Below are 231,225 nucleotides of genomic sequence, written 5' to 3'. Positions count from 1 at the left end.
TGAGAACCTCAGCTGCAGGGAGAGCTGGGCTTGCCTGGAAGGCAGAGCGGAGGAGCAGCCAGGGTTTGAGAACCCCCCAATATTCCCTGACTGCAGGAAGCCCCCATTGCTGCTGGGGAGTACGGAGACAGCCACCGGGCAGCTTCAGAGCAATTAATTGTTTGCCTGTGTCCTCTCCTCTGTCCATGCGCTGATCGTGCAGCCTGCCGCGCTGAGCGCAATCCCTGCAGGGAGTCAGCCACGTACGTGCCCTGGGGCGCACCCATAGCTGTGACAACCTTTGGCCAAGGAGACTGTCACACAGGATAAGTGCACAGAGACATGAACACAGGAGAAGGGGGTGTGGAAAGGGGGATGGCTCCGGGAGGGCTGGGGAAAGAAGCAGAGACACCACAGACTTGTGGGAGGGTGTAAAGACACCATGTTCCCCAGAAGTCAGCCTGGGCTACTGGGTATGGGTCTGGCCTAAGGCTCAGGAGGGATTAAATAGGTGTGGCTGCTTTAAGGATAAGAAACTGTGTAGAGCTGCAGCATTTCACAACCTTTCAAATCTCATGTGCTGGGTGCATCAGGGAGCTCATTTCCCCTGCTTGGTTTGGGTCCCTCTTAGCTTTCCAGTGACCACCTGATGTGTGTGGGGCTGGACTGTCCTGTCCTTGGGACGCCAAAAAGGCTTATTTTTTAAAAGAGACCAATTGTCCCATATTTGGGCTGTCCCCCACTGACCTTTTCCACCAGCAGCTGTGCAGGCCCAGGTGCAGCTACTGGCGTGACTCTGTACGTGGTGCTGTGACACCTCCATGGCAGGGGGACACCCCTGAGCCAGCAGAGCCAGGGTCCGTCTGTGTACAGCCAGGCTGAGCCCAGTCACCTCACAGCCTCTGCTGCCCTCCTGTGGCCACCTCATCCCGGTCACTTGCTGCTGTGCCTGTGACCTGCCCAGAGCTTGTCGGTAGCCGTTAGCCGGGGGATGAACCCACAGGGGAAATGGCTGTGCTGGTTCAGCAGCACAGGGCGAGTGAGGCAGACACTGGCTGGGCACCGGGCACATGGGAACAGGACACTTGGCCAGGCTGGGTGAGGCCACAGCCAGCTCTGACAATACACTGGGAGCCCAACACCCATGAGAGCCCCAGGCTGGCACCCAAAGGGCTGTTGGCACCTGCCCCTCGGTCCTGCCCATCGCAGGGCTGGGCAGGGTTGTCAGAGAAGGAGCATCACCCACACCCTGCTGCAATGGGTCCCCTGGGTGTGTGCAGCAATGCCGACCCCTTTTGCTCATCCCGCATCCCACTCATGTAGTGAGAATACCTTTGATCTCTCGCAAAGCTTGTTGCTTAGCGGCATCTTCCACTTTTCAGACAGTGGTGAATCTCCAAAGCCAAATCTCTCTGGATCTATCGTTGGGGCTGAAGTTCCACACTGAGGCCTTACCACCGATTTGGGCTCAAAAAGGTCTGCTATCTGTTGTCCTTGCTTCACAACAATGTCATGACTTGTTTCATTAGCTGTCAGTACAGTCACCTTCTCCTGGGCTTCAGTGGGTAAGACTGTGATTCCACTGGGAACCAGCCTTCCTTCAGGCAGACCTCCTTCAATTGGCTGCTCTCCCCTCGGCTAGAGTTCCTCCACCGCTTGTCAGCCAGGTACTCCGGGCGAGCACCTCTCGCTCTGTCCTTGCAGGCACTACTAACGGAGTTGTGCCCGCGTACCTCAGAGCACCCATTGGTAGTTCAGGTGACTCCTGTTTAGCATCCTCAATCTTCTTGTCGGCTTCAGCACAAATTGTATGAATCATCAGGGTGGGCAGGTACTGGTCCCCAGCCCGTCACCTGCAGTATTCCGCCACTACCTTAAAGAGACTGGAGATGGTGCCTATTAGTACAGAAACATCATGGATCCCCTTGGGGTCAGGGCATATTAAGGCGGCTGTGTCTACCTCCTGTTTTACCCCGGCCACCTCCTCCAGGAACTCTAGGTGCACTATGATATATCCCGCGTATGGATATTCATTCATGCTGAGTCCACACAGACCGTGACCCATCAGAGGTCGAATGGGCAGGTGCCCGAGCATTTGTTGGTGGAATGACTGGAATACAATAGTCATTTGAGATCCTGTATCCAGCACAGCTCTACATTCCATCCCTTCTATATTCACAGTGACCTCCGCTCGTGGCCTTCTCAGGCCTTGTGAGATTGTCATGGGTCTGTCTCTTCCAGGGGAGCCTCCAGTTCCTGTGAGCTCTTTTTCCTAACTCTGTGGCCATTTCCCAACTTTTTCCCAAGTAATCCTCAGCTTCCCGTAAACTAAGCCGAGGTTGTCCTCATTTTGGCAATTGGCAGCACGGTGCCCATCTTGACCACACTGGTAGCAGAAAATCTGTCCTCTCCTCCTCCGCCCGGGTGGGGTGGTGGCTCCAGATACCGACATCTCCATCACCACAGCCTGTGGCTTCTCATCCCTGTAAATCCTAGCCTGGACAATGGCTCTTTGCAACTCAGCCATCTGTCCTGTCAGGACCTGAATTTGTTGAGCAAGGTCTTCTCTGGTGTTCACCATCAGTACACTGGCTGTAGGTTGGGGTGCTGTGCCGGCTGGCTCAGGGACCTGGACTTCCCAAAACTCACTGGCAGCTTCTCTGGTTTCCTCCTCTCTGACCTCTTTAATCAGCTGGGAGTAGCTTGGTGGGTGCTCCCGTTGTTCTCTTAACCCAAGATGACGTAGAATCGGGCTGTAATACTGAGTTCCTCTTTCAGTATGAGCCAGTCTGGCCTGGTCCATCTGCTCCACAGTAACTGCTCCCCTAATGATATGAACAGTATGTGTGTAAAATTGGTCCAGTTAATTTTAATGAGACTCTGTAACAGTCTCTCCAGCCTTTGGTATAGGCCGAAACCTTCTCTCCCTGGTGTTGCTTAGCATTAAGGAAGGTACAATAACTGTCTTCAGGGCTCTCTACGCTCCCAAAGGCAGGAGTGAGGGCATCTAGACAATCCTTTACACCGGCTTGAGGCTTACTGAGCTTCAAGGTGTGAATCACATCAAATGCTGGGCCCCTGAGACTCTCTATTAAACATCTTCGCTTCTCTCTGTCTGGTACAGCCCAGTGCTCCAGCATTTCAGTGGTGTGTTCTGGCCAGGGTGCAAACTCCTCTTCCCCAGGAAATCATCTGAGCTTCCAATAGAAGCTCTCGATGACATGGGGTAGTACACACTCTCCCAATGTCTGCCCCATCCAGATCGATGCTCCAGTGCTGACAAGATGAGACCCAGGGTCTCCCACAAGATGCCTTAGATTGAGTGTCCCCCCTCCCGTGCAGGTCGACACCAGTTAGCCATCACATGAATACACAAGTAGACATCTGTGGCGCCTTCTACTGGGTGGTGTCTCCTTTCATAACCAACCCTCAAGTAACTGTCCCAGCTCAATTGCACCGAGCAATGTCCTTGGCCTCTCAGGCTCACCAGTCCAATACTGTAAACAGCCAATCCACACACCCAACTTTCTCTGCACCCCCAATCCAAATGCCCCACTTACAACTCGGTCCGGTGTGTGTGGGCTCTGACACGTCCCCTCATGGAACCTGAGGCAATGCCACCTTTGCGCTGGTCAGGCGTTCTGCTTGCTCCTTGCCAGCTGCCACACAGACCGGCCGCCCCAGCCACCCACTGTTCCTACCAGCCATCTGCCAGTCACGCTGTCCACTGTGGGTTTGGCCTGAAGCACAACTCTGGGATTTCAGGTCTTAGTGGCCTTAGCTGCCATCCTGGGATTTCAGCTCACAGCATCTACCAAAGTTGCGTCCAATACAAGATACAAGTATCGGAGGGGTAGCTGTGTTAGTCTGGATCTGTAACAGCAACGAAGGGTCCTGTGGCACCTTATAGACTAAGAGAAAAGTTTTGAGCATGAGCTCTCGTGAGCACAGACTCACTTCATCAGATGCAGATTAGATAAATCTGATGAAGTGAGTCTGTGCTCACAAAAGCTCAAGCTCAAAACCTTTTCTGTTGGTCTATGAGGTGCCACAGGACCCTTCGTTGCTGATACAAGATACAAACGCTAGCATCCAGCTCTACTTTTTAATAGATGGAGAATACTAATCAAACCAGGCTTATAGCTAGATGGCCAAAACCTAAGCAGGGAAAAAAACATTAAACTAGCTGATCCTACTCATACCCCTCTTCTTTTGCTTTACAAAGCTTTAAATCCCCTATAATCCATGTCTTATCCAGTTATGAGGACTGCCCTGTCCCCCACAAGGACTTGGGGCATTGATGAGATTTCACAATTCTTATACTGAGTGTAGCATAAATTGTGATTTTGCAGCAGTGTGTTTACAATAGACAAAATCTCCCTGCTCCTTGCTACCCATCAGGCTTTGTTTGCAAGGCACCACATATGCACACCTTTGCATTCCCATGCAAACGATCTCTGGGAGACACATTCCTCCCGGTCTTCAGCAGCATTGAGTTCCTGATGGCACATTCCTTACATCTGTAAGATGGGAGGAGGTCGAGGGCAAGAGCTCTGGCTGGAGCTGGACAGAGTGTGTGCAGGACAAGTGCAAGATTTCCACCCTGTCCCTCTGGTACGGCCTCTTCCCCTTGTCCCTCCTTCCCCACCCAGTCACCCACCCACAGACACTCACCAATTGCCCAGAAATGGGACCCAGAGCACGGAGAAGAGGATGGTGATAGGCACTGAGACCCAGGAGGCAGTGTCCTGAAGCTCTCTGCCCCTCACCCAAGGAGAGGCCCACAGAGAGCCTGAAGATGAAACACGTCCCTTGTTTTTAAACTTTCCCTCCCAGGTCAGGTTTTGTAACTCGCATTTCCCCTGTTCTTATTCTCATAAGTGCCTGAACCGTTTTTGCTGGAATTCTCCAGTAATACTCAGCCTGAGGCAGACACCCAGCAGGGAAATTTTTCAACCTAACTGTAAACGTTTGTCAGGGTTGTCAGAAATGGAAAACAAGATCTAACAATGAGCACTGCCAAGCAACCCAGCAAGCATCACTGCCTGTAACCCTGGCTAGCCCTGGCACTCAGGCTTTTCAACAGCAAACCCTAATGTGCTTTCACAGCAGGATGAACACTCTAATCCCATACTTCAGAAGGGGAAACTGAGGCACAGAGGGGTTAATGGCCTGTCTTCAGCGTTCCCTGGGCTTTCATGATTTGATGGAGGCTTTCCTTCCCTCACACACAGGAGCTGGAAGCCTGACAGATATGGTGCCCAACATGCCAGCCACTGGCCACAGGTGGCTACTTGGCCGGTGGCATGTGGCTAGTTGGCTAGAACAATAAATATAATTTCAGAGTAATGTGAGGTTTAGAATAAGTGGGAGTGGCTATTGCTTCTGAACTGGTTGCACCCTGGGGCCTGAGCGCTTGATGATTTTAAATACCATGTCTCTTATGTTACTGGAAAAGCAATGAAGGGTCCTGTGGCACCTTATAGACTAACAGAAATGTATGAGCATCAGCTTTCTGCATCTGACGAAGTGGGTCTTCGCCCGTGCAAGCTTATGCTCATACATTTCTGTTAGTCTATGAGGTGCCACAGGACCCCGCGTTGCTTTTGCAGATTCAGACTAACACAGCTACTCCTCTTATGTTACTGATTCTTAGAGAGCAGGAGAAACAGGGAAGAGCTGAGCGAAAGCTGCCCAAAGGAGCGGGTTGGCACCATGTTTGTCGCTGGCTATCACTGCAGAGCAGGTTTCTTTAAGAGGGCTTTGGTCCCTGCTGCTTAGTCACTGTGTGAGAAGGGCTCCTCCCATCCTAACGGCACAGGCTGTGTTGTTACTTTCATTTCTGAAGCTGCTGGGTGCAGCAGAAATGGCAGCAAGCCCGTTCAGCTACAGACAGACAGAAACGAGCAGGACAGAGTCACATTCCTTGACCGTGTGACCGCTGTGCCGAATGGACAAAGCCGCCTCAGCAAAGCAGAAAACCCAGGAACTTTCCCCAGGGGATGCCTGTGGATGAATGAAAACCTGAGATCACCCCTGGGCCCTGACCCTGCTTGGAAGTGGCCCTGCAGGATACAGAAGGTAGGGGGCCTCTGTCCCTGCACACAGAAACCTTCTGTTAAGTCTTTTTACACGGAAGTGTTGTGTCTTTAGGACAGGTCCTAGAACTCAGTAAGGTAAAGAGAAGTCTTGCCCCACTGCAGCCTGCCTTTTCCTTTGTCCTTTTTTCCTGGATTGCTTCCCCTGCTGAGAGAATGAGGTGTGAATGGATGAGTCGTGGAAGGCCAGCACCTCCAGGGACTTGCAAGCCTTGGAGAGAGGGCGACCATCCATCCCGTACTGGGCTGGACACCAAAAAGGCCTCCCAACTTATTTTTAAAAAGGGCCTAATTGTCCCGTACTTCGGCCATCCGCCCTGACCTTTTGCGCCAGCAGCTGTGCAAAGGCAACTGCTGAGTCTTGAGGAAGTGGGAGGAGTGTGGGTGGCTGTGGCTTCCCTGGGGCTCTCAGGCAGGGCCAGTGGCTGCCACTTCCCCAGGGCTCCTGGGGGTGCTGGCAGCTGCCGCCTCCTTCCTGGCTCCCCAGGGACTGACGGAGCTGCCCCTCCCCCCATATCTCCATGTCATGTATTTGGGACAGGGAGAGATGGTCGCTCTAGTTGGGGAAGGGGTGAAAGCCAGATCCAAAACCAATGAGAAGAGCAGTGGGACCTGTGACACAGCCCCACTGAGAGAAGAGTGGACGTAGGGACGCCTTGGGAGTCACCAGCAGGCGCCTGCTTTTGGAATCAGCACACTCGCTGAGGTTGAAGGAGACACCACCCAGAAGAGGACACCGCAGATGTCGACTTGCATACGCATGTGATGGGTAACTGGTGTCGACCTGCACGGGAGGGGGGACACTCAATCTACGGCATTTTGCGGGGGACCCCGGGTCTCATCTTGTCAGCACTGGAGCATCGAACTGGATCGGCCGGAACCTGGCTCCACCTCTCCCCCATCGAACTCACCTGGCCAGTGCAGGCAGAGGGGAGCAACTATTGGTAACAGCACCAAGACTCTGTGTGTGTGTGTGTGTGTGTGTGTGAGTGTGAGTGTGAGTGTTTGTGCAATATTTCATCTCCGCAGGATACGTGCTGATTGCTATGTGGTTATGACCAACGAATGTGATGTTTTGCCTTTTCCCCCAAAGAGATCCCGTGCAGGACTTCTCAGTACAACACTGGCACCGCCTCCCGCTCACACACTGTCTGGTTGGTTGTTTCTCCTCTTCCCCAGCCCCAGTGACAATGACGGAGACGGTTCCCTCCTTCTCCCCCGGCTCCGCAGTGAGCTCTGCTCTGCGCGGCTACCTCGCCCTCTGCCTCGCGCTGCAGGTTCCCAGGCTGGACTCAGGTAGGCGCTCCGACCTCCTCACTGGGTTTGCTGCCTCCTCTCACACAGAGCCCAGCTGCCCTGCAGCTCCCGGCCCGTACAGAGATGTAACCATACCGCCCCTTCCTGGGACCTCCGCCCCAGCACACCTGCTGCCAGACGATGGGCTGGTCTGCAAGGCTCTACCCCCTCCGCCTCTATCATCGGTTCATGTGTAGTTATGACAAGGTCGTGGAGTAAAGATAACGGTGTTTTATTTGACTCTAATACAATACAGTAACAGAAAATAGGACTCCCTAGAGCAGACAAAATATCGGTTGTTAGCTCAATTAACCTTTGAAAGAAAAGCACAGGGTAAGGATGGATCGGACAGGACCTTTCCCAGGTGACAGGAGAGTTCAGGAATTAGCCTTCAGGGATGTTCCAGGCTGCAGACAGGAACTGCCGAGTGAGGACGTGATCTTCTTCCCTCTTCTTTGTTCAGCTCTTGGCTCATGGTCCTGTGTGCAGAATACCGAAAGAAAATGACCTTCCAGGATGGATGTGTGTGTGTATAAATTGTCTCTAACTCGGAAATAAAATATAGTGAATATCAAAGCAGACTGAGCTACGAGGCCTAGCAATCTGCAGGTTGCTGCCCTAGCCATCAGCCGGCCTCTCTCTAGCTCTCCCTTTCAGACTGGCCCATGAGGCCTAGCAGCCCTAGTTACCAGCCCTGACGGGGGGCCCCAGAGAGTGCCCCGGGGCAAGCTGCCACGCTGAGGCAAAAGGCCCTGAAGGGAGGGCTCCTACCCTTTATATCTGCTCTTTTCTCCCGGCAAATTAAAATCACTTCCCTCGCTTAATTTTCACGCCTTAATCTCCCCACCTTGCCTGGGGGAAGGAGACGAGCTCTCGGCCATCTTTAAAAATGGAAACCACACAGGGAATCCATTTTGAAACAGAATGCGAAACGGATGTCTGTGTAAAGAGACTGCACGAAGCTGTAACATTTTAACTTAACTCTAACAAAAGGCGGGGAGTTGGTGTTTCTCTGGCGCGGCCATTAACACTGCATCTGCTGGTGCTCAGAACTCGGACTTTTCTGGACAGACCCGAGATACGCTGGGGACCGCAAGGCTGTATTAGCAACGTGTTCAGGGACTTCCCTAGTTTCTGGAGCAGCAAGTGAGCGCTGTGTAGAAGGTATTAGCTGCGCTTTTCCCTCCCTCCCTAGTCCCAGCAAACAGGAAGCACCACCCAGGGAGTGGTATGTGTGGCTGCAGCCCCCACTCCCACCCTCACCCAGCCCCTGCCCTGAGTCCTTCCTCCCCCATGTTCCACCTGCTCTGAGCCCCCAGCTCCTGTCCTGAGCCCCTCCTCCTGGCCCCCTGCCCTGTGCCTTATGCTGCTCCTGGCTCTATCCTGGTGGGTACCTGTGTAAGCTGTGCTCAGACTGTCCTGCTATAGTCTGATGAGGTACCACAGCAGCATGAGCATCCTCCTGAAATATGTACCTTGGGCTGATGGGCGCTGCTCCAGGTGAGGCAGGGGCTTGGGGCTTGGGCTTACCTGGGTGGCTCCCTGATGGGGAAGGCAAGGAGGAGCCTCTTTGCCCTGGCTGCAGCGGCTCCATGCTGGGGCTGGCAGGGAGTAGTGTCTTCCTGCCAGATCCAGCAGCTGGAGGGCTGAGACAGAGCTATCTCTGCCAGCTGCAGCCCTGAGCCCCTGCAGAGATTTTGTGGGCAGCTGTGAACCAGGCAGCTTACGAGGAAGTTGGAAGTTAGAATGTGACCCACGTCAACTCTAAAGGTTCACACCTCAGAAGGCAGAGAACTACGCCAGTGTTATGATTTTTTTTTTTAATTTTTTTTCATTCCACTCTCGTGATTTGAGGGGAAGGACTGAGGCTGAGTTGTGAGCATTTCTTTTCCTTCTGATACCTTTCACAGCACAGTTCACAGTGGCTGGACCTGACCACCCAATCGTTGTCTCTCTTGGTGGGGAAGCCGTCCTGCCCTGCCACCTCTCCCCCAGGATGAGCGCTGACACCATGGAGGTGCGATGGTTCCGATTCAAGTTCTCTGCAATTGTGCACCGGTATAAGGATGGACGGGATCAGCGTGACGAGCAGATGCCAGAATATCAGGGAAGGACAGAGCTGCTGAAAGACAACATCACCCGTGGGAGTGTTTCCCTGAGAATACACAATGTTCAGCTTTCTGACCATGGAAAATACACGTGTTTGTTTCAATCTGGAGATTCCTATGAAGAAGCCAAACTGGAACTGCAGGTGGGAGGTCTGTAGCTTGTTTTATCTTCCTAGCAGTGTAATAAATGGGTCAGGAGAGCTCACTGTGAGAGCACCCTGGATCTTTCTCACTCATACATCTTGACACCGAATTCTCTTTCAGCCTCCAGTTACTGAACAGCAGGGGCAGGGGCTGCTCTCTGAGAGTGAACTGGAGGAATTTTACACACATACTGTTCATTCTTATTTTCCTAAACTGGCTTTGTTTTAAACAGAAGAGCCATGTCTAGGCTGGGGGAAGGCTTCGAAATGGCCTTCCTTCTGGCCAAATTGGAGAATACTAATGAGGCACTGAAATGAATATTCAGCACCTCATTAGCATGCTGCCAGCCATGGCACTTTGAAAGTGCTGCATTTTGGTTGCGCGTGGCTTGTGGGAGCAGTGGAGGTGAAAGCAATGGTCAGAACAGAGACATTGGGGGACACTGGCGGATAATTCTGGATGCCAATGAAATCAAATTAATTTCTCCTCCTCTTGTTCTCTTTGCTGATTATATGGAATTGATACAGCTTCATTCCATTTTTCTCCAGTGTCAGGCTCTGACCCCCACATCAGTGTTGAAGATCACCAGGATGGAGGGATCAGGATTACGTGTCAATCAGCTGGCTGGCACCCAGAGCCCGAGGCTCAGTGGAGAGATGCCCATGGGCAGCTGCTGCCATCTGCCTCTGAAAAAATATTCAGGAACAGCAATGGACTGTTTCAAAGCCAGATTTCTCTTGTTGTAACAAAAGATTCCAACCAGAACTTGTCCTGTTCTGTCAGGAACGTCATCCTCAATGAAAAGAAAATATCAACAATTTCCATAGCAGGTCAGTGCCTGTCCAGAGCTGGAATGGATGTGGCAGAAGTCAGGTTGGGGGAGGTGTATTTTTGAGGCATATTTATTTGCTAGATGTGCTCCTAGGTGGGCTTCAAGTAGTGAATGCCAAGAAACTAAATCAGAACGGCCAAGGAGCCAGGCCTGCTGTCCAAACGTAGGCAACACTCCCACTGTCTGAGCTGAGAGCTCTGAGTAATCGACTGTCACTATTATATTTGTGACCTGAGGTGCCTAGGGAAGCCCCGGTCAGGGCAGGCTGCAAAAAGGAGATCAGAGTCTTCCAGAACTGGTAGTTAACACTGTTATACATTTCAGTAACCAGCCACACAACTATGTTCCTGACGGCCCCCACTGGTTATCAAGATTCAGAGATAGGGTGACCATCCATCCCATATTGGGTGGGACGGCTCTGTATTTGGGACACCAAAAACGAGTCACCACTCTTTTTATGAAAGGGACGAATTGTCCCGTATTTGCCCCCCACGAGCCTCGAGGAAGCAGGGAGAGCGTGGGCGGCTGCAGCTTCCCCAGGGGCTCTAGGGGAGCGCCAGTGGCTGCCTCTTCCCCGGGGCTCCCGGGGAGCGCTGGCAGCTGCTGCCTCCTTCCTGGCTCCCCAGGACTTGGAGGAGCTGTCCATCCCCTGCATATCTACCTGTCCCATATTTGGGACAGGGAGATGCGGTTGCCCTGTTCAGAGAGGGAGTCGTGTCAGTCTGTCTCAACAGAAACAGAAAGTCCTGTGGCGCCTTACAGACTTACTGATTTATTTATACGCCTATAACAAACATAGATACAAATATACTCATAAGCTTTCATGGTCCACAGCTCACTTCGTCACATGCATGGAGCGAAAGATTCAGGTGGCGGGGAATTATACATACATGCAGAGATGGCAGTGTCACATCAGTGCTAGTGAGGTGAATTCAGACACAAGAACGGCTACACTTTGTCACACCAAAGGTCCATCCAGCCCAGCATCCTGTTGGCCGACAGCGGCCAATGCCAAGTGCCCAAGAGTGAGTGAACCAAACAGGCATGTCAAGTGATCTCTCTCCTGCCGTCCGTTTCCGACCTCTGACAAGCAGAGGCCAGGGACACCGTTCCTTACCCATCGTGGCTAATAGCCATTACTGGACCTAAGCTCCATGAATTTATCTCGCTCTTTTTAAAACCCTGTTACAGTCCTGGCCTTCACAGCCTCCTCTGGCAAGGAGTTCCACAGGTTGAAAGCATGCTGTGTGAAGAAAACTACTACTACGTAACCCTTGTACTGTGAATGGAGCATGGGTCATCTACAAGTCTCTTCCACTTCACTCTGCCTCTGGACAAAACTTCTAGATGACACCAGGACAACATTTGTGCTCTTCATTTGAATGTCAGTTGGTTCTCGTCCTGTTCTGTTCCAAAAGGAGGAAGAACTTCCTTTTATTTGTTTTAAACCTGCTACCCATTAATTTCATTTGGTGTCACCTAGTTCTTATGTTATGGGAACAAGAAAAAATACGTTCCTTCTTCACTTTCCCCACACCTCTCATAACTTTATAGACCTCGATCATATCCCCCATTAGTCTCCTCTTTTCTAAGCTGAAAGTCCAAGTCTTTTTAATCTCTCTTCATATGGGACCTCCTCCAAACCCCCAGTCATTTGACTTGCACTTTTCTGAATCTTTTCTAATACCAAGATGATCGCAATAAGATATCCTGTGTCTTATTCTCGATCCCTTTTTTAATGATTCCTAACATCCTGTTTGCTTTTTGACTGCTGCTGCACACTGCATGGATGTTTTCAGAAAAGTACCCACGATGACTCCAAGGTCTCTTTCCTGATGACTTGTAGCTAAATTAGCCCCTCACATACTGTATGTATAGTTGGGGTTATTTCTTCCAATCTGCATTACTTTGCTTTTATCCACATTAAATTTAATTTGCCCTTTTGTTGCCCAGTCACTCAGTTTTGTGAGATCTTTTTCACGTTCTTCTCAGTCTGCTTTGGTCTAAACTATGTTCAGAAGTTTAGTGTCGTCTGCAAACTTTGTCACCTCACAGTTTACCCCTTTTTCCAGATCATTTACGAATAAGTTGAATAGGATTGGTCCTAGGACTGACCCTGGGGGAACGCCACGTTACCCTTTTCCATTCTGAAAATTTACCACTTATTCATATCCTGTTTCCTGCCTTTTAACCAATTCCCAATCCATGAAAGAATCTTCCCTTTTACCTCATGACAACTTAATTTACATAAGAGCCTTTGGTGAGGGACTTTGCCGAAGGCTTTCTGGAAATCCAAGTACACTACATCTACTGGGTCTCCCTTAGTCACATTTGTTGACCCCTTCAAAGAACTTGAATAGATTAGTAAGACATGATTTCCCTGTACAGAAACCATATTGACTTTCACCCAACAAATTATATTCTTCTATGTGTCTGACAATTTTATTCTTGACTATGGTTTCGATTAATTTACCCAGTACCGACGTTAGACTTAGTGGTCTGTAATTGCCGGGATTGCCCCTAGAGCCCTTTTTAAATATTGTTGTTACATTAGCTACTGTCCAGTCATTGGGTACAGAAGCTGATATAAAGGACAGGTCACAAAGCACAATTAACAGTTCTACAATGTCATATTTGAGTTGTTTCAGAACTCTTGGGTGAATGCCATCTGGTCCCGGTGACGTTACTCTTAAGTTGGTCAATCAGTTCTGAAACCTCCGCTAACGACACCTCAGCCTTGGACAATTCCTCAGATTTGTCACCTACAAAGGACGGCTCTGATTTGGGAATCTCCCTCGTATCCTCAGCCATGAAGATGGAAGCAAAGAATTCATTGAGTTTTTCTGGAGGGTGGATCACCTTCTTATCACTGTTGGAAGTGGGCCACATCCACCTGATTCAACCTCAGGAGCATTGATGTAAAACTCCACTCTCTCTGAACATGTGCTACAATAGTCCTTGTCATCTGAATCTTTCACTTCATGCACCTGATGAAATGAACTTCAGCCCACAAACTCTTATGCTCCAAGAAATCTGAAAGCCTTTAGGGTGCCACGGGATTCCTTGTTTTCACTGGTTATCAAAAGTTGGAAAAAAGAAATGACACAGGCCCATTTGTTGCCATCCTGTTCTTTGGCTTCCAGTCAACACCTCAGGCTAATTAAGTGAGAAGTTCTGTACAACACTATTCAATATGCAGAGGGTTCTTCCAACCCCAAAGTACCAGCCACATTGTCTGATCAATGCTAGTTTGTATCTTACCCAGACCACTAGTCGGACAGCCAATGCTTTGGTATCTAAACCTTAAGATTTGGTTTAAAAGAGCAAGAAGAGAGTTGTGCAGAGTTCATGTATCTAATTTCTGTAATCATCTAAGTCATATGTACGCAGTGTTTTTTTTTGTGCTGGTACTTGCCAGTACTGAGTACTGGCATCTCGGCAGCCGCAGCTGCAGGTTTGAGAACAGTTCTAATTTGCAGTGGTTCTTAAAATTGGGGTTTAGGTGCCGAAATATCATTGTGAATCTGGGCCTCGGTATCTCCAAACTAACATCATTTTCTCTTACAGAGCAGTTTTTCCCCAGGGTCAGTCCCTGGCTGGTGGCTCTGACTGTGATCCTGGCTCTCCTGGCTGTTCTGATCCCTCTGGCCAGTTACTGTGTCTGGCAGCAGCACAGAACAAAAGGTAAAGTGATGAGTGGGGAGAACTGAGTGTGACCAGATGGGCAATTTAATTAAAAACAAATCACAGGAAGGAACTAATTGAGTGACTTAATTCCATGAGCTTAGAACACCAGGTGATGGGCAGAGGCTGAAGAAGAATAAGGGGTTGAGTTAATTATTTTTCTAACACCAGACCCCTGCTAGTCCCCTGGGCCCTTGCCCAGGAAAGAGGAAGAGGCAGGGAAGGGATGGAGCGGAGGCCGTGAGTGACAGAGCAGGGGTGGGAGAGAGGCAGGAGGTGGAGCAGGGATTGGGAAGAGGATAATCGGGGCAGGGACAGGGCTTGGAGTCGAGGGAGGTTGTCTCGGCCCTCTCCTGCGATAGAGGTGGCATTGGGAGGAATCACACTGGGGGGGCAGTGAGATGGCAAGTGCCCCCTTATATCCATCCACAGGAGCCGCCCCTGCTTGTGATTGCCAGGAGCACACATTTTGCAGCAGAACTTTTTCCCTTAGCTGGAGATCCTGCAAACATACCCTGGCTTCATACCAATGTTCCTTTCTGAATTCACTAAGGCAGAAGCCACAGCTAAGCAATAACTATTGAGGGGTAGCCATGTTAGTCTGGATCTGTAACAGCAACGAAGGGTCCTGTGGCCTCATGCTCAAAACTTTTCTGTTAGTCTATAAGGTGCCACAGGACCCTTTGTTGCAGCTAAGCAATAAGTGACTTGCAGATTTTTTCTCTGCCAGAAAGCACAGTGCTGGTGTGTCTCAGCCAGCTCCATCCTGACATCTGCCAAAGCACACACGTCTGTGGGCAGTCTTGGTTCTCATCCAAATAGCAAGCGATACAGGGCGACTCCTGTAGTATCGTTCTTCATGGCGCTGGAGACGTGCACCAGAAAAGGAAATATGACTATTTGGCCTTCACTCTACTGATTTCATTTTAGCCTATAAATTCCCATCAAACACCTCACCCCATGTGCTTTGTGCTCCTTTCTCCTGGCTTCACAGGATTAGTATTTTCCATTCGCTGAAGGGTCCCTGTTTGGCTCTAAGAGCCCCTTGCACCTGGCCAGGTGGGGTTACTGTTTTTCCCCTTACAGTTGCTCAGGAGGTGTCAGGCTCTGTTGTTGATGTAGTTTCTAGGCCCTTCCCTGCTGCTTTTGGAGTCACTTCCCTTCGCAGGATAATGTGGCACTGACTCATTTCTCTGTGTTTTATTTTCAGACAAACTCCAGGCAGAGCTCAGTAAGTTCCATCCCCCGGTACAGCCCTTGTGTGACATTGTCTCCTGCTTCGTGGGGCTGTGCTCAGGGGCGTTCTTACCCTTCTCTCTGTGTTTGGTTGCAGGGTGGAGATGTGCCCAGCTCTACGCAGGTACTGTACATACCGCTGGTATTTTATCTATAGTACGACCCCACCTCCTCCCGGGAGCTCTCTGCTCCTTTCCCTGCACAGGTCATTTTCCGGTGACCTTCACTCTCAGTGGACGACACCCCAGGTTTATTGCAGCCCAGGGACTGATGTCCTCCGATGTCACCTTTTCAGAGAGGTACATGGGTTCTGCAGGATGGACATTCTCACCTGTCCATCATTTGCACCGACTGTCACTTACACCAAACTGTCCCTTAGGGCAGCTTTTCCGCCGCACAGCCCTGGCTGAGCTGTGTGTGAGTTTGCTCCCAGCTTGCTGCCTGACTGTTTATCCTGGTGCATGCTGGGAGAGCTTGGGCAGCTCTGGCAGGGATCAGAGCGCCTGGGGCCCTGCACACATCCTGCAGCACCCCTAGCCCAGCGGTCCCTGTTCTGTGGGGTAGTTTATAGCACAGACCTGGGGGGTGGGGAACACCCAGGGCAGTGACACCAACACCACTGGGGGTCCTGGGAGCGTTACCACCTCGGAGGTGCAAAAAGCCCAGAATATCTGCATGCTTTGTGCCCAGTGCCTGTTCCCCCCACCCAGAGCACATCCCCCCACACCCCCCCGCATGGCGCTGGCAGAACACGGGCTTCTGTTCCTAGGGCTGCCTCAGGCACCATCCTCACCAAGCAGGGCCTGGTGCCAGGTCTGCCCCCACATCCCCAGCGGTGACTCCCACAGCCGGTACCTGATCAGTGTGACTGGGCTGCCCCAAGCTCCCCATCTCACTCACTGCCCACAAGCTTCCCTATCCTAAGAGCTCCCAGACACTCTGGAGCCAGAGCTCCCTGTGTGTATGCACCACCCCCGGCAGCTCCCCTGCTACAGCCATTGACACACCCAGGGTTGCAGTGGGCTGGGCAGGCTCACAGAATTCCCACGACAGTCACCTGAGCAAAGGGACCATCCTGAGAAACCTGGGCAGGTGCCAACCCAGGTCCTGCCCACACAGGCCCGTAACACTCAGCCAAATCGGGTACAGGCAGCCACATGCCAGCCCTCACCACTGGCAGGGAGTCAGAGCTGCCAGCTGCCATATCCTGAACAGTGTTAACTCAGTCGTGTGGCCACACACCATGCTTAGAGCCCCAGGTACCTGGCCCAGGCGCAGAACAGCTGCATGTGGCAGGTTCCTGGGTCCCAGCAAACCCATCTCTAGGTTTCTGGGCAGATACTGACATCCTGTCGCCCTTCCCAGGGCCCCTTGTTCCCAAAGCCCTGGGCTTGTTCAAGTCCTTCCTCTTCTGGGTCCCAGGCAGCTTTCCTCTTACCCGGCTCATTTTCTGCCTTGGCGACCTGGAGACTTTCATTTCCCATCTGCAGGAACCAGCAATGGGGCTGCCACTGTGCAGGCTGGCTCCAAACTCCCCACTGCCCTTAGGCACCCTGGACATGGGTGGGGTGACACTGCCTCCCAACACACGCTGCTTGGGCTTCTGGGCTGAGCTGGCTCCTTCTCCTGCTGCCGGCCAGTCAGTAGTGCTGGAGCCTGGCTGCTTTCTCCCCACAGCTGAGTGTTCCTTCCCTGGGCAGTGCAGCGCCTCCTGCTAATGGCTGAACTTCAGCTGCATGCAGGAGGCTCTGCGCTGGGCAGGGCAGGGCAGTTCAGCAGGGGCGGGGCGGGGGGTGACGGAACATGTGGGACAATTCACCCCTTTTCCAGAAACAGTGGGGACACTTGAGACGTGAGTACGGGGCTGTCCCACGACCAATGGAACTGGAAGGGATCTGGAGAGGTCATTGAGTTCAGTCCCCTGCCCTCATGGCAGGACCAAGCACCCTATAGATCATCCCTGCTAGATATTTATCCAACTTGCTGTTAAATAGTTCCAGTGATGGAGATTCTTCAACCTGCCAACGCAATTTATTCCAGTGTTTAACCACCCTGGCAAAAAGCTTTTCGTAATGTCCAGCCTCAACCTCCCTTGCTGCAGTTCAAGCCCATTGCTCCTTGTCCTGTCCTAAGAGGCCCAGGAGAACAATTTTTCTAATTTTTCTCTGTCCTCCTTATAACCTCCTTTTAAATACGTGAAAGGTGCTGTCATGTCCCCTCTCAGCCGTCTCTTTTCCAAGCCAAACCAACCCAGTTCTTTTAATCTTCTCCCATAAGACAAGTTTTCTAGAACTTGAATCATTTTATTTGCTCTTCTCTGGACCCTCTCCAGTTCCTCCACATCTTTCCTAAATTGTGGTGCTGGGCACAGTGCTCCAGTTGAAGCCTAATCCGTGCAGAGCAGAGCAGAAGAACAACTTCTCGTGTCTTGCTCACAACACTCCTGTTAATACAGCCTAGAATCACATTGGCTCTTTTTGCAGCAGCATCACACTGTTGACTCATACTCAGCTTGTGGTCCACTCTGACCCCCAGCTCCCTTTCTGCAAGGCTCCATCCGAGGGAGTCTCTTCCCATTTTGGAAGCATGAAACTGATTCTTCCTCCCCAAGTGGAGCACTTTGCAGTTGTCCTTATTCCGCTTCATCCTGTTTTCCTCAGACTATTTCTCCAGTTTTCCAGACCATTTTGGACTCTGACCTTGTCCTCCAAAGCAGTTGCAACCCCTCCCGGCTTGGTGTCATCTGCAGACTTACTTAGGGCACTTTCTATGCCAGGAGCTCAATAGTTGATGAAGATACGGAACAGAACTGGTCCCAGAATTGACCCCTGTGGAGCCCCACTTGTTCTGCCATTTCAGCATAGAATCATAGAATCATAGAAGCGTAGGACTGGAAGGGACCTCGAGAGGCCATCGAGTCCAGCCCCCCGCCCTCATGGCAGGACCAAGCACTTTCTAGACCATCCCTGCAAGCCATCTATCTAACCTCGTCTTAAATATCTCCAGTGGTGGAGATTCTACCACCTCCCTTGGCAATTCGTTCCAGTGTTTAATCACCCTGACAGTTAGGAACTTTTTCCGAATGTCCAACCTGAACCTCCCCTGCTGCAATTTAAGTCTATTGCCTCTTGTTCTATCCTCAGAGGCAAGGAAGAACAAGTTCCCTCCCTCTGCCTTATGACACCCTTTTAGATACCTGAAAACTGCTATCATGTCCTCCGTCGATCTTCTCTTTTCCAAACTAAACAAGCCCAATTCTTTCAGCCTTTCTTCATAGGTCATGTTCTCTAGACCTTTGATCATTCTCGTCGCTCTCCTCTGGACCCTCTCCAATTTCTCCACATCCTTCCTGAACTGCGGTGCCCAGAACTGGACACAATACTCCAGCTGAGGCCTAACCAGCAGAGAGGAGAGCGGCAGAATGACTTCTCGTGTCTTGTTCACAACACATCTGTTAATGCATCCTAGAATCATGTTTGCTTTTTTTGCAACAGCATCACACTGTTGACTCATGTTTAGCTTGTGGTCCACTATAACCCCCAGATCCCTTTCTGCTGTACTCATTCCTAGGCAGTCCTTTCCCATTCTGTATGTGTGACACTGATTGTTCCTTCCAAAGTGCAGCACTTTGCATTTGTCCTTATTAGACTTCATCCTGTTTACCTCAGCGCATTTCTCCAGTTTATCCAGATCCTTTTGAATTATGACCCTATCCTCCAAAGAAGTCGCAACCCCTCCCAGCTTGGTATCATCTGCAAACTTAATAAGTGTACTTTCTATGTCAATATCTAAATCGTTAATGAAGATATTGAACAGAACCGGTCCTAAAACAGACCCCTGCAGAACCCCACTAGTTATACTTTTCCAGCAGGATTGAAAACCATTAATAACTACTCTCTGGGTACGGTTATCCAGCCAGTTGTTCACCCACCTTATAGTAGCCCCATCTAAGTTGTATTTGCGTAGTTTATTGATAAGTATGTTATGTGAGACCGTGTCAAATGCTTCACTAAAGTCTAGGTATACCACATCCACTGCTTCTCCCTTATCCACAAGACTCGTTATTCTGTCAAAGAAAGCTATTAGATTGGTTTGACATGATCTGTTTTTAACAAAACCATATTGGCTGTTTCCTATTACCTTACCACCTTCCAAATGCTTGCAGATGATTTCTTTAATGACCTGCTCCATTATCTTTCCTGGCACAGAAGTTAAGCTGACTGGCCTGTAGTTTCCCGGGTTATTCTTGTTCCCCTTTTTATAAATGGGTACTATATTTGCCCTTTTCCAGTCGTCTGGAATCTCTCCCGTCTCCCACAATTTTCCAAAAATGGTTGCTAAAGGCTCAGATACCTCTTCTATCAGCTCCTTGAGGATTCTAGGACGCATTCCATCAGGCCCTGGTGATTTGCAGACATCTAATTTTTCTAAGTAAATTTTAATTTGTTCTTTTCTTATTTCAGCTTCTAAACCTACCCCTTTTTCACTAGCATTCTCTATGTCAGGTATTCCTTCAGATTTCTCAGTGAAGACCGAAACAAAGAAATCATTAAACATCTCTGCCATTTCCAAATTCCCTGTTACTGTTTCTCCCTGCTCACTGACCAACGGCCCTACCCTCTCCTTGGTCTTCCTCTTGTTACCAATGTATTTGTAAAAAGCCTTCTTGTTTCCCTTTATGCTTGTAGCTAGTTTGAGCTCATTTTGTGCCTTAGCCTTTCTAATCGTGCTCCTTCATGCTTGTGTTGTTTGCCTATATTTGTCCTTTGTAATTTGTCCTAGCTTCCATTTCTTATACGATTCCTTTTTTAGTTTGAGATCATGCAAGATCTCGTTAAGCCAAGGCAGTATTTTGCCATGTTTTCTATCTTTCCTACGCAGCAGGATAGCTTGCTTTTGGGCCCTTAATAATGTCCCTTTGCAAAACTGCCAACTCTCCTCAGCCGTTTTTCCCCTCAGTTTCGCTTCCCATGGGACCTCACCTACCAGCTGTCTGAGTTTACCAAAATCTGCCTTCCTGAAATCCATTATCTCTATTGTACTGTTTTCCCTTCTACCCTTCCTTAGAACTGTGAACTCTATGATTTCATGATCACTTTCACCCAAGCATCCTTCCACTTTCAAATTCTCAATAATTTCCTCCCTATTTGTTAAAATTAAATCTAGAACAGCTTCCCCCTGGTAGCTTTTTCAGCCTTTTGGAATAAAAAGTTGTCTGCAATGCAATCCAAGAATTTATTGGACAGTCTGTCCCCTGCTGTATTAGTTTCCCAACATATACCTGGCTAGTTGAAGTCCCCCATCACCACCAAATTCTGGGCCCTGGATGATTTTGTTAGCTGTTTAAAGAAAGCCTCATCCACCTCTTCCACCTGGCTAGGGGGCCTGTAGTAGACACCTAGTAGGACCTCATCCTTGTTTTTTACTCCTCTGAGTCTAACCAGAGACTTTCAACCTGTCCATCTCCTATGTCCATCTCCACCTCTGTCCAAGTGTGCACATTTTTAATATACAAGGCAACACCTCCTCCCTTCTTTCCCTGTCTGTCCTTCCTAAGCAGGCTGTACCCTTCAATACCAACATTCCAATCACGAGTATTATCCCACCAGGTTTCTGTGTTGCCAACGATATCATAGTTGTATTCATTTATTAGTACTTCCAATTCTTCTTGTTTATTTCCCATACTTCTTGCATTTGCATATAGGCATCTCAGACATTGATTTGGTCTTGCCTCCCAGTTTTGCCCTGGCCCTCTTTTTACTCTCCCAGTGTAGCCCATACTCCGTCCCATTTCAAGTTCATCTCCCAGGTATCCATGCTCTCCACTTACCTGCAGGCTTTGCTCCCCTGCCCCCGTCGAACCTAGTTTAAAGCCCTCCTCACTAGGTTAGCCAGCCTGTGTCCGAATATGGTCTTCCCCCTCCTCGAAAGGTGAACGCCATCTCTGCCTAGCAGTCCTTCCAGGAAAAGGATCCCGTGGTCAAAGAAACCAAACCCTTCCTGGCGACACCATCTACGCAACTAAGCATTCACCTCTAGGATACACCTGTGTCTGCCTGGGCCCCTACCTCTGACAGGCAGGATTGAAGAGAATACCACCTGCGCCCCAAACTCCCTGACCCGGGCCCCCAGAGCCCTGAAGTCACTCTTGACCTGCTCAGCGTCCCACCTCGCAGTATCATTAGTGTGCATAACTGTGACCTGTTACGAACTACTCTCTGAGAATGGCTGTCCAGCCAGTGACGCCCCCACCTTCTACTTGCCCCATCTAAGTTGTATTTGCCGAGGTTATTGGGAAGAAGATCCTGTGAGACTGTATTGAATGTCTCACTAAAGACTCGGTAGAGCACATGCACCACTTCTCCCTTATGCACAAGACTAGTTGTCTCTGTGCCGTGATCCATCATTGATGAAGATCCTTGATCCTTGATAAGATCATCAGTCCGTGACTTACGCAGGTGGTGCAGCTTTGTATTCAGTGTCTCCTGGGCTCCTCCAGAGCTAGAACAGAATTTAATCTGCCCAAGGCTCTGTTCCTTTTTCAGTGCCGTGACCCATTTGCTCTCTGTAGTCACAGCCTGGTGGCTGCTCTCCTGCTCTGCGAGTAGCTCTTTCGGCCTGTCTTCTGGTCGCTGGGCTGCTCCTGTCGCTTGGCCAGTTTCAGTAAGAAAACAGGCACCTGGGCCTGTCCGAGCTCGTGTCACACCCATCTGCTGGGACTCAGAAATGCTGAACCCCGTTTAGCTCTGCCCCAGCCCGCCTGGCCCAGACAGCCGGCTGTCCCGAGAGTGGCTGGTGAGATCCTTTGGCAGAGGAGTCCTTTCAGACTCCCGGGGGAAACAACTCCAATGCCCCAGACTCCCAAGCTAGGGTATCCCTGGTAAGCAGAGCCCGTGGCAGGCCTCTCCCTGTGATGCTTATACCCCAGGGCCTGCTCTCCTAGCTACCCACCATACGCAGCACTAGAAACACTCACTGCCCCATAGCAACAACCCCTGTGCCCACGATCCAAAGTTCTCATAGGGCAGCAACATTTGATATGTCCCTTTTCCCTGCAGATGGAACAAATGACCCTGGTGAGGCTCACTCTTCCCTGCCCCAAAGGGGGTTCCTGCAGTCCTCTGACTGAACAGCAGCCTGGGCCTGATCCCCCTCCCAGCTCCGGCAGAGCATCTCCAATAACCTGTAACAGCAATGAAGGGTCCTGTGGCACCTTATAAACTAACAGAAAACTTTTGAGCATGAGCTTTCGTGAGCACAGACTCACTTCATCTGATAACCTAGAGTTCCCTGTTCTCCGAGTTCTTGTAAACCCGGACAGTTGGCCCATCCTCTTCCCAGGAGGCAGCCCCATCTCATGTGTCCGTCCTGCCATTGGCCCAGCCCTGCGCCATCGTCTGGTGCCACTTGGCCGTGGGGTCTGATTTAGGGCTCCCTCTCTCCTGCTGATGGCACCCTCACGCCCTTCACGCCATCGCCAGTTCACCCCTTCTGCTGCCTGGCAGCCACTTCGCCCCTTTCCCCTCTGCTGCCCTGTCTCCCACCTCCTCCGTCCCCCAGACCCTGGCACAGCCCCCACCCTCTGCCCCTCGCTGCCCCCACCTCCCCTTCTGAGCTGTTCTGGCTCCTGCCCTGCTCCTCACCCCTCTGCCCCATGCTCCCCACTGAGCTCTCCTCACATTTCTGCCCCTGGTCCCGCCTCTCTCCTCGCCCCTCCCTGCCCCCATTACCAGCAGTGCTGATGGGCACCCCGGGCCCCGGGGCAATGTGGGGGGGGACTGGCTCCGTGCCAGGAAGAGACGGGGCCAAGGGCAGTCAGCCCTCAGTGCCACCCTGACTGTGGTGCTGCCCCACCCTCCCTGACAGCCCCCTTTGCCCCCCATCGGCCTGTCTCTTACCCCCACCCGTGCCCTCCTTGTGTCTGCCCCATTCTCCACCCTCTCAATCCCCCTGACACCTTCCCTCACCCCACTGCGCCCTCCTTGTGTCGAGCCCCTCACCACCAGGGGTCCCTCTGATTTCGTCCATCCATGTGCGGAATGAATTTAGTTCTGTGCACCGAGGTGTGTGCGGACGTGCACCACCCCTAGAAACACAGGCTGCCGGCTGTGGGTGCTCTGCCAGTCAGCTGGGCGGCACCTGAATCTCTCCTGAGCGGTCGCCCAAGTGCTGAGCTTACAGGGAACATGGCTCCCCCCTCTGCTCCACTGACCCCGCTCTCCTCACACCCTTCTGTCCCCGTGGCACATCCTGGCTCATCCATCTGCCAACCAAAGTTACTCCCCTTTCATGCTATAAACCCAGGAGAGGCCACATGTCGAATCCTGTGTGTGGTGCTAGTCAGCCGGTCTCTGAAAAGACTCTTTGGAGTTGGAGACAGTGCAGAGAAGGCAAGAGAACTAATTTGGGGTACGGACCCAATTCCGTGTGAGGAGAGGTGAAACAGACGAGGACGTTCCAGCTTGGAAAAGAGACAACGAAGAGGGAATATGATAGAAACGTACAAAATCTTGACAGTTGTGGAGAAAATGAACGAAGAATTGTTATTTATCCCTTCCCTCAACACGAGTTAACACAGCCGGGCTGAGCACTTACACCTTACACCTGCCCAGCAGGGACCTCAGCTCTAGAGGTCATTGAACAAACCCAGCGACTCCCTGGGGCCTGATCAGCTCCATCTGTACCCAGGGGAGAGGGGCAGGTCAGACAGTGCCCGTGAGTGTCAGCAAAACCCCCGCGCCCCCGTCTCTGGCCTCACTAGGACACAGCCCCCACCCCTCCTGCTGCAGGGGTACAGCTCAGTGGGGTGACCAGGGCTCCCTTTGCAGTGGCAGAGGTGCTGGGGCTCAGCCTGGCCGGCCCCAGCACTGATTAGCTCTGAGGGATCCCCTCACTCAGGCTGGCTCAGTTCAGCTCTGCTGCCAGTTACCCGCACAAGGAGAGCGACACTTCCTGACCCCATCACTACCGCAGTGATGTGTAACCCGGCACCAGCCAGACTGGCTCCCTGGCAGCACAGCTCCGTCTGCTGGGTCCCAGCAGGGCAGGAGGGTTCCTGGACGTCCAGTCTGGGCCTGGCGCCTCCCCCAGGCCGGGTTCCTCAGGAGCGGTGAGGGGAGAGCTCCCTCCCCCCTGCTCACCCCCATCGTCTGACAGGGGCAGGTCGGCCGATGCACCGACCCAACCGCCCGACACTGGCAGAGACACCAGCCGGGTGGGAGCCCCTCTGGGTCCCCCGTCTGCGTCCCCGGCACAAGGGTTTTCTGCTGCTCTGTGACAGGGTCTGACCCAGCCAATTTCCATTCACGTTTCCAGCCCACCACTGAACAGGCAGCGCTGCCTGGGGCTGGGGGTGAGGGGAGTCGGGGGTGTGGGGTGTATAACCCCATGGGGGGGCGGGCTAAGGAAATCCCTGTGGGAACCTGCCCCTCCCTTCACTGCCTTTCCCCATCACCAGCTGCTCTAGTTTCCCCTTCACCCCTCCCCATTACCTGCCCTCCCCTCTGTCCCTCAGACCTTCCCATCACCTGCCTCTCCCCTCTCCCCTTCACCCCCATCATCTGCCCCTCCCCTTCCCCCTCCCCTCTCCCCTTCAGCCCCCCAACACCTGCCCCTCCCCTCTCCTCTTCACCCCTCCACCATTACCTGCCCCTCCCCTTCTCCCCTCTCCTCTCCCCTGCACCCCCCAACACCTGCCTTTCCCTGTCCCCATCACCCCTCCCCATCACCTGCCCCTTCCCTCTCTCCGTCACCCCTCCTCCATAACCTGACACTCCCCTCTCCCATTCACCACCCCATCACCTGCCCCTTCCCTCTCCCCTTCACTCCTCCCCATCAACTGCCCCTCCCCTCTCCCCTTCATCCCCTCCCCATCACCTACCCCTCCCGTCTCTCCATCACACCACCCCATCACCTGCCCCTTCCCTCTCCCCTTCACTCCTCCCCATCACCTGCCCCCCCTTCCCTTCACCCCTCCCCACCACCTACCCCTCCCCTCTCCACTTCTGCCCTCTCCTTCACCTGCCCCTCTCCTCTCCTCCTTCACCATCACAGGCCCCTCCTCTTCCCCTTCAACCCTCCTCCATCACCTGCCCCTCCTCTCTCCACCTTTACCCCTCCCCATCACCTGCCCCTCCCCTCTCCTCTTCAGCTCTCCTATCACCTGCCCCTCCCATCTCCCCTTTCACCCCTCCCTCATCACTTGCCTTTCCCCTTTCTTGCCCCCATTACCCTGTTCCTGCCCGTCCCCCCACCCTACCTGACATCTTCCCACCCCTCCCCCACTACTTCTGCCCCCCCCCACCCCAGTGTCTCCTCACAGGCAGAGGGGCCCTGACCTCCCCTCAAACAACACCCCCCAGAGTGATCAATGGGGCGCAGGTTCATTTCCCTCCGACCCCAGGGACCAGCCCCTGCCCCCGCACTGACTCTGTGACTCTCCACAGTGGACGTGACTCTGGATCGAGACACGGCAAATCCCTGGCTCGTCCTGTCTAAAGATCGGAAACGTGTGCGACTTGGAGACACCCGCCAGGATCTGCCCCACAACCCCGAGAGATTTGATCCTTGGCTCTGTGTGCTGGGCGCGGAGCGGCTCACGGGCGGGAGGAGTTACTGGGAGGTGGAGGTGGGAGACAAGACTGAGTGGGAGGTGGGGGTGTGCAGGGACTCTGTGAGCAGGGAGGGCGGGGGGCTCACACGAACACCTGAGAATGGGTACTGGATTCTGGAGCTGTGGTACAGGAAATACTCGGCCCTCACCTCCCGCCCGATCCTCCTCCCCGTGAGCGCCAGGCCCGGCCGGGTGGGGATTTTCCTGGACTACGAGGCGGGCGAGGTCTCATTTTACAATGTGACTGACGGGTCCCATATCTACACTTTCACCGACACCTTCTCCGGGCCCCTCCGCCCTTATTTCTACCCTGGTCACAGAGATGGGGAGACAAATGCGGCTCCCCTGACAATCTGCCCCGGCCCAGCGCAGCCAGAGGGAATCTCTGTCCCCAACAGGGACCCCCACGGCACAGACTGGCCCCTCCTAGCGCTGACACCCCCCAGCCCGGCTCCCATGGGGACGTCTAAGGGTATCACCTGCCTCCCCCCTTCCCCCCCATCAGTGCCCAGGTCTGTGAGCTGTGGCGGGGGGGAGTCAGGGGAGCAGCTGCAGGGCTGTGGGGCGCAGGGCAGTGTGGGCCAGGTGGTAAATGTGTGAATTGTTCCCCCCATCCCCAGCTCTGCTTCCAGCTCTCTGGGTGTGACTCAAAGGCAGGTCAGTAAAGGGCAGAGCCTGATGCTCACACCCCCACCCCTCCTGCACCCCAACCTCCTGCCTCAGGTCACCAGCCGCACCCCACACACCAGCCCCTCTGCAGCCCCCCCTCCCCTTGGTCATAATTCCCTGCCGCACCCCACGCCCCTCCCCCCCACCAGGATCCTCTCCTGCACCCAGCCGCCCTCCTGGGCCCTGCACCCCAATCCCTGAGCCAGGTCAGCACCAGAACCCTCTGAGCGCTCCTGCCCCAGACCACAGCCCCCCCAGCCCCTGCACCCGCTTGAACACTCCTCCCGCAGGCCAGAATCCTCAAACGCCCTCCTGTGCCCTGCACCCCAGTTCCCTGCCCCCGGTCAGAACCCCTCCCTCTTCAGCCCCATGCCCTGTCCTGGACCTCACACTCCAATCCTCCACCCCACTGCCCCCAGCTCCCTTCCACCCCAATCTCCTCCCCAACCCCTCCCCCCTCTGGAGAACAGCACAGCCCTTGGTCAGGTCTGAAAATCTCCCCTGGCTCCCACCCGAAATTACTCCCACCCCATGGGCAGCGGGTGAGCTCAGGGCTGGGGGAGGCCAGACTCCAGCCTCACCCCTCCCACCTGAGGCCACACAGAGACCTAGGCATGGTGGGGGGCGGGGTGAGGAGTTCATTCCCTTGCTGAGGCTGCATGTGTTGCCTGGTGCCCTGCAGTAACACCAGGCGGGTGCCTCAGTTTCCCTAGGCCCAGCGTCCATGTATAGCCGTCATGGGAGCTCGGGTGTGGTGACTTCTGCCAGGTAGATAAGGGGAGTTACAGCTCTCTGGAACCTAGGCCACCCGGTGACCCCTTTCTTCCCCAGGAACCAGGACAAAGGACGGAGCAGGGGCCTGGCTGGTTGGAAGGGGAACTGGGCAGTTTGGGGTTGGGCAGTCTGGTCTGCCTGGAGAGGGAGGAAGGAGGCCAGGAGTGGGACTTGGACACAAGTCGTCCTCACCCTGAACTCTTACATCACCACTCGTTCAGTGTGGGCTGCAGCCAGAGGGTCCCCTCTGCACTCCCGTCTCACTTACCACCAGATACACTGGAACACTGGGGTGAGAGGTCATTTCAACCCCATCACCCCACAGTCAGTCCCTCCCGCTCCAGGGAACCAGTCCCTCAGCACCCAGCAAAGGTGCACCCCACAGCTCGCCAAAGGCACCATGGCCAGCCACCGCCTTCCAGAGAAGAACTTCAGAAGTGTGTAAGAAACAGAAATGAGCCAGGCCCCGATGGATACCAGGCAGGGAACGTTCTCCCGGCACCGGTGCATGCGGCGAGCGCACCCGGCTAACGGAACGGACGTGAGCCAGGATCTAACCACTGAGAGACCACACCCCCCCGCGTGGAAAAGTTTGGGGGCCGGAGGGTGTGATGGAGTGGGGGGAGTGCATGTGTGAGTCAGGCTGGATGTCTGAGGCAAGCAGCAGCTCCCAGTGGCTAAAGATGACCCTGGGGCTACAACTGGCAGGTAACACCTCTGCCTGAACAAAGAGCAGGGAGGAGCTGAGCTGGGTTTTGAATCGGGGGCGGCAGTTAGAGGCTAGGAAAAGGGAGAGCTGGAAGGCAGCCAGCCTGAGGAGGGGGAAAGCTACACCCCAGAGGGGCACCCCTCGGGGTCTTCTCCCCAGGACGGGTTGGAAGGACTGTCTCTGGCTGCTATGCTGTTGCTTCTGTGAGAAACTGGACATCTGTTGCCTAATAAACCTGCTGTTGTACCGGCTGAGTGAGAGTCTCTCCTGCCAGCGGACGGGGTGCAGTGCAGGGGGACCCCTGAACCCCATCACAGAGGGATATGAGGTTTTGATGAAGTTGGGGAATCTCCCCCGTGCAGACCCTGGCTGATCCTTCGCCTGTCCCATACAATCAGCCACATCTATGCCTGCACCCCGTGGCCCTATGTGGAGCTCCCACCCTCATGTGCCCCTCCAGCTCTTGTCCCTGTCCCCATGTGGCTATGCATTTGTACCCAAGCTTAATGTCCCCTCCCTGCCACTAGCTCCTGAGCCCACCCCCAGTCTGTCCCCCACAGGCCCTTCCACACCAGTCTGTGACTCCTCCCCTCCCTCCCAGCAGCCCTGAGGGCCTGGCTCTGCCTCCTGTCCCGAAGCCACAGTGACCACGGCTGGAGGAAAGGCAGAACTGCAGCTTCTCCCCCACCCACCCCCCGCCACATCTATTTCCTGCTTTAAATAAATCTCTGGCCGTTAGTTCTGTGCCCGGGCAGTGGTGCAGAATTCCCCAGGAGGAGCAGCTGCTCAGCGAGTCCAGCTTTTCTGAGCATCTCCCCCCACCTTGTAACTCTGAGCCCTGCCCTTCACCAGCAACAGGCCTGAGAACAAGGAGGGGGCAGAGGCCAGGTGTGAACGCACCTGGGATTGGAAGTCACCCAAGTGGTGCTCCGGCCTCCACTGCGCTGTGGCCCCGAGTGTTCGTTTCATTCGAGGTTGGGTTCTGTTTGTTACATTGTTTGTTATTGTTACGAAACCATTAAAAGTTCGTTAGGAAGGAGAAGTCCCTGCATGTTAAATCATTCCTAGGGCTTTCCAAAGAGTATCAAAGCACAAACCTGGGATAAAATAAAGGTTGTGACCGCCAGGGTGTTCCAGTCCCCCCAGCGCCTGCACGGCTCCCCATCCATTCTCTCCTCCCTGGATTTGCAGTGGACGTACACCTGCAAATTCTCCAGCCCGACTCAGAGGAACCGTCACCCCTGAGAGCATTCCCTCAGCCGTTCCCACTTTCTACGGGGCCCCTTGCTGACCCGTCTAACTGCAGAATGTGTCTATGTGCCTCAGCCGCCCACCCCTTTATTGATCCAGATGGATCAAAAGGCATCCAAAGGGCTCCGTAGTAACTACTGAAAAAGCAATCCGAAATTCAGCTTGTTCTGAAGCGCTTACCCTCTCCCATAGAAAAGACAAAGGCAGTGCTGTACACAACGTGGTTTTTAATACTGTAGAAACATGAGATAAACATGAAAGGACCAAATGTCAGGCACTCCTGGATGTAAACACGACTTCCTATTGCTTCTGGCAGCCAGCATGGAGTCGAAGAACAATAAACACTTTAGGAATGCTACAGTTTTAGCAGGGTTGTTAAGTCTCAGGACATTACTGTCAACTCAAGCTATGGAGTCTCCTACTTAAATCCCTTGATCCTGGAGCCATGTTATTTTGAGGGTAATTTGGTTTTCATTCAATAATGTCTTGGTCTCATAGTTGCAAAGAAAAAGCTTAAAAATGCAATGCCCTAAATATTCAAAAAAAAAGAAATGTTTTAATTTTTTTAAACAAAATCATTTTTTGGGCTGGGGGGAGGGGAGTCTGAATCATGAATTCGAACACATTTGACACTGCATTTGTATGTGCACCGTAAGATTTTTCTATGCATCCAGGATTTTTTGTTTATTACAGTCACTTGTTAAGGACCACTGTTACAGGGCCTAACTGTGCTACATGTTATACAACCTAGATTTAGAAGCAGTCCTTATTCCAGAGACCGCACAGTCGACATTGGGTCTAGCACCTTACTATTCCAGTATCTCATGAGTATTTAAAATAACTCCCCTGTATCAATTACTAGTTGTGTTCCCAGCATGCAAACAGCTAGGGCTGGATTTGTCGGCAGTACGAGTTAAATTTCTCACCACTGGAAATTTATTTCTCAAGTTCATTCTATGCTTTGAGCAAGTTCAGTGTCTTCACAGTTTGTAGGTTGCCATATTACTGGTGGCAACTGAGAGGAAAAGGCACGGCAGTAAGCACCAAGTAGAATAGGAAAGCTACCCTAGATTGAGGGATGCTTCCCCTACTGCGCACCTGAGCAGGAAACGAAGCCCTTAATGACAATGGGAACCAGAAATAGAATCTATGTAACTGCTTGGAAGAACAACACTGTCTGGAATAGGACTGAAAACTTCTGATCTTTGGGCAGCACGGGGTCAGTTCCCTAATACAGCTGAGGCCTAACAAGAAAACCACCACCTATGGCAGTAACAGACATTGAAATCTGAAACCCATTGCATATTTTCCAGTTTCATGAAATCTCTTATTACAGTACCACCTGGAGACTACAAATGAGAGCCGGGCCTCTGTGCTTAGTGTTGCACAAACAGTGACAGTCCCTGCCACACAAAGCTTACATGCTAAACACACAGTGTACAACTATAGTTATACTGCACTTCACCGGACGTCTCCCCTTCATGTCATCAAGTAAAACAGGACTGATCTCAGCCACATGTGCATTTGTGGCCAATTCGTCATAAAAAGCTACATCTAAGTTGAAAAACTCATTACTGAAAAGTGCATCATATAAAAAAAACATGAAGCTGGGTCTAATTAGTAGGCTTGGAAGGACTTGATTTGTCTATAAACATCCTCTTCTCCATATCTGCACATTTCCATTGCTAATCATCACAGTTTACAAACAGGCAAACTATGAAAAATGCTGCTTGAGAACTTGTAACTTGGTACAGGAAACTCTTTCAGACTGGACAGTCTATTATCCAGAACTCTCAAATAACCAGCATTTTAACCGTAAGTAAATTTTAGTTGTTTCTTACGTACAGTAGAGTGGAAGTAAAGACAAATACAGCTAACACAGCATGGCGGGATCTACACTAGAAGCATCTGTCGACAGATTTTATTCAACACAGGAATCTCGACAGACCCTCTGTTGATAGATTGTTGCTGTACACGGCTTGCTCGGTGGACAAAGAACTGCCACAGCCTGCACTGCCGTCGGGTGACAGAAAGCAGAGTGACAGCTCCGCAAACAGGGCTGCCCACCCTGTTGATAGAAGTGTCGATAGAAGCCACCTCGGTCCACAGAAATGTCCACGCTGCCCTTCTGTCAGCAGATGCCTCACATTTTTGAGGGAGAACGCTGGAGAGGCAAATGCAGAGTCCTCTAGAGACACTGACAACAGAACACTTTGTGTGTGCGTGTAGACGCTCCCCAAGTTCTCAGCTGAAGGCCCCTTCTAGTGTAGACACAGCCTATAAATTTACCGAGTACAATATGACCAGTGTTGGTAAATGAAGTACTCTGCGTACATCTGTCGTTTTAATATCTAATCTTGTTTTTCGTTAGTGTTCAGGCATTGCTAGGGATACCTCTCCATTATCCAAAATATTTGAATATCCAGCAGCCTCCCCATCCCAGGGCTTGCGGATATGAAAAAAGTTGATTGCATATTTTGACAAACGATGTTAACAAAGTGTAATTTTTTGAATCTCAACATCTACCCTGAGGAACTAATTGTTTGACTGCCTTTGTCTGATCCTCTCATAACTTCCCACAACTGCCACAATTTAGACTGATAAAAACTGAATAAATTAATGCCACTTGTCAAAATTATAGGAAATAAAAACCAAATTCTGCTAAGCCTACTAAGTAGTCAATGACACAGCTACTTCCTTAAATGCTGTGAGAAGCATCAGCTATTTGCATAGGAAATGTTTACCAGCCATTCCAAGGACAATTGCACATGTACAGAATAAACAGGGAAAAGATCATACATGAATTCTAATTAAAATGAAAAAATAAATATAAAGTGCTTTTTGGGGCACCTTCCCCTTGCAACTTCATATTCTATTTGTTAATTCAAGCTCTTTTAACCTAGCAGTAGTAGTGGGCATCCTTCAGTCTGCATAGACTATGGATCGCACCCTTTAAAGTTTCAATTGAGGACTTCTTTTAACCTACAAAATAGCAACCAGTCATAGGCTACTACAGCAATCTGTTGACAAAAGTCACTGCTGGAAGGGTCTTCCTGACAAAACTTCTGCTGACAGAGTGCGGCCACACACACAAGCCAATTGTGAGTGCGCGCCACGCTGTCGACAGACCCGCCAGACTGCCTGGACGCTCTCTTGACAAAACAGGCCCCAAGAAACACATCCAACAGGGCTGCCCATTGCTCCGGATCCTCTGCATTCACAGAGCTTTTCTGGCCACAGAACCCGGCAGTCTTGCTCCACCGGGAGAGGCAGCAGGATGTCGGTGATTTTGTGTGTGTGTGCGCGCCACCAGTTTTAGCGCCAAAACTCACTAGTGTAGCCGTAGTCGTAGTGAATGAGCAGGGCTCAGAGGACAGGCTGCATGAATCACAGAACACTAGAACTGGAAGGGACCTCAAGAGGTCATCGAGTCCAGCCCCCTGCCCTCACAGCAGGGCCAAGCACCATCTAGATCATGGGTGTCCAACCTTTTGGCTTGCCTGGGCCGCACTGAGTGAAGAGGAATTGTCTCGGGCCGCATATAAAATATAGTTAATGTATATAAAGCACATAATACTGTTAAAAGTTTACGATCTTGTGGGGCCGCATTACTAGCTGTCCAGGGCCGCATGCAGCCCGCGGGTTGGACACGCCTGATCTAGATCATCTGTTACTTATCCAACCTGTTTTAAATATCTCCAGGGATGGAGCTTCCGGAACCTCCCTAGGCAATTTATTCCAGTGTTTAACTGCCCTGACACTTCGGAAATTGTTCCCAATGTCCATCCTAAATCCCGCTTCCTGCGGTTTAAGCTCAGGAGGAACGGGTTGATCCTCCAGGGTTCAATACTGAAGTCTGAACACTGAGGTAGTTCCTGGACACGGAGGCTAGCTGCTGGCATCGCTGAGGTGGTCTCTGCCTTCATTCCCAGTGGCACTTCTGAGGGAGCGTGTCTCTTCCTCCATTTCCAATGACACAGTAGAGCTCGGACCTGGCTGGCGGGCAGTAGCACTGGCAGAAAGGCAAAGCCTCCCCTGGAGTAATGATGAGATGGCAGGAAGCCTTTTCTTTTTATATGCCGTAATCAGTAGCACCAGCCCCAGCACCAGCACCAGTCCCAGCCCCAGCGCCAGCCCCACTATCCAGCCACCTCCATGCCGAGGCCGAGGCCCTGAAATCCAAGACAGACGGCATTAACAGAAGAGTCAGTCAAAGCCACTAGCCCAATGTTGGGGAATTTTCTGCTTCCTACAGCACACTGAGTGCCACGAGCACACACCCTGATAAGAGATTTCTGGGTTCAGACGCTCTGTGGTCCCCTGATAAAGTCTCCAGGTAGCCTGGTTTTACCAGGGCACTCCTGGTTTAATTTCACAGGGCAACCCGGCTCACACAAGGAGAACAGGGGTCCGTGCTGACCCCCACAGGTCAACTTTGCGTGTCCCTACCAGAGGTGTAAAACAAACCCCAGAAGATGGAGCCTGAGTGGGTTGATCCTCCAGGGTAGCATAGACATAGCCTAAGATACTAGACAAAACCCTGGAGGATAAAATGAACTTGCTGTCTTGGAGACCCCTGTATGACCAAGGTGTTGGGCCTGACCCTTGTAGAGTGGTATGTGCAGGCTCACAGGTGGGCAGCTGGGTGAAACTGGTATCAACCTGTTTGTGAGGAAGTCCTGCTCTGAAGAGATACCTGAGAATGGAATTTGAGGTGATATGTAGTGATGGGAAGAGATTTGGTGCAGAAGGGCCTGGCCTGTGTTGGGGTGTGGCTGCGAGTGGTCAATGGGTACAGGAGGATTACCACGCAAGGTAATACAAAAGACACTGTTTTGTGAATGGGCAGTTGCAGTTCTCCTGAGAGTGTCCTGGAGATCCTGCCCTGGAACGCATTCCTGAACAAAGCCGGTTGCTAAAGAAGGGTGCCTGAAATTGATTTGGGAGGGATCTGGGCTCCCATCCGAACCCTCGGATTATAATTCTCCGTCAACCCCTCCCTTTGAGACATCTGCTTGGCCACACCGCTGCCGAGTCACTCTGAGGCAGATTTTATCACCACATTCTGCGCACCTAAACAGGGGTGAAATGAGGGCACCTTTATGATGAATACCATTGATTCTGCAGCGTGAAGCCCATCATGGATTTAACTTTCTTAGTTGTCACGTATTCACTGGAAGGTTTTATAAACCAAGCTGGTAAAACAGCCAAGGCCGATTACACACGGCAGGACACAGTCAGCTCCGTACAACAGAGGCCAACAGCTGGGACTTCCCTGTACATAACTCCTTCACACCAAACCTGCCCTGCTCACAAGCTTTGTACAATCTTCCAGGAAGAGACAGGGTAAACAAACCCTGAGGGCCTCACAGCCATACAAACAGCAGGGCTTGGGGGTTTTAAAGAAGCTTTTCAGGCCTTTTGCCATCATAAAGCAACAATGAAAGACGACAACAAGCCCAGTGTCTACTTGGATGTTAACACCATTGGATCAGGAGCGATGGTTTTGTAACGTGAACATCGAGCCCTGAATGCAACACCCTTGACTGGTTCTTTTCAGGGATGGAAAATCCAGCTTAGTCGGTTAACCCCTGGACGTCTCACCACCCCCTGCGGCTCATCAGTGTCTCTCTCAGTCTTTCCTACTGAAACTGTTGCTCTGGGTATAAATAACTGGCCACTGAAGCAGGGAACTGTGACATGGGACTTCCTGGCTGGGAGAGACCCTCAAAGGCTACTGTCTCTGTTCTCCAGCTCTGCCCTAATGATTAATCAGTGGAACAGCTTCAACCAGAGAGACGGAAAGAAACCCCCCAGCTGCCTGTCCCACAGTGCAGTGTCTAGGGAATGCTCCTGAGAGCTGGGAGACCCCTGCTCAAAGTCCCCATCGCCACTGAGTGCAGGGAAGGGAGCGACTGAACCCGGCTCTCACACCACTGGGCTGAGCTCTCAGGGGGACACGATCCCCTGCTCTAGCCATTTGGTACGGCCGGAGCCACATCTCCAGCTCATCTTCCCAACACAGATGTTAGGGCTCAAGTTGCCTGTGCCTGGGAGAGACCCAGCTTGTGGGTGAGCAGCTGAGAGCACCCAGGTTTAGCCCCCAACCTGTGAGGGGGTGGGGCTGAGGAAACTCCTCTGGTCACTCTCTCCCATTCGCTAGCTTGGCAGGAAGGCCCAGGCCTGCTGGCTGTGGTGGGTCGAGTTCTTAGGCACCCTTCTCTCCCCATTCACAGCCAAGGGAGATGGGCTGCTCCCCTCATGCTTTGGGGCTCTGTGTTTCTCCGGGGATTTTCCAGGCAGGCGAAAATTAGAGCACAACCGCACTGGGCGTCACGTCCTCCTCTGCAGAGATGGGGCAAGGACCAAACGGTCCTTAAGCAAAAGTGCAGCTGCTTTCTCTTCTAGATGCTTCAGCACAATCTAGGTGTGACGTCTGAGTCACTGGGTGCTCTTACTCAAGTAGTTTTCCAGGGCCACACCAGCCACCTGTACTTAAGTACACCCCCAAAACAACTGCACTTCTACTCAAGTCACTTCTGGGTACCTACACCCCCTCCCCGGTCCCTGCATGGATCTAGGTCAAGGTTCCCCGCCGTGCTCCGAAGGTGCGAATAAACACATTCCCCATTTCCAGCAGGTTCTCTTCTACTCACCCTCTTCTGCAGTCCTATTGGGGGATCTCTCACTGTCCAGGAGGGACCGGGAAGTAGAAGTTGAGAGTGGTGGACGACCTGGAAGAAGACAATGGAAAAGTGATGCCAGTGGGTAGATATCAGTGCTGGGAGAGAGGCTCTCGCCCACTCAAAAACCCTTAAGTGTTCTTCAAAATACGTCCTCCTCTATCGCCTCTGCCATCGCTTCACTAGTGGTGCAGAAATGCACCACACACTCCTCTGCCTACGCAGGGGTCAGAGCAGCGGCTCTCCAGAGGGGACTCAGGGCAGGTCTACACCAGAGGAGCAAGTCAAATCAAGGTACACAATTCCAGTTCTGTTCATTTCATAGCCAGAGCCAACGTGCCTCAATTCGGGCTTCTGCGCCATCTCCGCTAAGGGAATTTGAGGGGAGCCTGCGCTCCTGGCAGCTTCCTTCACTCCGAACAGGGGCAGCATGAGTAGCACGGCTGACAGGGGTACCCCATAAGTTCGATTTACCACATCCATGCTAAATTCAACTGCAGAAGATTGGCCACAGCAGGGTGAATCTTGCCTGTATTGAAGACGTACCGCGAGTCTCTGGTACGTAGCCTCTCAGGAAGGCGGGGCAACAAACTCCATCGACACAAGCAAATTTAGCGAGTATAGCCGTGTCTGCATTGGGGGAGTTCTTAATGATTCATCTTTCTAAGCTAGCAATTATAAGGCACAAGAACGGCCTGCAGACACGCCCTTTGCGCACAGGGCCACGCCTCACCTGCGGCACTCAGGCTCGAGTGCAGTACAACTGCTGAAGAGTACAAGTATTTACTTTCCTGAAGCTCGTCAAAACTGGAGCATCAAAATAAGAGGCCAACACGGCAACTATGGCGCTTTCTCATAAGCCTGTCAAGCCCCCAGACTGATGCCGAACAAGAGAATTTGCTGGGCCGTGACATGGGAGGTCAATATTATCTAGCACATTACCAACACTTTCACTGCTGACTGGGCTCTTAGCAGACATTTAGGGGTAAATTACAGCTAAAGAACAGCCCAGAACACTGACAGCTGGGACGGGTGGGTGGAAACAAACTTTACAGGATGTCTGGAAACTTGGCCACACTCATGATAAGTGTTCGTCTGGCTAACTAACATCATGCCGGATTATGGAGGTTGCCAGCCAAGAGAGTTCTGGATTAGAGAGGTTCAGCCAGTATCTTTTATTGGCCAACTTCTGCTGAAGAAAGACCAGCTTCCAAGCTCTTCCTCAGCGCTCATGGCCCGAGACAATGAACTGGAATTAGTCAGGTTTACTCAGGCCTAGAATACAGGCACTTACCGCGTACAGCCAGACACTTGTTAGTTAGGCTATCCACCACCTTATAATTGGCTCCATTGCTTTTGCAAGCATTTGTCACATTGAGATGTCTGTTTGTCACAGACACTGGGTGGGGATCGGAGCTGCTGAGCATTTGTGATTTCTCATTCAAGATGACAGCTATCGCCTCACAACTGGCTGTTGAAGTGTTGCACTTGCAGACACAGAGCGACGTTGCAGAGATGTTAAGAGGGAAAAGCAGAGAGCCGCCATCACATCTGGATAGAGGGGTGACATCCTGACACGGGCTAAGATCTGTAAAAGAAACCAGTTTGGCTTTTGTGAAGCTGTTTAGGAGTCAGACCAGCGAATTGCCCAAGGTCACACAGCGCCTAGGGACAGAGGCTCTGACAGTGCTCCTTAGGGGAGGGGACTCTGGTTCCAGAGCTAAAGAGGTCCTCAGGGAAAGAAATCAGGAGGGGTTACAAAGAGTGATAGGAACCTGTCATGCAAAGGGTTAAACCCAAAGCGAGGGGGCTCCCTGTGGGAAGCAGCCAGGTGAGCCAACGGGAGAAAAGAGGGTTCTTTGAACTGAAGCAGGGGCCTGTTGACAGAATGAGGGTGTATGATTGAAGCAGGGAGACAGAGAAAAACCAAGACAATTGATCTTAAACAGGCTTAATCCAGCAAACATCCTGGCCACATCATAATCAGCGCATAGATATGGAAGTAGAAAGGAAAGGTTTAGACAGACACAATGAGGTTACGTTTGGTTTGGATTTGGTGTGGGACTTCTTAGGCTGGTGGACGTACTTTTCCCCTCCGGACTCTGTAACCTCTAAGCTGAATCCCAGGGAAACCACTCTGTGTGTGCCAACCTTCACTTCTTTTTCGTCTTTTTTTGTTTTTTTAAAAAAAACATCAAACAACCCTGTACGTTGCATCACCTTCCAGGCACATTTTACCTTTTGTTACTCATAATTTGATTCCTGTGTCCTACAGAAAGGGCTGTGTCTTTTCATGCTTGGGCCAAGAGAGCAACTGTCAGATTACAGCTTAATTTCTTCTCTTTATTTCCAAGTCTCTCCTAAGGGAGGGGTGAAGCCTGGGGGTTACCCACAGGGAGATATCCAAGTAGTTCCTCCCTGGTTTTAAGGTGGGGGCTCTGTCATTTGGGGGCATCGGTGATTACCTCCCAGCCTCAGGGAATCTGTGACCGCGGGGTGTTTAAGAGGACCCTCTCCAGCCGCAGTATTTAATACGCTTCCTGTTCACCACAGTGCTGCGTGGTGAGGAGCTGCAGGCAGGGAGCGCCCTCTGCCTGCTCTGCGTATGCACCCCACCACACTCCTGCAAGGTACGGCTAAGGTTTTTGCGTCCCCCGCCCCCCAGCCCTTTCTGCACTCGGAGTATCAGAGGGGGGCTCGGCCCTGACAGAACCCGTGGCAGGGCTCAAACGGGTCTTTGGCATAACCCGGGGTAACACCGTAGACCACAAAGGGCGAGGGGTTCAGCGGGACGGGCCTGCCCAAGCGCAAAGAATCATAGAAGAGTAGGACTGGAAGGGACCTAGAGAGGCCATCGAGTCCAGCCCCCTGCCCTTATGGCAGGACCAAGCACTTTCTAGACCATCCCTGAAAGCCATCTATCTAACCTCTTCTTAAGTAGCTCCAGTGATGGAGATTCTACCACCTCCCTTGGCAATTCGTTCCAGTGTTTGATCACCCTGACAGTTAGGAACTTTTTCCTAATGTCCAACCTGAACCTCCCCTGCTGCAATTTCAGTCCATTGCCTCTTGTTCTATCCTCAGAGGCAAGGAAGAACAAGTTCCCTTCCTCTGCCTTATGACACCCTTTTAGATACCTGAAAACCGCTATCATGTCCTCCCTCGATCTTCTCTTTTCCAAACTAAACAAGCCCAATTCTTTCAGCCTTTCTTCATAGGTCATGTTCTCTAGACCTTTGATCATTCTCGTCACTCTCCTCTGGACCCTCTCCAATTTCTCCACATCCTTTCTGAACTGTGGTGCCCAGAACTGGACACAATACTCCAGCTGAGGCCTAACCAGCGCAGAGGAGAGCGGCAGAATGACTTCTCGTGTCTTGTTCACAACACACCTGTTAATGCATCCCAGAATCATGCTTGCCTTTTTCGCAACAGCATCACACTGTTGACTCATATTTAGCTTGTGGTCCACGATCACCCCTAGATCCCTTTCTGCTGTACTCATTCCAAGGCAGTCCTTTCCCATTCTGTATGTGTGACACTGATTGTTTCTTCCTAAGTGGAGCACTTTGCATTTGCAAAGTTGTGTTACAACCATGAAGTTGTTAACAAAGCTAGAAAGTGAACTAAACGCAGCACATAAACCAAATCAGCGGGAGAAGCAGGAAAGCCGCTCGGAAGCAGTAGACACAGTGTGACGAAGTGGGGGAGTGTGAGGATTTTATTCCCCTGGTGAGGCTGCGCTTCCTTAAGCATCCCTGGGCACAGCATTAGAGCGCAGTGCATGGTTTCCCAAACTGGGGTGTGTGTGAAGAAATTCCAGGGGGGCACGAGGCAGTCCCCTCCTCCTGCCCCCGTCATCCCGCCACCTGAAGAAAGAGCTCTCAGCCCCTGCCATTTTATGCGGACAACTCAACACAGCCATCATAAAAAGTAGGCAGCCGGCGAAGACCCACATGGAGCCAGCTGCCTCTGGCAAAGGGGAGTGTTGGCTGGGGAAGGGAGGGGAAGGAAGAGAAGGGTGGGGTTAGATGAGGGCTGGGACTGCCTGGCTTTGGGGGAGGGGAGAGGCTTGGGCAGTGGGGCTCAGGCGGCCGGACCCAGCATTGCAGGGCTCGCACGGCTCAGGCTGGCGGGTGGCTGGCTGGCTGGCTGGCCACGGCTGCACGGGACTTGGTCAGCTTGGACAGGTGGCTCCGGCAGCACAGGGCTCAGGCAGGCAGGCAGCTGGCACAGACAGCTCTAGCAGCTGGCACGGGGCTCAGGCAGCTGGGGTGCACCAGACACCCGCAAGGGGCCAAGAAAAAACATTTGTGCTTATTTTTAATTTCAAATATTTTTACATCACGATTTTGTGTTTATTTTAAATTACGAATTGAATTTTTGGTTAAAGGGGGTTGGATGATGGTAAAGAAGAGGTGTGGGGGGCGTGATGCCGAAAAGTTTAGGAACCACTGAGTGGTAATGGGATGTCTCAGGGTGATGACATTTGCCACCAGGTGGTACCTTTGCTGCCTGGGAAACAGGACAAAACAGGGAGTTGGGGCCCGGTTGGTTGGAATTTGAACTGGGGAGTTGGGAAGCAGCCAGTGTCCTCTAGCTGGAGAGGGAGGAAGGAGGCCAGGGCACCAATTCAGGGATCCCCCTCTGGGCCCCTCTCCCCAAAACAGATTGTACTGACGGCTTCTGCTTCCTGTGCTGGTAAATCTGTTCTCAGCTGTGCCCCTGTTGCCTGTTAACCCTTCTGCTCTCCCTGCTGAGAGAGTCACATCTGCATGTGACGGAGTGCAGGGTCAGGGGATCCCCCCACTCCTTGTCACACTGCAGTGGCGCCATCCAGAGCTGCAGGCAGGTGAGAAGGAACAGAGGCCGTGGCAGGTCCAGGCCCCTCTACAGACCCTTTCTGGGGGCACACGGTGCTGCAATGAGCAGGCACGGTGCTCCAGAACACCCCTACAAACGTACACTCAAAGGAGACACTCAGATTACTTCCTGGGGAGGCCTCTAATCATGGAACAAAGTGCAGGGCCAAGTCCGTTGTTCAGCTTCTGGATGCACTTACTACACTGGGCCCCGCAGGCAAAAGAGATGAGGCAACATCTACCCCGAGAATCCTGCTGGGGCTCAGCTGTGAGCCTGGTGCCTGTATTGCCTCCTTCTTAAGGTGGCCCAGTGGCAGTTCGTGCCCGGTGTGCAACGCTGGCCCAATGACACACCGAGAGCGGAAGAAGGATCTTTATTTGGCATGCCAAGTAAGGTGCAGGGGGATCTCTCCTCAAAGCCTGCACACCTTGCAACCAGAAGTGAGCAATACTTACACCTCTCTCCTCCTTTGTTCACCCCCCCGCCCCCGAACAAACCAGGGGAGAGTTTCTCATACTCCCTTTATCCACTCCCCCAGCTCAAACTGAATCCCTACTGCTCATATAGCAGCAACGAAGGGTCCTGTGGCACCTTACAGACTAACAGAAAAGTTTAGAGCATGAGCGTTCGTGAGTTAACTCACTTCTTCAGATGCCGTTAAGAACTGAGTTAACTCACGAAATCTCAGGCTCTAAACTTTTCCGTTAGTCTATAAGGTGCCACAGGACCCTTCGTTGCTGCTACAGATCCAGACTAACACGGCTCCCCCTCCGACGCTGCTCATATGACATTCCGCTCTGGTAATTCCCTATTAATCAGGAGGTAAAGTACCAATAGATTATTAACGGAATGTAAGTTACAGGGCGGTAGAGTTATCCAGTCGTATAGAACATGAACAGGATTTCAGTAACAAAACAATGCTGAATTTCATGAGACGATTAAGGAGGGTGCACTAACAATGCTAAATACAATACTGAACCTCACGGGAGCATCAGTAACCGCTCGCTCACAAACCAGCGCTTCTATATATAGATATATATATATACATCGAATACAACAACGTTTCCCCTGCGATGCCCCCTTCCCTTAACACCCCTGCAGCCCCCGCCCGGCCCCCCGGGGATTCACAGGTCTCTGACACACCCTCCCCACATCCCACCCGCGGGACGCCTCCTCTCCCCCGGGCCCCACCAGCCCAGGCGCGGGAGGCACTCACCGCACTCCCGCAGGCGGCAGCCGGCCCGGCGGGAGCAGAGCAGGACCAGGAGCAGGAGCAGGCAGGCGAAGAGCGGGTGTGACGAAAGACAGCGGGACCGGAGACGGGACATGCGGACCCCGGGAACGCGCCGCGGCGCTGCCGCCGAGGATCTGTCGCTCGGGGACCGACGCTGGACACGGCCCCCGGCGCGAGTCGGCAACGCACAGGGCGGCTGCGGGGGAGACGCTGCAGCCCAGCGGAACTCGCGTCGGGGATCTTCCTTGGGGGGGGGGGGGCCTGGGCCGGGCGCTTCCCGTCCTCTGCGGGGGCGCGGGTGGGGCCTCGGTGGGAGAAGGCCCGGCCCGGCCCGGAGCGGGGGAGGGGGAGGGGGAGGGGGAGAACGGAAATCCGGGAGCGGAGGTGTAAGGTCGCAGGGATGGAGCGGGGGCGGGGGGGCGCTCGGAGGCGGGGAGAGGACGGTGGCCGGGAGGGGACACGCCAGGTCGGACGCTCCCGGCTGGCGCGAGCAGCTGAGATTCGCGTCCACGTTCCCGGCAGACCCCGCTGCGCCGGTGAGGGAGGGGCCGGGAAGTGACTCCGCCCCGCCCACGCCGGAGACGCCCCATCCCCCTACGCCGCCGCCCCCCCAGCAGTGACTGTGGGGAGAGGGGGGCAGGAGCCATCCGTGGGGCGGGGGGTCCCAGCTCCCAGACCCTCCCCCCCAGCAGTGACTGTGGGGAGAGGGGGGCAGGAGCCATCCGTGGGGTGGGGGGTCCCAGCTCCCAGACCCCCCCCCAGCAGTGACTGTGGGGAGAGGGGGGCAGGAGCCATCCGTGGGGTGGGGGGTCCCAGCTCCCAGACCCCCCCCCCCAGCAGTGACTGTGGGGAGAAGGGGGCAGGAGCCATCCGTGGGGTGGGGGGTCCCAGCTCCCAGACCCCCCCCCAGCAGTGATGTGGGGAGAGGGGGGCAGGAGCCATCCGTGGGGCGGGGGGGTCCCAGCTCCCAGACCCCCCCCCAGCAGTGACTGTGGGGAGAAGGGGACAGGAGCTATCCGTGGGGCGGGGGGGTCCCAGCTCCCAGACCCTCCCCCCCAGCAATGACTGTGGGGAGAAGGGGGCAGGAGCTATCCATGGGGTGGGGGATCCCAGCTCCCAGACCCCCCCCCAGCAATGACTGTGGGGAGAAGGGGGCAGGAGCTATCCTTGGGGCAGGGGGTTCCCAGCTCCCAGACCCCCCCCCCCAGCAGCGACTGTGGGGAGAAGGGGACAGGAGCTATCCATCGGGCGGGGATAACATTGCTAAAAGGTGGAGGTGGGAGACAAGACTGAGTGGGCTCTGGGGGGCTGTAGGGAATCTGTGAGCAAGAAGGGGCAAATCACCTGGGGATGGGGTTGTGGCAATGTGGGAGGGGGAATACGAGGCCCTCACCTCCAGTCCAGTCCAGTGGACCAGCATCTGATGAAGTGAGTCTGTGCTCACGAAAGCTCATGCTCAAAACTTTTCTGTTGTTAGTCTATAAGGTGCCACAGGACCCTTTGTCGCTGTTACAGATCCAGACTAACACGGCTACCCTCCGATACTCGACCTCCAGTCTGACACCCCTCTCTGAGAACACCCGGCCCACACAGGTGGGGATTTTCCTGGACTACAGTGCAACTGACATGGCCCAGGTAATATTTCAGTACTTCTGCACCTTGGAGTTCTCCTGGAGTTTGCTACCGAATTACTTGCTTCAGCCCTGCTTAGCTGTACCTATCAATTTCTGCTGATGTGCTACAAAACAGTATTTTTAAGGAAACCTAACCCATGGCGAAACATTTAGTTAACCAGTTATGCCCCGCCCCCGTTAGTTATGCAACCATTGAAGAATCAGAGAGCGTACAGAAAAATACTAGAAAAGTAGGAACCATAAATTACAACAGTTGAGTGATTTCTTGCCAGAAAAAGGGCATCCAAACCTTAAACATCTCAAGATGTGTTTCTTAATCTGGTGATTGTACATAAGAACACAAGAATGGCCATACTGGGTCAGACCAAAGGTCCATCCAGCCCAGTATCCCATCTGCCGACGGTGGCCAATGCCAGGTGCCCCAGAGAAGGAGAACAGAAGACAATGATCAAGTGATTTATCTCCTGCCATCCATCTCCTGCCCTTGTTATGAAGGCTAGGGGCACCATACTTTATCCCTGGCTAATAGCCATTTATGGACCTAACCTGCAAAAATGTATCGAGCTCTTTTTTAAACCCTAATAGAGTCCTGGCCTTCACAGCCTCCTCGGGCAAGGAGTTCCACAGGTTGACTGTGCGCTGTGTGAAGAAAAATTTCCTTTTATTAGTTTTGAACCTACTACCCATCAACTTCATTTGGTGTCCTCTAGTTCTTGTATTATGGGAAAAGGTAAATAATTTTTCTATATTCACTTTCCCCACACCATTCATGATTTTATATACCTCTATCATATCGCCCCTCAGTCACCTCTTTTCCAGACTGGCTGCCAGCTGCAAAGGGACTGTCTGTCTTAGCAGTTAAAGACTCGGGTGTGATAAGGCTCACAGACCACTCATTACCCGGCCATCGGCTAACAAAGAGTGGCCCCTTTCAAAAGCTTCTTTTGAAGGAAAGTGTGTGTAGATGCTCCACAAGCCCTTTTTTCCAAAAGAGCAGTCCTCATGGGGCCTGATTTTTTCAGTCCCTGTCCCGTTCTTTCAAAAGAGCGAGGGGCTAAGTGGACGCTCTCTTTTGAAGGAGCAGATAACTCTTTTGATCCACTTTTTTGTGTGTGGACGTGTGTGATGGGGTTCTGGGGTCCCCCAAGCTCTGCACCCTGTCCGCAGGCAGGAGAGTCTCTCACTCAGCAGGAAAACAGCAGGTTTATTAGCCGACAGGACACAGCGTCGTACAGAGGAGTCAGTACAGCCGGCAGAGACAGCCAGTCCAATCCATGTTGGGGAGAGGAGGCCCCGAGGGGCCCTCAGAGCTGGGGCCTTGCCCCCTCCTTTGTCTCTCTCTCTCTCCCAGCCCAGACTCACTGCTTCCAACTCCCAGTTCCAATTCAAACCCCTCAGGCTCCACCTCCTCCTTTGTCTGCAGTACAAAGGTGTTACCTGGTCATCAAGGTTACCCTCAGCAGGAGCCCCACACCCTCTGTGAGCCACACACACACACACACAGGTATCCCCCACTCCATCACATCTCTCCCCCCTTCCAGACCGAACTGAGCAGGGTCACTCAACTGGTGACCTGGGGAAGTTCGGGGCTGTCCCCTCGTGACAGGGCATCGGCTGTACCCTCAGTGCTCCCCTTGATGTGCACCACCTCCACATCATAGTCCTGCTGGGGGAGGCTCCAACTCAGGAGCTTGGTATTGGCCCTTTTCATGTGATGCAGCCGGGCAAGTTCCTTTAGTTCCCTTGGGTTGGTTGGTCTCGCTGCTTCGGCCCCGGTCCGTCAGCCACGTTCTCAAGTCGGGCGGGCAGAGCCCATACAGATGCTGCAGCACCAACAGATTAAACAGGTCTTTTGTGGTCTGGGTCCTGCCCCATCTGACCACCAGTCCATACAGCTGCTCCAGCCAATGTCTGGAATTCAGTTACAGTCCAGTAACGGAAGGTACAAATGCTTCCATCCTTGGCATTTAGCCAGACCACCCAAATGGCTGTGTGCCTCAGTTTCCCCTTCCATGCCACACAATAGGTTTGGAATGTTCCTTCTCATGTCAGAGGTTGCAAGACTAGTTACAGGGAACAATGGTGACATTTCAGAGTTACAGACTCCTTCAACATACAATTCATGCTTCTACATCAATGTCCTCATGTCACATGGCTCTTTTCAAACATTCAGTGCATGGTACAATTCTACAGCTTTTGGTAGCAGCACCCCTCGGTTACAGCAGTCAGCGTGAATAACAGAACAAACCCATTGCAACTGTACATTTACGTTGCTCTTTGGTAGACCACAACTTTTGTGTAACCCCCTTGAGAATCTGGTATTTTGGGGATAAATGGCTGAGGCCTTTCTTAGCACCATCAAGTTCTAATCTTCTCCCTTGCCCCCTGGGGTGGAAATCTGATCTCTTTGGGTGTGCCCTCCCTTCTAACAAGAGCTGGGCCATTGATGATCTCAGGAAGACGGCCCCCTCCCAGCCAGCCTGGAAATTTGCAAACCAAACTGCTTTTTGAGAGCTGTTTTGTGAGTCCCAGATGCAGAATCCACATGAAGGAATCCCTGTTTATCCCTTACTGGCCCACCAGGCCCAAAGCTCCTTTGTCCTTTCACCTCCAACTACTGCCTCCCCATGGAATCAGAAGTTGAATCCAGTATGAGAATATGAGTGTTTCCACCATCTGGAGATGGGGAATTGCTGGCGCTCTCCTGCATCCTACAGAGATTGGCTGTGCAGCTGTTTTACTTGGTTCTCACAGGGCTGCTCACATTCCCTGATAGTTTTTTACTTTACTTGCATCAACTTCCAATTCCTGAGAAACTTTTACCCTGCCTGCTTTGGACCCTTGCAGAGCACAGCCAGTGGTTTCACACTCAGGCAGGTCCTGGCCATCAGGAGCTGAAACAAACTTCTCCCCAGGCAAAGGGCTGCTCTGGCTCTTACAGACATGCACCTTTCCTGTTCACTCTCCTTCACCTCACTCCCATTTTCTGCAGTCCCCACAGACGGGTCAGGAAAAGTTTCAGGGAAATTCTCTTCCTTAAGAGCTTCCCCAGACAATAACTCACCCCTGTCTGCCTCCACAGGCGCACTGTTCCCTTGAGCCACAACCAGCTCCTGGGTTTCACCTACGCCCAGGATCACTTCTGGCCCATTAGGCAGATTCCCACGTAATCCCCCTCCAGGCAGACAGCCAGTACCACCGGACAGAAGGTTAGGATCCCTTTCCTCCCTTCTGCTACCAGCTCCTTTATCTTCATCAGTCAGCGTAACTCCATTGCCCGTCTGTTCTTGTGTCCTGGCGAGAGGATGACTCTGGTAGGACAGAGTCCTCTCACCCCCTCCCAGTAACACCTCAGCATCAGGCAAAGAACAAGTACCAGAATCGTCTGGTCTCTGGGATTCCCTGATGATACTAGCTGGATTAGACCAAGTTAAAGCATCATCCCCCCTGAGAGACACAGAGGCAGGCCCACTTCCCATCCGGGCTTCAGCTGCCCTCAGATCCAGCTCTGGGCTCTTGGCTCCATCTCGAGCCCCCACAGGCTCAGGCAAAGGATTCACTTCCCCAGAAGCAGAAGCACTTTTCTTGCACCAAGGACCAGTGTCCTTAGCAGGGATACCACTGCCCATCCCAGAGCCATTCCCTCTGCTCCAGCCCCCATGGCTGGATTCAGAGACACACCTGGAATGCTCTTTTCTGGTGGTTCCTTCTCCAGCCACCCCAGGCTGAGGAATCCTCCTCAGACAATGGGCTAGTTTCCTCATTGGCACCTTTTCCAAACGCAGGCTCTGCTCTCTCCCCAGGCTGCTGCTGCTGTTCAACACAGACAGACAATGGGAGACACTCTCTCCTTTGTCCCAGCCCCTCCCCGGCTGGTCTCCATACACACACAGAAGGTGAAGCAGCTTCTCTCACAGACAACTTGCCATTCCCAGTGGATCAGCTGCTTTCCTGCACAGACACACAGGCACCTTCCTCGGCCCAGGCCTGGAAAACTCTTCGCAGGTCTGTCTTGGCCACTAGTAGATGATGGGTTGGAATCGCTCCTTCCCTCCTTGAGCTGTGGCAGGCCACTCGGTTCAGAGCTCCAGGCAGTCCAGGGTTCCCTGCCCCGATCTGGGCTCACCTCTGCAGGATTCTCCCGAGCCCTCAGCTCCGCCACTGCACATCCACGCTGCCTTGTCTAGCTTCTTTAATCTCGATTCGGTTTCCAGGTGCTGCCACTTCACAGCGGAGTTTCTCAGCGTGGTTGCAGGCTCTCAGGCTGATGCCCTCTGCACCCCACGATTCCTGGAAGAATCCCTTCAGTGTGCCAGGCTTCTTGCGGGTCACAAGCTGCCCGGGGTTAGGCCGTAGGCCCCTCTGGGACCGACTCCAACAGACTCCCAGCGGAACCCCTTCTTCAGTGTGACACCCGCTCTCAGGGACCATGAGCACCCTGTCTTGGGAAGGACTCATTCAGCGTCAGCCTCCTCAGGGGTCACTTGTTCCTGGGGGTTGGGCTCTCGGCCCCTCCACCTTCTGGGACCGACTCCAACAGATTCCCAGGAGTAACCCCTCCTCGGGTGTGACACCCCCTCTCGAGGACCACGACCGCAGTTGCTTGGGTTCGGCCGCAGGCCCCTCCGCCTTGGGGAACTGCACCTCACTGCCCTTCAGCACACCTGGGTCTCGCAGGCCCCACTTCTTCCGGGGCCCCGGTCACTTACTGCTGGATGCTCCATCCTCGGGGTGCAGAACATCCCACTTCTGACACCAGTGTGATGGGGTTCTGGGGTCCCCCAAGCTCTGCACCCTGTCCGCAGGCAGGAGAGTCTCTCACTCAGCAGGAAAAAAGCAGGTTTATTAGCCGACAGGACACAGCGTCGTACAGAGGAGTCAGTACAGCAGGCAGAGACAGCCAGTCCAATCCACGTTGGGGAGAGGAGGCCCCGAGGGGCCCTCAGAGCTGGGGCCTTGCCCCCTCCTTTGTCTCTCTCTCTCTCCCAGCCCAGACTCACTGCTTCCAACTCCCAGTTCCAATTCAAACCCCTCAGGCTCCACCTCCTCCTTTGTCTGCAGTACAAAGGTGTTACCTGGTCATCAAGGTTACCCTCAGCAGGAGCCCCACACCCTCTGTGAGCCACACACACACACACACAGGTATCCCCCAAGAAAAGATCTTCCCGAAGGGCTTCTTTTGAAAGATCTCTGTGGTGTAGACTTAGCTTATAAGAGTTAATAGTTTCACAGTTTATGAATATTGCCCAACATCACCGCTTAAGTTTGAGATTTTTAGAATGTCTTCCTGTTAGGTTTTTTTTTTAATGTTTCAAATCTGCACCCTTTTTCTGTTGCTGTGTGAAGGACATGCACCCACTAACCATCCAGCAAACGGTTCAGAGGAAAGAGAAAAAATAACGGCACATAGAAAAAGCTGTCAAATACACAAACTAAACAAACTTGAGAAAAGTGGGGCTACAAATTGTTTTCCTTCTAATCTGTTTTGGGTAGTCACCTCAGGGCTTGATAGTCAACAGTGTTACAGAAAGAGGTCTTCACCTACAAAAAAGAAAATTGATGACAAACACTGCTGATTTCAAGAGAAGTGGACTGTTGATTAGTCTGTCATTAAGTACAAACAGAATACCTCCTGCTTCATCTGCAAAGACAAAGTTTCCTTTTTTAAGGAGAATGATACTGAACGACATTACAAAACAAAACACGCTAAGCAATATGATAAGTATCATGGGGACAAGAGAGTAAAGATGATCTTACAATTGAAAAGAGAATTAGTGAAGCAACAGGAGCTTTTACAGAAACCCAGAAAAGAGCCAGCAATTTTGACAAGATAGGTGGTGAGTGAAATGATTACTATGCCTGGAAGACTGTTTACTGATGATGACCGTGCACTGTGGAGACAGCAATAAAATTCAGCTTAAGGTGCTTTCACTCCAGCTGTGCTATTGTAGCTGGAGCTGCGTATCTTAGGTCAACTTTCTACCCTAGCGCAGGCCTGGCCTCCCTCTGGGGCACCTGGCAATGGCTACTATCAGAAGACAGGCTACCTTTGGTCTGACCCAATATGGCTGATCTTAGGAGGGGTTCCCTCAGTCTCTCCTGTTGAAGCTGTTTCACTTTGGGTAAATAAAGGGGCTCTGGGGATCACAGTGACACCTAAAACCAAGACTTTGATTGCTATGTACCTTTGTGTGTCCAGGTCTAGGAGTTTTCCATTGATCTCAGTAAGGCCAGGATTTCACTCAGTATCTTTAGGAGACTCCTACCCCTCATGGCTAAACTCCACGTCATTTTGAAATGTAACTTCTCCTGCAGTAATTTCATTTCTTCTGATTTAGAAATGTACGTTTCCTACCTTGCACCCCTGCATAGCCTCCTCAATGGGCTCCAGTGTGGGAGATCTGTGCTCTTGGGTGTTTGTACAAACCAACGAGATCACCTCACAATCATCTTGGAATAACAGTTCTAGTTCATCCTCCAGCTCCCTGCGGTTGGTCTCCTCTTTTATGTCTTTTATGTCAGTTTCACCTAAGGAGTTGGACTCTAACTGTAAATCGAACAACATTTTAATAGTGAGGACAGCCAAACTATGAGCATAGTTGCCCAAGGGAAAGGGCAGCATTTGTCATCAAGCCTTCAGGTTATCATGGAATGCTTCTCTAAAAGATTGGTTGTACACTGATGTGAAAGCCAGAAAGGACAATTATAATTATCCAGTCGGACCTTCTGCACAACAGAGACCAGAGAATTCTATGCAGTAATTCCTGCATCAAATGTATAATCTGTGGTAGAGGTAGCAGATCTTCTGCAAAGTGACATCCAGTCTTGATTTAAAGTCTCCAGGGGATGGAGAATCCACCATGGCTCAGGGACAGGGGTTAATTACCCCCACGGTTATCAAATTGCATCAGGATTTGGTCTATTTTGCAAGAATTAAGTTTATCAAAATGGTGTTCCACACCATTCCAGCTTTTACACTGTCCTGCGTAAATCAGGAGTAGCTGCTCTGGAGTCACTGATGGTACTGGGCAGAGGTGGCAGCTGCAGGAAGTGCTGGGGCGATGTGGCAGAGAGCAATTCAGGAAACGGGGTGTTGGGGGCAGCGGTGGAAAAAGTACCCACAAAGTTTCCACAGTAAAAGTACTGTTGCTTCGAAGAAATGTATTTAAGTGAAAGTCAAAGGCTGTGTCTACACTACCTCCCTACTTCAACAGGAGGAAGATAAGTAGGGTGTTTATTAATTAATAAGATTATTAATAGTTTATCAATAAAGTGCTGTGGTCCGGATGCAGCACTTCATTAAGCAAATTCCCCCCGGGGCAACTTCGAGGTGATGGCTCGTGTCTACCTGCAGCTAACCCGCCGGTACTTCAAAGTGCTTGGGCAACTTCAAAGTCCCTTTACTCCTCAACATGTTGAGGACTTGAAGCACTTTGAAGTACCGGTGGTTTAGCCGTGGCTAGATGCGAGCCAGCACTTTGAAGTTTAACACTTCAGAGTTGCTGCAGGGGTGAATTTGCTTAATGAAGTGCTGCATATGCTCCGCAGCACTTCATTAATAAACTCCTAACACCCTACTGACCAGCCTCCCTTCGAAGTAGGGAGATAGTGTAGGCAAGCCCAAAGTGTCCTTCTGGAAAACTTCCTGAGCAGAAGTACAAAAGCACCGCCTCTTAATTCTTTTACCGAAGTATCTAGAAGTAAAAAGTAGCTCCTCTATGGAAAGCTGTGGTTAGCCACCTGAGTTATCATAGGGCACTGTCCAAAATACATGGGGAGAGAGAGCTCAGTGGTTTGAGCATTGGCCTGCTAAACACCAGGGTTGTGAACTCAATACTTGAGGGGGCCATTTAGGGATCTCAAGGAAAAAAATCAGGGGAGGTGGATAGTGCTTGGTCCTGCTAAAGGAGCAGGGGACTGGACTCAGATGACCTCCATAGGTTGCTTCCAGCTCTGAGAGAGCCGTACTCTTAGGGAGCAACTTTAAGGGGGAGGGGTGGCTCAGTGGTCTGAGCATTGGCTTGCTAAAGGCAGAGTTGTGAGCTCAATCCCAAAGGAAGCCATTTAGGGATTGGGACAAATAGACATCAAGGACAGTGCTTGGTGTAGCCAAGCAGGCAGGGGACTGGACTAGATGACCTCCCAATATCCCTTCCAGTTCTAGGAGATGTGTATCTCCAATTATAGTTTTTTTCATGCATGCACACATATATCTATATAAAGCGCACACACACTAATTTAAATATGCACATGTGTATGTATATACACACTTACATGTGTGTTCATATGCATATATATAAATTACATACTATGTACACTCATATATTTTATATTTCAAATCTGGAATTCAAATGTAGTCACAGCTTTTATTTATAAAGTTAAAGAGTGACCAAATGAAACACAGGAGTCAAATTACAAACATTTATTTTGCCACATACATATGTGTGCGTTTTCAGCGTTGTGACAATTAATGACAGAAATGTTTGTTCAACTTTAGAAGCAGCTGATTTTCAAAATTATCAGAGTCAAGCCTTGCTCTCCTAGGACAAAACAAGTGTCCAGCAATGCTGAAGAGTCTCTCGCAGGCAGCTGAGGCAGGCAAAGGTGTGTTGGCCCTTATGGACACCTCCCTGATTGTGGGAAAGGACCACAAAAGATCCATGGAGTCTGCTGAGCAGGATAAGTACCGATCGAGCTGTCCCGCAATTTCATTTGTGCAAGACAATTTAATTGAAGCAAAGAAGTCCTCTTCATCAGAGGAGCCGTTGTGCTGTTCTACTGGGTCCAGCAGAAGATCCATCTGTTGCGTGATGTAGGCAAGACCTGCATTGGAAAAGAATTGAAGGAAAACTAATATAAAAAAGGAGGCTAGTTATGGAACTAAACATTACAGAAAAATGGCACTGCCAGCTCCTGAGCTATCAGCTCTAGTTGGCTCTTTTAAGACAATCCAAGGAAACAGCGACTAGAATAGCGAAAGCAAGAACGAGTTTGAAGGCAACGGATAAGATCTGGAAAAGAAAAGCAATTAGCTTAAGAACAAAGCAGAGCGTCTGGAAAACATGGGTATTCGGCAGCAGGTTGTACGGATGTGAGACGTGGGTGATAATGAAAGATTGGAAGAGAAGAATATTGGTGTTCCAAAGGAGTTGTTATAGAAAGATTCTGAGACTATGAGGGATGCAGAAGGTCACCAATGAGAAATTATAAAGGAAGACACAGCCAAAAGAGAACCTGCTGCAGAAGGTTATAAAATGGAAGCTACAACTATTTGGGCATATTTGCAGAATGAACGATGCACGAAAAATCAAGACCCTGGTATTTGGCATAATGGACGGTTCAAATAGGAGAGGCAGACCCCACAGAGAATGGTGCGGAGCTAGTCACAGAAACTAAGCCACTCTGCACTGGTCCTGAAGAGATGGAAGGAAATAGTGAGAGAGGCATCAGACACCAACGTGCACTGAGTCTACGGTTATTGATGATTGACGATGAAGGATAAACAGCTTTCCCTCATAACATTACAGGGTGGAACTAAATATGTAACAAATGTTTTATTTTTAACATATCAACATTAGCTAGCAGATGGAAAACATTCTCACCTAAAAGCAACCAGTCACACTGAATGCTCTTTCAGTATGCTTATTACAGCTATAGTGCAGGGGACAGCCTGTACTGACAGGCTCTACTGCTTTAACACACTCTCTTACCTTTTCTAATCACAGCATCATCCTTGGTCCAAGCAGTCTTAAACTTTGGCAGCAAGATGGCAGCTGCGATCAGCTCTGGGTCTTCAAACATTTCACCAAAACGCTTCTTAATGCCGCACTGCAGCGCCTCTACCAGCGGCTTACAGAACTTGGAGGACACCTTGAGCCTTTCCAGCTTTGAATCCAGCTGGTACAGAGTGGGCAGCAGCCATCCCATCTGTGTGCTGGTCTCAGCTTGAAGAATATTTAGTGCCTTCTCCACAGGGCCCATGACCATGGCATATTCCGATAAAAAGGCCAGCTCTGCTGGACTCAGCCTGCAGAATGGTTCATGGACATTGTTAAGTAAGTTAAATACAACATGATCAGTTTTTTGTTTTTTTTTTAAACAAAAAAGTATAAAGAACCGCTACTTACATGTTAATTTTCAGTGCTTCAAACACATTTCTGATGGCCCCCTCTCCTTCTTCATTCAGAATGCGCAGAACTCTCTCTGCAGCCATGAACATAGAGTTCCATCTCGTCTGGCTTGGCCAAATGAACTGTAGTTTGCATTCTGCTTTCACCATTGCGGCTCCAGTAACTGAGCGTCCAGTTTTATCCCACAGCGCCTGGCATTTGGCAAACGTAGACCTAGCCAGCTTTTTGTAGGTGTCGTTTGATTCAGCCTGCACAACATCTAGAGATGAAACTAGGTTCAACAGGTGGCAAGCACAACGGTGGTGTTTCGGTAGGTTGTACTCAAGGCCGTTATCTGTGTCCAGGACATCTGCAATTTTGTGAAATTCAACTTCGTTTTCTTCCTCGTCAGTTTCCTCCTCTGGTTCTTGACTGCCTTCTTCAGTATCCCGCTGGTTTTTATTGCCAAATAGTTTGCAAGCTTTGAGGAAATTTGACCCATTGTCTGTTGTTGTTCTAACTATTTTCTCGCTTATCTGATATTCTGAATGAATGTCAGTTAAGGCAGTGGCCAAAACATCAAAAGTAGGCGAGCCTTTTAGATGCCGACATGCTAGTGCCGCCGAACGTCTCTCCAGGCTCTTGAGATCAATCCAGTGAGCGGTTACACCAATGAAGCTGCGTCGCCTGACTGTCCAGCAGTCTGCCGTGGTGGTAACGTACTGCACTTCACTCATCAAGTCAATCAAATTTTTCCTCATGCTTTTGGCAGCATCAGAGATCTTTCTCTGCAGAGCAGGTCTTGACAGGATGGTAGAGTCAGGCTGAAGATCATGAATAAGGTCTCTAAATGCTGGCAGCTCAACAACACTAAATGGCTGGAGACCTTCAATAATGTACTTCATCACTGCCTTGTCCACTGTGGGCTGTGATACAAGCATAAAGGGACTTGCTATGGTTTCAATCTTGAGCTGCTTGCTTGTGGAACCAGAAGTGTGGTCCGATTCCTTCTTTCTCTTTTGCACAGCAGAAGTTAACCTTGTGTATTTCTCCAGCTGATTGGGATGTTTTCTCTGCAAAGAAAATATTACTTCAATTAATGACTTCTCCTTACAGATTTCATGGCTACTTTAGCAACAATAAGTGAGTGGTGAACTTTGTCCCTTTCCAAAGTTTTCTGCTTTTGGGGCAGTAAGAGCATATTTTATTCATAATCACAAGTTTCATAAGCACTGTTAATTCCTGTACAAATAAGTTTATACAGGCAGTCCAAGCCGCAAACGGCTTACATTCCAAAAATCTGAAAGTCGATTGTTTGAAACTAAGAATGTAGTTTAAATTACACTCTCACATCTACCTGCATTTGTTCTCTTGGTCTTTCCCATCATGCTTGTAGAACAATTTAAGGCAAGCGATTGTGTCCACTATCATTTAAAACGTTGTGGCTTTCCTTTTCAGTGATATCCGTTTATCGCTAGCAATATTATTAGGCTTCTTGGCCAAGATTATGATCTTTTTGTCATATGTCTGGATTTTTATATTGGGCCTGGAAACCATTTTAATGTCCAGTGTGGCTACTGGCCCCAGCTCTTGTGCTGGGGGGCTGTGTGAGGTGTCTAAGGAAAGCTGATGATGCCCTGAATCTGTACATGCTACTTATATGTCTGTATCATGTATGTAGATAAAGTTATAGATTTTAGCTGTGTAGCTGTGTTAGAAAATGTCTCAGTGCTCAGCTTCACAATAGGAGGTGGGAACTCAGCCCCAGCCAGGATAAATGGACTATAAACAAGTGTTCAGACAGTCAAATCCACATTCCAGCTGCTTGGAACGTGTCCATGGGATACAGCCCATTGGTCAAGTGACCGGAACTGAAACAAAGGAACAGGTGCATTTCAGAAATCTGAGACTGTCTCCTGGGATTCATCCAGTGGCAGTTTGCACCCAACAGCCCACCTGAGTCAGGTGGGTGCAGACCTCACAGGACTATGGGAAGAAGAGGGGGCTTTGTTCCAGAAGAGAAGAGACAACACAAGAGTGTTGGTGTGGACTTAGCGGTGTCCATCTTGTATCCTTTGTCTTTTGGTCTCCAAGGGTCCATGTGCCAGCGTGTGGACCCCAGAGGGCTGGATCTACAATGCTTTTAGAACTGAGCCTATGTAACCTGAAATGAACTTTCCGAGACTTTTAAGAACCAGCAAATAACATCGCTGGCCAGCCTCAGTAGTTATGCCTGATGTATGTAAAGTATTGCTTTAACCATTCTTCTCTCTAAACCTGTTCGTTCTTTTTTATTAATAAATCTTTAGATATTTAGATCTAAAGAATTGGTGAGTGTGATGTTTGGGTAAGATCCAAGTATATCTAGACTGGGGGCCGGGGCTGGGCCCACCCCCTTAGGGATCTGGAAGAATCCATGTGGTGTTGGGTGAAACAGGCTTAAGAGCCTCTCACAGGGTTGTTGGTCTGGGCTGGTTTAGCAGCCTCTGAGAAGTCTGTGGGTTGGCTTGTGTGGCTTCTGGCTGACCAATGGGGCTAGCAGAGGTGCTGTGGTGGCTGATTGGATTTGCCTCAGTGAGAAGGAAAACCCAGCCTGGGGCTGTAAGAGGCCCGGATTTGAAGTAAAGGTACACTGGACTGATTTCTCCAGCTGTGCCTGGAAACCCCATCCTATCACACCAATATAATTTAAAAAGTTGCAGCTTTCCTTTTCCCTCGTATGCATTTATTGCAATATTATTAGGCTTCTTGTCCACAATTGATTTTTTTTTGCCATGATTAAATGCTACTGTACTACCTGGCGCTCTGCCTCTGCAAGAGTGACACCTGGTTTGTGTACAGGGCTGGCACTTGTTTACCCAAATGCTTAAAATGACGTAGCTTCGTTTGCACGTACATCATTGTTTGTGTGTTCAACACTGTATTCTCTTTAAAAAAACTTCTACAGAAACATCAAAAAACGAATTACCTTAGTTTCTCTTTTTATTCAGACTTTGAATTATTACTGGTACTATAAAATACATACTGCTGAAAGCATCAAAAAGCTGTAGCTTTTTAAACCTGCGATATTAGCCCTGTTTTGTTCCCGATTTCTAGTCAAGAAAAAAATTTACAAACTAAGTAACTAGCTACTTAAATATGAAACAAATAATTAAAATAAAAACACAAAGCACCAAACAAGGCTGAGTTAGAGGTCTGTTGAGACACTGCAACCTAGAATCTTCACACCTGCAGTTAAATGAACTCAGTCCAAAGCACACTACACAATCTGCATAAAGCTATCATCGTAAACGAAAGCAGACAGCTAAAAGAAAGAGAAGTTTACATACCATCATATGCTTCTTCAAGTTTGACGGTGAGCTGATATACGCTGCCACTTCTACTATCTTTGGCAAACAAAGAAGACACTGAAGCCGTACTGAAGATCCTGAAACTTCTTTCATTTCAAAAAGATCCTTAAGGTACGGCCAGGGATGAATCATGCTGTTGTCCGCCATCTTCAGTACAAACAGGTGTTGATGAAGATGCTGGTGCTTCTGGAAAATCGTAGATTGGGGCGGGGAACCTTTTTTAGGTCGGGGTCCACGCAGCCACAAAAAAACATCTGCCGTGCCACACGAGTGAGAGGCACCCTCCCAAACAAAACAAAACAAAAACAAAACCCTCACTGATGTGGCCCCCCACTGAAATACTTCACTCCTCTGCAGCTCCAGCCCTATGGCAGGGTTGGCGTAGGACAGATGCAAACGTCAGGGCTTCCCACAGGCCATATTAATTCTTTTGGGGCCCTGGGATTAGATTTTGTGAGACCCCTGCCCCCCAAGCTCTGGGGCAAGGCCAAAATGAAGGGTTCAGTGTGCAGGAGAGGGCTGGCAGGGAATGGGATCGGGATGAGGGTAGGGTGCTGGAATGGGAGATCTGGCTGGGAGGCAGGTGCAGGAGTGGGCTGAGGGCAGGAAGTCTGGAAGGGTGGGATGGTACAGGAGTGAGCTCGGGCGGGGTGTCTGGTCGGGATGGGGGGGAAGGGTGCACGAGCAAGGCAAAGTTCATCATGGGACTGGGGGTGGGAGAGCTGGGTGGGAGGGGGGAGGCAGGAGCAGAATGGGGCTAAATTTTGGGCAGGACCCCGGGAGCAGAAGCAGGCAGAGGGTGGAAGAGCTGGTGGGAGGAGTGTGGAAGGATGTTGTGGGGGTACCGGTGCTGGCCACAAGAGTAGTGGGGAAGGTGCAGTTACATGGCTCTATGTGCCCCACTGCTCCTGCCTACCACCTTCCGCTACTCCCATTGGCTAAAATCTGGCCAATGGGGGCAGTAAGAAAAGTTTGTATTCCATGAGCAGTTTCCCCCAGCCAGGCAGAGGACGCATGGCAGAGCACGCCACCACGCTTCTCTCCCTACCGCATGCTGGATCCAGCGCAAGTCTCAGAGCTCCCAACCCCGTGTAGTCACCAGTTTTGAAAAGGTGTCGGTGCAGCTTTTAAAAGGCGTTTTTGTTATGCTTATTAATTTTTTTTAAACCATCCCTGCGTGACAACTGGACGCTTTGCTGATGGGGCTGTGCTTTGGCCTAGCAGAAGGCTGGCTTGTGCCAGAGTCAGCAGGGTGATGAAAGCAGCAAGTCATACAGAGCTTCTCACAAATGGTAGTGAAGTCAAAAGTACAACCTCTCTGCTTCTTTTAAACTACTCAAGTAAAAGTCTAAACATTAAAGTGAATTACTTGACATTTTAACACCCGATTCCAAAGGGAGACATCTGAATTGGTTATCATTTTCAAGTTTGATACCTATCACCATGGACTCAACAAAGATCTCAATTATCTTATGCATTACAAGGATAATTTCTCCACCTTCAACATTAGCAGTGATGGTAGACATCCCACTTAGCAGACACTTGTAGGGGTTTTATTACCGTCTTCTCACCTTCCTTCCTTCCTATTTAGCTGATCCCTATTTGTTTTCCTCAGTTCTTTTTCTCAGTAATTCTCCAGACCTGAAGAAATGGGTCTTTCCCACAAAAGCTCATCACCTAATAAATAATACAGTTAGTCTTTAAGGTGCTACAGGCCAACTTGTTTTGTTTTCAGTAAAGGAAAAGTGCCGAAAAATCACTCGAGTAGTGTCCCAAAGTACAGTAAAATCTTTCATATCTGGCATTCTGTTATCCAGAATATCCAGCATTTGAACCATAAGTAAAATGTAGATACATCTTCCATCAGTACAGCTGCGTGTAAGTACATATAGCATATGCAGTATAGGTTTGCAGCGTACAAAACTACTGTTGGTAAATAAAGTACTCTGCATGCATTTGTGTTTGCTTCTTAATACAATAAATTCTTTCATATCTGGCAGGCCGAGGACTGGGAGGTTGCTGGATGTTCATATACTCTAGATAATAGAGAGGTATACCTAGTGATGCATAACACCAAAGAAAAACAAGTAAAACAAATCACAGTAAACTTACAGGCTATGTCTACACTACATTCCCCTTTTGAAAGACTAATGCAAATGAGGGAATCTGGAAATGCAAATGAAGTGCTGAGTTACAAATCTCACACTTCATTTACACAATCACAAATGTTCACCTTTTCAGAACGACAAGAAGTCTTGTGGCACCTTATAGACTAACAGATATTTTGGAGCGTCAGCTTTCGTGGGCAAAGACCCGCTTTGTCAGATGCGTCAGACGAAGCGGGTCTCTGCCCAGGAAAGCTTATGCTCCCAAATATCTGTTAGTCTACAAGGTGCCACAAAACTTGTTCTCAAAGCTACAGACTAACACAGCCACCTCTCCGATACTTTTCAGAAGAGATTCTTTCCAAATAAAAAAAGCAGTGCAGCCGCGTTTCTTTCAAAATTACAACCCCGATTTTGAAGGCACCCTTCTCACTGAAAAAAAAATTACGAATCAGGGTTCTTTCAAAAGAACCCCGCACACACGGCTTTTTTTTTTTATTTCGAAATAATCTCTTCCGAAAAGGCGATCACGCGAGATTATGCAAGTGCGAGCTTTGGCAACCACGGCCTCATTTGCATTTCCAAATGCCCTCATTTGCATTCCTCCCGCCAAAGAGGAACGTAGTGTCGACGTAGCCCCGCCGCAGCCAGCCTCGTTTTGCTTCCGTGTCAGGGGTTGCTCGGGCTCGCGCTCCCTTATCCGGCACGTTTGACTATCCGGCACACGGCCGGTCCCGGGGCTGAGGGCGAGGGAAGAGTTTGCCGTGTTTCGGTTTGCCTGGCGCGGGGCCCCACAGGGGTCCCCGGTCCTGACCGTGGGGGCTCAGCTCCATCTCCCCTATTGCCCCTGTAGCGGGGGGGGGGAGGCGGGGGGGACGGGATCATCCGACCCCGGCTCTTTGGCTCGGCGCGGCGCGGCGCGGCTCAGCCCCCCACGGGCCGGCCCTGCCCCCCACATCCCCTTGAGGGGAGGGGAGGGGAGGGGCGGGATTTCCCCCGCGGGCCTCCAACGGCCCAGCACTCACCCGAGCCCGGCCGCGCGCCCGTTGTGCTGTCCCCGCCCCGCTCTGCCATTGGCCGCCCGGGCGACCCCCGACCCTCCCCGCCATTGGTCGGCCAGTCAGTCAGCCCCCCTCCCACCCTCCGACTCCTCCCAGATCTCGCGTCAGTCACCAGGGGTGCGACGCGGGGCCTCCTGGCGGAGGGCGTAGGGGCGCGGCCGAATGACGTCACCCACTGCGCAGTCGGCTGAAGCCCTGCGCCGCGCGCCGTGATGACGCGATATGGCGGGGTGCGAGGCTGGCAGACAAAGTGCCCGGCCCCCAACCCCGGCGCCGGCTCTCGGGGTCTCGGTCTTTTCCTCCCCATGGCCAGAGGAGTTGGAAGTGCCCCCCCACTGCCCATGACCCCCACACTGCCTGTGCCCCCCACCCCCATGTCCCCCCACTACCCATGAGTCCCCCACTGATTGTGACCCCCACCCCCCATGTCCCCCCACTACCCATGAGTCCCCCACTGATTGTGACCCCCACCCCCCACTGCCTATGCCTCCACCCACTCACTACCCACGGCCCTCCCCCACTGCCCACCCCACACCCCCAAACTGCCCATGTTTCCCCCACACGCATACTCTGCCCCTGTCCCAGTGCCACAGGCACTGCCCATGTCCGCCAGCACCCCGCTCACTGCCACAGGTACCCAAAGTCCGCCCCGCTGAAGCATTTCTGTCCCTTTCCTCACCAGCCACATCTCTGCCCCGAGAAGGGATCTACTGCTCTGTCCGTTCCCCCCACCCCACCCAAGTTCTAGTTCTGCCTCCTCCTCTCCTAGCCCTGCACCTAAGGGCAGCTCTGCCAACACGTGGGCGACATCTACGCTACAGCGGTCCTTTGAAAGAAGTTCTTTCGGAAGATCTCTTTGCAAAAAACTTTTTCGAGAGATCGCATCCACAAAGAAAAAGAGCAGATCAAAAAATCAATCTGCTCTTAGGTAGTGGCCAAACCCTGGCTGCTCTTGCGAAAGAACGGGCTGGGAAATGCTGCGGATCAACAAATCCGGCACAATGGAAGACTGCTCTTTTGAAAAAAAAAAGGTCCTGGGGCATCTATGTACATTTTTTTCCCAGAAAGAATCTTTCAGGAAGAGGCCCTCTTCCTCAGCTGGGAGCAGATGAGGGCCACCAGAAAAAGTGCTGTGTTCTTTTGATTAAGTGTCAAAAGAACGCCTTTTGTGTGTAGACACTCAGTGGGATTTTTCAAAAGAGCCCCCGGCTTTTTCAAAAAAAAAAAAACTTGCTAGTGTAGACATAGCCTTGGTGATTCCCTGTTCTGTTCACTCCCTCTGGGGTACCTGACGTGGTTCTCTGTTGGAAGACAGGACGCTGGCCTAGATGAACCTTTGGTCCGACCCAGTGTGGTTGCTCTTACGTTCTAAACTTCTGGGCCAGACCAGACGTTCCAGGGAGTTGAGAGGGAGCTGGGTGGCAGTGCTGGGGACACACGGAAAAGTGATTTTCATCATAAACACCCACCCCCAACTCTGCTCTAAATTTTTCCATTGACGGAGGCATATGCAGGTGTACATCACCAATAGAAACAAGCTGCTGTCTGTGAGCACTCTGCCTATCAGCTGGGCGGCCCCTGAGTCTGTCTGGGCGTCCCCACAAGCGCTGAGCTTACAGGGAACACTGTTAGAGCTGCTGCTGTCAACGTGTCCCATCCAAAGTCTTGCTCCAGTTAGCACCTCCAGAAGCCAATCCCACAATGAGAGAGTGCCCCAAGTCAGCAAGTTTCCCAACCACAGAAGTGTTGGACATATCAGTCACATGGGTCATACCTATGCTAAGGTAACAGACAGCCCTATCAAAACAAAAAGCAGTCAAGTAGCACTTTCAAAACTAGCAAAATAGTTTATTGGGTGAGCTTTCATGGGACAGACCCACTTCTTCAGACCATAGCCAGACCAGAACAGACTCAATATTTAAGGCACAGAGAACCAAAAACAGTAAGCAAGGAGGACAGATCAGAAAAAGATAATCAAGGTGAGCAAATCAGAGAGTGGAGGGGCGGATGGGGGAAGGTCAAGAATTAGATTAAGCCAAGTATGCAGACAAGCCCCTACAGTGACTCAGAAAGTTCCCGTCCCAGTTTAAACCATGTGTTAATGTGCCGAATTTGAATATAAAAGCCAGCGCCGAATTTGAATATAAAAGCCAGCTCCGCTGCTTCCCTTTGAAGAATGGTGTGAAAATTCTTTTTCAGTAACACACAGACCTTTAGGTCATTAATAGAATGCCCCATTCCATTAAAATGTTGACTAACTGGTTTGTGGATCTGGAGTGTTTTGATGTCTGTTTTGTGCCCATTAACCCTTTGTCTAAGGGAGTTAGAAGTCTGTCCAATATACAAAGCATCTGGGCATTGTTGGCACACGATGGCATACATGGTGTTAGTAGAGGAGCATGAGAAAGTGCCCGTGATTCTGTGAGTAACCTGGTTAGGTCCAGTGATGGTATTTCCAGAGAAGATATGTGGACAAAGCTGGCAGTAGGCTTTGTTGCAGGGAAAGGTTTCAGGACTGGTGTTCCTGGGGTATAGACTGTGGCTGTTAGTGAGGATCCTCATGAGGTTGGGAGGTTGTCTGTAGGAGAGAACAGGCATGTCACCGAGGGCCTTCTGGAGTGTGGCATCCTGATTAAGGATAGGTTGTAGGTCTTTAATAATTCGTTGCAGTGGTCTGAGTTGGGGGCTGTAGGTGATGACCAGTGGTGTTCTGTTCTTGGCTTTTTTGGGCTGATCTTGGAGTAGCTGGTCTCTGGGTATTCGTCTGGTCCTGTCAATTTGTTTTTTTACTTCTCCTGGTGGGTAATTCAGGTTGATGAATATTTGGTAAAGTGGACTTCCTTCAATAAGGCTGATAGCTGCTGTGTGTGACTGAATGGTCGTTTTGTACTGTGCTGATGGGCAGAGATCAGAGGAAGATAAATACACAAAAGATGCTGACTTGTCTGCTAAATCCTTCTATCATATAAGATGAGACAGTGGCACTAAAATAACAGAGCAGAGCTGTGTCTACACGTGCACGCTACTTCGAAGTAGCGGCACTAACTTCGAAATAGCGCCTGTCGCGGCTACACGCGTCGGGCACTATTTCAAAGTTAACTTCGACGTTAGGCGGCGAGACGTCGAAGTCGCTAACCTCATGAGGGGATCGGAATAACGCCCTACTTCGACGTTCAACGTCGAAGTAGGGACCGTGTAGACGATCCGCGTCCCGCAACGTCAAAATTGCCGGGTCCTCCATGGCGGCCATCAGCTGGGGGGTTGAGAGATGCTCTGTCTCCAGCCCCTGCGGGGCTCTATGGTCACCGTGGGCAGCAGCCCTTAGCCCAGGGCTTCTGGCTGCTGCTGCGGCAGCTGGGGATCCATGCTGCAGGCACAGGGTCTGCAACCAGTTGTCGGCTCTGTGTATCTTGTGTTGTTTAGTGCAACTGTGTCTGGGAGGGGCCCTTTAAGGGAGCGGCTTGCTGTTGAGTCCGCTCTGTGATCCTGTCTGCAGCTGTGCCTGGCACCCTTATTTCGATGTGTGCTACTTTGGCGTGTAGACGTTCCCTCGCAGCGCCTAGTTCGATGTGGTGCCGCGCAATGTCGAAGTTGAACATCGACGTTGCCAGCCCTGGAGGACGTGTAGATGTTATTCATTTCGATGTTGGCTTCACGTGTAGACGTAGCCCAAAAGTTACATCAGTTGAAAAGGCTTCACAATTAAGAAGCAGTCTTGTGGCACCTTGGAAACTAACACATTTATTGGGTCATGAGTCTTCATGGGTCAAACCCGCTTTCTCAGATCAGAATGGAGAGGAAAAACAGAATCCAGGGTGTTTATAGCTGGGGTGGGGGAGTTACCTATCACTAGTAGGAGCAATGAATGAAGCAAATTAAGTTGGATGTGTTTCATTCCAGCAGGTAATTGAAGGATTGTTAGATCGTCATGAAAACATACTCCGCGTAAAAGACGGTGGGGGCAGAAGTAGAAATGAGTGGCATGCTGCTGGGATTTACATTTGGACCACTGCTGTGACACAGAATATTGGGAATCCTTTGGAATGGAATAGATAATAAGACAGTAAATATATTGCCTCTCCATAAAATCATTGCACGCCCACATCTTGAATACTGCATGCAGATCTGGTCACCCCATCTAAAATGTTTGGATTTGGAAAAGGTATTGAAAGAGCAAGAGAAATAATTATAGGTAAGAAACAGCCACCCTATAAGGAGAGATTGAAAAGATGAGGATTTTTCAGCTTTGACAATAAATGACTAAAGGGTGGGGAGGACGTGTTAGAGGTCGAGCTAATCATGAATGCTGGGGAAAAGTAGAACAAGGAAGTGTTAGGTACTGATACATTAGCGTAACAAGACGCACACCCACTGGAATTTATTGGCAGCAGTTTGCAACAAACAAATTATTTCTTCATGGGCCCAGGAGCCCTGACAGTGTCCCTCTCCACAGAGTTAGTCACAAAGTAAGAATATTATACACATTAATGGGGTCAGGCCAACCAGTGTCCCTTAAGTGACTTGCCAAAAGAGGTCAGAACAGGTTAATATTAGAGCTGAGTGGGTCTAATATTATTTTATTTTATTTTCAGGTAGGAATTCGATACGGTGCTCCTGTCAACTAATTGCTAAGTTATTCGCATTAAGTAAGAGTTTTCCCATGCCCTAGTAGCCCTTGGAAAGAAATAGTGTGGGAAGGTGGAGAGGGTTGGTCCTCCCTGCTTGTTGATTGGCTTGTACTGAGCATGCTCAGAAGCACTGCTGAAGCCAACGCCCTCAGTCTGCCCTACAGGTTAGCCTCCCCACCCCCAACATCTTATAGGATAAAATTCTGAAGTGGGCCATGAGATTTGCTAAGAACCACTGTTCCAAACGGAGTCTGGTAGCCTCCCACCCCCAGCCATCTTGGAGGGCATCCCAGCTGGTGTAAATAAATCCCTAGGCAGCTGCAGTCCAGGAAGGGACCTTGTGCGGAGGGGAATTAGACAATGGTTAAGGGCGATTGACGTGATTCTTTCACTAACTTTGCTCCTGCGTTGCCCGCTTGCTTCGATTCTGTAGAGACGACACGAATGCTCATGGCTGTGTGAAGATGCCAGACGAGCCGTCGGTGTATTACAGACGAGCTATCACAGCTTTACCCTTCGGTGTGGACACCAGCACTCTTCAAAGGCCTTACTGTTTCTAGATAAAACGGTCTGTAAACTGCTCACGGAAACTCTTTGTAACTCCCAGGTTGTTCATTAATTCATCTGGATTGCTCGTTGCTTGTTCATTGATTAAGCTCATTTCCTTACTGTCTGCTTCTACTCCTGCCTCTACCTATCAGCTCTCTATATAACCACTCATAACTTGATGCCTGGCAGCGCATTCTGAAACTCAACCAAGTTTAATAGTAACAGAGAGACAGCCGTGTTAGTCTAGTAGTACCAGATAGTCCGTCGTGTCCGGCAATGACGTCTTGAGCTTGCACAGGCTCATCGGTTGTGGACTCGCATGTGGCTGAGGAGTCCAAGCTTTGAACGGCCTGGGCATTCACAGTGGGGGCATGGGAATTGTCCTGGTTCTGTTGGTGTGCCGGCTGCTGTTGCTTTCTTCCTCTCGCGAGCGTGCAAAAGACCGAACAGGCTGGCGTGCTCTCGTACGACAGGCGTACGACAACTTTGAAGAGCAGCGACGCGGACGTGTTAGTCTATAGACGATCAAAGCAAAAAAGCAGCCCAGTAGCACTTTAAAGACTAACAACATAATCACAAACAAAATGATTTTGTTAGTCTTTAAAGTGCTACTGGGCTGCTTTTTTCTCTCAGCCAAGTTCAGAATCACTCCGCCAGCTGGTGGTAATAAACCGTTGTTGCTTCACATACAGCATCCAGACTTTATCCCAACAGTTTGAACCGGTGCCCTGCTCACCCTGCAGAAGCAGGCAGTGAGCAGGAATACCTGGTTGTGGTTACAGCAGCAGTTCTACAGAAACCAGGAAATGAAATGAAACCCGTGTTTCCTGGTTCGCAAGTGCGACCCTGAATGGGACAATCCAGCCAAGTGAACACGGGGGAGCTGCCTTAGAGGCTGTCTCCTTTGCCAAGTCTTTAACCGCTGTTTGTGGCAAGAGCTGCGTGGTACAGAGGGACACACCCTGACAGATCCAGGCTGTTCCGGCTGGAGGCGGGCTCTCTGGCCTCAAGGGAGGTTGGCAACTTTGGGTGCAGCTGGTTCCAGGGAACACAGAGAGGCATCACGCTCAGGGTAGCCCAGGGGGCCTGGCAGCTCCCAGGAACAGGCAGAGTCTGGGGAGACACTGAGCCCAGAGACGGACGGTAAGGTAAATGGCCCCACCCCATCCATCTTGTCATTCAAGTCCTGAGCTGGGACTCAGCCCCCAGGAGACAGATTCAGGGTCCAGCGTGTCTCTGAATCTCCTCAAGGTCCAGAGCGATTTGTCTCCAAGCAGCCGGGCTGAGGCCCATGTGGGATCCCACCGCTGCCTGCACGTCCCAAAGGAGAAGGCTTGCTGGTCTGGGAGCAGGGACAGCTGGGGTCACCATCCCGCTGGGCAGGGTCCAGCAATACCTGGGGGGGGCTGGACATGGCTCAAGTTCTGGCCTTGCTGGGAGGTTTTATCCCTGAGAGGAATGGTTGGAACAGATGAGGCTTCCTTCTCATGCCGGGGGCACCCACCCGGGAAACTTCCTGTCTTCTCCTCCATCACACTGCCTGTGGCCACAGGCAGATCTTGGAGCTGGGAATGTCCTTAATTATTACTGCTGCTGCACCCCCCGGGGCGCTTCCCTCCCCTGCAGGCAGCGGCGCTGGGGCGGGCAGTGCCTGGGACTGGTCCCAGCTGCCGCAGGAAGACACCGCCCTCCCGCCCCCCGATGGAATTCTAGGTGTAAGTAAAAGGCCCTGGAAGGCTTATGGGGGTGGTGAAGGCGTCTGCTGTGGGCTGAGGGGTGGGGGGGGCAGCAGGATCCTCTCTCAGTGTTGACCTCAGGGCAGCACCAGCCGCGTCCTTGGGATGGGATCCTGCCTCCGCCTGAGCAGGGTTTGAGGGAAAGGCTGGGGTGTCCCTGGGGCCGGGCCGATGGGCTGTATTCCAACAGGAGCAGGAGGGGGCAAATAGCTCAGATGAAGCCTTGGCCCCACAGCCCCTAAGAACAGCCACACGGGGTCAGATTGAAGGTCCACCGAGCTCAGGCAGCGGTTGGGAGAGGTGATCTGGTTCCCACAGCCAGGGTTCAGCCCCCTGCACTCAGCAGCAGCAGCGGGGCAAGGGAAGCAATGGTCCCAGTCGCTGGTCCTCAGCCCTGCTAGTCCTCTGGGCTGCATTGCTTGGGGAAGGGATAAGCAGGACAGGGAAGGGAGCAGAGCAAGGACAGGGAAGGGCAGGATCTGGGGTGGAGGGAGGTTATTCTGGCCCCTCCCTGGGCTCTGGGGTAAGGGCAGGTCACATGGCTGGTGGCTAGTGTTCCCTCTATGTTTTTTCCCGTGCATGTGTGGAATAAATTTTGTCGTGTGCACCAAGGCATGTGCGGGTGTACACCACCAGTGGAAACACAGGCTGCTGGCTGTGGGCCCTCTGCTAATCAGCTGGGTGGCCCCTGAATCTCTCCTGGGCAGCCACCCAAGTACTCAGCTGACAGGGAACATTGTTGGTAGCCCCTCGGTCCCTCCTCACCAGTCTCCTCCAGAACTCTAGTTCATGCATTGTATGGTCAGCAGGGTGCTGAGGTTGGGCAGCTCTGGTCTCGGGGCCGTATCCTGCAGTTACGTTCGAAACCTCCTTTGGGACTCCAGTTTTTATGGTGACTTGCGTCCTGCTTGGCTACACCTTAACCAAACATTTACTCGGGTATTACCAAATAATTCTTCAAGCTGTCCTAGCCTGTGCAGAAACAAGTCTTCACCCAACCCCAGGCCAGCGTCTCAGCTCATTGACAAACTTAGTTCTGTAACAGACGGAAACAATCGAAGAACCAGTTAGACACAGTGCAGAGAAGCGCTAGAGCGACAGGGACCCCCCAAAGGCAAACCAGCAATGACGGAGAGATTTCACGCCCACCCCTGTGGGTAAGCGATTCCAGGCCAGACAGAATACTCTCAAAGGAAGTCGTCTTTAAACATTTGCTTTATTCGGTGATGGGGGGTACAAAGAGGGCAGGATCTACTTCTTAATAGTCTGATATTTGCATTATGTTAATGTTTTGTGAGGGTTGTGATTGTAAGCATGGGAATTTTTCTGCTTCTTGGCTCACAGCTGCTGTTCTCCTAACATGGCTGCAGAAATCAGGCTGCAGACTTTACATTCCCCTCCCTAGCGCCATTTAACAAAGCCATTATTACTATTCCAGGAGCCCAGGGCTCAGATCTGCTTCCTGGGTCTGATTAACAAGGGCCTTGTTCGATTTTGCATGCCAGCTTCCTGTATCCTTCAGGGCAGAGTTGTCCAAGCTGGGTTCCGTGGAACGGTGGCGTTCCGAGCCACATGACTAGGTGTTCCGCGGAAAAATTTCAGTGTTAGCGATATTTTCCGTTCTAAGATATTAAATAAGAAAGTATATGTGTGTCAAAAACCTAAGGTATTTAAATAGTATTTAGAGTGTAGGTATATTAATATTTATAACACATTCATAATAATATCAGAGAGGTAGCTGTCAAAACAAAAAAGCAGGAAAGTAGCACCTAACAAAATAATTTATTAGGTGAGCTTTCATGGGACAGGTAGCTGTGTTAGTCTATAGCGTCACAAGACAAACAAGCAGTCCTGTAGCACTTGTTTTGTTAGTCTTTATTTTTCGTTTTGTCGCAATAGTATAGTTATTGCTCAACCCGTGCCACAAGAGATGCAAAAACAATCTTCCCATTGAAAATAAACCCGTCGAACAAAACTAATTTTGATCTTCCACTAGTTTTCCCTAAAAATAACACATTTATAAAAACAGCACATTTAAAAATATTTTTCCATGCCTAATTTGCTTGGCGTTTCTTTCCCACAAAAGTGGTTTTTAAGCTTTAAGGAAGGATAATCCTTTTTGGAACAATACCGTCCTTTCCATTTTTGTGTAAAAGAACAGCACTGACCAGCTTTCATTTTGGATGTTATTTTGTTTTGGGTTTGTACTCAGTTTTTGCACTTGATTACTGGGTTATTAATCGTTCTCCTCTCCGAAGGCCATTAGTCGTTCATTCAGATAATTTTCTCTTGTTATTTTTTGTTCATTTTAAAATAGACACCTAAAAAATTAACTCTTCAATCACCTTTTGAGAATTATGTGTAGCAATTTTTCAGTATGACGCCCCCTGTTCCCTCCCTGACCAGCCTGTACATGTTCCGTCAGTATATTCCAAGCCCAAATGTGTTCCGTGGCCAAATTAGTTTGGGAAACGCTGCTTCGGACACTTCCCTTCAGCCCGTAAGCCAAAGTTACAGAGGTCAGTGGGGCAGGTAGTCTAGGGGGGTTACTGGCCACATGGCCAGGCCCCTCCCCTTCCACCCTGCTTTGCCCATGCCCCACCCATTCCCCACCCATACTCCTCCCACTTCTACACCTGCTCCCCCATGCCCCACCCATTCCCTGCCCATGCGCCTCCCACCCCCGCCCACCTCTTCAGACAAGTGCCGGGCAGCCCCGCCCCGCAGCATAGGGATAGGGGAGCATGAGTTAGGAAGCTTCCACTGCTTTTGGGCTGTGCCACTCCAGGGGATGGCCGGGGGGGACCACCCCCACACTCATTGGAAGTGGCACGGCATTCACGGTGGTTGCGGGAGTGAGGTGGGGGGGTTGTATGGGGCCCCCTGTGCGCCCACACAGGCAGCGTAGGCAAAGCTGTGATGCTCACTTATAAAGCCAATTGGGTTCCAGTGAGCACCCCAGTGGGGTGAGCCATTAAATTCCGCATCTCAGCTGCAGAAGGCGACCACCCTAATAGCAGCAAGAAGTCCTGGGGCACCTTATAGACTAACCGATATTTTGGAGCATCAGCTTTGGTGGGCAAAGACCCGCTAACAAGCATAAAACTAACAAGCAGGCCTGTAGCGCTAATTTTGTTAGTCTTTAAAGCGCTACAAGCCCGCTTTTTAGTTGTGTCGTAACAGTATAGTTATTACTCAACTCATGCCAAAACAGAGATGCAAAAACAACCTTCCCTTTGAAAATAAACCTCTCAAACGTGACTTATTTTTATCTTCCACTAGTTTTCCCTAAACATAACACATTCATAAAAACGCCCCATTTAAAAATATTTTTCCATGCCTAATCTTCCCATCACGAGCGTTGCCCTGCACACACAATAATTTTCAGAAGCTGAATGATTTCCGGATTGTCACCTCGTTGTTCCATACACATTCGCTTCCTCTCCGCAGTCCATCCGACGTGGGAACATAACATGGGACGGATCAACGATTTTTCTTGTCACGTCTAAGGTGACAGGCCTTACGTGAAGTCGAATCATAAAGTAGTTGCAGGGACATAGGATTCAAAACAACAGCTCTTAATCTGTGGCATATTGCAAGAATACATAGGAAGTCAAAGCACACATTTCTTTATTGCATACTGCGACCATTGCATAATAATTCCAGACACAACTCCCATCTTCTTCCTGCATATGCAACAGCTGATTCTTGTTCAGACATATGTCTTTGGGTTCCTCTGTTTTTAACATAGAAATAATCATCTCTTTCTTGGAAACGGCGAGAGGGAGGGGCTGCCCCGCACCCACCAGAAGTGGCCCATCCTTTCTGCAGGGAGAGGCGAGTGGGGGAGGAGCAGGGGGGCGAGAGGGCGGGGTATGGGTGGAGAAGGAGGCGGTGCATAGGCAAAGAAGGGACAGGAGGGGGACGGCACATAGCTAGTGCGTCCCCGCCATCCCCCCATAGAAGTCCCGCACCAGGCGCCTCTGCTGAGAATAGCACCATCCACACTGGGGACAAACAGAAAGTAGGTCGGGAGAAACAAGGGGAAGGGACCAGATTCATTCTTGCTCAGTAAACATCGAATTGGTGGCATCTTCAGACTTCGGGTATTGCTCTTCTCCCTTCATGGGGAGGGGACGGGAAAGGCTGTCGACACCACAGTCGCTAACAGAAAGTCCATAACAACCTTTTACCTGCTCTCTCCTCCCCGTCTCACCCCATTTCACTTCCCCCCCTCTTGTGTGACACACCTCCCTGTCCTCCTCTGCTCCCCACATTCTGGGCACAGGAAGAGCGGACCCGGACGTCGGCCAGACACAGAGCTCAGCCATGGCTGCCGCAGCTCCGCTCGGGAGAGCGTTAGAAGAAGCCACTTGCTCCATCTGCCTGGAGTGTCTGACGGAGCCGGTGACGGTGGACTGTGGGCATAACTTCTGCCGCCCCTGCCTCGCCCGGTACAGCGAGCGACGGCAGCCCGACTCGGGCACGGAGCTGCCCTGTCCCGAGTGCCGAGCGCCCTTCAGCACTTTCAAGCCCAACAGGCAGCTGGCCAACATCCTGGAGAGCATCAAACAACTGAGGTTAGAGCCGGGGCAAGCGCAGCTGGAGCATCCGTGTGACGCCCCCGCAGAAAAACTCCAACTCTTCTGCAAGGAGGCTGGAAGAACCATCCGGCTGGTGCCCGTAGAGGAGGTTGCCCAGAGTTATAAGGTAGGAGTCACAATTGCTCTTGGCGAAGGAACGCCTGAACGGCCCCGTGCGGTGTTCTGTATGTATCCCACAATGCCCCACGGTTGTCCGCTCTGGCCGCTTCCATCTCCGCTGCTCTCCAGGTATGCAGGAAGTGCGCGGGTGTGCAGAAGGCAGGTTAATGTCCCCCCCAGAGACACAAGGCCAATTCCCTCCCCGAGCGACGGGCTCAGGCTTTCGGCAAGCTCAAGCAGGGGTCACTGTCTGTCACACTCGGGGTGTGTCTTCCATATTTAATGTGCAACCTGGCGGGTTTGAAAGAGGCATTTTTAACACCCACCAAGAGTCATGTTATCACAGGACTCCAGTAGCTGGGGCTTAGCCACGCCCCTGTAGGGAAAGGGCGGCCAACCTGAGCACGAGAAGGAGCCAGGAGTTACCAGTGTCCATTGCCAAAGAGCCACAGTGCTAACCCAGCGGCCCTCATCCGTTCCCACCTCCCGCCGATCAGTGCTTCCTTCTCCCTCCTCCCCGTCACGGTCCGCTGCATGCAGGCGGTTCTAGGGAAGGCGGGAGGAGAGAGGACGCGGCAGGTGGGGGCAGGAGATGGGGAATTACAGAATCACAGAACTGGAAGGAACCTCAAGAGCTCCCCAAGCGCACTCCCCGGCTCTCACAACAAGACCTGCGGCGCCCCACGAGTTCTGAAGCGGTGATGGCTGAGTGGTGACGGCGCGAGAGAACCGGCCACCGTGTTCTGAAAATAGGTTCAGTCTTCAAGCCAGCTGCCCCCCCCACCCCACTGGGCACCCGTGGCCCTGGGTTAGTGTGCTGGACCCCCTGGATCTAGAGCAGGAGGCAGGGGTGTCCCCTATGGTCGCCACACGCCACAGGTGGGGAATAGGACGCTGGGTGGTGGCAAATGCGGGTCTCGGAGCCTTTAAATGTGGCTCCTCCTGAGAGCTTCCCGCCCACCTGCTCTGTGCGTGCGCCCCACTGGTGAGTCCTCGACATGGGATTAGAATGGGGGGATGGGGGTTCCTGGCCCTGGGGGAGGGGGAGGGCATTTTCTTAGAGCTGGGGGGTGCCTGGTTCGGGGGGGACATTTCTTTAGAGCTGGGGATGCCTGGTTCGGGGGGGGAAGGGCATTTCTTTAGAGCTGGGGGGTGTCTGGTTTGGGGGGGAGAACATTTATTTAAAGCTGGGGGGCGCCTGGGTCTCGGGGAGGGGGAGGGCATTTCTTCAGAGATGGGGGGTGCCTGGCTGTGGGGGCGGGGGAGGGCATTTCTTTAGACCCGGAGGGGTAGCATGTGGTGAATCTGGAAAGACGACAACCACCAGCGTGGCGACCTTTGAGTTCCTATTGGGAGCAGCTGCCACAAGGGGTGGTGTGGGGCAGGGCCGGGGGCTGAGCGGCGAGCACCCCCAGCACGTTGGACAGCAGCGCCTGTAGCTCCGGCCCCACAGCTGGCACCTCTGCCGGGAGCCGCCTACGACCGTGTGAAGAGCCACTCGTGGCTCCGGAGCCCAAGGTCGGCCACCCCTGCGGAACGGCCTCCGCTTGCTCCGGCCCTGCCTCCTGCCGCGTGCTGGTTCTCTCACTCAATGCCCCTGCAGGAGAAGCTCCAGGGAGCCCTGGGCCCTCTCCGCAAGCAGCTGGAGCAGGCGCTGGCGCTGGCGTCTGAGGAGGAGAAGATGATCCGGGAGTGGCAGGTGGGTGTCCGGGCTTCTCCTGGCCCTCTGCAGCCACCCCAGGGAGGAGGGGCTGAGAAGATGCCGGCTGGGGCTACAACCTGCTCCGGCTCTTTGCCCCAGGACCGCGCCAGGAGGCCGGAAGCCGGTGGCGTCTCTGGAGGGGAGCAGGGCGTGTGCAGCCCTGGCTCCTCTGGCGTGTGCCTTCCCCCTCTTTGACTGCAGGACCAAGTGGAGCAGCAGAGACAGGCCATCCTGCGTGAATTTAAGACGCTGCACGAGCTGCTGAGCGAGGAGGAGCAGCTGCTTCTGGGGAACCTGGCGGCGGAGGAGGAGGCGGCCGTGCAGAGGCTCCAGGCCAATATCACACAGCTCCAGGAGCAGAGCGCCACACTGCTCAACCTCATCGCAGAGATGGAAGAGGCGAGTCGGCAGCCGGCTGCGGAGATGCTCAAGGTGCGACTGTCTCCCTGCGATGGGAGGTGATGGGGTTGTTCCCCCCGTTGTGCTGATCACACCACTGACACCCACCTTGTTGCTCCCTGGGGTTCCCCACCCCGCTGTCCTGCTGAGCCAGTTCCTCTGGTCTCCCCCAGCCAAGGCAGAGAGTGGGGGTTACTTCCCCCGGACACCCTAGGGCACAGCACCCAGGGGATCCCCCCCAAAAGGGATCAAAGCCCCAAATAAACCCATCCCTCGCTGTGCAAATATTTTGCACAGAGAAAGCTCATCAGGCAAGCGCCCTTTAATCAATGAAGGGGAGATTTAAGACGTAGTGCCCCCGCCAAGTATTAATTACATACACTGGACTTGATCCTAGACAAGGTTTTTACTAAGGATTTCAGTGATTAGAATTGAAAACAGACCAAAACAAGAAAGCTATTAAATGAAAATAAAATGAAAACACATCACAAGTACTAATTTCTCTAAAGCCACACCCACACAGCAGTGTTATTTCAGAATAAGCTATTCCAGAAGAGATTTTCCATAAAACATGTACCAAAATAGCGCTCAGCTATTTCGAAATAGAGCGTCCCGACACAACAGAATCTATTTAGGATTAGAGCCCTTAGATGCACTAGCTTATTTCGAAATAGCTCCTATTCCCGGTCTACACAGCCCCTATTCTGAAATATCTATTTTAGAACGGGTGCTATTCCTTGTAGAATGAGCTTTACCAAATTCAAAATAAGCTGCCTGCTATGTTGACGTTATTTCAAAATAGCGGTTGCGTTGCGTGGGCACTCACAGGGTTATTGCGAAATAGTGGCCATTATTCCAAAACAACTTTTCTGGGTAGATGCAGCCTAGAAGAGATTAATTGCATACAGAGGCTTACCCTAAAGAGCTGTTCTAACGTCAGGTAAAGTCTTCACACCGGAGCTGTTTTTTCTCTGATTTGGGTCAGTGGCCTTTCGTCGTCTTTGTTTCCTCTTAAGGTTGTGTCAGACACATTCCAAGGCAGATAGAAAAGAAAGAAAGGATCACATCTGTAACTCCCCATTGCATGGGAAAATACTGGACAAAATAGCTCTCAGCACCAGGTGGGAGGGTCACATGTCTTTCTAGCACCAGCCACCGTCGGAGCAGGGCCGGTGGACGTGTGGCCGGGGCAGGGTTAGACACTAGGAAAAACTCTTTCCCCAGGAGGGTGGAGAAACACTGAAATGTGTTACCCAGAGAGGTGGTGGAATCTCCATCCCTGGAGGTTTTTAAGCCCAGTTTGATATAGCCCTGCCTGGGATGATTTAGGGTTGGTCCTGCTTTGGGCAGGGGGCTGGACTCAACGACCTCCTGAGGTCCTGTCCAGCCCTTGGATTCTATGGTCTGGGGCCAGGCATGGAGATGTGTTTCACGCTCCCCTGCCAGCTGAAGCTGCCTGAGGACCTGGGCATTGTCTCCTTAGGTTGGCAGCAGGAAGCTGTCCAGGAGAGAGGCTGGGGGCTGAGGGTGTGGAGCTCTGCGAGGAAGTGGACGGACAGGGGGAGGCGTGTTAGGGCCGAAGCAGAGGGTGTGTGTGTGTGTGTGTGTGTGTGTGTGTGTGTGTGTGTGTGTGTGTGTGTGTGTGTGTGTGTGTGTGTGTGTGTGTGTGTGAATAGCCCCGGCTATTGCTAACCTAAGCAACCAGGTACCGCCTGTGCTCCCTGGGAAACAGAACAAAGGAGAGCGGGGGAGCTTGGCTGTTTTGTGAATGGGAAGCTGGGTAGGTAGAGGGGGTTAGTCTGGAGGCTGGAGAGAAACACAGGAGGCAGGATCCCAGCGGTGGGGACCGGGGCCTCCTCTCCCCGCTCTGGGCTGGGCTGACGAGTTTGGGTTGCTGCACCGATGATCCTGCCGTGTCCCTATCAACTAGCAAACCTTCCGCTCTGCCTGCTGAGCGAGAGTCGCTCCTGCCTGCGGTTGGGGGCAGAGCCCGGGGACCCCTCGAACCCCATTACATCTAGGGGCTCCCGTTGCCCGAGGCAGTGTCATCATCAGCCACGGAGACGGGACACCGGAACTCGGTGATCAAGGCTGAGTGCCCCCCAGAGAAAGGCCTGGCCGCGAGCAGGTCTCTCTGGTTTTTCCCATACATGGGCAGAATAAATGTTATGTGCACCAACATCTGTGATGTGCACCACCCCAGGAGAAACACAGGCTGCCGGCTGTGGGCGCTCTGCTAATCAGCTGGGCGGTGCCTGAATTTCCCCTTGGCGGCTGCCGAAGTGCCCAGCTTACCGGGAACCGGGGCCCTGATGTGTTCGGTGTGGTGGATTAAATCTGGTAGAGTCATCCCTTAGGTTGGCACATGCTCTTAACCCACCTGCCTGTCTCTCTGTCTCCTTTCAGGCCGCGAGAAGCACGTTGATCAGGTCTGTTCCCCTTTCCACTTCTCCTTCTGTGCCTGCGGGCGATGCGGGGGCAGCACAGCCGAGTGACGAGGGCGCTTTTCTTCCCAGGAGCGAGCGCGTGAAGCTCCAGCCCCCGGAAACCGTTTCTCCTTCCCTGAAGAACGTGTACAAAATCTGCCTTGACATGAGGAAAATGCTGAAAAGATTCTCCCGTGAGTGACAGCTCCTGGCCTCGATTTCCTTCACCCGTGGGCAGGGAGGAAAATGGACGTGTTTTGTTCATGGGGAGGGTCACGTCACGACTGGCACCCTGGGGTGGCAGTAAGCCCCAGAGCAGTGTGTCCCAATTTATTTGGCCAGAAAACCCTTTTAAACCCCAAAAGAATTTTGCAGAACTCCATTCCCAGGCTGTACCCACCTCAGTGCCCAAACCCGCCCCCATCTCCAGGCTTTACCCCATCACACAAGCCTGCCCCCACATCCCCAAACTTTACCCCTCTCAGCCCCAAACCGTCCCCTCCTCCCCAGGCTTAACCCCTCTCAAAATCTGGATTTTATTTATTTGCTAGAAGGTCGACTTTGGTCTGTTTGCTGTCACTTAAAATCTTTCGGAGGGGCTAGGGTAATATGGCACTGTGGGATATGCTAATGAGGCTCTTCCAGGGATATGCAGTGCCTCATTAGCATAATGGCAGCCGCACACACTTCAAACCTGCCAGTTTCAAAACGCAGCTGCCCGTGTAGCCGGGGGCCTTTCAAAATGACCCCCTGATTTCGAAAGCCCCTTATTTCCATCTGGTTTGGGGAAATCAGGGGCCTGTTTGGAAAGGCTACACGGGCGGCTGCGTTTCGAAACCAGCAGGGTTGAAGTGTGCGTGGCTGTCATTATGCTAATGAGGTGCTGCATATTCATGACAGTGCCTCATTAGCATATCCTGAAGTGCCGCGTTACCACAACCCCTCCAAAAAGAGCGGCAAGTGTGGCCACAGCCTCTCTGTAGTCAAAGTTTTCTGTTGTATTTTAACCTGTGAGTCTTTGTGTGAAGTGTTGAAGCATCTTAGCTGTGTTAAGAAAGGCCAGCACAAATCTTCCCCCTGTTGAGCAGGGAATGGACCCGTTAAGGAGCTTGAATCTTGCAGTGCATGATGGGTTTCTCCTCCAGTAGGGCAGGGCTTGGAAACGAGGAGATTGGCGGCTGCCCCCATTGCTGGTGTACAAGGCTATGCCTATATGACAGAGTCCTTTCGAAATACCTTTCCTAGCAGCTACACTCCGCACACGCTGCTTGTAAATAAATTCAAAACAGGAGGGTGTTATTTCGAAATCGGGAGTTTAGTATGATAGGGTCTGATCACAAGCCCTTGCGTGCTCCATGAATCGGGGCAACCTGGATCTATAAACTGGCTGAAGCATCCAAAGGTGTGGACAAGCCTTTTCCATTGACGTTGTTGATTGGCCGGGAGCACTGTTTAGCTTCTTCATTGGTGTACTTGATAAAATAATAGACTAATAGAATCCTAGGGCTGGAAGAGACCTCAGGAGGTCATCGAGTCCAGCCCCCTGCCTGAAGTGGGATCAACCCCCACTAAGTCATCCCAGCCAGGGCTTGGTCAAGCCGGGAGTTAAAAACCTGTAGGGATGGAGATTCCACCACCTCTCTATGCAACGCATTCCAGTGCTTCGCCACCCTCCTGGGGAAGTAGTTTTTCCGAATACCCAACCTACTCCTCCCCCTCTCTAACTTCAGACCATTGCTCCTTGTTCTGCCATCTGACACTACTGAGAACAGCCTCTCTCCATCCTCTTTAGAGCCCCCCTGCAGGAAGTTAAAGGCTGCTATCAAATCGCAAACTAAACAAGCCCAGATCCCTCAGCTTCTCCTCATAGGTCAGGTGCTTCAGCCCCCTAATCATTTTGGTTGCCCTCCGCTGAACCTGCTCCAACACATCCACATCCTTTCTATACCAAGGGGGCCCAGAACTGGACACAGTACTCCAGATGTGGCCTCACCAGTGCCAAATAGAGGGGAATAATAACTTCTCTAGATCTGTTGGAAATGCTCCTCCTCATGCACCCCAATATGCCGTTAGCCTTCTTGGCTACAAGTGCACATGTTGACTCATATCCACCCTCTCATCCACCATAATCCCCAGGTCCTTTTCTGCTGCACTGCTACTTAGCCGGTCGGTCCCCAGCCTGTAACGAGTCTTGGGATTCTTCCGTCCCAAGTGCAGGGCTCTACACTTCTTTTTGAACCGCATCAGATTTCTTTTGGCCCAGTCCTCCAGTTTCTCTAGGTCACTCTGAACCCTATCCCTACCCTCCAATGTATGTAGTTATGGGTGTTACCTAGAGCAAACACAATTGAAATACAGGTACATAGTCAACATGCGTAACTCCAAATCCAAAATGGAAACATTCACACCCAGAGGACAATCCTGTTCAGCAAGTTGTAACTTTTTCCATAGACACCTCACATGACATATTTTGTACAAGATGGATCACAATTATGTCCTGTTCAGGTCACGGGCTTTGTCTACATTGGAACGTGAATAACAAAACTTTTGGCATTTGGATGTATGAAACCACACACACAAAGGCCGTGTCTACACTAGCCCCAAACTTCGAAATGGCCACGCAAATGGCCGCCGTGCGGCTCGTCCCGACGGGGCTCCTTTTTGAAAGGAGCTCATGGGAATAAGGGGATTTCGAAGTAGGCAGGATCCTTTCGAAAAGGAGCCCCGTCGGGATGAGCCGCACGGCGGCCATTTGCGTGGCCATTTCGAAGTGCCGCGGCCACCCGCATGCTAATGAAGTGCTGAATATGCATTTCAGCACTTCATTAGTAAACTTCGAAATGGCCATTTGCATGGCCATTTCGAAGTTTGGGGCTAGTGTAGACGTAGCCAAACACACACATCCACACACCTGAACATCAAAAGATTTGCCAACGAAAAGCTCCTGTGCAAACAGCACTTTTGTTGCCAGGAAAACTCTCTCCAAGTGACCAACATCATCTACGCCACCCTCCGTTTAGCAGCATGGCTGTAGTGGCACAGCTGTGTCCCAAAAAGGTGTGTTGTGTAGACACAGCCATCATCTCCTGAGATCTCTTCTAGCCCTATGATTCTCTAACTAACTAACCCACTCCCTTTAAGGCTACAACCCTCCAATACAGCAAAAAGTGGGATGCAGGTCAATTACCCTCAGATCCCAGGGACCCCAGCCCCTCCGCACTGACTCTGTGACTCTCTCCCCAGTGGACGTGACTCTAGATCCCGACACGGCTCATCCCAACCTCGTCCTGTCTCGGGATCGGAAGAGCGTGAGACGGAAGACCAAGCGACAAAATCTGCCCAATAATCCAGAGCGATTTGATCCCTGCGTCTTTGTGCTGGGCGCTGAGGGATTCACGGGCGGGAGACATTACTGGGAGGTGGAGGTGGGAGACAAGACAGCCTGGGAACTGGGGGTGTGTAGGGAGTCTGTGCACAGGAAGAGGCAAGACCACCTGATGCCTACAAATGGCTATTGGACTGTGTGTTTGAGAGAGGGGGAATATACGGCCCGCACCTTCCCGCCAACCCACCTCCATGTGGGCTTCAAGCCCAGCCGGGTGGGGATTTTCCTGGACTACAACGTGGGCAAGGTCTCCTTTTACAATGTGACTGACAGGTCCCATCTCTTCACCTTCATGGACTCCTTCCTTGGGATAGTCCGTCCTTTCTTCAGTCCCTGTGCCGAAGCTGGAGGTAAAAACGCAGCTCCCCTGACAATCTGCCCAGACCCAGCTTGGGCAAGAGGGAGTCTCAGTCCCTGAAAGAGGCATCTCAGCTGGCCACTCATGCTCTGCCGGAAACCCAGACTTCCCAGCACATCTGGAAACAGCATAACCCTGCCTGTACTGGTGTGATGGTGGAAAGGGTATCCCCTCCCCCACTTTTTCCTCTTACATTCCCTCTAATATTTTCTATCCATGCGTGGATATTTTTCCCTTCTGTGTGTGGAATAATTTCTTGTTATGGGCACTGAAGCATCTATGTCTTCATCGTACAGATCTTGTAGAACCCGGAACTAGTTGGCCAATGTAAGTTGATACTGTTCCTGCATCTGTGTGTCTTTTTTGCCAAAGAAAACGTGATTCTGGGGTGCGTTAACAGGAGTGTTGTGAACAAGACACGAGAAGTCATTCTTCCGCTCTCCTCAGCACTCATTAGGCCTCAGTTGGAGTCTTGGGTCCAGTTCTGGGCACCACATTTCAAGAAGGATGTGGAGAAACTGGAGAAGGTCCAGAGAAGAGCAACAAGAATGATGACAGGTTCAGAGAACATGAGCGATGAGGGAAGACTGAGAGAACTGGGCCTGTTTAGTTTAGAAAAGAGAAGACTTACAGGGGACAGGATAGCAGTACCTCAAAGTACCTCAAAGATGGCTACAAGGAGGAGGGAGAAAAATGGTTCTCCTTGGCCTCTGAGGACAGGACAAGGAGCAATGGGCTTAAACTGCAGCAAGGCAGGCTTAGATTAGACATTAGGAAAAACTTCCTGACAGTCAGGGTGGTCAAACACTGGAAAAAGTTACCTGGGGAGGTTGTGGAATCTCCATCACTGGAGATATTTAAGAGCAGGTTAGACAGACACCTATCGGGGATGGTCTAGATGGTGGTTGGTCCTGCCCAGAAGGCAGGAAACTGGGCTCAATGACTTCTGAGGTCCCTTCCAGCTCTAGTGTTCTATGGTTCAAGAGGCTGAGGTTGTATCTCTGTCTTCTGGTTGCTGTTTCTGCTGTATGGTGCAGAAACTTGGAGCACAGCAAAGAGGACTGTCCAAAAAATCCAGACGTTTATCAAGCATCTGTGATTTAGTTGGGGTTGGCCCTGCTTTGGGCAGGGGGCTGGAGTCGATGGCCTCCTGAGGTCCCTTCCAGCCCTAGGGTTCTGTTACTCTAATAATTGCCTCCGTAACATCCTCTCAATCCACTCAATCCACCATCAACAACAAAGACCTGGGGCAACTGACTCACCAGCTTCCTGCTGAAGAAGAACTCAGGAAGAAAAGAAGGTGATGGGTTGGACATATCCTTAGAAAACCAACCACCAGCATCAGAAGACAAGCAGTGAGGTGGCAAAGTTTGCAGATGACACCAAACTGTTCAGGATAGTCAAAAACCAAAGCAGACTGTGGAGAAATTAAAAAAGATCTCAGCAAACTGAGTGATTGGGCAGCAAAATGGCAAATGAAATTTAATGTGGGTAAGTGTAAGGTAATGCACTTTGGGAAAAATAACCTCAATTATACATACAATATGACGGGGGCAAATTTAGCAACAACAGATCAGGAAAGGGATCTTGGGAATTATAGCGGATAGTTCTCTGAAAACATCCACACAGTGTGCAGCGGCAGTCAGTAAAGCAAATAGGATGTTAGGAATAATTAAAAAAGGGATAGAAAATAAGACAAAGTATATCTTACTTCCCCTATATAAAACTGTGGTACGCCCACATCTTGAGTAGATGCAGATGTGGTCTCCTCACCTGAAAAAAGATATATTGGCATTAGAAAAGGTTCAGAAAAGGGCAACTAAAATGATTAAGGGTTTGGAATGGGTCCCATATGAGGAGAGCCTAGAGAGACTGGGACTTTTCAGTCTGGAAAAGAGGAGACTGAGGGGCGATACAATAGAGATATAAAATCATGAATGGTGTGGAGAAAGTGAATACAGAAAAGTTATTCACTTGTTCCCATAATATAAGAACTAGAGGACACCAAATGAAATTAATGGGTAGCAGGTTCAAAACAAATAAAAGAAAGTTTGTCTTCACACAGCGCACAGTCAACCTGTGGAACTCCTCGCCAGAGGACGCTGTGAAGGCCAGGACTCTAACAGAGTTTAAAAAAGAGCTCGATAAATCTTTGGAGGTTAGGTCCATAGATAGCTGTTAGCAAGGGGTAAGGTATGGTGCCCCTAGCCTTTTGTCGAAGGTGGGAGATGGATGGCAGGAGCCAAATCGCTTGATCATTGTCTTCGGTTCACCTCCTCTGGGGCACCTGGCATTGGCTACTGTCGGCAGACAGGATACTGGGCTAGATGGACCTTTGGTCTGACCCAGTATGGCCGTTCTTATGACAAGCCTGAAGTTGGAATCCACCAGGAAAAAGGAAGAGAGGGGGGCCCAAGAAACACCAAGCAAAGAGACCAGAAGGCAGACACTAAAAAGACGGGATACACCTGGCCCGAACTGGAAAGGACGGCCAGGCTAGGGGATGCTGGCGAATGGTTGTCACTGGCCTCTGCTCCAAGCTGCAGGAGTGGAAGAGTCTTACCACTAACACTATAACAAGAAGTCCTGTGGCACCTTAGAGACTCACAGGTATTTTGGAGCATCAGCTTTCGTGGGCAAAGACCCGCTTCAGCCTCGCTGATCCTTGTCACTATTAACACTGTGGGTTCTTCCCATTCATGGGCAGGACAGATTTTGTCACATACACCAAGGCAGGTGTACCAGCAGGGGACACACACCCCTAGCCGTGGGCGCGCCGCTAACCAGCCGAGTGGCATTTGAATTTCCTCTGAGAGGCTGTGTAAGCGCTCGGCCCCCAAGGAACGATGCTCTTCACCCTTCTCCCTTGCCAGCATCCAGCCTGTCGTGGAGGAGAGTAACTAGGGGTGTAGCAGGGCAATAGACATGGAAGAGTCTAGCTCATAGGAGAGAGGCTGGGGGACGGGCTGTAATAAGGGGCGAGAGACCCCTCCCAGGAGGACGAGCCCCTGGCAGAAATGACGGAGCGGGGCAGAGAAGTCCAATCAGCACAGTGGAGCTGGCGAGTGACAGCCTGCGGAGGAGGATGAGGTGGCCGTAGGGGGTAAGCAAGCACCCAGGCCTGCGGTACAGGCCGCTCTGCCCGGCAGACTCAGCTGTGGGCGCGGAGCTGGTCACAGTGTGATGGAGGGAGCTGGGGAAGGGGGTCAGGAGCTGGGCCAGGGGAAGAGGAGTGAGAGCCAAGCTCCAGGGCTGTGTGAGCGAGGGGCCAGGCTGGGCAAATTAAACCCACTTGTTGGAAAGATCCCAGGCAGCTCCCCCTCTTCCAAGTCTTTGGTCCTTCGTTCAGAATCCCCTCACAGCCCAGGGCGACGCTGGCAAGAAATACTCCCATTCCCAGCGAAGGGGGTTTGCCGCCCCATCGCCGTTTGCTGCTCTGCCTTCCCTATCGCCCGGCCCAGGGAGCCCCAGGAACCCTTGCGTCACTCGAGGGCCCACGGTATTGTTACAAGACAATTCTAAATCTCTCAGGCCGCTTCATTCAACTCTACGAGCAGTGCAATGCTCGGGGGTTAGAACTGCGGTTCCCCGGCCTTTCAGCATCACGCCCCCCTTTTGATTTTTGAGAAACCCTCACGCCCCCCACCTCTTCTTTACCATCATCCCACCCCCCTTGAACAAAAAATTCACTTCCTAAGTTGAAATAAACACAAAAATGGGATATAAAAATGTTATTTAAAATTAAAAACAAGCACAAATAGTTTTCTCAGCCCCATGAAGGCCACCAGAGCTCACTGCAACAGCCACCTGCCCGCCTGAGACCTGCGCTGCCAGAGCTGCCCACCTGAACCCTGTGCCATGGGGGCCGCCCACCCACCAGCTGCCTGCCCATCTGCTGGGTGCTTGAGCCCTGCCCTGCTGAGATTAGCTGCCTGCCCCAGCCAGGGGCCAGCTGCCCAAGCCATACACCCAAGCCCCATGCAGCTGGGGCCAGCCTCCCGCCCGCCAGCCTGAACCGCCCAAGCCCCACGCTGCCGGGGCCGGCCGCCTGAGTCCCGCACTGCTGGGGCCAGCTGCCAGCCCGAGCCGCCTGAGCCCTGCGATGCCGGGGCCAGCTGCCCAAGCCCCACAAGCCACTCAAGCTCCTGCCATCCCACAAAGCCAGGCACCACCGGCCCCCTGGATCAATCTAGTGGCCAGCTAGACTGATCACAGAGGGGGAGCAGGGCCTTGTTGGGTCGCAATCTGATGCTCCCCTGGAGTTGGTGGCAAGAGGAACCCAAGTCCCATGGCAAAGGACCCTGCTTTTAGAATCGTTTCCTGTGTTGAGGTTGGCTGTGTCAGTCTGCGACTGGTGTGTTCTCTTTCCGATACCAGTGGTTCTCAAAACATCTGCAAAAGGCTCATCCTGTAACCGATTGTCCAGTGGTGTCTGCTCCATGCTTTAGAGTCGTCATTCTGCCAATCCAATCACTTCTTGACTGGGGTACACGCTGATGGTCCTTCTCTGACACCGTGGAGTCTGTCTTCACCCTCGCTTTGCCCCTCCTTCCTTGGCCATCTGCCTCTGGGGATAACCTTCCCACCTTGATCTCAACACAGATACACCACTGCCACAGGTACGCAACTCTTACAAGGACCTCACAGAAAAGCAGAATAAAAGCTGTTGTAAATCAAACACGTAAGGCTTCAGCCTTCAACATTATCCTGTAATCTTATTAACACAGACGTAACACCAAAAACTCTGGCTCTTTACCTATTAAACTCACTAAACTCTAGAACAGAAGCCATATAGTCAGTTAAAAAACTTAATCAACAAAATCCGTCAGTGTTGCATGTGTTCATGTGTTACGTTACACGGCTACCTTGTAAAGCCTAAAGTTTAAAAGAGAATAAAACCTTCAGCTCCAACATGCTCTTACCTCACCTCCCTCACCTGAGCCAGGCACCCCCAGCCTCTCACCTATCCCATCCTCCCCCTCACCTGAGCCAGGCACCCTGTAGCCAGACAGCCAGCCCCCCCTCTCAGACCAGCATTGCTGGGAACACAAGGGAGCCAAAACAACAGGGCACTTAACATAAATTCCAGCACAGCCTTTGAAGCTGTGAGAAGCACAGGTGTGCTGCTGCAATGTGCCTCTGGGAACATATACAACGATTAGGCTCACAGCAGACAGAGAAGCTGTGACAGACATGGCTCTTAGCCCCTACTAAATAGCGTGATGCACACACACCAACATCCTGGGTGGGAAAATATTTACCCTAATAAAAGAATATCCAATAGTCGAAACTTATTGTTTCTCTCCCTTGCAAGTGTAAACTACTCTTGCGAGAGCTGGTGTCACCCAGACAGACCAGCCCCAATTTGGCATAAGAAAGGAGAAAGAGAATAAAGGAGTACAGAGGTATAAGTATGGGACCTGCAGCACCATGATTTTTGAGTGCTTTTCACTATCTATCTGCTGGTCAGATAAGTGACAGCCTCCCAAGGCTTCTGCAGCTAAGAGGGTCCCTGAGCCTTGTCCCTTATTCGTCTTTCCGCGGAATTGAGCGACCGATCCTGGCTTGGCACCGCTGGAATCGAGAGATGCAAGGAGGGTAAGAAGCACCCACACCTGATCTCCTATCTTTAGTGTACACATATTTTGAAATAGAGCTCTATACTTTGTTTTCTCTCTTTGGGATCGTGGCTTCAGCTTTGTAACTTGTTTGTGTAACATCTATACATTTAAATAAGTAGGCACTAGCAATTTTGTAACCACATGATTAGAATCTAGTTTAATAAATTTTGGTAACCATTTGTGCATAAGCCTGACTTGTTTCTCTGGTTTACTGTAAAGCAGCCAACACAATTAAAGAACCTCAGCCGTTTTGGCTATAAAGCCTGGCCATTAGGTGAGAGTACTAAGAGCCTAGCGTTGAGTTGTGCCGCCTCCACGGGGCAAACTCTTGGGGCGCCTGTCAGTCAATCCTGACTGCCCACTGCGAAGGGGCTCTGAGCTCTAGCAGTTAAAGTCACGGGTGTGGAAAGGCTCTTAGTGCTGCCATTGGGGCGCCTGTCAGTCAATCCTGACTGCCCACTGCGAAGGAGCTCTGAGCTCTAGCAGTTAAAGTCACGGGTGTTTAAAACCTTGGGGCATCCGTCAGCCTAGCCCGGGCTGCCCGCCGCGAAGGGACAGTGCGTCCTAGCGGTTAAAGTCACGGATGGTATAAAACGGGCATAGCTGGCACCTCACCAAACATCCTTGGCCATCAGCTAACACACCCCCAGCCTCTCACCTATCCCATCCTCCCCCACCCACCTGAGCCAGGCACCCCCAACCTCTCACCTATCCCCCCCCCCCGACCTGAGCCAGGCACCCCCAGCCTCTCACCTATCCCATCCTCCCCCCCGCCACCTGAGCCAGGCACCCCCAACCTCTCACCTATCCCCCCCCCCCGACCTGAGCCAGGCACCCCCAGACTCTCACCTATCCCATCCTCCCGCCCCCCACCTGAGCCAGGCACCCCCAGACTCTCACCTATCCCATCCTCCTCCCCGCCACCTCAGCCAGGCACCCCCAGCCTCTCACCTATCCCATCCTCCTCCCCGCCACCTCAGCCAGGCACCCCCAGCCTCTCACCTATCCCATCCCCCCCCCCGCCTGAGCCAGGCACCCCCAGCCTCTCACCTATCCCATCCACCCGCCCACCTGAGCCAGGCACCCCCAGCCTCTCACCTATCCCATCCCCCCCCCGCACTCACTTCCCTTGCAGGAGGCAGCCGGCTCGGCTCCACGTGGATCTTCGGCGGAAGCAAAGGCCGGATGGATCCCTCTCCAGGTGGGGGGCTGACGAGGGGGTGTGAGGTCGTGCCCCGGGAATTCCTTCACGCCCCCCCCACCGTTTGGGAACCCCGGGTCCCAGCCATTCCCATCCCACCTGTGGCTCCTGCCGGCCTCGCCCTGCACCTGCCCAAAGCAACAGGTGCAAAACTGACGCCGCTGACGGCAGGATGCGCCTTTTCCCGGCCCCTCCCAGGCGCCCGGGGAAGAAAATTCCCCCCCCGGGCTCGGTGTTAGCTGGTGAGTGCGGCTCTCCCATGGGGCGTCGTTGGCTGGGAGGGGCCAGGACGGTGGTTTGCAGTATCTGAAAGGTGGGGGGACAAGGAGTGGGGAGAAAAACCTTGGGCGCTGAGCGACAGGTGAGATGGGGGGCTCGCAGGGGGGCGCTGGTGGTTGGTAGAGTGGGCGCTGAGCGACAGGTGAGATGGGGGGCTCGCAGGGGGGCGCTGGTGGTTGGTAGAGTGGGCGTTGAGCAACAGGTGAGATGGGGGGCTCGCAGGGGGGTGCCGGTGGTTGGCAGAGTGGGCGCTGAGCGACAGGTGAGATGAGGGGGCTCGCAGGGGGGCGCTGGTGGTTGGCAGAGTGGGCGCTGAGCGACAGGTGAGATGAGGGGGCTCGCAGGGGGGCGCTGGTGGTTGGCAGAGTGGGCGCTGAGCGGCAGGTGAGATGGGGGGCTCGCAGGGGGGTGCTGGTGGTTGGCAGAGTGGGCGCTGAGCAACAGGTGAGATGAGGGGGCTCGCAGGGGGGCGCTGGTGGTTGGCAGAGTGGGCGCTGAGCGGCAGGTGAGATGGGGGGCTCGCAGGGGGGCGCTGGTGGTTGGTAGAGTGGGCGTTGAGCAACAGGTGAGATGGCGGGCTCGAAGGGGGGTGCCGGTGGTTGGCAGAGTGGGCGCTGAGCGACAGGTGAGATGAGGGGGCTCGCAGGGGGGCGCCGGTGGTTGGCAGAGTGGGCGCTGAGCGACAGGTGAGATGAGGGGGCTCGCAGGGGGGCGCTGGTGGTTGGTAGAGTGGGCGTTGAGCAACAGGTGAGATGGGGGGCTCGAAGGGGGGCGCTGGTGGTTGGTAGAGTGGGCGTTGAGCAACAGGTGAGATGGGGGGCTCGCAGGGGGGTGCCGGTGGTTGGCAGAGGGGGCGCTGAGCAGCAGGGGAGATGGGGGGCTCGCAGGGGGGTGCCGGTGGCGGGCAGAGTGGGCGCTGAGCAGCAGGGGAGATGGGGGGCTCGCAGGGGGGTGCCGGTGGTTGGCAGAGTGGGCGCTGAGCAGTAGGGGAGATGGGGGGGCTCGCAGGGGGGTGCCGGTGGCGGGCAGAGTGGGCGCTGAGCAGCAGGGGAGATGGGGGGCTCGCAGGGGGGTGCCGGTGGCTGGCAGAGTGGGCGCTGAGGAGTAGGGGAGATGGGGGGGCTCGCAGGGGGGTGCCGGTGGTTGGCAGAGTGGGCGCTGAGCAGTAGGGGAAATGGGGGGCTCGCAGGGGGGTGCCGGTGGTTGGCAGAGTGGGCGCTGAGCAGCAGGTGCGGGGGGCTGACAGAGGGTGCCGGTGGCTGGCGGAATGAGCTTTAAGCCGCAGGGGGGGCCTGGCAGGGGGGTACCGGTGGGCTCTGAGCTATGGGCTGTTTGCTCCCGCTGCTGTTTTTGGAGGGGGCGGGGCGGGGCCTTCCAGCCCATTGGTGCGCAGGCCGCCCGTGGTCCCCTCCTCCTCCTCCTCACGCCGCAGCTGCCCGCTCAGAACAGCGACGTACCAGACTGGGCGCCCAGTCCCCCTTGGCCAGGCAGCTACCGGAGGGGCTGGAGCCAGCCGGAAGCGGCCCCAGCAGCCGCAGCTGCAGGTAAGCAGAGAGCGCCGGGTAGCGTGAGAACCTGCTGTCCTGATGGGCTCTCAGCAGCGGTTCCTGCAGGTAGGGAGTCGCTCAGCCTCCCACCTGCTCTCTGCTGTCCTTTGCAACCACTGACTCCTGTTCAGGAGACTCCTCCAGCTTCATTAACTGGTCCTGGTAACCTCCTCCTGCTCCCCCCCCCCTCACTGACCAGTAGGGGAGATGGGGGGCTTGTAGGGAGGGGGGTTCCGGTAGCTGACAGCCTGGGCGCTGAGCAATAGGCAAGGTCGGGGGGGCTCGCAGGGGGGTGCCGCTGGTGGGCAGAGTGGGCGCTGAGCAATAGGCGAGGTGGGGGGTCTCGCAGGGGGGTGCCGGTGGCGGGCAGAGTGGGCGCTGAGCAGTTTCGGGGGGATTGCAGGGGGGTGCTGGGGTATGATATTGTACTGGCAGCCTTACTGGGTGCCCAGCTAAGAGCCGCCGTTCTCTGGAAGCCCAGCTCTGTGGTCAGGGTAATGGACTATACACACCCCCTGCAACATGAGGGGGTGCGATTATATAGTCTTGCCTCAGGCGTAAAATTACCTCCTTAGGGCACTGCCTCCAGCCTAGCTGAGGAAGTGGGGTCCCTCCCCCCTTTTTTATGGTGGTTCTGATTTGCTGGCTAGTGCTAATTGGATAAGCCTTGACAGCTGGACAGGCAGGGGCGGGGCTGGTATATTTTGACTTGTCTAGCTAACTCAAATCATGCCGGATTATGGAGGTAGCCAGACGACAGAGTGCCGGATTAGTGAGGTTCAACTTGTACCTACCTGTCAGTGGAAGGCATATGATGCAGGAGAAGCAGGTCATTCTCTGAATGAACTTTTTGATAGTAGTGACTTTACTAGTGTTGTAAAACTAGGCAAATCTCTAGATGAGTTAATGGACTGCCTGGAAGAGCTTGGTGTACCCCAGGTTGAGAAACACTGGCCCAACTGACCAGTGGGTTGGATTCATTCAAGCAGGCCGCTGACAGCGGTGAAAGTAACTTAACACGTCTTGCAGGTCCTGTCCTGGGTCTGTGCCAGATCTTTACATAGCTCCTGGTGGCTGTTACTGCAACTCAGCTGTCTCTTCCTGGCACCCTTCCTTACTTTCACCTCTGGACGCTGGACAAGTGGGGGATCCTTTAAACGGTTAATTTCCTCTGGGTTTGCCTTCAGTGTGTTTCTGTGTCACTACATCTCTGGCCATCGACTCAGCCTGTTGCCATGGCTGAGGAAGGTTTCGGATCACAGGGACGTCCGTTCCTGGGAACAGGGTGTGTTCAGAAAGACCGTGTGAATTCGGCAGCATACAGCTATGCCAGCTGGGGCTGTCGCTGGGCTGGGATATTTTATTCTCCGGAGTCTGGGTAGAAAGCAGAGAGAATATTTGGGATTTCCTGTTCTTCTGCCTGACGAGCAGTATCTGTTAAACAGAAATGATGAAGTGCTCAGAATAATTCCGGGTGCCAGAACTGAGGGACCCCAGCAGGAGGTAAGACACACGCACGAGCTGCTATTATGTTGTCTGCAGTCAGGTGGCATCAGACACCAAACAGCGGCAGTGACGGCGCATTGGGATGCCTTTAAGAAAAAGCATTGGGAGGCCTGTGGCTTTAAAGAGCCCAGGCCCTGGTAAGCCCAGGCTGAGACACAAAACTGCTCCTCCCCACCTTATATTTGCAAACACAGGTGTCTTAGTTCACCTGGGCCCCCATTACCCCCTCTGCCTCCAGCTGCTTGACCCCTGCACAGGGCCAGGGTCAAACCAAACCCCTCCTCCACACCCCCACCCCTCCACCCCCTGCCCTGAGCTTCTGAACTCCACCCCGCACTTATTTGTCATGGGGTGCAGCCTCTGTCCCCTTCCTGCCTCTCCTCACCCCGTCTCTGGGGAGCTCTGGGAGTGTCAGAGCCTCTGGTTTCCCTCCCTGCTACCTCTCAGGATCTGCCCCCCTGCAAGGGCTCTGCCTGGGCGTGCAGACTCTGGCGTGGGAGTTGGGAAGGGGGGCTGATGAGGTAGGACTGTGATCTGGGCTGGGGCAGGTGGTTGGGATGTGGGCGCAAGGCTCCAAATGGGGGGCTAATGGGCTTCAGTTACATTCAGGTCACCCAGCCTGGCTCCCCCTCCCTCTTTAGCACCCCCCATTTACAGTGTCTGGGTGTCTAGTATTCGACTGGAACGCTCGGTGGAAAAAGGCCCTGCTGGTTTCACCGACTGAGCTGTGAAAAGTCACCGCAGGGCAAAGGCAGGTTCCCTACCTGATGTCATTCCATGCAGCTCTTGGAAGGATGTAACCGGTGTTGTCGCCAAGTGCCGGCTCCACAGCTCCTATTGGCTGGAAACCACAGCCAATGAGAGCCACAGGGGTAGCACGCAGAGCCTCCTGGCCACATTGATGTGTGTGAGCCAGCGAGGTCGGAGGCTGCTGCTGCTGCTTCTGGGAGCTACTTGAGATCATATGCTGCTCCCCAATCCTGCCCCCCACCACGCCCCAACCCCTCCCCCCAGCTCTGATCCCCCTTCCCGCACTCCAAGCCCATTAGCCCCACCCCAGAGCCTGCCCCCCAGTTGGAGCCTCACCCCTGCATCCCAACCACCCGTCCCAGCCCAGATCACAGTCCTACCTCATCAGCCCCCCATCCACCTCCCATGCCAGAGTCTGCACCCCCCCCACACGCTTAACCCCCCACCACAGAACCCCAACCCACAGCCTGCCCCCTCTCCCCCACCAACTCCCTGCCTCAGCCAGAGCCACTTCCATCCTCCCCACCTTTCCACTCCAGCCCCCTCCTGCACCCCAAATCCCTCATCCCTGGGCCCCACCCCAGAGCCCTCACCCCCGCCTTGCATCCCAACCCACTGCCTCACCCGTGCCCCCCGCCCCACCCCAGAGCACTCAGCCCCAGCCAGAACTTTCACCCCACCTCAACCCCATGATCTCGGCTGGGAAAAAGGAACAAGTGGGGGCAGGTGAGTTGGGGAGACCGTGGGGAAGGGGGGCGAGGTTTGCTTTGTGCAAGAAAGAAAGCTGGCAACCCTTCCCCACAGTTCTTCTCCTGCATCCACACGGGGCCGGGGATGCAGGGAGGGGGCCAGGCAGGTGGGGCTTTTTGCTGGTGCTGCCAGGTTTCAGAAAGCTGGGGGTGTTCCTGAGAACCCGGGGCTCTCTGGAGCATGGGAATAGCAGCTTTGGGGGGCACAGACCCCCCTCCCACGTCACCCTTGGCAAACTGCCCCTTCCGGCCCTGCCTTTCCCCTCTCAGTGACCTGCCCGGGGGGCTGTTTCTTGCTTGGCTTTGCCCGTCTTGGCCAGCCCTCATGCTGACCATTACGTTAAGCATCAGATGCTGTTTGTACTTTGGAATGGGCAAGGGGGGAGAGCGCGGGCCAATCAGTTCAGCTCCCCCGGAACATAAATAACCCTGAAGAACCTGCTCTGACACCCTCCAGCTTCCGAACTCCCTGTGCCGTGTGGGGACGGCCGCCCGGGTAAGTGAAACAGGGGCTTGGGGTGCAAACTCTCTCCTCAGGGAGCGGTTACGGGTGTTAGAAACACTGAGAGCCCTCGGGGAGAGGCAGAGATGGGTTCAAAGCTTCTTTCCTGGGTTCAGCAGGGATGGGGGGGCCTCTGAGGTCTGGACCTCCGGCGCTGTCCGAGGCTTCCAGACACACAGCTCTGATCCTTCATGGGCTCCTTGAACTGGAAGGAAGCTTGAGAGGTCATTAAGTCCAGTCCCCTTACTCCTGGCAGGATTGTAGAATTATAGTGTCCCAGGGCTCGAAGGGACCTCAGGAGGTCGTCGAGTCCAGCCCCCTGCCTAAAGCAGGATCAACCCTAAGTCATCCCAGCCAGGGCTTGGTCAAGCCGGGACCTAAACACCTCTAGGGGGTGGAGAATCCACCACCTCTCTAGGTAACACATTCCAGTGCTTCACCACCCACCTGGGAAATAGTTTTTCCTAATATCCAACCTACATCCCACTGCAACTTGAGACCATTGCTCCTTGTTCTGCCATTCATCACCCCTGAGAACAGCCTCTTTCCATCCTCTTTAGAGCCCCCCTTCAGGAAGTTGAAGGCTGCTATCAAATCACCCCTCACTCTTCTCTTCTGCCAGCTAAATAAACCCAAATCCCTCAGCCCCTCCTTGTAGATCATGTGCTTCAGCCCCCAAATCATTTTAGTTGGCCTCCGCTGAACCCTCTTCAATGCATCCACAAGCACCACCTCATGATGAGCTGTTAGCACCAACCAGCCTTGCTGAGGGGATTCACAGGGAGAAACCCGCACCTCCGACAGGGACTGAAAACCTGGCTGTAGGAATGTCTCTGCACGTTCAGAGATTTTTCTGTTTGTCTGAACACAGGCACAGAGCTGATTCCCTGTCCCTCACGGACTCTGTTCGATGGTGACTGGCCAGTAATCTCCATGTGCAGGTTTCCTTATGTGATGTTGTGATGGGTTATTTCCTGCACCCGTCCCTTTATTATTCATAGATCGGAGACCACTAGAACAGGGCAGGACCTCAAGAGGTCATCAAGTCCAGCCTCCTGCCTTCACGGCCGAACCAAGCACCATCTAGACCATCCCTGGCTGGTGTTTGTCTCACCTGCTCTTAAATATCTCCAATGAGGAAGATTCCAGAACCTCCCCAGGCAATTTTATTCCAGTGTTTAACCACCCTGGCAGGAAATGTTTCCTAATGTCTGACTGTGATGGGGTTCTGGGGTCCCCCAAGCTCTGCACCCCGTCCGCAGGCAGGAGAGTCTCTCACTCAGCAGGAAAACAGCGGGTTTATTAGCCGACAGGACACAGCATCGTACAGAGGAGTCAGTACAGCAGGCAGGGACAGCCAGTCCAATCCATGTTGAGGAGAGGAGGCCCCGAGGGGCCCCCAGAGCTGGGGCCTGGCCCCCTCCTTGGTCTCTCTCTCCCTCAGCCCAGACTAACTGCTTCCAACTCCCAGTTCCAATTCAAACCCCTCAGGCTCCACCTCCTCCTTTGTCTGCAGTACAAAGGTGTTACCTGGTCGTCAGGGTTACCCTCAGCAGGAGCCCCACACCCTCTGTGAGCCACACACGCACACACAGGTATCCCCCACTCCATCACATCTCTCCCCCCTTCCAGACCGAACTGAGCGGGGTCACTCAGCCAGTGACCTGGGGAAGTTCGGGGCCCTCCTCTTGTGATTGGGCATCGGCTGTACCCTCAGTGCTCCCCTTGATGTGCACCACCTCTATGTCATAATCCTGCTGGGGGAGGCTTCAACTCAGGAGCTTGGTATTGGCCCTTTTCATGTGATGCAGCCGGACAAGTCCCTTTAGTTCCCTCAGGTTGGTCGGTCTCCCTGCCTCTGTCTCTGGTCCATCAGCCACGTTCTCAAGTCGGGCAGGCAGAGCCCATACAGATGCTGCAGCACCAACAGATTAAATAGTTCTTTTCTGGTCTGGGCCCTGCCCTGTCTGACCACCAGCCCATACAGCTGCTTCGGCACATGTTTGGAATTCAGTTACAGTCCAGTAAAAGAAGGTACAAATGCTTTCCACCCTTGGCATTTAACCAGACCACCAAAATGGTTGTGTGCCTCAGTTTCCCCTTCCATGCCACGCAATAGGTTTGGAATGTTCCTTCTCATGTGAGAGGTTGCAAGACTAGTTACAGGGAACAATGGTGACATTTTAGAGTTACAGACTCCTTCAATGTAAAAGCATAAATTGTATATTAATGTCATCATGTCAAATGGCTCTTTTCAAACATTTAGTACATGGTACAATTTTACAGCTTTTGGTAGCGGCACCCCTTGGTTACAGCAGTCAGCGTGAGTAACAGAACAAACCCATTGCAACTGGACATTTACGTTGCTCTTTGGCAGACCACAACCTTTGTGCAACATCCTTGAGAATCTGGTATTTTGGGGATAAATGGCTGAGGCCTTTTTTAGCACCATCAAGTTTTACTCTTCTCTCTTGCCCTCTGGGGTGGAAATCTGATCTCTCTGGCTGTGCCCTCCTAACAAGAGCTGGGCCATTGATGATCTCAGGGAGACTTCCCCCTCCCAGCCAGCCTGGAAATTTGCAAACCAAACTGCTTTCTGAGAGTTGTTTTGTGAGTCCCAGACGCAGAATTCACATGAAGCAATCCCTGTTTATCCCTTACTGGCCCACCAGGCCCACAGCTCCTTTCTTTCCACCTCCAACTACGGCCTCCCCATGGAATTGGAAGTCGAATCCAGTATGAGAATATAAGTGTTTCCACCATCTGGAGATGGGGAATTGCTGGCGCTTTCCTGCATCCTACAGAGACTGACTGTGCAGCTGTTCTACTTGGTTCTCACAGGGCTGCTCACATTCCCTGATAGTTTTCACTTTACTTGCACCAACTTCCAATTCCTGAGAAACTTACCCTGCCTGCTTTGGACCCTTGCAGAGCACAGCCAGTGGTTTCACACTCAGGCAGGTTCTGGCCATCAGGATTTGAAACAAACTTCTCCACAGGCAGAAGGCTGGCTCTGGTGCTTACAGACAAGCAGCTTTCCTGTTCACTCTCCTTCCTCACTCCCATTTTCTGCAGTCCCCACAGATGGGTCAGGAAAAGTTTTAGGGAAATTTTCTTCCTCAAGAGCTCCCCCAAACAATAACTCACCCTTGTCTGGCTCCACAGGGGCACTGCTCCCTTGAGCCACAACCAGCTCCTGGGGTTCACCTACACCCAGAATCACTTTTGGCCCATCAGGCAGATTCCCACGTAATCCCCCTCCAGGCAGACAGCCAGTACCACCGGACAAAAGGTTGGGGTCCCTTTCCTCCCTTCTGCTACCAGCTCCTTTATCTTCATCAGTCAGCGTAACTCCATTGCCTGTCTGTCCTTCTTGTGTCCTGGCTAGAGGATGACTCTGGTAGGACAGAGCCCTCTCACTCCCTCCCAGTTACACCTCAGCATCAGGCAAAGAACAAGTACCAGAATCGTCTGGTCTCTGGGATTCCCTGATGATACTAACTGGATTAGACCAACTTAAAGCATCATCCTCCCTGAGAGACACAGAGGTAGGCCCACTTCCCATCTGGGCTTCAGCTGCCCTCAGATCCAGCTCTGGGATCTTGGCTCCATCGTGAGCCCCCACAGGCTCAGGCAAAGGATTCACTTCCCCAGAAGCAGAAGCACTTTTCTTGCACCAAGGACCAGTGTCCTTAGCAGGGACACCACTGCCCATCCTAGAGCCATTCCCTCTGCTCCAGCCCCCATGGCTGGATTCAGAGACACACCTGGAATGCTCTTTCCTGGTGGTTCCTTCTCCAGCCACCCCAGCCTGGGGAATCTTCCTCAGACAATGGGCTAGTTTCCTCATTGGCACCTTTTCCAAACGCAGGCTCTGTTCTCTCCCCAGGCTGCTGCTGCTGTTCAACACAGACAGACAATGGGAGACACTTTCTCCTTTGTCCCAGCCTCCCGGCTGGTCTCCACACACACACAGAAGGTGAAGCAGCTTCTCTCACAGACAGCTTGCCATTCCCAGTGGATCAGCTGCTTTTCTGCACAGACACACAGGCACCTTCCTCGGCCCAGGCCTGGAAAACTCTTCGCAGGTCTGTCTTGGCCACTAGTAGATGATGGGTTGGAATCGCTCCTTCCCTCCTTGAGCTGTGGCAGGCCACTCGGTTCAGAGCTCCATGCAGTCCAGGGTTCCCTGCCCTGACCCGGGCTCACCTCTGCAGGATTTTCCTTAACCCTCAGCTTTGCCACTGCACATCCACGCTGCCTTGTCCAGCTTCTTTAATCTTGATTCAGTTTCCAGGTGCTGCCACTTCACAGCGGAGTTGCTCAGCGTGGTTGCAGGCTCTCAGGCTGATGCCCTCTGCACCCCATGATTCCTGGAAGAATCCCTTCAGTGTGCCAGGCTCCTTGCGGGTCACAAGCTCCCTGGGGTTAGGCCATAGGCCCCTTTGCCCTCTGGGACCGACTCCAACAGACTCTTGGAGGAACACCTTCAGTGTGACACCTGCTCTCAAGGACCATGAGCACACTGTCTTGGGAAGAACTCATTCAGCATCAGCCTCCTTGTGGGTCACTTGTTTCTGGGGGTTGGGCCCTCGGCCCCTCCACCTTCTGGGACCAACTCCAACAGATTCCCAGGAGTATCCCCTGCTCGGGTGTGGCACTGCCTCTCGAGAACCACGACCACAGTTGCTTGGGTTCGGCCGCAGGCCCCTCCACCTTGGGAAACTGCACCTCACTGCCCGTCAGCACACCTGGGTCTCACAGGCCCCTCTTCTTCTTCCGTGGCGCCCGTCACTTACTACTGGATGCTCTATCCTCGGGGTGCAGAACATCCCACTTCTGACACCAGTGTGATGGGGTTCTGGGGTCCCCCAAGCTCTGCACCCTGTCCGCAGGCAGGAGAGTCTCTCACTCAGCAGGAAAACAGCGGGTTTATTAGCCGACAGGACACAGCATCGTACAGAGGGTCAGTACAGCAGGCAGAGACAGCCAGTCCAATCCATGTTGAGGAGAGGAGGCCCCGAGGGGCCCCCAGAGCTGGGGCCTTGCCCCCTCCTTTGTCTCTCTCTCCCTCAGCCCAGACTAACTGCTTCCAACTCCCAGTTCCAATTCAAACCCCTCAGGCTCCACCTTCTCCTTCGTCTGCAGTACAAAGGTGTCACCTGGTCGTCAGGGTTACCCTCAGCAGGAGCCTCACACCCTTTGTGAGCCACACACACACACACAGGTATCCCCCACTCCATCACACCGACCTTTTGCAGAAAAGGGGCTGGGAGTTGTAGTGGACGAGAAGCTGGACATGAGTCAACACTGTGCCGGTGTAGCCAAGAAGGCTAATGGCATATTAGGTTGCATCAAGAGGAGCGTTGCCAGTAGATCCAGAGAAGTGATTATTTCTCTTTATTCGGCTTTGGTGAGGCCGCATCTGGAGTACTGTGTCCAGTTCTGGGCCCCCACTTATAGGAAGGATGTGGATACACTGGAGAGGGTCCAGCAGAGGGCAACCAAAATAATTAGGGGGCTGGAGCATATGACTTATGAAGAAAGGTTGAGGGAATTGGGACTGTTTAGTCTGCAGAAGAGAAGACTGAGGGGGGACTTGATAACAGTCTTCAACTTACTGAAGAGAGGCTGCAAAGAGGCTGGAGAGAGGCTGCTCACAGTGGTCACGGATGGCAGAACACGGAACAATGGTCTCAAGTTGCGGTTGGGAAGGTCCAGGTTGAACATGAGGAAAAACTTTTTCACAAGGAGGGTGGTGAAGCATTGGAATGGTCCACCCAGGGAAGTGGTGGAGTCTCCATCCCTGGAGGTGTTTAAGTCTCACCTCGACAAAGCCCTGGCGGGGCTGATCTGATGGGTTTGGTCCTGCTTAGAGCAGGGGGCTGGACTCGATGGCTTTTTCAGGTCTCTTCCAGCTCTATTGTTCTATGATTCTAAACCTCTTTGCTCCTTGTCCTATCCTTGGAGGTTAAGACGATACCTTTTCTCCCTCCTCCTTGTAATACCCTTTTAGGTACTGGAAAGCTGTTATCAGGTCCCCTCTCAGCTTTCTCTTTTTCAAACTAAACAGACCTCATTCTTCAGTTGTCCCCCATAGTTTGTATTTTCTTGACCTTTGTGAAATCACTTAGCTGAAGTGCCAGAGTGAAGGGTGAAGAGAAAAGAACCATGGCTGGTGAATCCCTCTCAGCCCCACAACAGCCTGCAGGGTCAACTGAGGGATAGCTCAGTGATTTGAGCATTGGCCTGCTAACTGCAGGGTTGTGAGCTCAATCCCTGAGGGGGCTATTTAGGGATCTGGGGCAAATAGAAGAAGGAGGGTGCTTGAGCCTACCAAGAGAGTAGGGGATGCTCTCCTAAGTTCCCTTGCAGCTCTTTGAGATGTGTGTCTCCATATACTATTACAGATGCTGTAACTACTTCCAGGGCAGGCAGATGCATTTGGTGCTGCTGAAGGCCCCATCTGGAGTCTTGCATCCAGTTCTGGGCTGTCCCAGTGTAGGAAGGGTGTGGATGCGTTGGAGAGGGAGACAGCAGACCCTGCTCGGACAAGGGCTGTGTGGGAAATCCCTTCCTTGCTGGAGGCTGCCAGGCTGCTGCCTCCCACTCACTCACTGTCTGGTTTGTCGTTTCTCCTCCGCCCCAGCGACAACGATGAAGACGGTTCCCTCCTTGCCCCCCAGCTCCTCCGTGAGCTCTGCTCTGCCTGGCTACCTCGCCCTCTTCCTCGCGCTGCACGTTCCCAGGCTGGACTCAGGTAGGAACTCCTCACTGAGTTTGCTGCCTGTTGCTATGGCTGGTGGTCACCGTCCATCTCGCATCCCTGGCTTGTCTTGCGTAAACCACCTCTGCTCAACCTGCTTGCCAACAACCAGCACCATGGAAACCAGCCCCAGGGCGCATCTGGGGCCCTGGTAACCGTGTTTTCTACATGCAGACAATCTCATTAGATCTAGCTACACTTACGCTTCTGCTCTGACTGGGCTTTTCTTCACGAGGCAGAAGATTGAGCTCGTCAGTGTCAGTCTTCTGGAGTTTGCTTTTTGCGCCCCGATGTGTGGTTAGCATGACAGTGTTTGGCCAAACTTGAAAGCTGTGTGGTCACAAGCCAAAGAGGAGCTGGTTGACTAAGACACCTGCTGTAAAAACGTACATATCTCCTAGAGCAGGAAGGAACCTTGAGAGGTCAAGTCCAGCCCCCTGCACTCACGGCAGGACCTGTCACCATCCCTGGCACACTGTTTTTTAAATCTAACTTGCCCCAGCCCCCTCATGGATTGAGCGCACAATCCTGGGTTTACAAGGCCACTGCTCTAACCCCTGAGCTATCTCCTGACAGCACCTGAAGGCGAAAGGGGCCAAAACAGGGCCCTGGAAGCCTCATCTTCACCAGACATGAATTGCACATATCATATCATATTGTGGTGAAGTATCTGATCTGTTGAGTACTTGGATGTTGAATTGTGTGAGCTCCCATTGTAGGAAGGTGAAAGTCTGTTGCTGGATTACGTGGTAAGGGCGAAAGGCCCACAGTTTGGTGGCCTCTGTCGGTGCAGCTATCGCCAACCAGACAGATGTTGATGGCACTTCAAAATAAAATGCTTCGGACAGGACATGTAGGCCACCTGGCTTCTGAACCCAGGTCCCAGCCAAGGTCTTTGTAGTATCGGCCGAGAAAGTAAAGAACAGTGACGTGACCTCCAAGTCTCTCAGCTGCCTAATCTAAACACATGGAAGGTCGGGACTTTAAACTGAGGACACTGGTCCCAAGCTGAGCGGGAAAACAACTTGTGTGTTAAGAGCTGTGAGCGGCCTGTAATGTCTGGTAGCGTGAGAACAGCTTGATTTAAATCTTTGTTTTGTCTGTACACTCTTGACTGTGATTTTATTTCTGTTTGCTATGGAACCTGCTCTGATCTCTCTGCCTGCTGCTGAGAGTCACCTAAAATCTACCTTTCTGTAGTTAAGATGTTTTATATGTTACTTAAAACGATGTGGGTTTGGTTGATGTACTTTGAGCCTATCAGCCAAGGGCATCGGAGGCTTCTCGAAAGTGGAGGGTCAGGGTGGCTTCTCCCCTTCCTGGCCTAGGGTCTGGTCCTGCCCCCCTGTCCAAGTGGGAAGCTGCCCCCATGCCCCCAGTGTGGGGTGGTGCTGAGAGCAGCCCTTGCCCAAGTCTGACCCCTGCCCCGTCTGCCCCACACCCATGGCAGATGGAGGAACCAAGGCTCACCACAGCTGCCCCCACAGTCCTCCATGACCCAGCTCTGTCTAGGGGGAAGGATCTCAGCCCAACCATGATAGAGCTGTGCAGACAGCTGTGAGTAGCTGTGGAGGACCTTCTCCCTGCCCTTAGGAAGGGGCTGGGGATCAGAACGTGGCCCCCAGCCCATGTCCCTGCTCCCTGCGCCTCAGTTCCAAGTTGTGGCCTGGGGATCTTCTCCCCAAGGGAAATTAGATGGAAGTTGTTCAGACCCCGGCCCCGGGAGTCAACACAAACAAAGATTTGGGGTTTAAATCCTTGATTTAAACTGAGAAGAGACCTGGGGTTTGGGGCTACACACTGGAGTGACCTCTTGTGCAAGAAGGTGTTCACCTCAGAGGAAGTTTTGAAAGACTTTTCACCATTCCAGTGAATTCCAAGTGCCCGATGAGAATCCCTGGGCGTGAGCACAACGCGTTCAGACCTGTGATTGATGGTGACGTTTCTTTCTCTTTGGCTCCGCTGTGGAAGAGCGGTGTGGTTACTGATACCCACTGGCACGTGCTGTTCGTTACCTTGGGGGGAAAAGTCAAAATGCAGGTACTGGACTTTGCTCAGGCCTGCCAGGGAAACCCCAATGAATTGTAAGGAGCAGCAATAGCAAGACCTCAGTGTGGAGGAAGAGGGAAGCGTTTTCGTGCCCAGAAAGAGATGAATCACAGAATCCTAGGGCTGGAAGGGAGCTTAGGAGGTCATGGAGTCCAGGTCCCTGCCCAAAGCAGGATCAGCCCCAACTAAACTATCCCAGCCAGGGCTTGGTCAAGCGGGGACTTAAAAACGTCTAGGGATGGAGATTCCACCACCTCTCTCAGTAACACATTCCAGTGCTTCACCACCCTCCTGGGGAAATAGTTTTCTCTACTATCCAACCTACACCTCCCGCTCTGTAACTAGAGGCCATTGCTCCTTGTTCTGCCGTCCGTCACCACTGAGAACAGCCTCTCGCCATCCTCTGTAGAGCCTCCCCCTTCAGGAAGTTGAAGGCTGCTATCAAATTGCCCCTCACTCTTCTCTTCTGCAAACTAAGTCCAAATCCCTCAGCCTATCCTCATAGGTCCTGTGCTCCAGCCCCCTCGTCATTTTGGTTGCCCTTCCCTGAACCCTCCAATGCATCCACATCCTTTCTATGCTGAGGGGGATGCCTGAAGGCCTGAGATCTAAGGGGACATTCCCTGAGGAGACCACAGCCAAAATCAGATGCCCACCCTGTGACTTTCTGCGCTCACAGGTGTGCCCAGGGCTCTGCATGGGAATGGAACGGTCACTTCTCGTGCAGGATGCATGCTTTCTGTGTGTGGTCCTGCTGAGTTGAGGCCTTCCTCGGCTTCTCTCTGATTTACTTTCCGCTTTTTTATGGTCCATGTCACAGCGAAGTTCACAGTGATGGGGCCTGACCGTCCAGTCGTAGCCTCTCTCGGTGGGAAGGCCGTACTGCCTTGCCACCTCTCCCCCAGGATAAGCGCTCAGGACATGGAGGTGAGATGGTTCCGAGACAAGTATTCTTCAGTGGTGCATCTGTACTTCAATGGGCAGGACCAGTACAGAGAGCAGATGCCGGCATATCAAGGGAGAACTGAGCTCTTGAAAGATGACATCACCAATGGGAGAGTTTCCCTGACAATACATGATGTCCGACTCACCGATGAAGGGCTGTACAAGTGTTTTTTTGCGTCTGCTGTCACTTACGAAGAAGCTTCATTGGAGCTACAGGTGGCAGGTGAGTAAACTTATGATAAGACTTGGATGTCTTCGGCAGGGTAACCAGGGGAGTCAGAGAGTTCATTGCGAGAGGACACTGAATTTTTCTCAATTTAACGGGGGCCGTAGCTGTGCTCTGGTTAAGGTTTGTTCGAGTTGCCTGTTATCAACTTCCCAAAAAGCAAGCTATCCTGTAGCATCTTAAAGATTAACAATTTTATTTGTTAGGTTCTGAGCTTTCGTGGATAAGACCTGCTTCGTCAGATTACGGGTTTTGTGGGTCTTACCCACCAGAGCTCATTACCTAATAAATAAAACTATTAGTCTTTAAGGTGCTACAGGACTATTCATTTTTTGGGACACCAGATTCACATGGCTCCCCTTCTGAGACTGTCACGAGCTGTTTCAGCTGAGGGTTTTAAAAACCCTACTCTGATTGTCTTGAAAATGTCTGTGACGCTTTGGAGCCACGTCTGGGTTAGTGGGGTACATTTGAAGTCATTAGAGCAAGGGGTTAAGAAGATGCACGAACACCCTTGAAAAGTGACATTAACGTGTTGTGATGGTTCTATATTTTTTTTTTTTTTGAGAGTTCTGAGGGCCAAAAGATGGGTGATCTGCCCCTGACTGATGTCACCGATTGGGAGTGACACACACAGGCCAAAACCAGCTCCGAGTAACAGTGGTGGACACAGAGTCTGGTAGCCCAGTGCTTGGTGTTAGAGTGAAGGAGCTGAGGAATTCCCCTGGAGGACAGGTAAAGGCAAGAGAGCTGGTCCCTGAAGTGATGTCAGACACACCAGCCTGGGGTCAGCTGTAGCTAGATCTATAACTGTGCCATGGTCTGGGTGCAGCAAACACCAGGGCAAGATGACCCCTTGGACAGCCTGCAGACCTTGGCACCAAAATGAGACGTGCTCAATCCTTTTCCTGGTATCGCAGCGACAGCTCTGCCAGCTGCTGTAGTCAGTCCCTTCCTGCGACGCTGCAGCCACCCCAAATGTGGGGAAGGCAGTGGGAGGGCAGGCAGATGGAGATTGGGGTCCAAATCTAAGAAATACAAGTCAAGTAATGGTATGTTCCCAAAGCCCTTCCTCGTGCCTTTGTTAGGGCAGCACCCGTACTGACCCATGACCAGGGCCTATGCCAGCCCAGGAGGCAGAGTGTGGGGCAGGAGCAGCGTGGAACATTATTTTGTATCTCTTGCCTTTCAGGAACGTAAGTACAGTAGGCCCCCCCCCACCCCCAATTTATGCAGGGGCTGTATTCTCGCAACCCCTGCATATGTCATTTCCTGTAAAACTGGGGAGCCAGGAAACTGACCAGGGCACCAGTTCTGGTCAGTTTCCTGGCACCAGGGAGTGGAGGGGAGCTGGGGATCAGGTGGCAGCCTGGCTCCCCTCTGTTTGCGGAGCCAGGAGACTGACCAGGGCAGCAGCAGCCCTGGTCGGTTCCCCTGCTCCTGTCAGTAGCCTCAGCTGAGAGCCTGACTCTCTGTTGCCGCCCTTGACAGAAGAGGTTTCTCCGCTCCTTAAAGATTTCCCCTTTCTTTAATTTAAGAGTGTGCACACAGGGACTTGCGATTGATCAACTAAATCCATTTAAGCTGGAGCAAGTGAGTGCATAGAAAAGCCCTGACATTAACAATAATTTTACTGTGTACCAGGTAGGAGTGTGTCCAGATTAACTGACCAGTGACGTGGATGGACTCGCTTTCAATTACTATGTGAATAGAAAATTCCTTTTGGTAACAGAGAACAAGAAGTCGTCCTCTGGCACCTTATAGACTAACGGATATTTTGGAGCATCAGCTTTCGTGGGCAAAGACCTGCTGCATCAGATGCATCCAGACAGACTCCTATCGGATACACAGTAAAATTGTTGTTAACGTCTGGGCTTTTCTATGCACGAACTTGCTCCAGCTTGAATGGATTTAGCTGACCAATCGCAAATCCCTGTGTGTATACTCTTAAATAAAGAAGCAGGAACTCTAATTAAGGAGGGAGAAACCTCTTCTGTCAGGAGCAGGGAAACTGACCAGGGCTGCTGCCCCGGTCAGTTTCCCAGCTCTGCAAACAGAGGGGAGCCGGGAGCCAAGCTGCCACCTGGTTCCCAGCTCCCCTCCACTCGCTGGTGCCAGAAAACTGACCAGAGCTGATGCATCTGATGAAGCGGGTCTTTGCCCACGAAAGCTGATGCTCCAAAATATCTGTTTGTCTATAAGATGCCACAGGACTTCCTGTTGTTCGCGAAGATACAGACTAACATGGCTACCTCACTGATACTTTCGATAACTGTTCATTTATTTCGTCTATAGGTTTGGGCTCTGACCCTGACATCTCTGTAGGTGGGTATCAGGACGGAGGGATCCAGCTGGTGTGTCAATCATCCGGATGGTACCCAAAGCCCGAGGTGCTGTGGAGAGATCTCCAGGGGCGGCCCTTACCACAAGCTTCTGAAAAAATATCCCAGGAGGCCAGTGGCCTGTTTCAAACAGAGATTGCCATTGTTCTAACAGAAGAGTCCAACCAGAAAGTATCTTGCTGCGTCAGGAACTCCCATCTCAACCAGGAGAGAGAATCAGCGATTTCCCTAGCAGGTCAGTACCCATTCATGTGGCACATGGTTAGGCAGAGACTCTGCAGACAAAGGGCAGAGAGCGTTTATCGTTGGGTCTCCTATTTTATTGGCTTGAACCTTCAATGTGCTGAGAACTTCTTGAGAAAACTTAAGTTATCTTTGGATGTTCCTGCTCTATAATTCAAAACCTGCTGATAGCTCATAAAACGCTAGAACCAGAAGGGACCTCGAGGGGTCATTAAGTTCAGTCTCCTGCCCTCGTGGCAGAACCAGACACCATCTAGACCATCCCTGATAAATGCCCATTTAACCTGCTCTTAAGTATCTCAAGTGATGGAGATTCCACACTCTCCCTTATCAATTTATTCCAGTGTTTAACCACATAATGGGCTTGTCTACACTACCACCCTCCTTCAAAGGAAGCATGGTAAGTAGGGAACACCAGAGCAAGAAGATCCCTCTGACAGCCTGAGGACCTCGGCGCTGAAACGAGACCTGCTTGATCTTTTTTCTGGTATCGCAGCAACAGCTCTGCCAGCTGCTGTAGTCAGTCCCTTCCTGCGATGCTGCAGCCACTCCGAGTGTGGGGAAGGCAGTGGGAGGGCAGGCAGATGGAGGCTGGTGTCCAAATCTGAGAAATACAAGTCAAGTAATGGTATGTTCCCAAAGCCCTTCCTCGTGCCTTTGTTAGGGCATCACCCATACTGGGACGTGGGAGTTCACTAATGAAGTGCTGCTCACCCCCCAGCACTTCAAAGTCACTTTACTCCTCAAAATGTTGGGTAGGAAATGGTGAGCCATTTTGAGGAGTAAAGGGGCTTCAAAGTTGCCCCGGCATTTGGAAGTACCAGCGGGTGAGCTGCAGCTAGACGCGAGCCAGGACTTCGAAGTTTAAAGCTTCAAAGTTGCCGCAAGGGGGAATTTGCTTAATGAGGTGCTGTGTATGCAGCGCAGCGCTTCATTAGTAAACTCCCAACACCCTACTTACCAGCCTTCCTTCGAAGGAGGGCGGTAGTGTAGACACAGCCCAATATAAAAACGCCCACACTAGGTCAGGCTGCAGGTTCATCCAGCCCAGCTTCCTGTCTGCCAACAGTGCCCAGTGCCAGGTGCCCCAGAGGGAGTGAACTGAACAGGTAACGATCTCTCTCCTGCCATCCATCTCCAGCCTCTCTCAAACAGAGGTGAGGGACACCATTCCCCACCCACCCTGGCCAATGGCCATTGATGGTCCTAACCTCCATGAGTTTAGCCAGCTCTTCTTTAAACCCTGTTATAGTCCCAGCCTTCACAGCCTCCTCTGGCAAGGAGTTCCACAGGTCAGCTGTGTGAAGAGCTTCCTTTTGTTTTAAACTTGTTGTCCATTAATTTCGTTTTGTGACCCCTAGTTCTGATATTGTGGGAACAAGTAAATAATTATCCTTGTTCACTTTCTCCACACCACTCCTAATTTTATATACCTTTATCCTGTGCCTCCTTAGTGTCCTCTTTTCTAAGCTGAAAAGTCCTTGTCTCTTTAATCTCTCTTCATATGGGACCCGTTCCAAATCCCTAATCCTTTTAATTGCCCTTTTCTGAACCTTTTCTAATTCCAGGATAACCACCCTGACAGTTAGGAAGTTTTTCCTAATGTCCAACCAAAACCTCCCTTGCTGCAGTTGAAACCCATTGCTTCTTGTCCTATCCTCAGAGGCCAAGGAACTGCCTTAGGCTTTCAGGGCTTGGGCACAAGGTTATTTAAATTGCAGTGCAGACATTTGAGCTCGGGCTCTTTTAGATAACTGAAAATTGGGGTACTTCTGGGGTCAGACATTTTGTCCTGAGGCAGAGTGAAGTGATGGAGACTTGTGGATTACCTGTGCTTCCCTCGGAGTACAAGGGTTTAAGTCAAGTCAGTCCATGATACACCCACCCCTTGAATACAGTTCTGGTTGCTTCAACTCAAAAGAGAATGACGACAAAAATGATTAAGGGTGTGGAAAAGCATCAGTCTGAGGAGAGGTGGAAACAACTGGGACTTGTCAGCTTGGAAATGAGACGTCTTGAGGGGACTATGGGAAAGGTCTCCGAAGTGGTGATTGGCTTAGAGTGAAGTGAGTAAGGAAATGCCCTTTACCACTTCGCGTAACGCAAGAACCAGGCAATGACACAACCAGGCAGCAGGTTTAAAACAAACAGAAGGAAGGAGTTCTTCACACAGCTCGCAGCCCATCTGGGGAGCTTGTCGGGAGAGGTTGTGAAGGCCCCAGCGATAATGGGCTTAAACAAAAAAACAACACCTAGATAAGCTACTAGGCAAGATGGGCGGGAACACGGAACCATGCTCTTCCCGCCCAGTTCCGACCCTTCCTCGAGTGTGCTGTGTCCCTTGTTCCTTTCCGCCAGGGCCTCCGGAACCCAGAAAACAGCTGATGGGCACTGAAAGGAGGGGGACTGCTGATCCATGGGGCCCACAGGTGGGTGGGAGGCATGGGAGCGGGGAACTAGTAGAGGGGCAACTGTGGGTGCCCCTGCCCCAGAGCACCCATGGACTCAGTGCCTATGATTGTCCTGGTGTGCTCACTCCCTCTAAAGCATTAGGCGTTGGCCGCTGTCAGAAGACAGGCTACTGGGCTACGTGGAACCTAGTACAGCCATTCTTAAGCTTTCATATACAATTCCTTTCTCAATTACACTTCCTCTTGCAGAGCAGTTTTTCCCAAGAGTCAATGCCTGGATTGTGGTTTTGGGACTGATCGTAGGTCTCCTCGTGGTTTTCCTCGTGGTTTTCATTCTCTGGATCCGTAATTACTGCCAGAGGCAACGCAGAGAGAAAGGTAAAGTGGTTAGGGGAGAGAAGTGAAGAAATTTATAGTCTTTCAGGACCCCCTAAATGAGAAGTGTAATTTATGTGCTTAAGCACATGCTGAATTACAAATAAATCTGTCCCTGCTCAGAACGTGCAGAGTGTTTTTGCTGTATCGGGCTCTGAACTAGAAGCAAATGAGAGAGGAGTTGGTCTCGTCTGGAATTCTTTTTCTCAACAGTGACTATACTTTAGTGTCTCACGCCATGAAGACAAAGTTTTCTCTGTAATCTTTGGTCAGGAACTCCGTCAGACCATTTGGAAGGCCACGTTATTATTTGATCTACTTCATGGGTCAGAGACTTTCTGAATCTCATCTATCTGAGATTCATCATGGCTAAAACAATGTTGCAGAGATATCAGTACTAGAATCATAGACCACTAGAACTGGAAGGGAGCTCGAGAGATCATCGACTCCAGCCCCCTGCCCTCATGGCAGGACCAAGTGCCATCTCTAGACCATCCCTGATAGATGTCTGTCTAACCTGCTCTTAAATATCTCCAGTGATGGAGATTCCACAAGCTCCCTTGGCAATTTATTCCAGTGTTTGACCATCCTGACGGTTTGGAAGTTTTTCCTAATGTCCAACTTAAACCTCCCTTGCTGCCATTTAGGCCCATTGCACCTTGTCCTGTCCTGTCCTCAGAGGCCAAGAACAATTTTTCTTCCTCCTCCTTCTAACACTTTTTTAGCTATATGAAAACCGCTATCATGTCCCCTCTCAGCCTTCTCTTTTCTAAACTAAACAAACCTAAATCTTTCAGTCTTCCCTCATAGCTCATGTTCTCCAGAGCTTTAATCATTCTTGTTGCCCTTCTCTGAACCTTCTCCGGTTTCTCCATATCTTCCTTGAAATGCGGTGCACAGAACTGGACTCAATACTCCAGCTGAGCCTAATCAGTGCAGAGTAGAATGTGAGAGAAACGATTCTAGGGATTCTCCTTTGATTGCCATTTTACTGACATGTTCCAGAGCATTCAGGTAGATTTAATGAGACATCATTTTCCTTTGCGGAAGCTCATTAGAACTCCTGCCCGTTTAGCTGGTTTAGAATTCTGTTTTAATTGTAATTTCAAGCAGTTTAGTGGGTATAGGAAAAAGCCTCACTGAGCTGTAATTCGGTATTGTTTCTTTTGTTGCTCAGGGTCTTCGTGGCTGATGTAGGCTCCAGATTGAGCTCAGAGATTTTAATTGCCTTGCTTTACCGTCTTTTTCACTCGCTTCTCTTCTGGGAGATAATGTGACACTGACTCATTTCTCTGTATTTTATTTTCAGGCAAACTCCAGGCAGAGCTCAGTAAGTTCCATCCCCGGGTACAGCCCTTGTGTGACATTGTCTCCTGCTCCGTGGGGCTGTGCTCAGGGGCGTTCTCACCCTTCTGTCTGTTTGGTTGCAGGCTGGAGATGTGCCCAGCTCTACGCAGGTACTGTATATACTGCTGGTATTTTATCTGTGATGAGACACACACGCACATGCCCCAGACACACACCCTGCGAGCTCCCTCCTCCTTTTCCTGCACAAAGTGTTTTCCTATGACTTTCAATAGGCCAGAAACAGCAATACCATTGGGGTTAGAAGGAAATAAAGCCCAGATTTATTGCAAAGCAGGGCCAGCTCCCTTTGGGAAAGGGCTGATTAATCAGGCGATGCTGCCCCCTGGTGTCACCTTCACAGGCTGGTGCCTGAGTTCTCCAGGATGGACGTTCTTAGGGCTGTCGTTCACCTGGGATTAACGCAGGGCAGAATCAATGTGTGAAAAGATTAATGCGTTAATTGCAGGCTTTAGCACACATCAATTGACAGCTGGGGCTGCCAGCTGGGCTTTGCGCCCCAGCCAGCTCCCAGCTACTGGGCTGCCCATGGCCAGGGTCCCACAGCTGTGGGGCTGCCGGCGGGGTTCTGCCCTCCAGCTGGATCCCCACAGCTGCAGGGCTGCTAGCTGGGCTAGTTGTCATAGCCTGGCTTCTATCCCCACCCCCGCCGGGGGGGCTCCTGGTGGGGCTCTGACTGCCCCACACTGTGGTTCCCCAGCCCTGTAGTAGGGCTCCCCACCTGGGGTCCCTGGCCTTGGGCTCTCCAGAGCAGGCTGCCAGTTGGGCTCCACTGTGCCCTGCCTAGCTAGAACTCTGTGGTGCAGGGGCTTTCCAGTCCAGCCACATCCGTTGTCCAGACAGAGGGTGAATGTTGCTGGACCAGGGAGTCTTTAACCCAGTCTGTGATGCTTCCCCAATCCACTTGCGGCAAATTCTGCCCACAAAGCAGCTTGGCTGCCTCACGGCGGTGGACATCCCATCCCTGCGTATGTACTGGTGCATATGGGGAGAGTCTGAGCCCTCAGCAGGCATGATATAGATTATCAAGCGCTCTTCTCTGTGTACATCTTCCCTGGGAGTCTGGTTTGAAGGGAATCTGCCAATGCCCCTTCGTTAAATCCAAAGTGGTACTGGTCTTCCAGTCAGTCCAGAAGTTTGCGGTAGGGGTCAGATTTGGAAATTGCTTTCACTTTCTGGATATCTGTGCAAAAGTGAAACAAACTGTCCAGCCTTATGGGGCAGCACAGAATGCTAGAAGCCTAGGGCTGGAAGGGACCTCGGGAGGTCATCAAATCCAGTCCACTGCCTAAAACAGGATCAGCCCCAGTTAAATCGTCCCAGCCAGGGCTTGGTCAAGCTGGGACTTAAAAGCATCTAGGGATGGAGAATCCACCACCTCTCTAGGCAACACATTCCAGTGCATCACCACCCTCCCGGGGAAAGTTTTTTTTCCTAATATCCAACCTACTCCTCCCCCCTCTGTAACTTCAGACCATTGCTCCTCACTCTGCATGGGGCTCATCCATGATCTTTCTCACCCCGCCGCCACCCACCATCTCCAGTTCAGACCCTGCCCAAAGTTGCAGCCCTCTTAGGGGCCATCCCAGACTCTGTGCCTCCTGTTCTGGCAGCCCGTGTTACCTTCTTTCTGAATTGCCGCCGCTCCCAGTTCCAGTGTGCGTATGGGAAGAGAAAGTGATAAGGCATTTAAGGGCATAGACCTACTGTTGAAGGGGTGTCTGACCCCCATACCTGGAGGGGTGCTGGCCAGCGGTGGGATAGATGTCGTGGGCTCACAGGTCAGGCCCACTCTTGCCCCATACAGGCCCTGGGGGGACGGCCATCTCTCAGGGAGTCCATTCTTTCCCAGGGTAGCCCCTCTGCTTCCTGAGGCTACAGTTCTCGGAGTCGTCAGCACCCCAGTCTCCACTATCTCGGGGCGTCCACTCGTTCTGGGTCCCCAGGGCCTCCACTCACAGAGGGAATAACTCAACCCTGTTCTCCAGCCTGGAGCGACTCTCAGCCAGCAGGAAACAGGAGGGGTTGGGTGTTAAACCCAGCATAGGAACTCTCAGGTCTATAGGCCTGGCCTCGCTCAGGACAGCATGTCTAATTCTCCCCTGCAGCCAGATATGGGCTCCCTGGTCTCTTCCCTGCCCAGTCAAGAAGACCCCTTCCTTCCAGCTGTGTCCCCCTTCAACAGCTCCTCCCTCATCCTTTGTCCTCTGCCTAGGTCAACAGGTTGCCTGGGCCCCCCTCTTTTCCACCTTTTCTCTCATCCAGCCTTTGTCATCCCCCTGGGCTGACTAGCTGGTCAGGTCACACAGGCCCTGAGCTCATTTTGTGCAGGGCTAAGTGACTCCAGAGCCCGTAACCCACTGATAGTCGCTGGGATCTGGGCCCCTCAGTCACTCAGGACCACGTCCTCTAGGCTCACTGGAAGGTCCCCCCTGCCAGCCCCCCTTCCCTTCCCGTGCTAACCCCACAGCTCGTGCCTTCTGGCCCACGCCTGGACACCTTCCCTCTGCCCCACCCCGGCTGACTCCCTTGTCCTCCCCTAACGCCTGCAGCCTGCCCTCCCCTCTCTGCCTCCATAGCACCTCCGCAAGCCCCTCACCCCCTCCGCTGCTCCCAGCACCCCTCCGGCCTGGTCCTCAGTGGAACCCACTCCCTCAACACATCCTCTATCCCTGCACCCGCCCCCATTTCTTCTCCTCTTACCCCTCCCCCCCAACACCTTTTCCCCCCTCCAGAGTCCATCCCACCCTTTCCCCCACCACTTCCTTCCCTTCTCCTTTCCTCCTGCCCTGTCCTGTCCACTGGCACCTTTTCCTCCCCTTCTGCTGCCTTGATGGGTGCCTGATCATTGCTCCTGGAGCTGGCCTTGCTTCCTTCCTTTCCCCGGCCTCTTAAGTGCATTAGCCGAGCTCCAGGAGAAGGTGAAGAACCTCCAGTCACAGTGATGAATGGGCAAGGGGCTGTATTTCCCAATTCCCCTGGCCCCCCGCACTGACTTGGTGACTCTCCCCAGTGGACATGACTCTGGATCCAGACACGGCTCATCCCAACCTCGTCCTGTCTGAGGATCGGAAGCAGGTGACCTACACCGACCAACAACAGGATCGACCTGACAATCCCGAGAGGTTTCGGACGTACCCCGTTGTCCTGGGCGCCCGGGTCTTCACGGGCGGGAGGGCTTACTGGGAGGTGGAGATGGGAACCAAAACCAACTGGACTGTGGGGCTTTGTAGGGAGCCTGCCATCCGTACGGGGAAGGTCAAACTCACTCCTGAGAATGGGTACTGGACCATGTGGCTGAGGGACGGGAAATATGAGGCCTGCACCTTGCCCCCCACCCCTCTGCCCAGGGGTGCCAGGCCCAGCCGTGTGGGGGTTTTCCTGGACCACGAGGCGGGCGAGGTCTCATTTTACAATGTGACTGACAGGTCCCATCTCTTCACTTTCACTGACACCTTCTCCGGGCCCCTCCGCCCTTATTTTTATACGGGTTACAAAGAGGGGGATAGAAATGCAGCTCCCCTGGTTATCTGCCCGGTCCCAGCTCAGGCCCGAGGGAATCTCTTTCCTGGACAGTGAACCCTGCGCCAGGGACTGTTTCCTCCCTGCAGGGCTGGTACAAAGGGCATCACCTGCCTGCCTCACCCTTCAGTTCCCACCACCAGGCCTGGCGGCTGGGTAAGGAGCAGAGAAGCGGGTGGGGGAGCAGGTTGCTGAGGGCTGAGGCATGTGGATGCACTACTGGGGCAGCTGCTGTCACAGAAAAATGCGGGGAGAGGGGACTTCAGCAGCAGGAAAGGAAGAGCCCTGATTGCAAGGGGTGTAATGAAGGGGGAAGGGGAGGGAGACCACAAGGGGGAAGAGACTGGGAGAGGAGACCCCAGTGTGAGGAGCTGGAGCTGAGGGGGTGGGAACAGGAGCCAGGAAGTTTGGAAGCTGAAGGGGTACATGGGGATGAGCCCTTCGACCACATTCTCTCATTCCTGAAGCAGCCATTGAGTGCCTGGCCGCTGCCAACGCCCTCCGAGCACAGTCGGGCCCAAGGTCTCCGCTGCTGCCCCGTGAGGTGTCTGCAGGGCTGTGTGTGACTCGGGGGAAAAGTCACATAGATGGGAGCCATGGGTGATGGCAAACCCTCATCCTGTGTGAGCCAGGGCGGGGCCGTGACTGGATCCCAAGGTGGCGGGACGTGGGCAGGGGTTGATGGAGATGGGGTGGGGAGCCGGAGGGAAAGATGGTGATAAGGCAGCTGCCCGCGAAGCGAGGAGGTAGCCGGCAGCCAGAGAGAGAACACGAACAGGACTTAACAGCAAGGCAGGGGTGTCCAGAAACGCCCAACTGTCCCCAAAACGCCCCATGTGCCCTTCAACACCAACCATCAAAGCCACCAGGTAGCAAATCAGCAGGTCTGACGCGCTCGCCACCACACAGTTGCCCTCGTGCAGCTCGAAAAGGGGCCCTGGAAGGTGTCTTTGGTCGCGTGGTGGCTCGCTTCCAAAAATCACTGTGTGCTCAGTGCGCTGATTGTGTACAAAGAATCCTGCTTGAATGCTGGAAATAAATTATTAAAACGTGGCTGAGAGGTAACGTCTGACTGGCTTAAATACAGCAAGAGAGCAATGAAAATACATTTAGACATAAGGGAAACAAAGCAACCAGGCCAACAAACCGCAGAGGAAAGAGCTTCACCCTTCAGAGGAAAAATCTGCTCCCAGCAGAAGGCTTCCTGGCTCTTGAAAAACCCACTAGCCTCCCAGGACACACCTGTCACTCAGGGAGTAAAAGGAGTAGCGCCCTTGGGCTCTGTTAAACCCAGAGCCCCTGGCCTGGGTGGTTAGTGCTGCTGGTAACTTGGATGGCGGGGGGAAAAATTCCTTAGGCAAAGGCAGAGAGAGGCTGGTGTGGGCTCTGTCCCTTAGGAGGCAGCGACCGTCCTAGCTTCTGCGAGTGTCCAGGGGGAAGGACTGTGTGTGGCTGCTAATCTCTCCCTCAGGGCTGTGCAGACCATAGTCTACAAGGGCCCCCACTGCACCCAGAGGCTGGAAAATGGGTGACAGGGAATTGATCACTGGATGGGTCCCTGTTCTGTTCGTTCCCTCTGGGGCACCTGGCATCAGCCACCGTCAGGTGGAAGGAGGTGGGCTGGATGGACCCAGTCTGGTTGTTCTTATGTTCTCTTATGTTCCCCAGGCAGCCTGGGAGCTGGAGGCTGGGTGCTGGGGGGTAGCCCCTAGTACTTCGCCCCATCCAGACAACCTGCAGGCCATTGGGGTGTGCAGCTGGAGGGTGGGGGCTGCCCCAGAGCTTGGCTTCCCACCCAAGTAGCCTGCAGGCCATGGGGCAGGGGGACAGGATGCTGGAGGCAGTACATGGAGCCAGGCCTTTCCCACAGCCTGCAGGGGGGCCATTGGGGGCCGGGGCAGCCCCCACCCCCAGAGGCTGGCCACTCCAGGCAGCCTGTAGGTCATGGCTCAGGGTGTGGGAGAGCCACTGGAGGCCAGGGCTAGCCCCAGGAGCCTGGCTCATCCCTGCAATGCCCTGCCAAACAGGCTGCAGGATGGCAGGGGCTATGGCCCCAAGTAACGCCTCCCCGGAGCCGCTGGAGGCCAGGGCAGCCCACAGATCCCCAGCCCCTCCCCCCACCCCTTCCTGACAAGCACAGCCCCAGATTCCACCCTCCCCGGAGGAGTTGCTGGCTGGGGAGCAAGCCCCCCCCCCGCCAGGAGGAGTCATGTGTGTCAGCTCCAGAGTGTCCTGTAAGTGGTGTGTTTGGGTGGCTACCCAGCTGATTGGCAGCGTGCCCAGAGCCCGCAGCATGTTCTCATTGGTCTTGCACATCCGAACATGCCTTGTGCACCACACAAAATTTATTCTGCACATGGGTGGAAAAAATTAGAGGCAGCATTGGTCGGAGGCTCCCCTCAGTGGCCTGGATGGGCCCTTCTTGTGCCGCTGATCCAGGTGAGGACGGTGCTGGGGCAGGGAAGCACAGGAAGGGACAAGCCCAGCAGAGAAATACCAGAGGGCTGGTTCTGGTGCTGGCTTCTAGGTAGCTCTGCATGGCAAAAAACTCAACAGCAACAGAGGATGGAGTGACAGAGTGGAGCTGCTGCTTTCTGTGACCTGGGAGGAGGTGGCCGTGGGGGCCGGGACCTCGTGCAGGAGAAACGTGAGCCTGTGACTTCACGGGCTAAGGGTTTCTGTCCCCTTGGGTGTTAGATGCTGCGGGGAGGGGCTGCCTCTCTGTAGCCTTTGGGTCCAATTCAGTGAGATTTCTGCAGCGGCACCCCAGCTTTCAGGGGGATCAGCCCGAACAGCTCCCAGATCCCACTGGTGTGTGACTGTCCCCCCTCCTGGCACAAGAGAGGAGATTGTTGGCGGTGTTCGCCCCAAAACCAAGGCTTGCAAGTGAGGGACACTCACCAGCTTCCCACTCACCCACCCCAGGGCTGGCCTGGCCTCTGATCCCTCCTAGATGGGACAAGTGTACCTATCTCACCAAGTCCAGCCCCCTGCCCTCTAAGCAGGACCTATCACCCTCCCTAAGAGCTGCTTCTTTTTTTTAAATCTATTTGCCCCAGAGCCCTAAATGGCCCCCTCAAGGACTGAGCTCACAAACAGGGGCTTAGCAGGCCAATGCTCAAACCACTGACTTATCCCTCCCACAAACTTACCTGCGGCCTTGGACACCAGATTTTCACAGGTGTTTCTTCTCCCCCTGGCTGGTATCGTGCCTTGGCCAGCTGTGTTAGAGGGGCCCCAGCTGCGTAGTTATCCCATGCTACAATGGTCCATAGCCAGGCTCTCTGAAGTCAGGGATTCTTTTCATGGTGTTTGTCGGACGCCAACCACACCTGCCTGGAATTCTGATACTTGAGATCAAACTTACAAATGGCCCCAGTCGCTCGCCTGCCGATCCACAATTCAGCTGGGTTTTCGCAAGACAGCACCGTTCTCTAACTCAGAGCTGAGCGCATTTTTTGACACCGGGCCCTACTTTTCGTCCCTGCAATGAGCAGGGCTCCCCCATAACCTGTCTAACATCGTCCAAACCGACAGAAATTTCAGCGACGTTCATCTGAAATAAAAACTTTTCAGCACACAGAAGGGATCACGTCTGTCGAATGTACAAACTTTATTAATTGGTCTATAAATGTGAACACAAGCTAGAAAACCAGTCGCAAATTGCAACACTCCAACTTGGCACCCCCCTGCAACCGTTGCCACAGAACAGACTGTTGCTGAGCGTGGTGATTTGGATGCATGGATACAAGCCGGTTTCTCCTGGTGAACTTGATTTCACACCGGTGGGTGGCTTTGGGTGAGCTGGGCGGGGAGCAGACATGGCCTGAGAGAAATTGCCTGTACACTAAAAGGTACTTAAGGAACTAGCTGAAAATCTCTGAATCATCAGCAATTATCTCTGAGAACTCCCTGAGGACCGGTGAGGTCCCAGAGCTCCGGCATAGGGAAGACGGTGTAGCTACCTTTGCAAAATAAGAAATTAAGAGCACTCAGGGCCGCTAAAGACATCACCCGACATATCAAAGCCTGGAAAGATCCCGGAACAAGTTTGTGGCACCTCCGGCGCCGCCGTCCAACGTGGTGAGACGTGGGGCGTCAGAACCACGCACGTGGGGCGCCCCTCCCCGCAAGCACCTGCCACACGGTGGGACAAGCAGGTGGCAGTGAAGGTGGCGCCTCCACCCCCATGCGACTCACATCCCTGGCGGCTTCTGTAAGTAATCTAGCTGGGGCGGGGTGTGCTTTGCTGGAAGGGGAACCAGGGAGCGGCGACCCCTTTCCTCCCTTGTGGACATAGCCCACCCGCAGGATCATGAGATTGTAAGAACTAGATTTGTCCAGCACAAACCCATCGACTTTCCCTCTTTGACACGACTCTTTGCCGAGTGCAGAGTGGGGGCAGCAGTCGAGATGACAGGCAGCAAAGTGGGAGCAGCGGAGGAGCAGGCTGCTGGAAATCAGTCGGGGCCCAGCTGATCCCACTCAGGGCTCCCTCTATAAGCCCTTCTCCACGCAGGGCAAGGGGAGGGTGGTGGAGGAGAGTTTGGGAGGCGAGTGAGAAGGAAGGAGATTTAGAGGAACACCAGAGACCACAGAAGACAAGAGGAGCCTCAGCAACCCGGGGGGCTGGACTGCCCCAACCCAGCAGGGCCTGGAGCTCCACCAGAGACTGGGAGGAAGTGGTCAGCCGGAGGAGCCAACAAAGGAGGGGACTTGCTGCCATGGCTACCGCTAGCAGGAGGTACCGGGGGGAATTGTCTGGGGGAAGTGGCCCAGGGACAGGAGTTGCAGGGGCCAGGTGAAGGGAGTCAGCCCTCACTGCTAGCAGCCATCCAGGGTCCCTGGGCTGGAACCTGGAATGAGCGGGTGGGGACCGGGTTCCTCCCCAGACTGCCCCCTGCCCCAGCAAGGGTAACGGGGTTCATACGGTGGGGCCAGTGGACTAAACAGGACCTGGGGCCCAGGAATGAGACTGGCTCTGCCACGGCTTGTTTAACTGGTATTTGATTAACCGGCGCCCTCGAATACCCAGCATGACTCACAGCCAGGCAGATCTGTTCAGCAGACACTGGGCGGGAGCATGGAAGAGCGGCCTCAGGGCTGGGGTTTGTGAACAAAGAGGGAGAGGAACACCCCGCACCGCCCCCCCCCACCCCAGGGGATGTAGGGCCGGCCCTGTTGGTGCTCCCGTCACTCCATGCTGCGGCTGAGCGCAGCCGTCAGGATCCTCTGGTCTCCCACCCAGCATGAGTCCTCTCGATTATCCAGAATATTTGGTTATCCGGCAACCTCCCAGCCCTGTGGATGCCAGATATTAAAGTCACGATACCGTAAACCCTTTGCTAAGGCTTTTCACAGGTCCCATTTGACCTCCTCTGAAGCAAACGAGGGAATTGTGGGCTAGATGAAGTTACTACATGGGGAATGGAAACATTTGAAAGACCAGACTCCAAGTTATCAATGGCGGCTGGTTAAACGACCGGGATGGATTTAGTGGAGCTCCTCAGGAGACAGTCACACCTCTGATGCTGTTCAATAGCACCGTTAATGACTATTAAGTAAGGGAATGGAAAATAAATCAATAACGTTGCAGAAAATCACTAGCGCTTTGGAAGACAGGATTAGAGGTCAAGGTGAAACTTGCAGAATTGGTCTGAAATCAAGTGTGTACAGAAGGGCCAACTGGTGCGCTTCGGAAGCGGGAAAACCAAATCCTCTGCTAATTATTAGGGTCATTAAGCTCCCGAAGAGACTTCTGGGGAGGGTGTGGACTCTCCATCACTGGAGGTTCTTAAGGACAGGTCAGACGAGCATCTGCCCTGTGCGGTATAGGTTTACTTGGTGCAGGGAATTGGACTTGATGACGTCTCTGACTGTGTCTACACTTGCATTCCTCTTTTGAAAGAGGAATGCAAACAAGGGAAATCAAAAATGCAAATGAAGTGCAGATTTACATATCTGGCACCTCATGTGCAAATTATTTTGAAATAGCTTTTTTCGAAAGAAGAAAAACAGAGCAGACACTGCTCTTTCGAAAGTAACCCCCATCTTCAAAAGAACCCTTCTTTCCTTTTTTTTACGGGAAGAAGGATTCTTTCAGAGATGGGGTTTACTTTCAAAAGCCCAGTGTCTACACTGGTTTTCTTCTCCCGAAAGAAGCTATTTTGAAATAAGAATATGCAAATGAGGTATAGGATATGCAAATCTGCACATCATTTGCATTTTTGATTTCCCTCATTTGCACGCCTCTTTTGAAAGAGGAATGCAAGTGTAGACACAGACTCGATGTTCCGTCCAACCCAGGAGCGTCGGAACAAGTTTTACAGTGGCTGTGAGCCAAACCGTAAGCCTTACACAGAAGAGGAACCACTTCAAGCCAGGGGGTTTGATAGCACCCGGGTTTCAACCCTGCACAGCTGTAAGTCTGTGCAACTCGAGGACAAGAACAAAACTAACGACATTTTCCCTCCCAACTTCTTGCTTTCTCCTCAACTGCTAAACACACAACCATTAATGGCCCCTCCTCACCACTGTCCCTGGAATGGGACAACTTCTCGCCATTGCGGAGCTGGCAGAAATGGACAGAGAAGGGAGGGGAAGCGCCTGGCACCAGCTCACATCCAGGAGTCCTAATGCTCATTTCCCTCCCCTCCAACCACTAGACCACCCTCCCAAAATGGCATCCCCCAGCACTCCCCCTTCGCAGGAGCCTCTCCACCACGAATTCCCCAATCCCCAGCCACAGCTACAGAGACGTCCAATCCCCGGCGCAGTACTGACATTGGTAACTCTTACTGCCAATCATGACAGCCTCAGAGGGCCCCTTTCTGCTTCCCTGCATAGCACTGCTCATCCCTGCCCTCGGGGCTGCAGAGGTGACAGACGCAAACTGTAACAAGGCGATTTTACCTTCCCTCTGAACCAGCAAGTACATGTGGACCACGCAGAATTCACCTCTGCCCCTCAAAACGACCCAGCTTCACAGTACCCAGTGGTCTTCCCTCCTCCTCTGCCCCTCCCAGTCATCACCCCTTGAAACCCAAACCCTTCATCCACTTGCTGCCCCTACACAGACCACCCATCGCTGATGCTCATTTATGCTTGGCTTGAGGAGGCCATAGACCTATTGCCCCATGCTGAGCAGATCCTGCCACCTGCTACTCTGTGTGGAGCTTCTGGTGGGACATTAAAGAGACCTTTACCTTGTAGCTCTTCCCACAGGCAGAACATTGATAGGTTCTCTTTGCCGTGCGGACACACGGATGGGAAGTCAGTTCTGACCTCCGCAGGAAGCTTTCCCGACGGACAGGACATTCGTACAGTGTCTTTCTAGCATGGGTTTTCTGGTGCCCAACAAGTTCTGCGCTGCCAGGGAAGTCTTCTCCACACTCCAGGCAGTGAAAGGACCTTTCTGCTCTGTGCGTTTTCCGGTGGGAGAGGACGTGAGCCTTCCGACTGAACCCCTTCCCGCACTCGGGGCAGTAAAAGGGCTTTTCTCCTGAGTGGGTTAGCTGATGATTCATCAGGTTGGAACTCTGCTTAAAGCTCTTCCCGCACTCGAGGCATTTATAAGGTCTCTCTCCGGTGTGGATTCGCTGATGCCTAACGACGGCTGAGCTGTCGCCGAAGCCCTTCCCACAGTCGGGGCAAACATAGGGCATCTTACCCATGTGCATTCGCTGGTGTTTTATAAGGTGTGAGCTCCAAGCAAAACTTCTCCCACACTCCAGGCAGTTGTAGGGTTTCTCTCCCGTGTGGGTTCTCTGGTGTTTATGGAGGTTGGACCGTTCACTGAAGCTTTTCCCACACTCCAGGCAGTGATAAGGTCGCTCTCCCGTGTGGATTTTCTGGTGGGAAATCAGGGTTGATGTCCGCTTGAAGCATTGCCCGCAGTCAGGGCATTTATAGGGTTTCTCTTCTGTGTGCACTCGCTGATGCTCAACCAGGGTGGAGCTCCGCGTGAAGGATTTCCCACACTCCAGGCAGTTGTAGGGTCTCTCTCCTGTGTGGCCTCGCCGATGAACCATCAGAGAAGAATCGTTTCTGAAGACTCTTCCACACTCAGCACACCCTTTCCTCTTAGTGCAGGTTCCTGGCTGGAGAGTGTCTCCAGGAAGGTCCTTCAAACCAACTCCTTGGTCCGTCTGTTTACCCAGTCTCCCCCCTGAGGAGTTTTCCTGCTGCCCCTCTGGCCTGTGCTGATTTTCACAGGATTTTTCTTGCTCAAGACTCCAGGAAACCTCCCCTTCAGATCTTCCCATTTGACTTCTCTGTGTATCCATTTGCCCAGGACCTCCCTGCTGGGGATTCACCTCCTTGTTCTCACTCACCATGTCATCACCTGCTGGGACAGAGAAAATATCCAGACCGGAGTCAGTTCCCATGCTGGAAGAAGAGTGTGATGAAGCAAACAGCCGGCGGGCACAGCAAGGGTTAAGGGGAGCTCTAGGGTTCCACTAGCTCTGCCCTGGTCTACTTGTGACCAATAGCAGCCCAGGAGAGGGGATAAAGGAAGGGAGCCTGGGTCCAGTCAGGGCAGAAACTGGGGAAGAGGCAGGAATTCCACTTCTTTCTGCCTGATGGGATGGAGTCGCCAGCCAGACGAACACGTGGAAGCCAGCACTGGTTCCCCAACCAAGGGGAGACTGGAAATGAATCCCCCAGCACCAGAAGTAACAGACTAAGTACACCCCAGAGATATTGTGGGCCACCAACTTGCAGCTGCCTGTCCAGAAGGCACCTGGGACTGCAGAGAGGTGCAGGCCCAGACCCAAAAGGGAACTCTACCGGCAGCAAGTCAGCAGCAGGTCGGACAAGAGAGGCAATGCCCCAAACTGAATGAACTTGTGGGTCGTAGCCCCGGGAAGTGGGTTCTGACTCCATGCTGGGAAGGACACCAACCCCTCTGCCTCCCCATGCGCAGGGACTGATACATGGAGGTCATGGACTGATACCCTGTGGAATGGGAGGACCTGGGTCACCCTGCCACCCCCTTGGCCTTCAAGACAAACTATTCAGCCCAGCAGGGGACAGAGCCTGGCAATCTAACACACCTGAATCCCTCTTACAAGTGGCAGATATCAGAGGGGTAGCCGTGTTAGTCTGGGTCTTACAAGTGGGACTCTCAGAAAGGGGGACAGGAAAGGGGGAAAAACAAATGCCTATTGGGAAAATTGACTTATCGACTCCTAGGGCTGGAAGGGACCTCAGGAGGTCATCTAGTTCAGCCCCCTGCCCAAAGCAGGATCAACCCCAACTAAATAATCTCAGCCAGGATCCTGTCCAGCCGGGACTTAAAAACCTCCAGGGATGGAGATTCCACCACCTCTCTCTGTAACACATTCCAGTGCTTCACCACCCTCCTGGGGCAATAGTTTTTCCTAATATCCAGCCTACACCTCCTGCTCTGTAACTTCAGACCATTGCTCCTTGTTCTGCCATCCTTCACCACTGAGAACAGCCTCTCTCCATCCTCGATAGAGCCCCCCTGCAGGAAGCTGAAGGCTGCTATCAACTTGCCCCTCACTCTTCTCTTCTGCAAACTAAATAAGCCCAAATCCCTCAGCCTGTCCTCGTAGAGCTGTTTTCAGAGTGAAATAAATGCGGGGGTACAGGCAAAGAGGTTTTGCGGCATATGTGTCCCTCCTTTTTATAGTCCTGCCCCCCCTTTGAGAACTATTTCCAGCTGAGAAGACGAAGACTCTGTGCAGAAGGATTTTCTCTGCAGCTTTTTTCTCACCTGGTTGTCCTCCCTTTGTCTCCCTTCCCACTTGATGACTCTAGTTATTGCTTAAATGATAACCAAGCAGACCACACGTTCCGTTGTTTAGGACAGACACCGACTGGCCACCTTGTCCTGTGATTTGGAACATACGTCCTTAACGACCTACGGGAATATTTTAGCTTTATGTAGGACGTTGCCAAACACAATTTATCAAAACAATACTGATCACCAAATTACAATAGGCTCCTGAGGCCATTTATAGCTTCTTTCACATGGAGGGACTCCCACTGTTCTTGCAGTGGAAAATTACAGTAACTAGATAGAGTAATGAGTGCAGGGGGATGGCTGGTGGCTGCAGGGGGTGCTGGCTGGTGTTAGTTCCCTCGTTCCAAATCTGACCCTCCTCTCAACTGGGACTCCTTCATTTTCATGAGCCCATATAGTTAAACCCTCATCTGATGAAGAGGGTTGTTGCCCACGAAAGCTGATGCTCCAAAATACCTGTTAGTGTATAAGGTGCCACGGGACTTCTTGTAGTTTTTGAAGATACAGACTCACTCGTCGACCTCTCTGATACTAACAAAACAAAGCAGCAGAAATGCAGCACTTTAAAGACTAGCAAAACGATTTCTTCGGTGATGAGCTTTCGTGGGACAGACCCACTTCTTCAGCTGAATTTCATTTTCAATACAGAGTGACATTTAATGACGTTGCTCTGAAGAAGTGGGTCTGTCCCACAAAAGCTCATCACCGAATAAATCATTTTGTTGGTCTTTAAAGCGCTACATTTCTGCTGCTTTGTTTTACTGGAGTACAGACTAACTCGGTGACTGCTCTGTAACCGCTGCTACTAGATAGAGTTTATCATGTGAGCCAGCCACTTGTCCGTACATGACCTCGTTCATTGCAGGTCAAAGCTACTGCCCACATGCTAGTCTGAACATTCTCAGGAAGGCTCATCAGAGGTGGCTTGGCCTCTCTTAAGGCCCATTACGAGTCAATGACTCCTCAATGGGCCATTCAACTTGAAAAGTTCCTTCACAGTCATCGAATCGTAGAATACTAGGACTGGAAGGGACCTCAAGAGGCCATCGCGTCCAGCCTCCTGCCCCAAGGGCAGGACCAAGTACTGTCTAAACCATCCCTGATAGACATTTATCTAACCTGTTCTTAATATCTCCAGCGATGGAGATTCCACAACCTCCCCAGGCAATTTATTCCAGTGTTTGACCACCCTGACAGTCAGAACTTTTTCCTAATGTCCAACCTAAACCTCCCTTAAGAGGCTAATCGAATGCTTCACTGGTGCTACTCAGAATCAAGCTCATTGAAATGCAAATACAGAGCCAACGCTCATAATTTCAAATACAAAAACCGATACCCGCCTACAAGCAGCATAACCATACCAGGTCTCTCTTGGCCCACTCTGTAAAAGATGTTGCAAATATAGAAGAGTGGATGCAATAGTGATCTAGAGGGTCATATTTTAATCAGATAACATCACACCTCAAAAGGCATACTTTGTATAAACTTATCTCTGTAGGACGTGACTATAGGGGCTGTACTCCGTCCCTTGCACAAACCAAAGAACATAAAGAGAAATAATTCTTGAATTGCCGACACCCCTGTGCTAGGGGCTGGGTGAAAGACAAGAGAAACAGGAATTACTTACTTAAGAGCACAAGTCAGATCTATTTGCTGCGACAGAAACATGCTGGGATGAGTCACATGGGGGTCAGTGTGTTAAACTAAATCACACGTTATTTAGAAAGAACTCAGGAGGCAAGAAGACCGGGAACATGGGATGCTATAACAAGAACGGCGTTACCCGTTTCTGAGTCACCAACAACCCAGTGCAAATAATCTTGAATGGTTACAGCTGAAATGTTCCTAAAATTAAGGCACAAGATAGTACAGGAAACATGAAACCTCCAGCCTAAACGCTCATTAGAAATTCTGAATTATAAATGACAATTTTCTGACTCCAACGTGACGCACCCAGCACTGAAGAATTTGATCTGAGACCTCCCCAAGGCAGATAAACTCCTTCTTCATCCCAGCACTGACAATTAGTGGCTACATACAGAATCAAGTCCAAGCCACTCGTATCTATTTCTCTCCTTGGCTGTGTCTACTGTCGACAAAACTCCAGAGCGTCTACACGGCTAAATTGCTCTGTCGAGAGTCTGTCGGCAGAAGTCAGCTGTTCTGCCGGCGGCAACGTTAGACCCGTTCCCAAATAGGGATAACGCCTCTGTCCAGTGTCTTGTCGACAGGGTGCCTGTGTAGCTGGTTCTGTAGACAGAGGACCGTGCAGAGCCGCGATTCTGCTGTTCTGGCTCCAGAGGGCAGTGCAGTTGGACAGTTCTCTGTCAACAGAGCAAGTTGTGTGGAGCAGCCATCTGACGACAGAGGTTCTGTCGAGATTTCCCTGTCGACAGAGGCTGCTTGTGTAGACATAACCCTTATTAGGACCACTTTTAGAAAGCTGAAAATGTTTATGAGCCAAATCAGCGGGAAACGTGGAGAAAAACACAAATGACAACGCAGAACTTTTTAAAAACATTTTCCTAGATGACCAAAAAGCCACAATCCCGAAAAAGGGAGAAAGAAGGCTACGGTGGTTAAAAGACAACAGCTTAGCAGGAAAAGGACAGTATTTTTACACTGAAAGAGATACAAACACATGCAGCAACAAATAGGAAAAGGGGGAGGTTAGCAGCAAGGAATATGTTAGAGGCTAGCAGCTGCATGCAATTGATAAGGGAAGCAAAAGGACACTGGGAGAAAACTACAAACAGCATAGTTAAGGACTATAAGGAGTTTTTTGGGCTTACAAGGAAGAAAAGCAACCGTATCTATGTTATTAGTCTACTGTTATATTGAACTAGCTGTGAATAATAAGGTAGAAGTGTTCAATAAATATTTTTGTTACATACTTGAGAAAAAGCTGATGATAGATTCATATCATTTGATCAGGATAAAATATTTTCTATTCTGACAAAAACTTCGGAGAATGCTGAACAGCAGCTATTAAAGTTGGACATTTTAAAAATCAGCAAATCTGAACAGCTGGCATTCAAGAGATTTAAAAGATCTGGTAGAGGGGATCTCTGTGCTATTACTCATAATTTTTTTTGAATAGTACCAGAGAGAAAGCTGTGCTAGCCTATACACTATCAAAACAAAAAACCAGTCAAGCTGCACTTTAAAGACTAACAAAATAATTTATTAGGTGATGAGCTTTCACTGGGACAGATGCACTTCTTCAGACCGTAGCCACATCAGAACAGACTCAATATTTAAGGCACAGAGAATCAAAAATAGTAATCAAGGTTGACAAATCAGAAATGACCTGAAAGTTTCCGTCTTACTGAAGAGGAATTTTCACAACAGTCTGGAAAGAGAGGCTGCTGAACTCTCTCTTATATTCACATTCGACACATTAACATGTGGTTTGAACCGGGATGGGAATTTTTTAGGTCATTATGGGGGCTCTTTTGCATACTTGGCTTAATCTAATCATTGATTCCCTCCCCCCGCCCATCCCTCTACTCTCTGATTTCCTCATCTTGATAATAGGTTTCTGATTTGTCAACCTTGATTACTATTTTTGGTTCTCTGTGCCTTAAATATTGAGTCTGTTCTGGTCCAGCTATGGTCTGAGGAAGTGGGTCTGTCCCACGAAAGCTCATCACCTAATAAATTACTTTATCATAATTGTTTTGTTTGTTTTAAATCAAGCTTGAAGCTGTGCAGACATGCCAAAGGGCTGGAAGGAAGCTAATGTTGTGCCAATATTTTTAAAGCGTAAATGGAATGATCTGGTAATTATAGACCTACCAGCCTGACATCAGTCCCAATAAAAATCATGGAACAGCTGGTACGGAAATTGATTAATCAAGAATTAGAAGAAGGTAACATAATTACAGTCTGTCAACTGGATTTATGGAAAAATATCTCCTCAAATTCAGGATTGTTTTTTATTACAAGTTTGATTGATGTAGAATACTTGACTTTTGCAAGTCATTCAACTTGATTCTACGCGATATTTTCCTTAAGAAACTAGAATGATGCAAAATCAACATGGCACAAGTTAAAAACTAGCTAACTCTGCATAACGTCTCCTTAAATGAAGTCAATGGGTTGCAAGAAATGTTTTGTGTCCGAAAGGTACCAGACAAAGACTTATGAATTCCTTAGTACTTCCTACGAAAACATGAGAGGAACCATCCAATATGACAGCGCATTATCGGATGCTTTCAGAATCAGGAGCGGCGTCAAACAAGGATGCGTGCTTGCTCCGACATTTTTCGGGATCTTCTTCGCACTCCTCCTGAAGCATGCCTTTGGATCTTCAACAGAGGGCATCTTGCTGCACACAAGATCTGATGGGAAACTGTTTAACCTTGCAAGGCTGAGAGCTAAGACCAAGGTGCGAGAAGTCCTCATCAGAGACATGCTGTTCGCAGACATTGCTGCTGTAGTGTCTCACACAGAAGACCAGCTTCAAAAACTGCTGGATCGGTTCTCCAAAGCGTGCATGGACTTTGGGCTTACCATCAGCCTAAAGAAGAGAAATGTACTCAAATGTCAGCATTGACAACTATACGTTACAGGGGCTACGTCTACACGTGAAGCCTACATCGAAATAGCTTATTTCGATGTTGCGACATCGAAATAGGCTATTTCGATGAATAACGTCTACACGTCCTCCAGGGCTGGCAACGTCGATGTTCAACTTCGACGTTGCTCAGCCCAACATCGAAATAGGCACAGCGAGGGAACGTCTACACGGCAAAGTAGCACACATCGAAATAAGGGAGCCAGGCACAGCTGCAGACAGGGTCACGGGGCGGACTCAACAGCAAGTCGCTCCCTTAAAGGGCCCCTCCCAGACACACTTTCATTAAACAGTGCAAGATACACAGAGCCAACAACTAGTTGCAGACCCTGTATATGCAGCACGGACCCCCAGCTGCAGCAGCAGCAGCCAGAAGCCCTGGGCTAAGGGCTGCTGCCCACGGTGACCACAGAGCCCCGCAAGGGCTGGAGAGAGAGTATCTCTCAACCCCCCAGCTGATGGCCGCCATGGAGGACCCCGCTATTTCGATGTTGCGGGACGCGGATCGTCTACACGTCCCTACTTCGATGTTGAACGTCGAAGTAGGGCGCTATTCCCATCCGCTCATGGGGTTAGCGACTTCGACGTCTCGCCGCCTAACGTCGATTTCAACTTCAAAATAGCACCCAACACGTGTAGACGTGACGGGCGCTATTTCGAAGTTACTGCCGCTACTTCGAAGTAGCGTGCACGTGTAGACGCAGCCAGGTTGTCCATGAGTTCGTTTACCTCGGGTCCACCATCACTGACACCCTGTCGTTGGACACTGAGCTAAATAGGAGGATCGGAAAAGCGGCCACAACTCTGTCCAGACTCAGCAAGAGAGTGTGGAATAACAACAAGCTGTACACTCACACCAAAATGCAAGTCTACAGAGCCTGCATCCTCAGCACCCTCCTTTATGGCAGCGAGACTTGGACCCTGTACGCCCGCCAGGAAAAGAGGCTGAACGTCTTCCACTTGCGCTGCCTCAGGCGCATCCTTGGAATATCATGGAAGGACAGAGTTACCAACACCGCCATCCTCGAGCAAGCTGGAATCCCAACCATGCACACCCTCCTCAGGCAGCGTCGGCTCCGCTGGCTTGGCCACGTCCACAGGATGAACGATGGAAGGATTCCAAAAGACATCATGTATGGTGAGCTAGCCTCTGGCAAAAGACCCCCCGGACGCCCCCAGTTGCGTTACAAAGATGTCTGCAAGAGACACCTCAGAGAGGTAGACATCGAGCTGGACAACTGGGAAGAACTAGCAGACGACCGCGGCAGATGGAGGCAGGGGTTACACAAGGGCCTTCAGAAGGGCGAGTTGAAGATCAGACAGCTAGCAGAGGAGAAGCGAGCACACAGAAAGCACAATAAGGACTTGCCAGACACCCACTACATCTGCAAGAGATGCAGCAAGGACTGTCACTCTCGTGTGGGTCTTTATAGTCACAATAGATGCTGTAAATGAAGTCTTAAATTGAAACTTTAAAGGGCGCAATCCATAGTCTGTGCAGACTGAAGGATGCCTACTACTACTAGAACTTCCTAAATAAATACAGTTACAAAAATAAACTGGCTAGTGGGTTGAATCACCAGAGAAGGGGTATATTTCTAGGGGAATCCCACAGGGTCTGGTCCTTGGCCCTATGCTATTTAGTGTTTCTGTCAATGCCCTGGAAGAAAACAAAATCATTAGCAACTAAGTTTGCAGATGACAGAAACTGAGAGTGGAAAATAATATAGAGGACCAGAGTTCCCTGTCAACTGAGTACTTATGGAGTCAGTCAGAAGAGATTCAAACGCTACTCAGCTGATTGGCAGGGCGCCCACAGCGAGGTTTGTGGTTCTACCGGTGCACATTCAGATGTGCCTCGGGGCACATAAAATTTATTCTGCACACAGTAGGAAAAAAATTAGCGGGAACCCTGATTGCAGTGGCTTCTCCATCACTGGACAGTTTAAAATCAAGACTGGATTTTTTAAAAAAAAAAAAAATAATCTGCTCTATGTCCGTCAGGAATGAATCCAGGGAAATCCTACGGCTTGTGTTATACTGGGGGGCTGAACAGGTCATCATAACTGTTCATTAGGGCAGGGGGTGAGTACATTTTTTATTTCAAGCCCCCACTTTTCATCGCTGCAGTTAACAGCCCCTCGACCCCGGCAACCTTTCTAATGTCATCCAAACCAGTGGAAGTTTCGGTTCTGTTCATATGGAAAGAAAACTTTCAGCACAGGTAAGAAAATCGGCCTGTAGGATGTAGAATTTCCGTAGAGTGGAGACTATGGCCTCTCTCTTTCCTTCTTTTTAAAAGCATTACGCATCGATGTAGAGATGTGAATACACAGACATAAAACCAATCACAGATTGCCACAGTTTTAAGATTAGCCTGAGACCTGGCGGCCAGTTGTGCTGCACCCCCCTTATGAAATTCACGCCACCCCCAGGGGGCCTGCCCCCCGTTTTGTGCACCCCTGCATTAGGGCCTCAGAATTTAATAATCCCACACCTGTTTGCTGACTTTCCAGCATGGTTCTTGGCTTCTGAGCTCTGTAGGCTGGTACAAGTTGAACCTCCCGCTCTGGCACCCTCAGGACCCAACTGGTCTTGAAGCAGGGAATGTGCCGGACGAGGGGAAGTCAGTGCTGGGCCCCCAGAGCTCTGCTCCCCCAGGGTACCAGGGTCCACCCCCCAAGGTGCTGGGACTCCACTCCCCTGTCATCAGCAATGCTCAGGACCCAGCCGGCTCCTCCTCCAGCACCCGTCGGGCTGCTGCTGAGGCAGGACCAGGGAAGTCTGGATTGCAGAGGTTCAGCCTGTGATAGCTTTCTGATAACTGCGTCTTCAGTAGGTTTGCCAGGTGTCCAGCACGAACCGGACAGTCTGGTAGTTGGGCTCTCTGTCCAGTTAAAAGAAATCAGAGCATACTGGACATGTAAACGGCCGGTATTTTTGTGCAGGACATCTGGCAACCCGCTGGCCGGGGCCCTGGAGGACAGCACCACATGGCTCCGCGCTCCTCCTCCGTCCACCGCTGCTTCCCGCACCCACCCGCCCCGAGCCGCTGCCCGACACCAGCCAGCTGCATCCTCCCGCCTCTAGTGACGGCTTCGAAGCAGCGCCGGCCAGGAGCCTCCGCCGCAAGGCATGCTGGGAGCCGCCGGGCTCCCCTCCAGCCTGGGAGCGCACGGAGCCATCAGTGGCGGGCACGGGCAGGTCGGCTGCTCTAGCGGGGTGGGGTGGGGCTCCCTCCCACTAGCCCAGAGGTGTGTCCCTGCTGCCAGTCTTGGCGCACATTGCTGGGCCTGGCTCCTGCCCTGGGCTGCTGGGCTGGTGCAGGGTGAGCAGGCTTTGCCTCGCCTGCCTCCGCAGCCCTTCCGGCCATGGGAATCCCCAGGGAAATGGGTGCCCCCCCACCCCGGTCTCTCATCCTGCCCAGCAGTGTCACTGGTCAGTGGCCTGACCCATCTGCCCCAGCAGGAGTGCTGGGCAGGGGGCCAAAGCGGCAAGCCACCATGCTGACCTCATTTCCCTGGCAGGGGTGTGGGGGGGGCTTTTTTTAACCCACCCTCAGCAGCTGGTGGGGGACATCTGGCACCCCCATCCCTGGGCCTCACCCAGCTCTTGCCCCTCCACATTAAGGATCAGAGAGGTGGCCGTGTTAGTCTGTACCTTCAGAAAGAACAAGAAGTCCTGTGGCACCTTCTAGACTAACAGATATTTTGAAGCATCAGCTTTGGTGAGCAAAGACCCGCCTCCCACTCATGCATCTGATGCAGCGGGTCTTTGCCCACGAAAGCTGATGCTCCAAAATATCTGTTAGTCTAGAAGGTGCCACAGGACTTCTTGTTGTTCGCAAAGATACAGACTAAGACGGCCGCCTCTCTCATACATTTGATTTTTTATTTTTTTTGTTGTAGGACTGCTACTTTTAAATCTGTTACTGAGTGTCCCGGGAGACTGAAATGTTCTCCCACAGGTTTGTGTATGTTGCCGTTCCTGACGTCTGATTTATGTCCATTTATTCTTTTACGGAGAGACTGTCCAGTTTGGCCGGTGTAAATGGCCGTGGGGCATTGCTGGCCCAGGAGGGCAGATATTATATTAGTAGCTGTGCAGGTAAAGGAGCCCCTGATGGTATGGTTGGTGTTAGGTCCTGTGATGATATTGCTGGGGTAGATACGGGAGCAGAGCTGGCCACGAGGTTTGTTGCAGGGGCTGGTTCCAGGTTTAGCGTTACTGCATCGGGGTCTCGGGCGCTGCATGACGGACACCTCCTTAGACCTCAGTGTAGCCCAGTGCCGGACAATGCCCCAGCCCAGCCGGGAATGGCATTAGGCTCCCGCCCAGACCCTGCACCCCCAAACCCCCCAGCCCCCTCCCACACAGACCCCGAGCCCCCCAGGGAGGTGGGAACTGCATCCGGGAGGTGGGTGTTTTTTGCTTCTCTCTTGCGTGGCCCCCGCTGGTCTGTCTATGGGTCAGTGGCCCCCGACCTGACAAAGCCCCCCCCCAGCCCCGGCTCCCCACATTGGAAGCAGCACAGAAACCCCCAGGGCTTGTTTGCCCCTGCACCAAGCCCCCTTTTCCCCATGTACGGGGGGGTCCCCTGTTCCACGGCTGGCTCTGCCCCCCCACCCAGTCACTGCCGGGGGGTGTCTGGGAGCTGGGACCCCTCCCCACGGCTGCCTCCTCCCAGTCACTGACGGGGGGGGGTCTGGGAGCTGGGACCCCTCCCCACTGCTGGCTCCTGCCCCCCCAGTCACTGCCGGTGGCGGGGGACAGAGTCACTCCCCGGCCCGGCCGCCCTGCGCCCCCCGGGGCTCCTTCCCCCGTACCTGCGGGCGGCGGATCGGGGCCGGGGCTGGATCCAGCCGGGGGTGCGAGGCGGGGCCCGATCCGGCCGCGGGGGCGGAGCGGCCGAGGCGGAGCTCGCAGCGCAGCCGCCTGACCCAGGAAGCAGCTCGAGTTGCTTCCCGCAGCGGCCCGAGTTAAAGGGCCGCGCCCGGAGCGCCCCCTGCCCTTCCCCGGGCGGGAACACGTGGCCCAGGCAGGGCGCGTGGGTCCCGCAGCAGCTCCCACCCCAGCCCTGGAGCGCTGGGGGTCCCTGCGGGGGGGCCCAGGCCGCCCCACGCTCAAGAACAAGACGCAGCGTCTTTTGTTCCAGATTCGAGAAAAAAAAAAAAGACTCCCAGCCGCAGTGGCGGTGAAGGAGAGACAACCACCTCCAACCCCTACTGCTGGGCGCCCCCGCGTTAGATCCGCCCACGCACAACGGTGTGTGATGGGAGACGCGAGTCCTGCAGGAGGGTCACAAGCTCTTTACACGTTGGCTAGTCACAGAGAGGGAGCCGGGCTGGGCTGTACACGAGCAAAACAAAAAAGCCCTCCAGGGGCACAGCAAAGGCTACGGAAATAATTTATGAGGGAGCGTTCGTGGGACAGTGGGTCTGTCCCAGTAAATTCTTTTGTTCAAGTGCTCCTGGGTGGCTTTTTGTTTACATACAGGCTGCGTCTGCGCTAGCAAGTTGTGAAAGATTTGTCGAAAGAAGGGGGCTCTTTCGAAAGAGCCCAGGGCCCGTCTACACACAAAAACGAGGCGGCCTGTGGCACCTTATGGACTAACGGACATTTTGCAACACCAGCTGATGCAGCGGGTCTTCGCCCACGAAAGCTGATGCTCCAGAATATCTGTTAGTCCATAAGGTGCCACAGGACTTCTTGTTCTCTGTGGGCTGAAACTGCAGTGAGGGAGGTTTAGGTTGGACATGAGGAAAAAGTTTCTAACCATCAGGGTGGTCAAACAGTGGAATAAATTGCCTGGGGAGGTTGTGGAATCTCCATCGCTGGAGATATTTAAGAACAGGTTCGATAAATGTCTTTCAGGGATGGTTTAGACAGTACTTGGTCCTGCCATGAGGGCAGGGGCTGGATTCAATGACCTTTCGAGGTCCCTTCCAGTCCTAGCGTTCTATGTTTCTAAGACAGGAGCGTGCTTGTGTGTATGTGAGTGTAATATATCATATGCATATGGTAAGTGTTGGTTGCTACGTGTGTATTACCAATAAAGACGGTGTTTTGCCTTTTCCCCTGAAAAGATCCCATGCAGGACTTTTCAGAACAAGCCGGCTCCCTAGCAGCTCTGCAGGCAGCAGGTATGTCCTGGGGGGTGGGGGGGAGTGAGATGGAGGAGGGGGGCACTGAAAGGAGCGGGGGAGGGGAGGGCCTATGGGGAAGTGTGGAACGGGGGCATCGGGGTATTCGGTTTCCAGCAAAATTGGAAACCCTACTGGGCAGGTTGAGGCGGTGACCCCAAGCAGCGGCGAAGAGCTGAGATCTAAAGGCTTTAGGACTTGCTCTGTCTTCCTTTCCCAACTCAGCCTTGCTCGCCACCAATCTTTCCTTTTTTCCTTCCGTCTTCCTCTTTCTGTGCCTCCATCTGCGCTTAGACTGACTGCTCAGGGGTCGGTGTTGACCCTGTAACTTCTCCCACGCTGCAAGGATTAAGGAAGGTTGAGGGGAAGGCTCTTCCATGAAGACAGGTGCCTAAAATCACGTATCATCCGTCGACGGCTATGCCTAGTGGAGTGTGTGTCTGCTTCCACGCCCTTTACCCAGCCGCATTCCCTCCCTCTCTCACACGCACACCGCCTCTGAGTCCTCGCACCCATGGAGATATTTCAACTGCCCCTCGGCCTCCTCTCGACCCATGTGATCCCTCAAAGCTACACCATGCCTACCGGGGCACTGTGGTATCCCTTCTGAGCTTTCAGTCCCCTCCTGGTACACCAGGCACCACTGTGCCCCTGGCAGACGTCTGGGACACAAAGATTTCACACCCACAAGATTAGGAATTTATTTCTGGGAAAAAAAACCCCAAACAGTCATGTAAAATGTTCAGTGTGACATAAAAGACTCTCCCCGAACCTGAATTTCCAGAAACACCAGACCTGGCTGCTCGACACCATCCACAAACAAGGAAATACCCTTCCCAGAGGGCTGTTCTTTCAGAAATAATCCCAGCGTGTCACAGGAGCAGCTGAGCCTCTGTCTGGAAACAGGGATAAGTGACTCCAGCTACAGTCCTAACGTTTTAGCATTCTCCCGCTAACAGAGAGTGCTGGGAAAAGACGGAAGAGCATCAAATACTAATAATCACGGTCATGGTCTACGGAAGGGGCCTGCAACCTGCAGCTCTGTAGCCACGAGCAGCTCTTTATAATTACAAAGTAAAAAAACAAAAAACAAACAACCAACAAAAAAACCCACCCTGATTATTTTCAATAGACGGTGAATGTCCGAAAGCCCAGCAATGAACAACTCATATCTAAACAGCAAACGATAGGAGATCGTGTAACGGTGGATATCTCCCCCTTTAATATGTGCAGTGCATTCTGGGATAGGATACTGTGTCTGTGTTTTGATTGTGTTGCTAATGAAGTCTTGATTCTGAAAAGGAAAAGGAAGCTGGCGGCGTTCCTGCTGGGAAGGGCAACACGCATCTTAAGAAAGAAAACGGAAATTAAATGTGAAGCAAACTTGCATAATTAAATTGGTTTGGGAGTGAAAGTTGGGAGGACAGTGGTACAAACACACCCATGTAAAGGGTGAGGAAACAGAATATGCAAAAAGTTTGTGAATGTCCTGCAGTAACAAAACAAAAAGCAGTCAAGTAGCACTTTAAAGACTAGCAAAATAGTTTATTAGGTGAGCTTTCGTGGGACAGACCCACTTCTTCAGACCATAGCCAGACCAGAACAGACTCAATATTTAAGACACAGAGAACCAAAAACAGTAAGCAAGGAGGACAAATCAGAAAAAGATAATCAAGGTGAGCAAATCAGAGTGGAGGGGTGGGCGGGAAAGTCAAGAATTAGACTGAGCCAAGTATGCAGATGAGCCCCTATAGTGACTCAGAAAGTTCCCATCACGATTTAAACCATGTGTTAATGTGCCGAATTTGAATATAAAAGTCAGCTTGGCTGCTTCCCTTTCCAGAACGGTGCGATAATTCCTCTTCAGTAACACACATACCTTTAGGTCATTGACAGAATGCCCCATTCCATTAAAATGTTGACTGGTTTGTGGATCTGGAGTGTTTTGATGTCTGTTTTGTGCCCGTTGACCCTTTGTCTAAGGGAGTTAGAGGTCTGTCCAATATACAAAGCATCTGGGCATTGTTGGCACATGATGGCATATATGATGTTAGTAGAGCAGCATGAGAAAATGCCCATGATTCTGTGATTCTGCAGTAACATGCGTGCGCTGTTCTTAAAACAGGGGTTACAAAAAGCACAGTTTGAGGTTATTCATTAAGGACCATCTCGTATTCACGTGCACTGAGGCTCTTGAATTACTGAGTTTCTTACCCAATTCGAAAAAAATGCCTCATCTTGCTATTTTGATTGCTGACCCCTGGTTTATGTCAAAAGGACTGAGACATTTATGCCTATTTGGCTTTAGTGTTCACCTGTGTGGCAAGCCAAAACAGAGAAGGAACAGGTTGAAGAATAGATAGGTAAAATTGAGATGGCCTGATGAAATGTATTCTAGGTGTAACTCCAGAGGCATCGAGAAGGAGGGAATGAACCTGCTGAAGACCCATGCTTTGCCACATGAGCTAAAAGCCAACTGGCTGGTAGAGCACAGACTTGGGTGTGTTGGTCTTCCACAAAGCAGTCAAGGAACTAGCTAAACCAGGCTCCGACTCACCAACGATTATCTTTGAGAACTCATGATGGATGGGTGAGGTCCCAGAACACTGGAGTAGGATAAACTAGGCAATGTTTAGATTGTGGGCTTCTTTCGGGAGCCTAGAGGTCTCCCAACAGAAAGCTGCTCTCCAGCAGCCTTCTGTGGACATCTGGGTCATCCTTGTTCCACAAGGAAGAAGGGAGGTGTCGGCAGAGGGGATTTCCCCAACATTTGGCCCCATGTGGTTAGACAACCAGCTGGCAGGGATGGTCTCAGTCCTACCTCAGGGCAGGCAATTGGACTTCATGAGCTCTTGAGGTTCCTTCCAACCCTGTATTTCTGTGATTCCATGAAAACATAGTAAAAACAATAAAAATAATGGTGTCTTCTCTCCTGAGCCTTTCCCTGAGCTACCGAACACCCTGTAATTAGCAGCCTATTATTTCCATTGCAGAGCTGGGAGAAATGGACCCAGAGTGGCTATGTCTGGATTAGAACAATCTGTCAACAGAAGTTTTTGTGGGAAGACATCTTTCCACAAAACTTCTCTCCACAGATTGTGGCCAAACCGCCAAGCAGATTGCAAGAGCGATCCGCTCTGTTGACAGAAGGGCCAGACTGCTTGGCCACTCTCTCAACAGAGCAGCCAATTGGAAGCACAGCAGACAGGGCTGCCCGGTGTCCTGGAAGCCCCGTCTGTCAACAGAGGGCCCCCCAGAACATCCAGACCGACTTTCTGTCAATAGATCTCTGTTGACAGAGGAGTTCTTCCTCTTGAGAAGCGGCAGAATGCTGTCAATGAAAATGCTGCCTTCTGTCGATTTACTGTTGACATAACGCCTTGGGAATCTGGACATTACCCAGGTTTTGTCGACAAAATGCTAGTTTTGTCGACAAGACCTGCTAATGTAGATGGAGCCAGAGGGGTGGGGAAGTGACGGGCCCTAGCTCACATCCAGGAGTCCTAACTCTCATTTGCTTCCCCTCTAACCACTAGACTACACTCCCAAAGTGGCATCCCCCAGGGTTCCCACATCTCTGGAGAACCTTCACCATGAATTGGAAAAAAGAAGATTAAGGGGTGACATGATAGCGGTTTTCAAGTATCGAAAAGAGTGTCATAAGGAGGAGGGAGAAAACTTCTTCTTGGCCTCTGAGGATAGAACAAGAGGCTTAAACTGCAGCAAGGGAGGTTTGGGTTGGACATTAGGAAAAAGTTCCTAACTGTCAGGGTGGTCAAGCAGTGGAATAAATTGCCTGGGGAGGTTGTGGAATCTCCATCGCTGGAGATATTTAAGAGCAGCTTAGATAAATGTCTATCAGGGATGGTCTAGACTGTACTTGGTCCTGCCATGAGGGCAGCGGGCTGGAGTCGATGACCTCTCAAGGTCCCTTCCAGTCCTAGCGTTCTATGATTCTATGAATTCCCCAGTCAGAACAACAGAGAAGTCCAATACACAGGGAGCAGTGCTCTGACATCCTGTCTGACCAGACTGGTAGCTCTTACTGCGTCGTAATTACAGGTGCAGACTGCCCCTCGCTGCTTCTCTGAATAGCGTTCCCCTATCCCTACCCTCATGTTCCCCAGGAGCTACAGAGGCAACTCAGACACAAACTGTAATGGGGAACCTTTACCTCTCCTCCGAACACGAAAGTGCACGTGAAACCCACAGAAATGGCTCTCCAGCAATCCCAGCACTGGCTCACCTCCATGCTTGGAAATAACCCAGCGCCCTACCGTTCCCTCCTCCTCTGCCCCTTTCAAGCACCCCCCACTGAAACCAAAACCCTTCATCCACTCACTGGTCTTCCACAGACCATCCACCCATGAAGCATATTTATACTTTGCCAAAAAATGAGGAGCTTTGGAGCAGATCAGGACAAGAACCACTTGACATTCAACTCAAGAGAAGAAAGTGGGGATGACCAGGCCATACTCACAGAAAACCAACATTCAGCACAATCCGTCAAGCACTCACAAAGAAGCCACAAGGAAAACACAAAAGAGGAAGACCTCGGACAATGTGGAGATCTACTAAGACTGAAGGGCAACAACTTGGGTATTCCTGGAACCAGCTAGAAGTTTTGTCCTAACAAAACAAAAAAGCAGCCCACTAGCACTTTAAAGACTAACAAAATAATTTATTAGGTGATGAGCTGTTGGGGGACAAACCCACTTCTTCAGACCATAGCCAGACCAGACCAGACTCAATATTTAAGGCACAGAGAACCAAAACTAGTTATCAAGGTTGACAAATCAGAAAAATTGTAATCAAGGTGGGCAAATCAGAAGAGCAGTGGGGCGGCAGAAGGGGGGAAAGTCAAGAGTCAGATAAAACAAAGTAGGTAAAAGAGTCCTTATAATGAGCTAGGTAATTAGCGTCCTGGTTCAAACCACGTGTTAATGTGTCCAATTTGAATATAAAAGAGGGCTTGGCACTCTCTCATTGTAGGCGATCCTTAAAGTTCCTTTTCAGTAAAACACAGACATTAGCACGCGGTTTGAACTGGGACGCCAATTACCTCGCCCGTTATAAGGACTCTTTTACGTACTTGATTTTATCTGACTCTTGACTTCCCCCCCACTCCTATTGCCCCTCTTCTCTTCTGATTTCCCCACCTCGATTGCAATTTTTCTGATTTGTCAACCTTGATAACTATTTTTCGTTCTCCGTGCCTTAAATGTCGAGTCTGTTCCGGTCTGGCTCTGGTCTGAAGAAGTGGGTCTGTCCCACGAAAGCTCATCACCTAATAAATTATTTTGTTAGTCTTTAAAGTGCTACTGGCCTGCTTTTAAGTTTTGTCCTGAGACAGAGTGAAGTGAAGGCTACTTGTGGATGACCTATGCTCCACTCGGAGTACAAGAGTTTAAGACAAGTAAGTCATACTTTGCTTTCAAAGGGCACAGAGCCATTGCCCCATGCTGAGAGCTCCTGCCCATGCTAGCCTATGTGGAATTTCTGGTGGGACATTAGTAAGACCTTCACCTTGCAGAACTTCCTGCAGACAGAACATTCACAGTTTCTCTTTGCCGTGTGGACACACAGATGGGACGTTAGTTCTGACCTCTGTAGGAAACTTTCCCGACAGAGAGGACATTTACGTGTTGGGTTTCAAGTGTGGGTTAGCTGATGTCTAATGAGGTCAGAGCTTCTACTGAAGTTTCTCCCACATGCAAGGCAATCAAAGGACCTCTCTGTCCTGTGCATTTTCCGGTGGGAAAGGACGTGAGCCTTCCGACTGAACCCCTTCCCACACTCGGGGCAGTAAAAGGGCTTTTCTCCTGTGTGGATTCTCTGGTGATTCAGGAGGTCTGAGCTCTGCTTGAAGCTTTTCCCACACACCAGGCACTTATAGGGTCTCTCTCCAGTATGGATCCTTTGATGTCTAACAACGGCTGAGTTGTCACTGAATTTCTTCCCGCAGTCAGGGCAGCTAACGGGCATCTTTCCGGTATGCATTCTCTCATGTCTCCTGAGGTGCGAATACCAAGTGTAACTTTTCCCGCATTCCAGGCAGCTATAGGGTCTCTCTCCTGTATGGATTCTCTGATGCTTTATTAGGTTGGAGCTTTGACTGAAGCTTTTCCCACACTCCAGGCAGTGATAAGGCCTCTCTCCTGTGTGGATTTTCTGGTGGGAAATCAGGGTCGAGCTCTGCTTGAAGCTTTTCCCGCAGTCAAGGCATTTATAGGGTTTCTCGTCTGGGTGCTCTCGCTGATGCACAACCAGGGTGGAGCTCTCAGGGAAGGATTTCCCACACTGCGTACAGTTACGGGGGCTCTCTCCTGTGTGGATTTTATGATGCACAATGAAATGTGCTTTCGTGCAGATTCCTGGCTGGATCGTATCTTCAGAGAGGTCTTTCAAACCTCCTCTTTGGTCAGTGGATTTACCCGACTTGTCCCCCAAGAAGTTCTCCTGCTGCTCCTCTGGCCTGAGCTGATTTTCACAGGGTTCTCCTGGCTCAGGACTCTGGGAAACATCCCCATCAGATCTTCCCAAGAGCCCTCTCTGGGCTTCCATTTGCTCAGCGCCACTCCACTGTGGATCTGCCTCCTTGTTCTCACTGTCCCGTCACCTGATGGGACGTAGGAGAATCCGGACAAAAGTCATTCCCTGCACGGGAGGAAAGGAAATCTCAGATAGTGAAGCAGGAAATGGTGGAACAAATAGAATCATAGAACATTAGAACTGGAAGGAACCTCGAAAGATCAGTCCCCTGACCTCATGGCAGGACCAAGCACTGTCTAGACCATCCCCGATGGATGTCCATCTAACCTGCTCTTAAGATTCCACAACCTCCCCAGGCAATTTATTTCAGTGTTTAACCACCCTGAGAGTTAGGAAGATTTTTCCTAATGTCCAGCCTAAACCTCCCTTGCTGCAGTTTCAGCCCATTGCTCCTTGTCCTGTCCTCAGAGGCCAAGGAGAACAAATTCTCTCCCTCCTCCTTGTAACCCTCTTTTAGATACTTGAAAACCGCTATCATGTCCGTCTGAGTCTTCTCTTTTCTAAACTAAACAAACCCAATTCTTTCAGTCTTCCCGCGTAGCTCATGTTCTCCAGACCTTTCAAAACAAAATACCCTCACACAGCCAACCTCCCTTCTGCATGCAGGCTCTGAGTAAGTACATTCATTTTCACTACCAGCAGCAAAATCACAGACAGATCCCAATCCTTCCTTTGGATGTTGGGGTTATCATTTGGTGAACAAAGAAGGGGTTTTATCTGTATGTGTCTGTGCATGTGTGTCCAAAGTCTCTGAGATCCAGCACACCCAGCTGAGCAAATTCACACCCCTCAGCACTTTAACACCGAGGCAATTAGCCTAGCAAAGGGACTGCAAGGATTACCACTGAGAAGGCTGGTTATACAATCATAGATGCCTAGGGCTGGAAGGGACCTCAGGAGGCCATTGAGTCCAGCCCCTTGCCCGCAGCAGGATCAACGCCAACTAAATCATCCCAGCCAGGGCTTGGTCAAGCCAGGACTTAAAAACCTCTAAGGATGGAGATTCCACCACCTCTCTAGGTAACAGATTCCAGTGCTTCACCACCCTCCTAGGGAAATTCCCAATATCCATCCTACACCTCCCGCTCTGTAACTTCGGACCATTGCTCCTTGTTCTGCCGTCCCTCGCTACTAACATGACCATCTGTCCCATATTGGGTGCGATGGCCCCGTATTTGGGAGGCCAAAAAGGTGCCCGACTTACTTTTTAAAAGGGTCCAATGGTGCCTTATTTTGGCCCTCCTTCGCTGACCTTTTCCATCAGCAGCGGCACAGGCGAAGCTACTGGCGGCGTCACTTCCCCAAGCCTCAGGCAAGCAGGGGGAGCGTGGGCAGCTGCCGCGTCCCTGCTGCTTCACCAGCCTGTGCTAAGGATTGGGGTGCAGGGCATGTGGGCTCTGGGCTGGGGATTGGGGTGGTATTGGCTCTGGGCTGTGGATCGGGGTGCAGGGGTGTGTGGGCTCTGGGCTGGGGATTAGGGTGCAGGGGGGAATACAGGCTCTGGGCTGGGGATTGGGGTGCAGGAGGGACACAGGCTCTAGGCTGGAGATTGGGGTGCATGGGGGTGGGGGCTCTGGGCTAGGGATTGGGGTGCAGGAGGGACAAAGACTTTAGGCTAGAGGTTTGGGCACAGGGGGTGTGGACTTTGGGCTGGGGATTGGGGTGCAGGGGGGCTCTGGACTGGGGTGCAGGAGGGGTGTGGGCTGTGGGTTGGGGAGTGGGGTGCAGGAGGGGTGTGGGCTCTGGGCTGGGCATTGGGGTGCAGGGGGATACAGGCTCTGGGCTGGGGATTGGGGTGCAGGAGGGACACAGGCTCTAGGCTGGAGATTGGGGTGCATGGGGGTGGGGGCTCTGGGCTAGGGATTGGGGTGCAGGAGGGACAAAGACTTTAGGCTAGAGATTTGGGCACAGGGGGTGTGGACTTTGGGCTGGGGATTGGGGTGCAGGGGGGCTCTGGACTGGGGTGCAGGAGGGGTGTGGGCTGTGGGTTGGGGAGTGGGGTGCAGGAGGGGTGTGGGCTCTGGGCTGGGCATTGGGGTGCAGGGGGATACAGGCTCTGGGCTGGGGATTGGGGTGCAGGGGGGTGTGGGCTGGGGATTGGGGTGCAGGAGGGGTGTGGGCTCTGGGCTGGGGATTGGGGTCTGGGGGGTCTGGGTGGGGGATTGGGGTGCAGGAGGGCTGTGGGCTCTAGCCTGGGGATTGGGATGCAGGGGGTGTGGGCTGGGGATTGGGGTGCAGGAGGGGTGTGGGCTGGAGATTGGGGTGCAGGGGGCTCTGGGCTGGAGATTGGGGTGCAGGGGGGTGTGGGTTGGGGATTGGGGTGCAGGAGGGGTGTGGGCTCTGGGCTGGGGATTCGGGTGCGGGGGGGCTCTGGGCTGGGGATTGGGGTGTAGGGTTTTAGGTTCCCGGGAAGCCCCAGCAGCTGCTGCTTCCCCGAGACTGTCGGGGACCTGCCGCCTCCTCCCCGGGGCTCGGTAGAGCTGGGAGACCCCCCCCCCTCACCCCGAGAACAGCCTCTCCCCGGCCTCCTTCGAGCCCCCCGCGTCCTGCAGCCCCTCCCGGCCCCGCTGCGGGGGCGGATCTGGTCTCTCCCGGGCACAGCTCGGCCCGGCTCCACGCGAGCCCCCCCAGCGCCCACCTGGGATCGGCCCGGCCCGCCCCGGCTGCGGCTGCGGCTGCGGCGCTGCACATGCTCCGATCCGCCGCTGGAGCCGCGGCCCGCAGGCGCCGGGGGGCGGGGAGCGAGGAGGGGGGGGGCGGGGAGCGGAGTTCACACCCCAGAGCCCGCCCCGCCCCCGCACCCAGATCCAAAGCCCAGAGCCCGGCCCAGAACCCCACCCCCCGCACCCCGACCCCCAGCCCAGAGCCCCCCCGCACCCAGATCCCCAGCCCAGAGCCCCCCCGCACCCAGATCCCCAGCACAGAGCCCGGCCCAGAACCCCACCCCCCGCACCCCGACCCCCAGCCCAGAGCCCCCCCGCACCCAGATCCCCAGTACAGAGCCCGGCCCAGAACCCCACCCCCCGCACCCCGACCCCCAGCCCAGAGCCCCCCCGCACCCAGATCCCCAGTACAGAGCCCGGCCCAGAACCCCACCCCCCGCACCCCGACCCCCAGCCCAGAGCCCCCCCGCACCCAGATCCCCAGCCCAGAGCCCGGCCCAGAACCCCACCCCCCGCACCCCGACCCCCAGCCCAGAGCCCCCCCGCACCCAGATCCCCAGCCCAGAGCCCGGCCCAGAACCCCACCCCCCGCACCCCGACCCCCAGCCCAGAGCCCCCCCGCACCCAGATCCCCAGCACAGAGCCCGGCCCAGAACCCCACCCCCCGCACCCCAACCCCCAGCCCAGAGGCCGACCCGCCCCCACACCCCGACCCCCAGCCCAGAGCCCCCCCGCACCCCGACCACCAGCACAGAGCTCGGCCCAGAACCACCACCGCACCCCGATCGCCAGCACAGAGCACCCCCGCACCCAGATCCCCAGCCTACAGCCCGTATCACCCCCCTGTACCCTGATCTCCAGCCCAGAGCCAGGCCCAGAACCCCCCCTGCACCCCAAACCCCAGCCCAGAGCCCAGCCCAGACCCCCCCGTCCCCTGATCCCCAGCCCAGAGTTTGACCACCCCACACCCCGATCCGCAGCCCAGAGACCAGCCCCCCACACCCCAATCTCCAGCCCAGAGCTCATACCCCTACACCTCAATCCCCAACTGAGCTTGTACCCCCTGCACCCCAATCCACTGCCCAGAGCCCCTCCCCAAACCAGGAGCTCTTCCCTTTACCCCACACCTGGCGTCCCCATCCCCTCGCTAGAGCGCGCCTCCCCACGCAAGTCCTCACACTCCTGCACCCCAACCCTCTGCCCCAGGCCTGAGCCCCCCACCCCAGCACACAGAAACCCTGGGCCCCACTGTTGCCACAAGTTGTGATGTGCGTCAACACGAAGGTGATGTGTTGCACGTCCCCGTTGCACTGGTGCACGTAACAAAATTCATTCTGCACAGGTGGGAAAATTTAGTGGTAACACCTCCTGTGACCCCAGCGTAATTCCTGGTCTCCTCTCGCCAGGGCTCAAGCCTGGCACGAATGAGGACAGACCAGGCCCAGCAGCGTAACCCCCAGCAGCCAAGGGGAGGGTCCTGGGGGAGGTATTTTGGGGTCAGGCCAGGGGCACAGAAAGGGCAAAGGGGGATTCGGAGGTAAAGGGGCAGCAGGAGGCCAGGGAGCAGGTGAGCCCGGTGTAGGACTTTCTCACGAGGGGCTGGTGGGGGCCTCAGCCAGTCAGGGCAGCACTGGCAGGGTGCTGGGCCGAGCGGTGCTGGGCACGGGGTGGAGTCCCAGGCCTGCAATGAGCCAACTCGGCTCCGCTCGACGGGAGAAGCAGATTCCAGCTGCATCTGCAGCTGCAGGGTCCCGGCCCCCGAACGAGGCCCGAAGCGACACAAAGGGAGCGGCCGGAGGATGGTGCTGGGAGGTGGACGACCCGGAGAGGAGGGGGAAACATCACCCAAAAGTGGCCCCCGGTAGCCAATGGCCGAATGCCCCAGGAGACGTGTCGGGGCCTCTTGGACCCTGCCCCGGGTCTGGAGAGGGGCAGCGCCAGCGGCGCGCACGGCCTATGGACCCATCGGCCTGATCCCCCTTTACAGAACCGGCTCCTTGGCTGTGGCGAGGGACTGGGAAGCGAAGGGACAATAACGGAGCTTCATTTCAATGTCCAAATTCCCTCCCCGTCCTGTTCTCTCATCCCCCTCCCGTTTGTCACGCCCCATCGCGGGGACAGCCCGTCGCCAGCCGCCAAAGCAGAGAGTGACCCCAGAACGGCTCCTTCCTCACTCTGGAACGTCTTCATGAGGCAGAACCGGCTCCCGGCTCTCCATGGCTCCCCAAGCTGATTGCCCATCTCCCCCCGACGCCGTGGCAGCTCCCTGTTACAGCCGACCGTAATGGTGAGTCCTCTGCAGCTGGGCAAATGGGCCTGAGCTACTTCTCTGCCTGTCGGCTACAGCTGCGGCCCCCTTTGTAATGAGGAGCTGGGCTCAGCTAGTGCAGTGAGTTCTCCGGTCTCAGCACTCGCTCTCCCCATCACTCACACGCCCACCCCCTCACTTCCCACCCCTGTGCTCAGCACAGGCTCTTCCCTGCCCATCCCCCCTCCTCCTAGTCCCTTATCACTGCACCGCCCCAGGCCCCTGGGGGGTTTGTGAATAAAGGGCACAAAAAGGTCCCTGGGGTACCCACTCCATAGGACACGGGCAGAGGAACCAGGTGAGATGAGGGAGAGGATCCTGGCCGAGGAAGAGGATCCCAGGAGCTGGGGGGATAGAGGGAGGGGCCGATCGGGGCTGTTGCTTTGCATAGCAGGCACAGGAGGGCTGAGCAGACCGGAGCTGGCGGCTGTCTGCCAATGCCAGAGACGGGCGCCAGACCCTGAAAAGTCAAACAGTGACGACACCTGTGGAATCAGCACATTTATTCACCATCCAAACCCTGAGTCCGTGCAGAGCTCACGCTGAGCGGCGTTGCCTTGTGCAGAGCAGCCAAACCTCCACCTCAAACACCCAAGAGATTAAAGTCAAGGTCATTCCCGCATTGTAACCCTAACTCCGCCCCCTCAGAGGCGGCAACACCCCGAAGAGTGCACCAGGAACTGTGCGGCTTGAACAAGGAGTCAGGAAGGACTCAGAAAACGCACCACAGCTCGAGTTGCATTCTGTACCTTGGAACCCTAGAATCCGTCTGCACGCACCCGTCTGCCTTCACCGTGGGAAGCGTAGCTGGACGGAACGTGCCAGAGGGCTGGCAGAGCTGTCCTGGGAACGGTGTACTTGAGCAGGACCAGTTAGGGTTCCCTGCAGCGCTGAGTCCCACGGGTAAGTAGAAACACACAAGGCCGTGCAGCCATTTGCAACTGACAACAATCTGGTGGTGTACGGTCTCTGGAGCTTACTGCGGGGTCCCTGCAAGCCGCAGTTCAGAGGGAATCCTCCAGGCAGGGGCCATTTTGAGGTGCTCTGTGTGGAGCAGACTTGTTTTTGGTGTGTGTGCGGCAGCTGCTCAGCCTGCCTCTCCTACACCCGAATCGTCCCTTATCAAGAGAAGCTGGCGGACCTTGTCCTACGCTGCCCACCAGTGGTCTGTTCCTCGCCTATTGTGTAACATTTGTAAAGGCAGAGAGCGCTAACGTATGCTTTGGTACACCGCGACGGCTATCAAGGAGGGCAGAGTTAAGGTTATGTTTCGGGGGGAGCAGGTCTTCTAAAGGTTCTCTTTCCTGCTTTTCATGGAGGGGTCCAGCTTGCACCGTGTTTACGAGCAATCTGAATAGCAAAAGCGGCTCCCTACTGTGGGAGCTGTATCAAGGATCCCACAGACCACATGAAGTTAGGGGGCGCGATGTGAAACTATCTCTGGCCCAGATGAGGCTGATTTTCAAGACAAGCTACAGCCACATTATGGAGGTAAAAGTTTAACCGGTTCATCGGCAAGCACTGCCCTACCTGCACGCTCACCGGGGTAACTGGTCAAGTAGTTTCTGGCCCGACGGGGCTGCTCCAGCCTCGTTCGGCCCACTGTGCCATGCCGGAGCAGCCCCCCTCTGTGGAGTGACACAGTGGGCCAGGGAACTGATTAATCCCTGATTAAATTGATTATGCAGGTCAGCGGTGCACCAGATAATGTGTCTGACCAGGCAGCAGATGATTGTAGGTTCAACTACTGCCATAGAGATAGCAATTAGCTCAGCGGGTACAGGCTTGTCCTTGTAACCCTCTGCTTGTGAGTTCAAGCCCTGATGGAGCCTTCTAAGGTTAGAGGTGGGGGAGGGGGAAAATCTGGACGGGATGGTGATAGGTCCTGCTGTGAGTGCAGGAGTCTGGACTTGATGACCTCTTAAGGGCCCTTCTAGCTCCATGTTTATTATTATAAACATGTTTAATCAGTTAACATCCTAATGGGATTTCACACCTCGTCCACAGGTGGCTTTTAGAACACACAAGATCAGGCAGTTAGAACAGATGCTCGTTTCATAGTGTAACTGCTCCGGTAAATTCACGTCCAGCAGCCCTATTCAGGGCGTTCATTCACCTTCTCCCCAGTGGGTTCTCAGATGTCGGCGGCAAGTCGATTTCTGACTGAAGGTTTTCCCGCACTTGAGGCACTTAAAGGGTCTCTCCCCCGTGTGAACTTTGAGATGGCTGGTGAGGTTGGAGCGCCAGCTGAAGCTTTTCCCACAGTCCTGGCAGTTGTAGGGTTTCTTTCCCGTGTGGGTTGTCTGGTGCCTGACGAGCGCTGACTTATACCGGAAGCTCTCCTGGCACTCGGGGCAGTTGTAAGGTTTCTCCCCGGTGTGGATCCTCTCGTGGATGAGAAAGGACGACCACCTCCCCAGGGTCTCCCCACACTGAGAGCAGATGAAGGTTTTGGATTCCGTGTGGGCTCGCTGGTGGCTGGTAAGGTGGGACCTCTCGCGGAAGCGCTTCTCGCAGTCGGGACACTTGTAGGGTTTTTCTTCCGTGTGGATTCTCTGGTGTGTTTTTAGGGAGGGGATGTCGGTAAAGCTTTCCCCGCACTGAAGACACTTATGGGGTCTGTCTCCTGTGTGGGTTCTGTGATGCATAGTAAGGTGTAAACTCTGGCCCAAGCCTTCCCCACACTCGGTGGATGTGTTTTGTTCCTCCTCTTTGAAGGATCTCTGGGGCATCATGTTTTCACTAAGATTATTCAAGCCATCTCCAATTGGAGAAGATTCACCCGCTCCCTGCTCTGGCTGGTCCCCTTGCTGTCTCTCCAGCCTGTGCTGATACCCTTCTGTTATCTCATGCTTTGGACTCCAGGACACATCCCCTTCAGATCTTCCCAATATCGTCCCATGAGTTTCGCCTGGCTCAGGGTCTTCCTGTTGAGGATTCTCTTCCACATCCTCACTCATCATCCCCTCACCTGCGGGGACAGAGAGAGAATCCAAACGTGAGTCATTCCAAAACAGAAGAGAAGATTGGTAGCTCGGGAGATTCAATTTGACGTTCGAATGTCCGCCGAGCTTGGCAATTTGATTGCAAACGTTTCATTACCAATCGAGGTCACATTGTCAGTGTGCAATAGGATTTTAATAAAAGTCCTCCCACACCATTATTTATACAGTCTTTTGTGTGACCCTAACCAATAGTTGATTTTAATTGGTTGCTTAAGGCTGACCAATCATCGTTAACCACGTTTTCATTAGGTGTTCTTTTGCTATTATCCCTTAACCTCATAGGTTCAGACACCGGGTCTAAGTCAACATGCTGATTCATTCATTCTCTCCACGGGAAGGAGAGAAGGGGACATACATGCACCTTCAGCTTGTATTGAAATTAGGAATGATTATATGGGAGCAAACAATTATGGGTGATAATGCAAGATTCGAAGAGAAGGATATTGGCATTCGAGAGGAGTTGTTCTAGAAAGCTCCTGAGAACAGGACAGATGCAGACGGTCACCAACAAGGAATTATATAGGAGGAGACAGCCGAAAGAGAACCTCCTGCAGAAGATTATACAAGGGAAATTACAGCTATTCGGGCATATCTGCAGAATGAACAATGAATGAAAAATCAAGACCCTGGTATCTGGCAGAATGGATGGTTGGAATAGGAGAGGCAGACCCCACAGAGAATGGGTAGACAACGTGGTGGATTGGTGCGGAGATAGTCTACAGAAGCTTAGCAGTTCCACAATGGACTGGGAAAGATGGAAGGAAATAGTGAGGGAGGCATCGGACATCCATGGGCGCTGAGCCCAGGGTGGTTGTTGATGATGATGAAAGAACAATTTTACACACCCAATTTTATCAGCTATTAATAAAATTCTAAAACAAAATTCATATTAATTATTACACTCTCAGTTAGAATTATTCTATAGTCAAACAAAACCTGAAAACAGTATAAAAATACCTAACACGTAACCTATAATAATAAATAATGACCACTTTCCAGAAGAAATACATTTTCTTTGGTGACCCTGAAAGCCATCAGTTTTCATCTGTGTGGCCCTCAATAGGCTTTGATTTTGACAGGCCTGCTTTAAGTTATGTTAAGAGGAAGCTGTATACCAAATTTGATGGTCCTAATTCTTAGCAGTTAGGAGGAGTTCTTGATTAAACAGACAAGCTCTAAAATAGAGAGTACACTCATGAACAAAACTAGCAAGGAAAAAGGAGGAAAAAAAAAAAACCTGGGCATTTTAAAGAAGTAACAATGGTCCCCAAACCAATTGGTCTCTCTCTTTTGCGGGTCAGCTTTAAAATTCCAGACTGCAGCAGGGGGTTGCCTTTCCACCATGACAGCAACAGGAGCTACATACACCAGAGAAACCCATGATCAGTTTGCTGTTGGTATTTAGTTCCTTGAAGAAACAGCAAGCTGATGGGAAAGGGAACGTGCCAACCACTGGGAGCTGAAAGGCAGCCCTTTGGGGGTGAAATGTGACACCACTTCTCCCCAGCAAAGCAGCACTATTTTAAAAGCCATCTGGAAGGCCTGGGTGTCTCAGAGATGTATTCAGAAGATATTTTTGGCAGCATGCCCTATTCTCCTGGAGAGCTGGATATTTGGGGTCCCCTTGCTCCACACACAGCTTAATTCTGCAATAAAAATAGTCCGGTTGCCGAGAACAGCAAAAAAGAAGGAGGACCCGGATGCTCCCAAGAGATCCGTGTGCAGCATTTCAGAGACAGGGCGTGGAAACGTTCCTAGCAATACACACGTTAGAGCTGACACGCCAGACACGTCCCTGTCTGCATTTCACTGCTGGGTAGACGGGTCTTTGACAGCTGAGGGCCAGGTAATATACAAAAGAATATCAAATATATAAAATTATGAGCGGTGTGGAGAAAGCAAACAAGGAAAAGTTATTTACTTGTTCCCATAATATCAGAACTAGAGGGCACCAAATGAAACAAATGGGCAGCAGGTTTAACACACACAAAAGAAAGTTCTCTTTCATGCAGCACACAGTTAATCTGTGGAACTCCTTGCCAGAGGAGGCTGTGAAGGCCAGGACTGTAACAGGGCTTAAAAAAGAGCTAGATAAATTCACGGAGGTTAGGTCCCTTAATGGCTATTAGCCAGGACGGGGAAGGAATGGTGCCCCAGCCTCTACTTGTCAGAGGCTGGAGATGGATGGCAGGGAGAGATTGCTTGATCGTTGTCTGTTCTGTTTGTTCCCTCTGGGGCACCTGGCATTGGCCACTGTCGGCAGACAGGATACTGGGCTGGATGGACCTTTGGTCTGACCCAGTAACGGCTGTTCTTATGTTCTAAGAAGATTTGAGGAGATAAAGGAGGGTAAAACCCTGGTTCTCCTCTCTCCTCTGTGCTATCGGCTCTTCTCCACTCCCTGGTACTTACTTACCTCTCCCTCCCCTTCCCTCCTATCTCATCTTGACAACCACAGTTCCCTGCAAGCTGATAGCTTGGGCAACCATCCAAGAGAGAGACAGGTGCTGCCCAGCTGACTGGCAGAGTGGTGCCCATAATACAATTTATTTTGCCCCAGATGGAAAATTTAGATGGAACGCTGCTACCACTAAGCTAGGGGGAGAGGTAGATACATTGCAGGGCAGGGATAGGGTCCCGAGTGACCTAGGTAAATTGGAGGATTGGGCCACAAGAAATCTGATGAGGTTCAATAAGGACAAGTGCAGAGTCCTGCACTTGGGACGGAAGAATCCCAAGCACTGTTACAGGCTGGGGACTGACCGGCTAAGGAGCAGGGCAGCAGAAAAGGACCTGGGGACTAGAGTGGATGAGAGGCTGAATATGAGTCAACAGTGTGTCCTTGTAGCCAAGAAGGCTAATGGTGTATGGGGTGCATGAGGAGGAGCATTTCCAGCAAAGCCCGAGAAGCTGTCATTCCCTTTTATTCGGCACTGGTGAGGCCACATCTGGAGTATTGAGTATCAGAGGGGTAGGCGTGTTAGTCTGGATCAGCAAAAGCAATGAGGGGTCCTGTGGCACCTTATACACTAACAGAAATGTATGAGCATCAGCTTTCATGGGCAAAGACCCACTTCATCAGCTGCAGGTCTGCGGCCTGTTTCCAACCCCACCCCTCTTCCTTCTTTCCTACTTTTCTCCCTTGTCCCATTCTGGATCTCCTAGGCACGGCTCCTGGAGCAGACCTTGAGTGGAGCGGACGGCAGCAGCCTCCTTCCTGTTACCTCCGCTCGGGCTGGTCCTAGAGACAAGTTAACAAGAGAGCCAAGTCCCACGGGTGCCAGATTGGAGGCTCCCAGGCCAATTTGTGCTGAGTCACACTCCAGCCCAGCCCCGGCCTTTCTTCGTTCTCTCCCATACCCCCGGGGACCCCACCGCAGGAGTTAACCCGAGCTAAGCTAGCGGCACCAGCAGCAAGCTTTGTAACAGGCTATGACCCAAGTGGGGATTTTATTCACTGCAGTGTGTTGCATGGGAGTTCTACTGTCACCCCAGGCACGCACCTCAGTTTCCCTGGGCACCTCAACACCTAGGTGGTGATGGGAACTTTGGATGTAACAGCCTCCCGCGCACACACGCAATGGCCGACACCCTTCCTAACCTAACCAGGTGACACCTTCCGCCCAGGAAGCAGGACAAAGGCTGACGATCGTCTTCCAGAAGAGCATGTCTACACACAAAAAAGGCAGAGAGGAAGAGCAATCTACTCTTTGGAAAGAGAGTGTCTACACAGCTCCCGCTCTTTCGAAAAAAACGGGCCAGGGATCGAAAAATCCGGTGCCACGAGGACTGCTCTTTCGAACAATGTGGCCCCGGAGCATCTATACATGCCTTTTTCTGAAATAATCTCTTGGAAAAACAAAAAGTCTTGTGGCACCTTATAGACTCACAGATATTTTGGAGCATCAGCCTCCGTAGGCAAAGACCCACTTCATCAGATGCATGAGTGGGGGGGCGGGGGTGGTTTCAGAGGGGTATTTAAAGAGTGGGGTCCCAGTAAGAGGGAGGACCAGAGCGGACAAGGTCTATTCAGCAAGGTGGAAATGGCCCAGCGTCAACAGCACTTATCAAAAGAGGAAAAAACAAGTCAGATCAGACGGGGTGTGTGAGCCTTTGTCAGAGTCTAATGGGGAGCTATCAACACCCAAAGCAGAGAAACTGCCTTTGTAAGCTGTGAGCCACTCCCAGTCGCTGTTTAATCCATGGTTAATAGAGTGAAATTTGCAAATAAATTGCAGCTCAGAGTTTTCTCTCTCCATTTGATTTCTGAAATTTTTTTGTTTCAGAACTGCCACCCTTAAATCTGCCACTGAGTGTCTGAGCAGACTGAAATGTTCTCCCACAGGCTTCTGTACATTACCGTTCCTGATGTCTGCCTCCTGGAAAAAGGCGCTCTTCCTGATCCAGGAGCAGTCATCTCCAGACCTGGAGGAAGAGCTGCATTCTTCCCCTTCAGATTGAAAGGGCGTGTTTTCGTGCGTGGACGCTCTGTGGGTTCTTTCGGAAGAGGGCCTGATTTTCCCGGAAGGACTTGCCAGTGTAGACACGGCCACGTACAACGGGAAACGACTGTTTGGGAAGGAGTACTGCAGAAAGGGGATTATAGTGGATCAGAAAGTAAATATGAATCAAGAGTGTAACACTTTTGCCAAGAAAAAAAAAAAAAAAAGAAAAAGGCAAACATCGTTTTGGAATGCGTGATCAGAAGTGCCGTAAGCAGGACATGAAAAGTCCTGCTCTACTCAGGACTGATTAGGCTTCAACTGGATTACTGTGCACAGTTCCGGGCCCCACGTTTCAAAAGAGATGTGGGCTCATTGGAAATATCCCGAGAAAAGCAACAAAAACATGATGCAAGATCTCGAAGACATGACCTAAGAGGGAAGACTGAAAGAACTGGGTTTGTTTAGCCTAGAAAAGAGAAGACCGAGAGTGGGCGTAGCAGCTTTCAAGGCCCTAAAAGGTTGTTACAAGGAGGAAGGTGAAAAATTTATTCTCCTCTGATGACGAAGTGAGACACAATGGGCTTGAATTACAGCACTGGAGGTTTAGGAGACATGTTAGGAAGAACTTCCTGTCCGGGTAGGACAGCACTGGAATAAATTGCCCAGGGAGGTTGTACAGGTTCCATCACCTGGAGCAGGGAACAGGTTAGACAAACACCTGGCAGGGATGGCCCACATCAGTGGTGGTCAAACTGCAGCTCATCAGGTTTCCATGTGTTGTCCACATACCAGAAATCAATATTCTGCTGTCTTCCTCCTGCATAGTTTTTTTCGCTACCAGTACTCCATTGATTTTGCTGATGATGTCACACCGACACGAAAGCATGCAAGAAAAAGTCGCAACACTGGACAAAACTGCCACAATGATTGGATTGAGCATTAACAAGGGAAAGACCAAGACAACGAGGATCAACCAGTCCAAAACCACCAGTGTCACACAGGGAGGGGATGACCTGGAAGAAGTGGAACAGTTCACCCGGTTGGGGAGTATTATGGGAAGAGATGGAGGAACAGATAAGGAGATCAGTTTCAGGACAGGGAAAGCAACAGCTGCAACCAAGACCCCTCATCCCATCTGGAGATCACAAATAATACCTGCCAAGACGAAACTGCGGCTCTTCAACACAAATGTGAAGAGTGAGCTCTGGTACGGACGCGAGACCTGGTGTACTAAAAAGTCTTCAAACCACAAGCTACAGACATTCATAAACGGATGCCTGAGGTACATCCTTTGTACCAATGGCAGGACTTGGTCACGAATGAGGAACTGTGGAGCAGAGCTGGACAAGAACCATTTGACATTCAAATGAAGAGAAGAAAGTGGGGATGGCCAGGCCACGCTCTCAGAAAACCATCACGCAGCACTGGCCATCCAGCTCTCACATGGGACCCGCAAGGAACACACAAAAAAGGAAGATCTTAGACAACATAATGATCTACTGAGACTGAAGAACAACAATTGGGGTACCACTAGAGCCAGCTAGAAGTTTTGTCTCGAGACAGAATGAAGTTGAGGAGAAACACCTGGTGGCAGTCACTAAAGAGCCAGGATACACCTGGTCAGAACCGGAAAAGATTGAAAGATTGCCCGGGACAGGGGATGCTGGTGGATGGTAGGAGTGGGAGAGGCTTATTACTACAACTAACATAACATGCAGGTGAACCGAATGCACACAATGTTGACTGAATGAGCCAGGCACAACCTCCGCAGCCAATCAAACCGCCCTACGAAGTCTAGGTACGCAAGCCCAGTTAGCAAAACTCCCCTATCTATCCTGGGAAACTGCCTTGGTTATGACAATCTTGCAACCACAGAGATAAGCAGAGTCGTTCGTATGGCCCACTCACTACCGTGGGTTGTCCATCCTGGGTCTAGATCAGCGTCCCCCAAACAGCGTTTTATGCAATATCAACAGGTGTTCTGTTAAAACAATTCTGATGCTAGCGGTATTTTTCCTCCTAAAATGTGAACTATTAAATTATGTGTATGTGATGCTCACCGACCCGGGTCGCTGGCACCAGAGATTGAAGCTGTGAGCGTAGGGTCTAAAGCCCAGTGCTCTACCACATGAGCTAAAGGCCAGCTGGCATTCAGCTGAGGATGTAGAGCAGAGATTTCACTCACCCTAGGATGAGCGCTCAGTGCCTCTGGGTACTACACGTGTATCAGAAACATGAAGGCATTTGAATGGTATTTAGATTCTTAGTATATTAATATTTATAACGCATTTATAATAGTATAGTTATTATGCGACTCGTGCCGAAGCAGAGTCGATCTGGATTCTTTCAGCACGAGTTGTGTTCAGAGAAATCATGTGACACTGCACCTGATACGAGGATCCAACTCTCCAGCATCGTTCCTAATATTAAGCAGATTTGTGATCAAAAGATGCAAAAACCCTCTTCCCATAAAAAAAAAAACTGTCAAATGTGACGTATTTTTACTTTCCAGTAGTTTTCTGTAAAAATAACACATTTACAAAAAACACAGAATTTTAAAGCATTTGTCTATACCTAAATTGTTTTGCGTTTCTCTCTCATACAAAGATGTCGTCAAGCTCTAAGGAAGGACAGTCCTTTTTTGAACCATATGCCCTTTCTATTTTTGTACAAAATGCTGACACTCACCATGCTCCTTTTAAAGCAAAAAAATCAGTCAAGTAGCACTTTAAAGACTAACAAAATAATTTATTAGGTGAGCTTTTGTGGGAAAGACCCACTTGGCTTATTCATCACCAAGACCCCCAACTTGGGTCTGTCCCACGAAAGCTCACCTAATAAATTATTTTGTTAGTCTTTAAAGTGCTACTTGACTGCTTTTTTGTTTTGATAGTATATAGACTAGCATGGCTTTCTCTCTGTTACTAATCTACACCCTCCTTTTGGCTGTTACATTGATGCTTTGTTTTGGCTATGTATTTAATTTTTATACTTACAGGGTTGCTAACTGTCCTCCTACCAGCAGGACATTAGTTGTTCATTCAGATGATTTTCTCTTGTTATTGTTTGTTCTTTGTAAAAATAAAAGTCTTCTCAAAAACCCAACTCTTTTTAAAAATTAACTTCTGAGCATTTTTTGGTATGAACACACCCACTACCACCGCCACCCCTGACCAGCATGACATTAATATATGCTAAGCCGAAAAGATGGCGCTTGGTCCTGCCATGAGTTGGCCAGCACTGCCTGTAAGCTGAACACTTGGGCAGCCACCCAGAAGAGATTCAGGTGCTGTCTGGCTGATTGGCAGGGCACCCCCAGCCGGCAGCCTGTGTGTCTAGGGGTTGTGCACATGAGCACATGATTTGGTGCAGAGAACAAAATTTGTTCCACCCCATGGCTGGGAAAAATTAGAGGGACCCCTGGATTGGACTTGACTGACCTCTGCAGGTTACTTTCCTTTCTAGGGTACCCCAGCTAAGCGTTCGGGGCTTCCTCTCCCTTGCTGAGCCAACCTAGACGCCTCAGGCCAAGAATGGGATCTGCAGCTGAGACTCTCAAGCTGGGGAAGGTGCCACCCCCACAGCCTACATTTACGGACCTCTTTCCAGAAGCGAAGCAGGGCCCTGCAGCCTCTTTCAAAATTAGCCTTAGGCAGGGCTATCCCTCAGGGGGACGGCATGGGGCTGTCCCTGGGGCACAGGGCATACATGGGGTTGACCCCTACTGATATCCTACGCCAGGTCCCCCCGTGCTAACCCTCAGCCTCACCTGGGCCTTGTGGGCTGCCATGAATATGGGGAACCCCCCTGGGAGGTTGGGGTGTTGCTGCGGGGGTCCCAAGGCACAGGGCCTGGGACGGCTGCCCCCTCACCACCTTATGGCCGTCCTGGAGCCTTGCTGGCCCCAGCCTTGTGCTGCCAGGGTGCCTAGGCTCCCCTTGAGCCCAGCCTAGCCCTGGGGAGCCCGGCAGGCTGTAGAGCTGAGCGCCACCCCAACCCCTCCCACCACATGGAGCAGCACCAGCCTGAAGCTGGAACCGGGGGGCAGCAGAACCAGAGCCTGCTGCGAATTCAGCCACATGGGGGTAGAGGGGAGTGTGTTACACCTCCCTCCCCCCACCCCGTGCCCCCAGGTGCCTCCTGCCCCGCTGGTGGCTGTCGGGGGCTCCTTACCTCAGCTCCACGCTGTGCCTGCTGCAGGGGGGCCAGGCCCCAGCTCCGGGGGGGGGGGTGTGTGTGGGAGTGGGACAGCTACAGGGGCAGCCTGGCCCCAGCACTGGAGTGGGGGGGGTACTTTCTGTCTGCTCGGGACGAGGGGGGGTTGTCTGCTCCGTGGGGCGGGGGGGTCCGGAGTGTCTCTCTGCTTGGGGTGGAGGGATTCAGTGAGGGGGGGGGTCTCTGCTCCGCGGGGCGGGGTCTGTCTATTCCGGGACGGTCAGGGGTACAGAAGGGGGTCTCTGTGGGGGGGGGGGGGGGCGGAGTTTTCTGTCTGCGCCGTGGGGGGGGGTCGTTCAGGGGAGTCTCTGCGATCCGTGGGGGGTCCTCTGCTGGGGGGGTCCCGGGGACTCTCTGCTCCGTGGGAGGGGTGGGAGGTCTCTGCTGGGGGGTGGTTCAGGGGAGTCTCTGTGATCCGTGCGGGGGCCTCTGCTGGGGGGGTCCCGGGGACTCTCTGCTCCGTGGGAGGGGGGGGTCTCTGCTAGGGGGTGGTTCAGGGGAGTCTCTGCGATCCGTGCGGGGGCCTCTGCTGGGGGGGTCCCGGGGACTCTCTGCTCCGTGGGAGGGGGGGGTCTCTGCTAGGGGGTGGTTCAGGGGACTCTCTGCTCCGGGGGGGGGCTCTGTGCGGGAGTCCGGGGGAAATCACTGCTCCGCGGGGGTCTCTGATCGGGGGAGGGGCTCTGCTGGGGGGTCCGGGACCCCCGGGCGCTGTTCCCCGCTAGGCGCCGCTCCCCGCGCACACCCCGGGGCTCCGGCTGGGGGGGAGTCTGGCGGGGCTCTGCTAGGGGGGTCCGGGGCTCCCGGGCGCTGCTGCCCCGCTCGGTGCCTCTCTCCCTACACCCCCCGGGACTCCGCTGGGGGGGGGCTCTGCTAGGGGGGTCCGGCCCCCCCCTCCGGGCGCTGCTCCCCCATTCGGCGCCGCTCCCCCCCGCACAGCCCAGGGCTCCGGCCGGGCGGGGCAGGACCCAGCGGCGCAGCGCGGTCGAGTCACTTCCTGCGGGCGGGGCCCGTTTCCCGGCCGCGCCCCTCAGCGGGACGGATCCTGCGGGGCGGGGCCGCGGCAGGGGGGGGCCCGATCCGGCCCGGGGTGGGGAGAACCCAAGAGGGGCCGGGCCGGGAAGTGACTCTGCTGGTGTAGGCCTGGGGGAGGCGGATTTCAGTGGCCGAACCCTGTCCCCCCCACGCCCGCTGTCACTCCCTTTCCTGGGGCAGGAGAGAGCCAGGCTTGGTCCCTGGTTTTGTCCTGTCTCCCCCGTGCAGGGGATCCTTTCCATCAAGGAGACCTCATCAAACCAGCAGGCAGCTCTGGGGCTCTTTAAAGCCTAACCCAGTAATTTATTGTTATCTGGAGCACATGGCCTATAAGGAGAGGCTGAGGGATTTGGGTGTATTTAGTTTGCAGAAGAGAAGACTGAGGGGCGTTTTGATAGCAACCTTCAACTTCCTGAAGGGAGGGCTTTAAAGAGGAGAGAGAGAGAGCGAAAGAGGCTGTTCTCAGGAAGTGAGGGGTGGCAGAACGAGGAACAATGGTCTGAAGTTACAGAGAGGGAGGTTGAATATTAGGAAAAACTCTTTCCCCAGGAGGGCGGTGAAGCACTGGAATTTGTTACCTAGCAAGGTGGTGGAATTTCCATCCCTAGAGGTTTTTAAATCCTGACTTGACAAAGCCCTGGCTGGGATGACTTAGTTGGGGTTGATCCTGCTTTGGGCAGGGGGCTGGACTAGATGACCTCCTGAGGTCCCTTCCAGCCCTAGGATTCTAGGCTTCTATGTTTCTCCCCTTCTCCTACCTTCCTTAAGTTATTCCAGTAGGTAATTCACTGAGTATAGGACTAGCTAAGTAGCAGTGAAGCAGAAAAGGACCTGGGGATTACAATGGATGAGAGGCTGGATATGAGTCAACAGTGTGTCCTTGTAGCCAAGAAGGCTAAGGGCATATTGGGGTGCATTAAGAGAAGAATTTCCAGAAGATCTAGAGAAGTTATTATTCCCCTCGACTCAGGACAGCTGCGGCCACATCTGGAGTACAGAGTCCACTCCTGGCCCCCCCGGTATAGAAAGGATGTGTATGTATTGGAGAGAGTTCAGCAGAGGGCAACAAAAATGTTTAAGGGGCTGGAGCACATGACCTCTGAGGGTAGGCTGAGAGATTTGGGCTTATTTAGTTTGCAGAAGAGAAGAGTTACCAAGAAGCCTTTTTCTTACTTTGCTTCCTTGTAAATCTCAATAACTAGCAACAGAGATCTCCGAAATGGTTCGTGTGGGCGCGCAGTGCGATGAAAATGAAGGGGATTGAATTGAAAATAAACGAAGAAAACTTAAGCTGTTCACCTAAGAAGACATATATGTCACGCCACACAGAAACAAACCGAGACTACTGTGTCCCATGACATGAAAACCGATGACATGGGCTCAGCCGCACAAAAGCACGCATGCATCGTGCAGGAAGACACAAAATGTACCAAATTAATAGGATTGTGCATGATAATTTGTATATTTTCTAAGGACCAGTATTTTTTTCCCCAAGGACCAGTACTGGGCTGTGGGCTGTACTTTGGGAGCCAGTGAGCAACAGTAAACCCTTGGTATAATGGACTAATGGGGAGAGGGGTGTTTGTTACATGTGACTTCTTGGTGTAGGGTTATGCATTTTCCTTTGGGTGCAAGGGGTCGTGGGTTCAAATCCCTCTTGAGCTTCCAGGAAGGAATAATCAGTTTTACACATACAGAATGGGAAGCAACTGCCTAGGAAGGAATATGGCAGAAAGGGATCTAGGGGCTTTCGTGGACCACAAGCTAAATATGAGTCAACAGTGTGATGCTGTTGCAAAAAAAGCAAACGTGATTCCGGGATGCATCAACAGTTGCATTGTGAACAAGACACAAGAAATCCTTCTTCTGCTCTAGTCTGCACTGGTTAGGCCTCAGCTGGAGTATTGTGTCCAATTCTGAAAGAAAGTTCAAGAAAGATGTGGAGAAGTTGGAAAGGGTCCAGAAAAGAGCAACAAGAATGATTAAAGGGCTAGAGAACATGACCTATGAAGAAAGGCTGAAAGAACTGGGCTTGTTTAGTTTGGAAAAGAGAAGATTGACGGGGGACATGATAGCGGTTTTCAGGTATCTAAAAGGGTGTCATAAGGAGGAGGGAGAAAACTTGTTCTCCTTGGCCTCTGAGGATAGAACTAGAAGCAACGGGATTAAACTGCAACAAGGAAAGTTTAGGTGGGACATTAGGAAAAAGTTCCTAACTGTCAGGGTGGTCAAACAGTGGAATAAATTGCCTGGGGAGGTTGTGGAATCTCCATCTCTGGAGATATTTAAGAACAGGTTAGATAAATGCCTCTCAGGGATGGTTTAGACGGTACTTGGTCCTGCCATGAGGGCAGGGGGCTGGAGTTGATGACCTCTCAAGGTCCCTTCCAGTCCCAGCATTCTATGGTTAATGCCAAAATTCCGTTACATGTGGGGCTTTACTGCACTCAGTGTAGGGTTCCCCCAGCCAGGCTTCCTCAGGCACCTCTACCAAAAAGTGGGCAACTCATGCAAACTGCCAGAGCCACTGCTGCCGAAGGAGCCACGGCTGCAGGAGCTGCCTGCTGTGGCTGCAGGAGCTGTGCGTGCTCCTCCCGCCGGGGGGAGATGCATACGGGGGCAGACGGCACTTGTGTATGGACCTGGTGAGAGGAGCACGTGACGGCTTTTTCCAGCCGTGGCAGCTCTAGCCACGGGGTGGCTCCTGATGCTGCTCTGGCCTGGTGAGTACTTTCTTTGGGGGAGGGCCTGGATTCAGCGGACACTGGGAACAATGAGGGGCAGGGCTGGTGGACGGCCATTGGTTCCGAAGTCCGCTGAATCGAGGTCCACTAAATCCGGGGGGAGCTGCACTTTATTCTGAGCAGTAGACGAGATGAACATGGTCTGGGAGCCACGGCAACATGGCCCAGGGTGACACATGGCGGCACAAGGGAGCGCAGGCTCTGTGAAACTTAATGAATGGGGGAGAGGGGAGGGGCCAGCCAGGGAGGGGCGGGACCGAATCTAGGCTCACCAGCAGGAAGGGGAGTGAGGCAGTCAGGAGAGAAAAGCCAACTGGGGCCATGTTGTGCCACTTCCCTCACCTTGGTTGGTGAGTGTTGGGAGAAGCAGATCCCCCCATCCTCCCACTGGCAAGCATCAGCTCCCAGCCCTGCTAGATCCCAGAGCTACACCGCTCGGGGGTGGGGGTAGTACAGGAGAGGCAGAATAGGGGCAGGGAAGAGGGCGGAGCAAGGATGCTGAGAGGCGGAGCCTGGAGAGGAAGGGAGATGTCCTGGCCCGTCGGAGGCGGAGTGCCAAAATTTGACCGATGGGTGCGTGTAGCCAGAGCCCCCCACCTTCCCCATTACCAGTCTCCCCATGTTTAGCTGCCCCACAGCACAGTGACAGGGTGGAAGAATTAAGCTGAGTCAATAGTACCTTGCAATGAGCAGGTTTTCAACCAATAATTTAAACTTACACCCACTTTGTAACCAAAATTGCAGATCCAAATTCTAACCATTGTCCACTAGGACCATTTAAATACCAGATGCGGGATGGCCAGGACTAGCTTACCTCGTGGGCAGGGTGTTTTCCTACATCCATGAGCAGAATAAATTTTGTTATGCCCACCAAGGGATGCACTGATGTGCACCACCCATAGACACACAGGCTGCCAGCTGTGCGCTTTGCTAATCAGCTGGGTGGCACCTCAATCTCTCCTGGGTGACTGCCCATGTGCTCAGCTTGCGGGGATCACAGCTCTTGCGTGTGACATTTCGTCATGGGGCCCGGGACGCCTGGGTGTTATTTTCAAACACCTGCATCCTTTTGTTTAGAGCCGACCTTCAATGTTCCCTCTAATTTTTCCCATCCTGGGCGAATCACAGAATCACAGGGCTGGAAGGGACCTCAGGAGGTCATCTAGTCCAGCCCCCTCCTTCAAGCAGCATCAACCCCCACTAAGTCATCCCAGCCAGGACCTTGTCCAGCCGGGACTTAAAAACTTCAAGGGATGGAGAATCCACCACCTCTCTAGGCAACACATTCCAGTGCTTCACCACCCGCCTGGGGAAGTAGTTTTTCCTGATATCTAACCTACACCTCTCCCTCTTCAGCTTCTGAAACATTGCTCCTTGTTCTGCCATCTGACACCACTGAGAACAGTTTCTCACCCTCCTTTTTAGAGCTCCCCTTCAGGAAGTTGAAGGCTGCTATTAAATCACCTCTAAGTCTTCTCTTCAGTAAACTAAACAAGCCCAAATCCCTCAGCCTCTCCTCATAGGTCTTATGCTCCAGCCCCTTAATCATGTTTGTTGCCCTTCGCTGAACCTGCTCTAGCAAATCCATGTCCTTTTTATACGGGGGGGACCCAAAACTGGACACAATATTCCAGATGTGGCCTCACCAGTGCCAAATAAAGAGGAATAACTACTTCTCTAGATCTGCTCGAAATGCTCCTCCTAATGCACCCCACTATGCCGTTAGCCTTCTTGGCTACAGGGGCACACTGTTTACTCATATCCAGCCTTCCATCCACCATAACCCCTAGGTCCCTTTCCATTGTACTGCTGCTGAGCCAGTTGGTTCCCAGCCTATAACAATGCTTGGGATTCTTCCGCCCCAGGTGCAGGACTCTACACTTCTCCTTGTTGAACTGCATCAGATTTCTTTTGGCCCAGTCCTTCAATTTATCCAGGTCACTCTGGTTTCTCTCTCTACCCTCCAATGTATCTACCTCTCCCCCTAGTTTTATGTCATCCACAAACTTGCTGAGGGTGCAACCCAGTCCCTCATCCAGGTCATTAATAAAGATGTTGAATAACACCAGTCCCAGAACCGAGCCTTGCGGCACTCCGCTTGAAACCGACCGCCATCCAGATAACGAGCCATTGACCACTACCCGTTGGGCCCGACCATCAAGCCAGCTTTCTATCCATTTTATAGTCCAAGGATCCAATCCATATTTCCTTAACTTATGGACAAGAATGTTGTGGGAGACCGTATCAAAAGCCTTGCTGAAGTCAAGGTATATCACATCCACTGACTTCCCCATGTCCACAGAGCCGGTTACCTAGTCATAGAAGCTAATCAGATTGGTCAGGCAGGATAAATTTTGTTACTTGCACCAAAACATGTGTGGATGTGCACCACCAATAGAAACCCAGGCTGCTGGCTGTGGGTGCTCTGCCAATCAGCTGGGGAGCAAGTGCATCTCTCCTGGCCTCGCCTTACAGGGGACACTGATCATGGACAAAATTGCTTCTAGTGATCAGATTTTTTCCAGCTAACTGAAGGGGGAAAACAAAACCCCCCAATCTAGGCACAGTTCAAGTTACTTGAGTAAAAGTCCCACTGTTCTCGGGGGAGGAGGGAGTACTTAAGTACAAGCCGCCCAGATCCATTTGGAAAACTACTAGAGTAAAGTATCAGCGAGGTGGCCGGGTTACTCTGTATCTTCGACAACAACAAGAAGTCCTGTGGAAGTTTATAGACTAACAAATGTTAGTCTATAAGGTGCCACAGGACTACTTGAGTAACAGCACCCCCCCCATCTTGATTGCGCTCAAATATCCAGGCGTGAAAGCAGCTGCATTTTTACTCAAGTAACTCTTGGGGTACCCCCACCCCCTTCTGATTAGGTTTAGCTTCGGGGGGGGGGGAGTTTCTCAGGCTGGTGCAGAAGGGGTGGGGAAGCAGGAGCAGGGCTGGGGCAGAGCAGAGAGCGGGGGCTGGATCCCAGGTGGGCAGGAAAGCGGGGAGGAGGCAGATCCTGCGGTGTAAGGCCAGGGGGTCTCCTGGGAGAAGTGGCTTCCCCCCGCCGGGCCTGTGACCTTTCTGTTTAAACGGAAGTGCAAAAAGGAAAAAAATAATAAGCGCACCAGCTTTGCAAAGGAAGCAGTTGCTGCTGCTCTATTTGGCCAGGCATCCCAGCAGCCCGTGGGAACTGGAGGGGGGGGATCCCCGAAATATTCCACCCCCCCCCACGGGGGAGCCGAGCGCCCCCTGCAGGCTGGCTCCCACCCACGCAAAGGAGGGGCAGCTCCTGCTGCGGGGCCCCTTCTAGGGTCTCCGCGACCCCCGAGGAACGACGCCCCGATCCCAGACGTGCGGGGGGGGGGGGGGGGCAGACCCACCGGGGGCGGGACGCGGTGGGGTGGGGGTGGGGGGGGACTCCCAGCTCTGGGAGCGATCGCGGCCGCCTGTGCTTGGCCGCGCTGCAGCCCGGCTGGGTCTCCCCGGGCGCAGGACGCCGGGGTGGGGCTCGGAGCCGCGGCCGGGAGCTGGCCGGACGGACCAGCCGCTGCGCCTGTCCACCCCAGTCCCTGCCGGGCAGAGCCCAGGTGAGTGAGGGGGCTGGGCGGGGGCATGCACAGAGGGGTGGGGGCTGGGGGTGGGGGTGGGAGCCCCTCCCCAGCCCCTCCCCCCACCCCAGACTGCACCCCCTGTGTCTGCGGGGCCCTCCCTGCAAGCCAGGGGGTGCAGGGGCAGCGCCCCGGAATGCAGCATCCCGCTGTGTTAATCCAGCTGGAGGAAGTGCCCCAGCCAGGAGCTGCCTGCGACAGGGGCCACGTGTGAGGGGGGCACCCAGAGGGTTTCTCTTGTGTGTCTCTGGGGGGCGGACGGGGAGGTCTGGAAGGGAAGGGGGTGAAAAATGAGACCGGAGGGGGTAGGAAAAGGAGGTGGGGGGGACAGGAGGTATTATGAGGGGGCTGGATGGCTCAGTGGTTAGAGCATTGGCCTCACCACCACCAGGCTTCACAGTAACAGACACCTGCCTGTGCCAATCTGTATTCTAATGAAACAAACCCGCTGCCAAGCAGCGGCTTGAAAGGCTAACGGAAGAATTGATTTGGCGACCAGCTTTGGTGGGGCAGAGCCACTTCTGCGGATCTGGAGCTGTTGGGGCTACCCCAGGAAAGCGCCTCTCCAAATAAATTATTTTGGGAGTCTCCCAAACCCAGGGCTGTGAGTTCAACCCGGGAGGGGCCGTCTCGAGGGTCAGGGGCAGGTTAGGTTGCAAACAAAAAAAAAATCTGTCAGGTATAGTGAGGGCAGGGGCTGGAATGCAATGAATTGTGACGGACTCCATCCCCTCTGCCCAGGGGAGTGACCCCTCCAGGAGGAGCGTGGGTGAGAGAGAGAGAGAGTTCTGAGTTTTAAAATCTGTCCACATCCTCCAGCCAGTGGGAGCTTTCCCATTGCCCAGAGGTGAACACAGGGTCAACGTGCTCTTTTACCCCCGCTTGGTCGGAGGATCTTCTTCCTGCCAATAATGTGACGCCCCCGAAAAGGAGCCATGTGCTTCTCTGGTAAGGAGCAGGCCCTCTATGGTTTTGCTATTTAGAGGAAACGGCCTAATCCTTTCCGATGGCCACAGGCAGAATGAGGGGATGAATATTTGTGTGTTTTCTATTAAGGGAAAAAAAAAAGCCTGTGCTGTCAGATAATATGTCTCTGACAATCCCAGGACTTCGTTAACAGCTCTACGGATGCCCCACCACGGAGGGAGGAAGGGCTGCCAAATTTCATGCCCTGTTTCATTTCGCAGGGTTGGCGGGTTATGTTCCCATCCCATTACTCTCGTATGCTAGTGGCAGAGATGTGATTAGAACCCTGGTGTCCAGCCAGTTCTGTAACGAACAAGCCATGTTATTCTGAAAATGATATTATATATATATATATATATATAAAATACACTTACCTACACCCTTCTAGCTTCCATCCTGCACACATAATCAGATCCATTGTTTACAGTCAAGCCCATAGGTATGATTTGCTCTGATCCTACTGACAGAGACCGAAAACTACAAGATCTTTACCAAATATTCATGAACCTGAATTACTCACCAAGAGGAAAAAAAAAAGCAAATTGACAGGGCCAGACGAATACCCAGAGACCAGCTACTCCAAGACAGGCCCAAAAAAGCCCATAACAGAACACCACTGGTCATTACCTACAGCCCCCAACTCAACCCACTGCAACACATTATTAAAGACCTACAACCTATCCTTAATCAGGGTGCCACACTCCAGAAGGCCCTAGGTTAGGCCTGTTCTCTCCTAGAGACAACTCCCCAACCTTAGGAGGATTCTCACCCACAACCACAGTCTATACAGCAGGAACACCAGTCCTGGAACTTTCCTTGCAACAAAGCCTACTGCCAGCTTTGTCCATGTATCTGTTCTGGAGATACCATCACTGGACCTATCCAGGTTAGTCACAGAATCACGGGCACATTCTCATGTTCCTCAACTAACATCATATATGCCATCATATGCCAACAATGCCCAGATGCTTTGTATATCGGACAGACTTTAAACCCTCTTAGACAAAGAATTAGTGGGCACAAAGCAGACATAAAAACACTCCTGATCCACAAAGCGGTCAGCCAGCATTTTAATGAAGTGGGCCATTCTGTTAATGACTTAAAAGTTTGCATCTTACTGAAGAGGATTTTTCACAACAGTCTGGAAGGAGAGGCTGCTGAACTCTCTTTTATATTCAAATTCGACACATTAACATGTGGTTTCAACTGGGTTGTGAATTTTCTGGGTCATTATAGGAGCTCTTTTGCATACTCGGCTTAGTGTAATTCTTGACTGCCCCCCACAGTTCTGCTCTTCTACTCTCTGATTTGCTCACCTCGATTACTATTTTTGATTCTCTGTGCCTTAAATCTTGAGTCTGTTCTGGTCTGGCTATGGTCTGAAGAAGTGGGTCTGTCCCACGAAAGCTCATCACCTAATAAATTATTTTGTTAGTCTTTAAAGTGCTACTGGACGGCTTTTTTGTTTTTTTTATTCTGAAAATGTATTTATTGTTCGAGCCAACTAATCACACTCAACCAGCCAAAGAGCCACCTGTGGATAGTGGCTGGCGTGTTGGACACCACCGGATGAGAGTCATCATAGAATCCCAGGGCTGGAAGGGACCTCAGGAGGTCATTTAGTCCAGCCCCCTGCTTCAAGCAGGACCTGCCCCCACTAATTCATCCCAGCCAGGACCTCGTCAACCTGGGACTTAAAAACCTCTAGGGATGGAGATTCCACCACCTCTCTAGGTAACGCATTCCAGTGCTTCACCACCCTGGCCTTTGCTTGTCAGAAGTTGGAGGTGGATGGCAGGAGAGAGCTCATTACCTGTTCGGTTCTTTAAAAATCTTCTTGGACTGGGTATTTTTTCCCCATTCCTTTTAACTTCAGCACCTTCTCTTCATTTTTAAAGGAAACTTGCCCTGAGTCAGTAACCCAGATTGGAGGGCCCTTCTGGGCAAGTAGGTGGAGCCAGTGCCCTCCAATGAGGCTTGGTCTATCCTAAGTAAGTAAGTCAATTGTGAAGCTAGAATCGACTTATCTGCAATCGACTTACGTGGCCGGCTTCACAGAGGGAGGTTGGCGAGAGAAACTCTAACAGAGAGGTACCCATGTTCGTCTGTATTCTAACAAAACAAAGCAGCAGTCGTAGCAGTTTAAAGACTAACAATTTGATTTATAGGTGATGAGCTTTCATGGGACAGACCCACTTCTTCAGATCTGTCGCATTTCCAGTACAGAGTGACATCTATAAGTACAGAGGTCCAAAAAAAAATAATTGCAGTAAAAACTGACAAAGCGAGTACATAGAACTGAAGGTGAGGGGTGGGGGATGTTGTGTTGTGCCTGAAATAATTATGAACACCAAAGGAAGGAAAACAATCTTTGTAACGCATGAGATAATGGCTGTCTTTGTTCATACCAAGTGTCAATGTGTCGAGTTTGAATATGAACCCCAGTTCACAAATCTCCCTGTGCAATCTGTTTTCAAAGTCTCTTTGTTGTAGGACCATATTCTCAGGTCTTTAACAGAATGGCCCACTCCATTGAAGTGCTCACTGATTGGCTCACGTGTATTAAGGTTCCCGATGTCTGCTCTGTGTCCATTCATTCTTTGGCAAAGTGTTTGCCAGTGTTTGTCCAGTGTACATAGAAGAGAGGCATTGCTGGCACATAATGGCATATATAATATTGATCGAGGTATACGAGACTGAGCCCTTGATGTTGTAACTAACGTGGTTAAGTCCAGTGATGGTATCCCCAGAATAAACATGTGGACAAACTTGGCAGCGGGGTTTGTTGCAAGGAAAAGTTCCAGAGTTAGTATTATTGTGGTGCAGCCTGTGGTTGCTAGTGAGAAATCTTTCTTAGGTTAGGAGGTTGTCTTTAGCAGAGAACAGGCCTGTCACCTAGGGCCTTACAGAGTGTAGCGCCGTGATCTAGAATAGGTTGTAGGTTTTTAATGATTCGTTGCAGGCGTTTGAGCTGGGGGCTATAGGCAATGACAAGTGGTGTTCTGTTATTGATCTGTCTTGAAGTAGCTGGTTTCTGGGTGTTCATCTGGCCCTGTCACTATGTTTTTTGACCTCTCCCAGTGGGTAATTAAATTTTGTGAATGCTTGGTGGAGATCTTGAAATTTCTGGTCTCTGTCAGTAGGATCAGAGCAGATGCGATTGTATCTAAGGGCTTGACTATAAATGATGGATCATGTGGTGTGTGCTGGGTGGAAACTGGAGGCATGTAGGTAAGTGTAGCAGTCAGTGGGTTTCTGGTAGAGAGCGGTGTCGATGTGGCCATCAGTGATTTGTACTGTGGTGTCCAGGAAACAAATCTCTCCTGTGGGATAGTCAAGCCTGAGATTGACAGTGGGGTGCAGGTTGTTAAAGCCTCTGTGGAATTCTTTCAGAGTCTCTTTACTATAGGTTCAAATGATAAACTCTAGTTCAACTCAACTTCCCTCAACCACCAGCTGCCCATCACCTGCCCCCTGCGACCCCCACAGAACCTTCCATCTCCACCCTCCCCCAGGCCCTAGTGAATCGGTGATGCTCTGAGCTTCCTGCTGCCCATGGCGGGTGGGGACCAGTTGCTGCTTATTTCCCAAATAGTTATATAAAATCTGCTCAGACTTTGCACTTTTCTCTCCCGTGATTGACAGTCGATTTCAGCTCCCCCAAGGACAGTGCTGGGGGTGTGGGGTGTGTGTGAGGAGGGAATTCCCGTAAGCGGCTTCTCAGTGGGTTTAGTCCCAGGGAAAAGGCCTGGTCTGTGCAGTAACAAACTGACCCCAAATTGCAAAGCCTCGATCTGTCTGTCTGCTGGGAAGGCACCTGGGTGGGTGAAACTGACCAGCCTTTTCTGCACTTTCCCTTCTCACCCTGCCAGGCTGCAGAATCACGTCCACACTTCACTCCGGATCGAGCCGTCCCCTTGGGGAATGGAAAATGGCAACTGCCGCGGCAGCTCAGCTAGGAGTTTCCCAGCGTGTCGCGGAGGGGGTAGGTGATGGGAAGGAGGAAAAGGCCGTCAGTACCCCAGGGGGAGGAATATGAAAGTGGCCCCCAGATCTGCAGCCCCAGGAGACAGCCATAGAGACCCGGAAACAACGAGGTGGGTGGGACCACGAGAAGTCTTGAAAGAGGATGGAGAGAGGCTGTTCTCAGTAGTGAGGGACAGACGGCAGAAGAAGGAGCAATGGTCTCAAGTTACAGAGGTGTAGGTTGGATATTAGGCAAAACTATTTCCCCAGGCGGGTGGTGAAGCACTGGAATGCGTTGCCTAGAGAGGTGGTGGAATCTCCATCCCTAGAGGCTTTTAAGTCCTGGCTTGGCAAAGCGCTGGCTGGGATGGTTTAGTTGGGGTTGGTCCTGCTTTAAGCAGGGGGCTGGACTCGATGACCTTGTGAGGGTCCTTTCCAGCCCTGGGGGTCTGTGACTCTATGATAATCATTTAATCTGGTCTCCTGCACAGAGGCAGAACCAACTAGACCTAGGACAGTAGTTCCCAAACTTTTCACTAGCGCAGACCCCCATCAGAGCCAATGCTAGCTGCTAGGTACACTTCATTGCACGGAAAAGGAAACCAGCGCATAGATTTTCAGGCAGCCATTCATAACATGATTGGAAGAGATTCAATTTGAAAATCATCCTTGATCGCAATGTTGTGATTTATTTAAAACTTATTTTCCAGGATCATTTTGATTTCTCTTTTATTTTTTTCATGGATCCCCTGCAACACCGCCGGTGGTCCACCGACCCCAGGTGGGGAACCGCCGACTTAGAACAGGGGTGGAGCAAACTTTTTAGGTTGGGCAAAACTTTTCATCCCTTCAATGAGCAGGGCCCCCCAGCCTGTCTAATGGAACCCAATGGAAATTGCGGTTTTGTTCACGTGGAAAAAAAAAACAAACCCACCCTTGGGTATCTGCCAGAAAATATGTCTGTAGAGTGTAAAAAGGTTATGAATCCATGAATACACGGCCATAAAAACGGCCACAGATTTCAACATTTTTAAGAAGATGTTTGAGCCTGAGACCCAGCACTTTACAGAATTTCGCGCCCACCCACCACTTGGCTCACCCCTGACCTAGAGCATCCCTGGTTTGTCTGATCTGTTTGTAAAAGCCTCCATGGAGATCCCACCGCCTCCCTTAGAAGCCTCCTGCAGAGCTTAACTCTCCGAATTAGATAGTTTTCCCCCAGTATCTCACCTAAATCTCCCCTGCTGCAGATGAAACCTGTTACTTCTTGTCCTACCTTCAGTGGATGTAGAGAACAGTTAATCTCCATCCTCTTTACAAAAATGTTTGAAGACTGTTTTGAAAGACTGTTATGAGATCTCCCTCTAGGTTTCTTTTATCAGGAGGAAACCTATCCGGCCTTATTAACCTAGACCCGTGTGGCTCAGGTGTTCTAAGCCGTTCCTCATCCATGTTGCTTTCTTCTGGGCTCTCCAGTTTGTCCACGTTTTTCCGAAAGGGTAGTACCGAAAACTGGACATCAGCGGCGTTCCCTGATTAACAGAGGGCCCCAGCCAGCAGCCTGCATTTCTATTAGTGGTGCATATCCATATGGTAGGAGCAGCAGTGATCTGTATGTCTAAAAAGCCTGTTACACCTCCCGCTTCCTGCCTTACTGAATGCTTGGGAGGTGGCTTTCCCTCCACCCTCTCCTGAGATGTGTGGTGGGATGAATGGGCTGTCTGAGAAGCTGGGAGATCAGCAAAGCTCCCAGGTAGACAAAAGCATCTGGGACAATCACATGCCCCATGCATGGACCCTGCCTGGGGTGGGGTTTGACCAACCAGACACGGCCAAGACATCTCTAGCCACAGAGCAGAAGGAGCAGGTCCTTAAAAGGGGAAGGAGCCAGGCACTGCAGGGGCACGCTCACAAGATTGCACCTCCCGGGAAGGCCCTTCGCCCGGATGGCCTGGCCAGTGGCCCGTCACGTCACATTCCAACCAGCCTCGGGAAAACTTTTCTCCAGCACGGTGCCTGGCCTGGGGGGGATCCTGGCATCTCCAGCGCCTGGGCGCAGGAGTATGAATGCGTGGGTGTGAATGTGAGCCCCGTCCCCCACTTTCTTGAGCTTCATTATCAGCGTAATAAACGTGCTGCTTTCTGCCAAACTCTGGCAGGTCGTTAGTCCTCCCTAAGCTTAGCGGCTGGCCCAATGTTGGGTAAAAATCTGCACTTGCCTGGGTGCACGCTAAAATATTTCTTCTGCTCATGGACAGGGAAAAAATGAGAGGGAACCCTGGTCACCAGTACTGAGGAGAGTGCAGCGGCTACCTCTCCTTTCTTATATATAGCACTCCTCTTAAACCACGCTGGGATGATATTAGTGGTTTTGTGACTGCACCACATTCGGTTCGGGTCTGTCTACACAGCAGAGTTATTCCGGAGTAGCTTATTCCGGAGTTATTATCCCAAAATAAACTATTCCAGAATTATGTGTCCACACTACAGGGAGGCCCCGGAATAGGCAAACCTTATTCCGAAATAGCGTGTCTACAAACAGTAGAGCCTATTCTGAAGTAGAGCCATTGGTCGTGCTATGGCTTATTTTGAAAGAGGGGGTATTCCCTGACTACACAGCCCCTGTTTTGAAATATCTGTTTTGTTTCTTGTACAATGAGGTCTACCTATTTCAAAATAAGGCAGCCACTATTTCAAAATTATTTCAAAATAGCTATTGCATTGTGAAGACGCTAGCCAAGTTATTTCAGAATAGCTGTTGTTATTTCAAAACAACTTTGCTGTGTAGACATAGCCTTTGTGATCTTCTGTAACCCCCGAGATCCTTTACAGCAGGGCCATGTGTACCCAGGTATTCCCCATTTTGTAGCTGTGCATGTGATTTTTTCCTGCCAGCATGTAGTACTTTGCACTTGTCTTTACTAACGTTTTACCTTGATGCTTTCTATCCAATTTGTCAAGGCGGTTTTGAATTCTAATCCTGTGCTCCCATGTGATCGCAGCTCCTCCCATCTTGGTGTCATGCACAGATTTTATAAATGTCCTCTCTACTCTACAATGTTCCCTCTAATCTTTTCCACCCACGTGTCGATTTTTTCCACCCATGGACGGTCTCTAGGCAGGTATTTTATAGACCTCCATCAAGTCACCTCTGAACCCTCCCTTTGTGGAGCTAAACAGATGGCGCTCCTTGAGCCTCTCACTCTTAGTCAGGTTTTCTAACCCTTTGATCATTCTCACAGCTGTTCTCTGAACCCTCTCCAATTTATCTGCCTCCTGGAATGGTGGCACCACAGCTGGGCTCAGGGTTCCAGCAACCGTCACACCTGTGCCAACGGCGGAGATAAAATAACCTCTCTGTGCCTACAGGCCAGTCTTCTGCTTGTGCTTCCTGGGATCTCGTTAGCTCTTCTGGCAGCAGCATCGCAGTGGGAGCTCACGTTTAGCTGATTATCCATCATGACCCCAAGATCTTTGCCAGAGTCACTGTTTCCTAGGAGCCGACTGCTCCATTGTGTCAGTTCGGCTTCCATTCATTGTTCCTCGTCCCCTCCCCTCTTCTCTTCCTATCCAGCTGCCTAGGATGGGTGGTGGCGGGGAGCCTTTGGGTTTCTACTTGAGCTCTGTCCCTGGTCCTTGCTCTGGGTCTCTGCCTGTCTCCAGCTTTGGCAAGTAGGCGCGTGATAGATGTGAATAGCCCTCTGCCTGTCTGCTGGGAGTGACGAGGCCTCGATCTTCCCACACCTGGAAACCTCCAGGCTGCTGGTCGCAGGATGGGATTCTTTCTCTGTGCACCACCCAGAGCTTTTACATTTTTGGCCGCCCTCCCCTGTAAACAGCAGGTTTAGGGCTGGAGCAGCAGCTGCTGAAGGGAGGGATAATTCTCGTTTTCAGGAACCGGTGACCTTCGAGGAGGTGGCTGTGTATTTCAGCAAGGACGAATGGGCCCTGCTGGGCCCCACTCAGAGAGCCCTCTACAGGGAGGTCATACGGGAGAACTACAAGACGGTGACCTCGCTGGGTAAGGATTCCTGTGCCCACCTGTACTAACAGCTGGGACAGCTCCCTCTGAAATGCCCTGTTGGCTTGTGATCTGGGTTCTTTCCCCTTCCCTTACATTTAAACAGGCTCCGGTTATGCCCTCAGGGACTGATGCAAGGCAGAGATGGGAAAAGCACCCCAGAAGTTACTTGAGTAAAAGACAGCGGCTTTCACTTCTGGATACTTGTGTACACTTGAGATGTGATGTGGGTGCTTTGACTCGAGTTGTTTTCCAGAGGGCCACCATTGACTTGTACTTAAGTACCTCTCTTCCCCGGCAGCTGTACTTTTACTCAAGTAAGTTTTTGGGTACCTTTTCCACCTCTTGTGCCAGGCACAGCACTGACCAGCTCTTAGCAGTTGGTCCCTTTCTGCTTCCGGCTATCATAGAATCATAGAATACTAGCACTGGAAGAGACCTTGAGAGGCCATTGAGTCCAGCTGCCTACCCTTATGGCAGGACCAAGTACTGTCTAAACCATCCCTGACAGACATTTATCTAACCTGTTCTTAAATATCTCCAGAGATGGAGATTCCACAAGCTCCCCAGGCAATTTATTCCAGTGTTTGACCGTCAGGAAGTTTTTCCTAATCTGGCAGTAAACCTAAACCTCCCTTGCTGCAGTTTAAGCCCCTTGCCTCTTGTTCTATCCTCAGAGGCCAAAGAGAACAAGTTTTCTCCCTCCTCCTTATGACATCCTTTTAGATACCTGAAAACTGCTATCATGTCCCCCAGTGCAGCATTTATCTGTAAGGGAGGAACTTTTATTTTTTCCCATCATGCCTTTCTGAGGCTGGTCCTTTTCCATTTACCAAAACCTGACAAGCCTCAGCCCCCTGTGCAACTCTCTGCTGCTGGCTGAATCTGTCCTACGTGGCGGGTAAGGCTGTTTCCCACCTGTGGTTGCTGAAGGGCGGATGGCCCAGTCTACCAGAGCGCAGAATGGAGTAAGAGGCTGCGTCTACACTGTGAGATAAAATCGAATTTAAAGGCGTTAGCTTGAAATTAAAACGTCACCGTCCTCACTGTCGATGTCGTTAGCTCGATTTAGTCTGCCCTGATATCGATAACAAAAAGTCAATGTTAATCTCGAGTTTAAAATGTCGAATAAAGGCTAACGTGGAAGCACCATGTCTTCCATTTGGATTTATTAGCCCCCAGAAGTGTCCCATGTGTGTCCCACAAAACAAAGCACGGCACCTGGCTCCCAGCTCCCTGCCATTGGCGGGAGGCAGGAAACTGACCAGGACTGCTGCACCTGGCTCCCGGCTCAGCAAGTGGGGCTGAGGGAGCTGTGGGAGAGGATCCCACAATGCACTGCTGCAGCAGTCGATCTTTGGTGATTGCAGTGTGGAAGCAATGTGTCGCACTAAGCCTGTGGGAGGTGAGGATTCTCAAAATCGAATAAAAAACCGACATTATAAAATCAATTTTTAATACATTTGAATGTGTCTTGTAGTGTAGACCTAGCCAGACAGACTGGGTCTCTCCACACCGCCTCCCATGCAGTAGGGGAAGCCACATACATACTGGAGGTGCAAATTCCTGCAACCCAAGTGTGGAGATAGACATAGCTCATAGAGCTGGAAGGAACCTTGAGAGGTCATCAAGTCCAGTTCCCTGCCCTCATGCCAGGACCTATCACCATGCTAGACAGATTTTTTCTAAATGCTGTTTGCCCCAGATCCCTAAATAGCCCCCTTAAGGGCTGAGCTCACCGCCTTGGGTTTACAAGGCCAGTAACCTGGCTACTGAGCTATCCCTCCCCTTAGAGGCTTCAAAGGGCAGGACAGGACTAGCTTGTCATAGTCACACGCCCATGTGCATACAGAGCATCTCTTTCCCCTCTCTTCTTGGGACCAGCCCTGTCCACGGAGAGGTCACTGGATATTTAGAGGCAGGCAAATGACTTAGCACCAAGGCTCTGTCTGATGGATCCAGTTCCTCTCTCTGGAGGTCCTAAAGTTACAACACTTTTCTCACCAACATACACATTCATCTGACTCCCAAATGAGCTTTGCGGCCATGTTCCCCTGCATGTTCCACCCGTGCCAGGGTCAGAATGACTAAATTTTCTACATGGAGCTATTCTCCACACATGTTATTTACCTTGATCTCAAAGAATCATAGATGGGACAGCTGAAAGGGACAATAACCATGTAGTCTGATCACAGGCCATGGGACTTCCTTAAAGCCATGGGACGTCTCAGTTGTTCATTTTCTCCCGGACCAGGCTTTCCGATGCCCAGACCCGAGGTGATCTCCCAGCTGGAACACGGAGAAGAGCCGTGGGTCCTGGATCTCCGGGGCTCAGAGGAAAGGGGATTCCTGAGATACAGCCACACAGGTGAGGGTCTCAGTTAAAAACAACTCAGAAAATCATAGAATCATAGAACCCTAGGGCTGGAAGGGGACTCAGGAGGTCATCTAGTCCAGCCCCCTGCCCAAAGCAGGATCAACCCCAACTAAATCATCCCAGCCAGGAGTTTGTCAAGCCAGAACTTACAAACATCTAGGGATAGAGATTTCACCACCTCTCCAGGTAACACATTCCAGTGCTTCGCCACCCTCCTGGGGAAAGAGGTTTTTTTTTCCTAATATCCAGCCTAGACACACACCCCTCCGCCCCATAACTTGAGACCATTGCTCCTTGTTCTGCCATCTGTCACCATTGAGAACAGCCTCTCTCCACCCTCTTTAGAGCCCCCCTGCAGGAAGTTGAAGGCTGCTTTCAAATCACCCCTCCTATCTCATCTGCAGACTAAATAAGCCCAAATCCCTCAGCCTCTCCTTGTTGGTCATGTGCTCCAGCCTCCAAATTATTTTGGTTGCCCTTCGCCCTCCCCTCCAATGCATCTACATCTGCATGTCCACCCATATCTGCCTGCACCACCAGGCCAGTCCACAGACTACTCCTGTATATCAGACATATTCTCATGTTGCTGAATAAAGGAGCATGACCATGCAGCAGCCTTATTGGAAAAATAAGCTACTCTGGAATAGCTATTCTGAAATAATGCTGCTGCACACAAAAATGCATTTCAAAATGGCACTTAGCTATTTGAAAACACATTATATACACAAAGCAGAACGTGTCTTGAGATAGAGCCATGGGTTGCACTATGGCTTATTTCGAAATAGGCTCTATTCCCTGTCGTAACAGCCCCTATTTCGAAATAGGTTCTCTTCCTCGTGAAACAAGGTTTACCTATTTCACAATAAGGCAACCTCTATTTCACAGTTAGTAGGAAAGTTATTTGGAAACAACGGCTGTTTTTTCAAAGTTACTGGGCTGTGTAGACCTGCCCTGGGATTCCAACCAGGTCCCCATATGTTCTCTGAGTTCTGGATCATCCCCAGTAGGTGTCATGTCCGCAAGACACGTCATTCATGACTTTCCATCCACCCCGACAGAGAAATCCCACAACTTTGGCTGCACTTTCCTATGCACGCTCAGTGGGCTGCATGGATTTTTTTCCTCTCTTCTGTGAAAGGATTTGGGTGAATTCAGCACCTGAATTTTTTCATCTCCCCAACAATTAATTGGATTTATTTACTCCCCTGCCTTCCCCCAGCCCACCATGGTCACCTTTGCCTTTCTCCATTCTGAGTTTTCCTTACTCCTCGGCACACAGAACCATTCACGCTGGGTTTCCTTTTTATCCCAGCAGCTGACAGAATCAAGAATGAGAAGGAGGAAGCAAGTCACCGGCTGGGTGGTCCTGAGCCAGTGAAACATCCTGGGATGCCGTTGGCAGGATCCAAAGGAAACATTGGTTGGAGCCTTGAGCAAGGAAAGACCTGTGAGAGTCAGTGTAGCACAGTGAGGCCGCTGGGAAACCAGCCGGTGAAGAAAGTGGATAAAGCCACTAATTGTAGGAGAAGTCTGAAGCGCCTCAAGAAGACCAGAATCAAGAGGATCCAGGTGGGAGAGAGACCGAGCTTGTGCGGTGAGTGCGGGAAAAGTTTCAGTAGTCATTCCCACCTGCTTATCCATCAAAGAATTCACACAGGAGAGAAACCCTATCAGTGCCCCCAGTGTGGGAAAAGCTTCAACCAGAGCCCAAACCTTGTTACACACCTGAGAATCCACACCGGCGAGAGACCCTATAAATGCCACGAATGTGGAAAAAGCTTCACCGCCAACTCCACCTTTATTAAACACCAGCGAATCCACACAGGAGAGAAACCCTACAAATGCCCCCAGTGCCAGCGGAGCTTCAATCAGAGCTCAGACCTGATCAGACACCAGAGACTCCACACGGGAGAGAAGCCCTTCAGCTGCCCCGACTGCGGGAAAAGATCCAGTGACAGCTCGGCCCTGATCGTCCATCAGAGAATCCACACGGGCGAGAGACCGTACCAGTGTCCCATCTGCGGGAAAGGCTTCACTTGCTCTTCCCACCTGATCACCCACCAGCGGACCCACACGGGAGAAAAACCGTATAAATGTGCTTACTGCCGGCAGAGGTGCCGTGTAAAATCGGCCCTGATCATACACCAGAGAATCCACACTGGAGAGAGACCCTATCGGTGCCCTGACTGTGGGAAAACCTTCAGCAGCCGCTCACATCTTAATTCTCACCACAGAGTCCACAAGAGAGAAGGGCCTTGTAAGAACCCAGAGTGTGAGGAAAGCTACCCAGAAAGCTCGTGCCTTATTACGCATTAGGAGGAGAACTCGGCGATTGCCCTGCCTAAGACCAGTTACGAACGTGTCTAGGCCTGACATTTATTTTGCGTTGTATTTATCCACTATAACTTTTCCGAAAGCAATATGACCACACTGCTCTGTTTGGCTGGCTTAAGGTCCTCTCGTTTTTGAAGAACTGAATCCACGCAGCACTGCATTCTGGGTAGATCTACCATGCTCCCATAACAAGCAGTTCCGTGGTACCTTTAAGCCTAACACATTTATTTGTGAAACTACAGGCTAGCACGGCTACGCCTCTGAAACTATTTACCAGGTGACGATATTCTGCCACTTGGATCCGTGTATTCTGAGATTCTCTCGTGGTGCACTGCGGGATAGTGACCCAAAGCCACTGGAATTCTGGGACTTGGCTCAAACTAACGAATTTCAGGATTACTCTTGTTTCATCCCATCACTCATCTGGCTTTTGCGAACCAGCACCGTTTCCATGAAGGGGACGTTGCTGAATGCTGTGACCCTGACAGTCATTAACACAAACAGTGGAAACACGAGCATTGGCAGTCAGGCAGCTGGGTGGCTTTGGATGCCTTGAGAGAACCCCAGTGGTGCTGCAACAATACGGGTGACACAACAGAGGAGGAGGAGAACAAAAGCAAGCAGTTACTTTTGCAAGAATATTTCCTCAGTGGCTTCTCTCTTCTGGGCTGGAGCAGTGAGGAGTAACTTTTGAGGCTGGATAGTCAAACAGACCATGGATGACGAGCGGAATCACAACGGCCACATTCCTTGAAAATTGCCAGTGCTGGCCCTGGTGTGGAAAAGGGCTGGACTTCAAATTCACATGGGAGAAAAACCTGACAAATGCCCCCAGTGCCAGAGGCGCATCAGTCAGACCTCAGACGTGATCTGACACCAGAGACTCCATACGGGAGAGAAGCCCCTCAGTTTTCCCCGATTGCAGAAAAAGGTTCAGCGGCAGGAAGGTCGACCAACCATCACTGTCTGGAAGCACGCTACTCTTCCAGCAGCTTCCAGGCCACTGCTAACCTCTTTGATGTTGGTAAATCAACTCTTAGGGCCATCATAGAATCCTAGGACTGGAAGGGACCTCATTCCCTTGTCCTTATGGCAGGAACAGGCACCATCCGTTCTAGAGCATCCCTGACCACGGTTTGTCTACTCTCACCTTAAATACCTTCAGCGGTGGTGTTTCCATGTTCCGCTATTCGGCGGGTGCTGCTAAGCCAGCTCGTGATGCTTGGTGGCAGACAGGAAGCTACAGAATAATTTGAAAGGTTGAACTCCCACATTGTACTGGGGCCACTTGTGGTGTCCAGTGTCGGGTGGGCTGGGAATTTCCAGGGTGCTCAACCCGTTCCAGACCGGAATTTGTGCCACGTGCTGCTCTGGACGTTGGTCATGTGATCTAGCTGGTGCTCGGTCCTGTGGTGCGGGCAGGGGACTGCATTTGATGACTTCTTGAGGTCCCGTCCGGTTCTAATGGTGTATAATTCCTGCTGTCATTCCGAGACCCCCAGCTTACCTCTGTTTCCAGGGCTGATGGAGCCTTTTACTGAGCACTTGGAGGCAAGAAAGGAGCTCTGTCAGTTACAGCTGGCAGAGCTGCAGAACGACGGGGGAGTGGGCATCTGGAAGAATGAAGGGAAGGCGGAGGTGCCCGGGGACAAGGCTGGAGGTGCCTGCTGCATTGTGCACAATATCTGTGATAGCAAAGGGAGAGACCCTCACTCATGGGTGAGAGATGGAAGTAGAGCAACTCTCTGAGTTTTATGAACAGCCAGAGCAGCTGCCGCCATTAAATACCAAAATTAGTCAGGGACGTGTTGGTCTCCTTAGAGGTGAAGGGACAGTGACTTTGTGTCAGGAGAGAGAGGGACAACTCAGTGGTTTGAGCATTGGCCTTCTAAACCCAGGATTGTGAGCTCAATCCTTGAGGAGGCCATTTAGGGATTGGGGCAAATAGATGTCAGGGATGGTGCTTCGTCCTGCTGAGAGGGCAGGGGACTGGAATAGATGAGCTAACAAGGTCCCTTCCAATTCTAGGAGATGTGTATCTTCAATTATATCTTAAAGGATTTTAATTTTGCTTTGTGTAGGGTTGGAGGGATTTTCTTGTGCTTTGTGATAGGGTGTTGCAAACCTTTTCCATTGTAAATAAGTAAGAAAGAGATGCAAATAAAAATCTTTGTTGAAAACAGCCCACCACAAGCGTGAAAATGCTAAAACTGTGGCCGGCAGGCTGCAAATGCTGAGGGCACACTTTTGTGACAATGGGTCATACGCGTGTTTGGAGAAGGAGGGAACAATTCCCCGTGGTGCCAGACGGCAAAGGAAGGTCCTGTCCCTTGTGGTGGGGGAGCAGCAAAGGGGTGCTCCCTTTGCAGATTTTTCCAGGGACTATAGCACATGGCTAGGTTGGGGTCATGGCTCTGAACGTCCCCCCACTGTTTTCGAGCAGAGCTGTGAGCCACTGCCTCACCTCCAGCCTCTGGGTAAGATGGGTTGTCTTTGTTTCAGTGTTTTCTCAGCACCTCTTCCTAGCCTTGATTGCTTGCTGTGGGCAAGTATCCATCCATCTGTGCCTGTACTGGGATATGGCCGTGAAGGCTCTGAGCACGTCCTCTGTCTCTTCCCCTTTGCCTGGAGATTTTCCAGGAATTCAACCACAGACCTTGCTCTTGTCCATGGATGGGAGCTGTGGTGTGTTGAGGTGTGGGTGTATTGGGGGCAGAGGGGATCAATAGCACCAATTGTCATTGTCCCAGTGACGGTCTCCATGGCAACAAAGATAAAATGATATGCTTTATTCCATTTTGACATTCCATTCCCGTAGGCCCCTCGCAGTCTGGGCTGAGCAAAGAGACAAGTTACACCTTCTGGAGGACCCTTGCAGCAGTCCTGCTAGTGGGCGAGGGAGATGGCTGGGTGGCTGTTTGGAGGGGGTCACAGCAGAGGTGGCATGGTGCAGCTGAAGGTGGTCCTGAGACTGGAGGCCGGTACGTGAAGGTCTGTTCCTCTCGAGGCAGAGAAAACTGCAATACAAACAGGCAATGGAAAAACTGGGGAGATATTGTTGGAACAAAGTCTGGACACCATGTATGAAGCAAGCAGGAGGTTTTATTACACACAGCCCTGGTGGAGGGCCACTTCGCCCATCAGGACTAAGTGGAGCACTGCCAGGCAATAGATTACAATTGATTATATAGATTATTGATGGGCCGGGGGGGGAAACTACAACATGGGTGTCACCCACGCATGGATAGGTCCTAGCGGCAAAATGAAATGAGCACAATAATCGAAAAAGGTTACAGTGTCCCCGCCCATTGCTTACGGAACATCTTACCTCTAGTACAAGGGGTTTTCCTTAACGAGTTACTTAAACAAAGCAGACGTGCAAGAATATCTGTGTGTCCAATTGGATGGATGGTGCGTCTGCAAGAGCAATGACAGGCACATCCCGGGGTGCTTATCTAGAAGATTAAAACAAAAGAGACAGTGACAGCCTAGAGCACTGACACACTTGTTTTGAGTACCAGCCGGGGATAGGAAGTGGGATGCTGCTACATCCTGGTTCTCACTGGCATGGCCTCTTCTTGGAATGTGGTTGCTGGGGCAACTATCCCTCCCTCCAAACTCCAAGGCCGCGTCCGGGTTGGGATGACCCTGGGTCTTGTGAGTGAGATGGGAGAGGTGGGGTGGGGCGTTGCTGAGCCAGGATAACCTTCCACTCAGGCTAACTGGGTTTCTGAACTCTAGGATTATAGGCCTACTCCAGACTTTAGGATTCGAATAGGGGGTCTTTAGCAAAATACCGTAACCTGCCCCAGAAATGTCCACCCTACAGGTAAGATGCACTACAAATTCCCAGGGCAGGCCCCCTCTCCCGCTGGAATAGGAGTGGAAGGGAACCACCTCTTAAGTAGACAGCCCTCTGGAAACTGCATTGCCTTGCAACGTGCATGCAGAAATAGAGAACTGTCGTTGCCTTCAGCTCTCTTGTGCATCAATTGGCGATCAGTACAAAATACGCTGCAAAATACACCTTTGCAGCAATTGCTCTGTAGCCTAAGGGGTTAACCAGGCTGAGGGGATGCTTCACAATAGGCAGGACCGCCTCATGAGCTCTATACGTTTTAAAATGTCTCTGCAGCCTAATCTGTGCAATGTACCTCAAGAGATGCAACAGTTTCCAGAATTAAGAGACAATGGTCCAACTGGGAGCTAACGAATATGTTTTTCTTTTGCCTCTTCTTGTTCGATTATCTGCCACTACAATAAACTTGCTGCCATGCAATGAAATTAGGTATTTTTTTATAACCCCAGTGGAGACAGCTTTTTGAGTACCGGCTGGTCACCAAGAGAGAGAAGGAGCGTTAGGTCACCTGAGAAGAGGGCTGGAGGGTTGGCCCATTTAAGAGATGGCTGTGGAAGTTGAGATTTCAAAGCAATAAATCAGGAGTCAGCAACTGCCCAGCATAGGGGGCGAGAGTGGCACATGAGCCAATTTTCATTGGCCTTCAAGGCAGGAGCTCAGCCCCACCCCTTCTCCCCTATGCAGCTGGGAGCTTCCCCAAAGCCAAATTGCTTGTGGACTAACAGAAGGTCAGCTAATGCTACCAACCACCACCTAAACAGTAAAGCTCTGCCTCTTCGTTTATTTAGCAATGAAACTGCTGCGGGTAGGACTATTAGTGACTTTAAAAAGTACCACCCGCACTCGGACCATACAGAGAGGTCAAAAGGTCAAATTTCAGCACTCTGCCTGGGAAAGGTTGCTGACCCCTGCAACAAATGCTTTAGTGCTGAAGTTTTCTGGTGAGGATGCAGTTTTGAATTGTTTGTTGTAGTCCTTGCCGGAGCCCTGAAGTAAAGGCCATGAACCAGAGTAGACAAGGGAGTGGCAAAAGGGTAATACACCAGAGACTGGCTAAATAAGGAAGCCTGTTACAGAGCGGGGAGGATGGCACATGAAATGCAAAGTTCTCAAGTAACTATGGACACAGTTCCTAAGAGCTTGGGCAGGACCACACAGAAACCACATTAGGTAAGGGTGGGGGGGATAGGATAAAGAGTGAGTGTGTTTCACTGGAGCTAGTAGGTGCAACATAAAAGGATAGAAACAGCGTCTGGAACTTCAGACGCATCTTGCGTGTACCAAGTGATAAAAGGAGCCTTTCAATTGGAGAAGGATCCTGGTGACCTGACCCAGCTTTTATCTTGTCATGGCCATACGTGTATAGGTGTCCCTGCAACTGATTGGATAGGGTGCTGGTACTGTGCTACATTGACTATAAATGTGGCCGAAGACTTTCGCCACCACGCTGAGCCTGTGACCATTGTAACGACAGTACACGGGATTTCTTTTCTGAAACTTTTTATTGAGACAGATGCACTGACATGTTAACCTCCTTCATCAGTGATGCCCGTTTGCTGTGCCCCTTGCAGGAGTCTGATTGATTTAAACAACTGAAACCATGAAATTTACCAGTGGTGTAGGGTCCTCTCAGTAACTGATCCAAATTAAGAGGCAGAGACACCGTGGGCTGCATCGATGCTACATTCCCCTTTTGAAAAGGGAATGCAAATGAGGGAGGTCAAAAATGCAAATGAAGTGCTGATTCATACATCTCATGCTTCATTTGCATAATCTCACACAGCGACCCCCCTGAGGCTGGCTCTATGCTATAGAGTTTTGTCAACAGAAGTTACTGTCAGGATGTATTTCCCAACAGAACCTCTGCCGACAGAACACGACTACACCAAATAGCGGCTCCGCCTGTCAGCACCCTCTGTCTACAGAGAACAGCCAGTCTGCCCAGCCCTCTGTCAACAGGACAGGCAACCGGAAGCCCTGCAAACAGGGCAGCCTTGTGAACTGGAAGCCCTCAGTCTTGACAGATGGCTCCCTGGAGTGTCTACACTAGAGGTGTTCTGCCTCTGATGGGAGCGACTTAACTCTCCCGAGAAAACCGCTGCGTTCTGTCGACCGTTTCTCGACAGAAAGCCTTTGTAGCATATCTGCTCCGTGAGTTTTATCGACAAAACTTGGAAGTGCAGACACACCCGAGACTGTGACTCTCCAGTGTCTGTCGACAGGACCTTTGTTTAAAATACTCTTCAAAACTATTTCCTCGGTGTAATTCATGAAAGTGTTTCCCTCTCTAACAAGCTGTCACCCCCCTCACCCCCGCGGCCCCGGGGCAGGCAGCAGGCATAGGGGGGCACCTGTTTAACGGTGCTGTGTCGGGCCCCATAAGTCCCAAGGGCGGCCCCACACATCCACCCCCGCCCCCAAGGCAAAACCCACCGCGATCGCATGAAACTTTCAGAGGCTGTGAGCCAGAAGCAGAACCATCGCTTGGGGCTCCCCTCCGCCCCTGGCCCAGGGCACTGCGTCCCCCCAGCAGCATGGAGGGGCTGGGGGGCAGGACCTGGCTGTTCCTCTCCCTGCCCCCCCCCATGCTTCACTGGCGGGGGGCCCGGGGAGGGGGCTGGGAGCCGGGATCCGCCCCCCCCGATGGCTCCTGCCTCGCCTTCTCCCCACGCTCTCACTGCCGGGGCCACCCGGTTCTGCCCCCGCCCCCGATCGGGCCCCCCCCTGCCGCGGCCCCGCCCCGCAGGATCCAACCCGCTGCGGGGCGCGGCCGGGAAACGGGCCCCGCTCGCAGGAAGTGACTCGACCGCGCTGCGCCTCGCCCCGCCCGGCTGGAGCCCCGGGGTGTGCGTGGGGGGGGAGCGGCGCCGAGTGGGGGAGCAGCGCCCGGGAGGGGCTCGGACCCCCCCTAGCAGAGCCCCCCTAGCGGAGTCCCGGGGTGTGCGGGGGGAGCAGCGCCCGGGGGGCCCAGATCCCCCAGCGGAGCAGAGATCCTCCGGACCCCCCCAGCAGACCCCCACCCAGAGCAGACAGACCCCCCACGGACCCCGCCTAGCGCACAGACCCCCGGAGCAGACAGATTCCCCCCACCCTGTGGAGCACAGATCCCTCGGAGCCCCCCTTCCTCCTCCGGCGCTGGGGCCCAGCCCCCCTGCAGCAGGCACAGCTGGGAGTGGAGGTAAGGGGCCCCGGGCAGCCCCTGGCAGCGCAGGAGGGGCCTGTTGACTCTTGGCGGGGGACGGGTTACACACTCTACCCACGTGGCTGAATTGGCAGCAGGTTTGGTTTCTGCTGCTCCTGGTTCCGGGGCTCTGCCCCAGGTGGCGGGAGGGCTGGGGCGGTGCTCAGCCTCACAGCCTGCCGGGCTCCCGGCAGCCAGCCTGGGTTCAGGGGTTGCCGTGTTTCAAAGGTGCTTGAGACTGGTTTTTAAACTTTCCCCAGGGATAGACCAGGGTGGGCAAAAGCTTTGTGGAATGAGGTCATGTTGGGGTGGGCGAGGCTGTGTCCCCCAGACTGCCGGGCCTGGTTCAGCCTCTGTCACCATCCTAATCCTTTCCCCAGGGCTTCCCACCCCCCATTTACAGGTAAATTACAGCTAGAGAACAGCGCAGAACAGGGAGAGCCAGGACTGGTGGCTGGAAACAAACTTTATGGCACCGTGGGAAACTTGGCCACCCCAGTGAGAAGTGGTTATCCAGGTAATTAAAATCAGTCGGGTTATGGATATTGCCCTACAAGAGAGTTTCAGGTTAGAGAGGTTCAATCTGTATTAAGGAGCAAACAAAATGTCTGTGGAGTCCCCCATCTCCTCTCCACTTACTCAATATAGATAGAGTAGACCCCTGAGTTACTCAGGGGTTGCGTTCCTTGCAGCCCCTGTGAAACTCAAATTTCACACAAGTTGGGGTAGAGGAGAACAGGTTCCCAGATCCCCTGGGCTTGCAGGAGCTGGGAAACTGACCAGCCCACCAAGTGCTGGTCAGTTTCTCTGTCCTGCAAGCCTGAGGAGCTGGGAACCAAGCAGCAGCCTGGTTCCGCTCTCCCCGCTGCTGGCAGGAGCCAAGTGCAGCTTCTCTCCCACTTTCCCCAGCTGGTGGAAGTGGGGGAGAAGCCATGCCATTGTGTCTATCTCCCTCCCCCACAGCTCTCTCAGCTGGGGAAGCTAGGTGGGCAGAGAGTTGCCATGGCATGGTTTCTCCCATCTGGATTTCTCCCAGCAGCTCTCTGCCTGCCCAGCTCCCCCAGCTTCAATATGTATTAATGCAAATTAAACGCAAATCGAAATGGCGCATACTGGGGGATTACTGTACAAAAAAATCTCCTTTAGATTTCATAACTCTCCGTCAAATGTCCAAGTATTGAGGGGAAATCTACACAGAAGTCGCACGAGTGCGAGGTGAAACTGTGGAACTTGAAACGCAAAAGATTCCAGGGCCGTCCAGTGTGGATTGTAAAGGCAGATTCCTCTGAAGAACAAGACACATGCATGGCTGCATTGCTTTTTACGTATCGTGGAGTTAAATACCAGCACTGCTACCCGCAAGATCGTGAAAATAAACTATACCTCTCCATTTCCACTGATTCCAGTATCGCTTCCGGATTCCACTGCAGAAGGAGCAAAGCAGAGGCTTTGATTGACAGCAAATTGGCACCCCATTCGCTGAAACTGGCTGCGCAAGATAGTGGATCAGCGTCTTTCTCGATGTCGACAGGTGCTTCTCGTAAAGGGAATGCAAAATTATTCCCAGTTGCCATCCGCGACTTCAGTAAAGAGAAGGGAAGTTGCACGTGTATCATAGACTTCTTTGAGGATGTGGATGAAACATCAGAGATGATTGCAAACAACTTAAAAAGTTGTCGTCAGAAAGCTGGTCTGATCTATAGTAAAATTGTGGCCTATGGAGCAGGCAACGCAGCTCTCGATTCTGGAAAACACAACTCCATTTTGATGCACCTAAAACAAAAGTTAGATTTACCAAACCTTGTACCAGGGCATTGCAGTGCTCACATAATACACAATACAGTGAAACAGGGCTTGAAGATGCTCTCTTACAGTGTCGAGAGCTTGGTCATCGAGGTTCTCAGTGAACTGTCGTCCAGTGCAAAGAATATTAATGAACTTAAAGGCTATGTCTACACTTAGTAAAAACTTCGAAATGGCCATGCTAATAGCCAGATCGAAGAATACTAATGAGGTGCTGAAATGCATATTCAGTGGCTCATTAGCATGCCGGTGCCTGCGGCACTTCGAAATTGCCGCTTTTCGCTGCCACGTGGCTTGTCCATACGGGGGTCCTTTTCGAAAGGACCTGGCCAACTTCAAAATCCCCTTATTCCTAGGAATAAGGACCTCTCTCTGGACAAGCCACGCGGCAGCGAAAAGCAGCAATTTCGAAGTGCCACAGCTGCCGGCATGCTAATGAGCCACTGAATATGCATTTCAGTGCCTCATTAGTATTCTTCGATCTGGCTATTAGCATGGCCATTTTGAAGTTTTTACTAAGCATAGACACGGCCAAAGAGTTCTTTGATTTCACGGAGATGGAATATTCCAAAATCTTACGCCGCATGTCAACACCTTCTCCGACCCTTTTCGCTGCTGTAGACGGGTTACTGAAGAATTGGCCTGCCCTCAAGTCTTACTTCATGAGCAAAGGAAAAGGACAAGTGAGCTGTGCAATCTGGGCCTTTCGTTCTGAACAAGAGGCCGCAGTATCCGATGATGAAATTACCATGCTCCCGGGACTGTACAGCCGCCGTGTGGATGTGTTATGAGCCAATTTCACAATACCATGAAGGTTCTTGAGAGTGATGACATTCAGGTTACAGAACTGTATGCTATATGCAACAACCTGGAAAGAGAGATTCAGATTCGACAAGAGCAAGGCTTCTATGGGTACAAGGTCACACAGATGTTGAAGAAGCTGCCGCCTGACGAGCAGAATAAATTTCTTGGAGATGCCCAGCGGGTTTCCACGGGCATGCTGCAGTACCTAGAAGAGTGGTTTGATTTTGGTGGAAATTCTATCTATGCATTGTGTGCACCGCTCACTCTGGACAAACTCTGTGCTTTGACTCCCCACTTGGGCGTTCAAGTGGACGGAGATGAACTGTTTACCAAAATATGCCGACTGAGTGATGTGCAACCGACCCTAAAGAGTTGGAGAAATGCCGAATCGACGTTGTCAGGAGTACTACCATTGAATCAACGTCGTCGAGCTATGGGCGCAATTCTTCAAGCCCTACAAAGCATCAAACTTACTTAAAATTGTGCAGGATGTGCTTGCGATCCCACCCAGCCATGTCTTTGTGGAACGCATTTTCAATGGGATGAAGAACTTGTGGGCCGATGGAAGGAACTGGTGCCCAGTGGAGGTGGTGAAAGCTGAGCTCTTGGCGCACTCCAACTCTAAAGTGACCTGGATTTTTGCAGGCAGAAGTGGCTCGGGAGCTAGTGGCGGCAGCTAGAATAGAGCAGATGTATAAATGTTAGTAGTTTCAATTGCCGCTCACATTAGAACAGTTTGGCTGCGTCTGCACTAAGACAAAACTTCGAAATGGCCATACTGAAGAATATCAGTGAGGCGCTGAATTGAATATGCAGCGCCTCATTAGCATTAGGACACTTCCGGCCGTGGCGCGGCTACACGGGGGTCCTTTTCGAAAGGACCCCGCACCTTTCGAAATCCCCTTATTCTGTTCAGCTGAGCAGAATAAGGTGATGATGGAATAAGGGGATTTTGAAAGGTGCGGGGTCCTTTCGCAAAGGACCCCCGTGTAGCCATGCCGAGCCACGCGTGTTCGAAAGCAATGCTTTTGAAGCGCTGCAGCCGGAAGCATCCTAATGCTAATGGGGTGCTGAATATTCAGTTCAGCTCCTCATTAGTATTCTTCGATATGGCCATTTCGAAATTTTGTCTTAGTGTAGACACAGCCTTTGCGTTTTACTTAGTTTGTATCATCTTCATGCTTCGGGAGAAGTTAAAAAGAGTTTAATTGCACTGGAGTGTTTAAAGCCTCTTGCTGGTGAGGCAAAGTGTGTTTTGAATCACAGCTCCCACATTCAAGCTGGTCTTCTCCTGGTGTCTGCTTGGGCCTGGTGGTGAAAATGAGTGAGTGTGTGAAGGTGCTGGAGGGCAGGGCCTCAGGGAAGGGGCGGGACAGGGGAGGTGCAGTGGGAGGGGCAAGCGGTAAGTTCTCTGCAATTAGAACATTGGCAACCCTACTTCTAATGTTCCTGAGGATCTGCTTCATCATAGCTGGGCCAGAGTTGTCCCTATAACTCTAGACTCTTGGCAGCTCCCTCTCCCCTGACCTCCCTACCTCTGATTGCTCATCTAGGTGATGGTGTCCAGATATGTCCCTTTCTTTCTCTCCCATGGGAAAGGGTTTGGGGAGGAGTCTGCTCCTGATTGGCCAGTTTCTCCAATGTTGTTTGGGTTTGTTTCTCCACAGCTGAGGGAATGACTCACGTTTGGATTCTCTCTGTCCCCGCAGGTGAGGGGATGATGAGTGAGGATGTGGAAGAGAGTCCTCAACAGGAAGACCCTGAGCCAGGTGAAACTCACGGGACGATACTGGGAAGATCTAAAGGGGATGTGTCCTGGAGTCCAAAGCATGAGGTAACGGAAGGGTATCTGCACAGGCTGGAGAGACAGCAAGGGGACCAGCCAGAGCAGGGACCAGGTAGTTCCACTCCATGTGAAGATGGCTTGAATAATCTCAGTGAAAACATGATGCTCCAGAGAGTCTGCAAAGAGGAAGATAAAAACACATCTGCTGAGCATCAAAGTTTACAGCTTACTGTGCATCACAGAACCCACACAGGAGACAGGCCCCATAAATGTCTTCAGTGTGGGGAAAGCTTTACCGACAACCTGGCCCTAAAAACACATCAGAGAATCCACATGGGAGAAAAACCCTACAAGTGTCCCGACTGCGGGAAAAGCTTCAGTGAGAGGTCCCACCTTACCGGCCACCAGAGAGTCCACACAGAAGCCAAAACCTTCATCTGCTCTCAGTGCGGGGAGACTCTCTGTAGGTGGTCAACCTTTCTTAGGCACGAGAGAATCCACACCGGAGAGAGATCTAAACCTTATCACTGCTCCCAGTGTGAGGAGAGCTTCCGGGATAAGTCAGGTCTTCTGAGGCATCAAAGAACTCACACCGGAGAGAAACCCTACAGCTGCCAGGACTGTGGAGAAAGCTTCAGTCGGCGCTCGAACCTGATCAGGCACCAGAAAGTTCACACGGGGGAGAGGCCCTTTAAGTGCCTCAAATGCGGGAAAAGCTTCAGTGAGCGATCAACTCACAGGAGACATCTGAGAACCCACTGGGGAGAAGGTGAATGAACGTCCTGACTAGGGCTGGCTGAGGTGGATTATACTGGAGCAATTGAAACTAGCTTCCTTTTTACCTGCTCATTCTTCTGGGTGCTCTAAAATCCACCTGTGGACGTGGATTGTCTTGAAAATTATGACCCTCATTGGGGACGGAGATCGAGCTCGTGATATGAGGTTGTGTTCATTTGGTTTAGGGGTTCCTCACAGGCAGCTCCCTCAATAAGGAGCTGCGTAAACTATTGATAGTGCACAAAAACCCTGTGCAAACTAAATCCTCATGAAAAGCAGGAAAAAGAGCATGAGTAGATGCTGCTTCTGCAACATAACCTTAACTCTGCCCTCATTGAGTGAAGTCTAACATACCGAATTGCACTTTAGCTCTCTGCCCTCTTCTATGGACACTACAGAACATCTCAGGAATAGAGCACTGAGGGGCAGCGTAGGACAAAAAGTCGGCCAGCTTCTCTTGATCAGGGAAGACTCGGGAGTAGGACAGGTAGAATGAGCAGCTGCCACATACCCACAAAAACCAAGTCTACTCTGCACAAACCACCTCACAGTTGCAAAAATTTTCCCCCCACCCTAAGGATTCCCTCTGAACTGCGGCTTGCAGGGACCCCGCAGTAAGCTCCAGAGACCGTACACCACCAGATTGTTGTCAGTTTCAAATGGCTGCACGACCTTGTGTGTTTCTACTTACCCGCGGGACTCAGCGCTGCAGGGAACCCTAACTGGTCCTGCTCAAGTACACCGTTCTCAGGACAGCTCTGCCAGCCCTCTGCCCCGTTCCGTCCAGCTACGCTTCCCATGGTGAAGGCAGACGGATTCTAGGGTTCCAAGGTAAAGAATGCAACTCGAGCTGTGGTGCGTTTTCTGAGTCCTCTTTGGCTCCTTGTTCGGGCCACACAGTTCCTGGTGCACTCTTCGGGGCTGTTGCCGCCTCTGAGGGGGCGGAGTTAGGGTTACAACGCGGGAATGACCTTGACTTTAATCTCTTGGGTGTTTGAGGTGGAGGTTTGGCTGCTCTGCACAAGGCAACGCCGCTCAGCGTGAGCTCTGCACGGACTCAGGGTTTGGATGGTGAATAAATGTGCTGATTCCACAGGTGTCGTCACTGTTTGACTTTTCAGGGTCTGGCGCCCGTCTCTGGCATTGGCAGACAGCCGCCGGCTCCGGTCTGCTCAGCCCTCCTGTGCCTGCTATGCAAAGCAACAGCCCCAATCGGCCCCTCCCTCTATCCCCCCAGCTCCTGGGAGCCTCTTCCTCGGCCAGGATCCTCTCCCTCATCTCACCTGGTTCCTCTGCCCGTGTCCTATGGAGTGGGTACCCCAGGGACCTTTTTGTGCCCTTTATTCACAAACCCCCCAGGGGCCTGGGGCGGTGCAGTGATAAGGGACTAGGAGGAGGGGGGATGGGCAGGGAAGAGCCTGTGCTGAGCACAGGGGTGGGAAGTGAGGGGGTGGGCGTGTGAGTGATGGGGAGAGCGAGTGCTGAGACCGGAGAACTCACTGCACTAGCTGAGCCCAGCTCCTCATTACAAAGGGGGCCGCAGCTGTAGCCGACAGGCAGAGAAGTAGCTCAGGCCCATTTGCCCAGCTGCAGAGGACTCACCATTACGGTCGGCTGTAACAGGGAGCTGCCACAGCGTCGGGGGGAGATGGGCAATCAGCTTGGGGAGCCATGGAGAGCCGGGAGCCAGTTCTGCCTCATGAAGACGTTCCAGAGTGAGGAAGGAGCCGTTCTGGGGTCACTCTCTGCTTTAGGGGCTGGCGACGGGCTGTCCCCGCGATGGGGCGTGACAAACGGGAGGGGGATGAGAGAACAGGACGGGGAGGGAATTTGGACATTGAAATGAAGCTCTGTTATTGTCCCTTCGCTTCCCAGTCCTGCGCCACAGCCAAGGAGCCAGTTCTGTGAAGGGGGATCAGGCCGATGGGTCCATAGGCCGTGCTCGCCACTGGCGCTGCCCCTCTCCAGACCCAGGGGGGGTCCGGGAGACCCCGACATGATTTCCCCCTGCTCCTGGGGGGCTCAGCAACTGGAGTTATTCTGTGACATAAAGGGCCTGTTTGGGGTGACGTTCTGCCCCCTCTGCTGTGGGTCGTCCCTCTCCCAGAACCATCATCCGGCCGCTCCCTTTGTGTTGCTTTGGGCCTTGTTGGGGCCAGGACCCTGCAGCCACAGCTGTAGCTGGAATCTGCTTTGGCCGTCCCACCCCATCTATGAGAGGAGCCGGCACAGCTCATCGCAGTCTCAGAACTCCTCACCTCGCACCCAGCTCTGCTCTGGCTTCTCCCTGCACCCTACCAGCGCTTCCCCAGCTGCCTGAGACCGCCCCCCGCCCCCGCCAGCCACTTCCCTCCAGCCCAGTTGGGAGAAAGTATTCTCTGCAGTCCTGAACCAGTCACCTGATGCTCAGCCTGCTGCAGCCTCTTCTCTGCATTTCACCCTGTCTTTCTGTGCCTTAGGCCTGACCCCGCACTGTCACAGCGGGGACCCTCTCCCTGGCCAATCTGTTCCTGCTGTCTCCTGAGGTTACATTCACAAAATCAGAGAATCCTAGGGTTGGAAGGGACCTCAGGAGCCACCGAGTCCAGCCCCCTGCCCAAAGCAAGTTGCAAGGGCTAGGTCATCCTTGTAAAAACATCAGAACGGCCACACCGGGTCAAACCAAAGGTCCATCTAGCCCAGTGTCCAGTCTTCTGACAGTGGCCAATGCCAGATGCCCCAGAGGGAGTGAACAGCACAGGAAATCACCAAAGTGATTTCTCTCCTGTTGCCTATTTCCAGCTTCTGACAGAGGGCAGGGACACCATTCCCGCCCGTCCTGGCTAATGGCCCTCACCTCCGTGAATTTATCTAGCTCTTTTATGAACCCTGTTCCATCCTGGTCTTCAGCACATCTTCAGGCAAGGAGTTCCACCGGCTGACGGTGCACTGTGTGAAGAAAAACTTCCTTGGGTAAGGTTTAAACCTGCTCGTTCATTTCAGTCGGTGACCCCTCGTTCTTGTGTTATGGGAGCAAGTAAGTAGCTTTTCTTTATTCACTTTCTCCTCATTCCTCCCAGCATCTGGGCTGAGGTGAGAGCCCTGGGGAGAGGAGAACAGAAATTACGCTGGAGTCACAAGAGATGGGTCCCAGGGCCCCATGTTGCATCTGGGAGCCATAGAACTGGTAGGGACCCAGCCTGTATCACCGTTTGCTCACCAGATGGGGCCCTAGGCTGGAGCAGCAAAGCCAGGTGCTTTCCCCTCTTCCCTTGGTTAGGAGAGGGTGCTCAGCCCTCTGGGACGCAGGCCCCTTGGGCAGGCGCCTGGCCCATTCCCCCAATAGGGTCATAAGCTGCAACCTCATTTTTAAGTTACACTCATCCGGTCAGAGACCAGAACCCGTGGCTTGTGACATGGGTCTGTGTGAACAGCTCTTGCACACTCGGGTTCTTTTTAAGGCTTTTTTGGTGAATATATCCAAGAGATTTGTGGTGTCTTTGGGTGAGCCACAAGCCAGGCAGGAACTTGAATTCCTACCGCGGCTTCCTCACAGCCTGTTCTGTGCCTGGCCATGCTGGGTCCCTTTTCTGCCCCTGCCACCCCCCACCCCCACTTTCCTGCCCTTTTTTCCCGCTTCGCTCTGGGTAGGACTCACTGGCCACCCTGCAGGTTCCATCCTGTGCTGAGGGGCACTGTCCGGACCCGCTGGGAGCTCACACACCCCTGGTGTGCTGCCAGGGCAATCCTTGTGATCATTCGGTAATAATCCTCAGCACCGGATGTGTCACAGAGCCACAGGTCTCCTGTCAGGAGAGTTCGCAGATTCGGGGCATTGAAGTCTGTTTAAACGTTCCTGGTTGTAGAGGGCGGTGGGGTGGGGGGTCACACACAGGTATGGCAGGCAGGACCTGGGGAGAGAGAGACGCAGCCCTGAACTTTACTGGAGCCGGGTCCCTGGCTAGGAACATTCCCACGCCCACACGCAATGGGCCCATAAAACTGACCCTGGCTGCAGGGACAGCACTTCACCTCGTCACAAGCAGCTCCGGGGCCATGCTGCCCTGGCTACTGCAGGGCTGGGCCTGGGACCTGGGGTGGCGTATACGATTAATTGTGATTACTGTTTTTAATTGCGCGGCAGCAGTAATTGTTGAATAATTAGAGGGAAAGGGAGGGAAAGATGAGCTCATTGGCCTTAGTGTGTGTTTGACAGGTGATACGGAAGGGGATTTGATGCCTTTGTTGGCTGTTTAGACCAAAAAAGGAGCAAAGATTTGCTGATAGATAAAAATCAATCAGTATGGAGCAAGGTACCAAAATTTGAGGTTATTTAACAAAACAAACAACAGACAAATCCTGTAAGGCAGCAAAGGGGAAAATGCTGCTGCGTATTACAGCAGTATGTCATTAACAGAAAGAAAATCTTAGCAATATTGGAAGGGAGAAAGGAGGGCCAGGGCCCCAGCTCGGGGGGATCCCTCTCCCCAAGATGGATTGTACTGATGGCTTCAGGTTTCTGTGCTGACGAGTCTGTTCTACGCTGTGTCCCTGTTACCTAATAACCCTTCTGTTCACCCTGCTGAATGAGAGTCACATCTGATTGCAGCTGGGGACCCCACAATCCAGGACAGGGAGTCAGCTAGCATGCCTGTTTTTGTTAATCCCCTTCTGTGGTGCTTCTCTCTCCTACCGGATTGTACAGGGCAGGGGTTCTGAATCAGGGGTCCATGTAACCCTTGGGATACACATGCCCCTGGGGATACACAGAAATCTTCCGGGCAGGGGTACATCAACCCATTCCAATATTTGTCTCGTTTTACAGCAGGCTACAGCAACAGCCCTAACGAGGAAACAAGAAGTTCTGTAGCACGTGAGTGACTAAGATTTATTAGGGCATGAGCTTGCTTTTATAGCGGCAGCCTACGTGGCTACCTTTAGCACTAATACGTCAGTGCAAAGAAGAGTTTCATATACTGACTTGTTTAGACTGCGCTCTGCGCTCTGCATTGAACACTAATTACGGTATTTCTATTCCAGCTGATTCATTGGATGGGGAAAAGGCAAGTCAGCCCTTTGTCACTGTAGCTGTGGCACTCTTGTGATTTTAGAAATGCGGCACTAGAGCTGGCAGGACCTCAAGAGTTCATTGAGTCCACTCCCCTGCCCTCATGGCAGGGCCTATGGTGTAAATGTTATAGCTGCGTTATTCTGCGAGCTCTCACTATATAGTATATCTAACTTGCTCCAGATCCTCAAGAGGCCCCCCCAGGGATTGAATTTACAATGCTGGAGTTATAAGGCCAGTACTCTAACCACTAAAGCTATCCCTGCCCTCGGCTTGTGTGAGCAAGTTGGTTTGAAGTGAGATGAAACTCAGAGGGTAGGCAAGACAGCTCAACATCCCAAAAGGGCCCAGAGATCTGGAAAGCCTGAGAACATCTAGTACAGGGACCCTGAGCACCTAACTGTGTGCCTAGGAGTCCAGGGCAGTGAGAGCCAGCCTCAGTCTGCCCGAGTCCCTTTGGCAATCTAACCCACAGGGGCTGCACCCTGGCTGGCCATCAGATCTCTCAGGGGAGAAATACTCCACCATGCGGGCTAGGAAAGGGGTGATTGGTTGGGCAGGTAGCCAGGATTCTGTAAGGATGGGCCTGTCCCAGCAGCCCAGGTTCCGACACAAAGCACCCAGTGTTCACCCAAAACAAGCTGTGGCAGCGCATCTGACCGGCTGCAAAAACCACATTCCAGAGGTGGAGCCTCACTGATGGGCAAGGGCAAAGGGGGCAATTGCCTTGACCTGGCGATTCAAAGGGGCCTGGAGCTCTTGGCTCCCACTGCTCCCACCAATACTGCAGCAGCAGCCAGTGCCTCGGCCCCCTCAAATTACTGCTGGAACTTCATTCTGTGCAACTCTGAGGGCTGGGGGGTGCCACGGATGGGGCAGTAATAAGGGATAGCTACCCTTGGCCCCACTCCTTCTGCACGAGGGCCCCACCCTTTCTGTCTTAGGCCCCACCCCTTCTGGAAGCATGGTGATGGCCCAGCCGCAACCTGGCCCTTGGATCTGCAGTGCTCCAACTGTGAGCATGCACCGCAGGGAGCCCACCTCCTTGGGACACCCAGCCAACACGAGCTCCTTCTGTCTCATTATCACATGGCGAGAGAGGGAGCTCAGAGGACAGCAAGACCCAAACCATCACAGGCATCAGAGATTAACCAGAAGTGCCCCAGGATGCAGGTCCCAGCCAGGGCCAGCACTGGGGTGCAGGAGTCAAGGACCAGCCCTAGAGAGGCTGGCAGAGCAGCTGCCTTGTGTCCCAGTAGCGGTTGCCAGGCCCAAGCACACAGAGAGCACCACCACGACCCTCTCAGAGATCTGCTGGGCTATCGGAGCTGCTTGCTTCTGCTGGCACAGGGCAAGGTGGGCTTGGGCTGAATAAATTGGGAGCAGCTGGAAATGACGGCAAGGATGCAGGCCTGGCTGCCCAGGAGAGGCTCTGGAGCTGGGATCTGAGGTGGGGGAGAAGGAAGTGGGGAGAAGGAGGAGGCTGCAGCCAGCCAGGCAGGCGGTGGGGAGAAGTGTTTGAGCCCCAAGGCTGGGAGGGTGGGAGGCTGCTGAGATCAGCGTTCCCTGTAAGCTGAGCACTTGGGCAGCTGCTCAGGAGAGATTCAGGTGCCGCCCAGCTGATTAGCTGGCTGCACGTGGTCCTCTTGCTGGTGCATATCCACACATGGCTCATTTCACATAAAATTTATTCCACACACGGCTGGTAAAAATTAGAGGGCACATTGGCTGAGCTTCTGGGAGAAGTACCCACAGCACATGAGAGAGGAGGGCAGAGAGGCGCTGCGTGGGAACCAGCTGAGGCCCAGACCCTTTTTTTCTTAAAATCAGCAGAAGTGGCCCCGAGGGAAAAAACAGAGGATTCCAGGCAGCATGGGTACTTGCAGATTTTATCTGCTGCAACAGAAACAAGAGGTGCAACAAGAATACAAACCAGCCCCAGTTAGTGGCCCAGCCCAAGTCCCAGAGGATGCAGGCACAGGTGGCTCAGCTCAAGGACTTGATTCGTGGAAGGGGATCTGAGTCCAGGGAAATGAGCTGCTAGTGCAGTTAGGTTCTTCTTTCCTTGACCCACAAGACAGTGGGGGGCCTGGCAGTGCAACAGCTGGGACTTCTCCTCTCCCTGTGCTTTGCTTACAGGAGGCAGAGCCAAAGATTCACTGAGCAGCCTGGAGGCACATGCAACTGCCCCCCGACCCCAAGGATTGGCACCTGCGTGCTCCAGGAGCTGTGCCATGCGCCATTGCCCTCGCCACAGGCAGGTCCGCCAGACTGTCTGTCCAACAGGTGGAGTTTCTGGTGTCGGATGAGGTGCGGGCTCTGGCTGAAGCGTCTCTCGCATTCATCGCACTTGTAAGGCCTCTCACCAGTGTGGATCCGCTCATGCACAACTAGGTGGGATCTCAGGCGAAAGCCTTTACCACACTCAGCGCATTTAAAGGGCTTCTCCCCCGTATGGCTTCGCTGGTGTCTAATGAGGTGCGAGATGCAGCTGAAGACCTTCCCACAGTCTAGGCAGGTTTTTTGCCTTTTTCTGGTCTGCTGGAGTGGGGTTTTGTCAGTGTCTCTGGATCCACTCTGTCCCCTCCCCAAGTTCTTCTTCTTCTGTGTCTCTGATCCATGCTGGCTCCCACCAGCTTCTCCCGGAACATGTGCATCTTCTCTGGATCCCGTCTCCCGCAGTTCCACTTGCTCAGGCCCTTCCTGCAGGAGATTCTCCTCCTCCTCCTCTGCACGCAACATCACATCACCTGCTGGGATAGGGAGAGAATCCAGACAGGAGTCAGTCCCTGTGCTGGGAAGTGGGAGGGGGAAAAACAAACTCAAGAAACATACCAAAATAGCTGTGGGGGGAATTGAAATATTGGAACCAAAGCTGTCTAAAAACCTTCTGTGACATTATTGGATTTTAAAATGAACAGGAAAACATTACTGTAACCTCCGTCCAAAGTTTGCACCACATCTTGTGCCAAATGAGGTGTCTAATGAAAGCAGGTGAGTCACTGAATTGGTTTAGGCTGCTGGTATGTCTGTGCCATGTTGGTATGTGAAGTTATGAGCATGGCTCTGAACTGGTATTAGAATGTTTAAGTGCTGAGATTCATAGTAGAAGGTGGGGTCACCTGCCAGCCAGGTGAAGATGGGCTGAACAGAGGAAGAGCCCGCCTGTCAGACTCCAATCCACGTCTCAGGAATTTAGCTGAGACGTATCACTGGGGAGCCTGCCAATGGCAGAATGCTCCAAAAAGGGAAGGACAGGTGACCTAATCACGGCTTCCCACCACAAGAGCAAGGGTATAACGAGGACCTCGGCAGTCACTGTTTTGTCCTCAGGCTTCAGTATCCACTCTGCAAACCTCCATCTGGTCTCCGTTCTCCAGGCGGCAGTTGGCAGGAACCTCTACGCTATGAACAGCCTGAATGGATTGTGGGCCCATCTAACAAAGGATGTATTTCCAGAGACTCTTAAGGTAGCAACCTTTACCACCTGCTGCAGCCTGCATCAAGAGATTTATGATTGATGTATGTAATTTGACCACTTAAGCCATCTTTACTCTTGCCTTCTTTCTTTCTTTTTCTTTCTAGTTTAGATTCTAAAGGATTAGGACAGCATGCTACTTTGGGTAAGATCTAAGTACACACTGACCTGGGAATGTGGTCCCTTAGGGAACCGGAAAGACCTGTGTGGATTTGGTGATGTTGGTTTTCATAACCTCTCATCTGTGTAAGGAGGGATACTGGTTTGGGCACCGGAGCTGCTGGGGAGTCTGTGGGATTTGCTTGTGTGACTTCTGGCTAACTAGGAAGGCAGCAGAGTTGCTTATGGTGGCTGATTTGGTTTGCCTTGGAGAGGAAGAAACCCCAATCTGGGCTGGAAGTGGCCTGGTTTTAAGCCATTTGTCCAATGCCCAGGAAACCTCCTGTACATTACATCTTCCCTGGATAAAAGTAACCCGACTCCACTTCCATATCCCATATGAGTGCTCTGGGAGAAGGAGCTACTTCCAGGGGTCAGTTAGAATGGGTGGAATTGATATCTCATGATTTGCTGGCCACCCTTCTGATCTGGCTGATAGTGAGGCAAAATCAGATTTAGTTGGGGTTGGCCCTGCTGTGGGCAGGGGCTCAACTTGATGACCTCCTGAGGGCTCTTCCAACCCTAGGATTCTATGATTCTGTTGCAATTAGTCTGAGTCGTGAGCAATCAATAGGGGACCTGAAGTGAAAAGGTGCAGGGCTCCAAACAGCACATGCACTGCTGCCAAACCCATCTCTTGCACCAAGGCTTTGCAGACGTGCACCACCAGTAGATACACGTGCTGGAATAAATTGCCTAGGGAGGTTGTGGAATCTCCATTGCTGAAGATATTTAAGAGCAGGTTAGATGGACGTCGGCCAGGGACAGTCTAGATGGTGCTTGGTCCCGCTATGAGTGCAGGGGACTGGATGTGATGACCTCTCGTGGTCCCGCCCAGTTCTAGTGTTCGATGATTCTATGCTGCCTGCTGTGGATGGCTGTGGGTGCTCTGCTAATCAGCCGGGCGGCACCTGAATCTCTCTCAGGTGGCTGTCCAAGCGCTCAGTTTACAGAGAGCACTGGTAGGGAGCCTTTAACTTACTTTCGCTCAAATCAGCAGATAGGACTCGTTTGCATTCCACATGCAGGATGGCAAGTCAAGAACGGAGGACTGAACATATCAGCTTGAGGGATGCCTCCTTGCCTGTCCTGGGATTCCTGACTTCAATCTGAGGGGAGTCCACTTACCTGGTTGAAGGTTCCTGAGGTCCATTTCCTGAAGGCCTGGCATCCTCGCCTTATATCTACAGGCTGTGGTATAGTTTCTCCCCCCCACTATTATTCCAATTCCCCATTGTAAGGGTCTGGGATTTATCCCTTGTGGTATGGTATGCTAACAACCAAGCCATTATTGTTATGATGCAAGGAGTCCTAGTTTGTCCGTGTTACTTCCTATAAAGGCCTTGTGTTTCCATTTCACCTGCCTGCGTCTTAACTACAGGTCGAACTTCTCTAATCCAGAATTCTCTTGTCCTGTAAAATCCGTAGTCTGGCATGATTTTAGACAGCTGGACAACCACTACTCATGGGCACGGCCAAGTTTTCCATGGTCCCGTACAGTTTGTTTCCAGCCATGAGGCCTGGCTCTCAGTGTTCTGTGCTGTCTTTTAGCTGTACTTCACCCCTACATGTCTGCTAAGAGCCCAGTCAGCAGTGGAAGTGGTGCTAGATCCAAAGATGCAAATTTCAACGTGCCTTAGGAGACAGGACTCCCTTACCTAGTGAGGTCACGGTCTCATAGTTCTCCCGCATGACATCTCTGTAGAAGGCTCTCTGAGTAGGGTCCAGAAGTGACCATTCTCCCTTGGTGAAATACACAGCCACCTCCTCAAAGGTCACTGGGATCTGTATGAACAAAAAAACTCCACTCAGAAACTGCTTCCCTGCCAGCTCAACCCTCTCTTCTTCCTATAAACCTCTGCCTAGTAAGCTTAGGGCTGTGGCTAGCAGCAGTCCGATATGTTTTTCCGTACTTGGGCACGTGGCTTGGGAATCCACAGATGGAGGAACCCCCTGACATTTTCCAGAGTCTTTGCAGGTTTACCATAGCCTGGCCTCACCACTGTTCCTTGTAAGCTGAGCGATTGAGCAGCTGCCCAGGAGAGAGAGCTGAGCGCCCACGCCCAGCAGTGTGTTTTTCTACTGGTGGTGCACATGACACCTTGTGTCCTTACACATAATAAAATCCCCTACCTGAATATGCTGTGCCAAAGCCATTTCCTGGCCCCTGGGAAGATGGGCCAATGTGGCTGGACCAGATGGATGTGATTCTATACCCTGCCAGAGAAAGAGGCAATTAGGGAGGGTTCAGAGGGGGTCTGAGTCCTCTTCACACCGACTTCCCACACCCGCCCGACCCCTGCAGACAGAGGTCCTAATGCAGCGGTGCTGGGAAAGTCCTTCGTCACTTCATTAGACCTGGCCCCAAATCCCAGCACTGAGATATCTTTAAACCTCCCAGTTTCAGAGTCTGAATAATGGCTTTTGTCCTCTCTCCATCCCTGTTCCCAGGAGAGTCAGCGCTACAACTCATGGGTCTGGAACCTCCCTCCACATTTACAGCTCCCGCTGCTTCTTTCAGTCCCCCTCCCCTGAAGTTCAGATTTCACACTCAGCCAGGTATGCTGCCATATTATTGCTTCTCTTTCAAAACCCTGACCCCAGGAAAGCGTGAACTCTGGCCCCTCCTTGCATGCATTGCAATATACTGGAGATCTACCCCTCCCTGCCCACACTGTCCTGCACTGGAGAGTTACCCTCCCCGCACTGCAATACACTGGTGATTTACCCCTCCCTGCCTGCACTGCCCTACATTGGAGATTTACCCTCCCTGCCCACACTGCCGTACACTGGACATGTACCTTCCCTGCCCACACTGCCCTGCAGTGGAGAGCTATCCCTCCCTGCCCACACTGCCCTATACTGGAGAGTTACCCCTCCCTGCCTGCACTGCCCTATATTGGAGATTTAACCCTGCCTGCCCACACTACCGTATACTGGAGATTTACTCCTTGCCCACATTGCCCTGCACTGGAGATCTATCCCTCCCTGCCCTGAACTGGAGAGTTACCCCTCCCTGCCCACACTGCCCTGCACTGGAGAGAGCTACCCCTCCCTGCCCTGCACTGGAGAGAGTTACCCCTCCCTGCCCACACTGCCCGGCACTGGAGAGTTACTCCTCCCTGTCCTGCACTGTAGAGAGTTACCCCTCCCTGCCCACACTGCCCTGCACTGGAGAGTTACTCCTCCCTGTCCTGCACTGGAGAGCTACCCCTCCCTGCCCACACTGCCCTGCACTGGAGAGTTACTCCTCCCTGTCCTGCACTGGAGAGCTACCCCTCCCTACCCACACTGCCCTGCACTGGAGAGAATTACCCCTCCCTGCCCACACTGCCTGGCACTGGAGAGAGTTACCCCTCCCTGCCCATACTTCCCTGCAGTGGAGAGTTACTCCTCCCTGCCCTGCACTGGAGAGTTACCCCTCCTTGCCCTGCACTGCCACACGCGGGCTCTCCCCTCACCTGCAGGCTGCTGCTCCGTGGCTGGGTGGAGCAGGGCCCGGGGCTGCCCCAGGGCTGGATCCAGGCCCGCGCAGGGCAGAGCGGGGGAGGGGGGCGATGCGGGATGCGGAGCTTCTCCCCCCCCTCCCCGCTCGCACACACCTCGCTGCAAAGCAGCGGCTCAGCCCGGGGTCGGAAGCAGCGCGCGCCACTGACTCAGGAAGTTGCAGCCCAGCGGGGAGCAAGAAGGGAGAAAGCAGCTTCCCCTCGCCCAGCACTGGGCCCTCTGCTGGTAGCAGCTCACCCCAGGCCCCAGCGACCAGGCTTGGCCTGGAGTCCCCAGCAATGAGGCTCACCCTGAAGTGGAGCCTGTGCACGTCCCTGAGATGACGCCTGCAGGAATAAGCTGGGCGAGCCTGTTAAATGTTACAAGGAACAAGCTCCCGCCAGGGGACTGGTCTGCCCCGAGCAGTCGCTCTGAATTAACTGGCAGGGCTGCGCTGGGGGGGATGGAAAGCGGCTGAGCTGAAGCCCCTTTCTCAGCGGGGCCAGGCACAGCGGGATGCTTCGTTTCGGTCCCCGGGCGGGCAAGCTGCAGAGCATCTCTCCTAGAGCTGGAAGGGACCTCGAGAGGTCAGGGAGTCCAGGCCCCTGCCCTCTCGGCAGGGCCGGGCACCATCCCTCACCGATGTTGCTTTTTAATCTATGTGCCCCAGGCCCCGAAAAATGGCCCCCTCGTGGACTGAGCTCGCACCCCTGGGTCTACAAGGCCGAGGTGCAAACCACGGAGCACCCGGCTTCCATAAAGGTGCAGACTTGGGAAAAAAACCAAGCAGGCTTCCTACTGGTTCATAAGTCTCGGAGTGAAACAACTGCGCCTGGATGGTCTGAATTTGTTCCACTGCGACATCCAGCTCTCAGTGCTTGCACCGCCTTTGTCTGGCGGCACGAAGAGCCTTCCTGCAGGGCCGCCTCTAACGGTCCCCAGCCGTGTGGGGGATAAATTTTGCTGCATGCACCCGTGCACGTGTGGGCGTGCACCACCCATAGAAACCTAGGCTGCCAGCTGTGGCGCTCTGCTTCTCAGCGGGGCTAATCAGCCGCCCGCAGGCTCAGCTTACAGGGAACACCGTCCTCCGGTATCACGTCTGTTCCCCTCACTGGCGCCGATAGACCAGGGTTGGCCACGCTGTGGCTGAAAAAGCCTTGTTCCCGCTATGCTTTTTCCATCCATGTGCAGTATAATTTGTGTCGCGTGCACGAGGCATTTGCCGAGGTGCGTCGCCCGTAGAAACGTGCTGCCAGCTGGGGGTGGTTGTGGGTGCTCTGTTAACACACACGCTCAGCTTACGGGGAACGCTGCTTGTCACCCAATGTGGCTCGCTCACCATGCTCATGAACTTCACAGAACCGCCTCCCTTTCACCATCTGCCAGACCTGAGGAGGGAAGTGTGGGGTGGCAGCCTTGCCGGCGGGGCGGGGGTTTCCCCTCAGTGGAGTGTGTGAGGGATCTCACAGCTTATGCCCTGTGGGGTGCTTGAGTGCAGACTGAAGCCCCAAGCCCTGGCTGGGGCACGCCAGCTCGTGAGCATTGCTGCCTGGGGCTCAGAGGTTCAGGAAGTTGGGCTGGTGCCCCAGTGACAGAGCTGAGACCTGGCAGCCGCTTTGTAACTCATCTGTTTGGTGCCACGCGGCTTTGAGTCAGAGTCACTCCGGTTCCTCTCGCCGGCTAAGCCGGGGTGCGACCGTACCGGCCAACGGCTATTTCACACGAACTCCTGCTGGGGTTAACCACAAAATGTCCCCTCAGGGAGCTGTTGGGGGATAACCATTGCTGGCTACTTCACCAAGCACGAGCCCTTAGTTTGTAGCAGTGCGATCCTACTCTGACTGTTAGACTTCAGGGAGCCCTCGGGGGCACGGAGGAGTCCCTGGGCGGTGGGAGCTGAGGGAGGCAGCGGCTGGGCAGCGCTGGCAGGGGTGCGGCTGGGGCGTGAGGGGACAGACGGGCGGGTGGGAGGACGAGCTCCTCCTTCCCCTCCCTTGGCAGGCAGCAGCCGGCTGGCGCTGGGCAGCGTGACGCTTGCACTGGCTCTGCCCTGGGCCAGACAGAGCTACTGCTGAGGGGGAGCAGTGCTGGACAGCCGCCCTGGGATGTACGTATGTCTGTCCGTCCGTCACTGGCTCTGACAGACGCCTTGGGGGGAACCTGCCCCTGGTGCCCTGGGGGGGTAAACAGCTCTGAGGGGATGGAATGCTCAGGGAAAAGGGCGGGAAAAACCAGTTAGTTCTGGTTCCAACTGCCAGCAACTGACCCCCCCCCCACAGCTGCGCCTCAATGGGATCTCAGTCAGGTGGTCCGACTCCATTTTGAATGTGACAATATAATGATTAGAACCACACATTAGCTACTTAAACCATGTTTAAAACAACCTGTAATGGGGGTGCGGGCAGCTGAGCGCTGGGTGTCAGGGCCTCTACAAACTAAAAGTGGTGTTACCCCCAATACCAGTGGTAAAGAGGAGCTCCGAAACAATGAGAGCAGTAGCCCCTGGAGGCATGACTAGGGGGCAGTGTGGAAACCTCACCTAGGGGCACACAAGGGCCGTGGCCACACTACTCCTCCCTTTCGGAAGGGGCATGTAAATCATCGCCATTAGAAAATGCAAATGGGGCGCTGATATGAATATTCAGTGCCTCGTTTGCATAATGACAGCCCATTGAAAGTGCTGATTTTGAAATAAATTGTTTTGGGAAGAAGAGTGCTTTCGACGTTGGGGCACGCTTTTGAAGGAACCCTGCCTACACACCTATTTTTAGTTCGAAATCCCAGCTTATATTTAAACGCTGGTGCCTTCTGGGGTTTGTATCACTTGGTTAGTTAAACCTTCTCACATAAGGGTTGGTTGATTCATCCCCCGGTGAATCCAATGTCCTGTTACGTGCTGTGCCACTGGTCAGTCCATAAATAACAATAAGGCTGGGCGAGAACTGAGATCTCTCTGGAATGACTCAAATCTCTGAACCTGAATTGGTAACAAGCTGGACTATGACACACTCCCACTCTGTGTTAATGAGGTTTCCTCTGCCTGGGGGCCCTGATGTGTCCAAGTATTTGGGACCACGGTCATCTTGGGTGTGGTGTGGGAAAACACCCAGCTCCTCATCCTCTCATCCAAGGAAAACCTCCCAAATCATTTCTCCTTCCTTAGGAAGAAATCCAGGCCTGTTTGAAGACTCCAAGAAGAGAGAGGAAAGCTGCTGGGATTGAAAGTGATGGGAGAGGGCAACAGCTGGGGGTACCTGGTAGGTGCCTGTTGTTATGAACCAGCAGCGGCTGGTAATGGGAGGCATATTCCCCTGCATTCTCGGCAAACGTGAGCTTGTTTGTGTTTCTCCATGATCATGTGTGGACAAGGCTTAAGCTTACATTGAAGCTAATGAGTTAATTTATGGCCCTTGTGGCTTTCCCAGAAATCCTCCCCCAGTGAACTGAATGTCTCCACGGGGTGTTTTGGTTTGGTTTGTTTTTTTCTCCCCGCTGGCACCTCTGCCGGTGTATTGCTGAATCCTGCCTCCTGCTGCAGAAGTCCCAGAGACCATGAATGGCAACATACGCTAACCATGACAGGCCTGGAAACCTTCCCCCTGAGGCCCTGCCCCTTCCAGAGCCATGAGCTCCTGCTCCACGCCTTGCCCCAGGACCCATCGTGGCTGTTGGCCCCATTGCCAGCAGCCTGGAGGGGAGATGTATGCAGTGCTCACAGGGAGGCCCACAGGTGTCCAGGAAATGAGCGAGTTCAGGTGTCACCAGCGTTTGGTGGCAGCACAGCCATGGTTGGTGAGTCCCAGGGGGATATGGGTCTGGGACATAGGGGCCTGAAGAACACATGAAGATCTTCAGTCCCTCTGTGACTCCAGCCCTCACCATTCCTCTGGACAAGTCCTCAGGCTCCCAGCAGCCACGTGTCACCAAGGTCACAGGGGGTAAGTTTTTGAGTCATCTTCCTAGCAACCTAAATTTGACCTCCAGGACATCTCTCCTACCCTTCCCTATGTCATTGGTACCTACATGTACCATGACCACCAGCTTCTCCCCACCACTGCATATAAGTCTGTCTAGATGCCTCGAAAGATCTGCAACCTTCGCACCAGGCAGGCAAGTCACCATATGGTTTTCCCGGTCATCACAAACCCAACTATCTATATTTCTAATGATCGAATCACCCGCTACTAACACCTGCCTCTTCCTAACAACTGGTGTTCCCTCCCCCAGAGAGGTATCCTCGGCGCGAGAGGATATCATAGCACCCTCTGGAAGGAGGGTCCCAACTGTGGGATGGTTTCCCTCTGCTCCCATTGACTGCTCTCCTTCCCTGAGCCTTTCATCCTCCGTAACAGCATCGGGGCTGTCAGATTGGAGGTGGGAGAACCCTACTATGTCCCAGAAAAAACCTCATCAACATAGCTCTCTGCCTCCCTTAGCTCCTCCAGTTCAGCCACCCTGGTCTCCAAAGCCCGCACTCAGTCTCTGAGGGACAGGAGCTCCTTGCATCGAGTGCACACATACGCCACCCGCCCACAGGGTAGGTAATCATACATATTACACTCAACGCAATAAACAGGATAGCCCCCACTCTGCTGCTGGTCTTCTGCCTCCATTTCCTCCTCTGATTTAATTTAATTCTATATGGGGTTTTTAAGTAAATGTTTCAGATGGGGATGTTACAAAAGATTTCAGGACATTAGAAGTAACTAGTTCCCTCTAAGATCCCCCTCTAAACTCCCCTCTCACAATTCCCTCCCATTCACAGTCACCCTGTTTGCAAGAGGCCCGGTCGCTTGCCCAACAAGGTTTAAAAGGCGCTTGCCTTCTTGATAGCCCCACCCTCTGGCTACAGCTCAGCCAATCAGCACAGAGTTTTTAGATTTCAACCCTAATCCAGGCTCACAGCTTCCAACTGCCAGCCTGAGCACACAGCCTTTCAAACAGACAGCTCAGCACTCCAAACTAACAGACACAAGCCCAGAACCGCCAAACACAAACACCCACACACTCTAGACAGCCACTTTCCTGAAAGTGCTGTAGTTTGCTCCCTCCTTCACCAGGAGAGCCCCTCTCAAAACTCCCTCCTGTTAGCAAGAGCCCCGGTCGCAAGCAAGAGTCTGTACCCTTCCTGTACCCCTCCCGTACCCCAACCCCCAGCCCAGAGTCTGTACCCTTCTTGAATCCTAACCCCTGTCCCAGAGCCTGTACCCTTCCTTCACTCCAACCCCCAGCCCAAAGCCTACAGAGCCTCCTGCACCCCACATCCCAGCCCCTCCACAAACCTGGAGTCCTCCTACTACACTCTAAAACGCCTCACCCCCAACCCCACCCCAGAACCTGCACGCCAGCCAGAGTTCTTACACCCCAGCCCCCTGTACTTGGGAGTGGGAGGGAAGAGCAGAAAATGGCAACAACCGGCACAGACAGGAAACGCTGAGTGGAGCTAATCTGACGTTAATGGTGTGAACAACCCCCGGGTGCTAAGCGATTTCTTCACCAAAGACTATTTCCTGTGAGACCCTACGCGTTAGGCTCACATTGTGTGTTTGCTGAAGTGCCTAAATTAATTTCCAGTCACATCTCTGTCTGACTGCAGTTCTTGCTTGAGTCGTCCTGCTTGCACGGATGTCGAAAATCTCTTTACTCACCTGCAAGGGTTGGTAAAACAAGCCACAATGTGATAAGCAGCTATTCTAACAAACCGATGTAGGTCACTGATGTATAAAAGCCCAGAGAAAAATTCCCCACGCCCCTTCCTAGGGGTGATAGAACCCACAAGTCCTGACTCCTACTCTAACCACTAGATCCCACACCCTCCACCCTAAGCCCCTTTTCAGGGCTGGGATAGAACTCAAATGTTCTGGTTCCCAGACCTCCTCTGCTCTACCCCCTAGACTCCCACCCCTCCTCTGTTGAGGGAAATAGAACCCCTGAAGTCCTGACTCCTAAGCCACTGCTCTAATCATTATGCTACACACCTGACCAAGTCAAGGGTCTTATGCTATGCACCTGATCAGGTCAAACTTGCCCATAAATTAAGGAAGCATGGATTGGCTCCATGGACTATAAGATAGGTAGGAAGCTGGCTTGATGGTCAGGCCCAACAGTAGTGGTCAGTGGCTCAAAAGCTGGATGGCTGTTGGTTTCAAGCGGAGTGCTGCAAGGCTCGGTTCTGGGGCCGATGTTGTTCAACATCTTTATGAATCACCAGGATGAGGAACTGGATTGCACTGTCAGTAAGTACGTGGAAGACACAAAGCCAGGGGGAGAGGCAGATATGTTGGAGGGTAGAGAGAGAATCCAGAGGGACGTGGACAAGTTGGAGGACTGGGCCAAAAGAAATCTGATGCAGTTCAACAATAAGAAGTGTAGACTCCTGCACTTGGGATGGAAGTATTCTAAGCATTGTAATAGGCTGGGGACTGACTGGCTAAGCAGCAGTACAGTGGAAAGGGACCTAGGGGTTATGGTGGATGAAAGGCTGGCTCTGAGTCAACAGTGTGCCCTTGTAGCCAAGAAGGCTAACGGCATATTAGGGTGCATGAGGAGGAGCATTTTGAGCAGATCTAGATAAGTGGTTGTTCCCCTCTATTTGGCACTGGTGAGGCCACATCTGGAATATTGTGTCCAGTTTTGGGTCCCCCAATATAAAAAGGATGTGGATGTGCTGGCACAGGTTCAGCAGAGGGCAACAAAAATTATTAAAGGGCTGAAGCACAAGACCCATGAGGATAGGCTGAGGGATTTGGGCTTGTTTCGTTTACAGAAGAGAAGACTTAGGGGTGATTTAATAGCAGCCTTCAAATTCCTGAAGGGGAGCTCTAAAGAGGATGATGAGAAACTGTTCTCAGTAGTGTCAGATGGCGGAACAAGGAGCAATGGTCTGAAGTTACAGAAGGAGAGGTATAGGTTGAATATTAGGAAAAAGTACGTCACCAGGAGAGTGGTAAAGCACTGGAATATGTTGCCTAGAGAGGTGGTGGATTCTCCATCCCCAGAGGTTTTTAAGTCCTGGCTTGACAAGGTCCTGGCTGGGATGATTTAGTTGGGGTTGATCCTGCTTTAGGCACGGGGCTGGACTAGATGACCTCCTGAGGTCCCTTCCAGCCCTATGATTCTGTAATTCTACTTAGTGTAAACAAGCCCACAGCAGCCTTGCTCTTCAATTCCAATGCGTCTACAATCTGCCGCTGGTTAATTTTTGACCGTGCAAACTTTTACGTGGTAACCTTTCATGTCTGGAGCGAATCAGAGGATTATGGACATATCATGCAAGCATGCCCCTGTGCCCAGCTCCACTTCCTTTAGAGGGAAAGCTCAAAGGGATGGTGTAAGACTGTGCAAAATAGTGTTGCTAGACTGACCGTGAGACACGATATGCAGTGGAAAAAAGATGTGGTTAGCAGCAGGTAGCTTAACACTCTCCTGGGAAATGTTGCAGGTCAGAGCTTTGACCAAAGTAAACCAGCAACGCTCCATCAGGGGGCTGGACTCAATGACCTCCTGAGGTCCCTTCCAGCCCTGGGATTCTATGATTCATGGGATCCACAGACAACATACGCCAGCTGGGAGTCAGGGCCTGTTGATTCCCATGGGTCCTGGGTTGAGTCACACCAGCTGGGGATCTGGCCCAGGAAGCCATCCCCCACATGGGGCCCAGACCCCAAATAAAGCCATCTTACCCTGTATGAAAGCTCATGAGGTTAGCCCATTTTATCAAGGAAAGAGAGAGCTGCGTAGTGGTTGCTCCCTCTGCTCCTGATAACAATTATTTCCCCTGTGCTTGACCATAAACAGAAGTGTTTTTATTAAGTAGAAACAGTAGGATTTCAGAGAAGAAGCTGTGCTAGTCTATACACTATCAAAACAAAAAGCAGTCAAGTAGCACTTTAAAGACTAGCGAAATAGTTTATTAGGTGAGCTTTCGTGGGACAGAAGTGGGTCTGTCCCACGAAAGCTCACCTAATAAACTATTTTGCTAGTCTTTAAAGTGCTACTTGACTGCTTTTTGTTTTGATAGTAGGATTTCAGTGGTTGCAAGTGAAAACAGGCAGATCAAAGTGAGTTACAAGATTAAAAAGAATAGAAAATGCATAGCTAGATCTAATCCACTAAGAAAAGTGTTACATTCAAATTCTTACCTTAAATAGCTGTCTTTATTTCAGGTGAAATCTTCAAATCAGAGTTGATCTTTTACTTTAACTTGGGATTACAACTTCTTCAAAGTTCTTTGTATCCCCCAAGGGTGGGCCAGGCAGTTTTAAACCTCACTTAAAGACAAAGATTGATGGCTTCATGTTGCTTAAATAGACTTTGCCCCAGGGTGGGAATCCTTTGTTCAACAACCCCCCTTCCCATGGAAACATGCTGGGTTCAAAATGGATTCAGTACCAGGTGGCATGGTCACATGTCATTCTAGAACCAACCACAGTCTGGGTTTACAAGATGAACAAGACCATTCACAGGTTTTTGAGTTGATCACTGAGACATTAGGTTTTGGCGGCATCAGTGATGGCCCTCATAAGCATATTTAAACTATAAACAGATCCTCTCCCTTTTGGCAGCCACTTGATAACAAGTAGCATGTCTTCATGTCACCCTCCTATTTGTGAGTCCATGGATGGCTGACCACCCCAGTTCTGGAGCTGCAGAAGTGGCAGGTGTTGGTAGCTGTTGGAGGGGCGCAGAGCAATATTTGCCACTCTTTTCTCTTTTTCTGCCTCTCCTTGTCTGCACTGTGGCAGGACCTCTCAAACTGTGCCACCTTCTCATGGATTAACATTTACCACTGTCCCGGTCCTGGGCAAGGTTCTCCCAAGTGTCGACACCAACACTTCACTTCTTCCACACTGGTCTAACATCACACACAAGAATTATATATACCTAATCCAGAGGCAGTGAGACCGTTGAGAAAGGCATGTGATCTCTTCTCCCCAGCTGTATCTCTGGGGCAGCTGGCTTTTAGCTTTTGCAATAGAGGCATATGGCTTTAGCCCGTAAGGTCTCAGGTTCAATCCCCCCTGTTGATGACACAAGCACAAAAGTAGGATTTTCCGATCCAGTGGATTGTAACTGTAAAATTGATGGGTTACAAGGAGGTGTTTTGTCTAAAGCAGCTTCAACATATTCATATTCGCAAGCCAATTTGCGTGAACGATCGGGGGCCATCGCAGAGAGGAATTCAGCTCTCTTAGAAGCGGCGTTTCCTGGCGATGGGTTGTGTGGGTCATCTCATGTTCGCACGTAAGCAGCAGGCTGCCCTTTTCGTGCAGCAAGCTGCTCTAATCAGCCACTTACATCATGGCTGTGGAAACAGCCTATGCTGAGCTGCGCATCACCTCCCATGTGCCCTGCCTGGAGCCCTGCCAGGCATCTCTGCATGTAGGTAAGTTGCTCTTCATCTCCTATGGGCCTGTGTTTGAAACCCAAGGCTGGATTTTTCCGGTAATTCTGCTACTTGCCAAGGCAGTGCAGGGAGGCTGTGCAGAGTGGGTCCATGTGATGCGACTCCCTCAGGCCTGGGGGTGAGTATTGAAATATTTTTTTATCAGCCGCTTGTAGCTTACTTAAGTGTAGGAGGATTTTCTTACAGCAGCCCTAAAGGGCAGGAGAAAGGTGATGCACCTGCAGACCAAGTGGGAGGATGCGTTAGACATTTCTGCTCCAGTTGTGATCTGCAGAGCTCTTGTTCAGGGCTTGTGGCGTTGTATGTGCGCATGTGAAGGGATCAGCCAGGCTACCTGGCACAACGGGATTCCCTCTCATTTTTTCCACCTGAGGTGGAATAAATTTGGGCCTGTGCTGATGTGCACAACCAATAGAAACACACGTCGCTGGCTGTGGACACTCTGCTAATCTCTACTGGGCGGCCACCCAACCGCTCAGCTTACAGGGATCACTGCTACTGGGGCATGGGGATGAATGCAATGAATGGCTCAGGCAGCTCCCTGGAGAGATGGTGTGATTCAGAATCAACCGTCCCCATTCTGTTAACTTCACCGCTGGAGAAGCAGAGTGATCCCACATAGAGGGGGCATTAGACTGGCACTCGGGAGTCTACCTTGGCTCTTCCACTAATGTTGGACAATTCATATTCCTGCTTTGTGCTGCAAGATGCTGAATGTTAAGAAGGATGGGCTACACTTCAACCGAAATGGAGCCAGACTGCTAGCACTTAACATTAAAAAGGTTGTAGAGCAGTTTTTTAAATAAGGGCTAGAGGAAAGCCAATGAGTGCAGGGGATTCTATGGATCATACAGAGACATCTATTAGGGGCGGGATTTTAATTCTATTAATAAGGATTTTCTATGTTCTACTAAGAAGGAGAGGGTGGAAGGTGATAAAATATGGGTAAGATGAGAGGAGAAACAATCAAATGACAAAGAGTCTAATGCTTCAGGAAATGGCCGACAGGTAAATAGTGACAAAAGTTTAAAGTGCTAATACACAAATGCTAGAAGTCTAAATAAGAAGATGGGTGAACTAGAGTGCCTCATATGCAAGGGGATATTGCTATAATGGGCATCACAGAAATTTGGTGGAATGAGGACAATCAACAGGACATCAAAGTACAAAATATATTGGAAGGAAAGAACAGGTCGTGCTGGTGGGGGAGTAGCTGTAGAGCCACTAAAAAGAAAATGTAGAATTAAATGAAGTAAAAATCTTAAATGAATCAAAATTCTCTATGGACAGTAATTCTGTGTTCTACTAATAAGAACATATCAGCAGGGATATATTACTGACAAGGATTGTGATAGTGACTATGAAATGTTAAGGGAGATTAGTGAGGCAATCAAAATAAAAAAATTCAATAATAATGGAGGATTTCAACTATTCCCTTATTGACTGGGTACCCGTCAGCTCGGGACAGAATGCTGAGATAAAATTTCATGGTACCTTAAATGTCCAATTCTTGGAGCAGCCAGTTCTGGAAACCACAAGGGGAGAGGCAATTCTCGATTTAGTCCTAAGTGCAGCGCAGGATCAGGCCCAAGAGGCAAATATAACTGGACTGCTTGGAAATAGTGACCACAGTGTTATAAAATTTAACATCTCTTTGGTGGGGAAAGCACCTCAGCAACACAGCACTGTGGTGTTTAATTTCAGAAAGGGGAACTACACAAAAATGAGGAGGTTAGTTAAACAGAAATTAAAAAGAACAGTGTCAAAATAAACTCCCCACAAGCTGCATGAAAACTTTTCAAAGATACCATAATAGAGGCCCAGCTGAAATATATAGCCCAAATTAAAAAAGCACACTAAGGGCTTGTCTGCTCTTGCCCCCAACTTTGAAGGGGGCATGGTAATCAGGATGATGGGAGATTACTAATGAAGTGCTGTGGTGAATATTCAGCACTTCATTAGTCTAATTCTCCCCTGTGGCAACTTCAAAGTGCCAGCATGTGTGTAGCCACGGGCATTTTGAAGTACCCGTACTACTTCAAAGTGTCGTTACTCACCAGAATTTTGAGGAGTAGAGGTACTTTGAAGTAGCACGAGCACTTTGAAGTTGCCAAGGCTACACGCACGTCAGCACTTCAAAGTCTCACACTTAGAAGATGCCACAGGGGAGAATTATCCTAATGAAGTGCTGCATAGTCACCACAGCACGTCATTAGTAATCTCCCGTCACCCTGATTAACGTGCCCCCTTGAAAGTTGGGGGCAAGTGCAGACTCAGCCTAAGAGTACCATTAAAGTGCCACTGTGGCTTAACAACCAGGTAAAAGAAGCAGTGAGAGATAAAAAGGCATTGGTTAAAAAGTGGAAGTTAAATCCCAGTGAGGAAAATAGAAAGGAGCATAAACTCTGTCAAGGGAAACTCTGTCAACTGTAAAGACATAATAAGAAAAGCCAAAAGGAGTTTGAAGAGCAGCTAGCCAAACACTCAAAAAAAATTTTTTTTAGTACATCTGAATCTGCTAAACAACCTGCGGGGCCAAGGATGATTGAGATGTTAAGGCAGCAGTCAAAGACAATAAGGCCATTGCAGAGAAACGAAATGAATTCTTTGCTGCAGTCTTCACAGCTGAGAAGGTTAGGAAGATTCCCACATTTGAGCCTTTCTTTTTAGGTGACACATCTGAGGAAATGTCCCAGACTGAGGCAGGATAGGGTGGTTATCCTCTTTTATGGAGGGAAACTTAGACACAGGAAGACTAAAGGCCATGGCAATGAGGCGCCTAGATGTCTGGCGGCAGATTTAGACTGACTCTGGCTAGCCCTGGGCAATGTGTATGTGCGTGGGAGGGGCTTGGCTGTGGGCTGTCCAGAAGGGGCAGACCCTTGTCCTGCAGTGCTCTGGCTGCTGTTTCAGCCACAGTAGTGGCCTAGAACCCACAGCCCTTTTATATCATCAGAGAGTGCGGTCTGGGGTGGCCACCCTCAACCATCCTATGGCTAGGACAGCTCTGTTCAGAACACAGGATTGAATCAGTCTTCAAAACCCCAAGGAAGTGACTAGCCTTCTTTCCTGACCTATCCATGAGCCACATGTGCAGACTCCTGAACCCAGCCTGGGCTCCTGGACACTGTTCCCTGTCAGCTGAGCGCTTGGGTGGCCACCCAGGAGAGATTCAGGTGCCACCCAGCTGACTAGCAGAGATCCCACAGCCGGCAGTCTGTATTTCTACTGGTGGTGCACATCCCCACATGCCTTGGTGCAGAGAACAAAATTCATTTCACTCATGGATGGAAAAAGTTAGAGGGAACTCTTCTGCCAAAAACATCAATAAGGCTCCACACTAGTGTGTTGTCGGCTCAGGGCCATATTTTCTATGTAGTTACTGTCCTGATTGTCTTTCACCACATACTGCTTCCTACAGATTCCCCCCTGCAGCCCCCGTGGCAACGGGTCGCTCTGTGGGTCGGATGGATCACAAATGTTGTCCTTGGGGTGGCCGTGATCACGCTGGGGATTTGGGGTGAGTAGCTGCAATCGGTGTGTTTATCTGGGCAGGTGCCAAAATGCGTAGGGGTAATTCTCCAGGGCCCCAGCCCACCAGAACTGTGCAGTGGGGCTGATCCTACTGACCCATACATTTGCTGCTGATAACTGGCTGGCTGAAGCCAGGTCTACGCTAGACCTCAAAGTCAATTGTAGATTTGCAATTCCAGCTATGACAATTGTACAGCTGGAAATCGATGTATCTATGACTGATGTATTTAGCCATCCTCACTGAGGGAGTTCAATGGGACATCCCTTACTCCTTGTGATATTGAGCACGGGGTCGACTGTCGACCCCGATAGGTCGATTTCATGCATCCCACTAGCTACGTGAAATCAAACCCTGGAAGATCGACCCTGACCGGTCGATCTTCCACGTAGTGAAGACATCCCATGAGAGAGAAACACACACACACTGTGAGGTTCGTAAGGATTTGCTTTGTATTGGTAAATGTCAATCAATATCAATTTCACAACAAACCGAAAGAGCGTGGGGTGTCCCTAGCCCTGCGCCCCCCCCCCCCCCCGTCCGCCGGCAGCTGTGACTCTCACTCAGCTGGGAGAACAAAAGGTTTCTTAGGAGACAGGGACACAGTGTAGAAGAAACTTCTCAGCCCAGACACCAGAAGCGGTCAATACAATCCACCTTTGGGAGAGGGGCCCAGAGCGGATCGCAGGAGCCAGGGCCTAGCCCTCCCCACTGTCTCTCTAGCCAGCCAAGACTTTCAGCAGCCTGCTTCCAACCAAGACCAGCCAGGCTCCTCCTCCAGTCTGAATCCTGCTTCTGGTGCAACAGGAGTCACCTGGTCGCACCCCCCTCACAGGCTCAGGTTACAAAGGGCCTGGCTTTTGTGTGCACATGAGACACTATCACACCCAAAACTCCCATCGCCACCTAGGTATTGGTGTAGAGCCCAGGGAAACTGAGGCACACACAGGCTTATTATAGGACAGTAGGACATGCAATATAACGAGGGGAATAACATCTCCACAATCCCCATTTTGTCACAATGATAATCAACATTTACGCTGCATGAAAAAGTTAGCCTTTGTCTACGTCCAGGCCGCAAGGAGATTCCTATTAGAAAGTTGAAAAAGAAATCGCTTGATTTTCATGCCAGTTTTGTGATATTTATGGGGCCTCAGTCAGGATGTGGGATCGCTTGATGTTGAGGAAGACACAGTAGCAGCAACAGCTGTGACAAGGAGAAAGTAGAATTACAAGCTTCCCTCTCCACCCCCTGCCCGGGTCCCATGCACCCCTCAGCAGCCCCCATCAGCACTGCGGTGGCAAAAGCGCAGTGAGGCGACCCCAGTCTGCACAGCTCTCCAGCTAAGGTGCAGCACCTCCAAAGGAAGAGGCAGGTGGAGCTGGGCAGGAGGCAAAGCTTGGGGTGGAGAGGGATTGTTCTGGCCCTTCCCTGGGCTGAGGGCCCCCCCACCTAGAACCTCCCTCACTAGTTGCCACTGGCCCCACCCCATCAACCAGCAGGGAGTGCATGCTGCAACCCAGACAGATTTGCAAAAGCCCTTGCCAGATCCTAGTAGGAGCACCTGAAAAATCAGACCTGCCATAAGGCAACGTATGTGTTTGTGTGGGGCCCCCAGGGCTAGGCTGGGGCTTGGAGAGGTGATACATTCATTTTCTTGATCTGTTTAGAAGCTTGTTTACTGTGGGACTGATATTGCAGAACGGCTGGAGGTTTTGTCTGACAGTATCTCGGGGAAGGGAAGTGTGGGCCTTTGGTGTTTTGTTGCTGAAGCTAGGCAGTAAGGGTGTGATTCAACACCCAGCTCAGTGCAAGGCTTGTCATTATGGGTCTTAGAGGAGCAGCTGGAGGGCTCCATTGTGCCAGCTGCTGCACCCACACGCAGCAAGAAACAGTCCCTGAGCCACTTGATACCAGGGCCCCGTGTTGCTAAGCGTTACACTGATGCACAGTGGCCTAATGGCTTACAACTTAATAGAGTTGTCAAAACTGATTTTTGATGGAAAATTGTTTTTTTGGCTTATTTTTGTATTAAGTGTCTGGTTTTGCCTAAATTTTTGATCTGTCCACCACAGAAATAATAATTTATAATAAAAAGCCTGAAAAATGAAGTTTTGACCTAGTAATGTTGTTACAGCTCCTCATGATAATTTTATTTTAGTCATTTTATGTCCACATCCTCCTTGAGGGGCTGGTACTACATCTCCCATGATGCACCTTGGCCACAGTTCCCATCAGACACTTGATCACCATTTCAAGGAGAGGCTTTGGTGCAAGGTGGGAGATGTAGTGTGATCAGGGAGCAGGGCTGTAAAAGAAAAGGGGAGCTTGAGGCACCTGAACTACATCTCCCATGAGGCTGTGAGGTGGCATTGAAAAATCAAAATATCTTAGGTTTTCCACCCTCCTCCCCAAATTTTTGGTCTTCGGTTTCAGCCAGAAACAGATATTTGACAATCAGGCCTTTCTTTTGCAAACTTTTTTCCTCCAGTGTAGACATGCCCTGACTGATTCACCTAGGGTGAACAGCTAGTAAATGTGAAAAATTTGTATAGGGGATTGGGGGTAAATAGACACCCAGATAAGAAAAAAAACCTTCAATATTGGCAAGGACCCTCCAGAAGCAAGATACCTGGCCACCCCGAAAACACAGGATGCACATAGCAGAGCAAGATTTCAAACACAAGCCTCCCAAGTCAGCACAGTCCCTTGTCCTCCTTGTACATAGGCTTAATTTTGCTAGTTAGTTGTGTCACTGAAGTCCCCTGGCTGTGTCTGCTGGAGTTGCAGTGGCCATGGAGAGGTGCTCCTCTCCCGGCCCCAAGCTGCTATGGTGAGAGAGGGCTGGGGTAATTTTCTCTCCTCAGGGCAAACTGCATACTGAACCCCTCATCCCCAGCCCCATCTCAGAGCAATGATTCCAATGAAGCATGCATGTTTTCATTTTATCTTCCAAAAGCCCCAAAATTAATTGAATTAGGGGCCCGACAAATGCCAGGTAAATCCTCTAGTACTCTTTAAGCATCTACATGAGAAACATATTTAATAATGGGCTCTCCAATCTAGCAGAAAATGGCTGTAAATTGATGATAGACACACTGGAAATGAGGCATACATCTTTAACCGTGAAAATAATTAACCATTGGAATGATTAGCCAAGGATCTGAGAGTTTTGTTGGAGTGATGTCCCCACGTGAGCTTCACCGTAGGTGCTGGGCTTGTCCTGGCAGCGCAGATTGGAGACTCTTCAAAGCTATTTCTGGCCCGTCTGCACATGTGCGGTTGCTGTGTTGCTCTGTTCATGCTCTTTTGACCACGCACACAGACCAGCTCGAACCAGTTGCTCTCAACCGCCCCAGGCTGCAGACAGAGCTCCCTGCCTCTCCTCTTTTTCAACGTTGTGAGACTCGAATCCTTCCTTTCTGATTCTATATTACTGTTAGTTTTATCTTTCCTTCATTGAACTGTTGTCAAGTCGTTTGTCTAAAACAAAAAACAAACCAAAAAAAGAGTTTAAAATTTGAAGTTAAAGTTTAAAGTTAACAATTTCTACAGTTCTCTGTTGGCACCGTTTCTTGTTTTTGCAATTTGTTGGTGAATTGGACTGTGGACAAATACCTGGCCCACAATGATTCAACAAATGCAAGCAACGTCGCAAAGCAATGCATACCTCAGATGGCCATTCTGAGAGCATAAAGTGCCTGGAAGAGGGTCATATCCCTCCAAAATGCCAGAACTGTACCAAACTCATGGCCAGAGCGTGGCACAACCATGAAATGTGCCTAAAAATGATTTTATTTGATCAGGGTCTTCAGCCTCCTAATGAAAAGGCCACAAGGTCTACGGAACAGCCTGCGCACAAGCGCAGGTCTTGCTTGTCAATGGCCATTCCATCTAAAAAATCCAAGACTTTGCTGACTATATCATTGCCTGCTACCTCGCAGAACACATCTGACATAGTCATGAAGCCTGGCACGTCTGGCACTGCCTCTTTGCACTCAAAGGCAGCTGTGACTTCTAAAACAACAAAATCCCTGCCAACGGTACCGAAGTCCTCCGGCCCCAAACACTCAGAACCAATCATGCCAGCGTCAACTTCTTCTTCCAAACATCTGGTTCCCAGTGCCTTGGCACCAGCACCATCTCCAGCACTGACTGCCGCACTGGCACCAACAGCGACAGCATCAGCACCGGCAACTTCCCCACCTTGCTCTCCAGCACCACCCACATGGCCGCTAGTGGCACTGGATGCTCCTTTGCAATACGGCACCGAGGAAGGTGCCGGCTAAATCACGGCACTGTAGTCCTACTCCATGGTCGCCATTGCCTACTTTTTTCACTGGCACCATCTCCATCCCCAACAGTACTGGCACTGAGATCTCTTCCACCACAAACGGGTGGACTAGAAAGATGCAGACCCCACCATTATGAATTCTGCAGGCTACCATCACCTTTCTTAACTCTTCCTACACATGAGAGCAGTTCCTATCACAGACATCTATCACCTTCACCATTCCTCTCTTCTAGGATATCCTGCCGATCCCCTCTTTGCATCGCAGGGACCCCTGCTGGGACTGGCACAGACGTCACTCTAGCAGCTGCCGATACTATGATTATTATCAATACTATTCTCCTAGATGATATTCACCTCAACAGGGTTCTTATGACAGGTCTCAGTCATGGGACCACTCTACTACAGACTACGCATCCCCTCAGCTGTTGCCTTTTCTGGCTCCATCTCCACTGCCACAGTCTCCATTGCCCTAACTCTTAGAGTTGGAGACAGCACCTGCATTGGATGTAGAGGAGCAGAGCCCAGGTGCCTCTTCTACTGACCAGCCGTCTTCATCACTGGATAAGGCTATCAAACCAGGGGACATTTCATCCCTGGATGACATCAGGCAATTCAATTCTCTCTTCAAAAGAGTGGCTATTAGTCAGGATGTCCAACTTCCTGTGGTGCAGGAAAACAGCGCCAACTTCTAAAGAATTTGCAACCTGCACAGTCTTCTCAAATAGCCATCCATTTAGACGATGCCATTACGGAGGCAGCTGAGAACATATGGCAAACCCCTGCCTCAGCACGTCATCCCTCCCCACTTAACAAAATACTGGACAAGAAGTACTTTGTACCCCCAAAGGGGATGGAGTTCTTATTCACACATCTACAATCCAACCTGCAAGTAGCAGCCGCCGTGCAACACAGATCACACGCACAACGATATAGAGGTGCGGCGGCAGACAGGGATCTCAAATGACTAGACATCTTCTGGAGAAAACTGTATACTTCAGCAACCTTGCTGTTGTGTGTAGCAAATTACGCAGCTCACTTGTCCAGCCACAACGTCAATAACTGTGCTAAGCTGAAAGAACAACAAGAAGTCCTGTGGCACCTTATAGACTCACAGATATTTTGGAGCATAAGCTTTTGTGGGCAAAGACCCGCTTCATCAGATGTTGTATCTGATGAAGCACAACATCTGATGAAGCGGGTCTTTGCCCATGAAAGCTCATGCTCCAAAATATCTGAGTCTACAAGGTGCCACAGGACTTCTTGTTGTTCTCGAAGATACAGACTAAGACGGCGACCTCTCTGATACTATGCTAAGCTTATGCCTCTCATAGACTACCTGCCGGAGTCCAAGAGGCCATTTCTCAAATCTGTGGTAAAAGAAGGCTATACAACAGCCATAACTGCCGTCCAGATAACCCTGGATGTAGCAGATATGGTGGCACAAGCCACGGCTGCTGCATTAGTAATGTGAAGTAGCTCATACTTGCAAGCAGCTGCCATACCCAGAGAGCTGCAGACTAAAGTTGAAGACCTTCTCTTCGACAAGAAGAAGTAGTTTGTGAAAAACACTCTAGTAAGGACTCTTGGACAACACTACGTACTTTGGGGATGTACACCCCTCTCTATAGAAGGTGGCAATACCATCCTTACCAGAGGCGTTATGATTCTGGACACTACCAGCCACAATTCCATTAGCCTCTTAGACCTTATAACCAACCTTGTGCCCAGCAGAGACCACAAAGTCGCAGAAATCAGGGGGAACATAATCAACCTTCCCAGACAAACAGACAGCAAATTTGACTTACTGGTTGAGACAAGCAACACCTCCAAGGTTACCCCCAACCTCCCAACATTCTTCACTACCAGTTGAGGCCCAATCTCCATCAATGGGTCTCCATCACTACCGAGAGGTGGGTTCTGGAGATCTAAAGATTTGGCTGCACTATACCGTTCACCTCCATCCCACCTTCTACACTTCTCACTCCATCCCTCTTCAGGGAACCCTCTCATGAGACTCTACTTTGTGAGGACATGCACCCATCTCCTATCCATAGGAGGAGTAGACCAAGTTCCAAACAAATTCAGGGGCAAAGCTGCTCCCATTACTACTTCACACAAAAGAAAACTGGTGGTTGGAGACCAATACTGGACCTGCGTCTGCTAAATCGCTACGTACAGAAGCAGTGGTTCAAAATGGTGACCTTGGCCTCAATAATTCCAATTCTAGATCTCAACGATTGGTTTGCTGCTCTCGACTTCCAAGAGGCCTACTTTCATGTTACAATTCACCTGGCTCTCAGACGGTTCCAACAATTCATTGTTGGAGAAGACTATTTCCAATACAGGGTCCTCCCATGCGGACTCTTTACAGCCCCCCAGTGTTCTCCAAAACTCTGGCAGTGGTGGCAGCATACCTTCGTCGGTGAGGGGTTATGATATTTCCCTACCTAGATGACTGTCTCATAAAGGGCCCCTCACCGGCAGAGACAGCACAAATGGTGCACATTACAAGGGCCATTTTTCACTCTCTGCATCTACTTATCAACAAGAAAAAGTCAACCCTCCAACCTATGCAGGATCTGGAGTTCATTGGGGCTTGACTCGATATCACTTCAGCAAGAGCTTACGTGTCCCTTCATAGAGTCCAGACCATCCAAGACCTTATAAATATTCTCACGGGCAGTCCCATGGTCCAAGTAGTGGTATGCCTCAGACTGACTGGCCACATGGAGGCCATGACCTTCGTAGTGCAACATGCCAGACTTCCTTTTCGCTCACTGCAACACTGGGTGGCCATTATCTACAACAGCACACACTGCAGCCTTCGCTGCTCGGTGGGACCCGCACCTCATGTACTCTCATCTCTTTGATAGTGGTAGAGCAGGAAAAATCTCCTATCCGGTGTCCCATTCCATCCCAGGCAACCTTCCCGACATATCAACATGGATGCCTCCTTACTAGGCTGGGGAGCTCACATGGACGGTCTCTCCATCCAGGGTCAGTTGTCCCTCAGGAGCGCCTACTTCATATCAACCTTCTGGAATTCAGGGCCATTCTCAAAGCTTGCCAACATTTCCAACAGTACATTCAGGGTCCTACAGTCAAGATATTAACAGACAATGCCGCGACAATGTACTACATCAATCACCAGGGTGGAGCTTGCTCACCCTCCCTCTCTGCAGAGTCACTCCAACTCTGGAACTGGTGCATTGGGAATGGCATCACGCTTGTGGCGTCGTACTTACTTGGGCTCAACAATGCTGCTGCAGATTCGCTGAGCAGATGCTTCGCACTGGATCACAAATGGAAACTCCACAACGGAGTCCCTAGCTCCCTCTTTCGATGCTGGGGGACTCCTCTCAACGATCTCTTTGCCACCTGTTGCAACAAGCAATGCTATTGTTATTGCTCCAGAGTGAGAGTGGGACAAGGTTGTTAGGCGACGCATTCCTAATGACATGGAAGGGCCCTCTCTTCTACGCCTTTCCTCACATTGTACATCCCCAGAGTACTCCGCAAGGCCAGAGCAGACGGGACCAGCATGGGCATGGGAGCACGGGCTCAGTGGCACTGGTTTCCCCTCCTGTAGTGAATGTTGCCTAATCCTCCCTATTCTCTGCCCCTTCTACTGGGCCTACTAACTCAAAACCAGGGAACCCTGCAACATCCTCAGATACGCGTGCTACACCTTACGGCTTGGTTCCTAGTTGGTTCAATGACTCAACTCCTCTGCTCCGCACAGGTTAGGGAGATCCTAAGGTACAGCAAGGGGCAAAATACCAGAACAACTTACCTTTTGAAGTGGCTCATATTTGTGGTCTGGTGCTCAGTACAGCACATGGAGCTGCTGGTGTCTCCCCTTCATGCTATTTTGGACTATATAGTGTACCTAAAAGATTTGGGATTGGCACTGACTTCCCTGAGGGTACATCTCTGGTGAGTACGGCCTTCAGAGGACACACAGGCTGCTTCTATGCTCTCCCTCCCATTGGAGGTGGCCCGGTAATGAGGCAATTCAAAGCAGGCTAATGAGACGCTAACGTGCATATTCAGCACCTCATTAGCATAATGGCGGCCATGCAAATTTCGAAGTGCAGACTCTGAATTGCTGACTGACAGTGTGAATGTGGGCAGCTTTGAAATAAGCGCTCCGCTTTGGCATTCCCTTACTTCTGCAAAACTAGATCGGCGTAAGAGAATGTTAAAGAGGAGTGTTTATTTTGAAGCTGCCCCCAGCTACACTGTCAATCCGCAGTTTGAAGTCTGCACTTTGAAATTCGTGCAGCTGCCATTATGCTAATGAGGTGCTGAATATACACATGATACTCATTAGCTTGCTTTGAAGTGCCTCATTACCATGTCACCTCCGACGGGAGGGGGCAAATGCAAAAGCAGCCACAGAAGGGTTCTCAGTGTTCGCCCAGGCAATTACTGAGAGATTTCTCAAAGGGCTCACTAATATGTATCCTCCACATAGACCAGCCCCTCCCCTGTGGAGTCTTGATCTAGTACTCTGGGCTCTGATGAGGCCGCCATTTGAATGTTTGGCATCCACTTCTCTCAAACTACTAACTGTGAAGGTAGTTTTCCTTATTACCATTACGTCTGCCTGTAGAGCCAGTGAAATAGCAGCACTTATGGTGGGGCCTCCGTACGCAATCTTCTCCAAGGATGGAGTAAGCCTCAGGGAACACCCACCCAGCTTTCATTCCAAAAATCTGTTCAAATTTCACATTAATGAGCCAGTAGTCTGACCTGCATTTTATCCTAAACTGCACTCATCACAGCAGGAAGCATTGCTATGTACTTTGGACATGAGCAGGGCAATCGCCTTCTATACAGACCGGACACAAATGTTCCAGAAAACAGACCAGCTCCTGATTTTGCTTGCGGAGTGTTCCAAGGGCGAACTCTTATCGGCCCAATGGATAGCTCACATCATCCCTGCTTGCATTGCCGAGTGCTGTTCTTCCAGCCGGACACCTCTTCCAACGCAACCGCAGGCTCACTCCACGAGAGCAGTGGTGGCTTCAATGGCTTTCCTGAAGGGAGTCCCCTTTCGAGACATTTGCAGAGCGGCTATCTGGGCATCCCACGACACCTTCGTGAGGCACTATGCGATCCAGAGCTGATGGGCTGCTGACAGTTCGCAGGCCTCGGCGGTCCTCTCCACATCAATTATATGGTGACCCCTTTTCCCTCCTCCTATTTGATGGGGAACTGCTTGGCCGTCACCTACAGTCAAGCACACATGGGGACATCATTCGAAAAAGAAAGTGAAGTTACTCACCTCAGTGCAGTAACTGTAGTTCTTCAAGATATGTGTCCCTGTAGGTGCTCCGCTACCCACCCTCCTCCCCGCTGTGAAGTCTGTCTTGTTCGTTGCTTTTCAGATGCCGGAGAGGCTTCGAGGAACAGGTTCAAGGCAGGCTGCACGCGAGGTCAAAAGAGTGGGAAGAGAGCGAGGCAGTGGCTGCGCATGTGCAGACCGGCCAGATACAGCTTTGAAGAGTCTCTGATCTGCTGCGCTGGGACAAGCCCAGCACCTACAGCGGAGCACCCGTGGAGGGACACATCTCGAAGAACGATAGTTACTGCACCGAGGTGAGTAACTTCAATATCTGGCATAGGAATTACTGTAAGGCAGTTCTGTGTCCAGTGCAATGGGGAAGTTTGGACAAGCTTATCCCAGCAGCCTCTGTGGGTGGAAGCTAAAAAGGAACTGACATAAGCGACTCCCGATGATTGAAGGGTATACGCAGCCTTTCTCGCGGTTTCACTTTTAAAGCCAGTTTCAGATGTGCCGTGAAACATGGCTGCGTAGGCACGGCTGAACTCACCTCACTCACCCCCAGTGCTACTTTGAAGTTTTCCAGTTGGTGTCTGAGAAACAGCAGATCCCCCAGCCTCCTGATAATGATGGTAGTGTGAGCAGAAACATCTCTAGAGAAGAGTGCGGCACCTACCTGGAGGATTTCCGGTCTCAGCTGAAAGACAACCTGTGTCATCCAAACCAGAGCAGCTCAGCAGGTAACCTCACCTCATTGTCTCCATAGGTGCTGGAACTAGGTGTGGTCGGGGTGCTGCAGCAGCCTCTGGTATACACAGGGTTCCCCATGGGGTTTGGGAGCTCTCAGCACCCCCACTGTAAGAAATTTTTCCAGCACTGCTGACTGTCTCTGACGCACCCTGCACCCCGCTGTGGTCGCTGCTAATGGAGACCCAGCTGCTGTCCCAGCTTGAGAGGACACACCACCTCTGCTGGCTGACCCCATCTGCCGCCCAGCCCTGCTACTGTTCCATGAATACATCGATCTGTCATTGCCAATAATGTGATGTATCTTTTGCTGATAAGATACGGAGCAAAGAGTTCTAGTGGCTATGTGCGGAACTGCTCCAACGGAAACCATACGGAGGGATTTTAAAATGTTGCTTGGCTGGGATAAGCATCAGCGAGGTGGCCGTGTTGGTCTGGATCTTCGAGAATAAGAAGAAGTCCTGTGGCACCTGATAGACTAACAGATATTGTGGGGCATCAGCTTTCATTACCTGTTAGTCTATCAGGTGCCACAGGACTTCTTCTTGTTCATTACAGGGATAGCCATTCCCTGCCCCGCGCCTCAGAGTGGGGATCACATCTTAATACAGAGATTGTCCCCCAGACTCACCCCTCTCATTCCCCATCACCCGCTGTTCCATCCTATTCCCATTCCACATCTCCAGGCGAACAGATCCCTGCTGCATTTAAATTACAGCCTGCTACCTGCTTTGTTTCCCTAATCTCCTTCTAGGTCAGTGGTTTTCAATGGTAAGAACTTTCTAAGTGTGTCCTGGAAATTTCATCAATTTCCCCTCCCTCTAGCTCTCTGCAGAGCCAAGGGGGCAGGGGTGGGGAATTCATGACATTTCACAGCACATTTAGAGGACCCCACGCCCCCCGGGAGCTCGAGCAGCAAGACTGCCTGAATCCCAGCTGGGGCAGGTCCTCCCGCAAGCGGCTTTGCAAAACCTTTGTGTGGGGAAATTGACCAAGCCCGGCCAGCTGGGAATCAGGCAACCTTTCTCCTAGAGCACCGAGCTGGTGCAGGGTCATCAATTCCCCTCCCTTCAGCAGGGAAAAGTCGGTGTGCGATGGAATTGCTTGTCTCATTTAAGTGTGCCGTGTTCCTGAAAAGGCTGAGAACCGCTGTTCTAGGCCATGTTAGTGGCTTAAAAGGGCCTTGAAGCAGGTGGAAACTGTCCCCCACCCCCCGAGTCTTCTCCCTGATGGGTGTGGACTGAGGTAAGGGCTTTTCCCTGCTGCTTATGTGGATCAGAGGTAGGGCCAGAATTTTGTGGTTTTTGGCCAGTCTTTGCTTCCTGTGGCCCAGAGGGGAGGAAGATGTATATTACAGCACCCCTGAGACTGCTCTAACGTACATGCAGGGGACACCAAATCATTTCAACCCTATTCCCGGACCAATTGCAGGAGGGGAATAAGAAGGACTCAGACCCATTCGTGATGCCTGTCTTTCCACAGGGAGCACCAGGTGCAAACTCTGCCCTGTGGGCTGGCAGCTGTGTGGGGACAAATGCTATTGGGTCTCCAGAGAAGTTAAATCCTGGGACAAGAGCCGTGAAGACTGCACAATGAGGAGGTCTCAACTGCTAGCGATCCAGGACAAGGAGGAGCTGGTATAAGGAATAGTAACACCCTGTTCAAACAAACAGCATCTGCAGAGATGAACCCCTGGTTACAGAAGCCAAAGGACTGACAGAGGCTGCATTTTAAGGGCTTGGATCTTCCAGACTCCCTGAAGGGATTTAGCTGTGGTGTTCCCATTCCTTTGACCTTGGGCAACCCTTAATGATCGATGCATCTTTGAGCTGCTCAGCCTAAATTAGTCTTGCTGCCCACATTCCCTGTAAGCTGAGCACTTGGGCAGTCACCCAGAAAAGAGTCAGGTGCTGCCCAGCTGGTTAGCAAAGCATCCATGGCCAGTGGGGTGTGTGTGTCTCTGGTGCCGCACATGCCTCTTTGCACAGAACAAAATTTACTTTGCTCATGGGTGGAAAAAAATAGCCAGAGCATTTGTCCCCAGGATCTGTGTTTTATTCCAAACGCTGCTCAGCTAGACCAGTGAATCTGGGTCAGTGCTAAGTAACAGAGAGATAGCTGTGTTAGTCTATGCACTGTCAAAACAAGAAAGCAGTCCAGTAGCACTTTAAAGACTAACAAAATAATTGATTAGGCGGTGAGCTGTCGTGGGACAGACCCACTTCTTCAGATCATAGCCCTACCAGAACAGACTCAATATTTAAGGCACAGAGAACCAAAAATAGTTATCAAGGTTGACATATAAAAAAACCTGTAATCCAGGTGAGCAAATTGGAAGAGCAGAGGGATGGTAGGAAGGGGGGAAGTCAAGAGTCAGATAAAACAAAGTATGTAAAAGAGTCCTTATAATGGGCCAGGTAATTGCCATCCTGGTTCAAACCATGTGTTAATGTGTTGAATTTGAATATAAAAGAGAGCTCTGCACTCTCTCTTTGCAGCCAATTCTTAAAGTTCCTTTTCAGTAAAACACAGACTTTCAGGTCATAAACGGAATGGCGCACTCCATTAAAGTGCTGCCTGACAGACTTGGGAGTTAAGAGCTCTTTGATGTCTGTTTTGTGTCCATTCATTCTCTGTCGAATAGTAACAGAGAGAGAGCTGTGCTAGTCTATATACTATCAAAACAAAAAAGCAGTCCGGTAGCACTTTAAAGGCTAACAAAATAATTTATTGGGTCATGAGCTTTCGTGGGACAGACCTGCTTCTTCAGATCCATGAAAGCTCATCACCCAATAAATTATTTTGTTAGTCTTTAAAGTGCTATTGGACTACTTTTTTGTTTTCTTTGTCTAAGTGTGTCTACCGTTTGTCCTGTATACAAAGCATCTGGGCATTGTTGGCACATGATGGCATATATGGTGTTAGTTGAGGAACATGAGAAAGTGCCCGTGATTCTGTGACTAACCTGGTTAGGTCCAGTGATGGTATCTCCAGAATAGATATGTGGACAAAGCTGGCAACAGGGCTTGTTGCAAGGAAAAGTTCCAGGATTGGTATTATTGTGGTATAGACTGTGGTTGTTGGTGAGAATCCTCCTAAGGTTGGGAGGTTGTCTGTCTGCAGGAGAGAACAGGCCTGTCACCTAGGGCCTTCTGGAGCGTGGCACCCTGACTGAGGATAGGTTGTAGGTCTTTAATGATGTGTTGCAGTGGTTTGAGTTGGGGGCTACGGATGGATGGGGCCATATGGGGAGGGATGGGTGGAATGTCCCACATGGGCCTGGGCGTCCTAGGTGAGGGGAGGCAGAATGCAGTGAAAGTCCATTTGCAGCACTGTGACAGAAAAATCACCCATAGCCCCTCTTGCATGGCAGCTGGAAGTCCTGCTTCTGTGTCCTGCTCTTTCTCCACGGCCCCACCCAGGCTGCTTCTCTTTCCAGTCCTTCCTCCCCACTCTGCGGCTTGACTCGCAACCCTCCCCCGGACACGCCAACAGAGCCGGGCACATGCACAGGGGCTGGGAGATGGAAAGCCGCCTGGAGCGCCCAGGCACTGCTGCCCTACTGTGGCAGCGTTGGGTGGAGACATGGGTCCCTCTGAATTGCCGCTACAGCGTGTGTGCCACTCCACGCGGCTCTGAGGGCTGGGGTGGAGCCAACGCCCAACACTGCCCTTCCACATGAGGCTCCGCCCCTTCCCAGGGCCCTTCCCACACCTTGCCCCTGGGCTGGCAGTGGCTGGTGGGCCTGCTGCCCCGCCTCCCCCGCCCCGTCCCCCGCTTGCCTCATGTGCCTGCTTGGCGGCTGAGAGGTGTGACCAGGTGGTGAGCGGCCTTGGGGGAAGGGGCCAGGCCTGGTTCAGAGTTGGGTGGATCGTGGGTGGAACTTGAGTGGGGGCAGGCCTTGGGGCAGAGCAGAGGGTACCGCTGGCCCCCTCACTGCTAGGGAGCTTCTAGGAGTCAGGCCAAACCTCACCAAATGTGGGCGTCATGTGCCGCACCCGTATGTCAGGGTAGAGAGACACCTGGGAGTAGGGCCATCCCAAGGGTGGGGCATGAGGTTTGGGGAAACCACCCCCACCATAGGCCACACTCCTGTTACACCCCCTTCCCCAAACGCCCTCCAGCTCCACCTCTGCCCCATCCCCTTCCCCCTCTTACAAGCAGTGAAGGAGTTGCCTGCCCAAAATTCCCCATGTGGGCAGCAGGAGCTGGAGGCCGAGCCGCCTGCTCCACCCCAGCCCTCCCAGCTGGCTGTACTCCACTTTCTGGTGGCCCGGTAAGAAGCAGCATGCCCTAGGGCCAGAGCTCTCTGCTTCCTGCTGAGAAGCCGCCCACGGCGCACCAGGAGAGGGTGACGCAGCACAGCAGAGCAGGCGGCTGGGCCTCTGGGTCTTGCCACCCACGTGATGAGTACCGGGGCAGTGGGGAGGGGAAGGCGACCTCTGCTGGCATCGCACCAGGCCCCAAAAATCCCCACGGGCCGTGCTGCTCATAGGACAGTTGGGGCAGCTGCTGCAGAGCCCCCCAAAGCACCAGGATTAACCCTATGGACGGGATGGCTCTGGCTGAGACAGGCTAGAGGGGAAGTTGTTGAAGAATTGGAGATGAAAGCAGAGAGCCTTAACTCCAGTAAGTTGTGCTTGTCCTATACTTACTACAGGAGTGCACAAAGAACATGACCCTATATTCAAAGCTGTTTTGGACTGGACTTTCCATGGTCTCCCAGGAGAAGAACTGGACCTGGCTGAATGGCTGTCAGTTAGATCAGACCTTGTGAGTTTTTCCTGTTGGGCAGAACACCGTCCCTGGGCGGAAGTAGCTGGCGTCAGTAATGGTAGGGGAAGGAATCTGTGACGGGTGGACAGCAGTCCAAGGAGGGTGGGCTGGGGAGCCCAGATAAGAGATGGGATCGGGTGGGAGGAGACAAGATGTAAAGCAGCAGGCAGGTGGCTCAAGGGGAACAAAGGGTCTGGGCAGGGATAGGCTGTTGAAAACAGAGCTCAGAGCCCTGACAGTGGTGGAGAGGTTTGAAGCCACCTAGGGCAGAGCGGCAGAAGACGGGGTGGCTGTAGATCGCATTACAACAGGGAAGTGTCACTACTGACACTGCCTCATTGACCCACATGAACTGACAGGCTCTTCCTCCTTTGTTCCACAGATTCTCAGTACGAGCTCATGGTGAAGGCACCAACTGTGGAGCTGTGCAAGGGAGTCAGATTCATTCAGAGGCTTGCAGCTCTGTATTTCAGTGGATTTGCCAGAAGGATGCCGTCTCATTTTGAAGATGAAATCTCCAAGGGCTTTACTGTCGCTTTTTTCATATTGGGAACCAGACACAGAGGCAAAATGAGCCCCCTCTGCATTACACACAGAGAAAGTAGCTCTGCTAGTCTGTATCTTCGAGAACAAGAAGTCGTCCTGTGGCACCCTATAGACTAACAGATATTTTGGAGCATCAGCTGTCATGGGCAAAAGTCTTTCCCTCGAAAGCTGATGCTCCAAAATATCTGTTACTCTGTACGGTGCCACAGGACTTCTTGTTACAGCAATGAAGGGTCGTGTGGCACCTTATAGACTAACAGAAAAGTTTTGAGCATGAGCTTTCGTGAGCACAGACTCACTTCATCAGATGCACTTGTTGTTGTTTGCTAGCTCCGTGCACCTAGATTTGTAGGGGGATGCCAGCTGACCCACAGCTAGACCTCTACAACTCCATGGAGATCTGTTTTCTATGCCTCGGCCTGGATGTGGACAGCCACAGCTCATTTTTGAAGATGCAGATACATAATTTTGTATGCATGCACAGCTCTAACCACAGTAACAGAGAGGGAGCCATGCTAGTCTGTACACTGTCAAAACAAAAAGCAGTCCAGTAGCACTTCAAAGACTAGCAAAATAATTTATTAGGTGATGAGCTTTTGTGGGGCAGAAGAAGTGGGTCTGTCCCACGAAAGCTCAGCTAATAAATTATTTTGCTAGTCTTTAAAGTGCTACTGGACTGCTCATTGTTTTGGCTCTAACCATAGTGTAACTCACACACCTAGGTGTGGGTCACTGCCCCATTCGCAGGTAGTAGCACCCAGGCCATTTATACAGAGAAACAGTGAAACTCCTCTTCGGCCCGAGCTGAG

General features: G+C 51.9%; 10 protein-coding genes, 1 long non-coding RNA gene and 1 pseudogene across 27 annotated transcripts; 6 read left to right on the top strand and 6 right to left on the bottom strand.

Annotated features, from left to right (window-relative positions):
• Positions 1-5,847: 5,847 nt before the first annotated feature.
• On the top strand, positions 5,848-26,591 carry LOC142024830 (butyrophilin subfamily 1 member A1-like; annotated as a pseudogene).
• Positions 26,592-29,602: 3,011 nt separating this feature from the next.
• Positions 29,603-42,425, bottom strand: LOC142024933 (uncharacterized). Its single transcript, XM_075017292.1, has 4 exons — positions 42,155-42,425; positions 37,370-37,663; positions 36,049-36,126; positions 29,603-33,564 (listed from the first exon to the last, which is right to left on the bottom strand). The coding sequence occupies exons 1-4, from the start codon at positions 42,264-42,266 to the stop codon at positions 33,281-33,283; spliced, it is 768 nt and encodes a 255-aa protein (XP_074873393.1). The 5' UTR covers positions 42,267-42,425; the 3' UTR covers positions 29,603-33,280.
• A 9,682-nt stretch (positions 42,426-52,107) lies between these two features.
• On the bottom strand, positions 52,108-60,414 carry LOC142024786 (uncharacterized). The gene is made up of 5 exons (XM_075017006.1): positions 60,396-60,414; positions 57,245-57,451; positions 53,934-54,988; positions 53,517-53,833; positions 52,108-52,629 (listed from the first exon to the last, which is right to left on the bottom strand). Exons 2-5 carry the CDS (start codon positions 57,410-57,412, stop codon positions 52,274-52,276), a joined length of 1,896 nt encoding a protein of 631 aa, XP_074873107.1. The 5' UTR covers positions 57,413-57,451; positions 60,396-60,414; the 3' UTR covers positions 52,108-52,273.
• Positions 60,415-68,819: 8,405 nt separating this feature from the next.
• LOC142025014 (uncharacterized) lies at positions 68,820-87,150 on the bottom strand. The gene is made up of 4 exons (XR_012648578.1): positions 87,063-87,150; positions 76,529-76,710; positions 75,065-75,158; positions 68,820-68,966 (listed from the first exon to the last, which is right to left on the bottom strand). It is a non-coding gene; the product is annotated as an uncharacterized LOC142025014 (long non-coding RNA).
• Positions 71,674-80,658, top strand: LOC142024880 (E3 ubiquitin-protein ligase TRIM39-like). The gene is made up of 6 exons (XM_075017186.1): positions 71,674-72,054; positions 73,651-73,746; positions 73,951-74,181; positions 76,555-76,577; positions 76,665-76,768; positions 79,818-80,658. Exons 1-6 carry the CDS (start codon positions 71,674-71,676, stop codon positions 80,375-80,377), a joined length of 1,395 nt encoding a protein of 464 aa, XP_074873287.1. The 3' UTR covers positions 80,378-80,658.
• A 1,709-nt stretch (positions 87,151-88,859) lies between the features above and the next one.
• On the top strand, positions 88,860-113,070 carry LOC142024797 (butyrophilin subfamily 1 member A1-like). 8 transcript variants are annotated; one of them, XM_075017028.1, is made up of 11 exons: positions 88,861-88,962; positions 90,411-90,468; positions 99,122-99,232; positions 101,109-101,278; positions 102,108-102,455; positions 104,754-105,035; positions 105,388-105,443; positions 107,709-107,832; positions 109,139-109,159; positions 109,260-109,286; positions 112,208-113,070. In XM_075017028.1, the coding sequence occupies exons 5-11, from the start codon at positions 102,122-102,124 to the stop codon at positions 112,771-112,773; spliced, it is 1,410 nt and encodes a 469-aa protein (XP_074873129.1). In that variant the 5' UTR covers positions 88,861-88,962; positions 90,411-90,468; positions 99,122-99,232; positions 101,109-101,278; positions 102,108-102,121; the 3' UTR covers positions 112,774-113,070. The 8 variants fall into 8 exon arrangements, with proteins under 8 accessions (XP_074873128.1, XP_074873129.1, XP_074873126.1 ...); XM_075017025.1 differs by lacking the exon at positions 101,109-101,278; XM_075017030.1 differs by lacking the exon at positions 90,411-90,468 and having other exon boundaries at positions 88,944-88,962.
• A 3,235-nt stretch (positions 113,071-116,305) lies between these two features.
• LOC142024901 (uncharacterized) lies at positions 116,306-132,029 on the bottom strand. 3 transcript variants are annotated; one of them, XM_075017237.1, is made up of 3 exons: positions 131,894-132,029; positions 119,922-121,060; positions 116,306-118,017 (listed from the first exon to the last, which is right to left on the bottom strand). In XM_075017237.1, exons 2-3 carry the CDS (start codon positions 121,050-121,052, stop codon positions 117,997-117,999), a joined length of 1,152 nt encoding a protein of 383 aa, XP_074873338.1. In that variant the 5' UTR covers positions 121,053-121,060; positions 131,894-132,029; the 3' UTR covers positions 116,306-117,996. The 3 variants fall into 3 exon arrangements, with proteins under 3 accessions (XP_074873338.1, XP_074873337.1, XP_074873336.1); XM_075017236.1 differs by lacking the exon at positions 116,306-118,017 and having other exon boundaries at positions 118,932-121,063; XM_075017235.1 differs by lacking the exon at positions 116,306-118,017 and having other exon boundaries at positions 118,932-121,060.
• Positions 132,030-138,524: 6,495 nt separating this feature from the next.
• LOC142024980 (uncharacterized) lies at positions 138,525-156,465 on the bottom strand. Its single transcript, XM_075017377.1, has 3 exons — positions 156,357-156,465; positions 146,898-147,704; positions 138,525-139,584 (listed from the first exon to the last, which is right to left on the bottom strand). The coding sequence occupies exons 2-3, from the start codon at positions 147,694-147,696 to the stop codon at positions 138,863-138,865; spliced, it is 1,521 nt and encodes a 506-aa protein (XP_074873478.1). The 5' UTR covers positions 147,697-147,704; positions 156,357-156,465; the 3' UTR covers positions 138,525-138,862.
• Positions 156,466-163,620: 7,155 nt separating this feature from the next.
• LOC142024877 (uncharacterized) lies at positions 163,621-179,620 on the top strand. 7 transcript variants are annotated; one of them, XM_075017180.1, is made up of 6 exons: positions 163,621-163,756; positions 164,597-164,725; positions 168,616-168,728; positions 172,604-172,730; positions 174,985-175,098; positions 176,423-179,620. In XM_075017180.1, the coding sequence occupies exons 2-6, from the start codon at positions 164,713-164,715 to the stop codon at positions 177,421-177,423; spliced, it is 1,368 nt and encodes a 455-aa protein (XP_074873281.1). In that variant the 5' UTR covers positions 163,621-163,756; positions 164,597-164,712; the 3' UTR covers positions 177,424-179,620. The 7 variants fall into 7 exon arrangements, with proteins under 7 accessions (XP_074873281.1, XP_074873280.1, XP_074873282.1 ...); XM_075017179.1 differs by having other exon boundaries at positions 176,420-179,620; XM_075017181.1 differs by lacking the exon at positions 164,597-164,725 and having other exon boundaries at positions 163,633-163,756; positions 176,420-179,620.
• An 8,739-nt stretch (positions 179,621-188,359) lies between these two features.
• On the top strand, positions 188,360-190,744 carry LOC142024927 (uncharacterized). The gene is made up of 2 exons (XM_075017281.1): positions 188,360-188,412; positions 188,798-190,744. Exons 1-2 carry the CDS (start codon positions 188,409-188,411, stop codon positions 189,649-189,651), a joined length of 858 nt encoding a protein of 285 aa, XP_074873382.1. The 5' UTR covers positions 188,360-188,408; the 3' UTR covers positions 189,652-190,744.
• Positions 190,745-196,573: 5,829 nt separating this feature from the next.
• On the bottom strand, positions 196,574-201,998 carry LOC142024932 (zinc finger protein 2-like). Of its 2 annotated transcripts, none has more exons than XM_075017291.1 (4): positions 201,797-201,998; positions 200,469-200,552; positions 199,994-200,120; positions 196,574-197,448 (listed from the first exon to the last, which is right to left on the bottom strand). In XM_075017291.1, exons 2-4 carry the CDS (start codon positions 200,490-200,492, stop codon positions 196,832-196,834), a joined length of 768 nt encoding a protein of 255 aa, XP_074873392.1. In that variant the 5' UTR covers positions 200,493-200,552; positions 201,797-201,998; the 3' UTR covers positions 196,574-196,831. The 2 variants fall into 2 exon arrangements, with proteins under 2 accessions (XP_074873392.1, XP_074873391.1); XM_075017290.1 differs by having other exon boundaries at positions 196,574-197,451; positions 201,797-201,994.
• A 9,126-nt stretch (positions 201,999-211,124) lies between these two features.
• Positions 211,125-230,581, top strand: LOC142024665 (killer cell lectin-like receptor subfamily F member 1). The gene is made up of 6 exons (XM_075016819.1): positions 211,125-211,209; positions 214,652-214,750; positions 224,926-225,087; positions 226,577-226,731; positions 229,755-229,867; positions 230,253-230,581. Exons 1-6 carry the CDS (start codon positions 211,125-211,127, stop codon positions 230,374-230,376), a joined length of 738 nt encoding a protein of 245 aa, XP_074872920.1. The 3' UTR covers positions 230,377-230,581.
• Positions 230,582-231,225: the final 644 nt, after the last annotated feature.

Source organism: Carettochelys insculpta, chromosome 22 (genome assembly GCF_033958435.1).
Source record: "Carettochelys insculpta isolate YL-2023 chromosome 22, ASM3395843v1, whole genome shotgun sequence".
Taxonomy (NCBI): domain Eukaryota; kingdom Metazoa; phylum Chordata; order Testudines; family Carettochelyidae; genus Carettochelys; species Carettochelys insculpta.
This window is presented reverse-complemented; position numbering and strand designations above follow the sequence as displayed.

Coding starts and splice junctions, on each gene's coding strand:
- LOC142024932 (XM_075017290.1), bottom strand. CDS start 200,492: ATGGCTTTGGCACAGCATATTCAG. Junction 200,121..200,468: donor CTTTGGCACAGCATATTCAG/GTAGGGGATTTT, acceptor TTGTTCATACAG/ATCCCAGTGACCTTTGAGGA. Junction 197,452..199,993: donor TGAGACCGTGACCTCACTAG/GTAAGGGAGTCC, acceptor TCCCTATCCCAG/CAGGTGATGTGATGTTGCGT.
- LOC142024797 (XM_075017023.1), top strand. CDS start 98,857: ATGTGTGTCTCCATATACTATTACAGATGCTGTAACTACTTCCAGGGC. Junction 99,233..102,107: donor CGTTCCCAGGCTGGACTCAG/GTAGGAACTCCT, acceptor TCCATGTCACAG/CGAAGTTCACAGTGATGGGG. Junction 109,160..109,259: donor CAAACTCCAGGCAGAGCTCA/GTAAGTTCCATC, acceptor GTTTGGTTGCAG/GCTGGAGATGTGCCCAGCTC.
- LOC142024877 (XM_075017176.1), top strand. CDS start 172,783: ATGCCCTGTTGGCTTGTGATCTGGGTTCTTTCCCCTTCCCTTACATTT. Junction 173,048..174,984: donor GCAGCTGTACTTTTACTCAA/GTAAGTTTTTGG, acceptor CTCCCGGACCAG/GCTTTCCGATGCCCAGACCC. Junction 175,099..176,419: donor CCTGAGATACAGCCACACAG/GTGAGGGTCTCA, acceptor TTTTTATCCCAG/CAGCTGACAGAATCAAGAAT.
- LOC142024786 (XM_075017006.1), bottom strand. CDS start 57,412: ATGGCGGACAACAGCATGATTCATCCCTGGCCGTACCTTAAGGATCTT. Junction 53,834..53,933: donor GAAGCACTGAAAATTAACAT/GTAAGTAGCGGT, acceptor ACCATTCTGCAG/GCTGAGTCCAGCAGAGCTGG. Junction 52,630..53,516: donor TGATGCTGTGATTAGAAAAG/GTAAGAGAGTGT, acceptor TTTCCAATGCAG/GTCTTGCCTACATCACGCAA.
- LOC142024880 (XM_075017186.1), top strand. CDS start 71,674: ATGGCTGCCGCAGCTCCGCTCGGGAGAGCGTTAGAAGAAGCCACTTGC. Junction 73,747..73,950: donor AGATGATCCGGGAGTGGCAG/GTGGGTGTCCGG, acceptor CTTTGACTGCAG/GACCAAGTGGAGCAGCAGAG. Junction 74,182..76,554: donor CGGCTGCGGAGATGCTCAAG/GTGCGACTGTCT, acceptor GTCTCCTTTCAG/GCCGCGAGAAGCACGTTGAT.
- LOC142024901 (XM_075017236.1), bottom strand. CDS start 121,052: ATGGTGAGTGAGAACAAGGAGGTGAATCCCCAGCAGGGAGGTCCTGGG.
- LOC142024980 (XM_075017377.1), bottom strand. CDS start 147,696: ATGATGAGTGAGGATGTGGAAGAGAATCCTCAACAGGAAGACCCTGAG. Junction 139,585..146,897: donor CAAGTGCGGGAAAACCTTCA/GTCAGAAATCGA, acceptor CGATCCAGCCAG/GAATCTGCACGAAAGCACAT.
- LOC142024665 (XM_075016819.1), top strand. CDS start 211,125: ATGGCTGTGGAAACAGCCTATGCTGAGCTGCGCATCACCTCCCATGTG. Junction 214,751..224,925: donor GATCACGCTGGGGATTTGGG/GTGAGTAGCTGC, acceptor GCTACTTTGAAG/TTTTCCAGTTGGTGTCTGAG. Junction 226,732..229,754: donor TCCAGGACAAGGAGGAGCTG/GTATAAGGAATA, acceptor TACTTACTACAG/GAGTGCACAAAGAACATGAC.
- LOC142024933 (XM_075017292.1), bottom strand. CDS start 42,266: ATGTCCCGTCTCCGGTCCCGCTGTCTTTCGTCACACCCGCTCTTCGCC. Junction 37,664..42,154: donor CTGCCGCCTGCGGGAGTGCG/GTGAGTGCCTCC, acceptor TTTCTTTTACAG/ATCTTAGCCCGTGTCAGGAT. Junction 33,565..36,048: donor CAATAGGACTGCAGAAGAGG/GTGAGTAGAAGA, acceptor CTTGGATTTCAG/GGCCTCGGCCTCGGCATGGA.